The sequence below is a fragment of the Trachinotus anak genome, unplaced genomic scaffold (genome assembly GCF_046630095.1).
Source record: "Trachinotus anak isolate AG129_WGS33_773 ecotype Australia unplaced genomic scaffold, CSIRO_AGI_Tana_v1 ptg000009l, whole genome shotgun sequence".
NCBI lineage: Eukaryota > Metazoa > Chordata > Actinopteri > Carangiformes > Carangidae > Trachinotus > Trachinotus anak.
In genome coordinates this window covers 21,948,011-22,236,368 of record NW_027273860.1, presented here as the reverse complement: position 1 = coordinate 22,236,368, position 288,358 = coordinate 21,948,011, and the positions used below count along the sequence as shown (strand labels likewise).

The window sequence follows — 288,358 nt, the reverse complement described above, 5'->3', positions numbered from 1 at the left end:
CTTTTTTGGTCTTAGGTCTAGGGGTTTTGGGAGATGACTGTCTCTCTGAAAACGAGGCCTTTTATGGTATGGATCATATACGTTGTCTCAGGTTCATAAAGACAACCAACCTATATAGACGGGGAGTTAGAGCAGTTATTCAGAGGAGAATCGTATTGGCTTCGACTCCTCTCTCAGCCAATCCATGGTGCTTGGTTTGATGCTGGACTTCTTTGTAATAAACCTCTTTATATACAAGCAAGATGGTGTCAGCTGAGTTTTCTTCATCATCATCACATCATCGCTGTTTAATAAACAACACTTTCCTTCATGTACAGTCATCAAATACATCAATATAGAAACTGCCCAGCAATTGTATGGTTAATACTGAAACTTTACAGAGATAAGAAGTGTGCTATTTGATAGCTCCCCTGATCCAGTGGGGGAAACCTGTGTCATCTGGCATTGCTATCCCTGCACACAAGACAATCGCAGTCAGACTGTTCTCCTCTGTTGTTCCTTGATGGTGGCTGGTGGCTTAAGTGAACCTAACACTGGCCTTCCTGGATAACCTGTACTACGAAGCTGGCTATCAACTGGCTTAGTTAACCCTGGGTTTTCCTTTCCTGTAAAAGAGGCAGTGTTTTTAATTAAAAGCAACATTGTCAGAACCACTAATAAAGTATTTAATATAATATGAGAAGAAACGCTGACACCTCCAGCTAAGTTTGATTATAGGGGCATCCAAAAGTGATATTCAACAAGGTGAAATGTAAACATGTCTCACATGTCTAGAAGAAAGAAGGAGTACAAATAATTCAAACTATTAAAGTCAGACTAAGGAAATACTGTAAGTAATTGCATGAATTATCATAAAGTTTCTGAGTAAGATTGTTCTCTCTTTTGTCTACGAACTATAATGAACCTGTCTGTAATGCAGAAAAAAAAGAAATAATTTCAGACTGTTTCTGCTGCCCAAGCAGAGAGAAGTAGTTAATGTCTGATGCGATCAATCTGAATGAAAATGTTCACGTTAGGAATTAATCATAAAAAAACTACAGTTATTTATTAAACTACAGGTAAGCAGTTAACCACTGACATAGGACTGAAAACCCAGAGTTAAACCTGAAGTTACCTCGCTAACCTCAAACACTGGAAACACTGATTCTAAACAAAACTTGACCTCGTCAGTCTAGTCAAGAGCTTTTTGTCTTCTTCCCTAATGTCTACCTCTTGTCAGGGCCCTTCACTTTCTCCCCTCCTGTGCTTCCTTCCTGTGTAATTACCTGACTCTGCCCTAATGTGTTGCAAATGTGTCTCCTTGTCTCCCCTGCCCCAGAGTATTTAGTCTCAGTGTTCCCTTCCCTCTGTGCCATTTCATCTTGTTCTCCTTGTGACAGCGTTCCAGCCTTTGGTTCCTGCATGGAAGTTTCTCTTGTTTCTGCCTTGACCTTAACTTTAGCCAGCAAATTTTGTACTTTTGCCCTGTTGGACTGATTTACTGATTTACTGAATGTCTCTGAGAGACCTGCATTTTAGTCCTTTCCCCGTGATCAGTCATTGAAGTATGAACTGGTACCAATATGGACTCGGCAGACTCGGACCCTGTGCACTCAGCACTTCAGGCGCAGCTGCATAAGATACACAAACAAGATGAGCAAATCAGCCTGCTCTGACATGAAATCTAGGAACTCACTTTTATTTTGATTGATGCGCTTACACAGTGGCAGCAAGTTCTCGTAGCTTGTAGTTTTTTTGCAGTGTATTAGTGTGTTTTTGTCTTTGTCTTTATTCTGTGTTGTTGTTTTGCCTGATGATGGAGAAAATGGTGTGCGCGAGGGAGGACCTCCGTGCTTTACAGCATACCAGACATGGAGTTAAACATCCCATACTGGCTGAGCAGAAGGTGCAGTACTGAGGATGTAGAGCTGGGGCTAAACTAAAGGCTAGGAGATGGCGATATAAGCCATATCTACCATCGATTGTAATGGGCAATGTCAAATCCCTGGCTAACAAGTGTGATGAACTGGAGGCACTTGTGTAGTCTTTAGTTTTACAGAGACCTGGATAAACATTACTCCTGACTGTTGTGTGGATGTACCCGGCTTCACTGCAGTAATACCACAGTGAAGGAGAGCTGCTGTTGGGATATTGAACTGTTGGCAGTTGGTCTCAGATCCTACTATATACCAAGGAAGTTCTCTCACATTGTGGCCATTGGTGTTTACATTCAACCACAGGTGGAGCCTGCAGTCATGTGTGATGTCATTCATGAGACTGTTGCAAGAGTAAAGACTCAGCACCCTGCTGTATTCATTGCAATATCGGGTGATGTTAATCATCTCACTCTACCCCTTACCTGTCTAGCTTTGTTTAGTATGTAGACTTTCCCACCAGGGAAAACAAGACTTGATCTGTTGTATGCAAAGGTCAACAAGGCTTACACTGCTTTACCACCACTTGGCAGATCAGATCATAATCTGGTTTTGCTTCAGCCTTCCAACAAACCCTGTGTACTGAGGCAGGCTGTAACCACCCGTTCATTCAGGAACTGGACCCCAGAGGCTAGCAAGTCTCTAAGGGGCTGTTTTGAGTGCACAGATTGGAATGTACTGTAAAGTCACAGGAAAACAATAAGGAAACTGATGTTGATAGAATGGTTGGCTGCACCATGGACTACATTAACTTATGCATGGACATTGTAATATCAGCAAGGACTATACACTGCTTTCTAAACAACAAACCCTGGATCACCAGTAACATCAAGACACTGCTCAACCAGAAAAAGGAGGCCTTCAGGGTTGGAGACAGGGAGAAGCATAGGTGTGTGCAACATGGACTGATGAGTTCAACTGGTTCTACATAGGTTTGACACAGCCTCACCTGTTCTCTCTCCCACCGCTTCAGCTGCAGCTACTCCTACAGCATCACCTTCACACTGCTGCAACCCTGACACCATGACTACAACTTGCGCCTCTGGGATCAAGTCTCCTGTCCTTTAAAGTGGATGAGGTGAGGTTGGAGGCAAAAAGCTTCAACTTAAGTCTGTGAAAGAGGTAGGGTCCCGGTCTGGTGGAAAACATCTTGTTCTGATACCTAAAGTAGGGCGCCCGGCTGAGATAAATGACTATAGACTGAAGACTATAGTGAATAGAAGACCCTGGAGCAGCTGCTTCTCACCTTCTGAGGCCACAGGTTGAACATGCACTAGACCCCCTACAGTTTGCTTCCAGGGATCAAATTGGAGTGGATAGTGCCATCCTTTGCAGGCTCCACCAGGCCCATTCTTACTTGGATGAGCTAGGTTCTTTGATTTTTCAAGTGCATTTAACACCATCCAACCCCCTATTGTCAAAGACAAGCCACAAAGGATGCAGTGGATCCCCCCTTCATGTCCTGGATTATGGATTACCTCACAACCACAGTACATCAGGCTGGGTAACTATGTCTTGGGGACAGTGGTGAGCAGCACTGGGGTTCCACAGGGGACTGTTCTGGCTCCATTCCTGTTCACCCTCATACAGCAGACTTTAAATGTAACTCTGAGTCTTGCCACATCCAGAAATACTCGGATGACACAGCTATTGTGGTGTGTATCAGGAATGGGCAGGACGGGGAGTACAGGGATCTGATGATGGCCTTCAGTGAATTGAGCGACAAGCACTGGAACAAGGAGATGGTCAGTGACCTTCGCAAGTCTAGGCCCACCCTTCAACCAGTAAACGTTCAAGGGAATGACATTGAGGTGGTGCACAATTATAAATACCTAGGTGTGCACCTGGACAGTAAACTGGACTGGTCCCTGAACATGGATGCCATCTACTGGAAGGGGCAGAACCATCTTTTTTTTTACTCAGGAAGCTCAGGTCCTTTGATGTCTTCAGTGAAATGCTGCACGTTTTATCAGTGAGTGGTAGCAAGTGTCCTTTTTTTGCTGTGGTCTGCTGGGGCATGTCAGACAAGAACACAAGGAGACTGAACAAGCTGGTTAAAAAGTCTAGGTCTGTGCTTTGCAGTAGTCAGGACTGTCCAGAGCCATTGCAGCTCTGCCACTTTGGCTCCACTTCTAGGTTCCAGCCCCGAGATGCCTTCTCCAGCCCCTGTTTCTCCTGCCCAGCCTCTCTGACTCTTCAGACAGGCTTAGACATTCACATTTAGAGCTTTAGGCTGCTACCTTTGCAGACTTTCATCCAGATCTTGCAACGCAACACAGTTGGGAGGTGGCCCGTGCTCTGGTGACGCTGCGTCTGTTAGGTTCCCTATAAGGTTAGGACCCCGGAGCAGAGACGTACAGAGACAGGAGAACGGGAACTGAAGACTTCTTTAATAATACGAGCAAAAACAGTCCAAAACAAAGCAGGCAAAAGGAGGCAGGAGGCTGGCTGGCAGGAGAAACAGAGCGACGGAGAACCTGGAGACTGGGTAGCCGGGGAACAGCATGCAGGGAGAGAGCATGGAATAATCTGGCACAGAGTGGGTGATGAACCGGGTGTTTTAAACTGGCTTAATGACTAATGGGCTGCAGGTGGGTCAGGCTGCCAGTGCTGCACCACGCCCCTGCCACACACAAGCTCTGCAGGGAAAAACAGAAAAAAGGGAGGGGGAAACAGAAAGAGAACAAAAAGTGCAACAAACAAAACATACAATTCAAAACCATAACAGTACCCCCCCCTCAAGGGACGCCACCTGGCGGCCTACCAGGCTTGTCCGGGTACCTAGCGTAAAAGTCATTAAAGAGTGCAGGGTCCAAAATAAGGGAGCGAGAAACCCAAGAGCGCTCCTCAGGTCCATACCCCTCCCAATCCACCAAGAACTGGAAACCCCGGCCTCGCTTCCGTACATCCAACAGCTGCCGGACAGAAAATGCAGGGTGATCGTCAATGATCAGGGGGGCCGGAGGGGCTTCGGCCGGAGGGCAGAGAGGGCTAGTGGAGACAGGCTTGAGGAGTGACACATGAAATGCTGGGTGGATATTGAGGGACGGCGGCAGCCTTAGCCGCACCACACTGGGGTTAATGACACGGTCAATGACGTAAGGACCAATGTACCTGGGAGTAAGTTTCCGGGACTCAGTATGGAGAGGAAGATCACGGGAAGATAGCCAGACCTGCTGACCGGGCTGATACTGGGGGGCTGGAGAGCGGTGAAAATCCGCCAGTCTCTGGTTACGGGCCGCCGTTCGGGTGAGAGCTGCCCGGGCTTCACGCCAGACTTGACGGGCCCGCCGGAGGTGCGCCTGCACCGAGGGAACGGCCACCTCAACCTCCTGTGCAGGGAAGAGCGGAGGCTGGAAGCCATTAGCAGCCATAAAAGGAGACATACCTGTGGCCGAGCAGATCAGGGAGTTGTGGGCATACTCAACCCAGGGAAGGTAGGCAGACCAGGAGGCTGGGTGATGAGAGGCCACACAACGAAGCGCTGCCCCCAGATCCTGATTCGCCCGCTCAGTCTGGCCATTAGTTTGTGGATGGTATCCAGACGAGAGGCTTGCCGATGCCCCCAGACTCCGGCAAAAAGCCCGCCACACTCTGGAGGAGAACTGCGGGCCTCTGTCAGACACCACATCCTGGGGAATGCCATGCAGTCTGAAAACATGCTGAATGAGCAAGGCAGAAGTCTCGAGGGCAGAGGGGAGTTTAGGTAGAGGGATGAAGTGGACCGATTTGGAAAAACGGTCAACCACAGTTAAAACGGTATTGTTACCTTCTGAAGGAGGGAGGCCAGTGACAAAGTCCACAGCAATGTGAGACCAGGGCCGGTGGGGGATAGGAAGTGGGCGAAGAAGCCCAGCAGGAGCGCGATGCGAAGCCTTACTGCGGGCACAGACTGAGCAGGCAGAGACGAACTCCTTGGTGTCAGCAGACATGGAGGGCCACCAGAAACGTTGACGAAGCAGAGCCAGGGTCCGATGAAAACCAGGGTGGCATGCCACCTTGGAGGAGTGGCCCCACTGGAGCACCGGGGACCGAACAGGTGGAGGCACGAACAGTCGGTTGGGCGGGGCACCCTCGGGGGCTGGATGGTCCGTAAGAGCCTCCTGGACCAGCTGCTCCACCTCCCAACTGGCTGCTCCCACCACACAGGAGGTCGGCAGGATAGTGTCCTCAGCCGGATCCTCCACAGGGGAACAGAATAATCTGGCCAAGTATGGACCCCGCAGAGATGGAGAGGGTAAGACAAGCCCTCACTGCGCAAGGAGTTTGTGTTGGGCAACATGAGAGTGCCCTCAGCGAAATTATGGACAGACTACTCCATTTGACCGCAAGTATTACTCGGCTGGACAACCGTTTGAACCAGGTCTCCGCTCAGCTTTCCACACTGCCACCTCCAGCTCCTACCCAGGATCCTCCTGTTGTTTCTCCTGCTCCAGCTGTTTCATCTACCCTGCCCAGTCATCCCCGTGAGCCCTTTATCCCCACTCCAGACAGGTACTCAGGTGGTTTAGGGTCATGTAGTCAGTTTCTCCACCAGTGTTCTCTAGTATTTGACCAGCAGCCGTTAACCTATTCCTCGGAAAAGTCGAAGATAGCCTTTGTTTGTAGCTTACTTTCTGGGAAGGCATCTGCATGGGCTGTGGCCATGGCTAAAGCTGGCTCACCATCCTGGCAGTCTTTCCAGTTGTTCAGTGACGAATTTCGTCGAGTTTTTGACCATCCTCTTCAGGGTAGGGAAGCCGGTAATAGACTTCTCTCCTTGCGCCAGGGATCTCTCTCAGTCGCAGATTACTCTGTAGACTTCCGCATTCTCGCGGCTGAAAGTGGGTGGGATGAGAGGGCCTTACAGGGGGTTTTTCGACGTGGGTTAAGTGAAGAACTTAAGGATGAGCTAGCTGCTCGGGATGAGACCTCCTCTTTAGAGGAACTTATTTCCTTAGCCATCCGTCTTGATAACCGTCTCAGAGAAAGATGCAGGGACAGGGTCGTTAGCCAGAAGGTCCCTTCCCTTCTGTTCAAGTCTCCCCCCACCCCAGTTCCCATGGATTCCTGTCCGCCTCTGGTGCCACCCTCTCACCCAGCTGCCTCATCCTCCTCCAGTGATGGGGAGCCCATGCAGTTGGGGAGGATGAGGCTCTCCCCAGCGGAGCGTCAGCGGCGCTTCCTGAACAAGCTCTGCATTTACTGTGGACAAACGGGTCATGTCCTCACCAGCTGTCCCGTTCGGCCAAAAGACCTGGCTCATCAGTCGTAAGGGGGATGCTGGTGAGCCTTTCTGCAGTTTCTCCATCCCCCTCTCGACGCGTTAAGCTTAAGGGTACTGTTGCATGGGCACAGAGTAGCATACCTCTCCAGGTGCTGGTAGACTCAGGCGCTGATGATAATTTCATTGACTCTGGCATAGCTACCCAGTTTGGCCTTCCCACCAAGTCATTGCCGGAGCCCAAAGTCGTCCTAGCCCTGGACGGTCGACTTTTGGCCCGTGTCACTAGACGCACTGCCCCAGTGTCCCTGTTACTTTCTGGTAATCACCAGGAGACTATTTCCCTCTACCTTATTTCCTCTCCGGCTTCACCTATAGTTTTAGGTCTTCCCTGGCTCGAGCTCCACAACCCACATATTGACTGGTCTACGTTGTCCATCTCCAACTGGAGTTTGTTTTGTCACTCCCACTGTTTGCACTCAGCCATCCCCAACACTATTTCCAGTCCTCTGGTTCCCCCCAAACCTGTGGATCTCGCTTCAGTCCCTTGTGAATATCATGACCTCCAGGAGGTTTTTGACAAGGACCGTGCCTTGTCCCTGCCGCCTCACAGACCCTATGACTGTTGTATTGACCTGCTCCCTGGTGCCCCCTATCCCACCCGCAAGCTCTATAACCTCTCCAGGCCAGATTATTCTGTTAGGTTCCCTATAAGGTTAGGACCCCGGAGCAGAGACGTACAGAGACAGGAGAACGGGAACTGAAGACTTCTTTAATAATACGAGCAAAAACAGTCCAAAACAAAGCAGGCAAAAGGAGGCAGGAGGCTGGCTGGCAGGAGAAACAGAGCGACGGAGAACCTGGAGACTGGGTAGCCGGGGAACAGCATGCAGGGAGAGAGCATGGAATAATCTGGCACAGAGTGGGTGATGAACCGGGTGTTTTAAACTGGCTTAATGACTAATGGGCTGCAGGTGGGTCAGGCTGCCAGTGCTGCACCACGCCCCTGCCACACACAAGCTCTGCAGGGAAAAACAGAAAAAAGGGAGGGGGAAACAGAAAGAGAACAAAAAGTGCAACAAACAAAACATACAATTCAAAACCATAACAGCGTCAGGGAAAGTATCGGACTATGCTATTGAGCTCCGTATGCTGGCAGCAAAGAGTGAACAACCAGCCCACCATATTTTATGCCTTTCTGGAGGGTGTCTCAGAGCCCCTCAAGGACCAGCTTGCTCCCCTTGACCTGCCCTCACAGAAGGGCCATCTCATCGCTTCCTGTCTAGTCCAAAGATCTGGCTCTCCAGTCAAGGTGAGAACACTCATAAACCTCTCAGTGACTGTTTTTAATCCCTCCCACTTGCAACCCTCTGGAACTCTCACCTCTCCTATGTGTTCTCTGAGTCATTCAGTGTTGGTGGATTTGGGGTTTGATGCTAACCTTATGGACTGTGCAGAAAACCTGAGATTTTTTGCCTCCCACAGCCACAAGAAGCCATCACTCTGGACAGCAAACATGTCTGTAAAGTTACTCATCACGCTCAATCACTGCTCATGTCATTGCCAGATATGTCCACACAGAAAAAAATAGTTTTCATGATTTTTACATCCTACGACATCTTCTCATATTAGGGATACCCTGGTTCACACAGCATAACCCACACATTGACACAAACACATATCAAGTTATTTCATGGGGGAAAGACTGTGCTAGAGACTGATTTACCTTCTCACCCTCGCCTAAGTCAGTCCCTGAAAATCATGTGAAACCATCTAGCTCTGCTCCAGTTTAGAGTTTCATAGCCTCTCGAAGGTCCCGACCTGTTACCATGATCTTCCCTGTCAGCTCCTGAAACCAAGGCTATGAGAAAATATGTGGAGAAGTCTTTGGTTCTGGTATGAGCCGTCCTTCCTTTTCTCCTGCCAGTAATGACTTCTTCATGGAGAGGAAAGACCCTGCCTTGCATCAACTACCGTGGACTCAGCAAGGTCACCATTCGCAATAAATACTCCCTCCCTTTAATTTCTTCTGCTTTTGAACGATTACGGGATTATAATTACAATTACAGCTTATACTTAACTTGACTTAAGAAACGCCTGCCATTTGGTTAGAATAAGTGAGGGGGATGAGTAAAAACAGCCTTCAACACACCTAGTGGCCACTACAAGCCACTACTCTGGGATATGTTAAATGAGTTCATCTTTGCGTATCTGGACGACATCCTCATCTTCTCCTAGAATGAACAGGCTCATGTCCAACATATCAGATGCGGCTATCACACACATGTATACCAAGAACAATTTGAATAATTAATTCAAACTGAAAACACCAAGTAAAATATCAGATGAAACATGCAAAAGGATTTAAGATCCAATCAAAAGCTGTGTTAGTGATCGTTATAGTCCAATACTTCTAGGGGGCAGTAAGTTAGTTCAGAGAGGGGGCAACTGAAGTTTCAGAGGGCTGGGGGGCTCCTGTGGTGGCTCCTCTGCTGCAGCCCCGCTGCTCCGTAGTGAGGCCTACTCTTCCATGGCCGCTACAGGAAGAAACAAAGAAAGTACCATCAATGGTAGATACACACCAGTAGCAGCTCCCAAACACACACAACCGTTTGCTTGGTTCTCTTTCCTTCACTTATCATATAGTGAGTGTTGAACCAAGCCTCATCGAGGCCTCTCTCTCTCACTTTGTCAGCCCGTCACCTGTGTTCCTCCAGCAAATTTCTCCGGTGGAGCTGCCTCTGTGCTCCGCCACAGTCATATGTGTGGAATCGTCCCAGACTCATGCTGTACTGCCTCTCCGACAACTTCTGTTCTTTTTTCTTCTGAACCCCTGCTCACCTGTCCATAACCAACTTAACAAGTACTTAGATCTGTCCACCAGTTGCGAGCTGTGCGGGTGTGGTGCAATTAATCCTAGTCTCATCATTACATCAACTTGATCCACAGTACCAAAACAAAAAACAAGATAAAACCAATCTAAAATGCCACACTGCAGTAATGTAACTATACATACATGCAGAAATGATAAAGCCACGGCGAGCAAAAACATGCAATCCAAGTGAACAAGGGATCAAGTGAATAAACTTAAAATTTAACTTAAAAGATCTCTTACTCTAACAATTCCTCGGTAACACTAAATTAATTTTACACTTTTTCCAAAAATAACTTGGCTGATAGGAAATTACATTCAAGCAGAACTGCAGCCCAACAAAAAAGGCATGGCCAGTCATTAGCATCAACATAATCAGACCATGAATGTTAAGGGAAAAGGCTCCTACTCAGCAGTAAGTTACAATGGCTGACATAAAAAGAGAAGGAGAATGGCTCTCCCCATCATATTACACGGGCTGTTCCAATGCTGTTTTACCTTCATGGTCCTCCTGGATGATTACAACAGCAGCACAGTGGGAGATGAAATAAAGCTGTACGGCTGGCTCTATAGCTAGCATCAGATGACTTAATCAGGCCATAAAGAAGGCCTCACTTACAGATGCTGTGTTGCCCCTGTGCTCTGCATTTCATCAGCCCCAGGGAAGGGTGAAATATGCTTCCTCTGAAGGTAATGTGCCCTATCTCTGTCCAAGCAGTGACAAATTTATCGCCCTCTTGACTATTTACAATCCATCCGAGCCGTGATCATCTGGCTTGTGTTATTTAAGCTGCAGAGGTACAGCCATGTTGATAATGCTGTTGTTGTGAGATGCCAACCAAAGGGCACCAGCAAAAAAGATAGGAAAGGTAAAAATATATTTGTTTCATCGTGAGGTTTTGTCATATAAGCCACCTTTGCTGGTTACCATGACATGATTAAAGTAAACCACAAATGGCATGCATTAACCAGGTGAATTCAAAGAGGTATTGCAGCTTGAATCATAAAAGCACATGCACTTCAGTCTGTCTACATTACATATCAAAGCAGTAAAGGTGGGATAATCTCATGTTTCGGCCATATTGCCATGGTGTTCTAGAGCCAAATTCTGCTGTGGTGACACTGCAGAGATGTTACAGAGCTCTACAGGTGGGCACACAAATCATGCAAACGTTCTTCTTATTCAGCAACGCACAGAATGAATTGAAAGTTGTTTTTCTTTGAAAACTGTAGCTTTCCTTCAGTATTAATCCTTTTGCATCGATGTATCTTGTATCCACAACTAAATGATTAAGTACTAGATAAAAATGACAATATTTAATGTGCTAACTTCATGAGTACCACAGTTAAAGACACCAAGTTCCCACAAAGCAATGTAAACTAAACCAGGCAGGTGATATTTCTCTCAGACACAACAAGAATTTCTCTCAGAAAGCTAATTAGCTACTTACATTTAATGAACCTAATTAGGCACACTCCAAACCATTAATCACAACAGTATTAAAATATTGATTTACTAATGCATCCAAGATGTATACAACCATAATCAATGAAAGCTAATTTGCATTTGTTAAATTATGAACGATCTATGCCACAATGAATAGCCAACAATATTCTCATAATTATACACATCTCATAAGATTAAACTCCACAAGGCACTTTAAATTTAAGTGGTGAAGCCGCTTCATTTTGAATGTGTCCAAAACATTGCAGAAAAGCTCAAATTTTGTCTTATTGACTTATTAATACATTAGAAGATTTTACATAATATTGACATAGAATCAGCTGTGTGTGTCCATGGTCCTAATAACAAGAAGAACCTAAAGTGACTTAGCAGTATCATTCAACACAAACACACAGTACTGCACACCGGTACACACACAACATTCTGTGTGAACCATCAAACAAATGATCCACCTCAGCTCGCATGCAGAGTCATCACTAAATGTTCTCTGTTATGCTGAACAGCTCCAGTTGTGCATGTTAACATGGGCAAACCTGCTGGACAGGCCATAGAGAGCAGCTCCAGGTCATGTTTGAGCAATTCTACTGTACATTGAACATAAACACAGAGCAGTGAGACAGCATAATATGTGCTAATAATATGGTATTTCCTTGTTTTTTTCAGTTTGTCTCCAGTAACCTTTGTTTTTTTATGTACTGGAGTTCAAAGAGTTCACATGTAATAAGACATACAGCTGTATATAGTATATGAAATAAACAGAGTTTATTTGTACTTAGTTTATACAAATTTCAGGAGTCTACAACCACACCAGTGGCTAGACTTGGGGCCTACAAGTTACAGGAAAACATGACTTGTTATTGACAGCTCAGGTCTTTGTTATGACTCTGCTCTGAAGCTGGTAACTAGATACTAACCATTATGAAGTTTAGCAGATGATGATGATGGAGCAACTGATGGTTAGCACTTTTGTCATTACAGCACCACAGTAAAAGCTTACGGGTCCCTAAATATCTTTCTGACATCTTTTTGATGCCTGGTTGCCTCCAAATACCACCTCTGTCTGTGAGCACCAGTTTTTACTTTCCTTTGAGGGACTCCTTACAGCCTTGAATAAAATGTTTTTATTCTGTTTCCTCTGACATCAATGCATCAACTAATTCAGAGATGAGATTTTGTATTACTCATTGCTCCACAGAATTATTGTCCCTTTTATTATTAGTACTTATCAGGCCACCCTATGAATAAGTTAGAATTAGCTTTCCATTCAAATTCTTTACTCCAGCTAATGGCAGCAGTGAAGCCATGTAGCTGCTGTGTTCAGGTCCAAAAAGAGCTTAAATAGTGCTGTAACTAATAAGTGTTAGGTAGCTAAACTAAAAATAAGTATGGATGTCATTCAACAACATTTTGCATTGAATATTGAGTCTGAATCCGTTCCCTGAATCTACAGTCAGGTCCATAAATATTGGGACATTGACACAGTTCTCATCTTTTTGGCTCTAAACACCACCACAATGGACTTGAAATGAAACGAACAAGATGAGCTTTAACTGCAGACTTTCAGCTTTAATTTGAAGGTATTTACATCCAAATCAGGTGAACGGTGTAGGAATTACAGTTTGTATATGTGCCTCCCACTTTTTAAGGGACCAAAAGTAATGGGACAAATTAACAATAATAAATCAAACTTTCACTTTTTAATACTTGGTTGCAAATCCTTTGCAGTCAATTACAGCCTGAAGTCTGAAACGCATAGACATCACCAGACGCTGGGTTTCATCCCTGGTGATGCTCTGCCAGGCCTCTACTGAAACTGTCTTCAGTTCCTGCTTGTTCTTGGGGCATTTTCCCTTCAGTTTTGTCTTCAGCAAGTGAAATGCATGCTCAATCAGATTCAGGTCAGGTGATTGACTTGGCCATTGCATAACATTCCACTTCTTTGCCTTAAAAAACTCTTTGGTTGCTTTCGCAGTATGCTTCGGGTCATTGTCCATCTGCACTGTGAAGCGCCGTCCAATGAGTTCTGGAGCATTTGGCTGAATATGAGCAGATAATATTGCCCGAAACACTTTGGAATTCATCCTGCTGCTTTTGTCAGCAGTCACATCATCAATAAATACAGGGGAACCAGTTCCATTGGCCGCCATACATGCCCATGCTATGACACTACCACCACCATGCTTCACTGATGAATGTTTTGGATCATGAGCAGTTCCTTTCCTTCTCCATACTCTTCTCTTCCCATCACTCTGGTACGAGTTGATCTTTGTCTCATCTGTCCATAGGATGTTGTTCCAGAACTGTAAAGGCTTTTTTAGATGTTGTTTGGCAAACTCTAATCTGGCCTTCCTGTTTTTGAGGCTCACCAGTGGTTTACATCTTGTGGTGAACCCTCTGTATTCACTCTGGTGAAGTCTTCTCTTGATTGTTGACTTTGACGCACATACACCTACCCCCTGGAGAGTGTTCTTGATCTGGCCAACTGTTGTGAAGGGGTTTCTCTTCACCAGGGAAAGAATTCTTCAGTCATCCACCACAGTTGTTTTCCGTGGCCTTCCTGGTCTTTTGGTGTTGCTGAGCTCACCAGTGCATTCTTTCTTTTTAAGAATGTTCCAAACAGTTGATTTGGCCACACCTAATGTTTTTGCTATCTCTCTGATGGGTTTGTTTTGATCTTTCAGCCTAATGATGGCTTGCTTCACTGATAGTGACAGCTCTTTGGATCTCATATTGAGAGTTGACAGCAACAGATTCCACATGCAAATAGCACACTTGAAATAAAAACTCTAGATCTTTTATCTGCTCCTTGTAAATGGGATAATGAGAGAATAACACACACCTGGCCATGGAACAGCTGAGCAGCCAATTGTCCCATTACTTTTGGTCCCTTAAAAAGTGGGAGGCACATATACAAACTGTTGTAATTCCTACACCGTTCACCTGATTTGGATGTAAATGCCTTAAATTAAAGCTGAAAGTCTGCAGTTAAAGCACGTCTTGTTCGTTTCATTTCAAATCCATTGTGGTGGTGTTTAGAGCCAAAAAGATGAGAACTGTGTCGACATATTTATGGACCTGACTGTATTAGAGTAGTTTGTCTGGTGAAATTAAGGCACCTGTCCATTTAAAAAAAGTCCTGTTTTTATTTCACTCAAAGCAGTAACGAAACACATTTCAACCAGAATGTGTTTTCAATCAAATGTAGCTTCTTCTTTTCATGTCAGTAATAGTTAAACCTAAACCATGGCGATCTGCTGAGCTGATGGGCTGTAGGACTTTCTATATTTTATCTTAACCTTCATTTACCCTGTCCTCACTCAGTTTGCTCCTCACTGGGGGGCTGTGCTGCAGCTGCTATCAGAAATAATAACACAATAAACTTAAACATGCTGCTAAATATTTAAACAAAAGACTTGCCATTCCCCCTTCACCATGACTGCCCTCCAGCAAATACTTCCCAATTTGTTTCATTAACTTTGGAACATTTCATCTGGTCTGCCATGTTTGTTGTTTACAACAGTATGCCATAGTTATCGTGTTTTTATACCTCATCCAGTTTCTTTTTTTTTCTAGGTCTGTAGTGTCAGATAGAGAGGCAGAAGAGACTAAATACAGAAGGTGAATAACTGATTTGGTAAGAGATTTGCTGGACACATAACTTAACAAATTAGGTTCCTGTACCAGCTTGGAAGTGGATCCAAAGTTGAACTTGCTATTGGGACGCATTAGAAAGGTTGTGTATGGTTGGGTTAGAGGTTTAGGATCTCTGCAAGGGTATTGATTTTACGTAGTGATCTCCTGCATTTCTCACACTGCCTTTTGATGCCCCGTGGAGAACAGACCATAAGCTTGTTGCATCACTTTTGGGTTATAAGTACAATGTAAGTGGGAAGAGCAGCAACAGTAACAGCACTCATGGTGGAGCTGAGGTTGAGGGAATGAGCACCTTTTCATAAGAAGTATCGAACATTTCTTCTCCACACATTGTGCACGTAATGTGGACAAACAAGGGGCTGCCATACATGAAACAGAATCACCCAAAAAAATAGAGGACAGATGACACAAACAAGCACACAACACTGCATAAATAATTCCAGTGAACAGGCGCACACACACACACACAAACGCAATACGATGCCAGTCAGAAACCTACTTGTTCTCTAAAGCATTGTAGGGTAACTTTGGTGGCACTGATGCAACTGATATCTGAGTTTCATAATGAAAAGTCAACTTTTTGTGGTTGGATTTAACGTGTCAGAGGCATGTGGAGATGTCTCTCAATACTGTCCACGGTCATTTAATAATTCATGTCCATGTCCCTGACGACATCGTATTAGGCCTCAGAGTAAAGTTTTTTATAGTATAAGGCAAACCAGGTAGATTTAAATGAGTACAAAATGACCACAGTAAAGTCTGATAATGTAGCCACTGTCACACTGAATTGTGGTGTCACAAATTTAGCAATATTAGCGTTGTAGAGTGAGACATTTACTAAGGCTGTGCCAAGGAGAGGGACAATAACAGACTGCAGCGTATCATCCACTCTGCTGAGAAGGTGATTGGCTGCAATCTTCCATCCCTCCAGGACCTGTACACCTCAATGACTCTGAGGCGTGCAGGGAAGATTGTAGCTGACTCCTCCCACCCTGGACACAAACTCTTTGTGACACTCCCCTCTGGCAGGAGGCTGCGGTCCTTCAGAACCAAAACCTCTCGCCACAAAAATAGCTTCTTCCCATCTGCTATTAGCCTCATCAACAAGGCTAGAGAGCCCCACTGTTGCTGATCCCCCTGATCCTCAATTGCACCAATCACCAGAAAAAATTCCTTGTATGTGAAAACATACTTGGCAATAAAACTGATTCTGATTCTGATTCTGATATGGAGTGCATGAATGGCACTTGAGGGAGGCCAGTGAGAGACTGTGCCTTCACAGTGGGGTTAGAACTGGGGGGTGCACCACTCATGTGTCACATGACAGTCTTCACTGGCAGGTGAAAAGGAGCAGCTCTCAACACCTGGTGTGGTGGGGGTAGCACATTGCTGTCTACACCCTCCTGATGCCAGAAGTTAAGTTAGGAGTGACACAGACTTTGCAGTGCAAAGTGAATTGTGCCCTCTAAACTGGTAAAAAAAGACACTGACATCATTCCCACCACTGGGCTGACTGCCAATCACATTTCCCCTCCTCTACAAACCAGGCCCAGCATGATAGGCAAAGGAGAGCTAACATGCTCCACACGTCAGCCAAACTGCCATAAAAATAAAATGAATAAATTAAAAAATCAATGACTGGACATCGGTAGAACCAGTGTTTTAACATCCTCTGTTGGTTTCTCAGCCTTTCTCAACACGTGGGTCCCCAACATCCTTTGCCTCATCCCTGTGTCAATACGATTTCCTTCCACTTGTCCTGCTCGCCAACTTCTCTCAATAGTGGCTTAGAAATTATGATTGCTTGTTGTCCTGTGACTTTCCCTTGCCTCCCTCACTCTCTCCATCTACAACCCCCCTCAATTCTCTGCTTCCTCTTGCTCGTCATCTCCATCCTACACTCACTTCAGTGCCTTTGTGATTGGAGTGACAGGCTTTACAATATGTCGCTGCAGATCTACCTCACCTTTAATATTTCAATAAAATGCCAATGTGAGGTGATGGAGGACCCTGGGGAGTGACTGGCGTAAGCCTGTTCCCTCTTTCTCTCCCTGTCTGGGTTTCATTCTCTCTCATCTACCCTTTCCAGTCAAGACAAAAGGCTAAACAAACAGCCACAACCGGTAATTATCGTAGACAATACGGTGGAGAGATGGAGCCATGTTCAGTCATAGCTGAGGACTAAAAGGCATCAAGCCAGCTGTTGTGGAAGCTAATAAAGAGAGGTAGAAAAAATAAAAATATACAATATTTATTTAAAAATTAAACAGCTGCAAGGACCTTTGAGAACCTTTTTATAGTTGAGTCTCAAGTGTTGCCACAATTATTACAAATATTAGGAAGCACCAATCTGCAAAGTAACTTGTACAGGATTGTCTTGAAAATTTGTACAGACAATCATGTCTCAAAAGAATGAATGCGACTTCTCTTGTTGCGCGGAGTTGTATGGATTGTCCTGACACTTGGTTCAGATAATCATGTTCCCCACAGGATGAAACTCTGATGATCCTCTGACTTTTCAACCAGTAGCCTATCATCATCAGGCCAAAGTTTCACTTTTCCTCTGCTTTGGTTTTGTGGCCATATAACCATTACCCTCAGCTATACTTTGTGTTTCCTGCTAGTTAGCAAATGTTAGCTTTCTAACATGCTACACTAAGACAGTAAACATTACACCTGCTAAACCTGCTAGCATGCGGACATAGCCTCACAGAGCCACTAGCATGACTGTTAGTCTTATTTGAGTTAGTCTCTTTGAGATTGACCAAGAAAGCAGCATTACTGTATTACATCATGAAAAACTGTAGTACTGCAGCACAGTCAAAAGGCAGCAGCTCAATAGCACAGCCACCTGTTAGCCCTGTTTTCACTTCTGCTGCCAACAAATAAAACCAAACCACCGGCACACTTTACATATCCCTGAATTAATGCCAATTATACAGCAAAATGAATATTTATCAGGGTCTTATCTGAGGCATCTTAGAGCTAAATGTGGTTAAATCCCTTTGAGTAAACTCCTGATAACAGATTATATCTGCAATAGATGGCTGAACACCATGACTGAAGAGCGTATTTACTCCATCATTATCTTCAATTAGTGTGTCTTATTATTGGGTTACTGTAAAAATCTATTTTTATTTGCCTGACACATGATCTTATTTTTTTAAATCAATGATTGAAATTTTAATTATTTGTTCTAGGGAATTCGCTGCACTACAGAGGGATGATACCTGACACGTCCCTGGACTGGAAGATTTGTCTCGAGCATATTCACCAGTGAGAGAGGTGTCCTGTACAAGGACTCAGGATCAGTCCACAGACATCATTCAGACACAATATCCTAACAGAAATGTTGAAAATGTGTGCGTGTGTGTGTGCATGACAAGGGAGACAGGGGGGTGGAGCAGAGAGGCAGGATGTGTGAGTGAGACAATGTTCCAATTTCCAATATTAGAACATGGCCTGGGGATAATGGCTAACACTGGGGCCTCTGATTCTTAATCCAGAAGACGAGGCGTAGATTAATCATGGAGGAAATCTATTTTAGTGACAGGTCAAGTATCTTTGATAGGCATTAGCAGGGGGCAGAATGTTAATACTGATCTGATCACTTTAGCAGATGATGACACATTTTTGATACGCATCCAGTGAGCTTTCATGTTTGTGGAGTTAACAGAAATATTTTAATGTGTTGACTGGATATTTGTCATTTGAATGAATCAGGAAAGAGATGAAGGTGCAGAAAAACCTCAGAACAAATGTTAGCCCAATAAAAATGTATAATAATTACAGTTACTATTTTAGTCCTGTTGCAGTTTCCAATCATGACATACACAGTAATGATCATGTATATGTAATACTAGATATACATATACTGATGTCAGTTAAACATATCTTGTTTTAAAGGTAACCCTTGTTACTTCACATTTTTAGTGGGCTATAGGCACCCTGTGTGTTCAAGCTGTACAAAGTATCTGAAGCAACTCAATGAGCCTCAGTTCAAGTGTATAGGGAGACAATGACATGTCCTTAGGCTTCGCTGTCATGTCTCCTTACATGCTGGTCAAGGACACTTGAGGGACTTTTGGTACTGTCAAGTTGTCCTACTGTCTTGAAACTAGTGGTTTTACTACAACAAGTATTGGTTTAACTACATTTACAACATGTAGTGGTCTAACTAGAACAGATTTTCATGAAACAAACTGTTTTTGATTCTGTGTGTCAATACGTTTTCAGATAACCATTTACAAGGGATTCACAGGAAGTGGCATGTAAACCAGCGTTACTGTGATTTCATACAAACCCAACATTTGTATTGTAGTTCATTTTGAAAGCATAAAACCAACTGGCAAAATGCCAGGGTGGCTTCACAGCAGTCACAGGAAATGTGATATATTTGTCACTGACATTAGCACTGACCATGATCAGTCATTAACAGTGATCCACAAAACAAAACAAAAGACTGTTCAATGTTTCACAGCATATAATTTTTAAATATTACATGAAGCAATGGAACAAGGAGCAGCCACGACCTGCTGTCATTTGCAAAACCGGTTGTGCTGTGTGCAGCATTAAATCAGATGGTGGTTTCTCATGGCACAATGGAACAAGGCCAATAGACTAACTTCTTTAATAAAACAAGCTGAGTGTTTGTCTGTGCTGTAAACAGATACACCTCCTGTTGTATTTCTGGCAAAGTAGCTGCAGAATTGAAAGAAAAGACCAATAGTACTAAATTTGCTGTCACCATGGGTGTTCTCCAATTTTTTTCCCCAAAATTCCACCACTCACCCTTCCCAAACACACCTGCTGTTGCAGCTGATGAACTCACAATACAACATTTCAAAAATGCAAGTACACATTTTTACAGCCATGTTTTCCAGGACATATAAACATAACTATAACATGTTAGATGGTTTGGAATACTCATTTACAATGTTTACCCATCCTGTGTGTGTAATCAATAATGATACTATGAATAATTAAATGAATAATTAAATAGCTTCATGCCCTAAGATTTTCAAAGTAAAACTTCTACACAGATCCCCTCAGTGTAAATTTAATCCTCTCTAGTTTTTTTGCACGAGTGGTAGAACAAAATTCTCCTGGAGGCCAAAAGTGTGTAAATGCAATGGTGTCAGATTGGTTTGCATTTGGACCCTGAGTTTACAGCAATAAGCAAACAAGGTCTTTATACCATCCCAACAATATCACGTGTAAAAACCACTGCCAAGTAGTTGTCTAGCTGAGGGCAGAACCAAAATGCATGCATCTAGTTCGCCAGGACAGAGGGCGCATCTGTCACAACCAGCGTCTGCCCCTGGATATATGTCTGCAAGCCTGGCTTTACCTAAATGAGCCACATGCAAAATTTGGAATTGTATGAGCCTCAGTGTAGCACATGATGATGAGGGAGGGACCCTCCTCAGGGCAAGTATCAAAACTGTCAAATATTTTATCGGTGTATAAATCCTTAAAGTTCATCAGACTGAAGGCTATCTCAAGCAGACAGCTTGAGAATTGTAACTTTTATGTACTATTTGATCTTTTTATTGTGAAGTTTGTCCAGTACAATGCAGCTATTGTAATAATCCTGAGACCTCTCTGCTGCAGACATGCAGTGGGTCCAGAGTCTGTGGATAACTGTGGAGGAGAAAGGTGATACCCCTGTCGCCTTCCCTCCAGTTCATTCAGAAGTGAGCTTGATCAATGCTTTGGCTCTGTGTGGACTGGGACTGGTGTTCCAAGGCGTCACTGTGCTCGTTTGTGTAGACGACTTTCCAATCCCCCTTCTCCCACCAGTGCAATCACACTTCTGAGACCTTTCAAAGAGTTACCCAAGTTAAAATACTTGCTGATTCCTGATAATGATATGCTACCACTTTTTAGTTAGTTGTTCTTTTTAGCTGTTTGTTGTATCTTTTGTCCTGTTTTAATCCAATCACTCCCAGCAATACTGTACTTTGTGCTCCTCTGTGTGTGACCTCAGGGACAAGATATGCAGCAGCTAGATCACCAGCCACAGTCAGTCAATTGTTCAGTGATCAGGCATCGGGATGACATCATTATGCACTGAAATATTAGCCCAGCCTGGCTCTATCTGCCCAGTCCCTCATTCCTGTCACTTCTCCCTGGCCCGTTTTTGCATATTCACTGATGGTGCAATCTCCTTGACGTGTACCCAAGGGAATCAGGGGGATAACCTGAAGAGTTCATCTGTGCCCGTGTTTATCTGGGCCGTGGCATGGGGGTGGGTGTTAGGGTGCAGAGTGGGTGAGCCAGGGCTCAACTGGGTGTGTGCATACATGATTTATGTGGCTTATACAGTGAAGGGGGAGATAGACGACCTTCCTGGGAGTCTGAGCTGAAGCGCTCTCCCTACCTGTTAGAATGCACTCAACTGCTGCAGGCGTGATCATACTAAGCAAGAAATGTCACATTACAACATATAAGCTAGGAGACACATCACTTCGAAGACAGTGGTTCTGCCTTAAGAAAAAGTCTGCAATTATTTTTTTATGTGCAAAGATGTCCATTTTGCTGCTCTGTATTGCTGATTGACACAACGATGATTCAACCCACAGCCACTTTATGAAAGCTTGTACTGCAAAATATGTGAGACATTCTGCGTGTAGAGAAGCATCATCATCAATTCAGAGTGAATATTAAAACTAGGAGAAAGTCTTTTCATGATTACAGTGTAATGGGCCAGTGCTGAAGCATCACAGCACTGAATATTGACAACTTAGTTTTCAAAAATTAGAAAAGAGGAACTGAATACCGTATTTTCCGGACTATAAGGCGCACTTAAAAGCCTTTAATTTTCTCAAAAACCGACAGTGCGCCTTATAATCTGGAGCGCCTTATATATGGATTCATTCTGGTTGTGCTGACTGACCTCGAAGCGATTTTGTGTGGTACACGGTGCTCACGGTGCTCTGTCAAAATGTTTTAGTACGACTTTGGTAAACTACAAAGCCACACCTCTTGCAGCATTACGGCTACCGTAGTCAGGAGCGTCGCGGAGTAATACATGCTGTGCTTCACCATAATATTACAGTGTGTGTGTATAAGGACCTATAAGGAGTTATTGTGAATACGCTAACGTTTGATTTAGCGGTATCAGACTGTGTTTTTTTACGTGTTACAACTGAACAAGGTTGGGAGTTATTGTGAATACGCTCATTAACGTTTGAACAATGTTGAGAGTTATTGTGAACGCGTTTAATAAAGTTTGACTGACTTATCTGACTGTCTTGTTTCGCTTAACGTGCCTTATAGTCCGGTGCGCTTTATATATGAAAAAAGTTCGAAAATAGACCATTCATTGACAGTGCGCCTTATAATCCAGTGCGCCCTATAGTGCGGAAAATACGGTAGATGGATCACATAGTTCAAATGTCACTCATAATACACAAAGTGTTGTATGAAGTTTGATGGAGGATAGCTGAAAGGACAGAACAGTAATGAAATTTCTCCAATAGTTGCATGAAAACACCCTCTAACCACACCTATTAGACTACATGTGAGCCTGTAATGGGGCCACTAATGCCTGCAGCAGTCACATGTGGTTTCACAAAAAGAAGATGTTACCAGTTGCTCCCTTCGCCCTTCACTTCACAATTCAATACAAAATCAAGTGTGTGTGTGTGTGTGTGTGTGTGTGTGTGTGTGTGTGTGTGTGTGTGTGTGTGTGTGTGTGTGTGTACTTGTACTTGCTACATAGTAAGGACCAAAAAAAGTATTTTACTAACAGAGTGAGGACATTTTGGGAAAGTGAGGACATTTTGGCCGGTCCTCACTTTTTGAGACACCTTCAAATCACATTTGTGTGTGTGTGTCAGAAAAAAACATATCCACTGTTAATTCACTTTGCACTTAAAATCTAATCTTCCTTTACCTATAGTTGCATTTAACTGAACATTTGCTTGAGTCTAACTGAACACATTAAACCACAAGATGAAGCAACATGAATGTGAATGACAGGGCTTTAGTGCAGATTAAAGCCCTCCCTCTTGTTGACTGTACATGTTAGGAGAAATGTGTGGAGAAAAAGAAACAATTGACATGTTTTTATTAAGACTGAAGAAATCACCCATCACTTATGAAACACATTGGATATGCTGTATTATATGCAGTTGTTTATGTGACAGCTCCTTCACAGCTGTCGAATATAGGCCATGTAAAACCCAGACAAAATGAAAACGCAGGCAACATGTTTCTTCAGAGAAGATTGCTGTGTGGAGGTGGTAGGTGACATGTTTATCCCCAATTTATGCCTGAAGTGTGTGTCTGTGTGTGCTCCCTGTTTACTTATCCCACTGAGAAAGTGTGGGTGTAAATAGTGCAGTGTAGCACATGGACAGTGTGTGACCTTAGTTCAGGTGGAGGACTTGCATCAAGCAGGACCACTTAGACCAAACATCCTCTTTTCATTCTGTCATTTCCAAATGATTTCCCTGTCAGAAAGAACGCATAGACGGCCAGTGAGTATGTTTACAATTCTGTCCAATTTTTTAAAACCATTTTAGCATTGACATGTTATCACAAGAGAAAGTGGAGGCTACGTGTGTATTATACATTCGTAGCAGATGTAGGCTATAATTATATTGTGTCAATAAGTTAATAAAACATTATGTGAAGGGCAGTAGTGCGTTCTCTCTCTCTCTCTCTCTCTGCTTTCTGAACTCTTCACTTTTCAGTCCGCTCATCAACACTGGATGATTATTGTTATCCACAACCATCATTAAAGACAGACTCAGTGTAGAGAGACTGGGCAGCAGGTGTGGACACACACCAGCCACAGCAGACCAGGTGCCTCATACACAGGTGAGGGGATGGAAGAGGTCCATCAACTCATTCCTGCTTGGTGAATTATGGCTGGTGAAGTTGACTGTTGACAGCACAGGCCAAGAGGCACTCCTGATGGGCTGTCCTCCACTGTGCACCAGACCTTTCTCTGATGATTTTCTACAGTATTTTGTATAATATCTACAGAGGCTGTGGAATCTGTTGTGGCAGGAAAGTCTGGATAAGATTTAGTGTACTCGACATTAACACTGAAGTTGTAAACCACCAGGAGCTCTGAAGAGGTTTGGCTCACCTGCAGATGTGACTGAAATAGAGACAAAGCGAGTGGTGCTCTTATTGCACACTCGCAGTATGTTGTCATTTCATTCATATAAACTGGTGGTCATTCCTGGAGGAAACATCTGGCTTTAGAGCCAATACGAAGGCTGTATTTATCACTGGAGTGGCCCTAATCCTTATTTTACACTCAACTGATCAGTTACTACATGAGTGGCACCTGCACATGTATGTGTATGATATTCTTGTTATTGTTCTTGTTCAGATTTTGATCATATTCAGTGTTTGGAACATAGGGAGTGTAATCTAGTTATTCACGTCACTGATTCTGTGAGCATTAAACTGTCTGGATCACAAAATGAGTAACAGCCAGCAGTTTTTAATAATAGTGAGTAACTCCTCTAAAATTATATTGCAGTGTGAGCATTGGGTTTATTTAATAATGTAATGTAAAGCACAGATATGAGTGGGACAGACTGTGTGTCTGAAATATTGACAAATGACAAAATATGATGTCAGGGATTCAGTTAGAATTGAGGTGTTAAGGAACGAAAATATCCTTACAGTGGTAAATAAACTAACTGGCACATGTGTCTGTGCTACACGGTTCTACTGCTGTGTGAATCCCTATGTGTTTGCATGCCTCTGCTTCACATCCCCTCCTGCTGCTGCCTTTCATAAGACTGAGATTCCTAACAGGAGAGTTTAATGTGATGCCAAGTCATGTCCCTGACACCTTTTTGCCATTCTAAATGGCTTCTCATTCTTATTTATATACCGCTGTCCCCCTGGCAGCACCTGCCCATGTCCACACACCACGTCAATCTAATAAGGCTTGCATAAACAGCCTGCTATTATTCGGCAGCATGAGACTGACTAGATGTAAGCATTTTCATGATTTATATTCACAGTCACACTCAGGCCCACAGGCTCCTCTATGATTTCAGTCACATGAATTGGCGGTAAGGACCTGTGGTTAGGGAGCCCACCCTGTAGCCAAGAGGTCGCAGCTTTAATCTCTGCAACAGTGAATGTTTCTGCCTGTCGACTATTTGACATAAGTCCCTCAGTTTTGAAGTGTCATCTAAATATTAGAATGCGTTCAGTAGAATTTTGCTCCTTAAAAATAAATGTAAAAATAAAAATTTTCCTTTTAGATGCTGAGGGAAATTCAACCATTTTGGATTTTTTTAAACTGCTGTTCATTTAAAAGTATCTTTTTGGGCAGAAGCTGTTGATATATCTTGTTTCATTCAAATTTCAAGTGAAAAAAACCTGCCACATAATTTCAAGGATTCTGTCTGCTCGACATCTTGTTCTTCTATTCTTGTCATTGAGGAAAAGCCTATGAGACAGCATGTAGACCAAGATGTGACAGTCAAATCCTCCACTGAAACTAATTAAGTTCTACTTTGGATGCTCCTTAAGGGACAACTCTGCTCATTTTCACTAATAAAATCTTTCTTCTGCTGCCCCTTCAGGGAGAACTGTGATCACAGGCTGGGAGTTTGACTCTCAAAGCCACAATTGTCGACCCAGCAGGACCACAGCAGCTGTAGGTGCCTCGGACACTAATTTGACATGTTCCCTATTGGAGGCCGTTGGCCCCTAAGATTTAAGCCTGGCAGTTTTAAAGCAAAATTAATACTTTTTTCTGATGTCCCTAAACGAAATCTGAAGTGAAAACATATCTGAACTCTTTGCAGTTCTGCTGTGCAGGTGGAGGTGTATGTCTAGCAGAGGGAGTTCAGGGTGCTAGTGTCACATTAAATGAAAAAAGAAAATCTTGTTGAGTGTGAGAGGGACATGCACTCAACTTTCTGCACACAGCATGACATTGAAATATTTGCTAAATAGAGAATAATTATAGTCTTCTTGAGGCATAAGTGCTTTTGATGATGAAATAATGGCACATTTATTCAGCTCATGAGGATGGATACACTCAGGTCAGCTCTTAGTCTGCTCTCTCATCACAAGTTTCATATTTTAGATCCTGACTTCTTTAAACTGTAAATTTGTGCATCAGAGGAGCGTCTCCTTGTGACCTGACCCAGCTGGATGCCATAGCTCCTGCTGTGACTCTGACTTTTTTGCCTGTGATCACTGCGCTCCCTAAGGGTTCAGACTAGGACATGTTTACTATTGACAACCCTGGAGCTATTAAGCAAAATCTGAATCTCAGCCCATTGTATTGGCTGATCGTTGACTGATATCCAGTTTTTATGTAAAGGTCAACATCAGCAAACAATTTCTCTCTGGTTGTTGCAACACTAAACCATCACACACACCATTATACTTCTGTTTGAAGGGTATGGCATGTATTTATTCCTCAAGTACCACTGATGGAATTAATATATCTGCTCCAATACCACATCATTAATAGAGAAATATTCCAACTAAATCTACTTTTTCAGTAACCACTGGACCACTGATTCCAACACAAGTCCATTCTCCTATCGGCTGAGTGCATAGGGAACAGGAGCAGAAAGAAAACTGAAAGGCCGTGGATGTATGTTGGCGAGGGGGGATTATCCATATGGACCCACTTTCTTCAGGCCATATTAAATTACCTGGTGTGCTGTAGCCAGTGGTTGAAGCCACAGAGCCACGGGCAACTCATAATGGTGTGAGCTCTCTGGCTGAAAGCTCCAGTCTGGTGGTGCTTTAATAAGCTGCAGGCTGACACTTAAAGTGAGGCAGAGGAACTCCAGCGCTCTCTTTGGAGGAAGACACCTCGCTCTCACTGACGAGTGAGTGTGCAGCTTAGTTATGAAAAGAGCTGCAGAAACATCCCAGACGTTGAAATCATAAGATTTTAAATGAGATGTCAAGATCTATACCGGTGACAGCTGAGTTTTGGGATGGAGCCAGAGTTCTGTGGTGTGTAATATGTAGTAGAGTAATTACACACAATAATTGTAGGATTTGGAATAACAACTGTATTATATATTAAATGGTCATTCTGTGTGATAAATCTAGTTTATTTGAGTGAGGTTGTGCTTCCTCGTTTTACACTGGTGTTCATACACAGTGATCATAGCCTCAAAACCAATCTCATGATGGAGAGATAAATAAAATAGTAAATCTACATTTGTCACCTGTAAGTATCAGAAAGCCCTTTACTACTCGAGTCAGGGCAGGAGGACTATTAAAGGTCATGCAACTAACATTAAGAGATATGGAACAAATCAAAAGTCTTCACTTAATTGCATGCAGAGATAGGCTGTCTGTCTGTCCAGGAGCAAGGACTGCAAATCCTGCAAGGAAATTTCCTGTCTGTATGCATCTCCTGAGCAGGACATATTTAATATCCTCTCCTTAAGAAAGCAGTGAAATGATGTGAGGTTTACCAACAACTGCTTCTATTCATCAGACTTTTACAGCCTATTTGCATTCAGGATCGTGAAAGAACCTATTACTGAGGCTCTTACTAAAGGCCATCCTTCAGAGCGCTAGAGTGAATATACTGTACTTCAATGAAAAATGCAAGTGCTGCTGCATCAGATTTTAAATATGCTGGTAAGCAGTCTGATATGCTGGGTCTCCAGCAAGAGACTTCATGTCCTGCCATGCACAGTGACCTAATGGTCTGCAGAGCTGTATCTGGAGCACAGATATTGTTTCTAGTTTGCCTTTCCTCACTTCTGTGTCTGTAAAAAGTTGCCTCTACATGACCCTCTTAAATTGATTCATTTTCACTGTGTGCTGCCTCTTTATCCGCATCCAGATGAACAAATGTTGCAGCTGTGGCTAGTGGAGCTCAGAAATACATGTGCCCCCTTATTTAAAGATTATTTCTATCAGCTGTCTGTGCATTGACTGAGCACCTCGCTGTGTAAAAGAATGCCACTGCCTGTCCCCGATTACAGCCCTATCACGCCACACTACCATTGCAGGGCAATAAAATGTAATATACCTAGCTGTCACCCACAGGTTATATCCTGCTAAGAGAATATGGAACTGCAGTTTAAATGCAGAAAGATAAGCAAGTTGTAATATTGCAGGTGTGGCCCCTTCAGTGGCAGGTGCTGAAAACGGTGTGGTCAGCCTGTCCTTTGTAAAGAAGTCATGTTTCCATTGTTGGACATGGTCTAAGCAGACTGCGTGCTTAAAACTACAGATTAAGTAAAACCCATCAAGTCTTTAAACATTGAGGAATGATAGAAGAACGACACATCACAGTCACACATGTTGACAGTGAACCGTGTTGCACAGTCTTTCTTCTCTAAAGCCCTGCACACTGGAACAGGTTCTTCATTTACTCTGGCTAATTACAACTCCAGTCAAATTGAGATCTGCTGGAGCTATGCTGGGAAGTATGTTCTGTCAGAAAACAGTCTTTCTCCAGTCATCTTATTTCTTAAACATCATGTAAACAAAAACTCTGTTTTCTGTGGTCAGGGTAGGGAATTAGAGAAACCTGATTTCCACAGCTGGATTTCTCCTGCCGGTTTGTTCGTCATGTAAACAGCTGGCTGGGTTTCTTATCAGGACAGTGACTTAAGAAAGCAGAGCGAATGTATGAAAGGGGAGATAGTTACATGTAACAATGCATTCTCGTATTTAATATGATTTAATCCAAGGTTCGGTTACCACTGAAACTAACAGGAAGCAGCACTTTCACCCGGCTGAACCTCTGGCTATCTGTTAAATACAGAAATTCCACACACAGTGTTTCTTCTCACTGTCAAGGTTAGAAGAGAAATCTACTGCATGTATACAATGGTAAGTAGGTCACAGCGAATGTAAATGTGTTCTGTGTTCAAATACCTTTTACATTACATTACAGTACATTTTCTCATTTGGCAGATGCGTTTATCCAAAGCAACTTTATGAAGTTGCAGGAGGAGACCTGGGTGTAAGTATTAATACTACATCTACTCAATAAGTGCAGGGAGATCTAGTAAAGAAGTGAACTGAAAGTGCATAGTAATTGCTAGTTTGGCATGCCTCTTACTTATCCTTATTGTTCACAGGCCAGATAGCATTCTCATTCAGGCAGAACAAATGAATCCTCTGCTAACAGTGCAAGAAAACTGATCAGGAATTGGAACATCGTCTCTCAGAGGTGAAAGTACTACACCATCAGATACTCACCCCTGAGGGCTTAAAAGGTGGCTGTAAAAAAGGTTGGCAGTTTCATTCTTCATAGAGAACAGCAGCTGTGGTCAGCTTGAATTCATGTCAGCTGGATCCCTTTCACTGCTACATTTAAAGCCCACGGGGGGTGGGGAGGGGTCAGCATTTGATACCAAAAAAAGAACAAGCCCGAAAAAGTGAGGCGGCGAAAGAGATGGATTAGTGCTGTGAAATCCATGAACCTACAGGAAACACATGACTGCATATTACAATAATGAAGACTGCAAATGTTTTAACTAAGACATAACAGAGTCTTCCAGCTTGGTTTGAGTTCATGTTCGACTCTTCGCTAATAAACAGTGGCTTTCACCCAATTGCACAGCTTGCCAACTCAGCCAGGCTGGTTAAGGATAACTATAATTAGTTACATTTGGCCAATAAAGTAATTGACAATTTTAACACCCTCCTGGAGCATCTAATACAATACACATACAACTACACAATACAAATAATTATCCAAATAGGCTATATACTGTCAAAACAAACAGCCAATTAACTATGATACACCACGACTCCCAAAATATGATTTTAGGTTTTGACATGAAGCTAAGAATCATTCCTTGTAGAGGATTTGGCAACTGTGAGAGTAAAATTAAACAAATAATAAATTGCAGGAGTAATGCCCTCTTACTGTGTCTATGACTATAACATAGGTAACAAGCGGCAGCCTATAGCTTATTGGTTCAGCAGAAAGGCATTTCTGTACATTATGATCCATCAGTCTTAACTCCCGTAGAAATGTTAACTGCAGTGCGAACGTATGACTGATGGTGAATGCATTACACAGCATGAACAGAGGAAGGGGAGCACTACAGCATACAACTTCTAACATTCATTTGATGTCAGAAAGAACCTGTTTTTGTTCTGGGTTCATATCAGTGAAACAGATGCATTAAATACATTTGGATGTGGTTCAGCATTTAGAGTGAAAGACATGAAACTCCCAGTGGTTTGCACATACAAAGATAGAAAAGAATGTTTGCTTGCCATGCAGGTCATTGCCACAGATAGCCCCTTTGTTAAAGACACTCCTCCCATGAGAAGAGCATCACAGGAATCTGCCTGAACACAGAGGAACAGAGAACCATGAGATGGATGTTTTGGGGAGACAGCAACAAAAAACATATCATTTATATCTTAGACTTCTTAACAAATGAAATCAGTGCACAACTTCAAGTTTCACCATCTTTAACTGCGCTTAGTGTGTATGATCACATACAAGCTTGGCTGTTCTCATGAGTGGGCTGATTGTGTATGAGTCACATCTTGCCATTATGCTGCATGGCTGCTTGAATTGAAAATAATCAGGGATTATTATTTGCACGTCAGATTTTATGTAAGTTAATACCTACTGTTTAAGTCTCTAACGGGGCTGCAACAGAGAGGAGCATCTCTACTTCATGTCACGATCTGGCCCTCTTGGACCTTTTGTAATGCTTCATGTTTTATTTTGAAGTATCTTACCTGTTATGTTTATGGTTGTTTTGCATTCTGCCCTTGTGTTTTTTCCCGCCTTTATGATTGTCTGCCCTGCCCTAATAAGTTTCCCCTGTGTCTTGCTGCCCCCCACTCACTAGAATATTTAGTTTCTTGCTGTGTCTCATTTCACGTGCCTCCACACTCACGCTTGCTGTTTTGAATGCATACCATAAAGCTTTCATTTGCTTCAGTCACTGAATGAATGGTAAAAAAAAAAACTGAGCATGGAACAATGGACATTTCTCACCCTCAGCAGTCGCCATCTTGGCTTTGTAGCAGAAGGGGAGGGAACGGCAGTGTATTTTCAAACTTGTGAAAACAGTGACAGAGAAAGGAGAACACTTCTGTGTCACATGACACAGGGGGACACACACAGGAAAGTAAAACATTCATTTTGAAGTCAAGTGAGCAAAGCAGCCAGCAGGGAGGCAAGAATCGCAGTCACGTCAACGGCAGTGTTTGTTTTGGAACAACACTACCCTGTTGAACTTCATGCACTATGACAGTGAGTATACTGTGGACACAGTGTATGATGAAATTTTACAGACTGACGCAGTCTCTGTGTTCATCTGTTGAGTGTCTGTATGTGGGTCTCCTTTCCTGTGCTGCCGTTCAGCAATCTTGACACTTCAGTTGTAAAGACACTTGACTCCATGGAAAGAAAGAGACAAGTTGAAGAAGTGAACTACAAACTGTCTCCTGATATATATATATCAATAACATCAATAACAGCCCTACTGTGGGCACAGTTGTGCAGCACATGCAGTACATTAGTGTTACATTTTAATTTACACATGTAATTCCTTGAGTTCTGATTTTATGGACACATTTGGACTCTCAAATCCATCAGGTCTTTCAGTATGTCAGGTATTTCAGTATACTGTATGGTCTCAAAACCTATTTGGCTTCACCCGTTCCCACATAGTGACCCTCAGTGACACACAGATCTCTTTACAGCTCACTTCACATTTCATCTGAGGTCCAGGAACATAAACCAGACTACACTTGCTCTGTTTGCTGCCACTGCTGAGGCGAAGGGACAGGAAATCATTGCCATCAAAACAACTCTGGCAAAGGTCAGTCAAATCAGGGAAATGAAATTAGTCACCTTGAAGAGAAGCAGAGACCTTGTCACAGACGTGGGGGGTGGGACAGTAGGAGGAGACACTCAGTAAACTCCATGTGAAGGAATGGATTTGTTTGTGGTTGAGTGTGTGTATGTGTGTGTTGAGGTGTGTAAATGGGCCATTCCCATTTCCTAATTAACATGACAATAAAAAAGAATTAAAATGATTAAATGCAGCTGTTCGCTTACATTTGGCAGGAGATAAAAAGAAAATTCAAGCCATGAGCTCTTTCGTTACATTACACTCATCACCAATGAGCACTGCAGGAATTTCTACAGCCGCTTTATTAGAGTTAAATGCTTTGATCTAGCCATTCCTGCAGAGCTTTATACCATTTCTCCACTGGCCCCAAAGAAAGAAAGATTATTTATACAGAACCACTCAGACACATGTCAATTCAAAGTGCTTTACAGAGGCATGGAAATGCATTTAAAATAAAACATTAAGATTGCATTTGAAAACAATAAAGATAAAAATAAAATCATTGAAATTGAATGAAAATCATGAAATAAAATATATTAAGATTGAATCAGGTCAGAAACTTTTTTGCCCTAGTCTGCATTTCTTCAGTGCATTTTCCTCAGCTCTGAGGCAAACAGCTCCACAAACCTCTTTTCTCAACGAACGCAAATGTACCACACATTTTGATTACACTGGGGTCACCTCCTTCAGCCGCCCTGCAACATTTTCCCTGCAGATGCAATCTCACAAGTTGCCCCAGAAATAACAACCTTCTTTGGTAATGCTGTTGGTGGTAACAGACACACACCACAGTCTTTTCTTCAAAAATAACATTAATACTTATAACAGCATAGGGTGATGCAGTGATACAAGTCAAGAAAACAAGATGATCAGTACTCAAGGATTAATTAAAAAAAAGGTGAGGTAGTTGTGAGTCTCTGCGGACACGAAACAAGAATAAAAAAAGATGTGACTTAATCATTGGTGAGCTGCAGCAAACTAATGATTTAAGCCCTGATTCAGACATCAGGTGTTCAGGATGCTTGTTCCACCTGGGAAGAAAAGAAACTAAAACTGGTCACCAGTTTTCCAGGACTCGTCATTGTTAACATATGGAAAAAGTCAAATGTCCTGGAAATGATTGTGAAATTATTTTACCAGTACTATTTTCGGGCAAAGTTATGTTCAGGATCATGTTGACCTTCAAATGATAGGCTAGTTTATGGACGACAGCATTTTGAATAGTCTGTTATGGGTTTTGTTTGGCAATGCTGTGAACATACCCCGAAGTCACATCACGAGCTGCAGGTTGGATGATTTACAACTTAGGTGGCCGGAACTCTGAAGAATGTAACTTACATTATCCTTTAAATGTACGGAAGTCACTGTTGGCTGTGAACTGTGTTAGTTTTTAGGGTAATAGATTAACGTATTCTTCCCAACTTGTTTTAAACTTTCAAATAATGAGTTAGCATGTTTGGTTCAGTTGCTGGAGTTCATGCGCTTGCTAGCTTGTTTAGATGCGTGTGGCCCAATATAGACCACAGTCCCACAGATTTGAACATATATGGTGTGATTCCTGTCTTGTCATATGAGCTAGATAATCACTGAAATGTTCTGAAAAAGTCCTGGGAAATGATCTATAGAAAAGAGTGGGAATATCTCAGACTCCATTTGTGTCATTTTGAGAACCTTGGAGGAAAAATGTTAATTATGTTTTAATTGATCTTTAAAACAGTGATACAATTGCGGAGCTCAACAAAGAATAAAAAGGAGTCAAAATAAAAATCTTCTATAGAATGTCAAACAGTCGATCACTGACATGAGTGCCACACTCTCAGACTTCAAAATATCACATCACAGGTATGGCAGCAAACTCTGACTTCCTTTGCCCTGTTTACCACCTAGAGCTGCAGTATTTTTGAAAAGGAAAATGCCAGCATGATTTCACATTGATTTATCACAAAAACTAAGGGTCACTGAGAGTGTGCTCAAGTCCCGTTGTCTGAAATTTACTTCCATGTTATGCCACAGTAATGCTGCAAAAGAAGGGCTGCTCCCGGAGGGACACATTCCCCATGTAGTTGAAAAAGAGCTTGATCCAACCGAGTGTTTTCTTTTTATGCTGGAAAGAACAGAAAAAAGAGATGGGTGTAGCTTGGCCGATTATTTACAGCTTATTAGCCAGATGCAGTGGGGCATTACTTAGCTCCATGCTGTGTGGCCTGCCATTTTGGCTGCATCCAGGGACCCCACAGCAGAATCCTGTCATCTACAGCACATTATACGTCTTTGCACTTTCTTCCAGGCAATGTGGCAAACTCTTTACCAGGTCTCCAGGGACAGAGAATGACCAACTTTAACTAAATGTCCTGTGCAGTGGCCCAGTGTAGCCATTTAGGAATGCAGTGTAATGTTCCCTCTGGCACATACTGCCTCACCAATTAGAGGTCAGAACTGAGGTATTTCTGCAGAGCACTGCCTTAGATAGATGATGTCATTGTTTGGGGTGAACACAAAGCAAAATGAAGAGTCATGGCTCACTGCAGAGTGACTTTAAGAGGGCTCAAAGTAAAGGCACAGGCTTTTTTTAACAGTTCACTTTTATTAAGAAGCAGCTGCTACACACCCAAAGTGTCGGTGTCAGGCAGGTAGAGAAGAACTCTGAGTGAGGAGGTCAGGCTGTTCCCCCTGCTGGACCCTTGATGTTCACATGCCACAAAAATAAGACACATTACATTCAATATGTGCAGTAACTTTAAACCAGATGGACGACTGCTGTGAGGTTTCTTTACATGTGAAAACAAGTGCGTTTTGGGCTGGACAGTAGCACTTTGTTTACTCTGCCTGAGGACACTGGCTATATTTGCCTGGGGCCCACATAGTCATCATGACCGCTTCAAATAAAGACATCATATCCACCTGAGGCAAGACTGTGCATTTCACTTTGGGTCAGCTTTGTGTAACACTGAGCTCACAAAATTTTAATATTTCATAAGGAAATGTTTCTATGTCATGAAAGCAATCATAAAATCATTGTTGTCTCTCAAAATCTCAAAATCATTGCTGAACTCTGAGTATGATGAGTCTTTGATGGGAATGTTTGGGTTGTGTCTGCCGTCACTGACAGGTCTCTTATACAGGTGTAAGGGATGTCATGGATGATGTCATAGATAAGACGTTGCAAACAATTTCAGACAAGAACAAGCAGCTCAGACTTAATCATGTCAAAGAGAAAACATCTCAGAGGTGGATGCACTGATTGAAAGATGATCTCTGCATGAAGCACCAAACTGATCGTAGTACTGTTGACAGCACTGTAGTAGAAAAGCTATGGACCCTATGTTCCAATCCCTTTGTGCTGAATCTGCAAATAAAAAAAAACAAGAACAGAGAGGTTGGATTAATAAAATAGTTCCAGAGGCAGAATATTTAAAATAAAACATGCGGAGTGCAGGAGTGATGTGTGCATTGGGCACATTCACGTCCGTAGACTTATTCATTCAGAATTTAAACAGCATGTGTCACTTTACGCTGAAGAGCCCCAATGAACAAAATCCACCTGAGCTCTGTACATTTAGCTCTGTAGCATCCACCACAATTCAGCATATCTGAGTCATGTGGCACAAAATCCTTTATCTGTCCACTTTAGGGCTTTAATTTCACAATGCCATTTCAACTGGAGGAGCTTGTGGACAGATCAATGTGTGCAATTAGACACACACAGCCTAGCAATTAGCAGTTCTGCTAATGTGCTTGCATGGATTTTCTGATCTGGTTGGGGGAAAGCAATACTGTACAACTAAATCTCCCACCACCTGTCAGTATCTCCCTGACAGAAGTCTAAGCACCTCTGCTTCACCCACACACAGAGGTATAGTACTTTTTTTTTTTTTTTCAATGGAACAATGATTGTGACATATGAATCCTCCAGAGGATTCAGGTGAGGCCTGTTATGTATTGTTGATTAATCTTTTTCTAACTTTAAAAAGGGAATTTTCAGTTGCACTGTTGTTAGTGACTCTATGAAAATTGTTGAAAGCCAGCTGTTGATGTGGCCATGGCTCACTCCTTCCTGCCCCAAAAGTCACACAGACTCCCAGCTTAAAAGGACAGTAATCAGGGGACGAATGGACACAAAGAACTAAGGATTAAAAGAAGGATGTTTATGAATTTTGTCTGAGACTCTACTCTCACCATTGCAGCTTGTACCTGGTCCAGGGAGCTCATGGTTGACGATGGATGATATTGTCTCTCATGTCTGAGAATGAATTGTGGTTGAATGTACATTGAACAGCCTACATGCCTGATGATGCACTGACAATTGAACATGAGCATTGCATAGAAATGTGTCACAGAGGTGTATTATTGTATGGTTTGGTGTGATTTAAACTCTAAGGTGATTTCAGGTGCTTTGAGTTATAGATCTGTGTTGTTTGATTCGCTTTGGTTTGGTTTTAACTGAGGCAACTATATTTTGGTTTGATTTGAGGTTAACATGCATGTGCTGCTTTAACAAAATCAAATAAGATTGTGTAATTTGTTTCAGTGGGGATAACTATGAGTTGCTAGTACTGACTAAGTCCTTAATGAGCATTAATTGGCCTGATTAGAATTAGTTTGACAAAAGCTAATTTTACAGATTGAGATATTCGGCTCGATTAAGAGCATTAATTGAATTGCTTTGCTGTGATTTAATGTGAGCTAATGTTAAGATGAATAAACAGCTTTAACGGACTGAAGTAAAGTTAATTAAATTGCTTTGATTCGGTTTGAGTTAAGATATTTTAATTTGATTTTGTTGTAGGTCCAATTTATAGTAGGCCTACATTTAATTCAAGCTACTTTGGATCTGGCTTGGTTGATGTTGCTTTAAAGTGCTTGTGCTTTTTGAGCCAATTTGAAAGTGTTTAGTGCTGTTGAACTCATTGTAGTGCATAAATTAAACTACTTAGATTCTGTTTGAAGTGTGCTGTTCATGAAGTTGCCTGCTCTGAGCTGCTGGGTTTCAGTTTGAATTTTAAGCTGTTTTAAAGTGTTTCATTTTCCTTTTGAGTTTAATTGTTTTTTTGATTTTTTTTTTTTTTTTTTGGAAATTGATGTTTAGAATTAATAGATGCTGGGCGCTGCCTCTCTAAACCTCTTTTAACACACACTCAGTCCTCCCTCAGATATTTCTGAGGTACCACCAGTTGTCCCTAAACTGTAGAAAATGGAAATGTGTCTAATACCAAGGTCATAGGGAACCACACAGGAACCAGCTGATTGAGGTATTGTAAAAATGTCAAATGCTATTCACTGTAATAAAGAATAATATAATGAGAAAATAATGTGAGATGACTTAGTTCATCGCCCTTTCTCTGCCTGCAAAAGTACAACACTGACATATTATCAACTCATAAAGTTCATATGGTGAATTTGTTAACAAACTGTTATGTATTTACACCTGCAGTAAATACAGAGCAGACATCATGTGTTTGAAGTCATGTTAAGATGGAATTAAACTCACCTAAACATACTATGTATTTAAGAAACAAACAGGCAAGCCCAAAGAAGCAGAACTCCAGCTTCAGTATCTACCTGACGAATTGAGGTCCAGTACACACTTTCCTTTGAGCTCTGTGCAGTCTACACCAACTCTAGGGAGATCAGTCTGGCTCGTTAGCTGCTAGCTAGTCTAACCATGTCTGTCTGCTGCTCTGTGCTGGGCAGGTCGTGGACAGTGGGTTCCTTTGAGCTGCCTGCTGCGTGTAGACATGACACTGATGGAAGCAGTTGGAGGGAGCCAAAACTGTAAAGTTTCTGACTACAAAACCAAAACAATGAGCTGAAAGACCCTGCAAAGCTCCATAGAACTGACGGTGATAATTATTTAGGGGTTCATCACTACAAGTGATTTTTACATTTTTACACACAGTCGATTTATCCATTCTTAATATGAGAAGTTATTGATTACAGACATTTTAAGCTGCTGTTGAAGTTTGGTTTGTGTGTGTTAGCAGCTGCTGAAGGCAGAGTGAGGCAGGTTTGATTTGAGATAAATGAGGTTGACCGTCTAATACCTGAGTGCCAGTATCAGTGCACTATACTCTAACCCTGTCCTTCAATATCTATACCAGGGTCTGTGTGTGTCTGTGTCTGTTCCTATCTGTTCAGATAAACCCTGCACTGATGTGCACTGACTAACACCAGAGGTTTTCTCTTCCCCTTTTTTGCCCTCTGTGGAAGATGCACAGTACCTTAACAGAAAGTGAATACAGCCTTCTGTCCCTCTGAAAGAGCATTGATTTTTACTTTGCAGCACCCAAGGTCAGTGCGAAGAACAAGCCGGGAGGATCTTATCACCTCAGAAGTACAGGCCTTTCTCTCAGTCTATTTATTGAGGAGAAAATAAACACAAATGAAGTTGAGAACACAGCTGTCTGACTTATCGTGACTTTGCATAATAGCAGAGCAACAAATAACTAAATGTTTAAACTGTGAAGTGTTTAGAATTTAAAAGAAAACTAAACAATTTGTTAAAAGGCCACATATCTCTTCCTTTTACGGATTTCTGCTGTTTTCAGATTGCTCCATGCCTGTTTATCTTCTCACAACCTCAGACTTAACATTCCCTTGGCTGTTTATGATACTATGTACTCATACAGAGGGCAACACACACACACTCACTCACTCACTCACTCACTCACTCACTCACTCACTCACAGGCAGTAAACAAGTAATGGGCGTAATCACAGCTAGTCACAGCACTTCCAAATGAATTCTTTCCCAATGACTGAAACTTGGCTCAGAGTGCATGAGCAGAATTCCGACTGACAGCAGAACACAGGAGGTAATGCTGCATCAATGGAGGAATGAAGAGGATGCAAATTGACCAAACACAGACATTACTCATTACATGGTTGTGTTGTTGTTGTTATTATGGAGCCTCCCCTGACACATATGTGGTATGAATCACACCAGTTGCTTTCCTTTATGTCTTTTGTCATAAAATTAGCCCATGAATAAAATGCTCAAGATGGATTTCACATATTGTTACAGTCAAGTTTTGCTTTGCTTCTATATTTATGACAAATGAACACATAACATGCTTTATTCAGTCGTTTTCATAGATCTATGATCACATTCTATCCAAACATGTCATGGAGCTACATGAGTTAGCAGGACTACCTGTCCTGCTAAAAACAAACCTGAAATCCAGAAGTAACAGGCATCGTTTCTGTGACAGGCGGGTGAGTAACCGACCAGAGACTGATTGCTGAGACACAGCACAGGTGATTTCACCATAGAAAACTGATTGTTAACAGGCTTGTCAACTCATGTTGGGAAGAAAGAGTGAATCAACCATCAATTAACTATCAATCATTTAACTTTCAAAGGAATAGCTCTAATTTGCTTATTTGTGTTCTTGCTGAGATGCTGTTGTCAGATGAGACATGACAGAAGGGCACTTGCAGCTCTGCTGTCCTCATCAGGAGAAAGTATGTTAAAGCTGCTCAAAGCGTTGCACAAAATGTTGTCCTCACATGGCAAACACTGTGCATTTACATGTGCAGTTACAATTTTCACTCTTCTTCTGCTCTTTCCCTCATGTCGTGTGCTTCCTTGCACCACAAGTGAATTACCTGCTTCTCATAGAAAGAGAATGGAAGCAGAAGTGATTTCTCAGTGGTCTACAGTTGGTGTGGATCACTGATGAGCTGTTGTCAGACTCTCCACTACAAACCTGTGTTTGCATATGCTAATCCCCCCAGAGCCTCACTGATCTATTATTAGGAAGTTACAGTTATGATACAAAATAATTTTTCTTCAGCAAAATTATTTTACTTTTACTTTAAGATACATTAACCAATAGAAACCACTGGGCTGCAGGCATTGATAGGTGGAGCAGCTCTTGGGACGCTGTGAAAGAATTGTGTGGCTGTTTTGTTGTGTACTTAATTCAAAGAGTCCAGTGGATTACTGTCTATTGAGGTGGAGGTTTAGGCCTTTGGACTGTAGCCATGTTAGTGGCTCAGCTCCAGGGATGATAGCGTCGGTCAGACTGACATATCTCAACAACTGCTGATGGACTGCTGGGAAATTCTGTACAGACGTTGATGGCACCAGAGGAAGATGCCCAGAGACTTTGCTAATCCTCTAAGTTTCATGTAGCACAATCATCAAGTCAAAATAACCAATAGTTTGATTGTTTAAGTTTAATTTATTCATGTCCATCTACAGTATGTAAAGTCTGTTTTTCTTTACATTAAGATTATATTATCACAGCATGTTAGTGTTCCAATGTTACGTTGTTTAATCTATAAACAAAAGTTTTGGGGATGCTCATTGGACGTTAAGTCCTGTTAAGTTAAGACATGGTAAGTCGATGCTGTCAGAGTTACTTGGGTCAACAATACTGCCTAATTCCTGGCTTTGTCTGTTCACTGAGGACTGGTCTCTCTCTCTCAGTTTAAACCAGTGTAGGCTGTTGCTGGCAGGCCTTGCAGCAGCCAGCAAAACCACACTGTCACCATGGTGTCATCCTGATCTGCCTTTGACTAAATGCTGGATGGTATTCTACCAGAGTATAGCTTTTCTGGAGTGTACAACAGCACAGTTCAATGGAGCCAAACCTGCTTATGTCACTATGCAGGCATGGCTAGACATTGCTGTATCCGTGAGGGACTACTAAAAAATGTATATATGTTGTGTCCTGTATTTTCAAAATTAAAAAATTGCTGATGACAAAAAAATCTGTGAACAAACAAATGTGTATAACAAGAGAGACAAATACTTTCTTTTTTTGTTTGTTTTGGATGGAGCCAGGCTAGCTGTTCCCCACTGTTTCAAGTATTTAAGCTAAGCTAACCAGCTGCTGATTCTAGCTTCATATTTAGCCTATAGACAGTGCTATTGATTGTCTCATCTAACTGCTGACAAGAAAGCAAATATGTGTATTTCCCTAAATGTCAAACTATTCCTCTGCAGACAGAATGTGTCTTACAGACCTCTTACAACAGCTTGATCAATAAATGAACTTATATTTTATTAGTTGGTCATTATAGCCTGTATTCTGTGCCTGTAGAATATGGAAAATATTATTTTCAAGCAGCATAACTACCTCAGATTTTTATTTGTGGAATCTTAATGGGACTAATACAGTATCTCCTCATTTACATACTTATCAAATAACCTCCATTAACAAAAAGACAATATTTCCATTTTACAAATTGCGCAGTGGGTTTGTCATAGAATCAGCATCATACCCCCCTGACGCCGCCATAACAGCTGTCTTATGCAGGTTGTACTTTGTAATTTAATCTAATTGCAGTGTAATGTAACTGATACTGGGGAAGAGAGTCTGCAGGGAAAGGGATGTAATAAATGAATTGATTACCAGGGCTGTGGATTGACAGGCAAAGATACTGTGAAGTGACTGGCTGGGGTGCTGAGGAGGTGAGTTTGGGAGAGGTGGGTGTATGTGTGGTGATTTGTGGACTGTGCAAAAAAGAGGAATGAAAACGCTTCAGGCAAGAAATTTTGCTCTGACCATTGTTATAACTTTTCCACTGATAAGTACTGGCACACACTGTGTCCATATAGGGAGATGTCAAAGCATGACACTAGATAACACACACTCGGAAAAGGCATCCAGATGGAGCCATGCGTGAAACTGTCTTTTGGGTGAGAGCAATTATGTTTGCCGTAAGAAACAGATGAATAATGAGGTGAATAAGAGGTGGAAAGTGTGTTATGGCAAACACCACTCACAGATGTGGGTTCTTTCTCTGGGAGTGAGATATCAAAGTAGGCTGGTATTGATCCCCAGGAACAATCAATATGAAGCCATTGCACCTTAATATTTGTTGCTCAGCATTCTTCCTACCTCTGAAATGGATGATCATGACACCAATACCTGAAGGCAGTGTGTGCACATGCTCATGCATGTATATATTCTGTTCAGATATGTGCATGTGTATCAGGCCACTGTGGTCTGAAGTGTCTTGATGGCCACCACATGCAGGTTGTTATGACTGCGTGTATGCATATTTAAGTATGCAGGTGCGTGTGTGTGTGTGTGTGTGTGTGTGTGTGTGTGTGTGTGTGTTGCAGCAGCTGACAGGTCCAGTAACACTGACAGGACGCAGGCAGTTCCCATGAGAGCGTGCATGCTGACAGCAGCTGGCCAAGAAGAACAGCTGGACTTCCTCCTTCATCTCTCCCTCCCTCTTCACTTATTGTTTATTTCAGTTTCTGTGTTTTATGACAGATATAACCCCTCACTCTCTCTCTCTCTCTTCACAATATTGAAACAATCCTTCTCAAGACACTCACACACCATGAATTCTATGATTCAGTCTCCACACACAACTTGTGGATGTTGAGGGAGTGGAGGAGGAGGAAAAAGGAAGGTGGTCATCGATTTATTTACACAAAACCCCTCATTGTCCAAAGTGTTTGAGTGTTTGGCTTCCATTCATTCTGCCCTGCCTGATCAACCCTCACCTCCGTTGCTTTCTCTACCATCCGGCCTTCAGCTTTTTCTCTGGATTGACTCAACATGTTCCAGGCACAAAAAGTGCACTGGCACACATATACGCTCAGGCACTTCTCTGCCCTTCCTGAGACCTGATCATAATCCCGATCAGTTGTATGTGCAACAATGATTTAAACGTGCAAACAGGAATTGGCCAAGTTTAATTAAAGAGGATGAGCTGTGTATATCTGTGCAAATATGTGGCTTTTTTTCAAATCCTGCACTCATCTGAGAGTGAGGAGGTATGCTTCAAGCAATGAATTTAGAGGCAGTGTTTGGGACTGGATGGCAGTATACATGTGTGAATGTACAGTAGGTGTATCTATCCTCCTGTCTGTTCATTTTCAGACAACAGTGGTGTGTAAGCAGAAAGGACAGTGCAGGATCCCAGTAAAATTGTCCATATTGACATACCTACCAACACTCCCGTTTTTGAAGGACATCTCCTGGCGTCCCCCCGTTTTGTTAATTTGCATGGCCCTCAAGCTTTTTAATAAATAATCTTCATACACGCATTACTACGTTTTATGTTTGTTTGACGTCTTCCAAGTTCCCAGATTGTGTATGACACACAATCCACACACATACATAAACTTTCGACCCATCTGTTACCGCATCCTGGCAACCCACAACCTGATTCAAGTGGTGTGCGCAGCTGCAGTCTGCGCAAGCAGGACATTTGACTGAATTAACTGTCCTTAAATTAAAAAGTTTAACTAACCTCATTAGTTTTACATCCATTTAATGTTTTTCTCCAGACTTTTATGCAGGACTTCTTGTCCTGTCATAGACCTGAAATAAACATTTGCCTTTTTATTACCTGTGATCATGATGTTTACCGAACTCTGATTTAAGTTTCAAATCCCACATAAGTAAAATAACCAAGACAGCTTTCTTCCACCTCAGAAATATTGAAGAGAATGCACCTGTTTTTAACTCAAAAAGATGCTGAGAAGCTCATTCATGCTTTTATTTTAAGCAGATTGGACTACTGTAATGCTCTTCTCACTGGTCTCCCAAGAAAGTCAATTGAGAAACTACAGCTAATTCAGAACTCTGCTACTAGACTTTTAAGAAAAACAAGGAGGAGAGAGCACATTACTCCTGTACTTGGTACACTACATTGGTTCCCTGTGTCTTTTAGAATTACTTTTAAAGTATTTTTACTAATGGTTTGCACCCTCTTACATCACTGATTGTCTCCCGTTTTATGCCCCTCCATGAGCCCTCAGATCCTCTACAGCAGGGCTTCTAAATATTTCAAATGTCCTCCAAAGTAAAGCTGGGGAAGGGGCCTTCAACCATTATGAACCTAAACTGTGAAACACCCTACCAAGAAATATTAAAAGGGCAGCCTGAAAACATACCTGTTCAATTTAGCTTTTAATTAGCTCCTAGAGTTATTTATTATGTTATTATTATTATTATTTTTTTTTTTTAAATGTATTTTTATTTTTAATAAATTCCCTGTTTTGACTCCCTGACTATTTTAAATTTGTCAAAGCACTTTGAGCTGTATTCTGTGTATGAAAAGTGCTATGGATAATAAATAAATATTCACCTGTCCATAGCTATAGTTTATTTACCATAATACTCATACCATATTTGGGCAGCAAGAAGGTTCTTGGTTTGAACCCCAGGCCTGGGGCCTTTCTGTGTGGAGTTTTCATGTTCTCCGTGTGTCAGTGTGGGTTCTCTACAGGTTCTCCGGCTTCCTCCCACAGTCCAAAGACATGCACAGTTAATTGGTGACTCTAAATTGCCTGTAGGTGTGAATGTGCTTGTGAATGGTTGTTTGTCTGTATATGTCAGCTCTGTGATAGACTGGAGACCTGTGCAGGGTATACCCTGCCCTCGCCCAATGTCAGCTGAGATTGGCTCCAGCTAAACTTTTACTTTATAACATAAATGAATGAAATCTACTATTTACCTTGCAGATGTCACAAGCATTTGACAAACCTTGAAACTAATAGATATACTACTCAAACTGGCCTTCCCGGATTGTATTTTATCATCTCACTGGTACCTGAAACAATGAAGCACCCCCAACGAGACAGCCCCTTGCTTTTTTTTAGAATAGGGATTTTCAATATGAAAGCCTGGTCAGAATCAAATCTTGACACTTGAGGATTATGATTTGCATGTAGAAAACATTTAGATTAGAATTAGGTTTGAATTAAGGTGAGTATGCAGGTAAAGCTGCCAGCATACGTCATCAGAACTGCTTGAATGGATGGCCGACAGCTTTGGACGTCTCCTATCCCCCAATACCTTTCCACTGTTGGATTCAGGGACTGTGGTCTGAAACCAACTATCTGATTTTCACATATATTTCACATCACATTGCGTGGGAGAAAGTCAACTGTACTGCATGTCCATGCACCTCCTCCAGGGCTTGGGCCTCTTTCTAGAACATTGGAGTTCAGGTCCAGACATTGTCCAAACCTGATGGCCATTGACCGGAGACTGACAGAACTGACAGAATATGTGCCTTTCTTCTTTAACTGCACATAAAGTGGTGTGTCTAATAGTAAAGAAAGTAATAATCCTGTCAGTAATCTTTGGAAACCACGCATTGGTCTAAACCATCAGTATTTACCAATATTGACCAATATTAATGTGAAAGTAGAACTTTGGGCTGTTACCATTTGCAGCATGGAAAAGACGTCTTAATCTGGTTTCCTATAACCAGTGTATGATCAGACCAGTTTTTCTTACCCAGTTATGACTTTTGCATGTTATGACACAAACCTGAGACACCTTATTGGAAAGCAGATTTATGTGCAAGTGAATACACACACACACTGCCATATACTCCTTTCAAGGATAAAGGTACATGGTGCCAAAAATCTCAGTGGGAGCTTGGTTCGGCTGTGTCTGGCCCTGGCATCAGTTCTACCCAAAGCTTGAGAGGTGAAGAGGACGCCCTGTCTGACGGCTACTTGTCTGTCTGTTGTGTCTGCAGCCTGCAGACCCTCCTACCAAGTGCATAGAATCACAATTTTAATTCCACTGTCTGTATTTCACAGTCCAGTAATCTATCCTATTGTATATTTCTATTCCTCCTTTGCACAGTTCCATTTAGCTTTTGACCGAATGCTTGTGGGTGGGTAGCTTTGATATTTGGCTCACTTTAGGATACACTGCATCTTGACATAATGTTAGCTCTTATTGTGTTTCTGGTTTAACATAAAAATATATCCAAAAGGGAAAACTGCAGCAACAAATACAAAGTCAATGTTTACTACAAAGCTATGGCTCATTTTCCCTTGATGGTTGCTGTTTCCATTACTCAAGCTGAAAACAGTCAGTTCATGTAGAATTATTTCCCTGCTTTATTCTCTGTATAGACTGAATTATTAGATGCACACATTCTCCCAGGAGTATCAGTGCTTTAAAGGCAGCATTAGATACAGATTTAGAAGAAGAATATAAATGTGCATGCACACTCATATACCCACCTATCCACCCACCCACACACACACACACACACACACAAATTCCCCAGTAATATTTTCTCCTTATTTTGCAGTTCTATTAAATCACATTTCCTAATCCACATTTCCTTCTTGTTCTAAAAGGCAGTGTCGAAAACTACAAACTACATAACATCTTGCAGTATTTGTCTTCTCAAACCAATGCTTCTTCTATCTTTTTTTTTCTCTCTTTATAAATGGGATACAGCTCCTGCTCATTTGTCCAGCATCTTTTGCCAAAGATCTCTGAAAGAGAGGGTCCCACAGGACTGTCTACAAGAGAGGGGAGCTCAGCCTCAAGCAGCTGTGTTCTGCCTGCCATAACTTTGGGAAAGCTCAGAACTGGTAATGGCCATGTTGTGTTGGTATAAGATGGACACTGTAGCGCTATAGATGATTGGATCCTGTATTAATTATAGATTGAAATGCTGCAGATAATATATTGCTGTGGTTTGATTTCTCACAGATGTATTTGTAAAACCCCTGCAGAGGCCGTATGATGAGAAAATACCACACAAAGAATCTGATGATGCTGCTTTCTCTAGGCTGCACAATACAAAAATCATGAAATGATTCTGCATATTTGGCAGTGACAGGTTACAACTAAAATATGCTCTCTTTAGCATATTGTGTGAGGTTGTGACTTCTGAATATTGCATCAATGTCTCAAAAAAAATATATAAATAAAAATGTAAATAAGTGGAGTTAGTTTTTCAATGTCCAAAAGGTTTCAGGGAATTTCAGTGTAGGCCTATTGTTCTGAAAGAAAAAGGAACACTTTTTGTAATTGTGCTTTAAATGCTCAATTATAAGGACATTACATGTGGCTTCACTTGCCCCCAGAAAAGCCTAATTAAAGTGCTCCATCTTAAACTGGTAAGCCAGTGTAAGAGGAGAGGGGTACCAATGCATATAAATATTAATATGGTCACCCATAACACCCTCCTCTTTCCAGGTCTTTAAATGACAAGTTTTTACACCTAATTTTAAAATTGTGATTGATTCCAAGGATCTGTCATCTCAGCTGCTCCTTCCCTCTCAGTTTTAGATCCAACAGCAACACATCTTTGAATTTTGCTGAATTTTGACTGTCTCTTTCTAAATATTGCACCTCTGTTGGTCTCTAGTATGCTCACCAACACAAACCAACACCTGTAGTCTGGGTTAGGGTTAGGGTTAGATCTTTATACGCACGACTTGCACTGTAAAGAACTGCTGTGAATTTACGGTGGATTTACAACAGTATAATACTGTATTTCATAATAATTGCAAAATACTGTTAAATATTCATCCCTCACATGTAAATTTACAGTTATTGCAGTTGGTTAACCAATAACAATACATAACTGCAATTTAACAGCATAAAAAAACTATATTTCAAACTTCAGAAATACAGGCTTTAATCCTTTTGTAACAGTCACCACTCCGGTCACTCCATCATCGTTGTACTGATTATTTGAGACTAACGTTTCTGTCTCAAGGATAACAGTTTTTATATTAATCCAACTTCCCTACAACTCATTTTGACAAGATGTGTCTGGCACTTTCTAAGATTGACTTGAGAGCACAGCTTTGGTGGAGAAAGCCCACACCCGCTTATTGTGTGAAATTGGCATGTCCAGCATTGTTTTGTCTGCATTTTTGATTATTGAACTGTAGACATGTCAGATAATGTTCCATTAGCTCTGTTTCATTAGGTAAGGTTGCTAAAATTGGCAAACAAAGCTCTGTAGTTCGAGTAACGTTAGCTATCGAACAGCAAACAGGGTGTTGTTTTCAGCCGTTTCATTAAACAGCTCTGGAAATAAGGTGCAGTCTCCTTAGATACTCAACTGAAACCAGCCAACAGCCAGTAAAGTTAACGTTATTAAAGTTACTCGTCCACTGCAGGGTGAAGAAGTAACTAACCTGTGTTTACTTGTGCTACTATAGAACTGACTGTACAACCGCAAAGTGAGAGAGGAACAGGGAAATTTTCAAAAGCAAGTGGGGGCCTGGACTTACTGAAGTGTCTCTGTAAGCTGATGGAGGAGGGGAGTCAGTGTGATATTCCCAGGAGCAATATTAAAACCAGATCAATCACATTTTATTGTGTCTGTTCATTGAAACTGAATATTGTCATATTAGCCTAGCATTGTCGTGTTTGGCTAACATACGGTGCTTTGTTGTTCCTTTACCATGTATCATCCTAGACATCTTTGTTGTCAAAGACAGAGATTTAACTGGAGTATGATTTCTCCTCTAAATGATATTTTGTGATGTGTGCTGACACTTGCACTCGTATGTTAACATAATCAGGCACATGTGGACCCAGAGTTGTACACCAAGTTCTTCTGTCCAATGTCTTTATCCTGCACGTCATAGAGCTTTCCAACAGTTCAGAAGTTTATTCTGTATCAGTCAGTGCTCTTTTTTTTTTATTGTTTGATTGTTTTACAGGCACTCGTCATAGGTGATTGAAGATACCAGCCAAACTCTGCAGTCCTCCTCTCTCACCAGTCCATCATTTTCCTCTCTTTCTCCCTGTCACATTTGCTGTTATATACCCTTTTTCCACTAAAATTAGCAGGTATAAGTGTTTTTTTTAAACCTGAGTAAACCCGCTAATAATAGCCGATTGACCCCTTTTCCACTGCCAGTCAAGTTTGCCTCTCTGTTTGGACTGAGGACACACAACTGCATGGGGCAATCACATGCACTTAGAGCATAGGCAGTGGAGGAAGGGTGAGCTGCTAGCTGTCCTGCAAACTGGTAAAAGCCTGTTAAAGTGTGGAAAGCCTCCATATGAGATGTTTCGATCTGTGTTTTTAAAACTGTATACTAACATATAAAACTGTTTATGTATAAGTAAAATTTTAATGACATTCTCTTGAACATGAACATATTTTATGCTTCATTTTTCTTCAGAAATGAATTAGACTCTGTTTGGATGCTGAGCTCGTTATGATTTATTATTCATTTGGGCAGCAGCCAAACATTATTATGAGCTTTTAAATGGTTTGTGTTTGTGAAGTAGCAGTAATTTCAGAAATGTAGTTTGAATGGATTAAAAATGTCAGCCTGTGTTCAGGCTGTTGTTGAAACACATGCTGCCATTTTCATTTCACCAAAAAATAAGTTTTACTTTTAAGAAATGTTTGTTGAAAACCCATCTTCTGCAGTGTAATATGTTAACATATCATCATGTGTAATATCCCACTGAGAAATAATGAGTGATCAAATTCATTCAGGTGGGTGTATGATTTATGCATACGTGCAAATTGGGATGACATCAGAGCTGATCCATGCAGCACTAGTACGCAGGCCTGGTGTGGTATAAAAAGACCACAGTAATTGCATGCATAGTCCATTCTTGGTTGTATCACAGTCATACATAACATTTTCTTGAAACTGACATTTTCATGGTGTTATTGATAACACCATTACCTATACAGCTGTTCCTGGTATCTCTCTCTCTCTTCTCTCCTCTCTCCTCCCCCCACCCCCTCTTTCTCCTCCTAAACCCAACCGGTCGAGGCAGGTGGCCGCCCACCCTGAGCCCGGTTCTGTTGGAGGTTTCTTCCTGTTAAAAGGGAGTTTTTCCTCCCCCCTGTCGCCAAGCGCTTGCTCTTTGTGGGAGCTGTTGGGTTTTTCTCTATAACAAAGTAAGGTCTCGACCTGACCCTGTAAAGTGCCCTGAGATAATGTATATTATTATGATTTGGCGCTATACAAATAAAATTTAATTAAATTGAATTGAAAAAACTTTTTTTCTATTTACATTTTAGACAGAGATTAGATTTTTGTACAGTTTTTGGACCACAGAGTTACCAGGTAAATGTTGATGAACTAGATCTGGCTTTCTATTGTAACTACATTACAGGAAACATTTTAAAATTTGTTTTGAGTGAATAATATTTGAGACAAATAACATGGATTTAGTTTAACCAGATGTATTGAGAATCTATTGTCCACTAACCCTGGATGTATTTTTCACATTTCTTGTCTAAGCCTGTTTTCTATATCAGAGACACAGTTTGAACAAAGCCAAATCATGCAAATAAAGCTCAGTCAAGTGCCAATAACATATTACTTACATTTATCAGATGTAGTGAGGTCCTTAGATAGATCCCTGAGGAACGCCACATGTAACCACTCCTGGATCTCACAGGTTATCACACCCAATAGCTTCCAGTGTATTAGATAAAACTGAATGATTTACCATGTTAAAGACCTTCTGAAGGTCAGTTAAAATCATGCTTCTGTATAAACCCTTGTGTATATTAATCCTAATTCTATCAGTGAAGTCAGCTGACTGTGGAGTCTGAACCAAGCTGGTTCTTGTAAAGAATATTGTACTTACATAAAGAGGCACCAAGGTACCTCAGCCTGCCAGCCTGTGAGTCAGACAATATAATATATTATTAATATAACCGATATAAACCAATCAGCTCTTAGATCAGGTGAGAAACAGGTGTTTCCAATCATGCCCTGAGGTCTCACAGTTCGGTGGAGAGTAACTGTATAGCCCGGCTCAGAAACCTGCAGCGGCCCTGTAGTGTGGGGTCACCATTGCTTACGGACAGTGGAATGAGTTTCTGCACCGCTGTCACGGTCAAGCCTCTGACAGCACCTATCCACACTAGATATGTTCTGCAGCTTGTTTCAGCTGAAACCTGCTCGAACAAAGTCCCACACTGTCTTATCCTTCAGACTGCTCACACACTTTTGAATACGACGCTCACTGATTACTAGAAGCTCATATTTACCATTTTCCCCCTTACATTGAACGCAGCAACCCGAACGCTGCGTTGCCGTCCTTATGTTGTGGGAATTGTAGTCTTTTCAAACGTGGACCATGACATTATTTACCACGGAAAACTACAAGTTCCAGATTTATCAGTGCGGAAGTAGCTCAACAAAACACTGCGAGGTTGCTGCAGCACCGCGAAGATGTCTCATGTTGTGAAGAAGAGAAAATTAGATAAAACCCGCCAGGACAGACTTTACTTCGACAGCTACTCCGATGTGACCATCCACGAGGAAATGATTGCGGACCACGTGCGCACCAACACGTACCGTACCGCGATTCTGAGGAACAGTGAGTCCATTCGGGGGAAGGTCGTACTGGACGTTGGTGCAGGAACCGGCGTTTTGAGCGTCTTCTGCGCACAGGCCGGAGCCAAGAAGGTGTACGCTGTGGAGGCCTGCTCTATAGCCGAGCAGGCGGTGAGGATAGTCCGACACAACAACCTCCAAGATCGAATAGAAGTGATTCGGGGCACGGTGGAGACCGTGGACCTCCCGGAGCCGGTGGAGGTGATCGTGAGCGAGTGGATGGGCTACGCCCTCCTGCACGAGTCCATGCTCAACTCCGTCCTGTACGCGCGCGACAGGTGGCTGGCCCCGGGCGGCCTCCTCCTCCCGAGCAGAGCCGAGCTCTACATCGCGCCTGTCAGCGACCCGCTGGTGGAGGACCGCCTGCACTTCTGGTACACCGTCAAAGACCAGTACGGCGTCGACATGTCCTGCATGTCCGACTTCGCCCGCAGGTGTATCATGAACTCCGACATCACCGTGAACTCGGTGTCGGTCGAGGACGTGCTCTCGCACCCGGTCCGCTTCGCTGAGCTCGACCTGCGCTCGGTGAGCACGGAGGAGCTGCGCTCGGTGAAGGGCCAGTTCAGGTGCGAGTCGTTCGGCTCGGCGGCGGTGAACGCGTTCTGTGTTTACTTCACGGTCACTTTCCCCTGCCCGGACAAGCCGCAGGGGCTCGTGCTGTCTACGTCCCCGTTCAAACCGGAGACGCACTGGAAGCAGGCGGTGCTGTACCTGGACGCTCCGGTGGATGTGGTGCAGGACACCTTGGTTACCGGAGAGGTCAGCATGTATCCCTCGGAGGAAAGCGCAAGACATATATGTATCCATGTGGACTACACCATAGGAGAGCAGAAAAGACAGGCCAAGACTTTCACCATTCCCGACTGGAGCTGTGAGGCTCAGCAGTGATGTGTCACTTCAGCAGACTCCACTCTCTGCTGTGTTACCTGTCTTTAGTGTTCAAACCGCCTCACTGTGGGTTCACAGGGACATGAAGCAGTGACCCTGGGGACAGCAGCCATCACTCTACATACACACATGAAAGGTTCCTCTCTCCAGAGTCTGACAACATTTAATGCGTTGTCTTTACCCACACAAACACACATCTGCTGCTACAATCGAACATGTGAACTGCAATGTTGTGTTCTGGTTGTTTTCACACCTAATAAATCATTTGACTAAGAGATGTGCCGAAACCATTTTTCCCCCCATACCTGGACTTGTGTACCGGCAGATAGATACCATTGCTTCAAAAACAGCTGTAGTCTGTTAAGCCTGTATGGTTGTGATGTGATTGCTGTCATTATTGTATGACATGGTTCAGGTTTGTAAAACATATGAACAGATACATGACTGCCATACAGTCTTTCTTTTAAGATCTAATTTGACTGTCAGTCCTAAAAGTAAATAAATGTAGGAATAAATAGCATTACCCACTCTAGTTGTCCTGGCACTAGTGCCACCCTCCATATTAAAGCCTTGCATACTGAGCATGTTGCTTTTTACTGGTGGGACTTTCCAGTTTTACCAAATTGTCTGTTTTGCTTACAGCCAATGTTACACTATTTACCAGAAATTAGTTATTCTCTGCAGCTCTAAAACAGCAGCTCCACTGGCTGCACAGCTCAACTTCCTGTGTAGGCTACTGTTTTTAAAAAGGTGAAGAAGAACTGATTTCTGGGAAAGCTGCTGTTTTATCCAGGTGTGAAACTGTAAAATTTATTCCCAAATTAGGTGGTATTGGATCAGTGCATCGACCTGCGTACTTGCCAGTACTTGATCCAGTATTTTAGGTAGTATCAGAGGCATTTCTGAACAACTCCAACGAGACCATAGCTGAGAAAACATGTATATCCTTAACACCTTTTCTATTCATTTTTATGAACCTCACTAATCCAGATGAAAATGTGTTTTGAAAGCAAGCAGTGATGTGTTTGCAGTGCTTACACAACCATTTTCACATGAGAACACTGCAGTCATGTTGAGACGGAATCATTTTGTATTCCTGTCGGTAGTGGAAACAGCATTGAAACAGTATTTAAACTGAGACCAAAAGTTTCCTGGAAGTCGGATGAGTGGAATAGTTTTAGGTGGGCGTGAAGCTCCTTAAAGCAGAGTGAGGCAGGTTTTACAAAGTTGTTGAATAAATTCAGTGCCACGCCGCAGACATCTGATATTTTAATAAATTCAATCATGCATATTGTGTGAAATCTGATCAAAATGCTGCATTCAGATGAGGATTAGACCAATATATTGACTTGGACTAGCTGTAGTGAGGCAGGAGGCTGCATCATACAGGAGGTGCTTGACTTTGGCTGCTGTTCAGTTTCTTTTTAATGAAGGACCAAATTAGCTCAGTGTTTTGGTTTAAAACTAGCACGCACTGTCATCTGTTGACAGAAACCACTGACTTAATTAAAATGTACATTTGCTCCTCAGCATTCTGTGAGATAACAGAGGTTATGTTGTGTGTACAGCAGTTTTTCTGTGGGCACTGCCACACTGTCTCCATGGGGAATGAAATGTCATCCTGTAGTTTTTATCACTGACAGGCAGCAACAAAAAAAAGGATAAAGCCTTTTTTAAAAATATTTGTATAGTTTGATGGCCACACTCAATAATTTATCACTGATCATTTATTGGCCAAAATGTTATCTGGCCCCTGATCAGTCACAGTAAGTGGGTTTGGATGTTACAGAGACAGAGTTTAGTGGAGTGGCTCCTCTGTGTGCCAGCTGTGTTCAGTACTGAACAGACGGGAACTGGACTGCAATAAATAGTTTGAATGTTTCTTGTGTCCTAAGTCTTGACTGGTAAAAACTGAATAGCAACCAAAATGCACTGGAAGAATCCAATGCGTCTCAACAATCATGCCGTAATTCTTCAACATCCATCCATAACCTGCAACAGGAATTTGCAGGTTTAAATATTTACCTAAAAAAACGAGTAGACAGTACAGACAATCAGCCTCCCTTTAAATGTGGCTCTTGGTCCTTGTCAGATGAGCTGTGTTCCTTTTTATCAGGTAAATGACTTTAAAACTTTTTTTTCTTTATTTTTGACTATTTATACCTGAGGGATGGGCAGAGGTGCAGCTTGTGAACAGGCAAGGCAGGCAACTTCTTCCAGGCTGTTCAGGGGGCCCCCAAGGGCTGACAAACTTAACTACACACCAATGTCCCAAAATGCAGCTCCCTCCCCCTTGAACAACCAATGGTTGATTTGCAATAATAAAACAGAAGCAGTTACCAGCTATTTTCAGTAAAGCCTGCACATACAATCACTAAGTTAAACACGGCTCAGTAGGAAACCTCCCTGAAGAGGCTTTATGTGTTGATGAGCACTGGCCTTATAGTGTGGGTTATTTACAATGTGTCAACATTGAAGTTTAGTTACAGTATTAGAGGTTTTCTTTGTTCTGTATAATCTATATTTTGAAACTGATGAGGTTTTCTACATTCTTTATAATTCGAAAATCCCATTAACTTGAATAAAAAAAATTTTTTTTCTTGGTGTTGGATTATTTATTACATAATGGTGATGAACTGTGATTGGAGAGGCTGGCTAGCAATATTTTGCCTAGGGCCCAAAGAATTGCCACTGGGGATGGGTGATAAAACTTCAGTAATGCTGATGCTGATGCAAAACCTGTGAATGTTGCCATAACAACTTAATTGCAAAATAAACCTAAATAAAATACCAAATAAAATTTCATAAACTTTAAAAAAGATTTCTTATTATGACTTTTAGTAATTAAAAGTGATAATTATAATTATAATGTTAGACTTATAATGACTGCAGCACTGACTTCAGGCCGTGAGCTGTGGGTCAGTATTATAGCATTAAACACTGTTATTATACAGCAGTGAATAAATACTCATAGATGGTTGAAAGTGTCAGCTGATAGCTCGCAACCATCATCACTTGAAACATGGTCTTTGTTTCAGTGTCATCAGTACAGATGTGAACCCACTCTCTAATAAACACATTTGAAATGAGTCAGAAGTTATAAATCTGAGGCTCTGTCAGTCAGCTTTGTGAAGAGTGAATAGTGGCGTAGTCAGATCTGCAGATTAAAATCAACAACAGAAGCCGTATTTAAACTTTTACAGCCTGTTTGTATGACTGGCTGCCTGCTCCTTCTCCTCACGTTACTTAGTAGAGTTTAAGATCATATGAGGTGTTAAAGCTTAGTGGATGAGATATCATCACAGAATTTGTTCTTTCATAACTTCATAACTTTAAACTGATTTATTCATCCTTATGTATTTTGAGAACGCATGTAAATTCACCTGTAAAGGAAATCCTTCAGAGACAAATGTGGCCAACTTGACATTGAACTAAAGGAGCATTCTGAGCCTCCAAACAGTAGAAAAACAAGTACACACATCCATAGACTGTGTGTGAACTATCAGAAAGCTTATAGAATGCACACACTGCTTGCTGCTTTTTCACAAAGCGATGACCTTTATGGTCATGATAAATGGAGAAAAGGCACCTGGAGTTGTTCGAACCTTAAATCAAAACCCCTGAGAACAATCAGAAGAGTAAATCTGGCTTTAATGAGGGTTTTTAAATGGTTGTCTTCAATGGTTTTCTCGACCCTACATTTTCTATTAATGTTGACTTGGCACTTAAACTGCATTCAGCAGGTAGAAAGAGTATGGTGGTGGGTTTAGGTGAGATTGCAGCCCTGCACTGAAGCATGAGTCAACCAAAGACTTGACTCTAAAACCTGGGACATGCTGAAGAAGTGTTGGAGAGAAGTTAGTAGCCTCATCACTGTCTCACCACTGATGATGATGATGAAAAACTTTCCACAGAAGATTGAGTTACCTGATATCCTTTCATTGATACAGTTAGGTTAACCCCACAGTGTAGCAGAATATCCTGTAGCACAGTATTCAGTGCAGCAATCAAAGTGTTGGTGGTGCATGTGATCAGAGTACACATTTAGTTTAGTAGTAAACCTAAACCCCCCCACTCCATTAATGACTTCCGTCTGGCCAACGATCTGAATGAGTTCTACTGCCGCTTTGAAAGACAGTGGGACAAGCCTGACACTAACCTCCACATCAGAGCCACATCAGAACCCCCCTCCTCCACTACCAAAGGAACGTCTCTCTCTATCCTGGAGAGAGATGTCAACAGGCTTTTTAAGAAGCAGAACCCCCGCAAAGCAGCCGGTCCTGACTCTGTCTCTCCATCATCCCTGAAGCACTGTGCTGATCAGCTGTCTCCAGTGTTCACGGACATCTTCAACTCCTCACTGGAGACCTGCCACGTGCCAGCCTGCTTCAAATCCTCCACCATCATCCCTGTCCCCAAAAAACCAAGGCCCACAGGACTAAATGACTACAGACCCATTGCCCTGACCTCTGTGGTCATGAAATCATTTGAGCGCCTTATCCTGTCCCATCTCAAATCCATCACTGACCCACTCCTGGACCCCCTGCAGTTCGCCTACAGAGCCAACAGGTCTGTAGATGACGCCGTCAACATGGCTCTCCACTTCATCCTCCAGCACCTGGACTCCTCAGGGACCTATGCCAGGATCCTGTTTGTGGACTTCAGCTCTGCCTTCAACACCATCATCCCGGCTCTGCTGCAGGACAAGCTCTCCCAGCTGAGCGTGCCTGACTCCACCTGCAGGTGGATCACCGACTTCCTGTCTGACAGGAGGCAGCACGTGAAGCTAGGAAAGCACGTGTCTGACTCCCAGACCATCAGCACTGGATCCCCGCAAGGCTGCGTTCTTTCTCCTCTGCTCTTCTCCCTGTACACCAACACCTGCACCTCCACCCTTCAGTCTGTCAAGCTCCTGAAGTTTGCAGACGACACCACTCTCATTGGACTCATCTCTGATGGCGATGAGTCTGCCTACAGGTGGGAGACTGAGCGTCTGGTGACCTGGTGCAGGCAGAACAACCTAGAGCTAAACGCTCTGAAGACAGTGGAAATGATAGTGGACTTCAGGAAGAGCCCAGCCCCACCCACCCCCATCTCCCTGTGTGACTCCCCCGTGGCTACCGTGGAGCATTTTCGCTTCTTGGGAACCACCATCACACAGGATCTCAAATGGGAGCTAAACATCAGCTCCCTCATCAAAAAAGCTCAGCAGAGGATGTATTTCCTGAGGCAATTGAAGAAGTTCAACCTGCCAAGGACTATGATGGTGAACTTCTACACCTCCATCATTGAGTCCATCCTCACCTCCTCCATCACCATCTGGTACGCTGCTGCCACGGAGAGGGACAATCACAGACTGCAGCGTATCATCCACTCTGCTGAGAAGGTGATTGGCTGCAATCTTCCGTCCCTCCAGGACCTGTACACCTCAAGGACCCTGAGGCGTGCAGGGAAGATTGTAGCTGACTCCTCCCACCCTGGACACAAACTCTTTGAGACACTCCCCTCTGGCAGGAGGCTGCGGTCCTTCAGGACCAAAACCTCTCGCCACAAAAATAGCTTCTTCCCATCTGCTATTAGCCTCATCAACAAGGCTAGAGAGCCCCACTGTTGCTGATCAATTGCACCAATCACCAGAAAAAATTCCTTGTATGTGAAAACTTACTTGGCAATAAAACTGATTCTGATTCTGATTCTGATTCTGATTCTGAGTAGGAGCACATACACAGTAAGGACTTCTCTTCTATCAGGGCATGCTTTGACTGGGAGGCAGCATCTACCTGAATCAGCACTTATATCTCCTGGCCATTTATGTCATTGTTGTTTCACGCGTGTCCTTGCTAAACATGGCTTTTAACATCATAGTGGTCAATTAAATTCAACAGCCTGTCTGTACAAGGCAATAAAGGATATTAATGCCATAGATATTAATGGTCGTCTAATCAGAAACAACCATGCTTACTCTGTATGTGAGCTGTACTTCTTATCATAACAATTAATTCCCATATAATTACCAACCAACCATCTTTATTCTGCCTCAATTTTATTCTGTATTTATTTAGTAATTATACTACGACAAATTGTCATTAGACTGACTTTACTGATTTTACTTGACTGTTATTTCTTGGCAATTTCTTCACATTACTACATAATTACTACATAATTAACGGCCTGTAAATGAAAGGGTTACCATTGGCTGCAGTCACAGGTGTTATCAACAGTATGTGAACCATGTTTTTAGTCTATTTTAAAAGTCTTCCTGTGTTAGGCTGATTTGAAAATCCCTGGTTATGACCACATCTGACCCAGATCAGATCATTGTTGTCAAACAACAAATCCTTATTGTGAAAGGGATATATGAGGTGGTACCTTCCAGTGCCAGAGGAAAACTGAAGTAACACTTTTCACACAAATTAAATTCTGCTCTTACAGCTGCCTTAAAGTGGCACAGTGGCTGAATCTCCTCTCAGCTTCTTCAGGTGGCTGAAAGAAAAGTCCTGCAGGCAGACCAAAGTGTCCAGAGAATGGAAATGTCAAATGCAGCGCAGGCAGCCACTGTTAAGCCCAGAATCACACTCATGCATGCACAGCCACACTTGGCTGCTAAATGCTAAACTAATTGTGATCCATTTCTGCCTGAAATGATTTGGAAACCATTAGAAACAAGTGTTGAAACTTGAAATGGGATTATTTGTCTTGTATCTCACAGCAATTTAGGAGCCAATCAATAGACAATGTGCTTAATCTAACTGATTTCAAGACTCATTGTTCAGAGGAGGACGGCTGATCGAGACGGAGAGACAGCGCAGTCCAGGACCTGGTGAACTGGAACTTTGTCTTCAGAGCTTTTTACGATGAAAGTGACAGTGAGCTGAATAAAATTATGTGATCAAATATAGAAAAGATGTTTTGTTGATATGAAAATGTTTCCAATTCAGCACCTCTAAGAATTCTGGGTAACAGACAGTCTGGTTTCCTCCACTCTGTACCATCTGAAGGACTAAAGTACAGTGTGCACAATGGAAATAATTAAAGAACTAAACTCCTTTCAGTTGTTCTGCATATTTTGGAGTCACAGCCTTAAATCAAAATAGATTAAATTGTGATTCGCTGCTACTTCACACAAACATCCAATTACACAAAATTTCTCATAAAGTTTTACAAATTAATTGAAAATATAACAATATAGTTTAATCAATCAGATGTCTTCATCACAACTTTGTAGAATCTTACTTTACTGTTACTAAAGCTTCTTGTACTCCTGAATAGTAGGAGTGTCACTCTACATGAAGTATCAGCCCAGCTCCACATTTTCCTTTGGCTCAAGTCTGTTGAAGTTGAAGGGAACACATCCATTTCATGGAAACAGGTTTTATTAACTGTTTTGTCTGAGGAGAAGCAGTCCTCTGTCACAATCTGGTTTCTCAAACCACAACATCAGTTAGCATGGTCTTTTCTTACATATTTAGCATATGACTGTTTCCGTTGTGTCAAAATGTACCCAAGTATAACCAAGAAACTCTGGCGTACACACACACACACAGAGTGCTCTGTTTGCATTTGTTTGCATGCTTTTGTGCATTTTAACAATAAAATGTCAGTAAATGAGCACTGTAGTAAATCTCATCTCATCACTTTGAACTCAACACAAACTGCAGTGAAACCGTTCTGATAGCATCATATAACTATAACTATAAATTTAAAAGCAAGTGTAAAGAAAGTAACTTGAAATCACCAACAGTAAACAACTAAATTTGAAGTCTTTCTGCACATCCAAGTTACAAGTCAAAGAAACACAGGACCTACAGTTACGTGGTTTTTACATGACAATGATAGTGATATGGGTTTCTCCTTTAGTTGTCAGCTTCTAAAAGAAGGAGCGTCCAGCTCCTCATCTCTGTTTTGACCACAGTCTGTGGCATTCAGCTTGTTTTACAAGGCTCCTATCGCTCCAACATTAGGACAGTATCAGCAGCACTGATGTGACTAAAACATAATAATAATAATAATAATATATGTGTGTGTGTGTGTAAATATTATTGGTTATTTTCCTATATCAAAAGTGGAAATATGTACAGTAGCTCACACATTCATTGATTCACTGTATAAAACATTCAACACTTCACTGTCACCTGAGTCACCTTTGTGACGAAAATCATGAATTACGAATTTTAAGTAAAACAAGAAAAGTGTGAATCTCCATAATGTCATTAATTAGATTGGAGATAATTGTCAACAGTGATGGAAACCCATTCAAATTCCTGCAGTTTGTTCCTGTTGGTGTTTTGGTCTCTCGGTGTCAGACAGTGTGAATGCTAAACTTCCGTCATCACATAAAAACTGGAGGATCTTTGAATGTGTTTCTGCAGAGCTCATTTTTCGATCGCTGCTGAAACCTGACTGGACCCACTCTCTGGTGGCACACAGTCTCATCATGGCTGCTTATTCATCCCTGTATGCTAATGACATCATGAACAAGCCAATAGGATTCATTCCAACAGTTGGTTACAGTAACCAATATTTCTGTCAGCATTTCCTGTGAGGACAAATAAGGAACTTGGTATTGACAAAAGCTAATTTGTGGACCAACCCCCAGAGACTTGGACTTCATTTCTCTGGAGCCCAGCAGGCCGGACCATTTGTCATCATTATCATTAGCAACAGGACCTGACCCATGTGCCTACTGCTAAAGCCCAAAATAACCCTGTCCAACTATATGTGCCTGTGTTTTTCTCAGCAGTAATAAAACACTATACTTATTTAAATGAGAAACAGTATTTATTCTAGCCCTGTGCTGCAAATCTCAGCTGGGAAAGCCACTGCCCATCACAAATGCATCCAGCTGAAAGCACTGAGGTGTGACTTCATGGACAGACACACACTGAACGACAAGGACAGATCTGGATGGTGCCTGTTAAGAAAGTAAATCCCAAATCACTCGCAGGACCACGTAAATCTGACCGGGATGGCCCCGATTCACAATCAGCCCGAGGCAGACAGCTCTCAGCTTGTGACCAAAGAATAAATCCACCAAACTGTGTGGCCACAACCCCCCCTCCTCCTCTGCCTCCTCCCCACTAATCCTTTTTCAATCATGCACTTTTTGGATTATGCGTCTATGTAATTCTTCTCAGGTATTGTTTTATAACTTAATATGATATTTCAATTTGGGCGAGTTGGGTTATGGGTTTAGGACACTGTGCAGGATTGGATAAGCAGCGGAGGTCTGCAGGCAGCAGATTGGAGCAGAGTTTAGTGCCAGGCTGAAAGAAGCGTGATAAACCTTTGACACAAAGTCCAAATGGAGCAGATGCATAAAGGTGGTGAGACTGACCTGATTCAGTCGTTCTGAGGCATCACACTGCAGTTTGAACCCTCTATTTGTCCTGACTCTTTCTCAGTGTCTCGCCTCCCTGCTGAAGTTCAGGTGCTTTGTGTGGTCAGACACTTTATGAAAGAAGTAAAGATAGCAACTCTGAAGCGGCCATCTTGATTCACCTTGTCCGTGTCATGCGAGCAGGAGATCAAAAGCCCACAAAGTCAAAGCTGCATAGAAGTGAGTGCAAAGAAAAAGATATCCCTTTCATTTTTCTCTTAGCAGCTTTCACCTTGTCCAAACATGTGAGCTCACTAAATAAAAAATCTCAGAAATGTGGAGATTTATAATGTTTAATGCAATGTAATATTTTTGTGACTTAAATATTAGTTGTTTTGCCGTTTCAGTTTTACCCATCACCATTATTGTCTATAGAAGCTTGTAAGAAGATGTTTATGCTCAAGTCTGTTCCTGTCACCAAGAACAGAAACAACAACAGAAGCATCAGTGAGCAGCAGCAGCTCTGTGTTGATGAGAGAGGTCAGAGGTCAGGGGAGAACAGACAGACTGGTGCAGTGGACACAGACTCACCAACACTGGACAGGTGAAGACCTGGTCTGATTGATCTGGACTTCTGCTAAGGCAGCAGATGGTAGGGTCAGAGTCTGGATCCATGGACCCAACCTGTCCAGGCTGTTGGTGGTGTGATGGTGTTGGGATGTTCACAGTTGCTACAGTTCACCATCGTCTAACGGCTACTTCCAGCAGGATAATGCTCCATGTCACAAAGCTAAAGTCATCTCAAACTGGTTTCGTCAACATGACAGTGAGTTCAGTGAGTTCAGCGAACTTTAGTGAACTTCAGTGGCCTCCCCAGTCTTCAGACCTGGATCCAGTAGAACCCCTTTGGGATGTGGTAGATCAGGAGATTGGCAGAATGAATGAGCAGCTGACACATCTTGATGCAGTCACGTCGACACGGAACAGAATCTCAAAGACCACCTTGTGGAATCCATGACACAAAGAACCGGAGCTGTTTGAGAGAAAAGGAGGAACGACCCAGTGTTAGTGTGGTGCTCCTAATAAAGTGCTCACTGAGTGTACATTAGTTTTTTATATATAGCCTGACACCCCCTCTTCCTCCATCCCCTCCCTCGACTAACAAACACACTCTGCCAGATGAACGCAACATTACCCTCCATTGAACAGGCGTAAAAATCCAATACCTGTGTGCCTGGCGTCGCCAGACAAGGAAGTGCAAAAAGAGCTTGACACATCAATTTTCTAATATCCATCCTGAGATGTGACATCAAGGAAAAAAGGAAACTGAACAGCACACAAGGGTGGAGGTGAGATATCGGAACATGGGGCCACGTGATTATTGGTCTCTTAAGGATAGAGCCATGTATCGAATCCACTAATGGATTTGAAAGCACATGGACTTGTTGTGTGCATGTGTGTTTTTGACTCTGTGTGTGTTTCATCCAAACACATCCTCCTTTCATTCTCCTTGCTAAAATCCTGTTTCACATAGTCTTACCTCAACATGTTAATATACACAAGCCATCCATTGGTGTTGAAGTACTTAAGCCTTTTTTGGTGCCAAACCCAGTCTGCCTGAGCTCAGTGGTTTTAGGCCTTGAACAAAAGACACAAAAGAGCTTAGCAGTGTGCAGATGAGTTTCAGAAATGTATTGTCAGTGAATATATTGTATGGTGTCATTGTAGTGAGTCAATAAGTGGGAATTAAATGTGCTCTTTGTAGCTTTCCTCTGTGCACTCCTCTTCCTTGTTGCTGAGTGAATTAGAAGAAGTTCATGTCAAGCAAGTTGCCCTTGGCCTCACAGTGGAGGGAGAGAGAGAGAGCTGTGTGAAGGGCTGTCTTCACAGCTGAGATACTTAACCTCCTTACTGTGTCACAAATAAACTTAAAGATAACTTAACTGAAACATCTCATAAAGCAAAACGACCATGCTACTGTGCTTTACATCTGCAGGGCTCGAAAGATTTCAGATACCAATGACTCATCTGGACTTGGCTGGTTTTTGAGATTTCCGGCTTTGAAAAGTCACTGAGTGGCTCATATGCTCTGGGTGCCCATCCTCTCAGACTGACTCCTCAGAAATAGCAAGTGACTAGCAACCCATTTTTAATTTTTACGAAGCCAATCGCTTGCAATATTAGCCATGCAGCCTCTTCACTTCATGTTTCTGTTTGCTTGCTTGACCTTCTATTGCACTGATATACACTGTGCCAGAGAGCTGAGCCTGTTCCAATTCAAATAGATATGAATGAAGATCATAAATAGCTTGATGTAACTTTGAAAGTGCTGTGTGTAGCAGTCCTGAATAATGACACCACATTTACCATCATCTCCACTGCTCCTGCTTTGAAATGATTTTACACTATTTTGTGCTATAAATCAATCTGTCTTGATGCCATAAAGCAGCATCACAGCTTTCATACAAATCCTTGCTACAATGATGCTGCTGTTGATCAGATGTTGTACATGTGATCTGGGTGATATTTACATAATTAAATGTGTGAACTGTGATTATAAATGAACTGTGTGCTCATGCCTGCACTGGGCTGATGCTCACAGGCTTCAGCTAAGAAATAAACTTCAGGTGAAAGTCAGTTGCCAGAGCCTCGCCGCCTCAGTGTGTCTGAGAGCAGCGAGTCTGGTCACCCTGCTTCTCTGAGGCTCTTCTTCAGGAGCCACCTGGACTCTTATTTTATCATGTCATCGCTTCATTGTGGCCTGGTGTTTTAAAAACGTTATATTTGGTTTAGACGGATTTTCTCCAGTCGCCTCCACTTGTGTGTCCGGCTCTGAGGCTGTGTGGCTACCGGGAGCTCTCCTCCATTCCCCGGGAGCGGCTGAGACAAACGGGTCGCTTCTACGGCGAGTCTCCGTTCCTGCGCCGTGCTAAGATGTCCCGTTTCAAAGCGGATTTATTTGGCTGCAACAGGCTACATGACTGGCTGCCCTCGACAGCATGAAGCACTGAGGACCAAGGTGAGAGGCTCACACAGCCGATTTCTTTTGATTTCATCAGTCTTCAAGTGGATGGGGGGCGCGTAAACTTTTGAAGCTTTTCTGCGAAGCGCGCCGAGTGGGTGATCAAATTGTGCGTCGTGATTAGAGAAAGTAAGGCGACTATTCAGAGAGCAGATAGGACACCCTGCTGTTGTCTTTTCTGCTCTCTCTCGGTGCCCTGCCTTAGCTTATCCATGCCTGGAAACTGACTAATGAACACAAGCGATAAGCAGAAAGAAATCAGGTGCAGCCCTCACCCTGTTGTCTCTACACACTGTAGGAGCAAGAAGGAGCTGGTTTACACTTTGAACAAACTGCCTTTGTTCAGTTTTGTAATAACTCACCTGTATACAGGGGAAATAAAGGACACATGGACGCGCTCTGGGCGCACAGATCCAAGCTGCTCTGTGCTCTGCATTTTTACATCCAGTAAGTCTGTTGAAATGAATCAGTCATACTATGTGCAGATAATAACACGCACGATTCCTTGTCATTTGTAAATAACACGGAGCACTGCGCTCTTGTCATCCAATTGGATTTTCTCTCACGCTGGATAAACATTCATCCTTTATCCTTATCTCATCTTTTAAAAACCAATCTCTCTCGCCTTTCTTCCTTGCTGACAATATCCTTGAAGGTTAGAAGCATCAGCACAGGTCAGGGTGATGTGTGCGGGGGTGATTAGGGCCTCTCTGGGCCTATAGATCCTGCGTACAGACTGTATACAACCACACATTCAGCTGTGGACAGGCTTGTCAACCTGCTGCGAGGTTAACCTGTGCGCCAAGTGCCTCGACCTGACTCCTTCACACCCTCATCTCTCCCCCTCTCGCTGTTTGTGGGAATCAATTAAGGTGTGAGAGTGTGCTGCACTCTCCAAGCCTGACAAAACATCCTCTCTTCTTTTATTAGAAATCTTATTGTCTGGTGCAGATGAAGAACAGAATAAGATGGGATTGTTTGAAGCCACGTCGCCTTTCGTTGATCCAATTTTATTATGAGAAAATACGTGAGTTTGCAACTGTGGATGTGAGAGTTTGGATGTGAAATTATAGACATTTATTTATTGGTCAGTTAACCACGGTCAGTTGAGGAGACGCACTGAGGAGACGCCTTCCTCCTCCTCCTCTTATTATTATTATTATTATTTAGACAATTAAAAGATGTTCACCCTCCCCTCATGCACTTATTTGGAGTTCAAACACCATACTGGGTGAGGCTAAACTAAATCCTCAGTATCCCCCTTCATGTATTAATATAAGAGGGACTTTGGATTAATTACGCATCTTTCTGAATCGTTACAAATAATTCAAATATTGGATTTGTTTTATTAGGTAAGATACATGTAACGATTTGCAAGTTATAATTTAAGAATTAAGAATTAACCAGTAAGATGTAGCAATTCGGCCCGTGCACAACGGGCTGGGGAGACAGAAACACGAAACACAACACTTTAGATTTTTGTTCCGTTGCCAGTAATAATAATAATAATAGGTTTACTACTACTACTACTACTACTACTACTACTACTAATAATAATAATAATAATAATAATAGTATCATGATCATAAGGCTTCTGTTTTATTTCCCTGAGGCTTTTAACATCTGTGTTTGTTGGATCCTGTCCCGCGGTCAAGCGCCTCGGCTGAACTCCAACAAACGAGGTTCCAGTGGAGGCGATTCGTCCCCCTCTGAGTTTGTCGGGTCCCAAAGGAGGATGGTGCTTGTCGATGTGAATGTGCGTGGTGGGTGGAGGTTGGATACGGGCTAGAGGGGTGGGGAGAGAAACCATAGGTGTGTGGTGGTGTTGGGGGGGTGGGGGGGCAAGCTGAGTGTGCGTCTCATCTAATAGAGCCTCGGAGCGCATTTTCTTCCCCGTCATCTCCGTCTGGGCGGTCGGTTCTGCGCCGTGCCGGGGAGACGTCCCGGAGAAGATGCGTTGATGCGAGCGGATATTCTCAGCGGCCGAGTTTAATTGGTGCGATTCATGTCCCTGTTGAGTGACTGAAACCAATTCATAGCCAGGCAGGAGCGAAAGAAGAGGGTGAGGACGAGATTCGCGCAGAGCCACACGCCGGAGTCTTTGGGAATGAAGGAATTTTAAACAGGGCGAAAAGAGGAGGGAAGCACGCCAGCAGGTCAAAGTTTGTTTTGCAGTAGTGGGGGTTTTGTTTTCTGCGGACATCACTGTGCCTCAGATTGACGCCGTGATGGAATGACACTTGGAGAGAGGATGATGGACACTTTGGCACCGGAGCTTCTGCTCAGAAATCCCCCCGTTTCCACCAGGCGCGGTGCTGACCGAGCCCTCAGGACGGTGATCAGTCATTTGTTTTGAAGTGGCAGGAATATCCTCCGCTTGATCGTTTTCTCCCCCCTCGGTCGCCAAACAAGTGTGAGAGATGGTGCGCACAGCGATTCCTCAGAGACTAACGTGCGTACTCATCACATTCCCGTTAAGGAGCGCGTCTTAAAGAGCTTCTTTCTTCATCAGTGTTCATTCTGCTGCTCTGAACTTGTTGAACAGCGTTAAAGAGCAGAGGGACACGGAGAACCCGGTCCAAGAGGCGCATTCAGGAGATGTAAGTTTGACCTTTTCACTTTTAAACTTTACTTTTTGCGTTACAGTAGATGGTGGTCGTTGTTGGGAGTTACTTGGCTTTGGCCTGGATGCATTTTTCTCACACAATGGTCAGATACGGAGTGCGCAGAGAGTTGTGGTTCTTTAACCCCTAAAAAGCATGAACAACTTTCCAGACTTGCTGAACCACAGAGAAGGACTTATTAAACTGTAGAAATGAAGCGACCATGACTTAACACCATTTCCTCAGGTCATTTTTATAAGCGCCCCCTTGTGGAACTCGTTATTTAGTCGTTGCCAATCTGTTACGCGTAATTACATTTGTGTCATGGCCCACCTTTAATACGTCATTATATGATCAGCCTGTTATCCTACACATAGAGCGGTTTTGGAACATGGTCTCAGTCGTGGTTTACTACACTGAATCAAGACCTGCTTGATTTCAATTACAGCCCAGTGAGTAAGACTTCAGGCAGATATTTTACACAGTCGTCTGAGGATATGCATGCTCTTTAGCTATGATATTATTTATAACAGTTATAAGACCCACATGACTTTATCTTGGCCTTATATTAGACAATAAACAATTCTTCCTTTAAGGTGCTCATAACCATCACCATTAAAGATGATTGCCCCTGAGTTCAGAACAGAGGCAGTTACTGGATGGATGAACAGTAGATTGTTCCTTTAACAGCACCTGCAGATGAGTTACTCATCTGTTTGACTGAACATTGCAACTTACAGTCACAATCAATAGTCACTTTAGGTGCTTTCTAACTGTGATCGTAGTCTGTTTTTATTATTTGATTTAGTATTTTACTTTTCACATAATAACATGGCAGGTAGGCCTATAACAAGTCATTGAATGAGGGCTTAAAGTAGCTGTCGCTGTTTCAGCCTTTTTACAACATTTCCATCTGGAGAGAGCTACCTGGGTGAGCACATTCTTCAGAGCTAAAGTGGACATTTTGAGTCTCCAGACATGTCACTGTGGTTGCAGAATAATGTGCTGGCAGCCTTTTAGGAAAAGTGTCTTTAATAATGCATAAGATGTTCCTGTGTCGCGAAGAGAAGCATACTTGGTGGCGAGGAGAGGCAGAGGCAGGGGATGGATGGAGGGAGGGTGGTGTAGGCGTGATCTTGTCTCACTGTCTCATTGGAGTAACTGATGCCCGAGGGTGTTCAGCTCGACTTGAGATAGCATTGCCACAGTCACCCTGTCAAAAGTGCTGCTCTTGCACGCTAAGTGTGCACGTGGCAGCTTTGGCCGCTCAGGGGAGGGGGTGGGGTGGATGGAGTCAGGAAGAGGGAGTGATAGAGGATTGTGGCAGATGCAGCTGGTGGAGGCAAGTGAAGCACGTCTCAAGCAGTCAGGGACTTGCTCGTCTTCAGAGGCCTGACCTGTCTGGCTCCCGTAGACTGGATTTGAGGAGAGGCAGCAGGCACGTCCTGTTACCGGAGTCATTAGGCTAGCTCAGTGGGGTTCAAACGCGGCTTCTTGATAGACCCCACCAAATGCTTCCAATGACATGTCTGAATTCTTCGTTTGTGTTTTTCAGTTTATCTTTTAGGTAGAAAAGAGTCTCAAACATGAGGAACAAAAACTCCAAATGAATGAAATTCTTTCAGGCTTTATGAAAGAAACACATTCATGGATTTTCATTGCATGCGGGTTTCACAGACCAGTGTGAATTTATCACATCACAGGCAGAAAACAAACCTCAGTAAAAGCCCAGTTTTGGATAAATGAAACAGGCAGACTATTTGTCTAACCCTGGAGCAGAGCCTCAGCTTTGATTCCTTCTGAATCTGGCCACCCATCTCCAACACAGTCAGTGAACCAGCTGTCAGCACCCCATCCATTCCCTACCTGTCATCATTTTTAAAAGATCATAAGCCTGCTGATTGAAGGCGGCGACATTTTAAGAAGTGGGAAAGAGCTCTAAGTGATGGGCCGACTCGGGGCAAGCCGCAGGGATGCATTACAGACATGCTCACTGTTCTCGGGGAACGCTGACTGTCATGTTTGCCGGACCATGCTCCACTCTCCTTATGTTTATTCATGAGGACAGCGGCCCTATTGGCAGATTGTTAACAGGCAAGATTAGGGATTCTGGAAAGGCAGGCAGAGAAATCTGGTGAGTGGAGCACAGAGAGCAGGCAGGAGGCTTTCTTTTTGTGAAGCCGGGCCAGCTTCTATCTTCATCTGTCTTTCATCTGTTTCTGACTGTCTGCCCTCCTGTCTTTCTGCCCTTCTCTCTCTTGCACTCTTGTTTCTCTTTTAGTAAGGCACTGGTGAGGAATATGAAACAGGTAGAGTCAGAAAAGATGAAAGTAGGTAGAGACAGGATAGAGGCAGGGTCACAAACTGCCCTTGAAAGTGCATAAAATGCGTGAAATTAAAAATGAAAGGGGGAAAATAGCCCAGATATCAGCAGTACCCTTGTAATTATGCCACCTTACTCTGGGCACATCGTTTAGATATGAAAGCGACATTTTTTTTTTCAATTTTAGGACATTTTAATTTGTTGAATTGCTAAAGAATCAGGCAGGTAGGTGTGAAGGTACTGCCCCCTGTGGGTCATCACAGAAGATTCCTGAGAGATTATGACCAGACATTTCTCACCAGTGTAAGGAAGGCTGAGAAAAATGGGGGCATTTGGTCTGAGAACAACTAAGAATGCAGTCTGGAGCAGTTGATAATGTTGACGCCACGCAGCCAGCAGCAGGGGAAAGGCTGAACCCACACAAACCACTGGTCAACAAAAATAAGAAAGTCAATATGGGCAAAAATTGAAAAGTAAAAAGATGGGAGATGAAGTGGTTGGGGACAGATAAAGGGAAACATGTTGGGTCAAAGGAACAAACTGTTTGTTTGGTAATTTGAAATATACAGATAAAGGCAGACATGCACTCCTGCAGAGGTTTTACTGCTAAAGTAAGAAAGGAGCTGTAAAATGAAGGGCATTGTCTTTTATTTGTTCATTTGATGATGTGCACGATTTACAAGTGACTCCCCCCAGTAGTAAGGAGCAGCTCTGGGGACATGCGTGTAACATTTCCCCCATGATTTGGAGAAACACTCAGTCATGCTCGAGTGGCCCAGAGGATGAAATGGAAGTGGACACCCGGGGCTGTTTCTCAGGCCCACAGACAGGTGAGGGGTCGGGTGTAATGGGTGGCTGTTTGGGTGGCTGTTTGAGTGGGTGGGGTGACCTTGCCAGGCAAACAAACCCTCACAGGCCTTGTGAAAGATTCATGTGGTTGCAGCACTGACGGGTTGGTACAGTCCGCTGTTATTTCAGGGGCAGGCTGTGAGCGTGCACCTCACAAGCTGGTGTCCTGTATGTGCTTTACTAGAATTGTATGAAGGTCTGTATAAATATATTTGCCCCGAAGCTGCCAATAGCAAAGTTTTCATTTTGTTTCATTTTGTCTGTGTTTGGGCTTAATATCTTTATTTTCAAAGACACCTTCAACTCCAAAATGTGTTTTGCTTGTTGTTAGTTCACATGGATGTTTGAGAACAATGCTGTGCTCACCTAAGATTAGGATTTTGTGACAATATAGCTAGTTTGGAAACCTGTCATGGTGTTAATGTGAAAACTTGATACCTTCAGTGCATGTTAAGTGAAGCAGGAGACATCTTGTGTCCAGAAGTTAGACTTCTGAAATGAAAAATATTTGCAGATTTTGGGTGTTTCACTGAGGAGATGTAATTTAATAAAAACAAAATGTAACTACATAATTGATCTTTCCTGCAAAATCACACCAGACACAAATGATCATTCAAAGCAGAATGTTTTTTATATTTCTTAAAGTATTTCTGGTGGGGATTTTTAAGGCGATTTACTTGGTTTTACACACACAGGAGAATAACAATTAGCCTGTTGTTAAATCTTGAAATTTCTGTTTTAATGTTTCACACTTTATCTTCATTTCTAATAAAAAGCCTTTTTTTAAAGTGTAACACAAAAATAGTTTCTCTGGCCGTCATCCTCCCTCACACCAGCCACCTCCCATTGTTACTGTAAGTGTTTATCGCTCCGTGCCTGTATATTCCTGTACATGGCAGAATTTCAGACTTCCTGTGAGCACTCCTCCTCTGATGTCCTCAAACCTTGATCGATGGTTGGAGGAAGCGACCTGCCCTAAAATAAACCTTTTTCTCACTTAAAATGCACATCCTCACTTCTTCCATCTGCTCTCCCTTTCTCTCCTCACCTTGTCTCGTCGGGGCGACGGGTTATAAGCAGGGAGTAATGAGAGGAAGGGGCCACTGTGTCCAGGACGGTGCAGTGATAATGACCCTGCTTTTGTGATCTCTATTGCTTGTTATCGAAGCTTCGCTAGTGCTTGTTGTCTCATTACCCATGACTTGAACCTCTCTTTATCCAGAGGTTGAATGTGAAGCACACACACACATACACACACGCAGACTCTTACATGCAGACACTTTCTGGCCATCTCTTTAGTCTCCTCCTTAACATGGTAATATTATGTCTCTTAATGGGAACAGGGAGCTCAGTGCCAAGAGTTCCTCTGGATAATTGGCTGCTTCCTCACCTGCTGACATCTCCCCCATTGACGTTCTTACATTTTACATTTAAGGTGCTTCATTTCTTTCCCCCTTAACCTCATCCTCCTTCCTCCGTCCTCTGACTTGCGATACTTGCTTCTTTTTTTTAAAACTGATTTTACATTCTCTTCCTCGATCAGCTTCTTCTTATTCCCAGAATTTAACCATGTCCGAGGATAATGCTCATTGTGATTGATGTGATGGATTTTTCTTTTGCATTAGAATGAATGGTATTTAATACGCCATTGTGTATGCCATAATATTTCAGTTTGGATCCAGTTGAAGAGAATATTTTTTGAGAATCTCACTTTCACTGCATTCTTCTGTGATATATTTTTCCAGTAGTATTAAAACATGTTTCTTTTCTTTCATCTGCCTGCTGCTTTGTATAGGATGTGGCGTATTTGTATGCTACTGAGCCTTTGCCCCTGACCTTGGCTGCTCCATAAAATGATGATTTACATTATATTAGACTGACATGACTCTGAATGGCACAGGTTGAAAATATCTGACACAGATGAAGTTCCAGATCTATTCTACCTTGTTTACATTGTGTCAAATTTACACTTTGAAGAGGAATATGAAAATATCACTATTATCACATCTGTGCAGTTTATCATTGTCTCTCCACAATGAAGTGAATCCTCAGGAAGGTGTGTGTCCTAATGTGTCTCTAGGCTTAAGATAGACTGTTCAATGTAAATACAAGTTCAATAAACACTATTATTTTTCACACATTGTGTTCCTCACTCTCACATTACACACGTCACCTTGTCAGTTTGTCACAACATGTGCTCAGCAGCTTTTTTGCATCCTGTTAATGCTGATATTTGTATACATCTCTATAACAGTAATGTGTACAGTGTTGGGGAGCAGTGAGTGACATGTAATTAAACTAGTAGTTCAACTACATTTTGCAGGAGCTGCTGGTAGTTCAGTTACATCCATATGAGCATAGCGATTCAAGTAGTTAAATTACTTTTTTGCCATATTTGTGTTGTAAACGACTGAAACTACAAACATTGTTGGGTCATCAATGAAGAGGAAAGTTTTTTTAATTATTTTTATTTTACCATGCTTTGTTTACTGTAACTGAACCCACTTTGAGCAGCCCTGGCCACTGTGAAGGCAGCCCAATGTATTTGTCAGGCAGTCACCACCACACACTTGTTCTTAGTGTAGTGCATGTGCAAGAGCCCAGGGTGGGTGTTGCTCAGTGACAACTCAGTGACAACATCATCATGAATAAACCTCCTGAATCTCAGACTGAGGAAGAGTCACCACACTAAAGCTTCCCCAACACTGAATATGTATGTTGCACACACAGGATATAGTCAAATTTAAGACTTTTTAAGATCATTCAAAAGGACTTTGGAGGAATAAATACCTGTAAAAAGCAGACAGTTTGTGATTACATTTCAGATTGATGCCAATGACATGAGGTGTAGGAGAGTGAGGGGTTAAATATTTTCATGCCTGATGCTCAGCTGTGTTTAAATAGGTTTTTCAATTCAAAAGATTTAGACAAAAGGAAAAGTGAGGCCACGGCCCAAAATATTATAAATGCAGTTATAAATGGAAGCGTTGTACCCTGGAAAGTAAATCACTGTCTGTATGTGATATAGCGCAGTGGCTCCTGTCATGAAACAGTCACATCATATTATTAACATAGGACTGTTTTACCTGAAGTTGCAAAGTGGGACAGTATAGAGTCAGGGAAACATTGGTGTTGGTGAAATTAAATCAGCTGTAATCAATATTTTTATATTAACTGTGTGTCAGATTACTGTGTGTGATGTGAAGGGTGTTGCTTGTATAGATGAACCTCACTGTTCCCCTTAGGTCCTCGAAGCTTCTCAGTGTCTTTCAGCTCGTTGTTTTGATTTTATGTCTAATAGGAGAGAAATATTGGATTTTCATTCATTAGGTGGTTTATATCTGCACTATCAACTTCATGAGGGAACATCATGTTGGTCTAGTGTTTACTGTGGTGCTGCCTCCAAGTGCCCAAAAAATCAATTAATGCACAAGCTTAATTTGTTGATACCATTAATCTGTTATCTTCACTGTTGGACACTTTTCTTTCATGACAATCAAATGAAAACACTAATTACTCCACAGTAACAGGTTGTTATTAAACTAGAGAGAGACATATATTATTAAAGACAGCACAGACACTAAAAGTCACCCCAGAGATTAGATATCAGAATTCAATACAGCTGGTGTTGCCAGCTTTTCTTTTTGAACTGCTTCCGGTACAGCTGTACAGGATGTGTAGTGGTTGCAACTATACAGTTCACACATACACCTTTCACCCACACCATGGCACAAGCTAATGTTTTCTTACTGTCAGGTTCTGTCTCTATAAGGGAGGTGTCCTCACCCCCACCTTCCTCTGTGTCTCTTTTCTCCGCAGCACCAGATCGCCACGCAGGACGAGGACCATGAGTGACAGCCAGGCGAGCTGAGGAGACCTGTCACTCATCTTCCTGTCAGCGTGTCAGGGGGCTATCTCCTTCTCACCTCCCCCCTCTTCCTCCACCTTCTCCTCCACCATCCTCCTCCCTCCCTCAGTCCTCTCCTCTTATCTTCTTAATAGACTGGTAACCTCAGCATCATCATAGTTATCCACCACTCCAGAAACCTGAGAGAAAAAAAAAAACCAAGACACTTGTGAGCTGACCCTCGCTCCAGCTGAAGGGAGTTTGGAATGCCTCCTCACTCCAGCTAAGTGTGTTGAGGGAAGTAGAAGAGCGATTCCTTGTTCATACACGTTCAGAAGGACATACAGGTCTTGAGAAGGAGCTGAGAGAGGAGCAGTCATGCGTTTCCATTTTGCGTTGACACTGCAGGCGCTGTGGACCGCTCTCTGCCAGGCGGCCATGCAGCACTACCCTGCAGCCTGGGGCCACTACGATGTATGTAAGTCCCAGGTTTACTCAGATGAAGGCCTAACCTGGGACTACATGGCCTGCCAGCCAGAGGCAGCAGACATGACCCAGTACCTGAAGGTTACTCTGGATCCCCCCAACATCACCTGTGGAGACCCTCCAGAGACTTACTGCGCCCTGGTGAGTACATGCAAAAGTGAAGAAAGCCCAAAGTCTCCCCCTTAAAAACTGTACACTTAATTAAAAAATACCAAGGCAGCTTTCTTATCTGGGTCTGTGTATTGTGTATCTACTCAGCTTGTTCTGACCCCAGAGCTGTAACAGACAATTTCAAAGCCAGTGTGACTCAGATGTGCAGCTGCAGCTGAAGAAATACAGGTTTGTGCCCACTGATGTCATGTTCTGCTGTTGCAAGAGCTGCTTCTTGGCGTGCACTGCAAACACTGTCTGATGCACTGTTCATGCTGCTTACTTGCAGAAAACACTGTATAATGTGACTTTGCCAATGAAAACACACATCTCGCTCCCCACGCACATCAGAATCACCCAAAACACAGTTACCTCAGTCACTGTGATTTCAAAGTGAGAATGTGTGCCTTTTACCAGAGTTGGAAGAGTGAGTGGCCTTAAAATTCAAACAATCTCTGGATGAAATGGTGCACAGGTGGACTAAAAATACAACAGTATGTATGAGAATCTAAGTGGAGCACTATTTCAAGTGCAAATAGATGAGGTTAGCCTGGCAACAATTTTCTTTAATGATGCAGTACTGTTTGTTTTTTTAACTCAAACACAATAACGCAACAAAATAATATACAGTATATATGAAAATTCAGTGTCAGCAGTCATCATTGATTATTTTTCACTCTTAAAATGGGATCCAGGACCACTGTTTACCTCTCATTTAAGCATATTTGGATGTATGTGTCCCTTCAGCCACAGTGGTTCTCAGTGCTCCTACAGTCCACTGCTTTGGTCCAGACTGAAATATCTCAAAAACTATCTGACAGATTGCCATGAAATCTTTTTCATGGTAAACATTATAGCTGCTAAACACCACTATGTTGGCATTGTCAATGTGAGCATGTTAGCACACTCACATTAGCATTTAGCTCAAAGCAGCACTGTACTCTTGTTACTGGCTGTGTTCCCCGTTATTAAACAAAGCAGAAATTTAAAGATGCAACACTTCCTGCGTAAAGGAGATTTTTTTCATGAACTGACAACAGGTCACATCATTAGTGTACTGTTTGGATCACAGAGAGAGGGAATCTTAATTTCCATTTTTGCGAGACAAAATTGGACCAGTTAGCTTTTTTGTCATAAATTGTATTTTGCTTAAAGTTGTTTTATAATTAAAACCACTTGACTTCAAAAGAGGCTTTTAAAATAATGATCTAATTAGCTCTTTTTCTGTTTAATAAAAAAAACTGAATGCAAATTTGCCATGATTGACTGGCTGATAAAGGCTCCACACTGGTAAAATCCTGATGACTTCAAAGTGATGTTTTGTAGAAAGAGAGGGATTTTATATTTAAATGGTGAAATAAAAAGTTGTGATTGGTTGATTGGTTTACCCTTTGATGCTGTTGATTCTGCAAATTTTATCGCAATCATAAAAATAACAAATTCCTGGTGGAGCTGAAAATAAAATGAGCAAAAGATGCATATTGGGTCAAGTATTTAATTAGCAAATCGCCCTCCTCCTTATTCTGGGTCCTTCCCACTTTGAAACGCACAGCTGGTTGCCTCAGATTCACGCTAAATGATGAGTCCATCTTGGGCCGTCGTTTATTACCAAGTCATCAAAGATTCTTTCAGAACAAACACACTCCTCAACAGCTTCAAGAACTCTTTTGATAAATAGTGAGATGTTCCAGGAAAAGTCGTAACTTTAGGAGTATAAATAGACAGTGGCCATCAGCAGAAAGTCAGCTGAGAGGAGAGACAGAGGAACACAGAGGGATTAACAAAATACAGATAACAAAGAGTGAGTGAATGATCAAGAGAGAAGTGAGAAGGAGCGATCATGGGGGGAGATAGAGACTCAGAGGACTCTGTGCAAAGCACACTGTGACTGAAGAACTAATATCTCCTGTGTGGGGCGGGATGGCGGCTCCGAAATGTGAATAATTCAACATGTTTTGTAGCTAATGTGTTTTATTCATAGGACACATTATTCAGCCCGACATCTCTCAGGCACTTTTGAAAAATGCTGACTCCCATGATCGTCCAAGGTTGGTTGAAGGCACACTGAGTTTAGGGGGGCATTTCTAGGAGGTCATGTTCAAAACGGGGTCACACTCCCCTCTCCCTCTGAGCAGCCCTGTGACCTCTGATTGATCCACATTTGAACCTGAAGTGTGCCCGGTGGAGCTGTGCAGTGGCAGCGCTGTGGAGAAATTGCTGAATTCTGGGTGAACAGCAGTCAGCTGTGTCTGATTCTTCACTAGAGCCATTCTATTTCTAGACACACAGTTGGAAATGGGTTTATTATTATTATTATTATTATTATTGCCAGCCTTTTAACAGTCTGATGATCGCTTATTGAATTAGTGGGACTATGCCCTGCGCTGCCGCCCTCATGTCTCCGGCAATCAATGTGATAGGAGTGCTTCAATTAAACAGGCAGTGGTTAGCCCCCACAAAACCATTTCCTTTCTCTACTGTACACTACTCATCACAAATCACACAAACATCAGTGAAATATGACCCTTGCTGCTTATCATCCAGTACAATTCTCTGCAATTGGTTTATATGTACCCCAGGCAGTAACGTGGCTCCAAATCAACAATGGAATAATTATCATTGATATTCCAGCTACTCTGCCTGCCAGTAGGCTGCTGCAGTGCCGATAGTGCTTTGTATCGTAAGTCAAATCATTGCAAATTCAAGGCAATTATCATTAGGCTGTGTTATCGGAGAATTTCATCTCTCTAGTAATTGATTTTGCGCTCACTGAGGCGGGGGTATCTTAAAGCCTAGTGTCTGCTTCCTGGAGTGCTGAAGGTAACAGACACCAGAGCCGGGTGAGAGGAGAGAGACAGAGGGAGATGCAGCAGCTCGAGGGTGTGGTGCTTATATGAGCATGGTTATCTCAGGTTGCGGCCTTCATCCCAGGGTCACAGATAAAGGAGGACAGCATCACACGCACATGCACATGCACACGCACACACACACAAACACACACACACACACACACACACACACACACACACACACACTCTTACACACATACACACAGCACTGTCCCAAGTAAAGACTTTTCATTCTGCTTCTAGCCCAATGACCTTTTCGATAGCAATAAGCTGGCATTCACTGAACTCTGGCACACGAATCTGCCATCATATGAGATTTCACTGTCCCCTCCAGTTAGACTCAGACTGGCCTTTAAAAACCTCGACAGGTCACACACACACAACTGCTGATGATTGAGTTTGTGCAGGGTTCAGGAGAGCAGCTGTGACTTAACAAAAAAATGACTGTGGAAGAAGTTGATTCTTGTTAACCAACTTTTCCCAAAGTGACTAACTGATGGTCTGATTGTGGACCTTCAAAACACAAAAGGCTGCTCCGAATAATGGCATTAGACAATTATGAGTTAGATGAGTCTGTGCCGGCCAGTGCAGGTAGATCAAACTGAGCAGCAGTGGTGCGTCCTCTATGTCTCTCTCCTCATGCATGCAGCATATAGAAAGACTCTCAACACAACATAACATCCATCCAACACTCCACCACGCCAGTACATAACTTTCATTTATTGGTTCTTCTTGAATGTCAGTGACATTAAACATAAAAGAACCACCTTCCAAGGCATAACTCCATAATTTATACTAGATTAAAAAAACATACTTTTATATATATATATATATGTGTGTGTGCGTGTGTGTGTGTGTGTGTGTGTTAGGATGTCCTTATGCATTCCCGTGCAAGTGCTGAAATGTCTCTATGTGTGCCATCAATTTACAACCAGGAAATGCTGATTAATGCTGAAACCTGAGTCCCAGCAGGTCGGTGCATTTCATAGCCAATCAAATCTAAATGAGGATACAAGGAAGATTATTAAAAAGGCCGTGCAGCATGCAGCTTCTTCCTATTTTAGCACACCAGGTCATTAAAGTTATGCTATGATAGGAGAAGGTAGATCACCAATACTGTCTTAATTCCTCTGCTTAGCTAATGAGACAAGTGATGTGATTTACAGACTGAAGCTTTGAAAAATGGACCCTGACTCTTTTCTAACTGCTAGCAAAGCTGGATAAGCCAGTAAAGGAAGCCTCAGCGGAACATGTGTATTTATTTGTTCCACTAAAGCTGCTTTGTGGAACATGTTTTCATTTTCCCACAAAGTTATACTGTGGCTCTGCTGTACATTTTAAATCTCTGTCATATAATGATGTTGGGAGTGTTTGAGTCACACTGTGTACTGTTTACTCATACAGAAAATACTACTGTATGTTGATGGATTGTGCAGAATGCTCTGCAGCAAGACACTGCAAAGCGATACAAAGACAGAAAACAGCCATTTCCTTCTCCCAGCATTATCAGGTTTTGTTAAGTGTTAGGGCTCTTGTCAGTTAAACATTTAATTTATCAGTCAGCATTAATGAGCTGAGCACTAGCGTCTTTACACTAAGTAGTGGATAATTTATTTGGATTATTTTGACTATGAACTGTTCAGAATACTGTGAGGTGGTTTTTCATTTAGTGATTGTGAAAACATTATTATATCTTAGCAGTCACAGGATACAGACAGGGTAAAACTGCTCTAGATAGTAGATGGCACTATAAAACTTGCAAGTTTCATTATATACATTATATAGACACATGTATATATGTATAGTGTACAAATTGTTTTTAGTTTAAAATTGGCACAGTTGACCTATTTTTTTGCTTAGGATGAACAGAACAAGCAAATATATCATTAGACCATGAGAGGCAAATGATTAACAAAAAAATAATTCCCAGAATAACTTATATCTTAAAATTAGCAATTATTATTACATCTGTTGTGTTATGGGTTAAATTTGACCATGTATACTATCCTATGAAAAATATATTGTCTAAATGGACAGTGACCTCTGACCTCTGGACCAACTGCTCATCCACTGTGACCTCAGGTCCTGGATTGTGGACTAGTGGCAAGGGTTACACCCATTTGTCCTAAACATTTCTTATGGGTCCAAGTTTGTCCTCTTGATTATATTTTGTGATTGTTCTGGATCCTGCCTTTCATAGGGGATTGAAGATCATGTTACTTTGTTCATCTTTCTTTGAGTTTCTGAATCATTAGGGTCTTATTCCTCCTCAGAGCTGGATCATATTCAACATTGTCCTTTATTTCACATTTGTCCTGCACTCCCTCCTCCTCATGATCAAACATATAATCAAGAGCTTTTTGAGTCGTGAATCTTTCGTTCATGTACACCAGGGGTTGACAAGTAAGTTTGCGCTTTTATTTTGTAGACAAAATTGCTAAAGAGGAAGTGATTCTGTGGGTAACTGTGACTGCTATGACGGAGATCTATTGTAAAACCAGTAGCTGTGCGCTGCTCCTGATGTCACATGGTTGTGTCTCTCATTCACTCTCAACATGGATAAGGTATAATACGCATCTTCAGGTGGGAGGAGATTCTCTATTTCGACATTAGCTAGAGCTTAATGTGAGACTGTCAGGTCGATATTGTAAGATAAAAAAAAATCATATTATCAAAATAACCTCACAGGACAGATATTATGCTGGCAGGCCAGTTTGGGCACGCAGGCCGCCAGTTGCCGACCACTGATGTAGACAACTGCACATGCTGCTTCAGAATGTAAGGCCTTACAGGTTCTGTGAGAAAAAACTGCTTCCTGTAATAATAACGATATAAAAGTTTACAATGTTACAGGTCAGGTAGTGTCTTGTGTGTGTGTGTGTGTGTGTGTGCGCGCCACTCATTCAAGTCAGTATTCTTTCTTGGCCATAATTTTTATTTTATTAAACAATGTTTTTATACTATACTAGAGTACACTATAATTATAGGATTGTATTACTATTATTTGATGGTTTGGTAACATCTACCGGTACTGTGTATTTCTCTGTATAAGCAACCCATAAGTATGACTGAGAGAAATTTGACCCATAATAACACAGTGCATTTAAAAAAAGAGGCATGATCAAAATGTGTCTTATTATATTAAGTAGGTCATTGAGGATGTAATGAAGTCTTGTTTTGATCAGGAAAAATTAAAGGTATTTTTCACACAGCTAAACTTGAAAATGGGTCAAAAATAAACATAATAAGAGGCTCAATTATTGTCACTAAAACTCCCCCTTTCATATAAAGTCCTGTCATTAGATGGTGCATTGCTCATCACAGCAGACAAACAAGATTCCTGATGGTAATTTAGATCCACAATAGGTTCAATAGGTGTTTGCTGTCTCCACGAGCAGTCTAATATCTGAGAACCTGTTCTGGCACCAACAAGAGGTTTTCTAGGTGTGTAGGACAATAAATGCAAGTGAGGGTGCCGTGAGCTGTGTCTTACATTGTGATATACAAATCTGACCTTTTCCTAAGCTGATCCTGATTAGAGGTTTCAGACAGACAAAGCATTTTAACTCCCCTGTACCCCACCCACCCCACACTCACACACTGTGCTGCCTCTCAACAGGCTCCACGCTGACATTTCCTTGAGAAATGAGTGCGCTGTCAGCAGCAATATGTCTCATCTCTTATGGTAACACTCAGTCAATGCGAGGGTTAGAGGAGATGAGAGGGAGAGAAAAGAGACGGGGCTTTTTTCTCAGGGCCACACTGTTGTCTGTGACATTCGCTCTCATGAACTTGTTTATTCTGGCTTTTCTGTGAAGGGGTGGGATTTAAAAAAAAAAGCAGAAAGGTGGCTTCTCCAACCTGCAGATTGACTTTAAAAAGGTCAGTTTTCAAGAATGTAGTAGCAATTAAGCAGCATCGAAAAACGTATTATTCATTCAATAAAACTGTTTAACATCAGAAGATTAAGCCAAACCAAATCAAAGGTTTATTGAAATTCATGACACAGGCAATTCACAAATTCTTGCAGAATAAGTCATTGTTTTTTATTGGACTGGTGATAGCTATCTAGTGTTTTTATTTCTGCATAAATCACAGACAGGCAGCGTTTGAGACTTGACTGATTTTTTCACACATGGTCTTAATCTGTGCTCAAGAGAATTCTGGTTCTTTTATTTGATTTAATTAGCCTAATCAACCATTATTCAGTGCATTCAGTTTGCAAAAAAAACAACAAGACTCTCTGGTCTGATAATCCAAGACTGAAACTGTTTGGCCTCAGGTCTAAGCTTCATGTCTGGAAGAAAACAGGCACCCAACACCATCCCAGCAGTGAAGCATGGTGGTGGCAGGATCTCAGACTGGGCTGAAGGTTCACCTTCCAACAGGACAATGACCCTCAGAAAACACAGGAGTAGATAAGGGACAACTGTGAATGTCCTTGAGAAGCCCACCCAGAGCCATGACCTGAATCCAGTCTGACAACTGATGGTGCCCATCCAAGCTGACAGAGCCTGAGAGGATCTGTAGAGAAGAGCAGAAAATCCCAAAATCCAGTTGTGCAAAATTTGTGACATCAGACCTGAGTAGACTGGAGGCTGTGATTGTTGCCAAAGTTGTTTCAGCTTAGTACTGAGTAAAGTGTCCGAATACTTTGTCAGTATTTCCTTTTGATAAAATGTCTAAAATTAAGTTTTCATTGTTTTTATGGGTGCTGAGTGTAGACTGATGAGGGAAGAAATTAAGGTAAAGGATTTTAGCACTGTACTTAAGACACATGCATGTGCTTCACTGTGATACCCCATAAGAATTTAAAAGCACTGTGCTGCTCCTCAACCTGAGAAACCAACAAAATGAAAACAAGTCATGGCCCACTAGAAAAGCTCAAAAATGTTGGCAGATCTCATCAGACCCCCTGACAATACAGAGGCCAAATCATACATTCTCAGAGCACTTTTTATTTTAATGATAATGACAGATCATTCAGGACTGAACTGAAAGCAGGGGAAGTTCAGTTGTTCTTTTTTGTTTAATGGGGGACAGATCACTGGTCAATTCACTATCTGTCTCTTGACTCTCTTTCCTTTTAATTCCTCCTGTTGCTAACTGTTGCTATCCTTTCTGATTGCTCCAGTTTCTGTCATTAATGTGATCTTTTGTGCACAATCAGACTGGAATAGAAAACAAGTATACAAAGGTCCAGCCAGTGGAAAGATAAAAGCTTATTACAGTGATAGGCATGAGGAAAAAAAACAATGACAATTACTTTTTAAGCATTTTGAATGTTTTTAAAGATCATTTTGTTTTAGAATTTAAAACTTAAACATTATTTATTCTTTCATATAATTACATTTTTTCACCAAAACCTTTTGCAAATGATTTGTTGGCCAACCTCCAATGACTTCATGGCCCACCAGTGGGCCCCGGGCTACAGGTTGGGAAACTCTGAACTAAATATTTTGTTGTCCACTGTTAAATGTGGTTAAATCCAAGCAGAGATATTAAAGAAGGCCATGGTGCTAAATAGCCCAGCATGCATCGAATAAAACATGACTGTGTAGTTATAGGACACTAATCTGAATCTGGCTCATTGAAACATGCAGCCCGCTCAGCTTTTTCCCATGTTCCCCCAATCTGAACCCAGCAACTTAACAAGCCTTCATTTTGTAGCTTGATACATTCAGCTGAAACTCTACCAGCACACAGAGAATAGGTGGAATATTGCCTACGACTGTATCTATCTGGGCAGTGTGAAGGTTATACACACTGCGGTCACAGGAGGATCTCATCATATTCTCTCTCACCCATCCTGTGCCATAAAGTTTGCATGAGCATCGGGCACTGTCTGAATTTTTATCATTTTCGTATTTCCTCCAACGACTCGTTCTTCCAGGCCTTCATGCGCCAACATGAACAGACCTGTCAGCCAGCCCAGACCGGGCTCAAGAGAAGTCCATTAAACAGGTGCTGGCCGAAAATCCCATAGTTCCTGTTACAGGCATGTTGTGGCTCAGCATAGACCAGAGTCTGCATCAGACTGAGTGGGGAAACATCCAGCCTCACATGTTCTACTGTGTGTGTGTGTGTGTGTGTGTGTGTGTGTGTGTGTTCGACATTTACTCAGTTAAAAATATTATATATTTACCAGAGAACAGAACCTCCTGAAAATTGTATTATTAATGTGATAGTTGTTGATTTATGAAACTTATAGATAATCAGATAAAAAGCGACTTCAGTAACAAACTTTGGTTTTCTCCTTGTTTCAGTGATGTGCAAGATGGAGGTCTTCACAAAACAGACACATGGAACACGTATCTGAACCCAATGTGCATAAATTAATCTAAAAAGGTACAGCACCTAACCTGAGTCAGGCCAGGTTATGTTAAAAGCCCTGTTAATGACTGGCATATTAGCAGCTCTGGATATGTTGTCTGAGACAGGGCTATGTTGGTTAGTCCTCATCTTAAAAGCCTTCTCTCAGAATGTTAAAGGGTAATCACCATGTTTCTGAAAGTCCAACACTAAAACAAAACTCTCTCGAACTGTACGATCACACTCTTGTCATACTTGGCAATGGTTATTCAGGAGGTGTTGAAACATTATTCCAGCTGGTTGATTAGCCCTGGTGCTAACCTTGAAGACACGGCAGAATAAATGAGCTTCTTTTGTTGTCGCGGTTTGTTACCAAATGAAACGAGATCCAAACAAACAGCTGCTGCTGCATGAGCTGAACTATTAGTGTGTAGTGTGGTGTGTAGTGTATTAGTGTGTTGGATTGTATTTTGGTGGTACATTAGCAGCCGTTCTGCCAACAGTCTGTCTCTGGTTCTTTTTACCAAGTAAGGTATATCGCTGCCGTCTGAAATTCACAATGTCCAACTGTGAATTACAAGTTCTTCCCTCCTCAGCAGCTTATAATTACAGTTTAAAGGATATGTAGTGAAAGTGGCATATGACAGGGTTGACTAGTTCTACAGTGCAATACAAGAGCAATGCCCTCCCCTGTCTCCACATCATTATTATGAGATTTTGTTTTCCTATTTTCCAGTATGAATGGAAATGAGGTTTCTTTTAAAAAGCAAACAAGAGGACGTGTTTACTTCCTGGGAGAAAAGTTTGTAAAAGTGAAGTTTGTGAAAAGTTGGTATGCAGGCAACATCAGGTGTGGCTCTTTGATGTTGTGCTGTGTGAGTGTGTGACTCGTCTATCTGGGCTCCATCAAGGCATTGAGTGTTGCCTCACCGTTTACACTGCCATAACAAGATAACAGGGGGCCTCCTTGACTCCAGCCTCCCACAGGGTTTTCTGTCGACTGCTTCTGCAAAGTTTGGAGCAAAACATTTTCTCCTTTGCCATAAAGTATGGAGCGGAAAGCTTGGAGAGGCTGAAGAATGGAAAATCTCAGTATCTTTTTTTGTACATGTTTACATATGAAACTATAAGTTTAGACTGTGAAAGAGCTGCAGTACTCTCCTGCACATATGAGAATGAAGTCAATAGGACGAGGGCTAAAGTTTCATTTTGGGAAACAAAAACATTGTGTTGCACTCCCGTCCAGCTTTGGTTCCAGATACTGAAATTATGAATTCCCAGAAAATTAGTATTGAATATAAGTCAAGAAAGGGATGATCGCTCATAGCTCAGATTTAGCCTCTAAATATGTTAAAGGCTCTCACTGTTGCCTACAAGTCAGCCAGAAATATCACATTGTCTCATTGTTAAATACTCACTGCATGCACACACTGGATTTGAGGACCTGTGGATAATATGAACCAACCATATGGGCCTTCACAGTCTGATTTCTATGACACACATTTTTTTCCCTCTCCCACATATAAGCGATTATTTCACAAAGGCATTTTTACTCCTTTTTCTCTTTTATTGCTCTTTGGGCTCTAAATCCCTCGTGTGGCAATGGGGGCTTTTGTTACATTTCACAGTTCATCACTCATGAAAAATTATGGTCTGAAAGCCCCCCCACCCACCACCCCCGTGTACTCCTTCCACCTCCCTGCATGAAGCTCAGGGAATAGATGGAGATAAAGTAGTGGGCTGCTGGAGAAATCTGTTGACTTTTAATTGCTCTTCGAACCTCTGGGGCAGATTTCCCACAGTTCGCTTGCTTGAACTGATCCTCACAATATTCCCCTCCCTCTTTGGGACATGGCTAACAAATGACAAGCACACCACTCACATAGGCCAATACAGACAAGCTTACAAAGCCCAAAGCATGGCATCTGGTGGCATTCATATTTAGAGGATCTCATGATTTCATTTATTTGTGTTGGGGGCTTTTAATGTTAATTGCAGCAGATAAGTGGGGGTGTTCTGAATGGAGCAATGCCAGTAATCCCATCCCTCATTTTTATCCATGGTGGGGGGTCAGATGCTCCCACAGCCGTGGCAGACGCTCTCCCTCCTCTACTCAGCATTTCAAAGCTGCAGGTTCTCCCGCCCCTTATCAGCACAATAAATACCATTTTTTGGACTGACTAGTGTATGTGGTGTGTGTGTATGTGGCGTGTGTGTGTGTGTGTGAGTGTGTGTGTGTGTGTGTGTGTGTGTGTGTGAGCCTCTTTGTCTGTTTCTGTGGTGTGTATCTACATCCACACCACAGGCTTTCATGAATTCTGAACTGCAGCTCACATCTTACTGTTTCAGTAACTGTTCACATCTATTTTAGGATGTGAGCTGCTTTATATTCCAGACTAATGTGAACTGCTATGTTGGTGTAAAAAACAAGGAGTGCAAAATAAGTTTTTTTAACATCACTGGGTCTCTGAGCCAAACTACAATTACACCAGTGCTATGATAGTTGTCTCGGGTGAGAAACATTTACTCTCTGTCATGGCAACGCTGACAAATCCAGACTGCAGCGTTCAAATACGAGTTACATGTAGGCCATGTACCTTGGGATCAGTTTTGTATAACGTATTCATGTCACCCTGACTGGAAGTGAAAAATGCAACTGCAGCTTTTTGCCATTTCAGATGTAGAAACAAATCAGAAAGGAGGAATAAAAGCAGAGAAACGTGGCACCTTCAGCTGTAGCCTTTGAAAATGCAGAGTAAGAGATTTAATGTGTGTGTAATTTCTTAATGTCAAAACAAGACCATTTACAAACAGAAAACCTGCTGAGGACACATCAAATAATTATAAGATGGTTTAAAGGCATAATGGGGTATGACCTGATGCCAAACACTTGTTGACTCTAAGCGTTAATGAGGCCTGATTTAACCCAGAGGAATAAGTTTCAAGTGAAAGCCACTTTCACAGTTTGTCTTGCTTGTTTGGTCTTGTCGACTTTCCTCCGTGGAGCATCCCTCTCCTCTCAGACAGCTTTTAGGCCCGTTCAGTCCTCCTCCTTGTCTGAGGGAAATGTGAGGCCATCACTCTGACAGGCTTCGAAAAAGATTCCTGGATTACGTTGACTGACGGCTCCCAAACCCTAAGATCTGTTGTGTCTGGCTCGCACTGAGCATAGGGCAAACTCTGAATCAATAGCAATGCTATCAGTGATGGAAATTGAATGCTAAATCTGAACACTTAGTACCCCCTCATGAACTGCATAAGAGCATTTTTCCACTGCAATCATCTCAGGTATTTTTCTCCTCGGCAGATATGAGTACAGATGCAGCTAAGAGAGTGTAAGTTTGTTGGGACGTGCACCTTTCTGGAGCATCAAAAATAGAACTCAGGGAGATGAGAGGCCACAGATGGAATTGTCTCTAAAGTACAGAGTCAGCAGTCTTTTAAAGCGATATTATATTTTCCTGTGCACTCAGCTTAATCCTCACACTGAGAAGTAATTTGACATTTGCTGCCATGTATCACTGCAGATGACTACTCTCTGATAGAGGTAAACAGGCTGGATTACAAGTTCAAAAAGAGAGCAGACAACAAAACAAGTCAAATGAAGTGACATTTCTGCCAGAAACATTATCAAACCCATGCCCAACAATTACTCAACTATAAGAGCTGTCACTGAGATTCAACTTTTGGGAGAATTTTAAAATGGCTCCTCTGTGTACGGTCCTACACATGACGGAGTTGCTTTGTAAGCTAGCATCTGCCCCGCAGAGGAAACTAGAGTGGTCAGCGTGCACGACAGAGGCCTGGAAAATGTGCTTGCTTAATTAAAGAAGGGGAACAACCAGTGCAGCTATTTACACCTAATTCTGACATAAATCTGCAGTTATCGCACTGGCGAGACTGTCCTCTCCCCAATTTAGGAAGGACCCAGGAGCTTTTCCTTAATAAGCAATCCTCCTGATTAAGCGGAGGCAAGACTTACAGACTCTTTCTCTGGGAGAGAAAAAGGACAAGAGAAGCTGAATTTAACTAGAGGGAAGGTGGTTAGCAAAGTGCTGTCATGGATATTGAGATGGTTAGCATTTTATTAACCCGAGTCAGGACAGAAAGAGAGCAATTGGTAAATTGGATGTAGACTTGCAGTGTCTGCAGGACTCTGGCCTAAGGCTGGTGGAATATAGACATTTGGCATTTCAACCTCTCCATCTCCTAAGCCATCCACTCAGGCAATACTGTCTGCCTCAGTTCATTGCTCCACTAATTAGCAAGTTGTTTTATTTCCTGTGGCTGCTAAACTAGTTTCAATCATTTTGTTCAGGCTTTACGGTCTGGAATGAGCGCACAGGGGCTGAAAACATCTCCCACAAGGTGCCAGGCACTTGTCAGCAAAGCATAATGTGACAAGGGTGCAAACGGTAATCTGTTCATTATGTTCGCAAGGACAGCGAGCGATTGAGAGGCTTGGCGTGGCAATGCATTTCACATCCCCTCTGTCTGCGCATCAGAGGCTCTAAATGAAATGATTTAGTTAGAGGTGCCAGGCATTAGCTGTTACTCTGGGACACACATTGTTGTCACGTTGAAGGCTCTCTTTCAACGACATTCAGCATGGCTTCAGACTATTCCCCCACCATAAACACGGGGGCGATATGCCAAGCTGCAGTCTCTGTGGCAGAGAGCGTTGGCGTTTGATATGAGTCTGCTACCCCCTCCTTGCCTGAATTCCCTTGGATCTCATCAAGAGCTTTCTTCTACTCGTATTATTAGCTGGCTTGCTGTCTTGCCATCACCCTTACTGCTTTAGAGAATACCAGAGAAACACTGGGAAGCAGACAATTACAGATCAGTTGTCAATTACATGAATACTAGATTTTTATATGGTGATACATTTCTCTCTGGCCTGCCTTGTGCAGTGGGGTGTTTTCATGTGATACTGAAATGGTGGGTTGTTGCCTGCATGTGTGCCAACACTATGGTGCGTGAGGCAACAAAAACTATTGTGATCAGATGCAAAGCCAAAAAAACTACACAAGTTTACGATTTAACACAGTGTGCTATATCACATTTTTCTACACGGTGTAATCCAGGTGATAATGTGACTGAGCACATACCTATCCTTTGTCAGTTTGGTAGCTGTGTTTGTGTAGAAACTCCTACTGCCTTCATGTTTGGTGATCCTCTCCGATAGTAGTAGGTCGATATGGTTTCGTATAGTGTATATGCCTTAGTATTAGTAATTAGTATTTAGTAATTTAGTATGTAAATACTACCTTTTTTATATTTATATATTATTCATTTAGGCTGTTGAGGCTACCAGATGTAGTGCACTCAGTGCACTGTGGCCGTTTTAGTTGATCTAGAGATTATGTATAGATTTTTTTTCCCGCAATCAAAATTGGGAGGATTTCAGTTGACAAAGATTTTCTTTGGTTGAAGAATGAATTAATGATTTTCTTTGTCTCTTTTCTTTAAAAGAAATACTAATTTCTGACAACTTCTTCCAATCAAATAGCAGCATGACAACAGTTAGCCTCACCTGGTCACCAGATTTGTTCCATCTGCTTTTGTTAGCAACGACTTTGGACATGTGTATTTTTGTTTTCACACTGGGGCCACTTTTGAGTCAAGGACGTTGTGATTCTTTGATTACAGTTCAACATTTAGAGAAACGTGCTTATTCACTCTCATGCTGAGAAAATCGATACCACTCTCACATCTGTCTGATGAAGCTACAGCCAGCAGTTGTTAGCTTAGCTCAGCACAAGGACTGGACTTGGTTTGTTTATGCTAAGATAAGCTAGCATTATATTAACCAGCAGATGAGAGTGATATGGATCTTCTCGTCTATCTCTCAGAAAGAATACGTCAATACATGTATTTCCTAAAATATCAAACTAAAATGTCTCATATCTTGACATATGAGACACAAATATGAAAGAATTTGAACAAAGTTCTCGCAGGCTGCCGCCTTTCTGGCCGTCCTTTCTGTCTCTGTGACAGAGACAGAAAGGACAGACCGTATTATATATCGTATTTCATTGTATTTGGTGTTTGAATTGCTGACTACACTTAGCAACACAGTCACTTTGAATCACATGTGACATCACTGGCCTACAAAACACTGCAAGTGCACTTTGGCTGTCAGTAATTCTGACACTCATTTTCAATTTTGCTCTGCCGACTGAGCAATTTGTTTTAGTCCCAGCTGAATAAAATACGTCCTGCTAATAATCCTAATTAGTTCCCCTAATGTACTTGCCCCTCCTCCTCTAAATTCTCCCTCTGGTGTGCAATTGAGGTTGGAGCTCATTCAGGCCTGCCACCTCTCAGCTGCCTGTCTGACTGATGGTGAGACTTTTAGCCACTATGTGAGTAGTTAAGTAAAGCTTTATTTATATAGCACTTTTTTAAAACATACAGTTACAAAGTGCTTCACACCCAGACATGAATAAACAAATAAAGTTTGCAATATAAAATACAGCACATTGAGAAACAGAGCAAATGAAAAAACATAAAACAGGGATGGAGGTCTATAAAAAGGCTTGCTGTAAAGCTGGGTCTTTAGAATCTGCTTCAAACAGTCCAAAGATTCAGCAAACCTGATAGGTTGGGGAAGATAATTCCAGAGGCTGGAGCTGAAACAGCAGAGGCATGGTTACCTTTTTTTATTCAGTTGGAGCGGGGGATGGATAGATAGGGCTGGGGATGGATTTGAGGATTGGAGTGGTCCACAAGTGGAGAAACGAAGAGACCAGAAGTGTAACTTGGGACAAGGTCATGCGGTGCCTTCTATATAATCAGTACGATCAATAGGGGGATGCAAGAACAGGGGTAATGTGGGACTGTTAAACTGTAAATGATTTAGAGCATCTGGACACATGATGCACACATTTAAATATCTGCTAGTCAAATAAGAATGAAACCATTGCTGTTACTATTGGAGGCTTTAGCTAATATGTTAACCACATGTTTTAACGTTCATGGAGGTCAACAGAGTGTCCCACTAAACAATAGACAAAATTTTATCACCATGTCTCACTGCTTTAGCTTTTGTACCTGGGATTATTTTTAACTACCAGCAATAGGACCAAACGACTGATGTGTTATTGCCTTTTTTACGTAAAAGCAGCTGTGAATATTACAGAGACTAAACATTTCAGTTTTAAATCATGTCTGCTGATTTGTTGAACAATATATAATATCTTTACTTTCAGCCATGCTAGCAGTGTGGCTGTAGGAATGGTGGTCTTAGCTGTGTCACTCACTATACTAGTATATAGGGAATTATTATACCCTATATAGTGGACTCGTAGGAAAATCGCGTACAACCGATGGTCACTAACCAAGCAATATATGACATGATGCATTGTGCTTGGGCTGAAAGAAAACAAAATGGTGCAGAGAAAATGGCCTGAGTAGTGTCTGAAAATATTTGTCTTCATTTTATCGATGAGCTCTGTATGTGGTCGTCGACATAGGTCTCACTGGATAGAGAGTATGGAGCACTGAATGATGATTTTGGGTCAGACTTTAAATATCTCCACTGTTTTGATTGTCATGAGATTTTGTACACACATTCATGGTTTCCAGAAGATGAATCCTGCACAAAACACAATACAGTTGTTGAGCAGGGGCAGAGTTTTACCCATTCACTTTATTTTGCCAGCAGTTCTTAGAATTTAAACTCGTCTTAAGCCTGTTTCTCTTCCCTCTAGGCAGCAACCATCAATACAGTTTAAGTGATTTAAAAAAATATCTTTGTGCACTGTAATGCAGTTTGTAGATGAGTTTACAAAGAGGGAACACAAATATTTAGATCAGATGACAGAGAGAGGAAGCTAGCATATTTCCAGCTTTCACCCTGTAGTTGATGATATAACGGAGAAAACCTGGCTCCAGCTCCTGATTCATTGCTGCCGACTCTTTTGAACCTGTGGAAGTGCTTTTTGGGGAACAGATCATAAAAGCCAATGTGTGTCTATATGTGTGTTTGTGTGTGTGACTGTGTCTCACTGTGTATCCGGGTGCCATGCGGCACTGAGCAACTCAGCTTTGCGCTGCCAAGAGATAAGAACACAGGGTAAACCACTCGCTGCGCCAGCCTACTGGATTTCACCTCTGAATTGTCTTTGTTGGAAGTATTAGGGCTGCTCTATTTCTAATGTGACAGTTCTTGAGTGCCATGTTGACTTTATATGCTGCACACGCTCAGTGTGAGAACCTCTGAAATAGATTGACAAAGCACTTAAGAGACAAAGAAAGCAGTTAAATCCTGCAAGGGCTGCAGAATGTGAGGTTGTTATAGTATAGTTCATGGAGCCCAGTTTCACATGGTGATTAGGAATATTAGCATGTAATAGGCTGATCTAATTGTTTTAATTATGTAAATACTTTAATCTTATGCACTTGATGTTATTATAACACCACACAGATTATGTGAGAGATGCTATTTAATCTAATGTTATTTCAGATCAGTTCACAGTGGAATAAAGGGCCACTGGCTCCTGAAGTAAAGGTGTTAGACTGTTGTGCGGACTGGATGCATGCCTTGCACAAGATTTCTGCCAGTGAAATGTTGGCAGCAGTGAGCAAACAGGTCTGCAACAAGAGGGCAGTGCCTGCTGGGAAGTGTAGGCGGAGGCTGGCATATGGCTGACGGTGCTCACAGGCTTTTGTGCTTTCCCCTGTTAGGCTGCCTTTTTAGCTTGTTTCACGTGTGCAGGACTGAGATACAGTCATTCAGTCCTGCAGTGGTAATTTAGAGTCTTGTATTGTAGAAGCTGTGTGGTCGCTGACCTATTTGTCCAACAATAGGTGTCATGCCGGTGGTTTCTCCGGCAGTGAAAGCACAGATTTATGCAAACTGAGCTTTGACGTGATCAGTGACTGTGGTGTTTGAAATGAGGTGGTTCTTCCTTCTGAAAGGTCAGCAGAAACAAAAAAGAATGCATCTTTCAAATAGCTGAAGAAAAGCAGTAGAGTAATTGCAGAGAAAGGCTGGTTGATAAAAAAAAATTATTATTTATGCGAGTTGTTAGTGACTTTTGTGTCAGTAATGGATTTGACTGTTTCCTTATGGCCCTTACATCCTCCTGTGTATTAAAGGCCATATTTTCTACTGGGGACTCCTAATCTTATCCCCCTCACTTTTAATGTTTTTGGACATTGTCCTTTTACTGTCCTGCCACCACTGTCCCAATGATAGAAGATCTGAAGTGACTCTGAGTCGCCTGCAGTTATCACTGTCTGCTCAGAGCAATGAGCGGCAGTGACAGCTTTTGCAGACCTCTTCTGAGGGCTGGACAGGCTGAACTACGGTGTTGGTCAAGGTTGTTGGGGCTGTATTAATACCTGCACACATTATTTACAGTTGATAGTCACTAGAAAAGACACTAGAAATGAACATCAGTCAAAGACAAGTATCTTTTTTGGTCCATATTTGCTGTTGTCCTGGTAACATGTATATTCAGGGGCAGAGCCTGTGGTTCTTTCACATACATCTGCTGTCTGACCTCTGTGGCTCAGTGTCTGTGGTCCAAGAAGCACATTGTGAGACCACCAGCAAATCTGATGTTCACACTTTGGTTCATTGGTGCAGCTCATGATTTGATTGCTTTAACTCCTTCACCCCAGGCCTGTGTTTAGTTGTGGTATGTTTTTGGGAAGCTCAGGCATCTGACAGATGAGAGTAGGCTGTGATACTGCAACTTCCTGTTGGAAGCATGAAGGACTTTTTAGATTCACACAACTATAATGTGATGTTCATGTTAGCTCATGTTCTGTGTTTGTTTTATTGACAACAGGGCTGATGACTGGTAGACAGATGACCCATATAATAGAACCTCAGTACAAGAATGTAACACATTGCATTGAGTTTTCCTTTTTATTAATTAATTTATTTATTTCACTGACTCCACTTTTCCAAAGCTGTTTTAAAGAATTTCTAATCCCCTATAAAAATCATGTTCAAATTATTAGTAGAGGCTGTGACCTATTCAGTAATTTTTGGATTAATTGTAGGACAACAGATTGCCGTCCATCCATCCATCCATCCATCCATCCATCCATCCATCCATCCATCCATCCATCCATCAATTCATCCATCCATTTTCTTCTGTTTAACTCTGTGAAATTCTGAGGACCCCAAACTGGACATTATTCTCCTGCACCTGCCCATGAAAACCACAAACAGAATCGGTGATGAGGGAAACCTGCTACAACAGATGATGTGTTCTTTCCTGTTAACTGATTAACTAAAACCAGCCAGATGCCAGCTAGCTGAAGATAATTTTGCTTCAGGTGGAGGGTTCCCATTGTTACTTTTATAATTTAATGTGTCAAGCTTAAAGCATATATTTAATAATAACAAACATAGTTGTTTATCTAACCACCATGGCTGCTCCCTGAAGCAAATACAGTGGATATGAAAATGAAAACTTGCTGTGTTTTCAGTAAGTGCACACTGAACCAGTGTTTACCTTTGTTATATAATCGCTTGTGGCATAGTTCTTGTTTTTGCCTTTTTTCGGGGCAGTTATAAGTTACCTTATGAATATTCAGCAAAGAAACTTCTACATAAAGGCTTGGTAGAAATACAATATATGTTTGAGTGACAGCCACTAAACACCCCCTCTCCTCCCAAACCTTGTCTTTTCAAATCCCTTCTGGACACCGCCTGGCTGCCTCCAGCATAACAATTTAAATCCCACCTGATAATACCTCTTGTCACACTGACAGCTGTCATCAAGTCAGCCGTGTTCACTGTTTAGTTTGCTTTTCAAATTAGCAAGTGGATGTTCTCACATTGGTCTTTGTTTTTCCTCCTCTGAAAAAGGAAAAATACACCCTCAGGGAATGCAACCAGGCATGCAGCGAGTTTTGTTCATGTTGCTGGGAATTGACAGGCAGTTTGATTTGACATTTTCTGTGGCTTGCTGCTGCAATTATTGAAGTTGTGAGTGTTTCAGTTTAGATTTGTCTTTTAGATGCTCATGGTACTTAATCACATTTGTTGTACACAGTACACGGCACAAACTGTCTGCTGCCATATATGAATTTATCTGGTTCATTATAGACACTATAAAGCTTTCAATCTCTGAAACACAACCCTGTGAGGTGCAGTTCTCACAGACAAAGTGTTATTTCTGGGAAGCTGCTTTGGAGACAATTTCATGCGTTGTCCACATCTGAAGGTGGAATCCCATTTGAGGGAATGTTTTAGGCTATTTGAAGCCAAGCTTTGATAAAGGCCATTAAGAGAGGGGATTTTCTGCATTCAAGTGTTTGAACTAACTTCAAATGTCAGCACAGGTACAGGTTGTCATATTAATGTCTGTTCAACATAAAAATACTTTCAGGATATATTATCATATCTCAGCTGCATGTAAAAGAGCAAAATAATCATTACATCAAATTACACCAGCATTATGGCAATGATTTAAACTTATTGTGGGCCATAAAGCACAGCGTAAGCGGAGCCTGTGGGGTAATCAGCAAATGTTCTGAAAGCAACAAACAATAATATTTAATCGGTTGACAGAGCTGGAGGGCTTAGGTGTGCCAGCCTGTAATCACTCACCTCTGCGATTACCCCCAACTACGTCTGCGCTATTTGTTGTTACAGCTGCTGTGACCTCTGACTTTGCTTGTTGAGGTATACAGAGGGTGCAAGTAAAGGCCAAATGGATGCCCAGTATGTCACTTTGTGTGGTGATTTTAAAGCATTTAGAAGTGAGCTGGCCGTGGTGAGGAGCAGACCAGCCTGAATTATTGAGACCTATCATGGCTGCTGATCACACCCTCCCTCTGCCCTGGTAAAGATATCCTGCTGTGATGAGATTCAGGTTGAGGATTTCTCCGTAACACTCCTGCCTATCCCTCTTTCTATGCATCTTTTTTTTTTTTTTTTTTTTGTCATTCAGAGTTTAATAAATAGCTTGAAACTCTTGCAAATGTACAATTTTTACTTTTTTCAAATGTGGGCTTTACACAGGCGGTTTAACTTTATTTTAGCAGAATTTTAGCAAAGTGGCAATGCTTGTGCTGCACTTGTATATCCAGGTTCACACCAACTGGCAACCCAATGTGACGTCACCCACTGGTTTCTGAACTGCCATTTTGAAGCCATGAGTGTTCAGTTTGGCTGACGCCATCTTGTTTGTTTGTTTTTTAAACCAGAAGAAACCACATTGGCTTCACTTTTCAGACCCAGAGTCGATGTATATTTTTATTTAAAGTCTAAGGTTCACACATGCAAAAGCTGCCATGTATACACCACGCACAGCCACACACCTACAGTACAGTATGCAGAAAATCACACACTCTGAAGCTCCCCTGTCTCCTTTCCTGCCTTTTATCTGTATTCTTTCCTACATATCTGAATTGGTCATGAGGTCAACACACAACCTTTTGTTAGCCAACAGAACAGCACCCTTACCTTGCTGGAGAGCTAAGCCTTCAGAATCACATCAGGTCACCTCTCTGACCTCTTTCAACATTAAGAGCCAAACGCAAGGGAAAAAAAGTGAGCAAATAACTAATTGAAAATACAGTAATGATCTTTTGTAATTTGGAGGAACTGCCATAGTACCGTGTGTGTGTTTGTGGTGATTTCTTTGCAAACTGTAGAAATGTAAACCACTCAGAGTTCATGAGGCTGCATATATTTTTGGAAAAAGACTACAAAGGCCATTGCAAAAAGAAGCAAGATTTGTGATCCTGGTTCATCCCCTGGGTCAGCTCAGAAAATGTGACTGGATGCAGATGAACAACTCTTCTCTACAAGTACTAACTCTCTAACAGTTACCACTGTGTTCTGATCGCATTTGTTCCAGTGCAGCTACAAACATAGGATAAAGCTTTATGCTGACGATGTAACACTCTACAAATGCTCAAGGTTGACTTTTCTCATCCTGTCATAATAGACTTATTGTGCTTGAGGTTCATGTGTCACATACAAAGTGCAGAGCATAGCTTTTTACAAAGAACTTCAAGGCCTTGATGCTAAACTGAAGATGGGCAATACACCATCTGTACACAGCAGCCTTTATTCCTCCCACACGGAAATGCACTTTGTTACATGTCTGCTTTTATGTTCTTGTCCAGAGATCAGATCCAAGTTCAGTGGGCAACAAACAACTCAAAGATTGCCATATGAAGTTAAGTCAAGAATGCTTTGGGAGAAACTCCACTGGAGGACATCAAATATCTAAACCTCAGGAGAGTGACTCTTACAACAGAAACTTTACTATGATAGCTATAATACCTACAGTGCATCCGGAAAATATTCACAGCGCTTCACTTTTTCCACATTTTGTCATGTTACAGCCTTATTCCAAAATGGATTTAATTCATTTTTTACCTCAAAATTCTACTCACAATACCCCATAATGACAAAGTGAAAAAAGTTTGCTTGAAACTTGCAAATATATAAAAAATAAAAAACAAAAAATAATCACATGTACTTAAGTATTCACAGCCTTTGCCATGACACTCAAAATTGAGCTCAGGTGCATCCTGTTTCCACTGACCATCCTTCAGATGTTTCTACAACTTGATTGGAGTCCACCTGTGGTAAATTCAGTTGATTGGCTTCCGGCTCTCAACGAAGGCGGGCGCATCTTCCCCCTCTCTCCTCTCCCTTTTTTTCCCTGCCTTGCATCTCACGTCTCGTCCTGTCTTGTCTAAACCTTGGAAGCCTCTCTCCGCACTGCTCTCTAAATCTAAAATCATGGAATTGGTCAACTGGTCTCTCAACGCAATTGACAGGATCTTCTCGACGAGAAGCCCGGGTTCAGGGGAACCTGTCTGCCCTGGCGGAACGTATGCCGCTGGCTACATGAGGGACTCCTGGGAGCAGTGGAGGGTCATGTGCCTGGCGATTCTTTCCGTTGAGGACATCGAAGATCTCTATATATTCGGAACTGTGATATCAGGCTTTCTGCTGATTGGATTAGGCATTGCCCTGGTGTATCGGAAAATTCGGAAGACGGTGACAGCAGGCCAAATCCCCACGCTGCCCGACATAATTGATGGAGTGAGTAAAGCTGTAAGCACTCAGACTGTGATTGTGAACCGCAACTTGGGAACCACCTTGGAAGGAGCTGTCAACACCCTGTCTGTGGTAATAGACAGAGCTGTTAATGCTCAGACTGTGGTCATAAATCGCAATATGGGTCACATCTTGGAGAAGCTTTCAGCTTTGAAAAGGAGAATGGATGGAGATGACCAGAATGGACAAACAGAGTAAGCCGTGTCTATTGAAATACGACTGCTCGTCCTAACCCAAACAACCATAATCTAATCTGCGTTCCGGCCCCCGCAGCACCGGCCTTGGCCAAGGCCGGTGCTGAAACAACTCCCCCACGAGATCGCTGCAGTGAGACGCTTCTACTCCTACCCCTCCCTCCTTTCCTCCACGGACACCTGTTGATTGTTGACTCCGTCCAGGACCCGATCAAGGATGTCTCCATGGCAACTTGCTGTGTTATCGCGATGACACCCTGCGAACTGAGGCACTGATTGTGAACTAGACGAAGCGACTCTCCAGGCCTATGCACACACACACATCCACGGCACTCCTCACATGTACATATGCAACACACACCCCAACCCCCAACCCCATCCCACGCCTTCGCCGCTTCCTCCCAACCAGTGCGGCGGGCGGGGTCCGATGGCGGCGCCTCAATGGCAGCGGCTAAGGCTGGCTGCCTGTCTGTACTGGAACCACCTCCTCCCCCCCTCCCCCCTCCCCTGGAGAAAGTTGTTTGCGTCGATATGTTGTAAAATGTGCTTATATATGCTTATGTTGCCGAGGTTTTTTTATCAAATCCACACTGTACCCCCCCCGGAGTATAGTTTGGGTTTATTTCTTTTTTTTTTCTCCTCTCCTCTCCACATGTTCCCCCCCCACCCCCCCACCCCCACCCCTTTTTTTTGCTACAGTCATCCTGTTATGTTATGTGTTGACGGGGTGATTGTTGTAATTTCGCTGCAATTGTACTTGTACTGTTACAGTGACAATAAAGCCAATCCAATCCAATCCAATCCAATTTGGAAAGGCACACACCTGTCTATATAAGATCCCATAGTTGACAGTGCATGTCAGAGCACAAACCAAGCCATGAAGTCCAAGGAATTGTCTGCAGACCTCTGAGACAGGATTGTATGGAGGCACAGATCTGAGGAAGGGTACAGAAACATTTCTGCAGGATTGAAGGTCCCAATGAGCACAGTGGCCTCCATCATCCAGAGATGGAAGAAGTTTGGAACCACCAGGACTCTTCCTAGAGCTGGCGGCCCGGCCAATCTGAGCGATTGGGGCAGAAGGGCCTTAGTCAAGGAGGTGACTAAGAACCCGATGGTCAATCTGACAGTGCTCCAGTGTTGCTCTGTGGAGAGAGGAGAACCTTCCAGAAGGACAACCATTTCTGCAGCACTCCACCAATCAGGCGTGTATGGTAGAGTGGCCAGACAGAAGCCACTCCTCAGTAAAAGGCACATGACAGCCCGTCTGGAGTTTGCCAAAAGGCACCTGAAGGACTCTCAGACCACAAGAAACAAAATTCTCTGGTCTGATGAAACAAAGATTGAACTCTTTGGCCTGAATGCCAAGCGTCATGTCTGGAGGAAACCAGGCACCGCTCACCACCTGGCCAATACCATCCCTACAGTGAAGCATGGTGGTGGCAGCATCATGCTGTGGGGATGTTTTTCAGTAGCAGGGACTGGGAGACTAGTCAGGGTCGAGGGAAAGATGAATGCAGCAATGTACAGAGACATCCTTGATGATAACCTGCTCCAGAGCGCTCTGGACCTCAGACTGGGGCGAAGATTCATCTTCCAACAGGACAACGACCCTGAGCACACAGCCAAGATAACAAAGGAGTGGCTTCGGGACAACTCTGTGAATGTCCTTGAGTGGCCCAGCCAGAGCCCAGACTTGAACCCGATTGAACACCTCTGGAGAGATCTGAAAATGGCTGTGCACCGACGCTCTCCATCCAACCTGACGGAGCTTGAAAGGTTCTGCAAAGAAGAATGGGAGAAACTGCCCAAAAATGGGTGTGACAAGCTTGTAGCATCACACTAAAAAAACTTGAGCCTGTAACTGCTGCCTAAGGTTCTTCAACAAAGTATTGAGCAAAGACTGTGAATTTTTTATTTTTAATATATTTGCAGAAACTTCAAGCACACTTTTTTCACTTTGTCATTATGGGATATTGTGTGTAGAATTTTGAGGTAAAAAAATAATTTAATCCATTTTGGAATATGGCTTTAACATAAAAAAATGTGGAAAAAGTGAAGTGCTGTGAATACTTTCCGGATGCACTGTATATCTATGATAGAAACCTTCTTGGTGAAAGTGCACAGTGAAAAAATCAGCTCAACAATAGTTAAGCTTGAAAAGCTTCAGCCTCCATAATGGTTTGTTTGTGTGCTCACTAATGATTTCATTGTTAGAGAAAATAATGGATAAATAAGATACCATGGCTAACTAGGAAATCTTGGATGCATTTGAACACACCATAATAATTTCAAATTCAAAACAACTGGTCAGACTGAGAGTTGGGTATTAACATTGACACCAATGTCAACACCCACTGTCTGCAAGTTAAATTGACACTTACACGTTCCAATTATGTTAAATTTTGACACAGCACCACAGTTTGCTTTCTGGGGTTTATTGATATTTAGAATATTTATTAATTCAGGTGGACTTGGTGCCATATTCCCATTAAGAAGTTAAAACTGAAGGGGGTTTTGGCAAGGCTGTTCTGTCTCGCTGCCAACAGACTCTTTCCAAGGGTTTCAGTCTGGAACTGCAGGCAGACACACTCACCGTGTAGAGCCAGTGAAGAGAGGCTGCTTCACTGCGTGTGTCTGTGCAGATAGACTCATGTGCACAGGCAGAATTTTGTGGATTAAAGTAAAATTATAACCCAAATTTTCTAGTGAACTGTCAATTGTCCGTTTATCTATTTTGTCTCACTAATTGCTAAAAGACAAGAATGATTCCATTAACCACATTTTCTGGAGACAGAAAAAGAGAAAAAAAAACTAATGTTGGTAAATGAAATGCTCTGTTGACATACCTCATTGTTGACATTGTTTCCAAAATGCCAATCTGCACTCCATAGCCAAAACTATGTGGACACCAAAACTTTACAGCAATATTTGATTGTCCCTGTATGGTGCTGTACAAACCTCCATTCTCCTGGAAAGGCTTTTCACCGGATTTTAGAACCTGGCTGCAAGCACTTTCTCCTATTCTGCCACAAGAGCTTTTAACTTGCCTGAGGTTGGGCATGGATTCTTACCAATGAGACCTGCAGACCAGTTAAATTCTCCCAAAACCAAACCAGAAACAGCAAGTCATTTCTTTAGGGACCTGGTTTTGTGCACAGGGGAACTGTCATGCTGAAATAGGAAAGGCACAAACAGATACCTTTAACACTGGGTATCTGCTGATGCCGAGTCCAGTGTGGAGGTTCTGATTTAAAACTGTAGTTTATAAACATGAATTACTGACTGATATGGATGAAAGTTTAACTGGGAGGATGCGACTCCTAAAAATTGGCATGAAACAATCCACTAGAGAGAAGATGTGTCACTGCTCGGACACTGACAGCAGAGAGCACTCAAACCAGATAACACAAAGTTTTGATGTGCTGTTCTCTTGCTCACGGGCGTAGCGTTAATTAGCCACAGCTGATATGACCTGTCATTGGGGATGTTGTTGTGTCATTTTCACCTAGAAAATGACAATGCGAGAGTTTCTGTACAGCCACTCCCCACACAAGACCCCCTCCCTATGCCAAAATTTGAATTACAAGTCATCAGCATTCACAAACCAGACTTGAGCAGATCTACACACACACACACACACACAGACACACACGCACACAGATATTTTTCACATCCAGGCAGTGGGCTGATAATGCCACAGAGATTAGATCTATGAGGATGGCTGAATTACAGCCAGCCCTCAGCCCCCCGATACTGTTGAGTCAGAGGAAAGGTGGAAGTTTGACGCTCCGTAGTCATATGCATTATCTTTATTTTTTCCACTACCTCTTCAGTGACACCTTATTTACTCTGAAATGAAACGCCTATGTGAGTGGTATTGACATTGTTGATCCCTGTTGCATCATAAAAAGCTGCTGTTATTTGCTTTGTGCTGCACAGTGCTTTTGATATTGTGTCATGTTTGTAGATGGTGTTTTAGTGTTTAACTGAAACATACAGTCTCTGTTTAACCAAATAGTCAACAGTTTTACTTTCTAGGCATCATTTGAACCATAAATCTTTCCCTTCAGCCCCTAACGTTCGCCTTTCCTCTGCCTTTTCCCTGCCACCGCCTCCCCATCAGCACATTCTCCCTCGCCAGAATCAAAACTAGGCCAGCTGAACAGGGTAGGCACTGAGCAGTTTGCCGGTGTAGTTGAAATGAAGGATAAAGGCTGAAGTCAAACAGGCGGTGGTGAGGCAGAGCATCAACACCAATTTCCCAAGCTGCATCTGAGAGCTGTCGAGGCGTTCGCTTTCTGCCATGTTTAGCGTGGTGACAAAGCATTTGTAACACCTCCGCCCATGGCTTCCACAACTCTGTCATGTCAGATGAAATCAACTTTTTGGAGAGAAGAAATAAAAGAGGAGGTGGTAGAGGTGGAATAGACAGGGAGAGGCACAGAAGTAAGAGAGAGATGTTTTTCTGCTCGGCAGGTAGGGGTGTGAGACACAGGTGCTGCACCCTAGTTTCAATATGCATTGTTGTCAGTCACAGGCAAAAAGTCCAGTCTTGGCTTGGGGAGACTGACTGTGTGGGTGGTACAGTACAATTAAACAGGGAACCAAGGGTGAAAATAAATGGAAACAGCACCTTCAGTGGAGAAACAGTGGATCCTGGATGGACTGCCTGAATTCAAATACTTCAGTGTCTATACATAATGATGAAACCAGCTGATGAGCATCCTTAATGGTACATGGTTGAAAACGACTTGAAAAAGATCAGGTATCTCCTTTATCAAAGCATGATGTGTGCTATGGCTGAGAACCCCAGATCACCAGAATGATAAATACAATTCTGCAGAACCAAACCATTTTTATGTTGTTTTTTTTTTTTACTTTTCTTTTCTTGATTGTTTTATTTTTGTTTTGACAGTTTGAGTCCTCCACATGTGGCTTGTCCAAAATAAATGAATAAAGAATCTGATCATGAATTGTAGAACACAGAACAGACACTGAGCACAAAAATGTATTACAAATTACAAATTTACTTTGCTGCACCTTTTTAACCAATATCATCAGAATGAAATATGCATGTCTTTAAAAATTAAATCAAGAAAAAATTAATTAAGGCAGATTACTTACAGTTGAATGTCATTAACAGAGCCTCTGAATCTCTTATATGGAGCTATGGCTGCACAGTGATGCGTTACTAGAAAAATAATAGACAAAAGAAATACGGTTACAGTATAAGTTCACTTAGAGAAATGATTATATTGTTTTCCAAATAAAAACCAAAATACAATTTATTCTAGTTGACAATTTATTTTTCACATTTTCATGGTTGGAGTAGTTCTATGGGTTGTGTGGCTGTAATTTAGGTGAGGGTCTGTTGGCATGCATCATCTCAAGCACAAGAGGACATTGATAAATCAGATTCTCTGTACAGAAATAATTGCACACATAAAAGATAAAAGAGACTTCGGGTGCCTCAGCCTTCAACAAACTCTGTCTTTCATTCAATAGCATGTGATTAAACTATAAAGCAGGTCTAGGTTCTATATTAATACTGTGAAAGTATCAAAGCCTCAGTCCACAGAGAAATGCACACAGCCTGTATTCAGACACTGAGCCTTAAAACCAGCCGTCAGGACTTCTGGAACTTTGTGATGTCACAACAAAGCAGTCAATGCCAAGTCCCACCCACCTGGACCCACCATCCAATCTTGCAGGATTTGGTTTCTCTGAGTGTTTACGTGAAATCTGTTATATTTTATTGGATCACTCAGAAGACAGTCAGCCAATCAAAAAGCTTCTCCTCTGATTGGCTGACTGACCTGTTGTTACTAGAGCTCCAGAGAGAAGCCTGAGAGAGGAGATGTAAAACTACACTGAGATGGTTTTTGGTTCTTAAAACGACAAAATATCTTCTGATGGAGATCAACACTTCAGACAAAACACAGGAGAAGAGTAACGTGGGACCTTTAATGAACAAACCTTCCTTAGAATTTGAAATGTCAGGTGGAATCTCAGTGTGATTGCACAAATTCAGATTCAATTGCACACTTCTCTGTAGGAGTTCATAAATAGTCAAGCACTAAAATAGGACATGGGAACCTGTAGTCAGCACTATTTTCTCTTTCATTTTACAAAAACTTACTTCTAACACATCTACCAACAGGGAAAGGTATGTGCACAGGATATCGCTTAATTATGTGTCCCACATCATAATGAACACTGTAAGAGAACAATAGCAGTTCCTGTATTTAGTTGGAGAAAAGGCCTAAGTGTTGGTGATGACAGCAGATTCCCAGGAAAGCTCATTTAGAAAAGAGGATCCCCTTCCTAATGTTCCTGTTGATTAGTCCTCTGAGCTCTGAAAGGATGTTTGTCACAATGTTTCCCCAAAGTCACTGAATATAAAAGGGAAACTTGAATAAATCACTCTGGTTTTGTCCTAGTGTCTCTCAGTACAGTAGATCTAAGTCATCTGAAATCTACCAATCAGCTTTAACCTAGCTTGACTTCTTGTCTGTATGTTGGCCAATCAGAGCAGTGGCTAATTGGCAGAGAAGCTCCTTATATGAAGAATTGTAGATGAAAAAGCTCCAGGAAAAAAAATCTAAATTATATAGTATATCAGAGTTAGAGTAGAGTTTTTACTAAAACAAAACCTTTCAACATTAGCTTTGTCTTTTTTCTTCTTTTTCATAGAATCTGTAAATCAACAGCCTAAATGGAGTGCACTTATAGTACTTATAGTATAGTACATATAGTACTTTTCTAGTCTTAGAGACTCCTCAAAGTGCTTTACAATACATTCCACATTCACCCATTCACCCGGACATTCATACACCACACCCACACACTGATGGCACAACCATCAGAGGCTCTGTCTTGCCCAAGGACACTTCAACACATGGACTGGAGAAACTGTGGATTGAATCGCCAACCTTCTGATTAGTTGACAACCAGCTCAGCCTCCCGGGCCACAGCCAAACCTCAAGGTTTTTTCTTAATTACAATGACATACTATGGTCTGTCACTGGTTTTCTCATTTTCCATCACTTCAGACCAACCTGTGCAATTCTCACCTGAATTTTCCCACAGTTGTAGACATGCTATTAGGTGGTGGGGTTCAAATACAAATCCTCCCACATTATTTAATCAATTGACGTGGATGGCTTAAATATTATGTATACTTAATGACATAGAAAAGTGTGTAATCTTTGCACTTCTGGTATTGACCTGAAGGCAGATTGTAGCACTGTGTGAAATGAACAGAAATCCTTGTACATGATATTATATTAAATACAGCACACCTACTGCAGATGTAACTTCCCGAGTGAGCCTTTGGCTCCTTTAAACAGGTATATGTATAAATATGAATATTGACATTTATGTAGTGGTTTTACTTTTTATTGTTTTCAGTGTGTAAAAACCTTTCACCTTTCTCAAGTCCAAGACCATTTGCAGGTATATTATTTCAGCTATTTTCAGTCTGTTATTTTAAATCCACTGGCTACTTAATGAGCACAGCCTGTGTACAGAGATCACAAGATCAACCACTGCAGCTAATCCTGCTTTAAAGTGGGTTGCAGCCTGAAACTGGTGTGTTTCTGCAGTGTTTGGTACCAGAAATGTACACAACAAATTTTACACACACATGCACACACACTGCTCTGTGTGGTCTCATTAGTTTGGATCTCTTGGTTTAATTAATCACTAACAGAGTGCTTAATTCATCTATAATTTCAGCAGAGTGGAGTTGATTATTGTAGCATTTCCCTCTGGCCCTGTTAAAGTTTTTTGATTTCCCTTTTTTTCTTTACCCTCCACCTCCCCACCCCTCACTTCTCTCTCATTTTGTATAATGGCAGTTCATCAGGAGCTCTGAGACAATCAGCTGGTGGAGCACCCTTGACTCCCTTCTGAGGGTTGTGATTACGATGGCGGCGGATGCTTGAAGTTATTGTTGTGGAATCAAGTGGATCCACTTGTGTTCCTTTGTTGCTGGCTGCAGACTTCCTGTAGTTTTTATTGTAAGGGCCGATGCCTTTTTATAGCCTGACAGGTTATGAAGAGGAGGAGTGTGACGTGTTTTCAGAGAATCGGTGTATCAAGTGTATCCTCTTGCATTGTTGCTGGTTGTACTGAAGAGTTCCTCGAACTCATTTTAATGATGTATGATGTTGGAGAATTACATATTTCAGTATTTGATTTTTTATTGATTGGATTGTTCATGGCTCCCTCAGACTTTTCTTTAGCTTTCAACTAAAGAAAGAGTTAGTCACGTCACACTGATGACACTTAAGAAATTCCTCAGCAAAAGTTTGAAGTGGTGACTGCAAAGGGACAAAACTATAGTCTATGGTTACCACTGGTTACAACTGCTGATAATACTGTTTATTAAGCTTTTTTTAGAGAGAAGTCAGATCCTGGCCAGGTTTAGGAGTTTCATTCATTTTTGTAAATATACTAAGCTGTCAAGGATCATAGGAATAGTGCCAAGTCAATTCCTGTGTGTGCCTCTGTGTGTGTGTTTGTCCTTATTTATATTCAGTCTTCTGTGTGACTTGCCTTTAAGATGAATGTGTGTGTGTGTGTGTGTGTGTGTGTGTGTCTGTCAGTGTGTTTGAGTGTCGTGATCCTGTGAGCTCTGTGAGAGGAAAAGGCCTGCGCTTTTTCCCAGGAGTCGTCTGCCAATCATTTCTCAGATTCAGTGGTAAGAAAAAAATGTTGGGGAGGGGAAGGAGACAGAGGAAGAAGAATAAAGGGAAAAAGAAAAAGAAGAGAGTCTCCCTGTTGAATGACTAAATAGACCTTCAGTGATCTGACAGAGAGGCCTGGAGCTGAATCCCAACTATGCTCTGCACAGTTAAATATCCACAGTGGGAAAGCTGAGCTTTACCACTCTATTGATTTTAATCATCTCTTTAAAGCTCAGACTTTTAAAAAAATAAATAAAATAGGACACCCTAAAGACTGGAGAGAAGAAAATAGAAATCTTGAGAATCCAGAAGATGACAACTGGTTGGATATTTTTTTTAACATCTCCACCACCCTCAGCTCCCCCACCTCATCCTGCAGACCCCTAGAGATAATTAAAGGGTGCTAAATTTACCCCCTGCTCTGGCCACTGCTGACCAAGTCACAGAAGCATTCATTAAGGGAAATAGATTCTCCATGTACTCACGGCAGTCACGAGAGCCACTAATGAGGGGTGAAGCTTGATGACAGGAGCTTGATTGAAAAGGCTTCACTCGCAGTGAAATGTGATGACACTCAAACGAGTGTAATAGCTTTCAGAGCAAAAAGCGTGTGACGGACACTGTGCTGCTTTGCTTATTCTTCAGTGGCAACAGACCAGCTGAGAAGTGATTTCTCCTGATAGCATTATGTAGCATCACTCTTAATTTTCCAGGGTTTATGAGTAACAAGTCTGTCTGTTCCTCAACACTTCCAGTCAGACCTGAAACACTGGCCTCAATCCAAAAGCCCACAGCTCTCTATTGGCCCGAGTGTCAGGGCAGCCATTTAAAGTAAAACAGTCAAAAGGCCTGAATTTTCTTAGTCAGCAAACCTCAGTGTGTAATGTCCTCTTTCAAATATGCACAAATGTGTGAATGTGTGTAACTGTGAGTGAGGCTGTATATGCACACAGTGACAATCCTAACATGTTTAATTACATTTTTCGTTTAATGATTAGAATTCACTCTCTGGGTACTGTGCATGTCTGTGCAAAATTTCATGGCACATTCAGTAGTTGTGTAGATATGTTTTAGTCAGGACCAGCTGGCAACACTGCCACCTATAGGGCCATAGATAAAGTTAAATAAAAGTACAGGCATAGCAGTGACTGAGTGATTGACTCCTCAAACAGGCGGCTGTGGCTCAGGATGTAGAGCAGGTTGTCCACTAATCAGAAGTGGTTCGATCCCCGGCTCCTGCGGTCCACCTGTCGAAGTGTCCTTGGGCAAGAGACTGAATCCCAAATTGCCTCTGATGTGTTGTTCATGTGAGTGTGATAGAAAAGTGCTGCATGCATGTGTGAGTGAATAGGTGAATGTGGCTTGTAGTGTCGTGGTCAACCACACTAGAAAAGCTGTATATGAGTACACTCCATTAAACATTTTACTCAGTGCGCTCAAACAGTTGGGGAAGTAACTGCACCATTGTTGATGCTCAGCTAAAGCTAGAACTATTGCAGTCTGATGTCCTGCAATCGTTTCATTCAGTTCTGTTCAGTTTTAACTATAGTATGTTACACTGAAAGGTGTCACTAATATTTAGTTTACCCTTACTGCTGTGCTTAGGTGGAGTGCAGAAGAAATTCAGTATAATACAGGACAAACCACTTCTTCCAGAAACGGATCATTATAATCTTCATGAAGAATAGGTTTCTGTGTCAGCCTGCATTAGTTTTAGATAGGAGCAGTAAATAAACTGGCAGCTGAAATGAATTTAAACATCAGAGTGTTCTGTGTTTTAATCACACCATGCTGCCATTTCCAATGTCTTTCTGTAGCAGCTGAGTTTGACTCTTCCAAAAATGAGCCTTTCTAAAGGGTGAGGAATGTTTGCTCCCATGCTTTGTTCTGCCATACCAACGATAATTGACATCCTTGCCTTTTGCTGTAGCTCTGATATTCCTTCGTGTTTTAGAGGTTTTCCCCACTGGCAGCAGATGTAGACGCAACAAATGATCTTGCACTAATTTGTAAGGTAGCGTTTTTGTTGCAGGAGGTTGAGGTTTGTATCCATGGGGAAGAAGCTGGGGCAGGTCCCTGCACTGGGGTTAGCCTCTTAGCTTGGTCAGGGTGACACTGATCCATGTCTCTCTGGAGGGCTTCGAAACAGGATATGTAGCATTATTATACCATTAAAAATACCAGTGGAAGGAGAGATGGTGACAGGGAGAGGAGTATCGATGGGGGATGGAGCGGCAAAGAGAGTGTGATGTGGCTCTGCCTCAGCTCCTGAGGGATTTCTCAGCCAAGATAAGGAGTGATCATGGCTACAGGCTAGTCTTGGTTTCAAGTCTTAATGTACAGTGTCTTCATGTTATCTGACAGGCCGGTTTGATTGAGAGATGTAGCACTGCAGCAGCCAGCAGATCGATTATGCCCGGGTGTATTGGCTCGCTGTAGAGATGACATCTTAGTAAAAGATAGATGACACTTGTCAGTAATCATATAGCCATATGAAAATAGCTTTTATTCAAAACAACAAAGTACCAAATAGATGTAACCCTGGAAGAGGAGCAGTTAAGTTTTCATTGTATGAGTTGCTGTTTTATTTAGAAAGCATAACAAATAATCCAGATGTCTGTGACCAGTCCCAACCAAAAATTATTTTTTAACTTTTCTGTTTAAGTTCCTCATAAATTAAAAATCCTTCATGTCTCTTTTCTGGACTTGAGTAATGGATTAGGCTTTTATTTGCATAGCACAAGCCTTTTCTCCTCTCAGATAATTTATTATTGTTATTATAGATCTTCTACATGAGGACAGCATCATCTAAATCAGTGGTTCCCAACTAGGAGCTGCCCCAAAGGGTTCCTCCATAGATGCAGTGTGTGCAAAATAATATTCAGTTCAGTCCAATCAGTTCAAACGTACACATTATGACACATGGTGTCAATGAAGGGGCGGTTCTCTAGTTTATCTGACCATCTATGGCTTTTTTGTTTTGGCCTATTTAAGTTCACATTATCTTAACTGATGACATAATAATACACAATAATACTTAATACTTAAAAACCTTATCTTCCCCCAAACAAGTTCTTTAAATTTGAATAGATATTTGAAATTCACACTGTGCTTTCTAGAAAAAGAAGCAGTGACTTGTAGATTTTTTCCTGCGTGAATAATGAGTTCCAAAGTACTGTAGTGCACATTAACCAGTCTGTGTTTAAGGTAAACTTACAACCATCATAAATCTTTGGCTGTAGCCCTTATTGTGTGCCCTTGTCATCTTGCTCTCACAAATATACCATCTCTTAAGCAGGGGATTTTGTCCTGTGTCCTGTCCTCCAAACCTCACAGTGGCACACCAGTGGGGCTTGCATTGCCACATAAAAGATAATGGATTATAAAATAGTTTTTATATCCTCTGAATGAGCAGAGGCTGGGTGCTGGAGGCCTTCCCTGCTATTGTTTTAGAGCCCATGAATCTTCTAAATCGTCACCACTGATTGCGATGAACGCAACACGAGGACATTTACACATCGTCTCGTCTCAGCGCGGGCTGTTCAGTCGACTGAACCGCGCTGTGGTGCTTAAGGTGGTTGAACGGTGCCGCTCACTGCCTCAGATCACTATTGGATTTCCCCCCGTGGTGCCACAAAACAGCATATTTCATGTGTTGGACTCTGAGCTGTGAGCCCACGTTCCACTTTAAGCTGATGAGGGCTGGTGGAACACCAATACTTTTTCTTTAACTGTGTGTGTGTGTGTGTCTGTGTGTGTGTGTGTGCCAATTTTTAAATCTATGAAAATATATGATGAACCATACCTGATCCCAGACACAATTGGCAAGAAAACCTGGTGTGTGTAAAGGTGTGTGTGTGATTTCGAGGCCTCTGTTGCCTTGTTGACCATGGTAACGGTCAGTCGACCTCCGGCTGACCCTGAGCCATTTGAAAATGTGATTGTAATCCTTGTGAGGATTTGGCCTGGGTGTCTATTACCACTGTAATCTGTCTCACTGGCATCCAATATTCATCCCACGTCCAGGTTAAGCCCTTCTCTCTGTCTGCTCCACCATGGGAGAGAGAGGGAGAGGGGAATCCTGTGAAGGTATGACTTGGGGGGGAGGGGGGTTTGAAATTGAGAGAGCACTGCTTCAATCAAGCTGCTGGGTCGGGGTGAAGAAATCTATCGTGGAACACAAGGTCTCATTAATGCAGCAGGGATAGCTTTAACCCCCACCTCTATCTTACTCACACACACACACACACACACACTTGCACACACACCTTACTGAATAAAGAGAGGTGAAAACATGGAAGAGAAATGGATAGATGTAAGAAAAGAGATGATGCCTTTCTGGGGAGAAGCTGGGAGACATTCCGCTGTGTTGATCCAGTGAAATGTTCATACAGATTTCTAACAGGAGCTTTCTTTGGAAGAGTGAGAACCAAAAATGCATATTTCCACCTTTTTACTGGAAGGAATCTGTTTTATTCTAGGGTTTAAACGCCCCCTTCCTATTACTGCAAACATTAGTCACATGCCAGTATTGACAAATTATGCAAATCAATTTTATCTCAAGAAATGTCTTCAATCAGAGGCTGCATAGAGGTGGCAGAGAAGCCATAGAAGGTGTCTGCTGAAAAGATCCTCATGATGACAACACAAAGTCAATGCTTGAAGCTGAAATGACTGACTACTGACTTTATGTAGCCAGAGACAATGTCAATGCTAGCCTCATAAATTCTGTGCAGTATGTGATTGGGCTCTACAAAGCAGGAAACATCACATCTTTTTTCAAATAACTTTTTTGTAAAATATCCACAGACACTTTATTATTGACTGTTGTTGACGTTCTGCTGGACTTCACTTTCAAACTTTAAGTAAATTTTACTTATAACACTTGACTGGATGATTTTTACATCCAGTTAATCCATAAAGTAAAAGAGCTGAGTATTTAGTAGTAGGAGTCGGCGCTTTTCTGTTTTTCTGTAAGGAGGTCTGTTGAGTGATAAATGGCTTGTTCATGCAGAAGCAATAAAATAACTAAAACCTGCTATTTACACACATATTTGGACCTCACAGCATCAGTCCTTCAAGTTTTCAAGTCAAAAACATGATCAAATCACATGTAGATTTATTTCTTTTCATTCTGCTCCAATCACTTTTGAAATGAAACCTGTTTCTATGATAAGAAATAAAGAGCAGGGAGGGAAAGGGAAGAGGGAAGGGTAGAAAAGGGGATAGATGGAGGGTGGACTCACTTCTATCTGGGTTACAAGTCCAAGACATCTGTCACACAAACGGATCGGTTTGATAGGTGGGAACTCATCTATCTAGATGGCTTGTCCACAGTTAGTAAATTTATATTCCCCCAAGTCCCATCCTCCATCAGCGTTCATGGTGTGGCTGGGCCAAGGCTGTCAGCTGCCACGGTCATATCTTATTTTAACACTAGACACAGTCATAACATCAGTAACTCACCTGCTCTACACTTCTTTTGTATATGTACAGTATCCCCATATCTGTGTCTGCATCAAGAGGAAGAGGGTTTTTTGTGAGGGTGAAGGTTGAAACACCTCCATAAGAAAACACATCTAACCAAGTGAAAAGAGAACTGATGCAGCATGGTGTGTTTGTTCAGCTGTTATTCACACATTTAAGTCAAGTAATAAAGAATAAATGTGAGAATTTGTATAAATGTAAGAATAATTTCTTAGTGAATGATGTTCAGCTGCTTCACTCTCATGGATAACTGTAGAAGGTACAGCAGAGGAGCAGAGCTCTGGTTGATCATTGCTCTACAAATCTCACCTCACCTCCCCTCTCCTACCCTTCCCTCCCATCCCCTCATCTCATCTCATCTCATCTCATCTCATCTCATCTCATCTCATCTCATCTCATCTCATCTCATCTCATCTCATCTCATCTCACCTCACCTCACCTCACCTCATCTCATCTCTGGTCTGAATTCAAAATCTTTAATTTCTCTTGCTCACAAATGCCATGTGTGTGAGAACTGGCTAAAATGCATACAAAAACTTCTAAATGTGCTGCATATGCAAAAGGAATTAATCAACTGAATAACTGAGTCTTTTCAGAGGTATTTTTGCAGAGTGAGCTTACTAGGTCTTCAAATGTCTGTAAATATCTGGGGTCACTCCTGTTTGTCTTTTTTTACCACCTTGATTCAGTAGAGTACATTCACTCTATCAAGCAGGTTGTGCACCTGACTTCACCTAAATCTTTTGCACCATGTTTATGTCCATCATAACTTCATTCATAAAGGACTAATAGATCTGTGCATTTTTCTCCCTCATGTCTAAATGTGACTTGTGGTTTTTATCATCTCCTTGCTTGAAAGAGGTCTTTCCAAAAACATTTGTCCGTTTTACCACAAATCATTACCAGGCGACGTTCTCTCCCTGCTCCCTGTGGGCTCGATCTAGCTGTCAGGGGGAGGAGGCACTCTTCCAAAAGGACCTTTCAAGTGCTACAAGCTCCAATTTATCAGGACAAGATAATCCACTACTTGATTAGGTGGGAGATGTCACACTGTGTGTGTGCAAATGTGTGTGTGTGTGTGTGTGTGTGTGTGTGTGTGTGTGTGTGTGTGTGTGTGTGTGTGTTTCTGATGTAAGACAGTCTAATGAAGCGGTGAGGCAGAGATTGAGTAAGTTAGAGGGAGAAACAGCTCCATTCGGCTAATAAGCATTGCAAGTTTTTCCTCGTCCTCCAAGGCAAGGTGACAATGAAGCAGGGCTCTGCCAGGCCTTCTGACTGTTGGAGGGCCCCATTAATATCCTGTCTGGACCATCCCCTACAGGCTTCTCCCAGCACTGGACAGCAGTGGCTGGGAGGAGACGGAGGAGGAAGAAGGCAGTGGAAAATTCCACTTGGGTTTTAGTACACCATCTCATGGTGGGAGGTTAGGTGTGCCATTAACTGCAGCATCTGGCGCACCGTGCATCCACAGACAGATGTGTAATAACTCATATGCGACAGTTATGCCTGCTGATGGGGTGTGGACAGCCTCTAAAAACCCACTTGGCATGCAGGATGGCTGACTTTGTTACCGTGGCTTCTTGGTAATGTGCATTCATTGAGGGAGACCTAAAACTGTTATTCAGTGACAGCAGAGGGCTGAGCTTGCAGCTTTTTGTTTCTGTTAATTATTATTAATTATACCATATTTCATTGTGTCATACTAACTGAATAAAAGTAGAAAAACTAATGCTCTTGTCATTAGTGTTTACCCTTTTAAATGGTGCCCTTATATGCTTTTAAATTTATATTTTATTTAAAACTCACATTATTCTTTTTTTTTTACATTGAGCAATCATCTCCTCATTCTCATACACACATGTATTTTGGCTAGTAAAAGTAGGAGTACCTGGATGGAAAAGTCATCCAGCCACATGTTATAAGCAAAATTTACTTAAAGTATCAAAACTTAAGTGCGTAAAATCCAACAGAATGAGGCCTGTTAGTGTTGTATCATATTGGATAATTACTGATGTGTAAATATGTAAGCAGCGACTGCCCAGTCAAGGCAGAGCTCATTTTAACTACTTTTTACAGTGTTGGGCAGGTTAATCTTTATTAACAATGTATTATATTTTATAACATGTTCAAAAGTCTTGTATGTAAAATATTATTCTACAAAGTATGTATTAACTACAGCGCTCAGGCAAACAGTAGAGCTGAAGAATGAAGTACCAGAACATGAAAATACTCAAGTTAAATACAAGTACCTCAGACTTTGGTACAGTAAACGCAGTGAGTTAATGTAGTTATGTTCCAGCACAGTTTATAAATAGCAGATGCCACCATCAGTCCACAGTAAACCTCTGTGAGTTTGAAACAAACATCAGGCTTTAAACAATATGTCTGCTTCATCTTTTAATGAGAACTTGTATCATGTCTGAGGTTTTTGTAACTTTTTTGTATCTCTTCATCTAATCAGCCAGATCCAGCCATCAGCTATTACTGTAACACACACACTCACACAAAGGCTGCTGTCTTCAGCAGCACATCTCTGTAATCAGACAAAGATGTATCCTTATTGATCCCTGTTGCTGAACTCCTGAAAATCTGATGTATGCAGCACCTTGCAGCCTTGGCCAGTTGTCCAGCGCTCCCCCGAATACACAGGTTAAAAACCTTTCATTACTGTCTCATCTGCTTCTCGCCTAATGACAAAATACTGGCTCTATGAAGATCAATAACCTGGCTGGTCAGCCCAGAGAAGACAGAAACTTCATGAGGCTGTACACTCAGCATTTCATCTGTGTTTTACTGTATGCCACTGCCGAGGGCTGATGGGTTGGCACACATTAAAATAACTGTCAGCACCCGGCACGGCAACATTACAGAAGGTGTCTCTGGTAATCCCAGTGTGATGATAAGTGGTGAGGATGGGGAACAGCCATCACAGATTACAAAGCCATCTGAGGTGCTGTAGTGGATAGGTCATGCTAAATTGGCACTAATAGAGATGCTGACGACCCCCCCAAACACACCAGCTTAATCTGATTATTAGCATTGTGATGCAGTGAGATAGAATGACACTGCATATGTGAGGGCAAGTGGGTGTTTGTGTACTAGTATGCATGTGTTTGTGGGTGGATTTCACAAATCAACAGGAAGGTGCTCTAAATTCCTTTGCTGTTGTTCCATTATTGTCAAACTGTTGAGGCTAATTTTACCAACCGGCTAGAGGAAAGAAAATCAACCATACAGCAACACAGACGATAATGAATTTGACTAATTCCATTCAGCTGCGCTCCACAGTATGTGGAGTGTTTAGGTCATGGAAAAGTCTGACAAAAGTCGGGACATGTTACAGATAGAATAATGACACAGAACTTCATATCACGTGTCTGAGGCAAATAAACTCTCAGGCATGTGTACATCAAGGCATTATTTTGGCTGCATTTTTCAGCTTTGAGATATTTAATTGTGACTCTGTAACTGCTACATTTTAGTGTCACAGTGTAACAGTCCATCCACATATGGATCCAGACTACACACACGTGTCTTGCACACTGAGGTTCAGCTCTTTCTTCAGTCAAAGTTTAGGGCTCCACAAATCCCTGAATGTCTCTCCTAATGACAGGTAGAATATGAAAAATATGGCGCCATGCTTACACTGAGTTCTTTTAATAATGTACTTTATCATTGATTTGATCTTACTGCTCGCCACAACTAACAACTCTTCTTTACTCTCTCCTCCTCTTTCTGTTTTCCTTCTTTGCTCTGTCTCTCTCTGTTGTAGGAGAACCCTTACATGTGTAATAATGAATGCGATGCCAGCACCGAGGAGCTTGCCCACCCTCCAGAGCTCATGTTTGACATTGAGGGCCGTAACCCCACGACCTTCTGGCAGTCCACCTCCTGGAAGAAATACCCAAAGGCCCTCCTGGTCAACATCACACTGTCTTGGAACAAGACCATCGAGCTGACCGACGACATCGTCCTCACCTTCGAGTCAGGCCGGCCGGAGCAGATGGTCCTGGAGAAGTCGCTGGACTATGGACGAACATGGCAGCCCTACCAGTTCTATGCCACTGACTGCCTGGATGCCTTCACTATGGAGCCCAAGACGGTGCAGGACCTGACTCAGCATACCCTGCTGGACATCATCTGCACTGAGGACTACTCACGAGGTTATGTGTGGAAGTATGATAAAACTGTACGCTTTGAGATCAAGGACCGCTTTGCGTTGTTTGCTGGGCCACGGCTCCACAACATGGCCTCGCTTTATGGCCAACTGGACACGACCAAGAACCTGAGGGACTTCTTTACCATCACAGACCTGAGAATCCGCCTGCTCCGGCCCGCCACAGGAGCCACGATGGTGGACGAGAACAACCTGTCTAGATACTTCTATGCCATTTCTGACATTAAAGTGCAGGGCAGGTAAGATCTGAATTCATCTGTACACACCGAACCCAGAATTCTCAGTAGTGCATGTCAACTGGTTCTGGTACTGTAATTCGATTAATGGAAAATTTGTAATTGAATTTGTGCTAATCAATTAAAGTAGGGTCATCAGGGGCCCGACAAGAGATTTTTGGCCCTTGGATGCCCCAAGAGGTTAATCCAGCCATGGAGGTACTACTACTCTGACGGATTTAGGATTGATAATGTAATGATGATTGTAGAGGCTGATACCTCAGTGGTTTTTCTGTGGTTTCACTGCAGCGACAGTGCCGCTACCCAGTGGTGAAGAAAAATGCCTTTACCGTTACCATTCTTTCCAATTAGGCAGCGGATCCATAGTGATGTGCAGAGTTCACCAGTTGTCAGCATGTCTTAATTAACCAAGCTCCTTACAGCTTGGAGAAGTACTATGCTTCTGCAATGTTACATTCACTCAGCTGTCTATTAGCCTGTGGAAGACATTAGAGGTAGCATTTCAGCCGTCAGGTCACTGCACGTTGTAATTAGTGTTTGATTTGCAGAATCCACACAGGGTCATATAACATGAAAACAAGACGCCATTATACTGTTAGAGGAAATGCAGGCAAAACCTTCCCCCACTTCTTAACGCTACTACAAGAGTCACTGGGGCATACACTTAAGTGGATCTGTTTTACACTGTGTGGTTTTTCAATTTAACAGATGTGAATGTGGTTGTAAGGGGTGAAGGAATGAAGATTTAATTACTCTTGTTGTGCTCTTCACACATGAGAGGGTTGCAGTGCAGAAGTGCAGAGTGGCGGAACGTCACAACAATTCGAGGATATGGGAAGAAGAGTTGAAGTTGGGCTGCCAGGCTGTGGCTCTGGCACAGATAGACTTGGGAAGACGACCACAAATGGAAACATCGACAGTGTCCCGCTCATCCACAGCAAACATCAATTACTACAGTATGACCATGTGGTTGTGTGGGAAAATAAATCTGAGCTTTCACAGCTGACTAAGAAGGTTAGATTCAGGTAGTCATTAAAAGAAAAAGGACTTCAACTGTATAATAGAAAACACTGTAATAACAGGTTTGCTGCTGTGACATTATTTACATGAATATTGTCAAAGGCCTTCAACCTATTTAATGAATCTCTAATTTGTTGATTTCTGTAATATGCCATTAAAAGTGTAGTCATTCTGCTCATTGCTGAATGCAGTGTAAATGGGCAGGTACCCATGAGCACAGAGGGCTATGATAATAAATGCCTCGCTCAGAAATTTAATTTTTGACTTTTCTCATGATTGAGAAGGTCATTCAGCAAAAATAACTGGAGGGAATTTACTAACACAAAAGAGTTGGACGGGACATCCATTCAACACCCGCTGAAATGAAGGGGGCTGTCATAAGCACAGATTATTTATTCTATCTGACTAATCATGACCGAACTCATACATCCCTCTGGGGCTGTAGATCTGAGCAATGGCTGTGCGCCACCATCGGGCCGCTGTCGTTTACCAACCCCTGCTTTTAGAGTAACGCTCGCCTGAGAAATGTTCCCTACTGTTTACCAAAGGTAACACACAGTTCAGCCATAATGAGATACACTCTACACAGAGAGGCTTCACTCTCCTTTTCCCCCTCCCATGGCAAATCACTGCTCAGCCCCTTTCTCCATGCGTGGTATACTAGGCATAAGCTCCTTAACCCTGAGAATACAGTTCTGTGAGACTCGGTGGGAGCGATTTTGCAGGAGCAGTGAGGTTGAATCTGGTATATTGGTGTGTGCTGGACTTGGCTGCCATTGGCCTGGATCAGGAGTGAGGGGGGGTGTGGAGGGAAGTAGGAGAGCTCACAGATTTTCTGTCCTTGCCACAACAGTGTGAGAAACAAAGAAAGGAACGTAAGCTCTTTGCCAAAGTAGGTCAACCTAGAAAAGATAGAGAGGGAGGAGAAGAGACACAACTTTGCAGAAGTAGTCATCTTTGCATCTGTTACATGTAGCTAAAGTTGTTACAGGGAAGCCAGAATGTCATGCATGATCATTCAAGTGTGGTTGATTACAAGGAAGGTCTGGAGTAAAGGCACATGGGGGAAAAATCAATGCAAAGAATTTCAAATCAATCCAAGCATGGAGCTGTGAGATGGATGTGAACAATGCATCCTGCCCGGTGACTTTAATGAATTTGACACCCTCACTGTTCCACTGTATCAGTAGAGCTAAATAGATGTGTGGAGAGAGAAAGTGTGGAGAGTTGGGAGGATTTTCTAATTATCAACCGTATGACTTTGCCATAATGGCTCTGCCTCTCTTTTTTACATGCTTTACAGTAACTACGGTATGCAATTTCACCAAACGTCTCTCCCCTCTTTGCTCGACCCCCCCTTTCTCCCTTCTGCCTGTGATCAATACAGTGTAATTAAAGCTGGAGAAGATTCAGGCTGCTAAAGGATCTCTTTCTGGCTCCTGGTTTTCTGTGTTCAGGCTCTGTCCCTGCTCCCTGTTTTGCTCTTTTTCTTCTGGGCAGAGTAGGTCCTCTGGGTCCTTGTCTTGAATTATATAGGAGCCACCCCGTTCCACTCCTGTACCATGATTCAAGGGGTAAACACCATCAACTTAGCTGCAAAAAAACAGGACCCACCATAAAACAAGCAATACGCGTAAACAGCATGAATTGTAGGTGGGACTTTACTTTCTGTAATTGCCGAAATTTACCAGAACAAACCTTTTGTAGGCTAAAGTTTTGTAACCTCCCAGTCTTGGCAACAGGTTTTGACTCTTGCTGTTATTTCTGAACCTGTTTCCTTCCGTCAGTGCGTCAATAATAATGAAACTCCCAAATTGTCAGCTAAATTTTCATCTTGTTTCTACCCTGTTTGGGCACAGCAAACAGAAGATAGGGAAAGGAAAGTTTGTTTCCCCAATTTGCACTTGCAGCAGTGGGAGGTTGTGATTCAATTTCCAAAGCATATATGTGCCGCAGGACATTATCAGGCAAGGTCAGAAACAACCTCAAGGGTTCACAGTCACTTTGACTGCAGGGTAGACAGGTAATTCACTTGAAGGGTGAATTGGTTATTAGATGCACCAACCTTTTTTCTAGTCCAGATTTCCCTCAGCCTCATGGAAAGAAAGCCCAGCTCAGTGACTGTGAATCCCCACATTGATGCTGAAGCTCAGCCTCTCAGGATATTTCTGTGGATGACGCACAGTCTGGTTTTAAATGTCCCAGCCACTGCTACTGTATGCTCAAGCTCACATCAAGTATAACTTAATCTTTTCAAAACTTTATCCATCCGCTTATCTGAATCTGGTCACAGGGGGGCTGGGGTCAATCCCAGGTGACACTGGGCGAGGGTGGGGTACACTCCAGACGGGTCACCAGTCTATCACAGGGCTGTGCAATTTATTGATGCCTGGATGACAGGACTGATGCCCCACTATGTTCTTATTTCTCCATAATTATTTTCAGTCTAGCACTGGGTATACACACCAGAGTCACTGAACAATTCACCTCTGCCAACAAAGCTTTCAGAGACATTTATCAACAGCAGCATGTCGTTCATTTTACACATGACAAGCTGTTTGGAGAGTCCTAGGGGGTCCTGCACATGTGAAAACACTTGGATTAAGCCTTCTGTGACTGAAGCTGTGCAAAGTCTGATAAACAGTGTCAGTTGGACCTACAAGAACAGTTTGGATTTAATCAATTCTCCAAAATGTCTTAAATCGAATAAGAAAACTGGTATGAAATCCGTAGTGTCATATGTTTATTTATTTATTTGGGACATTGCTTAACTACATGTTTTATAGTAAGAGCAATGCATATTTGCATTTGTGTGCCAAGTGTAATACAGCATGTTACACTGGGGATGAATTATCATTAGTCTAGCACTGCTTGTACTCAATAATATTCAAAGTGTGATAAAGGGAAGTTCTTGTCTGAGGCAAACAAAATATACCATCTGTAAGAGATTAGACACTTGATCTGTCCCACAGGGTCATGCTGTTGGTGCATTCTTATTGCCGTGTAGTTCAGTGCATGTGTGCTCTGGATACAGCTGTTTCAACTACAGATCAGCAATTTGGTGAGTGATGGCTCTATCAGTTCTGCCCTAAGGGAGGAACAAACAAGAAGTCGATCTGCTTTTTTCCCCATCCCCCTCTCCCCCCACAGTGCTTGGCTTGCTCTTAGGCCTGCCTGTAGTCGACAGATAATCTATTTGTGCTAATTTCATGTTTCTTGCTGCCCACTACCCCTGTGAATAAGTCATTCCACTTGTCTACCCTCCTTAGTCTCTCTCTGTCTCTCTCTGTCTCTCTCTCCTTCACTCTCTCTCTCTTTCTCCCTCACTCTCTCTCTCCCTCTCCCTCTATCTTTCTCTCTCTCTCTTTCTCCCTCCCTCTCTCTCTCTCTGTCTCTCTCTCTGTGCCACCATAAGCATCTCTTTACCTTGCACTGTGCTCTGCACTTCAGTCTTTTTTTGAATCAGCAATCTGCATTAGTCACTGTGTGGGAGAATGCCATGTTTGTGGGACAGGCCAAGTGATTGGTCCAGATAAGTTGGACCATCTGTCAACATCCATGCCACATGTTAGTTTAATGGCTGTAATCAAATGACCTACAGCCTTTTGTTAGCTTAGCAAAAATGAGTTAAGTGAGGTATTTCAAAAATCAATGAGGCTATAAGTCAAAGTGCCTAATGTACATCTCTGTCATATTTACTGTGGAAGGAGGGAATGACGGCAGAGGGTCCTGGGGTGACTCATCAAAGAAGAAACACAGCCACTCAAAGACCAGAGCTGTAAAGTGGTGGTAATCATAGACCTAATTCATTCTGCAACCCAATCTATTATTCTGTCACTCTGCTGTCCACGCTGCCTCTGTGTCCATATCGTGGCATCATCAGACCATCATCACCCACTCCACTGTACCTACAGTCTTTTGTTGTAAGGTAATTTCACAGCAACCTGTTATCAGTGGTGGAAGAAGAATTCAGATACTTTTCTTAATTATCAGCAGTAATAGTAGATCATTGGTTCTCAAAGGATCACATCAAGGATCCTAAACTGAGACTAATTAGATCACTGACCCCCATCTGATAAGATTTCTGCTTTTATTACAGAAAGTGTTTGAAACCCACGACCAAGATAGTGAAACATTCTGTCATTGTGTTGACAGATGAATGGGGTAGAAAAGAAGAAAAACAAAGCTGTACACCACAAATTTGACTTCTCTCCAGTCTTTACCTTTGGAAAATATCGAGTAACCTCTTTGGTGCAATTGCTAATAACTCATAGGCACCTGTGATCTGTGAAGCAGCTTACTCATGACCACAGCCGTCAGATAATGTCAGGTAATGAAGTAAAAAGCTTCTCTCTGAAATGTGGAGCACTCAAGTAAATTACAGTTACCTCATAATTGTTCTCAGTACTTAGTAACTTTCCACCACTGCACATGAATAGTAACATAAACTGTTTTTCATCATGTTTATGTCGACGATTGTTTTACTTTGTATTGCAGTGATCCTCATTCTCTGTGTGATGTTGGCCTTTTGGGAGTGATCAGATAAAAAAAAAAAAAAAAAAAAATACAAGCACATTTTAAAATTCTGTTGTTCTTTGGCCTGCGTCTGCCCTTCCCTCTCCCTGCTAATCTGACTTCAAATTGTGCAGGGAAATGTTTCTTTTATTTATTTCCGCCACGTTTGAGTCAGCCCAGCCTGAAGCTCTGAGCTGCCCTCCTACACTTGTTTGTCCAGTGGGAGAGGAAGTGTAGGATGGTTTATCAACTGGTCCATGAACCTTCCAATTGAACTCTTCTCATTTAAGGTTCATAGTTACTTGCTAAGATTTAGTATCTTTGTTACGAGATATCAGCTTTGACTACCTTCAGATGAGTTTACCGTAAGATAAGTGGGATAAGCGAGTGGGTTTAACTCTGATATGAGGATTGAGGCCCATCAGTACCCCATCTGGCAGCTAGAGGATCTGAGCAAACATCTGATCTGATCTTGGTTGGTTATCAATGAGAGGGTGTTCTGCTTTTGACCAGTTATGAACCTTTATTTATCTCAGTATGACACATTACCTCAGCACATCTGTATCTCCTTGCATCTGTGTTACTTGGCACTGACAGAACTCAGTCAGACTCAGACACTACCCAACAGCCCCGGCTGCCTGCCTATTCCCTTTGTCTCTTTCTTTCTCCTTCCATCAACATCTACAACCTCTGCCACTCCAGACTTCGGTCCAGGCCAAATCTCCACCTCTCTGCCTTTGATCCACCTCTCTGGGTTTGTCTCTAGCTGACGTCTTTCAGGTTGAAAATAAATTTTTATGTGTTGGGGCAGGAACTTTTTGCCCAACCTGTGCCTATGCTGAGGAAGTGCCGGCTTGAGGAGGCTATCAGGTCTTTGAGAAGTATGCATAAGCGTGGACAACAGTATTGCAAAGTTTTTGGGATCAACCTACAGCTACAGAGAAGCAGGGACAAGCTGGCAAACTGAGAAAAATGCCTGCATGAAATAAATCCTAATATGATGTATTAGTTCCAGTTTTAAGCAGTCTCAACACAAAGCCACCTGCGGTCCCCTTCTTGTCCTCATGCAGCTCCTGCTTTGACTTCTCACTTTAGAAAATGGGAACTGTAATGTGGGATTTGTTGCCAGTACTTTACTTGCACTGAGCATTTACTCATTTAACCATTTACTCAAACATATTCCCATCTAGAGCCAGCTGTGGTGGGTGTGTTTCTGCATGAGGCACTATTAATATAGAAACTGACCCCTTCTATCCAATTAATTGGATATTCCCAGCAGCAAAAGCCTCCTCAGGCAATACACATGTGAACCATGAAGGTAAAAACAAACCAACAAAATTAGAAGGGCATCACAGTGGCAGTAACAGTGCACTCTATCTAGGGGCCACAGCTGCCTGTGCAGAGTCATCTGTGTTTGGCTGCTGGCAACATCGGACCATCGTCACATCATCTGTGTCCTGTATGGCAATGGACAAAAATGGAGCACACTCCTTGATGGTGGGACAAAAATATTCTGTGTGGTGATGTTTTTCCTGTCAATCAAGCTGTGGTTCAGATGTTTAATTAGCTTTTATTAAGGAGAGTGGCTACATTTGAAACCATGCTAGTGGTGTGGCTCTGTGTGTGGCAATGTCTGTTAGTCTGTCCAGAAATAGCTCAACAACTACTGGATGGATTTCCATGAAATTTGGTATAGATATCTGTCGTGTCCAGAGAATGAATTGACTGATTGATAAATGACAACTTTTTATTTAGCATCATCAGCGGGCCATATATCAGGTTGGATTATGACCAAGCAAAACTAGCAAAACTGACAAAATGACAGCTTCAGCTGTACTTTGTGGCAGTTACCAAATGTTTGCATGCTTTTGAAGAGCCTTTCTGAAGGTTTCTGAAGAGCCGTTTTGAAGCTCAGTGTTAGCTACCTTGGCAGTGCCCGACTCCACCCCTAACTCCCAGCTAATCCAAAAATGGTCAAAGAGGTGAGTCATGTGTGGAGCTGAGACTTCAGTGCCTGCAGGTTTGATAACTGTGGCAAGCAAGCATACACGCTCATTAGCATTGTTAGCACAGCTAGGCAGCTGGGTATCTTGCTTGAAGGCTAACCCAATGCTAATTCATTTGCTGGCTAATGAGCGATTTAACAAGCTTGGTACAATGAGCGCAGACATTGATACCTGCTAATTAGTGCTAATATATAAATAAAATAATACTAGAATTTCACTCACCTCATAAAACAGGAGCACAGACTTCCTCATGCTCTGTTAGTCAATTAACCAACAGCAAGTCAAATTTTCTGCCTGATATTTGAATGAAAAATCCTCCAAAAGGCTCCAACACCACAAACACGGTTGAGCGGTCACTTTCACTGCCCAGTTAAGCCTAAATAAAATGTAAACAGGTGAGTTATATTAAAACTCACCCCTTTACAGTTGTCATGAAGGAGGAAACTGGCTATAAAGACCAAAACTGTTTTTTATACCAGGCTGTAAAATGTTTATTTTTGCTCAGAATTTGAACATGGGAGTCTATGGGGACTGACTCACTGCTGGAGCCAGACTCTAGTGGTCATTAGAGGAACTGCAGCTTCATGTTTCAGACCTGGAGTTTGCTGCTTGGTTAAATGACCTGGTGCACCTGGTGTTGTAAGATACACAGTAAAAATGGAGCTTCAGAGGGGAATCTTACCTAACCCAAGGCATGAACAACACAGTGACTGAGAGAAAATGGGCATTTTATTATCTTGACTGGGAAAGCAGCATGCCTCATAGACATGTGTATATATAAATATCTCAGTGGAAAACTATTATATCAGTGTCATTCAGCTCATTCAGACTCAGTACAATGTGGATGGAAAAGTGAGAAAAAGAAAAATACATCTAAGCTTTGAAAAATGAAAGGTTCTTTATGAAGAAAAACAAGTTGTTTGGTGTTCTGAGTGTTGCTGTAGTTATGAGAAAAAGGGTATTTTGAATGTGTTTTGTTACAACTCAGAGAAACTTTATTCTCAGTGTTCAAGGGCAGCACATTTTATCCATTCTGTGCGTCTTTTAGGTGAATGTGAGTGTGAGAGCTAAGGTGGACTTTCAAGTCCCAGACTGTTTACAACTACCCTTTTTCCAAGCACATGCTCTTGTCTTTAAAAACCTCCTGTCCTTCTCCACACTGCCGACCACTCTCACATACAAATGGCAGGATGGATTTTCACTGCTTAGTCTCTGTTTGCTGATTTTCCCCTTTCCACAGACAATCCAGCTTAAACCTATTGTACTGTACTTTCACGAGGCCCCTGACATTTCATTTTTTTTAATATTCATAACACAAACAGCAGAGTGTTTCCTTTTAGTTGTTTCTTGCCTGAATGTAGTCCCTGCAGCTGACGCAGTATTTCTAAAGAGGGCAGCATGTAGAAACCTCTGTAGGTGTAGTTTGTGTGAGGAAAGCCAGTGATGTGACAGAGGCAATTTCTGCTCCTCACACAGACAGAACTCTAAAATTACTAGTGATTTTAGAAGCAGATTACTGAGGTGAAAATGGCTGTTTCTCCCCTGTAGAGTTAGTTTTAAGATACACTGCATTTCAAAACATATATAAAGAAAAGAGGTTTTTTGTTAAATAATTTTCTTTTATGACATATCAGCAGTAAATACTTCACAAAACAAAAATTAGTACCAGTGTTTATTCAGTGTTTTTATCAATGTCCACGCTTATGCTGCTAATAAAACATCTACAAAGCTGATTTTAGTTTTATTATTTTAAATCTTTATTTAGATTACATCCATGTTTACTGGTGTGTTGTGGCGCAGTGTGACACTTCTTTGCACATTATCGCTGCACCCACTGCTGTTCAGCAGAATAGCCTGAAACCAGCAGCAGGAATATTTATCATATCAAACTGAATGGGGACAAATTGTAAAAACATTACAGCGAAATGCTACTGGTGGTCAAAAATTCAACAGGGTACCTTTGATTATGGTAATAACAAAAACAATAATACAGTTTTTTTTATATAATTCACGTCACTAGTGCAACAAGCCACCAGTGTCTCCGAGTGATGATGAACATGAAAATCTAATCCTGGGAACAGTGTCAAGGATACAGAGCAGCTCAGATGTAAGATAAAATCAGGTCACTGAAAGCTTCATGTACAAATAAAATCAAGCGATACGCTGCCATGTCACTGACATTAAATCCACAGAAGGTGTACCAGCCAATCCATAACTATTTATCACAGGCCAGAGGAATCGACAGGGTCCAGAGATATGAGGAGCAAAGCCACAAGTGACATGAAGATTTTATCAGCAGAGGACAGGAGGCGTCGCTTCAACAAATCCCTTCCCTTTCTCAGGGATGAGGCAACATTCATTTTTCCCTTCAGAAGCTGAAGCTTACACTTCAACTTGATTCAACATTGTAGTAATTTTCTATTAATTGCTGCATTGCTGCATAATGCAAATCTTATATTTTGAGCATTGATCTCTCTCCCAATGGCTTTGCCATTATTAGCAGCCAGCTCAGACAACAAATTGGATTTATGTCTTGGACTGGAAGAGTGCACTGGTGATGCACCCTGCATCACCAGACAAGTCACGCTTCACAGGTTTGTATTGTATGGGATGTGGTGGCACCATATGCAGTATTTCTGCAGCGAAGGCTGGGTGTATGCGTGATCTTGCATGTGTGCGTGCACTTCTGAAATGCCTCCACCCCCCATCACACACAGGCAGGCAGCATCTTTGATTCTCTTCATGATCCATACATTAATACCACACGACAAGCCGAATGATCACACACTAACTGTTTACTATAGATTTACATTAAAATCACGACAATCTCACTCTAATGAGTCATTTTCCCATCTGATTTCTCATAAAGCCTTTTAATCTTTCAGTTAAGATAGCAACATCTCTCTCTATTGTGTAGAAAAGGGGTTGTGGGCCCAGAAACCGACCATATCGGAGGCATTTTCTCTTCCTCACAGAGCACATTCAACATTCATGCGGTGACCCATTTCATTAATGGAGAGGCCTTTTTCAGCGTGTCTTCCCCCATCTTCATCGGTTGCAGTCGCCTGCATAATGGGCCCTCCTGTCAGGGTTTCATGACTAATCCCCTCATTGACCTCCCCTTCACTTGCAGCCTCCACCACCTCACTGAAGATTTGGCAACTATTACAGGGCGGGGGAGACGTTGGCAACATGTGCATAGTCAATGACATCTGGAAAAACCTAACACACTCTTCTAAGACTGTTTAAACCGTGTTCATATCCAACTGCAGTTCATCAGGTACTGTTAGCAGACTGGTCTTATCAGTGTAGTTATTTTATTTCAAAGGCAGTCAGCTCACAGTAGAGATACCTTCCCCTGTCATTTGCCAGATTGTCATGTCAGTCATGTTCTGAATGCTGTTGGGGTCTTACCTTCCTGTCTTTGTTCCAGTTATCTGTTCCTGTGTCTGTCTGCCTGTAAGTCTACTATCACCATCTCCTCCATTAAAATCACTAAACTATTCCTGCATGCCTGCTCTGTCTCTGCATGTGGAAGCTCCTTCCTGTGCTCCATACACCAACCGTGACAATCTGCAAAAAACAAAAATCAGTTATTCAAACTTTAACCAAGTGTTTAGTTTCCAGACTCTAATCATACCTGATAATGTCATAGTATATTTGCCCCAACACAGTCATTCCCTAAATCTAACTATATGTGTTTATAAGTTACAAGTCAGATATTTTAGAAAAAGAATTCAAAAAGAATCAGCAGTGGACGTGGAAAAAAAAAACAACCTTTTTTTTTTGCAGTTTGAAGGTTTAGCAGAATTGTTCAATATTGACGTTAATGTACGGTGATGGGGCCGGTTTTTGTTGTAAAGCAATCTCCTTGTCTACTATAAAGCAATGAAGTTTGTAGAGGCCAATGACAGATGATATAATCTCATAATAGCTTAATACTTGTGTCTCAAAATTAATGTGATAGTGACTTGTTGATGTGTTGTGGGTCCTGAAACTAATGAACTTAATACTTGAAGCATAACCTTAGGGCTCAGGTTGAAAGGTGAAAGAAAGCAGTGTTGAACCTTATCAGAAATACCAAAAAAATGTTGGCCATCTTTCATCAGTCAGACGTCCCACTGAGACGGCCATATCGGCATGGGTGACATGAGAAGAGAGCCTCGTCAGTGAAGAAAACACCATATGGCAGTATTTCCCTCTCACAAGCTGAAGCAGATACAGCATTTTTAACAGTAGGACAAGTGTTGACACCGTCATACGGTTTCTGTTTGTCTAAATCAGCACACACACACACGCACACACACACACACACACACACACTGACAGTACTAACATGGTAAGATCCTAAACCTCCCCAAGCAGGATATTTGATTCTGATCTTAAGACGACAGGGGGGAGGGGTGAATAAAAACTGCTTGATAATGGGATCATTGAGTCATGAAAATCAATTCTGAGTGTGTTTTCTTTTGCGCAGGCCAATGAATGCAGGCGCTCATTATGCACGACCATCAGACGGTGCTATAGCCTTCGAGCAGAACAGGAGCGTACAATGGACCTGCATCTGACAATAGAGAAAAAGAATCACAGTCACACAAAGAAAAAGTGCTGTATTGAATTTTCCAGACCTTTGCTCCTTTAGCAAGGTAATGTAACCTACTGGAGCATGATGACTCAGTGGTGATGTGGTGTGATGACTGAGATGATGGTGATTATGATGTTAGGTGATGGTGATTAGTGTGTCTGGGCAGAATTCAATAAGGTTTGACTTACTGACCTGACCACAAATCACCTGCAGGGCCGTGTAAATTTGTGTCACTCCTGGTTTTTTAGCAGGTATGTACTGACACTGGTGCTGCAGCTGAGTCCATCTGAATAAACTGACAATATTTAAGACCTCCTCCTGAGCTGCTGAAAGTTAGAATCCTCGAGAGTTCTGATGTGGTCCATTCGCCACCTGACACCAGCAGTTTCTTGTGTTAACTGTAACATTCGAAATTGTGAAATGTGCCTTTAAGACATGTTGTGTTACCTAGAGAGGCGGCGTCATCAGCCCGGGCTTGTGTTCCCTGTTTGTTGAGCCACGAACTTTGCTGGAAATGGACGTCTGCTATTGAGTTCCTTTTATTTTCGCTCCTCAACTCCAGAGTAATGTTTTGGGAATGTGTGACCACTATTTTGTTCAAGTATGATAAGATAGAGCCGTCCAACCAGGCATGGTAAGATTGAAGAGTAGTAAGTTAATAAACAACGAGTTTTGTGGACGTCCCAGAGTTCGTTTGAACATGTGTTTTTGCCTTCCTCTCTTCTTCTCCGCATTCTCCAAACTGCTTCAACCCGAACACACAGACCCAAACGGTTATATAACACAGAAAATGTCTTAATGAAAGAGTTCCATTCAAAATGACACATTTATCAATCCTTCCTTTTCAGAAGGACCGGGACTGGCTCTTCCACTTTGTGTCATTATGTGAGAAATTACGCACAGGCTGTTGTCCTCTGACTTTCGTCCAGTTGTGTCAGTTCCTGTGAATCACTTGTGCATGTGTACACCATTTGGATACAGCATAGAAATGGCAGACTAACCACTGATAATGCAAACCACTATAAAGAGAGGTAATTTGTAACTAATTTGTGTAACTAGATTTAATGGTCACAGCAGAATCAATGGCAGTCATAAATAGTACAAAACATGGGCTTGATATGATGAAAATATTAAGGATTGTAATATTGAGATGGGTACTGTGCATATTTGAAGAGTTCTCTGCTGCTGAAACAGAAATACCAGTTTAAAAACATATGCTGGAATCAACTCATACATCTTAGTGTGAGAGGGACAGCTGTAGGGAGGACATTTTATTAAGCCCTTTCTTTGTTCTTTATAAGTGCAATCAGCAAAAAGGTCAGTGATTTAATTAAGAGGGCTTCCTGGAATTAAAAAAACCTTAATATGATTTTTTTGTGATTCTTAAACGTTCTTAAAATGGATAGACAACATGTTCATGTCCCTGTGTTGTGGTTCTCTGGTGCTGAATGAACAGCTCCCTTACAGTTCATTTTACACATACCTTTTACTTCACTGCACTTGTCTTTGTTTCTGACAATAACACAGTTTTCATTGTAATACAGTGTGTGTGTGTGTGGGTGTGTGTGTAACATAATGTCTCTGTCTGCCCAGTAAAACAACTACATGCTCCAACTTTTACACCTGTTTTTGCAGATGTTAAATAGCCTAAATTTCCTTGCTGCAATGTTCTGCAATGATAAATCAGTTTCTGTGAACATTCGCATACATTTTCATTACATCCTTCTACATTCCCAAAATTAAATACAGACAAATGCTGCCTCACTCACCAGAGTCTAGAAAACTGCTGCATTGACACTGTGTTGTGATTTTGTGGTGCTGAACAGACATCTCCCTTAAACTGCATACTATACTCTCACTGTAGAAAAACACACACACACACATATACACACACACACACAGAATTGCAATATATAAATTTGCAGCTGCTTTGCTGCTTCCCACACACATTACCCTACCCCTGTCTGACTCATTAGAGCCTAAAACTGCTGCAAATCCTAAGTAATTCAGGTCCATAAATACTGACCTGAAATGCACTTATAAGCAGCACAATTACAAAACCTACAAAATTTAACACACACACAAACCCAGTTCTTCCTTATAAGTGTCTCCTCATCTGTCTCTCACACACACTCACACACACACACATACCTGCACACCTTCCTTCAAGCGATTCTTTACATCTCATGCTGTTCTCATTAGTTACTGCGAGGCCGTGTAGCCTCTCATTTCATTTAGTTGAAATGTTGCCCCCTCTGGTCTGTCTGTTTTCAACACAGCAGCGAACACCGTAACCATGCTAATGAACCTCGTCCGAGTTTTAGAGGGAAAGGAGATCACTAAGAGTTAAACCCTCTTCTAGCTGGGAAGCTGCCAGCATTTCCTGTAATTACACCTGCTCTTTGGGTCCTACCCTGGTTTCAGATTCTGGCCCCTGGTGGGCGTAGCCATGGGAAATGTCTGCTCCAGACATCAGGATTAAGTAATAAGGGACAGTGTTATTGCTTGTGGTATTAGCAAGAAGCAACAACATAACAGAAGACAATTAAGGCTTTTATTATTTCCTATACCTGCTGCTTAGAGTTCATTGAGTTGAAGCAAATAGTGACACCAGTGTGAATCTATTCCTTTTTTTCTGTATAAATTTGAAACATGACACACACTCTTCATTTTGCTGCACTAGTTACATAAACTGGTGATGCTGAGTAGAAAATAGATGCCTCTTTGCACAGAAACAGCTTAGAAACAGGTTATGAATGAGAGAGAGGTCTGAGGTCTGCAGCAGTACACATGCGCTCTCTTTCTCTCTCTCATACACACAGAGGTCAAACACAGTCTAACCTCTGGCAGTCTCCGAACAAGCTTCTGACCCAAACTTATCAATGCTGCCTCATCTTTGGGGAGTTACTTCCTTAAATGGCTCCAGTCTGTGATGTCGCTTATGAAATGGCAAGATCAGTCATGGTCACTTCTCCACCTGGCCTCGCCTTGAATCTGTATCACACCATCCTCCCAGTGGTGGAGCTCTGTCACTCCTCTGCAGTGCATTTTCTGTCGCCAATAGTCTTTAGCTGAGAGCAGTATCAGTGAGGCCCCGCATGTCGATTCTATTGAACTGGCTTGGCATGTCAGAGGCAGTAAAGACCTCTTGATTGACTTCTGCTTGGATAGTATGTCCAACTCCATACATTAGTAATGCTTTTTTTTTACCTCAATGCAAGGAACCGGAGATGACCTGAACTAAAATGCTATCTTGGTAGTGTGTTAAAGAGAACTATTCATTGTTATCTTATTACATTTGCAGTTTATAATAAATTATTTTCAATGGAACAACAGAAACAAGAACCATTCATCAGCTCACCAAAACAATCATTAAAAAAACTTGAAGTGCTGCACTTTTGCTGCATCTGGGTCACTGTGTGTGCTTCTCTGAGACCTAATTGGCTACTTAAGCAGATCACTTTTCCATTATGTACCAATATAGCTTGGCTGCACAGCCAGACTGCAGCTAAGCAGTTATGACTGCAGCTCCTGTAGACACGTAACGCTCCTACATGTATTTTTGCATCTTTACAAACTGTGATGAAATCTGTCATTTGCCGTCTCTGGCCTTGACTCATTTCCTGGACTGACAGTGCACCTGTTATAAAATATAAACAAAAGAACACATGCACAACATCTGCACACACAGCATATGCACACAGCATGGCTGTTATCAGTGATTGTCTTGTGTTTTCTTTAAGTTTCCTGTCATCAGTTCAGGCTCAGAAGGAGCCCTGCACATTGATGGAGCTGTTTCTAATGTGACTGCTAAATACTCAAGAGGGCCGCGTGTGTAAACGTTGTGTATCATGTACTGAGGACTTTTAAATCGAACTGAACATGTTGAAGATATTTCATGTTTTCAAGTTTTGCACTGATATCCTACTTCTTACATGGTTAACCTGTATGTACCCACATATACCCCACTGCACTATATATACTGAACCAGTGTGTAATGTCTCTCCATCCACTGTCTCTGTAAATGTATTCTCTCAGACCAACTAACTGAGCCAAAAACCGACATTTAAGAGGAGGAATACAGACGATCTGCCTCCACTTTTTTCTCACTGCCTACTTTCCAGTGAGAGGAGAAGGAGAGATGGAGAAGAAGGATATAATTGGGGGGGGGGGTCCATCCCAAGAGAGCTAGTGCTGAGATCTCACTCACTTTCACTTCCCACAATGCATTGCAGACTGGGAGGAAAGAGGTAGACGAGGCAATTAGCAGTCAACATGTTAGCAGGCAGGCTGATTTACTTTAAACCAACAATGGCAGCAGCTGCAAGCAAGTCAGTGGGGAAGAGCCCAGTAGGGTATAACGTTATAGAAATGCGCGCGTGTGTGTGTGTGTGTGTGTGTGTCTGGGTGTGTTTGTGTGACAAAAATATTGCACTTTAAATTTCATTGTGTGTGTGCGTGTTGAGCTATTATCCATTTCACAGAGAACAAATCATCTGTGCATACATACACACACCATGCACACGCACACGCACACACACACACACACACACACACACCTTAAGGCCTTTTCCATGCCACTCCTGTGTTTCTATTTCATTTTCATCACGCATAATTAATCCAGTGTTCTCTGAACCACCCTCTGACCGCCCCGTACAACCCCTGGTGTGTTTTTGTTCATTTACAGCAGACACTGAATGCAGACATTGTGTAATGTTTATTAACCAAGTGTTTGATCCAATTGGCTTGCATATGAAAACACCTGGGTGTTAGATTGAAATTTAATTGCTGCTTCACTTAGTTAACCCACTTAAGGACCATGTTGAGTTCAGTCTGCTCAATTTGTTGCGATCAGCAGCTTTGTGTGTTGCGGATGTTGTGGGCTTGGATTGCAGATAATTACTATTAATTAGTGGCTGTTACATTTTGGCTTTGAAGCCACAACGAGCAGAATGGAGCGATACCGGGGAATGAACTTGGCTGAATGGAAGTTTGTCGATAATGGTTGAAGCAATATAAAAGAAAAAGGCATTTTCATGAAAACCAAGGCTTTATGTTGCCTTGTTTTTGTTTGTTGCTGGCATCATCAGTGGGAAGGCACAATATGTCGTCTGCACCCACAGTGTCAATCAGAATCCCATTACTGCAGAGGTCATAGCTTACCCGGAGCACTGTGTCTAAGTCTCAACAGGCTGCTCTGCTTGCATTTCCACCAGGATAAAGAAAAATAATAAATTTGCACCGAACAATATCGTCTGCCTCCCACATTTCAAGGAGAACTTTAAACCTTTGTTAGATATAAAACATGTTTGCTACTTTCAGAAAAAATAGAATCAAAACTTCAGTTTTTTTCCTCCTTTTTTTGTCAGTCAAGCAATTTAGGCTCATAGCCTCATGGGTAATTTTCTGAATACATATCAGGACCTTTAGCTCACAGGCAGTGGCTGGCACACTAAATCATACCTTGAGCAATATCACTCTGAGAGCACCACACAAAAATAAAGATGCCACAGCCCCATGAATATTTATGAATAGGAGATACTGGAGCAGAGTTAAAATGACAGACTAATAGGTGGATGCAGAAGAAAGATATGAAGAGAATGATACAAAGACGGATGGAAAGCCATGAGAAGACAACCCACTGAGCAGGCCCAACAGGAAATGAAGACAAAATATACTACACATGCGGAACCCTGGAGGAAATTTGCTATTAAAATGCGGTTAAATACACGTTTACTTGGCTCCTTCTGTGAAGCTGTTGTTGCTGGTGCAGCAGTGAGGGAGCTTCCCCTGGTCCCTACATTCAGGAGCCACTGCTGATTAGCAGCACAACAGTGCTGGTGGGCATGAGCCCCTGCAGGCCCCGCGTCTCCATCATTATGCCAACAGCACTATCATTTCTGGACAGTGATTAAAATGTTGGCAATGTTAAAAGAAGCTGAAGGTTAAACCACTAAGGGCTCCATGTGAAGTCATTCACACCATATCCCCAACCCACTTCTCTTACACACAAACATACACACACTAACAAGCCAGACCTTATAACAGAGAAGGTAAGAAAGGACCAGGCCTGTGTGGGACTTGATTCTAATGTCTTCTTGATTTTAGCTCCTCATGGACGTTCACTCAACTGGAACCAATTTTCCTCAATCAATCCCACGATGGCTCAGTGTCGACTGGATATTACTATGATAGCTGAAGCTGAAGATTTAATCCAGTGTTTCTAAAGAATGTCACAGTCAAGCTCAAAGTGCACTGTACGAGAGGCTCCAAAGGTGTGGTTGTGAAATGGAAAAAGAGTTTCTGCTTTTATTTATTAAAAAAAAAAAAACACTCAGCCAGCACTTTATTAGCAACACCACACTAATGCTGGGTAGAGCCTCCCTTTGCTCTAAAAACAGGCTCAGTTCTTTGTGGCATGGAGCGAGTGTACAGGTGTATTTTTTTAACATGGGAGCCTCATTATCTAAATTAGGCAATGGAAAACTGTTCAAGATAAATATTATGAGACATGTCACATGTTTGGATATGACCAGACAAACATCACTAAATACAGTCTCACCAGACACACATGGAGACTGTCTGCATCCTTTTTCTTTCCCTTCACTAAAAGTAACATTATTATCATTTTTATTATTAGAGGTTTTAATCTTTGCCTGAGGACACTGGCAGTAATATTAACAGTGTCATGTAGTTGAAAACCCTATTGTTAATCACGAGGGTCTCACCAGGATGTCTAATCTAAATCTTTTTATATCAGCCTTCAACATTTGTAACTAACTGCTTCACTGAAACAAAAAGAGTTGGTTGAGTCTCTGTTGGCTCAGAAGGCAGCGACACTACAGTTTGAGTGTTGGTCTAACTTGTTGCTAACTTGTAAATCTACCTGACGTCTGTTGCACAGACCAAGCATCAACCTCCAGGTCTCCAGTGAATAGCTAAAAGCTGCAGTTCCTCTAATGACCACTAGAGTCTGGCTCCAACAGTGAGTCTGTCCCCGTAGACTCCCATGTTCAAATGTCCAACTTTACAGCAGAAATAAACATGTTTACAGCCTGGTACAAAAACTGTTCTGGTCTCTAGATCTAATTTCCTCCTTCATGACAACTGTACTGCTCAATTTTATAGAACTCATCTTTAGTTACAGTCTAAGGTGCAGACTGTGGAACTGAAGTGTCACAGGGATCCAGACCCTGGACTTGTTGAATTGTTGAATCCGTCAGAACAAAAGCAAAGAATCTCGAAGGAGTTTTAAATCGAAAGCAACTGGACTTGGTTATTTGTCTAGGAAGACGTTTCACCTGTCATCCAAGAGGCTTCATCAGTTCTTTCTCACACCTGACCAGCCTGGTCATAACCAAGTCCAGTTGCTTTTGATTTAAAACTCCTTTGAGATACTATGACCTGGACAAATGAGAATATTCACAGGCCTAAAAGCAAAGAAGAGTTCCCCAGACAAACAATGGGAATCAGTGATTGGTCATTAGATACACACATTCAAAGCCATTCACACATCTGGCTGCTGATTGGTCAACTGATAAATAGTGACTCTTAAGAGAAACAGACTTAAGGTCCCATGTAGTCCCTGGATTTGTCACTAGGTGGATTTTTGAAAAACAGAAGGAGTCATAAAAGAAATATAACTGTTGTGTTGACAACACTGTAACTGCCTCCTCACACCGTCATCCCCTGCACCAAGCTAAGACACTCACACTGATATCAACCATCCATCAAGCTGCTGCTACAGCAGCGAACAAACGGACCCTCAACCTGTCAGAGTAATGGAGTGTTACCTTTTACACTACTTGGTACTGAAACAAGTCATCACACAGCTGTAAAGCATTACTGAGTGAAATCTATGATCATTGCTAAATAGAAATAAGGAGCCTAAGAAGCCTAAATGTTCTGTACATTCATTGCAGAACAAAGTCTGACGAAAGATTTCACAGCCTCTGAACTCTTTGAAACCAGGTGTTTTATCAACCTGGAGCTGGATCTAAAGTAAAACCAGCTATCGGACTCTAACCCAGTCACAGCACGCAGCTTTTGAATTTGGGGCAAACAGCAGTTTGAGTATCAAGGTCAAGAAGCAGTGAGTGGTTTAAGATTGTGCTTTTCCTCTAAATAATCATATTAATTCAAGGATCAAGCTAAGCTGTGGAGAAGCAGAATGGACAGGGTGATGGAGGCCAGCTGTCACTGGACTTTCTCACTGAGACGTTAGCAAACACAACTGTGGGTCTATCTGTGTCATCTCCCTCCTCAGCTCCTTCCCTGTGTCGTCCTCCCTCTGCTGTGAGAACCAGTGCAGAGCTGCCTTTCACCTGGCTCCCAGTCTCCAAAAGACAGAACAGCTGAATGGAAGGGCGCTCTCAGACAGGCTTGAATAGTTTTGTCTGCCTCTCTGCATTTTTCCTAAAATAAACAAACACATCCACGGCACCATTAATCTATGATGAGTCATGTCTGTTGGAAGTCAGATTTCCCGTCTTTATTTGAAGTTGCAGCCAGTGCTGGCATTGGCGCTGCATCATGACTCATGGTACGCTTTGATAACAGTAAGGTTATCTTATAGAATCATGTTTTAGTGTATGTCATTTCAAGCTCCAGCTCAGTTATTGTGTTAACGCTTGAAGTCAGTAGGTAATGGACAAAATAATTGAATACTGTGTGAAAAGGAGCGTTCTGTTCACAAGCCTACCGGTACATCTAATATTAACTAACCATTTAAATCCCACTGGACTGTCTTGAAATGAATTGTCCAAAGCTTTATCACAACCTTTTTCTGCACTCAGTCATGCTGTTGTAAAGTTCTTAAAAAGAGGTCTAGCAATTCAAACTTCTCTGTATTCCTCAGAGTACATTATGCTGCATGAGGATCATAAATTAATTTAACAGATAGCTATCCCCTCAGTACTCATCGAGCCACAGCAGAAAATGAACTTGCTGAGTTTATTGTTAAATGAAGGTTCTGGTGAGGAGGATGTGAATGAGGATTTAGTGCACCTTAAGGGAGTCCCTCCTTCCAGACTGAAAATATGCTTCTGAGTTCTCCTCTCATATTAATTTGTCTTGGAGACTGGAGCCTGTGCTCCATGCCGCCCTCTGGCTAACTCTGAGCTATTCGCTGAGAACGAAGCCTTCATTCTCCTTTGTCTTGTTCCACAGTTTAACTGGGCTTGTTTTCATCAGCCCTCTTTGTTTTGCTCTCTTCCCTCGTCCATCAACTGTGGCTGTACTACAATTATGCATCTTCCAGTGGGACAGTTAAAACTGAGCTGCTGTCCTGAGTGGGGAGGGCAGAAAAAGAGGCAAGGAAATACTGATGTCAGATTTGTTCTTGCAGTGGCTGCCTCCTTTTGAACTGGCTCCTCTTGAAGCTCGAAGATGAAGAAGCATCGAGCCGGTCTGACTGGTCCAGTGCCACCACCAGTCAAGGACATGCTGCCCTTCAGCAGGATTGTCCAACAAAATAAAAGCTGTCAGTTTTTCATTCAGTTCCATAAAATTCACTCATGTTGACATGGTTGTCCTTTTTCCTTCCCCTCCCCCTCCTGAATGCCCCCCCCCCCCCTTGACAGGTGCAAGTGCAACCTTCATGCCAACAGCTGTGTATATGACAAAGAGAAGTTGAGCTGTGAGTGTGAACACAACACCACTGGGCCTGACTGCGGCCGCTGTAAGAGGGATTACCATGGGCGAGCGTGGAGTGCGGGCTCCTACCTGCCCATCCCCAAGGGCACGGCTAATATCTGTGAGTACACACACACACACACACACACACACACACACACATACATACACAAAGACTAGTTAAAATGATTGGTCACATGGGAGAGCAAGAATTAGTATAGGTCTTAAAAATACAAGGTCTTGACATAATAATGAAGATTTCCTGTGAAATTTTGACTTTGAATAACAAAGGCATCTGCACAGACAAGTGATAACAGTTGAATCCCAATTAGCCGTGTCCTGTGTGTCATCTCTGAGAGTTCTGACGATCACCATGTTAACTGTGAGATATTGAGTTGTGAGGTTTGAAAGCATCATGAAGTAATTAACAATGTTTCAAAGAGATAAAAGACGGTAGTCTACTTTTGTAGTTTTGATATGTAATCTCTCCCATGGAAACAAATGTGTCCAAATTCAAGACCACAGTGTGATTTAGCTAAAGTGTTGTGACTTAGCCTATTCTTAAGTGCTAGAGTTGAAGACAACTAGACTGTCATCACCCGGATGACTGAGAATCTACACAGATGACTTAGCCTAATAAAACAGGGTTATTCTGACATAATGAATCTTCTTCAGAGTTGCTGGCACTGGAGAAACGTTTCCTAAATCATGTTAAGTTTTGCTAAATATGGGACAGTGCTGACTTATGGTGAAACCACACAGTGCAGCCAGTCACTAAACAAACTGGGCACACAAAGATCATAGTGCAAGTATTAAAAGAAAAGTCCATTACATTTTTGTGCTACTTGATACACAAAAAGTGTTAGTATCCAGCAGGTACAGCAGCTTATCGTACCTGAGTCCTATACCTGACCCCAGTGTCAACACAAGTTTAAGCAAAGACTGCTCAGTAGCATCTGCAGCAGCAGCAGGAGCCTTCCCATCTTCTCATCCTACAAAACACCTGTGACATCAAGTCAGTGCTTTGACTGACAAGACCTTGCACGCTCTCTCATCTGTGTGTGTGTGCAGTGTCGAGGTTTTATTTTACGTTACCTTTCAATTTCAAGTTTTTGTAACTTAGATTCAACAGGGGATGTGACTTGTAGACCTCATGAAACAGCTACATGAAACAGCAGTAACTGTCAACAGCAGTAACTGAGCACAATATTCTAGGGATGATTATTTATGACTGCATGATTTTAGGTGTTTTTTTTAAATAATTTTTTTAGTATTTTTTTAGTATTTTTTTATAATCTTATGACTCTGTCAAATTCAGAGTGTAAAAACCTGTGTTAAACAACTAGAATGGACAGTGTGTAGCAGATGTTTTGCTCTTCCAGCTGCAGGAGGAGGGGCACTGAAGTCCAAGATTTTCCACTGAAGCCTTTTTTTTAATTTACAAGAATTATTTTTGAAACCCCAGAATTTTGGGCACTGTTGATGTAAATCAACACAAATCAAAGCTGAAACTTGGTACTATAATGTAGAATCTCTTATTTTATTTCAAATTGAAAGTGCTGAAGCTCAGAGCCTGAAGAACAAAAAATGTGTAGCTGTCCAAATACTTATGTCCTGCTTTCCTGTTCGTGGTTGTAAACAGTGATGAGAGACAGCACCAGTGACTCCATCATGCAGTTCTTTCACTCCAGGAAGAAACAAGATAGAACATAGGTACCACCCCAACAAGCATGTATGGTTCCCAGTCATCATCACTGAGAACACCCCTGGTCTATAATAATAAACCTACTCCATTACATCCATGTGCAGTGGTCATAGTTCCATATATGATCCATCCATTTGAACTAGCAGCAGACTGCTAGTACTTTGCACTTACATACTAAATGTGTTAGAGCTGAAGAATAAGGTTCTCCAGCTGCAGCTGCTCTGTTAATGTAGGATAGAATTATAATTTGCTCCCACTTTAGCTGAAGAAAGTGTTCCAAGTCCTTTTGTCTTATGTCTTGTTGGTGATGTCACATTGTGTGACGTCATCCTGGGCTCTGGCGTGCCTCTCTTCATGTGGGCCTATATTTGACATATTAACAGATTTGTTCTTTGGAAGCAAAAGCAAATGATTCATCTTCATGTTCACATTTTCTAATTGTTTTGGCTCCACTAATTCAACTACCTCCACTGCTAAATATGTTCTGTCTGCTGGGTGCGACAGTGGGATTTGAAGCTCTGCAGTGTAACCTTCTTAATTGTATTCTTGCATGACATTGTTTTCATGAATGAAAAAAACAGAGCAGAACTGGGATCTTGTGTGGCGATGTAGGGGTTTTGTTCATGTTAATGATCACGTCTCATGAACACACAACTCCTCACAAACAGGAGTCTCCTGAATCTGACTCATCAGCAAATCTAGGAGAGATTTAGGATAAGAATATGAATGAGACCCAGTGTTTGTGATGTTGGGTTATAGATCAACTTACCTTGACTAGAAGGAAGACAGCTTTTCACAAGCCAAGCAAATTTATAATATAGAACTATATTATAATCTCCATTTCCTGGTTTTCTTTAGAACACTCGTTGTTTATTTCGATCCCTAACAGAAAAAGCAACAGCTGCTCCTCCATAGTGTCACACAGTCCTCTCTGCATGTGATCCAGGTGTAATGCTTCACATGTAGACTTTGCAATATTTGTTAATGGCAACTAGGGGTCAGTGAATGAGTGGATGAATGGGTGGATGGGAATTTATAGCTTTCTCATTTAACATAAAAACAGTTAACATCATCCAGGTCTTGTTCTCCTCTCCGGTGAGACCACATGAAGACAGGGTCCACCGTAGTGTTCCTTCCATATATCAGCTGAATCAGCAGCGTGATGAGTGGCAGGGCAGTAAGTCTGAGTGTGCAGGCATTAATTTAAAAGCCCCAGTTTCATCCCCCTTGTCTCCTTATTGCTTCCACTGTGATTTCTGCTTTTCTCAATGGTGCTCGAGGACTCTCAGCCACCGGCTGACGACTTATTCTCCCTCCCAGAGGATCAGCGTTATGAGAGTTAGGCAGGGTTAGTGAAATGGCCGTCCCCAGAGCCCAGATTGACAGCACATTATTAAAAAAGGTGACACACACACACACACACACACACACACACACGCACACACACACACATACACATACACATGCACAGGTGCCCATCCTTACCTGCACACACACACACACAGTATTCACACATTGACACAAGGACACAGACACATGCACACACACCCCCTGCAAGTGATGAAAAACAGTCTTAGTATAAAGTGCATTATTATACTTTGTCTTGGAGGTGAAAAAATCCATAACGTAATAACACTGTGAAAAATCTATAGGAATTCAAGGCGATCCCCCCTGAATAGAAAAAAAACACACAAGGCCGACAGAAAAAAATGCACCTTTGTGCTGTTTTGTAATTTTCAAGCTTATTCAACACCAATTCTAAAAGTCTCCTTCCCTCTCAGTGTTTTCTCCGAACCCAGTGAGCATATGGCAGCTCCACAGACACAAATTTGTCAAAGATGAAAATTTAATTAAGATTTAATTTCTTTTTACTATGCCCATCAAGTCGTCTGATGAGATAAGGAGATCGATGAATCATCATCAGGAGGGGGTGTGGAGTTGGGCGGGATGATATGTCGTATTACAGTGGCACTGTGTTGGGAGCAGAGAAGAAGAACAGAATTTAAAAAGCGATAAAGAAAGAAAAGGATGGCAGAGATAGAAGAAGGGGAAGTGGGCATCACTCTCTGCCACAGCTAACTCAGCCTTCTGTGGTGGCTCTGTCTCTCTCATTTTTCCTCTCTAGCCCCCCCTCCACCGCCAACCCCCACACTCTTGCAGCCTCACTCATTCTCGCTTCCTCCCTGTGTGGAGACAGAAGGAGAGGGATCAGTTTGAGAATTAACCATGGCAGTTCATTTCACTGTAGGTCTGAGGGATACTGAGGGAGATACAGGGCAGGGGGGGTGGGCAGAGTTGGATGGCCTCTGAAAAGTTCATTTCAAATAGTGAAAATGTATCCTGAATGTTATATTGAAGGCAAAATCCTTAAATATACTGGATTACTGGAATATTGTAATTGAAAATAGAACAAAGACAACATATCAAATGTTAAAATGCTGAAAATATCTGCTCAATTTGAATTTGATGCCAGCAAGACATTTCAAAAAAGTAGGGAAAGCAGCAACAAAAGACTGGAAATATCTCACAACTAATGAGGTTCATTGGCAACAGCTCAGTAGATGATTGGGTATAAAAAGAGGCTCCAGAGAGGCAGAGTCTCTGTGCAGTGAAGATGGGGAGAGGTTCACCACTCTGTGAAAGACTGTGTGGGCAAAGAGTGCAACAGCTTAAGAATAATGTTCCTCAACGTAAAACTGCAAAGAATTTGTGAATTTCAGCCTCTACAGTTCATAATATCATTAAAAGATTCAGAGAATCCAGAGAAATCTCTGTGAGCAAGGGACAAGGCTGAAAACCAGTATTGGATGGTCGTGATCTTCAGGTCCTCAGGCAGACATTTGATATGTTGACTTTGTTCTATTTCCAGTTAAATATTGGTTTACATGATTTACACACACAGTGTCACAACTTTTTTGGAAACAGGTTTGTAAATGTTTTTGGATAAAATCACACTGACATGAAAAACTATGACAGAATAATAATTTGAATAAGACAAAAAATGTTCAGCCTAGTTCTAAAAACTGAAATGATATTTGGTCAGTGCATGTGGAACCTAGTCGATACAACTGTCCTGTCCATCTCAGTCCAAATAGGACAGAGGAGGGGCTGATTCTCTGAAATGTCACCTGACTTGATCACAAAGTAGCCCAAATGATCAAAACCTGTTTATCCAACAAATGAAATAAAACATAATAAAACCAATCTGTGAACATTGTTTAAGACATTACTGACTCACTGAGCCATGACACACCCCACATTGTTGGGTTTGTGTTTTTTTAATAGAATTTGTTGTCAGGGAGATAACTTGAATAATGCAGCTGTGGTACATCTGGCTCCATCAGCAGACTAATCCAGAAACAAGGAGCTTTATAATTTGAAGCTGCTTGACAACATTTTCATTTATTACAAGTTTTAGTATAATGTGATGTTAATATTGTTTATGTCTAATTGTTCAGCAGACTAATGAATCAGCCACATGCAACTTCACAGTTAAATCTCCAACTGAAACTGCACACTGACTGACATCCAGGACAAAGGTTTTTTTAATGTGCAAATGACAAAAATTCACCAGTGAACAACCTGGGATTGTACAAGAGGAAAAAGAAAAAGAAATCATAGTTCATGCTGCTGTGGGCGGGGCCACCCGCTAAAACATGTTTTAACCACTTTTTAAAAATACCCACTGGAAAAAAAAACAAGATTAGTTGAAGTGTTTTATTTCAATATGTTCAGCCCTTTATCTTGCCATTCTACAGCGCTTTAGTTTGGAACTACATTTTTTCAGCCGTTGAACTTCTGTTTCGTACACACAAAAATAAATAAAAACTTTATTGATCCATTTATCTGAGTTTGTCTCTGTTTGACAGCAAGATAAACAGGTGAAAATATTCTAAATAAAGTGAACACTTTAACTGAAACTGTGTTTTTGCGGAAGGCCCCGCCCACAGCAGTGCATCACTCAGCTCCTGCTGCTTCTCTTAACTGGAAACATGCTGATCTGAATCTTCTGCAGGTAACACACTGACGATAGATAAATACTCCACAAACCCTCACCTTTGATAACCACAACTACCCTTACTATGATGTAGGAGTGAAACAGTTTCCTTCTTCTTTTCCATGTAACTGTCTCCAGGAAAAAGTCCTCATTTGTTCCGTTTGTATCCTGATAAGAAGAATAGATTTCCTTGTCAGGCCAGGATTAGGAAACACTTGTTCAGATTTAGCTGGAGCCAGCCTCAGAGTTTATGGATCTCCTTTGATCAAAGCAGTAAAAGACATGGACATGCAGTGGATTTCACTGGAATGATTCATCCTCTGCCTGGAAAGAAGATCCACATCAGTCCTCCTCCATCCCACTGAAAAATCCTGCATCTCCTGCATCCCACATGAAAAGAAGCAGGGGGTGGCAGTCACAATAACAACAAATATAATTTTATATGACTTACAAATTGCATTTTTCAGCTGTTCTCTAATTACTGAACGTTAATGCAGAGCTCACAGATGCTTCAGCCTGATTATCAGTCCTCCATTCCAACTGCGAGCTGCTGATGATACACACACTCTCACACATAGTGCCTCACACTCATTTGCACAGACGCACACGCACACATTTAGATTTTTCTGATTAATCTTCCCTCTTGCAGAGGAAGTATATACATATTTCAATGGTAAGACCAAATCCCAAAGGAACTGGTAATACCACTGTGTAATAAATCTCATTCCTTTGTGAGTGAACACAAACAACATTACTATATTACTATATAATGGTAATGGTTGGTGTATATGGTTGCTGTATATATATATATATATATATATATATATATATATATATATATATATATATATATATATATATACCCGGAATTTTGCTCCTGAGGAATTCAATCAGGTTGCATGCCGTGTGCTTGGTTTTATATATATATATATATATATATATATATATATATATATATATATATATATATATATATAAGATATGTTGCTATGATGTTATGCCAGTGACAGATTCAGAATTGACTGGAATTTAAATGGTTTTCACAAACATAAAACAATCTGCCTTCAAAAATCTTTTTTTTTAAATGTATTATAGCCATTAAATAGTTAAATGAGGCCTGTGTAGCACATTACTAACTAATGCATCAGTGTAATCACATTACTCTACTCACAGTTTTACTAATGAAGTGCTAGTGCAACACTAATGGAATCACATTACTGTTATTAAATTGTTGAAAATATCAATACATACAGCATGTCCCATTTATTTAAAGGTGCTTAATGTGAGTGTCTTTAAATCTAAATTCAGCTTATGACTTTTTCACAGCTCCTCTGTTTATTCACTTAGTGCCATGTGTTTATGGGTGTACATACATAAACATGCTTGCTGTGCACACATAGCTTCACTTCCACCCTCACCCACTCATTTCTGCTTTTACTCCTTTTTCCACAGCTATTTGAATTTCCATTTTATCCCCATTCTCTTTCTTTTTTCCTCTTTAAAACTCATCGCCTGTTGTTTTGCATCCTCTCATTCTGATGCTCCTTCTGCCCTCCTTCCACACCACCTTTTTGTCTTTCTCTTCTTCTTCTTCTTCTTCTTCTTCTCTGCCTCCGCCTGTTTTTGCTCCATCTCTTGATTTATTTCATGCTCGTGTTCTCTCTCTCCCCCACAACACCCCCAACCACCCCAGAGACCAAGCTTGTTTACTCTGTCTTTTCCACATCTCGGCTCTGTGTGGCTGTGACGGTAATCTTTCTTTCAAATATTTGTTTCTTCCATCTCCAGATTTTTTTTTCCTGCTTCCCCCGTTGCTGCCACCACCGATGTACACCTCATTCCATCCCTGAAACCTTAAACTGTGCTACTTCCAACTTGCTCCTGGGCACTTTAAGACTTGCCACCTTCAATACAGATCTACACATTAAGAGCAAGCGAGCGAGTGAGCCGGCCACTCTGGCAAGGCAAGCCGTAATTTTGCTCCTGAGGAATTCAATCAGGTTGCATGCCGTGTGCTTGGTTTTGGCAGCCTTTCTGCTGCTAACCAGTTAGCAATGCCTGTCACCATCACTGGGCTCTACATAGCCAAACAGCTCCAGATGATGATGGATTGCTATAAAATGATGGCAGCCAGGGAAAGTAATTACCAACTTTGCTTGCTGTGGAAATTCAGCAGATAAGCTCCTTTCCAGAGGAGTCCAGGTAACGCCAAGTCAAACAGGTGAGACACATCGAAGGTGAACACAGAATGCATTCACTGACAAAAACAATGTAATGACACCCACAGTCACACACACACACACACACACCATGGAGGAAATGGGATGTATGCCAAACAGTTAAAGCCCATAGATCCATGGTAGAAGATTTCATCATGGGTTTCTAATAATCTATTAGAGTGATGGTCCTGGATGGCTGACAACTGGAACTGAACCACTGAACTATGAACATCAAGCGGTGGGACTAACCGTGCTGCTCTGTGAAGTGACATTTATTGTAAAACAGCTGACGCCCCTCATGACTCTCTACTGGATTTTTATGCCCATATTTGTGTGTATGTGTCGCATGTGTCCCCACGTGTGCACAGATCATGTTCAGTGAATCACACACGCCTTCTGAGATCATGTTCACCACACTGCAGCTCACAACCATGATCCCTGCACAACTCATAGAAATCAATGGAGCACACTGTCAACATAATGCTCTTCCTGTGTGATAGGACGAAATTAGATTGCAGCCGTGCCTCGTAATGGCAGGGCCAGGCAGGTGAAGGGGATGGGAAATGATGGTGATTGAAAATTAATCGAATGACCCGACATGGGATCCTGGACATCTGCTCGAACCCCACAGGTTGTTCATAAAGCGGCAAATAATAATCCTGACACGCCATCGGTGTTCCAGATCATGACCTAGAAGATGAGGTTATTTGGCTCCAAACTCAACAGAGTGACAAAGTGTAATTTGTCAAATAAGCAGTCACTTTGACTAACACTTGTGTGTATCATGTTAGCATGATTAAATATTACAGGTGCATCATATTTACCTCAGGACAGGTAGGGACAACATACTGCAGTACAGAATGAATGAAAGTGCAGCAGCTATTTTGCAATGTGTAATTAAAAAGAGTATATTCTTCATAAGGTGTGAAGGGTTCAGCTCACCCCTCCAGTACATCAGTGTACTGATGTGTCTGACACACAGCATCATCAGTGTGAACATTTTTCAGCACGTTATGAAGAATTTTCTCTCTGCTCAAACTGTGAATTTACAGTTCACAGTACAGATGTCTGCATAATAACAGGAGCAAGTCACCTCTCGCGCTCTGGTTTTATATTTATATCCCTCTCCAGTTAATGTAGTGGGTCCCTTGCTAATCTCCCAGAATGGATGTAGATAGTGCCTGTGTATTATTGCTCTGTCAGCTACTTAACTGGGCCCTTTTTAGCACGACTTTGCTTTTTTTTTCTTTCTTCAGTTACAGAGCTGAAACAGTTTGTGAATAACTGGAGGACTGTTTTAAATGTATGTTTGGCTCAGCAGTGTATGCATAAATAAAATCCATGTCTGCTATGATAATGCAGATTGACTCATTGTAATGTAACTATGGTAATAATGAGGGGAAATTTGGTTAGTCCTGGTATTATACAGGTATGATAAGGAAATATTAAGATAACATAACCCTGTTTAACTCAGTATGTTTTAACTTTTTAACATTACTGGAGAAATAACATTTAAGATAAGGACTAACTAACCTATCATCACCTCAGGTCATGTTACTGCTGTTGCTGTACTATCAGGACAAAGCCGCTAACTTGACCCTGAACTCTGATACCATTTTAGTTGTGAAAAGACTTTTTTTAATGTCTCTCCACAATGAGCCCCCCTCCCCATGGAGGTAACATTACCACTCAGTTACTGCTGTGAGCAGTAAGCTAGTTAGCTCTGCATGTTAATGATTACATTTGAGCAAACACACGTTGAATTCAGTCATTACACTTTTGCTCTTGTGTGTTTTTTGTTTTAGAAAGGTTAAAAAAAGATGCCCCCCGCCCCCAAACGCTCACTATGGCCATGCACAGTACCTGGGGTTATTACAGCTGCTAAGCTATGATTAGACAAATCATGATTGGGGGAGGCCAATTATATATCACATACATACATTTTCCTGTAGTGATCTCCTTACCTAAATTGATTACACATTTAATCACACATGATTAGTGATATTGGTTTATGCAGTATATTAATATCCATATATTCTTGGTTTTTAGTAAGAATTTTCAGCTCTACAAAGTTGTTTCAAGTGAGATTCTGTTGTTATTCAGATCTGCTAGTTTCTTTAGCAGTTAGCAATGATTGCTCTCTCTCTCTCTCTCCGCTCAGTGTGTTTTATGTTTAGTTCTTCCTCTGCCTCCTCAAGTAATAATGTTACATGTAATGAAAGTAGTTTATTTGCTGTAATGGAAGCTGGGGCTCAGTGTAGTGAAGCTCCTCCTCTTCAGTTCCAGAGTGGCTCAGTGGACTGTCTGTAACAAGAGGTGTAGTCAGCATCCATACACAGTCCAGACCTGGACCAGGTTCATACCCAGTCTGTTTGAAAAAATGTTTCTAAATCTAGCAACTATGCGCTATGTTAGCAACACTGCAGCTGTAAACACACTCTAACAGAACCTAATAGAATCCTACTCAGTAATATGGCATTTGGCTGACCAATGGTGGAAAGATGTTCACTCAGGGATATTCCAGATTGTAGGACTGGCCCTGCTGTTGTGGTCCAACTAAAAATATCCAAGTTTCAGCTACAGGTAACTGCATTCCAACAGATACTGGTGTTATTCAAAAACACATAACAGTCAAACTCTAACTGAGCATTTAGTTTCCACAGTGTGGTTTTCACTGTGCTTTTGTGTCAGTGTTGTGACACCAGCGCTGCCAAATCAAATGTACTTGGTGATTAAGGAGACTGTGATTCAGATTGTCCTTGTCCTTGTCCTTCCTGTCTCCTGGTTAGCATCTGCTCAGCCCCTTGAGGTTTGACATCCATTACACTCTGCCTCCGTGTGTCAGCACAGCCTCCTGTACTTCACAGCTCTCAGACAGGTCACAGATTTGGCTCCTAAACACGACTGGCAGGCAGAGATCAGAGGAAGAGTGATTGAATGACAGGAGTTTGATCAAAGTCCACGTACACAAACACACACACACCACACACACACACACACAAAATCCTCATGTTTCCCCTGAGTACTTGGAGATATTTCATGACGGCTCCATTAGATGAAAGGGCCCCACCAAAAATCCTGCACAGATGCCTGCTTGCCTCCTCAGCTTCCTCCGCTGTAGGTTGGTGGTGAGCGGCTGACGAGAGAGATGTGAGCGAGAGAGGAAAAGAAAGCTCCCTTTTTTTATTTCTTGTCCAGTTTATGTGGGTGCATTTCTCCTGTTGCCCAGCATGCTTCTCCTCCCATGGTGACGGGGTTGTTTGTTTTTGTGGGCAGACTGCCTTATTGACGGCGGGGGTAGAGTGAATGGGCGGGAGGGCCTCTTTTCAAACACATGATTAGAAATAGTGGAACTGGTGTCGATGTCCTGGAAACAAATTCCTCTGAAAACAAAGGCTGACCAAAAATACACCACTGGTGTGTTCACGTGCCTCTGAAGAAGAAAGGTTCAAACCGAGAATGATGTCTGTGCTTGATAGTGACTGAAGTCACCACAGATGTGAATGACTGTGTTTTTTCATATTTACTCAACTAATTAATATCCAAACCAAGATGTTGGTGGTTGGATCAGATGGCAAAGTGATTGGTGCAAGATGCCTGTGAATGTCTCAGTCTTGTCAAACAGCCAGCCAGCGTCCTGGTGTGGGAGAGATCTGGTCACCATGGGGATGAGACAGACTGTATTATCTGCTCAGTGGCTGTCTGGCATGAGGGATTGCTTGGTGGAGGGACAGACAGGGAGGCAGCAGGATAAAACATGTCCTCCTTTGGCGTCAGAGGCAGAGTTCGCCATCTATGATGCTATTTGATATGTTGTGTGTGTGTATGTGTGTGCATGAGAATTCTGCCTTATGTGTCTTTGGTAACACATATTTTAAAGGCTGGTGTGCCGAGAAGCATCTTAAAGCACTATGCAACTTTTAAACTTTGAAATAACTAAAATATCATAGTCTCTGACTGTGGTGAGCCCAGAATTAGTTTTTCAGTGACATTAGGACATTTGCACCTCTTGCTGTGGGAGAGGGCAGCAGTGACCTTCTAACAGCAGGGACATCAAAGCAGAAATGATGGAGGAAACCAAAAGAAACCAAACAAGTGTGAATCAAACATGCAGTCGACAGCACTTTCTAACCACGGTGAACACCAGCACTCAGACTAAATGTCACTCCAAGTGTAGACAGCTCATCACAATGAATCGGGACTGACAGGAAACTGGTAGAAATGATGCAGCTATTGCCTTAAACTCAGTCATTTGCCTTAATCTAAGTTGTTCTTTCTCTTCCTCTCTTGCAGGTGTTCCTAATAACATTGGTCCAGTTAGTAAGTAAACTGTTATCAAGAACTATCTGAATGTTTGATGCTTTGCTCTGCCCCTTGTGCCATTGCTCACCATACATCCCCTGAACTTGGTGCCAAGTGTTCATTTCTGATTTCAATCTTCATGCAAAGGATCGCTCAACAACCTTTTTGGGGGAGGGGTATGCAGTAGCTGGGGGGTTATATTGTATTAATTTACTTTACCCAGATTCAACTCAACCAGATAGCACTTGCCTGGCTCTGCATGTCATTTGTTTTTTTTCTCTCCTATGCATTATAAATAAATGGCATCTAGACTTTATTAAACTGCCAAGACCTCTCTGCCAGTATAATGTCACAGGAGGTCATTTTAATATAAGCTGCAAGCGCCTTGGCTGGTATTATCTTCGTCAACCAGTTGCCCCTCAGGAGGAGGAGGAAGAAGAGAGGTGCCTTGACTCAAGTTACTGCTGCCTGGAAGGCTGTGTGATGCAGGAACCATAGGGCTGTATTGAACAAGTCAAAGTGCATTCACAGCCTGGCTCAATTCTCCTTAATAATTTCTCTCATTGCCCAACTCATACTGAGTCTCCTCTGTTCTCGGGCATCACATTGATCAGCAAAGTGCCCCCTCCCTGACCCAATCCTGGACCCACATAGACCGGCTGATTAAAGAGACATGCATGTGTCAGATAAACCGGTTAAATGATGATGAACACCATGTGTGGTTGCAGTTGTTCTCTCTGGGGTTCCATGCTAACACTTCAGTCCACCAGCCAGTGGTTAGTAGTAACCTGTTGTTTTCAACTTTTATGAAATACTCTGTAGATTTAGACATAACATCATGAAATCGGTCCCTTTGTGTCATCGCCAGTGTAAGATCCACCGAACACTTCCAAACCCATAGCATTTCAAGTTAGCTTAAATACATAATTAGGTATTTTTAGAAATACATTTGCTGAGTTCAGTGAGAGGACTGATGCCATCCTCATATCGCAAAGATGATACCAGGAGAATTTTAGCTTAGCATAAAGACTTGAAGCAACAGAAAACTGGTCCTGAGGACTGAACAATAAAAATACCTGCCACTTTGTGTAAAGTGTAAAAAGAGAGAAATCCGTTTTCCTCTGTTTTCAGTGCTTGTCTCCTGGTGTCAGCTTCATATTTAACAGATATGAGAATGGTATCAATCCTCTCAGGTCACTCACAAGCATATTTCCCAAAATGTCAAACTATTTTTTAAGATAAGCTTTAAGCTTTAAGTTATGTGTGCTGATTTTCACATTTTAAAAATAAAGCTAGTGGCTTTCTTTCACTCAGCATCCAGTTTATGCTCAGGTGTTGCCCATGTCAACTTCTACCAAGGGACACATGCAAATCACCTGCACATTTGTCTTGTTGTCATCATATAAAGGCTAAGATGACTGCTGGGCAGGTCTCCCACAACGTGCTGTGACGTAGAGTGGAAACGGATTCCCAGGTGGTTTTTAATCAGTGTTTAGAGTGGTGGCTTACACAGGAAGTGAACACTGGTTGTAAAGTCTGATGCTATGTCATGAATCAGAAATGGATATGTGGCCAAGAAGACAAAACCACCCTCACCCCGCACACCCACTAATCTCCCAACACTTCCCCCCTCCACCACCTCCTCACACCATACAAATTATGCCTCCACCCCATGCATGGCCTGCCCAGAGCTTAGTGTGTGTGTGCGTACTCTTCATACGTGCTGTATACACATGCATACATATTCACATCAGCCCTCTTCGTCCCATCCAAATGCCAGGCCACACCAGGTCCAACGGCTGTCCTCAAATCCTTTGCGGGGAGAGTGTGCATGCTGATAAGTGTGTGGTTGTGTGTGTGAGTGAGTATGTGTTGGGTGGGGGGGTGGTTAGTGTGGGCAATGGTGAAAGGACACTCTGACAAACCAAAGTCTTCACTTCTCATCCAGATTGGCCCACAGGGATTTAGAGTTCTCACGAATGGCTGTCTTGTCACAGCAGCATCTCACACTAAAAACTAAACACTGTCTGTTTTTAAGACTCATCAGTTGAGGACGAGGCTGTTTGCAGTGCACACACAAACCAAGTCTATGTCTGCGTTATTAAAAAAGCAAGAAAAAGGTGGATTAAAAAGAAGGCTAGGATGTCCTTGACGTTGTTAAACGGAGAAGAAGCAAAGCTATTGTGAGCACAAAAGAAAGCACTGCACTTTTCATGTTGTTGTTTGAAGGTAATTGAATTCCTTATTGACTTTTCTCAATTCTATTTCAAGTTTATTAAGCCAGGCAGAATTGCCTAATGCGGACCATTAAAGTGAAATTAATATTTAAAAAAAACAATTCTGGCTCTGCAAGATTGCATTTCATTATGCGTATGCCATTGATTAAAATCCGTCACCACTCATTTAGCTCGCCTTACCTGAATATTCCCCATAACAAAATAATTAATGGAACCCAGATGTGTATTACATCCAATCTATTGCTAACACAGAAGAATTAGAAAATGAACTTACTTTACCAATTAGACTTTATAGATCTAGACAGTGCAGTTTGCTCATGTGTGTTTATTTTTTTATCAGATCACACATATGTTGTGTTGGTGCCACAGCTTGTACATGTCCTCGCAACTCAGCTTTGTTTTTGAGCAAACTAGTTGCTCAACAGAGAAACTAAAGATTCACACAGATATATAAAAAAAAAAAAGACACTTTGAGACACAATTTTGAAGCTGTAAGCCTGAGTGTGAGCAGTGACGTGGGGTGCTCTTTATTTGTTCATGTTCATTTTCAAAGAGCCTCTCATCAAGTGACTCTGGTGACTTTAACCCACTGCAGACGTCACAGTCATCACCGACACCAAAATCCCCAAGCAGGACCGAGTGTGGCACATTTATTGGGGAGCTAAAAAAATGAAAGAAAAGGATGAGACAGGAGACACTGCATGACAGCCTTGTGATAGTCACAGTCTGTAGACATGCTAAGAAAAAAGCTAATATATTATTAAATTCCAATGCAATAAAAAAAAAGGTTTGAAACAATTCTTCTGTGTAAAAGGCCTTTCTATAGTGGTCCAGCCGTTGTGAACAGCAGTCATGCACAGGGTAATAGGCTTCTCGCCAAGACACCACTGGATGCTAATTACCCAAGATTGCATGATTCATGGAGTCAGCAAAAGGACAGAAAGATCAAGTGAAGAGATGAAGGGGCATGATGAGGAAACTTATCCGTTTCCCTCCCTTTGCTTGAGTCCTCTCCATTTCCAACCGCAAAGTATTTCCCTGACACGGAAATACCGACTTGTATGTAATTATGAGGTTATGCTTCCCACAGCAGTCCGTCATTCCAAGTTCCAACACCTGCCATTATTTATTCATTGTTATTCCTCCACCAGAAATACACTGTAATTAGATATTGATCACATAGTCGATGTGATGAATTAAACAAAATGCCCCCTAACGTCTTAATTTGCTATACATAGTTCAGACTCGCTTGCACAAGTCATGACTTAAATACTAAGTTAAGGAGGGGTTATCTTTTTTTTTACTCAGTTCTTCACTCATCGTCATTGTCATAAACACACAGAAAGATCATGGAAGTGACACAAATTATACGCAAATTACATACAACGTCTCTCCAATGTCCTTTTAATGGGTCTTTGGATGCATTCTCTCTGCTCGTCCATGTCAGCCCTGCCACATTGTATTTGCTGTTTCCTGATTTACTGATTTGAGTCATGCTGGACATGTCTGTGTCTCCAGTTGTGTGTGTCCACCACCACCACCACCACCACCACGTAGTCCCCCCTCAAGACTATCTGCAAAGTGCATCACACTAGTCCACATGAATAACTCCTGGTTTCTCTCAATTGCACGCAGTTCGGCCGAATGTTTCTTCCCTAGGTGTCGCTAACCGAAAAGAAGGTAGGCATCTAAGATCATGCAACAACTGTTTTTTCACAGATTGAAGAGTATTTGTGGGTAGCATCTTCCCCCTTCCCAATCTTGGTTATTTTCCTGACAAACCTGCTTGTCTTACTCCTTACAAAGAGCTCTGGCTCCTTCAGTGTATTCATGTGGCACCTATGTTGCCACATGCTGCAGTGCCGCACATTATCTTCTTGAACATTCAATGTGCACTGTACATTTATGCATACACACTTGATTTTAATTAAGAGATTCTCAGAGCCAAAAGGAAGAAAAGTAGAAGATTTTCACAATGGTTTTAAACAGATTGATGTTAGGTTAGCTTAATCTATCTCACAGATGTGATGTGCAGCCACCTCACAAACAACTAGCACACAACCACTCGGCTCTGTGTTTCCATGACTGCAGCCAAGCGCACACAGTGTATGTGTCAGGGGCTTATGTCACCCAGTGCTATGGCAGAGACTGAGCCTATTATTTCTTTTTCCCACTGTTTGTTTTATGACCGGAAAGGAATCAAGGGATTGATGTGTTCACCATGAGCCAGTTTCCTTATCCACGCTCCTGTGCACAAATTTATAGGGTGAAAATTCTCAGCTGGCCTCCACTGTGGTGGAGTAGTTTGTCAGGGGACAGTTTCTGTCTGGGGAAACACGCAGTGGCTTTTGAATTATATAAAGCACTTGTTAATGAAATGAAGCATAAAAGAGGAACCATAATATTTGAATTGTTCAGGATCTAAGGCATTTGTAACAGATGCTGCTTCTTGCAGCCAACTTCACTTGGCAATGTCACTCCTTATTTCCCACTGCCATCATTCATCATTACTGCATATGTTTTTTTCTTTTTTTCCTTTTTTCAGTTTCATTTATTAAACATGTTGCTCAGTATTCTTAATTCTCTGACATTACACGTTTTGCGTTTAATTGCAATATCTTTTTTTTTTTTTGTTTGTTTGTTTCTTCTTTTAATTTGTCTAGTAGCTCCTCAAGTTGCATTGTCCACTGCCCCTTCCGTCCACGTTGCAAACAGCAAGCGAGGTAGGAGTTCTGGAATTCACTGAATACATTACCCCCCAGATGACCCCCAAGACTTCTCACTGTATCAACTGATATGTCTATTTAACTGTAAGCCCCACAACCCTGCAGCACTAACACAATGCAAGAGCACTCTGTATCCATATCTGCAGTCAGTGCTGGACTGACAGGTCTCACTGTAGAGGGCACGCTGAGGATCCATTTGTCTATGGAATCGTTTCTAAATGCTATTAATGTCCTTTGGAATCGTATCATTTTCAGTGCAAATAAAGCGGGCGTTTGAGGCTCAACTATTTTTGGGGAATGTGTTTGCGAGACTCAAGACTTTTTATTCCCCATGTGTGCATGATTTATGACCTTAGCCTATTTCTGGAAAGGAGAGATTATTTGTCTTGTGAGAGTATATCTGTGAGAGTGAGATATCTAATGCAGATAGCTTATACAAGACTTTCTTCTTTAGGTGAAAGGTAGAGTGGACTAGACTTGCTGCTCCTTCATTTCCAAACCTTGTCGGGCTGTTAGTGGCCAGACAGAGAGACCTGACCTCAATACAGATCCTTAATAACCACAATCCCTTGGACGAAAGCCCCATCTGCCAAACCTTCTATTCTGGATACGTGAGTGGGCTTTCTGTCCAAGCGGCTGCCAGTGAGGCTTAAGGGTCACATCTGTCTGCACTGTGACACATCGTGTCAGTGGTCACTCAGCATGGCAGACTGATCCTCACTCAGAGAGAGCTGAGCTGGGTCTGCCCCCTCACATCCTGCACCCTTTAGAGCAGGGCTGCCAGTGACTATCATCGACTGCAGCATGAGGTTTTGCAGTCCAGCTACACCGCCATAATTCTAATTTAGCATGACATAACACTGCATAACAGGTAATGACACACTCTCCCAACTGCTACTCCCCATATCCTCACTTGAGTTCCTGACTGCTGTCCGAAGAAGCTCGGTTCCAACAAGCCTTTAAAAACAGCCCCATAGCTGCTTTATATGTATTAGTTTGATGAGTTAAGTGTTTGGACTTGAAATTTATCAGGCATTTCATTACAGGGGTTTGTGACATGAAGCAGCATTAAAAGTTTCATCTCACTCTCGTCACTTCAAACCAGATAAACCATGACACTCATGAGAATTCCCCCACACCATTCCCTAGATTGAGAACTCCATTTCATTGATGGTTTGACCTGTCTCACGTTGTGTGGTGTTTCCGATGTGACCGTGTCTTTGTGCCATCATTTCGGAGCCTTTCTCGCCTCATGTTGTGGTGTGCTTGAAGTGATGTGACCTCTCCGAGTTCTACTAACGCTGTGCTTTCTTATGTGATGTCTTTTGCTAACTCTGGCTGCTGCCGTGCCAGACTGATCATGAACTTACACTCCCTGTCATCCCTTCCCCAACATCCTCCCTTACATGCAGGCTCCATTTTTAACCTCGCATGCCATGGCACCTCGCTCAAGTTCTTGCCAACCCCACCGCCGTAGCACTCGCAGCAGCAGCAACAGTTTCTATGCTCCTAGCGCGTCTCTCTCTTTCTTTTTCTCTCTATCTCTGTTCTCTTCCCTTTACACTTCCTCTCTATTTGCAAGACTGTGAATGCTTTGGCCACTCCAACCGATGCAGCTACATCGAGCTGCTAAACACCGTCATTTGCGTGAGCTGTAAGCACAACACTAGGGGCCAGCACTGCAACCTATGCAAGCTGGGCTACTACCGCAATGCCTCGGCAGAACTGGATGATGAAAATGTGTGCATAGGTTAGTCCCCCACTCGGCCCTGTTTCACTGCCACGCAGCTTTCACACAAACACTTTACCCACCTCACCTCCTGTCTTTGATCTGCCACCAGAGAAACTGTCACATTTCATTCCTCACAGCTTCATCATGTGTGCATCCTCCTGCCTCCATGTCTTTTAGTCCACATCTTCCTCTTTGGTGTCTTCTGCTTTTCACAATAGTGTCACTGATTGACCTCCATGTCAGAACCAGTGTTTTCTGGAGGACACTACTGACTCAGCTTTAGTGAGATACACAGCAATTAGAAACTCAGTTATTTGTAGTCTTTATCTCAGGTATGGTATTAATATCTGCAGACTGATTTTGGGTTGATGCTGAATATCATAATTAGCTTAATTTACTGATGCGGGCGTTATGGCTTCTAGCTGCTAGTTTGTATTTAAGAGCATGAAATGAAAGTGTTGATTTAAAGCTGGAACGATCTGAAATGCAGATTGATATAGAATAATATGCAGCACGTACACAAACTAATGGAAACACCTCAAATATGAAACAGGAATATGTTTGTCCCAGTAAATGTAGAAATGTGTTAATGCTTCTTTGTCAGAGCAGCTAATTTTGAAGTGTTTCTTTGTCCAAGTGTGGGTAAGCTCCACGTTTAGGTAAATTGCTGATTGTTAGATGAGAAGATTGATACCACTCTTGTGACTGTCCAATCAATATGAACCAGCAGTTGTTAGCTTAGCTTAGCTTAGCATAAAGACTGGGAACAAGAGGAAAAAACTATCCTGGCTCTGCCCAAAGGAAACAAAATCTGCCAACTAGAACCTCCAACAGTCAGTATGAACATGGTACATCTCCTGTGTTTAATCAGGAGTGAAGCTGAGGAGACAGGCTAGCTGTTTCCTTCTGGTTCTCATCTTTATTCTCATATTTACCAAATGTTTCCCTTCAACTAACTGTCTGTAACTTTGCTCTTTAGCTTGTGACCTTATGATTTTCTAAAGACTGACACATAAAATTACAGACTGATATTTGCTGTTCAGTGCAACTAGTTCAATGACTGTAATCATAGTTGTGATGTGGGTTCAAAGTTAAGGCCATTTTCATCTAGTGTTTCTGTTACTTTGTCCGTGACCTTTGTCCAGGCGTTCATACTCTGCATCGTCTCTTTTTCCTGTGTGTAAAAATGTGAGAAAATTGCATTTCACATAGTTCCTAAGGCAATAGTTAGGTTCCCTGTTGGATTCTCTAGCTGGCATGTGGAGTGTGAGATCACAGCGCTCAGTGCCAGGTGCATTTGTGGTGGTGGTGGAGGCGGGGGTGTGTATCTGACAGGCAACAAGAGTTCTGAGAGAAATGTCACAGGGAAGTCACACCGCCAGTCAGAGGTGCCACGAAGTGCATATGTCATATACATGAAATGGCCTCAGGAGGAGCAGCTGAAACCCTTCACAAGGCGTTAAGAGTCACCGAGGCGTTACCTCATGCCAAACTCGCCCTCACCCTCCTCACCCTGCTCACAAAACCCCCCCACCCCAACCAGTTTGTCACTTGCCGTCTCCTCCTGCCTGACCCCCAGATGTCACTCGGGTGCAGCCACGTGCAGCCAGCACTGCCACAGAAGGTGCAATGTGATGGTCAGGGCCTGTCAAAATAGGTGTCACTTAGACTGCAGAGTGCTCCAGTCGCTGTAGAAAGCTGGAAGGTCGGTTGAGTGTAGGACACTAGGGACTTGACGGGTTGTTTTTTTTAGAGTAGTTTTTTTAAAGGATATTCTAACTAATCACAGATAACGACCATTCTCGTCTTTTAATTGTAAAGATCCATATGAGGGTTATATCAAATTTGTAGACAAGAATTTAACTAGGAGGGATAACAGGAAGTTTGTACATATATTTGAAATTTAAAGAGAATTAAAGAACATATTACAACAATGCCCATTTCAATGTACTACACTCTCATTCCTAAAAAAAACCTTCACACTCACTCTTTGTCTTTGTTTCATTTGCCATTAACCATCCAATACCTGCTCCTCACATTTCCTGTCTCTCCATCTTTCTCTCTCTCTCTCTGAATGAATGAATCAGATTTTAGAAGAGCATGTGCAGATTAGCCCATTATGTCCATTGTAAATTAAAGCTAATGATACTGCTTTGCATATTTTCTCATTGCACGTTGTATACCTATGTAACAGTAAAATACATTTATTATTATTACAAATATGCTTTAATTATAACAATATGATCATGCATCTAGAATCAATTTCATTCTTTTCTCATTCTGTCTCCATCACATTTGAAATGGTAGCATTTTTTCTGTATGAGTCTTTAAATCTAGTCACATCTTTTACCAGTTGAAAATAATAAAGCCCCTTGTTGAGCTTCTAGTCGAGCTCAAGGACTGTGGTTCACGCTGTGAAAATATATGGCAGGAAGTCAAAGCACCACCCTGTTTCCAGCCTGTGTGTGTGTGTGTGTGTTTTGTTTTTCCAGAGTGTAATTGTAATCCCTTTGGCTCAGTCAGTGATCGCTGTAATGGCACAGGATTTTGTATATGTAAGGAGGGCACTACTGGGCCCAAGTGTCAGGAGTGTCTACCCGGCTATTTGTGGGACGATGGCTGCAAATGTAAGTAGAACCACGACCCTCCCCATGCAGCTCCTGACTGTCCTCCCCCTCAGCTCTGTCTCTCTCTGCTCTCTCTTTCATTTCTTTTCTCTGTGTGTGATTCATGAGCTTTGGCTGGAAGTGCTGCACATGCACATGTGCTGCACGTGCGCAGGGCTGCCTATTACATGAGCTGACCCAGCGTACTAAGTCATTTAATTCACAAACTGACCCTGCATTTCACACTTGCTGCGGCTGCGTTCACAATGTAAAATCAGCAGATTCCCGATGTGGCTCCACCAGAAAAAAAGCAATGGCATGGCCGGACACATGCTGCTCAGTAACTCAGTTATCCAGCCATGTCGCACATCAACAACACAACAGCTGAATCAATATTGACCAGTGGACAGGCTGCCTGAGATCTGTTTGACTAGCCCTCACCCCCTTGCTAGTCCACAACAGGACAATGTCATCCAACAGCAACATTTTTAAAGGGGAATGCAGGTCATTTTGAGTTCCAGCCCATTTATTACTGTCTACCTTTTATATTTCCCCCGGTCATTTTCCAGTGCATGCTCAGTGTAGTCCTTTATTTATTCTTATTTTTCAAATGTCACCAATTTTTCATTATTTCCTTCAAGTCCGACATCAGTGACAAACCTACAGGAGGTAGACAAAATAAAGTGCACACCTCATGATGAGGTGTTTACTTCTCTTTGACAATAAAGAACTCCTTGAACTCTGAAGATATAAAACCACCAATGCAAACACTGGTTGCACTGTATATTTTCTGACTAATGCACAAGTAGTTAAGGTGCAAATTACTAAGCTTCTTTGGAGCTCTCTAACTTGCTTTGTGCTGGATCAAAAGACTCAGATAAATTATTGTCAGACCAGCTGATAATTGCTGCTAATTGGCATTTAAACAACCGTGACCTACCTCTGCACCAGTGTTGGTGGCTGTGATTAGGATACTTCAGATTAATAGACCTTTTCCACAAGGTGGTGATATATATTTGCCTGTCTCCTGTAGCTCAACATTAATCTTTGACCTGGCTAATAAACACATCCTAAATAAAGCACCTCAACACTGTGAAGTGGCACCGTGTTGAGGGATTCATCTCTAATGGAGGTCTCTGTCCCCTCCTGTGGATGTGAGGTGATAACCAGTGCAAAGTCATCATGAAGAATGTCAGCAAATGTCAGCAGAAGTATTCATCCTATCATTTAATCTCACATCTTTTCAATCAGAAGTCTTTGAATGAAAACACTCAGCTCAGGCACAGTAGAATAACTGCACAACATAAACCTTGAGAAAGATAAGTCATGGCTTCTTTTTCTGTGATGAATTATTCAAAATAACAAGAGAAAGCTTTTATTGAAGAAGAATTAGCCCTTTTATTTCTAAGTTTAGCAGGAAGACAGTAATGAAGAAGAATCACTTCAGAATGGGCACAATGGACGGTAGCAGCAGTTTTTTGTATGATTAGTGAAAAAAGGAAGAACTATAGCCAACTAGAGGATTTCATCAAGTTAAGAATTCACACTAAAATGGAACTAAACTTAAATAAATTAGGCAGCCCTTTGTGAGCCAGTTTTGTTGTTTGGTGCATATTTCCTAAGACAACTGACAACAATATTCACCATAACACCAGTTCAAAATAAATCAATTAAGTGCGAAGCCACTTTAATGTGAAAGTTGTTCAGATTGTGCACATGCCTCAGACAGGGCCCTACATGCTGTCTTCATGGGAGAACATTCCAAAGCTCCACATGATAGATACACCACATCATACCACATTATGGTAGGTTTGGGGGGGTAGGTTTTGATGTCAGCCAGCAGAAGCTGCTGACTGTCTGTGTACTCTATTCAACCATACACAGAGAAATCCATCACTTAAAAGACAAAGAGACCAGAGTTGTCGCCTCTGACAGCAGACTCAACAGACCACAATGCACTGCAGTCACACAGCTTCCCAGCTTCCTGTGTTTGGTCAATGGGGCTGTTGTAGAAGAAAGAATGGCTTCATCAAAGAGTCAAGTACACATTAGTGTGATCATCTAGATGAAATACAACATCATCAGCCATCAAGATCTACTGTTAATGTTTTTAAGCATGTGACAGCTGCTGAATAAACACCTGCACTAACCTGAACATGGAATACAGTATCTGTTTTCAGCAGCTTGAGCCTCAGCATTAATACCAGTGCTTATGTAAGTGTTTGGCCTTTGCTAATGTGTACATAAAAAGTGTTATAAAGTCAGGTGCATTATGATTGAAATTCAGTGTAAAATGAATAATCAGTTTATTTTCATCGTTCCTGACACGCATGGATGATCATTAAAATGCACTGTTTTTGACAAATATATTCAGTGTGTGTTGTGTGAGTACACACTGTCAACATGCACATCTGTTTCTACACAAAAGATCTGTGTAAAGGCACAGCTCGGCACAGCTCACATCCCATGTCACCTCCTCGTGTGTGTATATACAAACCCTGAGGCTACTGTGAAAAAGAAAGTCACATACAGTCAGAGACAGAACATCCTGGAGTAGAACTTTTTATATGTCCGATTAGCATTCATTTATTATCCATACCGCTTATCCTTCTGACATAGGTGAGGATGGGGCATACCCTGTACCAGTTACCAGTCTATCACAGACCTGACAAACAACCATTCACACTCACATTCACACCTGCAGACAATTCAGAGTCACCTAAACCTGCATGTCTTTGGACTGTGGGAGGAAACCTACACAGGCACGAGGAGGACACACAAACCCCACACAGAACCCCAGAACCTTCTCGCTGTGCGCCTCCATGTCGCCTCACAGATTAACAGTGATTAAAAAAGTCAAGCAAACTGGCTGCACAAGATGTTTTCCACGACGAGTTTAAAATCTGAAACTTTCCAGGAAGTTTGCACTGCTGAGTTATTCCACATCTGAAATAGTTTGAAAACTTTGTAGCCTTGACCTTCCCTTGCTTCCCCGCTACTGCAGTATTTATGTTCATGGACAAGACTCTATCTGCATGCAGACTGAAGAATGCAATTAAAACTCAGATCTCTCATCAAACACATCACAGCCCCCAGACAGGCACACCTAGTTCACCGCTCCCCTCTCTAAATATTATCACTCATATCAAAAGTAAACGCAACAAATCTTGTCATTTCCTGCCTGCGGTGGCTCTGTTTGCATGCAGAGAAATGGTTAATGTGAAGGACTGAGGGGAGATAAAGGTGCAGAGCTCAGAATAATTCTTCTAACTCCAACTGACTTTTCAGGCTTTCAACACAATTCTTCATTCATATTGAGTATCAAAAACAGAGTAGCACTATTACACTTGTTTTCAGTCCCAACTCTTCCTTGGAACAAGGACCAAACAAATAGAAGGTCCAGATCACCCATACCTATAATGCTCTCTGCTATTGATTTACATGGCCTCAGATTTTGCTCATCCGTTCATTGTGTCACAGAATCTTTACTCTTACTGATCCAACATCTTTGACATAACATGTTATTGATGTTTCTTTTTTTTAAAAAATCAATATGTGTGTTCCAGCAGAGGCGCGCTACCCTGCAGGCCTCGGACATCACCTGAACTTTCCTTTGAAGTCAGTTCACCTTGTTATGCATCAATTCTACTTAGTGATGTAGAATTCAGTTTTAAAGGCCTGGTTCACCTTAAAAGAAAAAGTCCCTTTCATTATCTGTATGTAAACATAACACACATCAAGTTAACTGTGATCCCCCTTATTGGAAACCGAAGAGAGTCAGAAGAAAATGCCAATATCTCTGTTGCCTGCATTTGAAAATATCTCTGTCTTTCCATTCCTAGAGGAAGTAAGACATTCAGATGTTACTGTATTTGGGCTTAGTGTACTTTTTGGAAAAGAGAGAACAAGTTGAGGCTAAATGCAACCTCCAAAGAACATCCATACACTGTTTTCTTCTGAGGAAATGCCAACCTGAGTATGGTGGAAATCAAATGTGTTGAGTCTTTCTTTTGAGGCTGCACAGGTAAAGCTGCCATCATTCTCAAACGCTCAGAGCTGGAGCATAGCCTCCATGTCCCTGCTGTGGCCTGTTGCACACGGGTGACCTTGTGCATCATTTCAAGTATTTTTATGACAGATTTCTTGCACAGAAGAAATGCAAACCACTTAGATTATCCTTAGGAATGCACGGCATGTTAGCATTTTATCATAAAGGGGAGGAGGGTTAAGACAGACAAGATAAAAGGTCTGACTAATTAAAGAAGTCTATGATCATATAAAGGCGTCTTGGGGAAGAACATGATTCTTTCATTAATACACTTGATTGTTCTTCTTGTCATCTTGGAGTAGACATTTTTATTAGCAAGTTTAGCTGTTGCCTCATCAGGTTTTCGAAACAAAGAAGCTTCTTTTTACTTAGTTTATTATTACTGTCATCTCTGCTGAGTGTTTGACCTGGTCAAGAAATTGATATGTCAGCAAAAAGACAAAGATTGAGTTCAGACATTTTTTTTTGGGTTTGTTTTGGATCTAGTTGTGCATAGTAATTGGTGAGCGGTGGCAAACTTACTGAGCCAAACAGTAGCTCCCTTTTCTCCATCGACACAGACGTGGCACAAATGGGATTCACGGAGTCAATGTTTCTTAACAAGCCTCCCATCAGAGCCTTATTTGGCAATTCCTGGGAGACAGCATGCATCCTATTCTGAGTATTAGGAAAGAGGCCTGATATTTGTTATTGTGATATTTATGTCCCATAGAGTTCATGGATTGCTCACCACATTGTTTTCCACTCCCATAAAGGACTGAAATGGGTAGAAGTGGCCCCTGTGTTTATCACTGTTTATTTGTCTCTGTTGGTTTATTAGTTTGTGCGCGCTGCTTTGTTTGCCTCCAGCTTGCTTGACAGCTTGCCTCCACTGGGAATAGAGTGGCCTCGGTGTCCCAGCTCTAAATATACACCAATTTTCACCTGACGTTCAGTTTGTCTAGAGTCAGTGCTGTGTGGGGGAAAGCCTCTCAGGCTTTGAGGAAACTGTAGATTTCCATCAAGTAAATAACTGGTGCTCGGTCTTTAATATGATATTTTATTAGAGAAATGGAAATTATTGTTGCAAATTACCCACACTACAAACAGAATGGTGACTGTGGTTTTAGGCAATTATGTTATAACTGCAGACTATCAAAGCTTTAATGTTTAATGTTTATTTTTAGTCTCTCTTGAAAAAAAAAAAACATCACATTTGTCATTTTTAATGTCAGGTGTCATAAAGTTCAATTGCATGCCAGAGGAGGATGTGAAATTTTAGAGGTTACATTAAAAAAAAGAACAAGGAAAAATCTGCACACTGAAAATGTGAAAAGGTGGTATTAAATTGTTATGGGATGTTTAAAATATAGAGGGCTTGTCACCATCTTAAACTAGAATACTAGGTGTGACAGCAAAGCTCTTTGAAGCCACTGTGTGTGAAATTTTCATTTTATTATGTCATCTTTATTCTGATGCAATAAGTTTTTGTAGAGAGATGAGAGACAATCCCTGGGAAAAGAAAATGCTTTAAGTACAAACTCACACCAACATAACTAACCTGATTTCCTCCAATTTTACCAGGTGTAATTATGATGCATGCACTGCAGATCAATATATATTTCATACATCTTTCTACTATATCTATCAGGAACCTTTTATAAATGCAGTATACAGCATGATAAACTGTTGAAACAAACTCATTTGAATTATTGCAGAGTTTGATGAGAAGATTGATACCACTCCTGCACTGTACAGTAAATCTGCAACTAAAAGCAGCAGACAGTTAACTTAGCTTAGCAGACTGGAAAGACTGGAAACAGTAGGAAACAGCTAGCCCTGCTCTGTTTAACGGTCAAAAAGCAGCAGGTCTAAACCTCACTGACTAACACATCATCTCTTGGGGCACAAATGGATTAAACAAATGTAATATACTGTGTCAGTCAGTGAACTTTGAGGAGGTGGTACAGTAGGTGGATTTTGTCTCCTCTAGACAGAGCCAGTGTAGCTGTTCCTCCTGTTTCCAGTCTTTATGCTACACTAAACTAACGTGCTGCTGGCTCCAGCTTCATATTTACTGTACTGGTGTATGAGTTGCATCCATCAGAACATATGACTCTCAGAAATAACATCCAATATGTCGAACTATTCCTTTAATAAATCTGGTAACACTTTACTTGAAGAAAAGCTGTGAGTTTGAACTATTGGATCAGTTTCCTTCCAGTGTTGGTTTGAGTTTCATGACAGAGGAGATTGTTATGATGAAATGATTTTTTCTGGTGTTTGATGATAAATTATTATAATATCCACAATACACTTCAAGTAAAGTGTCACCCAAAACTCTCCTGCATTTTGATGCTCACCCCTCTCTCCTGTCTTTACATTGCTCCCACCACAGCTCGGGTCTGTGACAACGAACTCCTGCGCTGCCAAAATGGCGGAGTGTGTGTCAACAACGTCCGCTGCAACTGTCCCTCAGCCTACACAGGCCTGCTGTGTGAGAAGCCCCGCTGCGAGTCGGAGCTTGGAGGCTGCGGGGGCCCCGATTCAGGCCAGCCCCCCCTGATGCCCCTGTCCTCCCTCAGGCTGCTGCTGCTGCTGTTGCTGGGCTCAGCACTGCTGAGAGAGGCTTCCTGCTGGCCCGCTGCGCTCTAAAGAGACCCATGACCTAGTGGGAGTGATACACCCCCGACCCCTCCACCTTAACCCGCCCATCCCCCCTTTCAAATAATCGACAACCATTAAACAAGAACAACCATGAGCTTTCTGGACTGTACTGTACTGAGCTTCTTCGCCGCCAGACTCAATGGATACTCATGCTGACGAAAAAGGGAATGTGCCAGACGATGAGTGCAAAAACTTTTCATTTAATTTCGAAGAATATATAAAAATGAACAAACATATACTTCTAAAAATGCCAGATATTATAAAGAAAAAGAGAAACTGAACGTTTGCCTAATGAGAGTAACAGTAAGGCTCCCTCCCCCCTCTAAGCCATACAGGTACCTGAGCTCCTTCCAGTTTGAGGAGGGATAACTGAAGACGACAGACTCGTTCAGTTCCTCTCTTATTGCCACGGCAACAACAGCTGCGACCAATCAGCTCTCGCACGAGCCGACAGTGGCCACCGATCCCCCCAGGATGCTTCTGCAAGTTAATGTTGGCTGGACTGATGCCGAAGAGATCTCAGAGAAAGTGTCTGTGCTGAACAGCGAACACTGGGCTGTGAAACACGGCGTCAGACAACAAGACGCGTTCTTTGCTGTCAGTGCATTGTGGATAGAAGGAAATCTGTCCGGACTGCCTCTCTGTGACACACAAACCCTGCCCATGTCGACCCCTCTCTAGCTTTCTGTCTCTCCTTAGAGCTCTAACTCATCCTACCTCCTGCCCCCCCACCCACCCCCCCACCTCGCCATCCTGCCACTGACCTGTGCTTTCGTGAACGTTACTCTGTAAACCCTTGTTGGTTGAAAGATTCTTTTGTCTGATGTTAGTGATGCACATGTGTACGAAGCCCCCTCCCCTTGCCTCCTCTCCCCTCCTCCCCTCCAGAAAGATACTCCAATAAAGCTGTCTGATTCTTTTCTATCTTAGAGCCACCATGCTCCCTGCGACCATGGTCAGAGGATAGTTTTCACCTGAGCAGACAAGACGTGCATAGAAAACCATCAGTGTATTTGCAAGTTCTTTTCTCGACAGAGAAAACAAAAAAGAGTCATGTAGTCCTTTTGTATCTTTGCCGAACTGTGATTGAAAAAAGGCAACCTTTAATGTATCTATTGAAGACATCCAAATGCAGAAGCAATTGTTTATGGTTTTGTTTTCTTTCACTCTCTGTTTCTTTCATTCACGTATTTGATTTGTTATTCTTTTAGTTGTGCAGTTGATTTTCCTTTGTATTGGCAATGTGCTGGCATCAAAGAATATCAGTTTACATATACAGTATTAATAAAGTGTAATAAAATCCCACCAAAGGACATTATAAATGTTTTGTTCTTGCTTTAACACTTGAGAATTTAAGTGAATAAAAGTATAAAAATTAAACCATGTGGATCATTTGTTTATCACAGGTTGCTGCTGTACACAGATAACATGTTTAAAGGATGATAGTGATATTTAGTATGTGCTAACCACACTTGTCTTTGGTAACACTTTAACTTGTGGATCCCATCATTTCTTTCTCCATTTACTCAAAAGAACTTTGAGGTATCAGTCACAGTGACACTAGTACTCAGTTAAACTTATAAGGAATGAGATCTACTAATATCTACTATAATAATATCTACTTAAATGCAGCTTTTTTATTGTAGTTTGTACCAAGTAACATTTACACTTTGAGGAAAATTCTTGAATATATGTTTCATTTATCTGAAGTAAATTCAGCTTATGATGATTTGAAGTTTAGATTTTAATTAATTGACTTCCCTCAACTAATTGCTTGTGCTTCTTTAGGAGCTTAATTTAGATTTCAACCAATCTGTCTGTGTCTGTTTCTGTTTACTGGCACAATAACATTAGATAAGTAAAGTAAATTAAAAAGAATTTCATTACAGTGAATCCTGCTCTGGCTTCTACAAAGTGTTAAATAATAAAGTAACATATGATGAATAAAGTTATCTGCAGGACTATTAATGATTTTAAACCAAATGATCTTCCTATGTATCATACATGGCTTTCTAAAATGGGAGATAAAGTCAACTAAGTACATGTTTTATTGCTGCTGAAATGCTGACACTCTGGAAAAACTAATACATGACCCCAACAAGGCCACACTGACAAAATGATGGCATTAAAATCTGTGTATCAGCGGTGGTGATATTTCCGTGCTATTTATCTTGAATTCAATCTGGTGAAGATTTGTTTCAGTGGCGTGCATTGTCGGAGGCACGGAATTAAATATTTACAACTATCGATGTCTCCCGGAGAGACTGTGTTCAAAGTTTATATAGAGGGTCTTGTCAGACACTCGACAGTTCATCTATAACCTGAAATATTCAAGCCAAACTGCGGTGGAACACTTTCCATCCCTGTGTTGTTTTACAAGTTTGACTCAAATCAAGGAAAATAACTTTTTGGCCCAATAAGCATTAATTAGTTTTTTCCTCCTCAGTACGAAAATATTAAGCAACTGAGAGATGGCAAATGGACTTCTTAGATCTTTTTTTCAAACTTACTTAGTTGGTTACAAGTTTTGTGTCTGTTTAGGTTTTTTGTTTTGTTTTTGTAATTTCTGGAGGGAACAAATCAAGAATGAATGACAAACTTTTGTGTCCTTGCACATTGTCTCTTATATGCCAAAACAATAGATTCAGATATTCATATTCTTGTTTGTGTCTGATCCCAAGCCACCAGATCACATCCAAATCCCAACAACAAATTTAATTCTGAACTTCATATTTTCAGAGATCTTCAGGTGCAGCACCTTTATTAAAAGAAAATAAAAGAATCTCTTTTTTGTACTGGCTTTAGATTTTAGCTTTAAGTGCTTTGGTGAATAAAAGAAATTATAGAGAAATTATATATATATACATATATATATATATAAATATATATATAAATCATATTTCATTTCTTTTATATTTTATTAATTATAAAGTTGATCATCTGTAAGTTTTCTGCTTCTGTAATTGTGAGAAATTAAAAAAACAAACTTAAATAGTTTTTCTATTATCTGATACTTGTTTGTTATGGATCATAGAGAATACAACATTATCATTTGACTAACATACATTTCTCTAAAACAAAAACTAAATTTTTTTTAGATAGTTCTGATTCGCACATACCATACATTCTATATATAGTGAAAAAATATAACCAGATGTCCAAGTTAACACAAAATGTAAATGTGCAACAATGATTGTGCCAAGTGTGGTTTAAAGGTGGAACACAAACTAAAACAAGACTCCTCTGCTGTGTGTGAGAAGTGTCTGCCTCTGGGGGGCGCCCTGATGAATTCACTCAAAGTCACTTGTTTGTCAAGGTCCCCTACAGTGGCCCTAATTTTAACCATGTGTTCAGCCCAGGTGTCAATGCCCCATGCTGCGTGGAGAATTAAAATAGAGTTGACGTCATTTGGGGAAAGGACTTCATCCTAGATATCTCACCTCCAGCAGCTGTTGGCTGACCCAACCATGAAGCATCGCCCAAATACCTTGGAGCAAACCATCCACTGCCACTGGATTATCTCCTCACTGTATGTGTTTTGTGGAAATGGCTGGTGAAAAGTGTTTTAAGGGGCAACATGTGTGTTATATTTTTTTCTTATTTCTGCCCTGTAGCAAAAACAATGCAATTTATCTGTGGGGATGCAATGACTCATCAAAGGCATTTCAGTGATGAAGGCAATGAATGTGTCTTTGGATCTCTGCTGTAATTAGCTAGAATTCTCAAGTCTCTTGTCATTCACAGGCCACCGTAGCCAGAAGGGACAGGTGTCTTTGTCCGACTGGTGCAGATAAAAGGTGAGTGTCAAAACTAGCAATCAAGTCAGAGCTGGTGAAGAAACCAGCAGCTTCACACAGCGAGGTGCACCATGTGTTAACTGTTGTCATTTACATTCAGTGACGGTACAACCCTGCAGATCCTCTCTGTTCTGTACTGTAAACCCAGTGCATCACTCCTGCAGTGGATTTTCCTATTTGCTGTGGAGCCAAGTTGCCATCTGGTTCCAAAGTAAATTTTAGGGATGTTTGTCCATCCGCCAGCCTTTCTCTCTTTTGTTTTGGAGTCATACTAGATATTATTTGATATTCAGAGTCGCTCTCACAATGAACCTCCAGGCTTCTTATGTGTTTATGTCAGCCAAGTCACCATATGTTTCCTTGTTCTGCAGAAAAAAAGTGCTGGATCTGTACCTGTTTTCTATCCCTGACATTCTCTACAGACATCCTAAAGAGGGAATTAAGAGAGTTTTCTTAATTAAGAATTTTCATTAAGAGTAAAACCAGCATGGGACAAGACAGCTCTGCCTCCAAGGGAACTGTGTATTGTGCATATAAAGAGTCATATCCTCTACAGTGTCTATCTGTCTTAGCATGTATGAGGAGATAAAAAATTAATTCATTAACAAGTCATTTGTAATGTTATTGACTTTTCATGTGAAGTGTCAGGAGTTGGCATCAGAGGGTAGATATCAATTCATTAATGCTTTTTAAAAATGTTCTCAAGATAGATTATCCTTGGTTGCTTAAAGTATTTCACTCTGCAATTTTTGACACTTAATTTGCCACAATCAGAAGATAATCAGAATCATTTTTCGAAGTGAAACTGTGGTGAACATTAAATTCAGGTGTATATTCTTCTTTGCTGCGGATGTTTGCTGATCCTGTGTGAGAGGACAAGAGGAAACAAGCCTAAGCAGACTTACATTGGGTCGGGTTGAGAGGTATTGACTTTGCCCCAGCACTCTTATTCCCGCTATGGTTGCGATGTGTTTGTTTGTGTGATGATCAATGCACTTATTGAACCACACACAGCACTTATTGATCAGTGTTTCTTTTTCCTGCAGTGGGGGCTGAGTGGTCGGGGCTGTTTTTCTGTCACCCAGCTCTCTCAGCACTGAAACCAGACATAGGCTGAGAATATGCTTTATTAACAGATACTAAAGCTGCTACTCAGGTAGAGGCCTTCTCAGAGTCTGACTGAAACCATTCGACTTCCACACTATTTTTTCCTTTACAAATGTTTCTTTTGAAAAGGTCAAAAAGCTTTTTTTTTCCTCTGGCCCACATCTTTCCTTTTAAGTCACACAGCTTTGGCAGGGTAATCTCAATGCTGGGCTAACCAATGAATAAATTCAAGGCTCCATTTTCAAAGGTACAGATTCAAGGGCCTGAAAGAGACGTACGCCGCTTCCCACGTTCCCAGTTAGGATCTATAAAAACAACCTGGGCAACATGCACCTGTACAGAAACTCTGACCCACGGATGAACATTTTAGAGACGCATAGGGTGAGGCTGTGGACTGAAGCCAGACTGTATCATTAATTTATAGTGATTTAATTTCACACGTGACATATAAAGATCCACAGTATCATAAACGTTCAAGTAAGCAGTGTTATTTGTGCTTGTGCTGGCGAGCCAGAGCTATTCCATAAACACTGCCTCCACTCTCCACAGGAACAATATGTATATCAATATTCATGAGGGCAGGGGGGGACTGACACAATAATTCAGACCTTGAATTTGACTCCATCCCAGGCCACCCTCACAATCCATCAGACGGCTAGCCCTGTTTGTTGATTTAACACTGGCCACTATGTTCATCTGGGAGGAAACTTATCAACATTACAAAATACAAACATTTGTGACTGACCAACAAATATGAAAACATTTTCTTATGTTCATCACCATTATGATCATGATGATAATTATTGTTGTTGTTAATAATAATAATAATCACAATAATAATAATTTATTTTTAATGTAATACATTTGCATGTTATTACAGGAGAAAGTAATGTCTATGTAGACTCTCTACATAGCCATATTATATTATAAATATTTTAATATATAATATATATTTTATAATTATGACAATAACTTAACAGAACATTAGGTGAAGGGCAGTAGTGCATTCTCTCTCTCTCTCTCTCTCTCTCTCTCTCTCTCTCTGCTTTCTGAACTCTTCACTTTTCAGTCCGCTCATCAACACTGGATGATTATTGTTATCCACAACCATCATTAAAGACAGACTCAGTGTAGAGAGACTGGGCAGCAGGTGTGGACACACACCAGCCACAGCAGACCAGGTGCCTCATACACAGGTGAGGGGATGGAAGAGGTCCATCAACTCATTCCTGCTTGGTGAATTATGGCTGGTGAAGTTGACTGTTGACAGCACAGGCCACAAGGACCCTCAGGCCACCAGGACACAGTGCTCCCAGTGGGCTGTTCACCACAGCATGAGGGATTTACATTGTCCATTTCTGGTTAACGGTGGGAGTGGCTTGGGCAGAGCATGAGTCTTGTCAACATTTTGAAATGGATTGTGATTTGTAAAGGGAATCTGTGTAGAGGTGTGCGTGCACACTTTTTAGGTCCTACACACTGGTTTATGAGTGAGTCCCCAGGACACCTGAGAGTTTCCACAGTGATGTTACCAGGGCAATATCCCTTCTGCTGTTCAAGTGTTACACATCCAGGAGGTTTACACAGCTGGAACACATTGATGTTGGGTCATTTTTCTGCAGAGTTTGGGATTACAGGTTATTCTTTAGCCTTTTATTGCCATGGTTACAGAAGAAATCTTCAGATTATTGATGTAAGTAAGTTTGAAATGTTTTTAAAAGGCATGATGACAAAACTCTTTATTCAATTTACAGTATGAACCAATCCAGTGTTAGTGTGCTGTGATATATTGAGTCTCTTACTAGAAAAAAGTTTTCTGTTTGCAGGACCAGAACTGTGTAAACTTAAAGTGAAAGACTTCTTCATTATCTTACAGTTCACATTATGTTACTACAGTTGGTGTATTCAGTGCTGGCCCCATCATATCAGCAGATTGAGACAGCACATGTGAGACAATGTGAAGGAGAAGTGAGACTTGACATCTGTGCAGTGCTACAGAGAGCTGGGGAAAAGTATGATGGGTAACATCACACTTTTCCCCAGTACTTACACTTGTGATGATTTTCCAGCTGTGTGCAGGGAAACATTTGTCATGCAGACTATGCCTCTGATGGCAGGCAGTCAGGGGCAAAGGGGAAGCATCACCAGTCACCATAACATGAGCAGAGCAGGTTGATGCTGCAGCAACACTGATATATGCACCTGTAACAGGAAACCACAGCCACAAGTATCTGGTAATTCTGTGAATAGAATTACTAAAGGACTGAGGTATAATCACATTTATGAGGGGAAGAAATGCCTCAGTACCGTTATGTTGCATATAAAGGAACAAACCATGACTTGGGTTCAGTCAAATAAAGCTTAATGATGACTGAAGCCTTTCATTTTATGGTAAATACTTCCAGACCTATATCTAGAGGCATGGTAAATGAAAATAGGCTGTTTGCATCAAGTGTTGTTGATATGAGTCAATCAATCTTGTCTGTGGACTTTGCTATACAATAACAGACTCACAATATGCCTTTATTTTCCCTTTTCCTGCACAGTTGTTTTAATTGATAATCCATAATTGAATTCATTTGAACCACAGTCAAATTCCACAAATGTGTCATATCAGTACACCAACAGAGGCAACACTACACACTATTCTCATACGGTCTATACAGTGAAGAGAGGTTCAGCCTCACAGGTGTGTGAGTTAGATCCCTGCTCACTGCTGGGATTATCAATTATCAAAGGAGCAGTAAGAATGATCGTGGTGCACATGGTCCCACCTTCACGTGCAACAGGAGAGTGAGGAGGCAAAAAGAGGTCTAATCAGGCAGAAGTGGAAACACCTGTGTGGGTGGAGCCCAGGTAAGCAGTGCCTTTAAAAAACCCACAAGTCATTTATTCAGACTTTTCACGTATCACAGGAAGATGCAGAAGTCTGGAGTGTGTTGTTGTCACTTGGTATGTTAACAAAAACTGACTGATCCATGATTCTTGAAAACACCTGTTGATGTCATTCTGACATCATAACAGCAATATTACACAAAACTGACACCTTCCTTCTTTATTATATGTTTTATATGAGATAAAAATAGAAATGCATTTTTTTTTAAAAACTATTTTAGTAGCTGCATGTGGAGACAGTGGTGTTTTATAGGCATTTGTCAAAAATAAATCAGAAATAAATTAAAAGTGCAGAGAAATCCAACATTTAAGTATCCTGCAAACTCTATGTAGACAGACAGAGCTGCAGAAGCAGCTATGGAGCAGACACACAGCCAGTGTGAACATATGCGTGTTTTTCCACAGCAGATCAGCAACAGCAGACGCAACACACACGTCAGGTATCCAGTGTGTTTCCAGCGTTATTCACTGAGGAGTGCACATGATTAGAATTTCTGCTTTTAGGAACAGAATGACTCCCTGTAAAGAGTTACACTGTGAAGCTGTGAGAATAGATGAAGCAAATCAGTCTCACATCACACTTCACTCAGTGTCAAAGTCAGATATGAAGCAAATGACTGACTATAGAAGTGCTGGGATTTTTGTTTTCTGTGCCATGCTCTTCCGTGTGTGCATACGTGTGTGCATAAGTGCATGTGCACAGTATCAACACACTGGCTGTTTTCCACAGATGTGTGTGCTGTGGACAAACAGCATGTGTAACCAAAGCATCATCCGTCTGACATACTGATAGCCTCAACAAACACAGCATCAAATATAAAGTCACAAAGCTCATAATACTGGAAAAAGGTCCTGTGGAACTGGATTGTTTTCTCTCGTTGGTCTCAACAGAGTCCTCTTCTTCTGCCTTTATTACTACTTAGATCGCATTAAGCACCTCGTAAGCACCCAGTAAGTAAAACTCTCATTGCCAGAATCATTGCTGTCTACAGTAACCAGCTCATTAAATGTCATCTTTCATATTACTGTCTCTGTTTTGACAGAACTACGTTGGTGCAACAGGCATTTACTCACATTGAGGAAATCATATGAATGTTCATGGTCTGTGTTGCAGTGGTCAGACCAGAGTCGGTCTCAACAGAAATAGAACCAATCCAATGCCATGCCTAGGGGAAAACACCTGATGTGCAGAGACCATCTCAGACATTGTGAGACTAGGATGAGGTAGACGATTTAGCTTTTGTGAACCACACTGAGGACAGAAAACTGTGTGCTGTTTAAGAACAAATAGATTTTTCAGTTATAGAAATTTTTAAATGTTGGGCCGTGTAAACCAAATAATTCCCCATTTTAATGTTTTACATTACATTCTACTGATTCTGACATTCTCATTTAAAGTTTATTTTACTTTTAAGAGCAAGAGATGGAGGTTAGAGAATTAGCATCACTGCAGTATTGTTCACTTTCAAAGAGGCGGGCTAATTCTTGCTACCTTTGATGTGTCTGCAGGTACACCATGTAGTGGGAGATGGGAGTTAAAGGATGACGGCTGAGGGGGAGAATGACGCTTCATTCAGTCTGCTAACTACAAATGAGGGCTAGGATGGTCATCTGTGCCATCATTAGCCAACATTCCTGCACCATCCCTTTATTTGGAGAACAAAGGAGCATCTCTGCTGCTGTAAATACATTTTTTGCTCCACTGCTGGCTTCTCTGCTGCTTTAATAAGGATGGGATAATCAGCCGAATCGTGGTCTAGCCCTACTAATGGCAATATCTCTGCAAAGGGCCTGACATCAAATCAAATGAAAGCTGTTTATTGGATGGTAAAGAGACAAACCACTGGGTAACCTCCAGGGTTTGGATAGCACAGTGTAGGTTGGCAGCTCAGCACCTACAACAAGGAAGAGTTAATGAAAACCTCAATTTTTGCTTCTTATCTACAGGAATTAAGTGTCCCCATTAGATCTGCAGCCATAACAACACTGTGGTGAAGACCAACAGAGCTGTCAACTGATGACCTCCTGGTGGTGCAGGTTGTGAGTGTGGAGTTGCATCAGATGGCAGGGGAGGCTGTCTGAGAGACCTGGTTAACCCAAAGATGCAGCGAGGTCATCAACTCCCACCTCCAGAAGAACTGGATCCGGGGGGTGGTTGGGCTCATGGAATCCAAGTTGACCATGTTCAGAGCCTCCACTATTCAGGAACTCCTGAACCCATCCAACATGTCCATGAGGAGGAGGCAGGGTTTGAAGATTTGAGTGGAGCCTCACTCATATCAGAGGTCAGTGAGGTAGTTGCAGCTCCTCAGTGGCACATAGTGAGCTTGGCCCTGAGATTCTAAAGACTCTGGCTATTGTTGGGCTGTCTTGGTTGACACACCTCTTCACTCTTGTATGGAGGTCAAGGATTGGGGTGGTGGATCCCATTATTAAAAAGAGGGGTCAGAAGGTGTGCTCCACTTGTCAGGGAATCACACTACTCAGCCTCCCCTGGAAAGCTTATTCCAGGCCAGTCCATCCATGTGCTTAAGCACAGGGCCAAGGGGAAGGAGCTCGGACATCTGGAGGGACCTGCTTCTTTGTGTCAAAAGGAGCCAAATGAGGTGGTTTGGGCATCTGATCAGGAATCTTCCTGAATGCCTTCCACCGGATCTGATAGGAGGCCCCTGGGAAGACCACTGGCCTGAGAAGGCCTTTGAGTCCCACAGGAGGAACTGGAAAACGTTGCTAGGCAGACTACCTTGCTTAATGTGTTACCATCACGACTCAATCCCACATAAGCAGTAGAGGATGGATGGGTGGGTGGATGGATGGATGGGTGTGTGGAAGGAAAATGTGGTAGTATTGACACCAGAGTGACATTATCTTTGAATTTTTGAAACTCATAGTAAAGGATAAAGAGAGACTTTTTCCTTTCTTTTTTGTGTCCTAATTCTCGTGTCCCACCAGCTGAGAATCTCTCCTTCATCTGGTTTCCACTGATGAGCGAATGCAGTTGGTAACCTAGATTGTTGCCTAGGAAGAGCTTCATTAAGGAGCAGTAGAAAATACCTTTCTTGCTTTCACATATCCCCAAGGACACAAACAGGTGTGAGTGGAATAATTATGCGTGGCATGTTTGCACTGAAACCTTCTGCACAGCTTTGTGCAGACAACTTCAGTGATGAACTCTTCAGTGATGAAGATATAAATATATCTGAGCCTATACTGTGACGGTTATTGTTTCCTGTGTTTAAAGCAGTGTCAAAATGAAATCAAGTATAAAACCAGAATGTAAACTTGTGTGTTGGAAAAAATATAAATTCAGTTCAGTTGTTTGTATGAAACATCAGCTGCATACCCTCATTAGCAACTCAAGATAGTCCCTTACATTATGACAAACCCTAAATTTTCATCGACCAGGCCATGATTCAAAAAGCCCCATTTTAAGTTCGCCACAGGCATCTTGACCATGAGGTTCAAGCAGCTGTAAGATAACATTAACTCCTGTAGCCTTCCACAGTGTTTGTGCTTGTGGGCAAAAACACAGTTATGTGTCTTAATAATGAGTCAAAGCAACAGTTTCCTTTTCATCTGGCATCACCATCACCAAAACTTGAATTTCTTCAGTGCTTTGGTTTAGTGCTGAAACGATTCCTTGAGAAACTCGATTAGTAAAAGTCATCAAGGCAAATTCTTTGCATCAACGCTTCTTTTAATCCATATGATGGCTCAGTAGTCACTGCTAGAGATTAAACACTCTGCAGTTTCACAATTTCACACTTCACAGTAAAACTGTCAAACAGTTAATATTACTGTTTAAATTTTAATTATCACTATAACCATTTATTACCTTGGTTAATAAGTGTGGTTAATTTGACTCACGTTAGGTTCTGTAGCATCAACCAACAAGCAACGTGTGTTTATTTTGTGTCAGTCAAAACATGGAGGAAGGCAGTGAGATTTTATGTATTTTTTATATATTCTATTGCTTTCCCATCATCAGCTGGACTTTTGTGGTTTCTCAACCTGCGTTCTTGTCTGTACTGGTGTTTTCGTGAAACATAATTTGAGCTGAAGTACTGTTCCAATTCAAAGTCATTTAACCAAGTACAGATCCCCATGCCCGTTTTATCAAGGATGCTTCAGGATGTGACCTGTGTTGACATGGTACAGCGAAGTACCTCAAAAAGCATTTTGCACCAAACAGCAGCAATGGAGGAGATTCTGAGTCAGGCTAGGGCTGTTATGATATCACTTCATTAAGTTTTAATATTTTTTCAAATCTGTGGTCAGTTTATCCAAATAATACCTGTTTGAAAATTTACAGTCAGTAAAATTTACAGTCAGTAAAATTACAGTACAGTCAGGCACAGGTTTGCATAATCACCTGTGCCAAGCTGAGCTGCTGTTCCAGTTGCAAATAGTCTCCCCATCCTTAGGGGTCTAGACTTCAATTCAATTCAATTCCATTTTATTTGTATAGCGCCAAATCATAATATACATTATCTCAAGGCTCTTTACAGGGTAAGGTCAAGACCTTACTTTGTTACAGAGAAAAACCCAACAGATCCCACAACGAGCAAGCGCTTGGCGACAGGGGGGAGGAAAAACTCCCTTTTAACAGGAAGAAACCTCCAACAGAACCGGGCTCAGGGTGGGGGGGTCTGCCTCGACCGGTTGGGTTTAGGAGGATATAAAAAAGGGGGGGAGGGGGGGGAGACCTGCAGAATGAGGACAGAAAGAGGGAGAGAGAGGAGAAGCACAAACTACGGGAGAGAAAAAAGAGCCCAGTGAATCATGGGAATCCCCCAGCAGTCTAGCTGTATAGCAGCATAACTAAGGGATGGGTCAGGACATACCCGAGCCAGCCCTAACTATAAGCTTTACTAAACAGGACAGTTTTAAGCCTGATCTTAAAGGTAGAGAGGGGGTCTGCCTCCTGAACTTCTGACTTGAGGTTGTAAAGTCTAAACTCTGAAGAATGGGAGTCTGAACTTAGTGTGCTCTGTATTGAGAAACAGCTTAAATTTAGTGCTAATTAGCACATACTAGCATGCCAACATGTTAAACTCAGATAGTGATCATGGTAAACATACAAGCTAAACATCACCACGTTCGCATTCTCTTTGAGCATGTGACCCATATCTGACCCACAGGATTTTGCATTTTCAACTGATGTTAATGTGTTATCGTTGTCAGTTTCTTCTTGTGAGGGCACACTACTAGCAAGACTGTAAGCTACTTTTACCAGATATCTTAAGCTAGCAGGAAGAGCTGAAGACAGGTGACCTTTCAACCTGCTGTACAGACTACATTTACACCTGCTGAGATCTGATCACACTGAGCCTGGCAACTATCAGATGTTATCTGGCTGATCCCATCACACATTTATACCTTGCATCAATGTGTGGATTCAGATGTTTGTGAATGAGGGTTTTAGTCCTGTTTCTTCACCATTAACATATTTAAAAAGGTTCAAGGTTTCAAGGACCTAAGAGCAGCCAGGGACAGTCTTGACCTGTGAGAGAATATGATGATGTTAGAAGACAGTTTGAAGAGACTGTGTGCATGAGGAAGAAAAAGTTTAAAGATGTGCAACATTTCATTTCTGTAAGGCTCCCATGTGCACTAATGATGTATAACTGTCATACTCCAAAAACTAAACCGCACCAAAAATGGTTCCATAAATTTACAACAACCTTGAGCACAGATAGTAATGGATGTTTGAAATAAAAACACATTTATCCCTTTCCTGCTGGGAACTGCAGAGCAAAAACATTACAACAATAACTGCTTAGCATTAAGCATAAAAAAAATTACAGATCACTCACATTACCACTTGAAAGAAATTAAGATGGAGAGGAATAATAGGAGCATTTGCATATGACCTTGTGGAGTGTTGTGGCATGAGACAGAAAGGTGCTTCTCTGTGCACGCATCTAATCAGACAGCTTGATTAAACTCGTGCAGACCCCCTGTTGCATGAGGGCTTTTCAGCTCACATGTGAGCGTGCACTCATTCACGAATCACTTATCATGGTAAATGATGTCAGTCAAGGTCTGAGATGCACTATATACTGATATATATATATATCTGTCAGTATCTGTTTTTAGTGAGGTGTCAAAGTAGATGCTGTTATTTCCAGCACTACCTTTTCTAGAGTTGTTCACAGGTCCACTCAGTTCTGAGGAACTGAGACCCATCCAGTACTTGAGAGTCCAAATTCTACTTAGTCCAAAACCAGTACGGTCTGGATTCCCTGCTGCAGGTCTCTGGTCTGTGTCAGTGTGTCCAGAACCCAAGTGGATCTGAGTGGACCCGAGTGTACATGGTGTCAATTCTGATCACACTCATCACAGTCACCGCAGGGACGAGAGGGAGAATGAGGACTGAAGCTCACTGAGCTTTGTCCCGATGAAGGAACTGAAGCAGAGCTGGTTTTAGGAGAATCAGTCACCTCCAAGGTTTCTGCTGTTAATGACAGTATTGGGTCGGGTCCTATTTGGGTCGGGTGTGGTGGGTCTCGCAGTGCTCGGTTCTCCTGAGATCAGGTGCCTTTAAAAAAAAAATAATCATGAATGTCAGTTCCTTATGTTTATGACAACCTTTTAGTACATTTCACTGTTTTCTTTCTTTGCATAGGAAAAATAAGAATTGTTAAATGTTGGCCCTCATTGTTTAACAACTGTGTATGATGACATGAAAAATCAGCTAATTGGGTGAAAGTCTTTTTCCATTTCAGCGTGTCACTGATGCTTTGGATCAGCCCACAGTACACACAGTATCAGCTAATTAACTTCTCTCTCTGGCCTGACCCATGTTCTTGCTCCCTGTCAGGCTCTCGCTCTCTCTCTTCTCTCAGCTGCATCCCCATCACTCGTCCTCCTCACATCCCACCTCTCTCTCTGCTCTCACACTCACTCTTCTTGTTTCACTCACATTTTCCATTTTTGATAATTTGGCCCAAGTTCGTCTTGTCACCTGACAGATTCCTCTGCAAAGTGAAAAATGACATTTTTGGTCGGGGACTTCAAGGATGGTCAAGTTAATGAATGGCCACCAGATGGCCCTTATTAGGCTAATGTGTTCCCCCTCTCTGCAGCCCCAGCTCTCGCCTAGGGACTTAACTCGCTGGCAGCCTGTGTGTGTGTGTGTAGGTGTGGGTGTGGGTGTGTGTGGGTGGATGTGTCTCTGTTGTTGAGTTAAATCAGGTTAACTTGAGAGGATGGAAGGACGCAGCATCTCCACTTTAACTCAGGCGCTCTGTGTTTTTGATGGGGTCAACTGTCCACTGTGGGAGACACTACTGTCCCGGTCACTCCGGCACCCAGCTGACCCTCGGCCCTCCCCATCTGACAGCCTGACACCACCCGCCACCACTGCACAGAAGTCTGAAGTTTACATGCAAAAAATAGGATTCCGAGAGTGAGCAGCCAGGCTCTTTCCCCTCCAATCTGACAGCATGTTAATTGCCTCATTTATAATCCCTGCTCATCAAAATGAATAATTGTTGTAATGCATACATCTACCACAAAGACCTTTGTTAAACTCCAGAATTATGCTAAACATGGTAATTAATTGAGTTTAATTTATTAGATCATCGTCAGTGTATGCTGCCGCTGGGCCTTTGTGTTTCCGTCGGGTTGTGTTGTAGCTACAAGAGAAGAGAGCAGAGCTGTCAACTCTGTTTCAAATGAGGGTTGTTAGCTGCTCAACAAGTTACTGGAGGCCTCATCATCCTCTCACCAGCTGCTGTGATTCTTCATTATGTAATAATCCTTTCATACAAATCACAGCTCTTGCTTTGAGAGCAGAATCTAATCCGTTAAACAAAGAAAGCAATGTTTTTACTGGTGAAATTTTTAAATTGACATGTTTTGTAATTTATTCAGTTTTTGTCGCATGTTTTTTTCCATCAGAAAATGGTTTTGTTAAACTGTTCAGTTTGTGTATCTGCAAGTGAAGATGAAGAACACAAGGGTAGGCACTGTCATCTGGGATTATGAGGGATCCAATCGCAACCACAATCTTACAGAATATGTGTCCTTTCACATAATCCCTCACATTCTTGCTGACATATGATGTTAGTACAGGGGTTTTTTTTCTAACCAAAAAGAGAGAAAACTAAAAAGCAAAAGCAGATTTTATGTATTTATTTGTACTGAAAGTTGAAAGTTCAGTTCAGCCTAATGGCTCCTCCCTAACCATGATGAGATAAGCAAGACTCCGAGGTCTGTTTGTAGCCACCCTTTAAACTTCTGTACTTGGCAGTAAAAAAATCATAAAATGTACAAACTGACTCTTCATATTCTTTAATCTGGTTTTATGTTTATTATTGTGAGGTTCCAGTGTTATTTTACTTCAGTTCATACAGATCTGGACCTCTACATGCATTCAGTGTTTTACATGTTTGAGTGTTGGTTGTGCGCCTTTCAAACCGCAGAGTGCAGGTCACTGACATGATATGTCGGTGCTAAGTGGAAGTGAGCTCACTGTGGTATTTGAGTTAGTTCACTACATGTGTATTGTTACAGTAAGTAAAAAAAACTCTACCAACTCCTATGAATTATGTGTGTATTAGCTGGAGAAAATATGTAAAACTCAACACTAACAGGCACTAAGGGTTGTGTTAACTAAAGTAAACACTGCAGCAGCAATTCTAACAGGCTAACATGCTAACGGGCTTCCAAGCACTGAGTCTGCTGTGTGACTCTGGTACCTGGACAAATCTGTGGAGCCCTGAAGCTCCCAGTAGGGCTCTGCAGAGTAGGGCAGCGAGTTTGTGTGGGAGCTGGTATGAAGAAATCCATCAGTTAATGTTAAAAAGCTTTGTGCTGCAACAGGCTGTAACAACAGGAACAACATACCTGTCTTTTCTGTCCTAAAGGATGCAGACAGGTCAGTCTGGATAAGGTCAGATATCAATATTAGCTCCTGTCAAATTTCATACCAGTTTCATAGGCCTCAATGAGCTAGCTCAAGTTGTTTTGCAACGGGATGAAAGAGTGAGCACAGCCCTGAAGTTTCAAAAACACACAATCACTGATCGAAGTGTCTCACACAGAGGCTCTAATGCTGACAGGAGCAACAACCCAGCGATGTGACAAATCCATTTTACCAGTCTGTACACCAGCTGTATCCTTATGTGTGTGCTCTGTGTACATGTGATGACATTGCTCCCTGCAGTTGTGTCTTCTCTCCAAACAGAAAGGCAAACTTTGGCTGGTAATGTGAAAAGAGTTGATCTCGTTCGGTGACATAAAAGCTAAGTAGTCTGGAGCCAATCCCAGCTGACGCTGGGCGAGGGCAGGGTAGCCGCTGGACAAGTTGCCAGTCTATCACAGGGCTAAAATATACAGACAAACAACCATTCACGCTCACATCCACATCTACAGGCAATTTAGAGTCACCAGTTAACCTAACATAGATGTCTTTGGACTGTGGGAGGAAGCTGGAGTACCCGAAGGGAACCTGCAAAGAGAACATGCAAACTCCACATAGAAAGGCCCCCCAGGGTTTGAACCCAGAACGTTCTTGCTGTGAGGAGACAGTGCTAACCACAGCACCACCGTGCTGCCCGCAGCAGAACACATCGGTGTAAAATTGATTTGTATTAAACTACCTCTAAAGCTAGTTTATGTCTGGACCACTATGGTCAAATCACAAAACACATAAATTATAGAAAAAGACTGAGCTGTTTATTTATTTGTAATTTCCTCTCTTTGATATGTAGTCACTGGTCATAGAGGTATTTCAGTATGGCTCATTTTCAGTCCCTCCCACCTGTCATGTCAGTATCACTGTATTACATATTAATACAAACTCAGCACTTCCTGTAAGCATTTCAAATTAAAAGCCCTCTAGCGTTTCATTTGACAGTGATTCTGGCTGAACAATGGTGGAAATATAATCAGTCAGTCAGTTGGGGGCATTCCAGATTATAAAGCCAGCTAAAAAAAAATGGTCGTTCATTTCTGGCCAGCACTATTTTACTGTATGTTACACAAGTTTGGGAATGTGGGGGCTGAATTAGACGTGGCATTGTGTCTGAAGCCTCAGTGTCATGATTTACTGGGACACTTGAATGGAACCATCATTAGTAAAAATTTGTGTCACCTCTGCTTTTTAAGATAAGATAAGATAAGATCACCTTTATTAGTCCCACAGTGGGGAAATTCACAGTGTTACGGCAGCAAAGTGGCAGTGCAGAGAACAGGAAAGCTGCAAGAAACTGCAATAACAAATATTTAGGAAAGATAAATAATAACAATATAATAATATACAAAAGATATAGATACAAAGTTTCAAATTTTCCTTTTTTTTTTTTTTTATTATGACAAATCAAACTGCCTATTGAATTTACCTGTCTCTTTCAGTCAGTCTGTACTTGACCCTTACTCTGTTATGTCTGCATGCACCAGTCACTAACAACCAGAAAACAGGTTGTTAATTTAAAATGGAAACTCTGTTCAGTGAATTCAGGTCTGGCATTAAATGCACCAGTGTAGATAACAGATCTATAAAAACCAGCCAGCACATAAATAAAATGCAACTGAATGAGCAATTGATGCGCAGGCATGGTTGCCACAGCAAACTAAATAGGGCAACAACATTATCATTATCCATCATGTCAAAGATACAAAACTGTAATAAGGGAATAGGGTGACCTCAGGCGGGGCTGAAACTCCTTGTAGTGGTGGTGTGGTGCCATCAGTGGAGGTTGAGACATAACTGCTGATGGCACCACATTCCCAGGAATGACAAATGAAAGCTGGAGGTGCTTCAGGGGACACTGGGGAATGGGCACATTGCAAATGGCACGATTTCCAGTTGAGGTGAGGAAGGAAAGAGAGAGGCAAAGCAAAGACTGAGCTTGACTCAAAGACCCAAAATAGAAGCTCTGCCTCCCACATCTCCATCATCCCCCTGCCACACAGGAGGACGTAGGGGTCTGCATACCTAATACAGACTATATACAGGGTATATACTCTCAACTCTCAACTAGACTGTCTGTAGCCACACTGTTTTCACTTCAGACATCAAGAAAAATCTAACTTGCCCAGCAGTGGCCAATCAACTGTATGCACACAAAGATACTGTAAACTGCCATTTCTCTGCATTGCAAAAGCAATCCAGATAAATAATTAATGTGATGCTTCCCAGCAGCACCTAAAATAAAAATATCCAGCATTTAAATAAGATTCACTGGGGAATGTGTTGAACAGACAAACAGTTCGTTCCCACATCAAAACAGTTCCCCTGTACAGGAGCAAACCAAATATTACAGCAGGGCAAATACAAGAGCAGACACTGGGGTAGTTAACATGCCAAACAGGAAATGTGATAGTCATGTAGATAATTGATATGTTCAGGCCTATGGTTGCTTCGGCAGTGAGGATCCTATAACACAAGGTTTTTGCAGCCAGAAAATCCCTCCAGTCCCACTTCAATAATACAAGGTGTGTTGGGCTAATGCAGTTGGAAGAGAGGGCCAAATGAAATGTAACCGAGACAGTTGCTTATCATAGACTCTGATAGCTTCCCTCGTCTCCTCTGCCAAATTGAAGTGGATCAGTGTGAGCTCCAGTCTCCTGTGCAAACCACAGGGGAGGGAAGAATTCCAGCATCTCCTGGACATGTAGAAGAACCTCCGCTGTGTTGAAATTTCACTTGAGCACAAGTCAGAATGCTGCTTTCAAACTCTACTGGGGTAAAAATGAAAGGGCAGTTGAAGTTCATTTACCAAATTTAAACCAAATGTTCCCAATATTTCTCTTAAATCTGCCCTAAGGTTGCTTTAAAGTTAGGTAACACATTTTCCACACTGTTAACTAACATCACATATACTGTATATTCTGTTGCTGTGTCCCACCAGTGCCCCAAAGCAATATCATATTCATATTAAGGAAAATATTCCAGTCTAGCGCACTATGTTTTTAAAGCTGCACTATTACATGGAATGGAAAATTCTGTCTTTTATGTGCATTTCTCTAATAACTCTTCATGACAAATTTGGTGTTGGAAACTCTGGGGTACTGACTACACATTTTAACTTCTCAGGGTTTGAAGTCATCAGCGTAACATGAGTTTGTGTGAGCTTAAATTATACAGTAAAAGCTACAAAGGTCAAATCGAAACCTTACAGTGAAAAACCTGTGAACAAAATAAAACACAAATCAATACAATTAATCTATAACAGTCAAAAATGTAATTGCATTTTAAGTAAAGGTACACAACTAGTACTACTCACCTAAATATAGTATTACTACCTCTATTTCAAGATTGATTTCTACATAAATATAATACTTGACTTTTTTTTCCTTACCCTCATTGGTGGGCCACAAAAGAAACATTTGTGTCTTTAAAAAATAGCTGCAGATGTTCCCCCTTCAAAATGCCTGGGAACAGCTGTTCCACTTTTCTGGACTGCATCATTACATGAAGTATACACATGTACACAAATTATGTCCAGTGTGCACATATGCTGGCTCCAGTAAACACGGGCATTGTTGCCTGTGAATCCCTTGTGCATGTGCACATCATTTTCATTTCAGTGAACCAATGACTCTCAAAAAAAGGATTCAGACAGTCAGGCTTTTATGCACCACATACCTAAGGAACCAATCCCATTTTTTGGTGTGGGGTGTCCATTTTGTTTTGCCATTATATACCCCTTGTTTTGCTGTATTATTAGGGGTATCGGAGGAGGAGAAGCTAATTATACAGTGCATTCAGAAAGTCTTCAGTTTCCTTCATTTTCTCACATTTTTGTTGCAGCCTCATGCTAAAATTTAAAAAAATATTCCCATATCAATCTGCTCTCAATCCCCCATAATGACAGAATTTTAGAAATTCTTGCAAATTTATTAAGACGTAAAAACTGAAATATCACATTGACATAAGTATTCAGACACTTTACTATGACCCTGGAAGTTTAGCTCAGGTTCCTCCATTTCTCTGGATCATCTCTGAGAAGTCTCTAAACCTGCACTGGAGTGCACCTGTAGTGAACTCAGCTGAATGGACACACACCTGTCTATAGGTGTCACAGCTGACCAGGAGCTGCTGCAGAGCTCAGAGACAGGACTGTGTGGAGGCTCAGTGAAGGTTCAAGAGCTCAGTGGTCTCCATCATTCTGACCCCAATAATCTGGAACAATCAGGACTCTTCTAGACCAGGACCTGGACTAACTGAGACATCAGGGAGAAGGGTCTGGGTGAGAGAGGAGACCAGGAACCTGATGCACCAGAGATCCTGTGTGAAGATGAGAGAAACATTCAGAAGGACAAGGCTGCAACATGTGGAAAATAGGTATTTGTACGTATTTTGCAAACTAAGTTTGAAAAGGTAGCTGAGTGAGAGCAGGAGATCATGACCAAGGTATAGCTAACATAGCGACACAATATTAGCTGTTTGAGTCAAGCTGAAGGGTCATGTTATCTGTTACCATTTCGTCTCTAGCAGTGTAGAGAGTAATACATAAATACACTGTACTGTAGGCAACCCAAGTGACAAGCACCTGGGTTGCCTAATTAACTGGGCTTTAGTTTGAAATTTGTCCTCAAAGGTAGCCTATGACAGTCGCACACACTTTTATTAAAGGCAATGTTTATGCCTCCATCTGTTACCATTGTGTGTGCATGCATACGACGTGTGGGGCACACAATCTCTACAGCTTGTGTGTGTTTGTGCTCATATGTGTGAATAAAAAGAGGGAGACACCAGAGAGGTGCAGCTCTGAAAAGTGTACTAGAGTATGCCTTCTTATCATGCAGTTGCTAGCTACAATATAATAAATGCAACCACCATGCACACACTTCGCTTCTGAACCAAGCCATGTCAACATGCACACAGGGCTGTAGAGGACACACGTTCCCTTCAATCAAAGCAAGCTGCAAATGGTAGAGAGAGATGCCTGTAACGACCAAAACATATGTGTGTGTGTGTGTGTGTGTGTGTGTGTGTTATGGTGATGAGCTGTCAGAATGTGTTCTGTAGACAGCACCTCAGTGTTTATGCAGTGCTGATAGTCTCCAGGAAAACATGGGGGAAAGAGTGCTGCTTGATATTTACACACAGCAGCCATACCGTCTGGCAATGATGATGGCTCCCTCATGGCCTGAAAAGACAGCAATAAACCCAGAGAAAGCAGTAGCAAGACAGAGTGAGAAATAGACTGGGATATGGAGTGCAGGCGAAGGAGTCAAAACATGGCAGATTTGATGAGATACAGGGATTTGCAAAGGAAGATGGAGGGAAAAGAAGACAAATGACTGCAGTGCTAAACTGAAACGACAGTCCCATCAGCTGAGCAGGTGTTTTTGTTTCAGTGGTCCTCACTGGTGGTTTTGCATGCTTTTAGATATTAAACGACAAACCACATATTTATACATTCGTGCTGAACATTTTCTGTAGCATACTATGAGACATAGATGGATTTTCTACTTGATATCCTATGTTGTAATGTTGTTGATGTGCTGCCATTTTTTTCTGGATAGGATCAGAATAAATAAATATAACACACTGGGGCAAATCTCTCAAGAACTGGCCAATGATAAAACAAAGAAATGACTAAATATGACCCTTGTTAGAAGGAGTTGTGAACAGTGGCTTTTACAGATGAGAGGCTAGCAGAGCCAAACATGACAGTAGCTGCAGCAGATCCAGGTTTCAAGGAGTTGTTATTTACTGATAAACAGCCTTAAGTGCACATATATTGCACTGCTATGTTCTATGGCTTTACTGCTAACTTCAAACTCTCTACTCTAGTCACCAGCTTCACCTCTCTCTCTCTCTCTCTCTCTCTCTCTACTCCTGTAGCAATATTCTGTCTCGAACTTCTCAAACTTAATGCAGATCTTGCACCGAGATAATAAATCACTGTGCAATTTGTTCATTTACTTGCTACTGCTGCCTCTTAATGCTTAGAAAGAAATTAATTTTCTAATGATGTTTAGCTTCCACCACGTCTGGACATGCGCATGATGCTGGAACATCATAACTTATGTCAGAGCAGCTTGAAAAGCACACTGTAGCTAGTCATCTCTCAGAGATCCCAGGATTATCCTTAATGTGCAAATGTCCAAAATTGCTGACAAACACTTGACAAACTCCAGCCTTGGTCAATAGGACGGGCTCACACCCACAAAAATGACACAAACTATAGACACAAACTGGTGCTGGTTGGAAGTCAGGCTAACTTTCAGAGACAATAGCCTGCTGCTGCCTCGAGTGAGCATTAAATTTGCATGATGGATGCAAACAGGCATCAGATCCTATAAGTGACAGAGATCAGATGGAAGGAGAGATATCACTTTCTCCTCAGTATTGTTCTATTTTAGCTTTAACTGGCCAAGCACTGTTTTCCTAGCTTGCCCTGCTGGCACGCCACTGCTTGTCCGTCATATGCTTGGCTGGTTAGAGGTGGCTCAGACTCACCACACTATAAAAGACAAAGCTTTTAGCACAACAGCCAGCTAGCTTGTTTGCTGAGTGCAGTGTTCCAGGTTATATGAGCAGTTCAGTAGTGTATACTGCAGTCCATCTACTTGTTTCACTTCTTAATGGCATCACTAAGAGGTGCTGAGCTAAACAACCTACCTTGTGCACTTCTCTCAATACGGGCAATGTTTCACAGAGACCAGCACTAAACCCACACTGCTGGATTTATAATGTAGAGAATCTGTTGTTAAAGCTAATGCTTTGACACATGGGGCCTCACTGAATACAGGGGCCCTCTGCTTTGGGCACAACTTCAATGTAACTGTTAAACCTACCTGCCACCCCTGCTCTTAGTGACGGTCCTGGTTTCATCAGTCTCAACAACACAGAGCTCAGTAGAAATGTTTTCTTCAGAAGTCATCTCACATCAGACAGGACAGCAGCAGTCCAGAGAGTTGGGCCTGATAATCTCTCAGTGCTGTGAAGAAGGCTGATGTCCCCCTCTCACAAGCCATCTGTCACACTGGTGGTCCAGCCTCATCTGGGAACAGACCAGTGTGATCCAGACTGGCCTGGCTGAGGCAAAGAACGCCTGGTGGGTATTTAGTCCAGCATCTCTCTCCACCCCTGCAGTGCCAGCCCAGCACCACTGATCCTTTTTCTGTCTCAGTCTCAGTCTGGATTCTGCAACGCCAGGTAACTGGGCACCAGATGGCCGAGGAGACCACCACCCACAGAAGACCTGTACATGCATGCATCATTTCTACAGAGAAGCTACGGTAAGCATCACCATATGGTCTGCATCTTTTACACAGTTGTACAACTATTCACTGCATGTTTTCACACACCCACAGTACTGTTAGCATTCACCTTTTAATGCATTCATTTTAACTGGCTATATTTAGAAATGTAGTTAACTTGGTTCATTATTATCAGCATGATAACAGCAACAAGACTAACAGTTTATCCCCATGTTCATTCACACCTATTAGCCAATAAGCTAGCGAGAAACAGCACCCCACTGGCTGCAGGTTATTTAAGTCCTGTGGAGGGAACAGCCACAAAACACGGCAGTAACACCATGACAGCCACTTAATGAGCACTACTATACTTTAAGGACCAGGTCCTAATTTTAGCCAGAAAGCCACTTCTGTGCCAGCTGAGCTGACACAGATGAGACTGACTACAATGAAGCCCAGTGCCTGTTTCTTTTTCATTTATCAACATTAAAGAGTCCAGCTCACAAGTGGGTCACAAAAGAATTGTTCAATTGTTTAAATGCTTGTCAAGTTACATTAGAGCACAAATTTAATTTGATGAATATGACATTTGAAGGTTAAAATAGTCAAGTGCAACACATCAGTTTCCCATACTGGAACTATGTTAAATTGCATCATCCCTATTGAATAAATAAATACACTAAAAAAAGAAAGAACTGGAGAACTTGAGATCCTCAACATACTTAATCCTTAAGTAAATACAGTCTAGTTTAGTGTAATCCCATAAATTGAACAGACAAATCACAGATTCAACTCAAGTGCTTTAGTTTCGAGTTCAGATTTTATTTGTTTTAGGTTTAGGATTAGGAGGACCATGTTTTAATGTGCTATGGAGGAATGTGTATTTTCTTTTTAACTGCTAGCTTAAAAGTGAAAATCTAAAGAAAAAAACAGTCAGAGAAACATTGTGGCTGATAAAGACTCAGCTCTGTAGAGTTTGAGATGTGTGATTTCGTGCTGTGAATTTGGCTTCAGAAACCACTGTGTTGTGAAAGTATGTTCTTGTCATAGCCATGTTCTGTTTTGTGAACATTTGAGGGAGCGATATGCTGATACAAGGTTAGAAGATAAGCATAAGAGACTGGTATTCATCTGCAGACTATAAAAATAATTTGACATTAGCTGAAGTTAAAATGTTTGGCAGGCAGGTTGTTTTTTTATGGTTGATTTCTGAAGGAGGACTGCAGGAGTTTCAGCAGCGGGAGGTCACCTTACCACCACTGTAGCCACACAGTGCGGCCACTTCATGGATTTGAACCCACCAGCTTCTCCTCTCAGATGAAACATGGCTAACTGAACTAAAAAGAAATAAAGACTCTCAACCTTTTAATTGACTGAACTCAAATTTCCCTCAAGGAAGGATACAACTATATACCTGAAGAGGACATAAGGAAGAAAAAAAAGATAAACATTGAAATAATAACCTAATAAACTAATTTTGTTTTTTATGTTTTATTTAATGTGTGCACCACACAGATGAACAAAGGGACATTGTTCATCTAGGGACATTTTAACTTGCTAACCCCTTGCTTTGGGGGCACTGGTTAGCGCTGTCGCCTCACAGCAAGAAGGTTCTGGGGTCAAACCCTGGGCGTGGGGCCTTTCTGTGTGGAGTTTGCATGTTCTCCCCTTGTCTGCGTGGGTTCCCTCCAGGTTCTCCCGCTTCCTCCCATTGACATACACATTAGGTTTAATTGGAGATTCTAAATTGCCCGTAGGTGTGAATTGTTGTCTGTCTCTATATGTCAGCACTGTGGACTGGAGTCCTGTCCAGGTATCCCGTGTACCCCGCCCTTGCCTAGTGATTGGCTCCAGCCCCCCCCCCCATGACCCAGTTTGCATAAGTGGTACAGATAATGGATGGAAGGCCTTGCTTTGTTATTAGGCCTCTACTCACATGAGTGAGTGTTGTCTGTTATTGCACAGAGCAGTGGTTGAGTTTTACTATCATTCTCCTCACAGAGCGCAGAGTTTAGATATTTGTGTATTACTATTTTATTGGCATCTAACCCATCTCCTCATAACTATTGGTTATAGTTGTATAGAACAGTATACTACAGTATAGTAATGTTTTTCAGATTGTTACTTCCCCTGCATGTTTGACCTTCACTGTGACCTTTGTCCAGTTTGTTTTCACATTGATCTGCTGACGTTTCTCTGTGACCTGAACATGAGCTAACAAGCAGGATTTTCTGACATCACAGAGTTTACAAACCAATCATGGTCCAAGATGCAACTTACATAAGTGTCATGTAGGAACCTGAAACAGTAAAACTTTTGAAATGAAAAATGACACACTCATAGATTTGGACTGGAAGGAGTAGAGGTAAGTTTGGGAAGTTGTAACAAAATAGTTAAATAATTTGAACTATTTGTGGAAAAATACAAATTATTCAAAGTAATTAACGTCTTTAATCTGTAAATTAACTACTAACTTTTGCTGTTACTTAAATGTAGTGGAGTATCTACTTTTGAATTGTCATGAAATAAGCAGAAAGTGGAAAAACTTGAGTAACTGTAGTTAGACATATTACTATAAATGTTTATTTTTTGAAAAGTGAAACACTAAAACTAAAGTACCTGCCCGAAGACCTCTGGACACTGCCTCATGTCACATTCTTTCCTACAACGGTTCCTCTCCAGCTGTTTCTACATTTTTTCTCTTTGATACTTAAAGATTTCATCTGAAGAACAGATTTGTTGAAAATGCACAGGAATGCAAGACATGAAACAAAAATACATTAAAAGAAGCAATATGTATCTTTATTATGTGCTATGTACATATTTTACAGTATGATACAGCAACAACACACGGTAATGCTACACAGTCAGGATTGCACAGTTTTAGAGTTAGGCCACAGCGGTTGGTACCGTGGTTATGAGACAGTACAGCAAACTTCTTTGGCTTCAGTGGGATAACACATCACGGTCAATGAGCATGTAAACAAGAAGGGGGCACTGACAGCAAAGTGAATGACAGGAGGGTGGATGATTGAGGCTCTAATGCATTTTCAGCCCAGACAGAAAGAAAGTGTTATATGAAATTATTGATTCATGTATTGGTAACTGGGATGTTTCTGTTCAGGTTCGTACACAACTGTCCTCACGTGCCAGTTGAGGAGACTGTATCCTAAACCCCTGCTGGGTTCAGACTTGCCCAGCCCTGAATCCCATCAAAACACTTTTTTCCACTTACACGGTGTGTTCCTATGCTGTGCACACACTGTGTATGAGGAGATAACAGTGGTGTGAGTTATCTAATTGGCATCCTTTCTCTCAGTCTATTAATTTGTGGTAAAATTAAACCAGTACTCATTTTGCTGTGGTTGTTTATAGAGTCAGACGCCTCTCTCCTTCCTCTCCTGATTCTATTCTCCTCCCGCCAACATATGGCAGCGCCTGTTTCAGCCTGCAGAGCATCGGCATGAGGGACAGAATACAGAGAGAAACGGAGAAGACAGAGATTGGATGAAAGATAGATGGGGAAAGAGAGCAGTGTAGAGAGGGAGAGAAGTGACACGGTGAGATAGAGCGAGAGAGAAGGGAGCTGACAGAGAGATGGATGCAGCCGGGTCGTCGAGGTGAGGAGATGGTGTAATGATTAGATCACAGATACCCTTGAGCCTTCCTCCCATCCCTCCTGCACACAAAAATCTGGAAGCTCAGTTGGAGGGGAGGAAGGCCTGCAGTTGTAAATGGCCCCGCTGTCAGAGTTCATCTGGGCGGAGGAGGGAGTGCGGGAGTGGATTACCAGAGTCTGCGATTAGAGAAGCCTACTCTGCCTCCCCAGTTCTCCCAGGACTCGCGCTGGATTGCATTTGTGCCACTGCCTCACCGCAGCTCGCTCTGAGATCCTAAAGATGTTATAGATTTAATGTGTAACTGCTCAGAGACTGCAGACATTTCAGGAAGCAGGGAAGGGCAAATATCAGCATCATAATCATCATCATCATCAGGGCTCCTACTGGACATGACGTTTCTGGAATATGAGTTCATTTTTAAGGAAAGTCAGGATAGACACTGTGACCATTAACTATTTTACAAATAATTTTCCATCTCCCTGCAGTTTAAACCTGACTTTTGTACACTGTGATACTTTGGACTTATCTTTAAGTCGTCTTCTTACCCTCACAGCAACAAGTCTGAGTCTGATGCTACACACACTGTTCACCTCCTAATCAGATGATGTAATCTCCAAACTTTAGCAGGTTGAAGGTGACTGCTTGGAGACGAAGATGTGTTTGGGATGCTTCCATCTAGTGGTCACTTAATGACACTGTTGATGGAACAAAAAAAGAAAAGGGAGACGTCATGATGCAAAACACTAAATATAAAAATATGACACTTTCCTTCGGTCCAGTAGTTAGATTCACATATACTTCTGGCACAATACCCATTGAAGACATGATTGGGGGGTGGGGTGAGGGGTGGGGTGGGGGGAGGTTGTTTCTTGGACGGAAACAATGTGCTGTGAGCTGTTTCCAGAGGCAGGGTCCCCTAGTTAGACACATGAAGGCTTGAATAGTATTTAAAGTTCAACTGAAAATCTCACAAAAACATTACTACGCCACATTTTCACTCAAGCGCTAAACTAGAGGATGGTTCCTCATGGTAAACTCTGACAGATATCATTGTATTTTATGTACATACCCCCAATGTATTTTATGTACATTGCATGTTTAATCATCCCAAGTTTCCCATAAAAAGGTAAGAGATGGATGATTTTCAGAGTGTTATGTTCAAGTATCTGAGGAGGAGCAGAACAACAAAGGAGTGTATGTGACATTTAGACCTGTGGGAGCCCTGTGCCTGCAGCCGTCTGACCACTGCATGAACAGAAATCACCAACCGTGAGTTCAATAAAAAATTCAATATGTACATATTTTAAAAAGGGAGTGTGGCGTGCAGTTTGTTTTATAGCAAAGAAACTCTCTGTGGCTGAGATTAAAATGTCGCTGCACAAAGCCAACTGCTGGGCAAGCCTTCACTCTCACCTCCAGACATGGTTTGATCTTTGCGTGTACTCTGCTGTCTTACTCTGTCTGACTATAAATCAGTGTGTGTTGTGTGTGTTTTCCTGTAAAGATATTTATTCCCTCAAATGTGGGAAAATCCTCTTTCACTGTGGATTAAAGAGACAGTGTGCATAATGTACACGGGGTGGGCAGGAGGGGGGGGGTGATTGTGAGCTGGAAGATGTAAGAAGTTTATGAAAATTGATCAGTTCTTCTGGATTGACATGTTGAACACTTAAATACCTTTTCAATGTTTCATGTTTTTCCTGCCAAAAAAAATCTTTAAAATTGCAAATGTTCAGTGTTTCTGCCAAAATTATATTCTTGAAAGGAAAAATGACTGAAATAACAGTTAAAGCAGGAGACACTAAGTCCCCACTAACACCCAGGAAGATGATGTTAAAACATTTTGATGCATAATCTGGTGAAAATGTTGCTCAAGTACAAATCTGGGTGTATGTCCTCACACAGACAGATGGTGCATCATATCTGCAGGTAATGAAACTGAAAAAAAAAAATCAGCTTATGCTGAAAAAGCAAAGAAAGCAAGATGGACAATGGAGGAAAAAGAGACAAGAATAAGAATGTTTGGCTCTTTGTGTTTCATCTGCTTTTCTTTTATGTTACTGGGGCAGGTGGCTTGTACCCCGACACTAATGCCTCCACTAAGATAAACCCTCAGCGAATGGGCTCCTGTTGACAGAGCTGCCACGGATAAGAGCAGAGGATCGCTAACAGCCAAGACAACTAAAGACGAGAGGCTGGGCTGCAGATAAAGAATGTAGGAGGTGGGAGGAAAATAGGAACAACAGCGATCAATTGCTGGCACTGTGCAGCGATGCTATCTGACGCCATCCCTCTCTTACGTCTCCTGTGTGAGTAGGTCTATGGTGATCATAATCTGAAGGGGCGGAGAGGTGGGTGGTGTGGATGTGTGAATCTGGGTCATCAAGTCATCAATAACTACCTGCATTAGTGGAACAAACACATGGGCAAGGTCAAAACTGACTGAGATCCTTTCAGAGGGAGGAGGGGAGGAAAGGGAAAGAAAGCTTCTTAGTGTGGGTCTCTTCCAGCTCAGATGACACTACTTCCACAGGGGAGGGGTGGGTGGATGGATGGATGGATGGATGGATGGATGGATGGATGGACGGATGGATGGATGGATGGAAGAGTGGCATTTGGGTATCAACTTTTGACAGACTGGCGAATGGCGACTTGGCAAGCAGAAACAGGTGGGAGTTTGGGGCTGGCTGGGGCAGAGAGAGGAAGAGAGCGCAGGGTGAATTATGGATGGACGGATGAAGTTGCAGAGGGAGGAAGGGGGTGTCTGGCGAGGGCTTGTGTCCCGCTGACAGGCAAGCTGCTAGTTGGTGGAGTCACTTAGCCTCACAGAGTCGACCTGAAATGATCGGCCATGTTTGCCTCTGCAGCGTACTGCACCCTTCTCTCCCAAAGGCCTCTGGGACGGTTGTAGGCAACCGTGGAGGAGAGTGAAGCCGAAACACTAGAGCAAGCAGCAGTGCAGACGCTCGCTCACTCTGTCACTGTTATGAGCTCAGTCTGCGTACCCCACTGCTGCCAGTCTTTTCTTATCTTACTCCAATTCCCACGGTGGACCTTCACTCCTCACCCTCCTCTACGTATGTGGATGGAAACCAGCCCACCTGAGGGGGAGGATGGGAATAAGTAATCAGACAGAGGTTGACGGAGCATCAGCTGTAATTTATTCTGTAGCCACTACATGTAGCAGAATGCCTCTCAGCAGCTGTTTAATAAAAAATGCATATTTCACATGTTACCGTGATAACATTGGGAGATGACAATTAGAGTGGCAAGTCTAGAATAAAATGAAGCCACTTATTGCTGAGGTGTTAATTTGCTAAAAAGAGGAAATGGCTCTAGAAATGTAATGATCTTCTCCAATAGCAACTTTTTTTTAAAACAAATAAAGCTGCGACTAAATATCTTCAACTTCAGTTTAACACTAACAGCACATTTATTTTAAAGGCTTCAGTTTTTGTCAGGATCTTTATGCTAAGCTAAGCTAACCAGCTGCTGGCAGCAGTTTGATGTGAGAGTGGTGATGATCTTTTCATGAAAGTGAAAATGTTTTTAACTTGGAAAATGTCATTTCAACAAAAAACCAACATCTAAGAAATGATCACAGCACATTAGAGAGGAGAACTGTAAAACATGTTATAAAAACATGTAGAATATGGCTGCATGGCTCTTATTGTTATTAGTGTCAATATCAATATTTTCTGATAAGAGCTGATCAGATGGTGGTATAAAGACGACCAAGCCAGCTTTTTGTCCAGCCAGATGTGCCAGTTGTTTTTCCTGGCTGAAGGAAAAACAGATACACAAACAGCACTCCACAGATTTTAGTTTTCTACAGCACAACACCAACATGCACACACACACACACACACACACAAACACACACTAACACAGGCTGAGTTTGTCGCTCAGTGTCTGCCAAGCTGAAATGCAGTGGGCGTCAGTACATACGTATATTTCCCTGCATTTCTGGTGCTGCATGGCTGATTACAGAACGCTCTCGGTATTGGATGGAAACATTTCTGCATTTGAGAGCAGCAAATAACTCTCACTCTTCCAAGTGAGGATATGGAAACAGAGATTTTGGAAAGGTGCACATGACGAGTCTAAAGAAAAAACTGACTAAATCTGAAATTGTCCCTTCCAGGTACCTGAAGACAAAAATATCTGCCAAATCATTCATCCTCAGAAAGCCTGTTTTTAGTGCTGCGTAAAACTGGATTTATGAGAGAGAACAGTCAGAATGAGAACAACTAAAGTTCTGAAACTTCTCTGCATGTAAACATATATGTTTTACATATTATAATTATAGGCTTTTTATTGTAGGTGGATAATCTGGAAGCCAGTGTCAGCCCTCAGAGGAGGCTTTTCCTTCTCCAATATGATTTGGTGATTGGAGGCTGTGTGGTCACTCACCCTGCCGTTGACCTCACCCCTCCACCAGCCGTTGGCTCCTGACTTTGTGTAGATCTTGACCACGTCGCCCTCCTGCAGCGAGAGCTCCCGGGTGTCACGCGAGCTGAAGTCATACCGTGCTATCGCCACACCAATCACTTTTGGAGTAAACACTGGAGAAGGAGAAAGTGACCAAAGAGATGAGATTTAGATAATCCAAGTTTTATGAGTTTAAAAAAAACACATGAAACACTATCAGTTTGAGCATCAGCACTTTCTCACATACGTACACACACACAGATACAGATATGGCGAGTAGCCTTGCTGATGTCATTCTCGGCCTGTTTAGGTCAGCTCTGTCTGCACAACACTCTGCAAGACATCTACAAAGCCCTTCTGGACAGAAGGAGAAACACATGTATCCTTAAACATGTGGAAACTTATCAAAAGGTTGTAGCTGACCTATTAATAGACTAAATCAGCGTCTGCGCGGCTGCACGTTATATATACTGGAAGATTCATTCTCACTAGCCACATTAAGAGCTTTGTAGGACTATTGTCTTTTTGGAATAAGGGCAAAAAAGGAATATTTTGTGTATGTAAAGATTGTTTCACTTGCAAAATGGCCTGTTGTCATTCCCACACTGCAACTTCTGAGATAAAGATTTTAGCCAGTTCCATATAAGTCTTCACTCAGTGGAGACGTCTGCATCACTAAATTAAACTGGTTGCTTTTGTGGAGATATTTACACCCAGTAGTTGCCACGGTTACATAGCTAACATCACTGAATTAACTGACCAAACTATCATGTTTAATAATGGTGTAAACTGGGAACAGATTTTATATATTACATTTTACAAAAATAACACAGTAACTAAGATCAGCAGGAGGATGCATGAACACCACGGTCATTTCTCCATGTATGCACATCAGACTAAAAGAAAGCCACACCTACATTCACAAAGGATCTGCAATTGTTGTTCGACAATTAAATTGTATTAGGAATACTGTAGCTCGTTCAGCCCAGTTTATACATACACAAGAATGATCTGTCTTTTCTGCTACAGGGACTTGTGGTTGTGTAGTCTATAGCTTTAGTTGAGATAGTGCAGCTAGAGTGTTCTGACAGCTGTGAGTGTGTGAGCAGACGTCCTGTCGAGGAGACAGCAGACAGATGTGCAGCAGGTAAGCTAGTTACCACTGCTCCATCCCACCCTGTCGGCTTCCTCCACCTGCACACACCGACTGGTAAGTCGGTCTGGGCTGAGCTGACAGGTGGAAATGGAATGTCAGACCTATAACCTGGCCGCGGGGATAGAATATCTAGTATAGGACTTTGGACTTTGGACACGTCCACCTTTACTTTGACAGACAGGCACACACAAACACACACACCAAACTCTGCCATAAATGTCTGTGAAAACATCGCAAACACCACTCTTTTCTAAGCAGGGCACCTCACACACTGGCACTTAAATGCAAAAATGTACGCACACAAACACAAACACACATACAGTACATACATGCATTACTGAAATAAACAGCCCCTATTCTCCACACAGGACATGACATGTATGTGCACACGACTATGCAGGAGGTGAGATGGTGCGATGGGAAGCAAGATGACAGATGTAAAGGCAGAGATTCAGGCGATGATGAGAATGTACTGAGCTACAGCCAGCATGCTGAGCACCTTCAACATGAAAGGAAAGAGAAAGAAATACAGAGAACAGGCAGAGAGAGAAGCGATACCTGTACCTGACCAGAAGGGAGCAGAGGAGGGAGGAACAAAGCTGTAGCCGGCAGGAGTTACAAAAGAGAGGCCGCAGAGCAATGGGGCTATGGCAGGGCAGGCCAGGCAGGGAGCAGAGATGTGAGAGGGGAGAGGCCAGGGATGGGGGGATGGTAGGAAGAGAGAGAAGCAAAGGAGAAAAAATAAAACAGGTTTTTAAAAATACTAATTCTGAGCTTTTTTCAGAGGTAGAAAAGATCACAGTCGCAGTTTGATAAAGAATGAATGAGGACAGGCACAGGAGGAGCTTGAGTAGCAGCTCTCCCACTGATGTTCAGTGGCTGATTCATCTGTACCCCACAAACTCTTTATACTGATCAGCCTAATGTGGAAATCAATTTTTCTAAACATGAGGGATCAGACACAGTAGCTTTAAATCATATTTCAACGCTTGTGTTTCACAAAAACTACAGGAATCACTCGATGTCTAAAGGTCAGAATTTCCAGGATTGAAAGACAATCAATCAGCTGGTATGAAACTTTAAAAGCTTGGAGACTAAACTGAAAGACTGACACACCAGTTGAAACATGAAGTGATGACAAAAGGATGTCAGCATCAGTAATGGAGGGCGACATCTTCACTTGTGCATTTAATAGGCAGACACATGCAGTTACGGCATAAGGAATAGATGTCCACTTTCATATTCATAAAGACAATCATCCAGCTGTGATACAGCCACAACTGCAGCTCCACATCTCCTTCACTCTTCCTGACAGACCAGCTGATCAGTGACGCTGCCTTACTTCATATTCTTTCATCACAGTACTTTCCTATGGCAGCCTTGTTGCTATTATATGTAGTTTTGTCTCAAGCTCACGATGTCACCATTGCAGATTTCTCTGCTTTAGAAAGCGTAACTGTGCCTTCACCCTGCAAACAGCCTGAGAAATAACCCACCTCAGGCCCACTGCATTTGTATTTCCCTCTGTCTTCCAGTATTTCTACTGGCAGAGACAGAAAGAAGCGACAGGCATTGATCCCGCTCCAGCACCATCTACCGCTGCCAGAGATAGTGCCTCGATCTCAGAAACAGAACTTTCAACCCTGACAGTATTTGTACCTCGGTCTTTATGGAGTCCACTGTTATTTTTATAGGTCGACACAGCAAATGAGAAAATGCTGATGCTACACTCAGTAGTGTTACTTCATAGTATAGACTGAAGGATGGCCTAAAGGGTGCCAGTGAGTCTATCCATAAAAGTTGAACTGGGGTGAAGGAAACTGATGGAAACCTGACGTGGGGACGAATGTGCTCTGCTCTCCATCACACAGAACACAGTATAGAGGCAGGTGTCAGAAATCAGAGAGGTTACCTCTGGCTTCTGTATGAAGTGACTGTTGACATTTCCTGTTGGCAAGTCAAACAACTACAAACACCCCATTGAAAAGTTCCTCACCCCGCCCCTGCACAGAGGACTACACTTCAGCCACTGGGAATAGAAAATCTAATCCCCACAGAAACAGATAAATGCCCAAACTTTTTGAAAAATGTGCCGCTCCCAACAATACTGCCGGCTAGTCAACAGGCCTGGGTTATTGATATTCTGTAAGAAGAGCAGAGCTCCAGTGGTTTTTAAAATGAATACTAATCAGCGCACTGAGAGACAGCTCAGCAACCCCTAATGGTGTCTAGGTATGAGCAATATGAAGAGCGATTGCCTTCCACTTCAAACAGCCACCAAAACACCAGCTGCATTTTACATGCTTCATTTTTGCAAAATCTGATTTGTGGACTGCAGCAGAATACACAATGTGAGGGCTGACTAAGGCCAAGTGAACACATACAGTCAGCTCAGACTGCTCCACAAACATGTATCAGTTCTGTTTGTAGCTATCGTAGTTAATGTACTGGTTGAAAATGATCAATTAAACACTTCTGCTTTCTGCAAAACTGTCCACAAGACATCAAACAAAGCCTACATGTTAATTAGCAGTCGTCCAGCAGAGCTCGAGCAGGATGGAAATCAAAACAAAAGTTCAAAAGAGTCATTTAAAAGTGAAACAGAGAAAGTGTGCACACCAGGAGGAGGCTGCCTGCAAGACAGAGGAGCACAAACCAGAACTAAACAGATCTGGACTGGAGCTGTCTCCACTTGTGTTGTGACGCAGAGTTTGAACAACAAGCCTCCTCTACAACAACCAAGCAGCTCTGCACAATCTGTTCACTTTCCTCCTGCTTGGCACCTGCTCGTCAGCAGGCCGGGACTTTTTTCCAGCAGCAGCAGACAAGGTTCAAATGAAACCTCATTTTGCCACAGATTGTGAGAAGTCATACATCTTCCATTAGCCAACTGATGGGCAGTGCTGCGGCAGTGCTGCGTGGCCTGGCTCACACACTGGCTTTAATACCTTCCTCTTCTGGCACTGCTTGAATCATTCAGCCTGTGGATGTTTTACAGGCCAAACAGCACTTTCTCTTTGGAGGTGGCAGACAATCAAATGTGAGTCTTTAAAGCTCTCGGCAGTTTTTCAAACTTGTTCTCATGAGACATGATCAGCCAAGCCAATAAACAAAGGTTATTATTACTGAATATCTTTTCCCAAAAATAAACTTTGGTACATAAAAACACATTTTCATCACTATATTACACTATAAAACTAGAGTGTTGTCTATATTCACTCCTGACAAGGAGGCAATTTCACAGTACAGTTTCATCTGTTGCTTCACTTTAAACCCATTAAAATCTCTGCTCAACGTTACACATCCCACACCTGTCCACTCCAGGTGAGACAGGAAGAAGATCTCACTGGACCTGGTGTTCTCTCTCATCCAGCCCTGATAAATAACATCTCTAACACCTGAATACTGAGAGGAGCCAGGTTAGAGGGTAATGACTGACAGAATGGCAGAGTTTAGAGGGAGCAGCATCTGCATGCATAAATAATGATCAGCTGCTGCTCAAAGTGTTGGTGACAAAAGCTGCTTTGTTTTGAGGTGTCGTCAGATTTCTTCAAACCTGAACAAACAGCTCGTTTTTACACAGGTAAAAAATCACATTCACCTCGAGAACACAGCACAACATCCACGCCAACAGAGTCTCCCACAACTTCTGCTACTGCTCAAATATTTTGAGCTTTTCAAAGTGTAAAATGATGTTTGAGGCAAGATGAGCTGGAAACTGGAATATGACAATATTCTGCTGCTGAGCTTCTGTTTCCAGTGACTGGACTGATGGTTCAGTAATACTGCAGTTTTTAATCTGACCTGCTCTGTGCTCTATCCTGATTGTCATGGACAATCATGTTGTATTGAAGAAGACTTGAAACTAGAGACTAAGGCCATAAACTTATCAGGAAAATGTTTACTGAGGCAATAAATCAAGTGAGAAGTAGAGACATTTTCCCATAGACTTCAATACAATCAGACTTCTTTTTACAACCAGTGGCGTTGCCCCCGATGGTCATTAGATAGAATGCAGGTTTAAGGCTCTTCAGCATTGGCTTCACTTTTCAAGCCTGGAGTGTACGTCCATTTTTATACACAGTCTATGACATACACATGTAATAATGAGCAGTTCATTTATAAAACATCTAATCTAAAGTTACAATCAAAAAAAAAAAAAAAAAAAAATCAGTTGCAAACTTGTCCATGTGTCAATTCTCCAGTAAAAGTCGCCTCATATCAGGTGCTTCTTTAGTGAAAATGAAACTTTAAATTTAAATGTTAATCAAATGTTTTTGATTTGCTGTGCAGTAGATTAGCCTGTGAGTCAGATTATAAATGGTCCTGACTGTAACTAACCCACTGAGGTTCAGATTATCTCACCCCCCTTAAACTCAAATGAATTTGATCTTCAGTAAACGTCCAGAGAGCATTTATCAAATCTAATAAGGTGCTGAGTGGATTCTCCACCCTCCGTCTGACAGCTGAGTCAAAAACAATTGACATCAGAGCAGAATGAACCGTATTTAACAACAAATAGCTGCACAGCTCTTTAAAGGCTGTGGAGATGATCCCCAGTGAATTAAAGCAGAGTGAGAGTTGTGAGTTGTGAGAATCAGCAGAGCCAGTAACAGCACACATTACAGGTTAAACAAGACCTGAGCTGATCAGCAGAGGATGTGTCAGCCCACACAAGCTGCTGCACTGTCATGAACAGAAGAGTCTGCTGAGGTATGGATAGGGCTGAGACCATTCATCAAGTCATCGATTAGTTGATCAACCGAAATATAACTGGGAAATGTTTTGATAATAGATGAATCATTGAAATCAGTTTTCAAGCAGAAATGATGAAAATTTGTTGTTTTCAACTCCTCCAATGTTCTCTGTTTCTCTGTTTCTCTGTTTCTGGGAATATTCTGACATTTTAAACAAAACAATTATCACTCGATCAATAAAGCAAATAAGAGATAATTTGATAATGAAAATAACCATTAGTTGGAGAACCATGTCGTGGCCCAATGATAATAATGGGAATTTAAAGACACCCTCTAAAATTTCATTTATTCTGAGGAACTCTTCAGATCTACTCACTGTTGCCACCCGACCGGTGGAGGCGGTGCACAGCGGCGTTCTCCGGTTCCCGGTAAGGAAACTGCAGCGTGGTGTCCAGACTCCTGAAACCTTCTCTCAGGGAGTGGTGCTTGTAGTATTCGATCAGCTCCTACACACACACACACACACAAACATAGGTACAAATAAGTCAACAGAGATGTGCAGTTCAATAAAACAGTGTTCACTGCATGTCACAGTTGTCACATTTGTAAATGGACACATTGCTCTTTCAGCTCTTGTGTTTCATGAATAAACTGTAAAATCCTGAAGAGTCTGAATCTTATTATTACCACAGTATCTGCTGCTTTTAACCTGCTGGAGATTAAACATATTCTGAATGCAAAAGGAAAAAAAAAGTCATGTGCTGAAATGTTACTATAGATTTGAGTTAATATACTTCCACATTCCACACAGATTTAGATCGGACTCTGTAAAATGCATTTAAAACTAAATGTTTTAAAAAGTGTTTTGACACACATTGATATTCAAATATTACACTCAAAAACATGTTTTTAGCAAATCTGAGATAGAGAAAATCCAGTCCTGGCATAAATAAAACTGGTGAACCTTTCCAATACGCACTGGACTCATCTATAATGCTGAGGCCCTCAGGCCAGTATAAACACATCTCTAATCATGGCTATTTTTGTGCACACAGCTAAAATAAAATTCAGGTTTTGACACTTCATTAAGCGAACACGATGATTTATTTATGAGTTGCAGTGGTGGAATTTGAAAAGTAAAACAGACTCACTAATATGCTCCTGAACTTCTTGTTCTCTGCGATGTAGAAGCAGCCCTCCTTGGTCAGGATCTTTATGTGCTTCACGTCGTTGTTGTACCTGTGAGCCATTGAATAAGTTATGAGTGTAATTTCCCTCTCTGATCACCGCCATCGATCGGTGGCTGGCCCCTGGCCCCCGTGGAGAGCATGGCAGTCGGTGTAATGCAAAGGTGTCCCAAAGGTGTGCGACATGTGAATGATGGGTGGTCAGGAGAAAATGTGCAAATGTGCCCCCTAACGCCCCCACCCTATCGCAGGCCCCATACTTGTGTTGCTGATGGAGGTGTGGGGCTGAGGAGCTGTGGCCAGAGTGAACAGAAATCTCCCACGTCATTCACAGAGTGTGATTATCCAACAGTGAGCCGACTATAGTCGTCAGCTTCTTCCTGTTCCTGTGTTCTTTATACAATTATCAAATTATTCTGATTCACTTTCAAATCCTTCACATCATGTGGCTTCAATGTATCAACACTGCTCTCTCTCTGCAGGCTTTACCTGACCCAGTTACAGTGAATCCAGTCTGGACTCCCAGCCTGACTCTGGTCCTGGGTTGGGTCTTGGTTATTAGAAGCAGAGCTGGACTTGTGAAGCTACCATGTCTGCTACAGGTCACGTTTATATCCAGCTCATTTACAACAGCAAATACATTTTGCAGACTGAATCATGATCAGGAGCGAATGTTGTTAAAATGTAGTGGCCTAATAAAACAGCTGATGCTGCAGAAAAGTCTCCACCTGTAGCTTTATTCAGCTGTTTTCTGCCTCTGTTCAGACTCTCACAACACGGGGTTAAGATTCAGGAGAGATCCTGGTTTAATACAGAAAAAGTTCAGTGGTGGTTTAACCAAAACCACCGTCTTTCCTGACCCTGCACCACCACATACAGGACTCTGGATGTGAACCCTGTTTGCACAGTCACCATCCAGCCCAATCAATGTTAGAGGAGCAGTTTTTGGAAATATCCTTTTCATTCAACTTCTTGCTGAGTGTTAGATGAGAGGATTGACACCACTCTCACTTCTGTCCAGAGAGTATGAAGCTACAGCCAGCAGCTGGTTAGCTTAGCTTAGCATAAACACTGGGGGAAGCTAGTGCAGCTCAGTCTGAAGCCTAGCAGCACTTCTGAAACTCAGGAGTTCAAAAACTAGAGTACAGTAATGACAGCTGGTCACCAGATCAGCCACGTCCATAAACCTCTAATCAAACAAATGAGCTATAATGTGTTAACTAGTGAGCTGAGAGCTGCTAGCAGTAGCTGTTTCCTCCTGTTTTCAGCCATGACAGTGGTGTTCACACACTCATCTCACTCTTGGCAAGACAACAAAGAACTTTTCTCTTTCCTGACAAAATGCAACAGTTTGACATGGAGGAGACACTACAGCGTCTGAAAGTTCTCCATCTGAAAACTGAGAACCTGATGTGAAAATCCTGAGACCTCAACAAACTTATTTCAAGATTTTAAACAGTGTTAGGTTGAAGGATTTCAGAGTCAGATGTACTCTCTGCTGTGTGGCTAGAGCTACACAGGAAGATGCCTCCAGTTTGAGTAACACACGAAGTTCAAAGGCTGAGCTTTATTTGTACAGATCTGTGGCTGTTTGGACACAATCATCAAACGTCTGCCTGTACTGCTGAGGGAAACATTTCCATTTGTGAGCAATAATTTTTATATGTTGATCCCACAGTTCCGAAGGCCTCTCTTTCTACTTAGTGTCTCTCTTTCATGGGCAGGTTTTAACAACCCTGAACAGTCATGCTCTGCTCTGTTCACAGCTCACGTCTGTGTGATGCCAGCAATTAAGACTTCAGCACAGGGGGAACTCGAAGGCACTGAAACAGTCCCGTCTGTGAGGGAGGGGGATGCTGAAAAATGAGTTAAATTAAGTTTCAAGGAGTGTTTCCACTGCCTCCTCCTCATGAAGGGAAAGTGTTCCAGCTCAGAGATGGGACTGGGTTATTTTTTCACTGCCTGTGTTTACACTGACGCCATTTATCTTGAGCACAGAGATAAGTCTCAAACACTGGGGGGCTGAAATCGTTTTTTGTTTATGCCTCATTACCAAGATCAAAATACCTGCATGTATCTAATGATGAACTGCTAAGAGAGTTGCTGTGGGTCTGAGGTCAGGTCACAATGAATGAATGTGTCTGAGCATGACTCCCATCTGGTTTGGTCAGTTTCACACACATCACTGTGGTTAACCACAGGCTCAGCCTCACAGGGGGAGCACGTCATCCTGCAGAGGAACTATGACCGGGTCAGGCCAACAGTGCCGTATGTGTGGGAGTCACATCTGCTCAATACTGTGGTTTGGCTGAAGGCACCTGATGAATGTAGCAGAGAAACTGTCCTGTAAACAGTAAACTCTGATGAAAGCTGAAGACAGACACACAACCTCTCACTCAATAAACATCTACTCTGACTCTGTTTTCTTGTCTTGAAATTAAAACATTTTTCACCAGATGAATTTTGTTTCTGGTTCATCTAAAGTCAACTTATTTCTTCTTTAGGGAAATTCATTATTTAAAGTATATGCTCTAAAGGTCGCACTCGCACTGTGTATGAACACACAGCACAAAGGCCTGTGGCGTGGTATAAAGAGGTGACTCACTTTATGCTGATGGCGTACTCTGTGTACTCTCTGCTGCGATGGCGGACCAGGTAGGTGCTGTTAACCCTGTTGATGAGCTCTGCCTCTGCCTGGAGCCTCTCCATGGGCCCCGCAAACCTGCAACCCAGCACACACAAGGAGCCTGAGCACCTGAAATCTCTGATCTTGACTCAATCTGTCACCTTTGTGTTGAAGACACTCTGTTTGGTGAACATACCAAGGTTGAGAGGAGTAATCGACGGGCTTCGGGACCTGCAGCACAGAGAAGTGGACATGTGATATTGTTTTTGTTGTTTGTTATTTAATGTGATTTTCAGCCCTGCAGTAAAGTCTCATGCTCAGCTCCAGCTCCCTGGCTCCAGAACAGCTGCTTTTACACAGTACAACCTCAATAAAGCAGCTAAATGCTCCTCTTATCTTTACAACACTGTAGACATGGTGATTACAGTCATGCATCATAATCGAAAAGCAGCCGGACAGAGTCTGAATTTCATTTTATCAAACAGAACAGTGGTGAGGACAGGATATATATAAAAGCACACAAGCACTTGATACAAGTGCTTGTGTGCTTTTATATTTCACTCAGTAAAGGAGAGACACACCATCTCTCCCCTAAGCTCTCCTCTTCAGGTGCTTGCTCCTCATAAGATTTGCTTTTGTTCTTGGCTTCTTATTGAACCATTAGCTTCTCATAAGACCAGCCAAGCTCTTGCTGCTCACAACATAACACTGTTTTTCCTCTCATCCCTCCTCAGAAATCCACCATGTCACTGAGCTGCTGGGAACTGCATGAGGCCCACTACTAGCTGCTCCTCCAGGGCCTAATGCAGCAGAGAACTAGGAGGAAATGCTGCTTACACATGGGCACGGCTTCACAGCATCGCTTGGAAAGAAGCCAACCTCTTTCTTCGACAGGATTTTGCCCTGAAACCACAGAGAGATAATTGTGTTATGTACATCTGGCTGACTCCGTCTCCATAATTCAGGAACAATTAGCTTGCAACACAGAGCAGAGCAAATTTACAGCCCTAGTTAAATATTGTTGAAATAATGGCTGGCAGGAAGAGAGAAAGAGGAGGACTTCCTTATTCCTCCCATGGTGACGACTCTTTAAGCTCAGCGTCTTGATTTATCAACACTGGGGAGGCTCGGTCCATATAAACAGGGGTTGTCTGGAGGCCGTAGTGTAGTTATCTCTTTCTGACTGGGGCTCAGCCATTGTGGGTTGATGATGCTGTTTTAGTCTGTCTTTATATGGAGCAATAATTCAGTCATGTATTCCATGGCTGGGAAGAAACCATGGTTTTGTGCAGATGTATCATTACAGTTCCTCCTCAGAGGTGACCGGTTTTTGTGTTTTCTCCAGAGGAAATGAAAAAATAACAGTCTCTTAAATAAACACAGTCCTACATTGTATTGAAATTTAATTTCAAACTGTTTGCTTCACTCTTCCAGGTCCTGAGTATATTTGCTCAGTGTGTATTGAAGGTGTCCTGTGTGAGTTTTCAGTACTGTAAATGTAAAATGCACATATGTCACACTCCAGTTTTCTACATGCCTGAGTGCAACTGTGCAGCGTTTGTCTTTGAGCTCACACAAAGACAAACTGTTGCTGTTTCACCACAAACACTGAGCCTGTAATCCTCACTGTACCTGCTTTCTGTCTAAACATTTCCCTGCACACAGTTTCTGCCTCTTTATGTGTCCTGGTCCGAATGAAATGCAGTGGTCTGAGTGAATGAACATTATGTAACAACCCATGTATCATACATACATACATACTGAAAGATTTTTTTTTCTTTTCTATAAAGAATCTTGCAACAAAGCTCAGCTCTGTAAATTACCTGTAACCTTAATACAGGACTCATGACCTGAGGCTAATCTCGTAGCCCCATGTGAGACCAGCACAGCCTAAGGAAACATGAAATAATGAAAGAAACAAATTCACATGAATAAAAATGCACTGATTTGTGCCAATTATGAGGCCAGAGAGCACGGTGCATGCTTTCAGAGCAGCTCGTGGGCAGAGGATCACACTGAGTGTGTGTGTGTGTGTGTGTGTGTGTGTGTGTGTGTGTCTTCACGCAGCATGGATACCGCCACTGACTATTTAAACATTGTAACAGTAACTGGCCTTGTGTTTGTTTTTCTCTCAGCCTGTAGATTGATTCTGTGATAGCACAACAGTGGTCAGCTAGCAAACACTATCAGTGTTTGGGATTGAAGGATTTTTTCTGTTAGAAAAATAAGGGCTGGTATTTTGGACATGGACTTCACGTGTAGCCTATTTGACTTAAAAACCATAAATGCTTTTTAAAATGTAAAATGTGGATGATCTGGGGGGTGGGGGTGGGGGGGTGTCTCATACTGTGTTAGATTACAGGAAATAGTAAATGAGGGATTGAGCCACGATGTCAGAGCCACGAGTCGCACACCACTCGCCCATTTTAAGCCCATTTTGTTGGTTTGGTGGTGCTCACCCGTTGCACCCCAGCTACCTCAGGACATGTTATCAGCGCTCTCTGTTGCCCCCTTGCTAAGAGTGTGATGATCATTATAGCTGGTAACATTGACAGAGTGAACAGATGGCTACTGCTGAATGAAATGAAATTATGGCAATCGATTCTATTTGTCACGCACCCCAGAACAGAAATGATTCTGGTCTGCTGGCTACAAAGGAGATGGATATTGAATGTTTGCTGAGTGTAGGGCTATCGCTGCCTCCGGTTCAGCTTCTACACAGGGATCATTGAATTTTTTATCTGTTTTGTATAAAATATTGTGAGATTTGTTGGTTTCCTTGTTACATATCTGTTTACAACACAACAGGAGTTCACATCAATGCAGTTGTATAATCTTAATACAATTATTATGATGACTTTCATTCTCTCACGCACACAGTGTGTGGCGGCTAGAACCACTCATCATATTTCCAGAGAACAGCTCATCTGTGAGGATTAAATCATGTCTCTGTCACATCACAACAACTGCACAATCCAAACAAACATTTCCCGTTTGCAGGAGCTTGACTTCCTCATAAGAAGTGCTGTGCTTTGTGAAATCATCTGTGGGTGTAGACAGGTTACTAAGAATTCCACTGTTACATGCAGCTTGTTAATGAGAAATGTTTACATCAGACTCACACTTACAGTATGACTTCAGCTGATGAGGAAGTTGACACCATTTCATCAAATAAAAACTACACTGACTGTGTCTGATGTGACTTATGAAGCAACAGCAACACATCATAGTGAGTCTGTGATAGAAGAGCAGGTCAGGATGAGGGTCAGACCGACGGACAGTGGAGGAGGTGGGAGCTTTAGACTCAGCCTCTCCATTTGTTAGTGTTGTAAAAGATGTGATGAAGACATAGCGTGACCTCTGACCTGCCACCAGGGGCTGTGAAGGTCGGCGCAGATTAATTCAATGATGTCACCCGTCTGGATGCTGAGTGCTGGACCAGAAGTGGGGCTCGGCACACCAAAGTAGTTCCTGATCACCAGCATCTTGGGCAGACCTGTGAGAGGGACAGGGTTAGTGTCTGCTAACAGTGAGAGCCACAGTCTGAGCACATGTTTCTGCTCTGGTCAGTCTGCAGCATTTACCATAAACATCATTTCACAGACCTGATCCTTGTCTTAGTTCATATGCAGCATAGTGTCATTATTATAAGGTGTCATCATTATAATATACAGCCTATTAGACAGCTGCGTGAAGCGATTAGGGCCAATATTCTTGGATATTAATTTGTGCGTGTTATGGATGATTGTTCTGTTTTCTTTGTAAATATCTACTCACTTTATATTTCAGGTTTGATATGAAGTGAATTTATTTGAACTGAAAGCCTGATTTAGCTCAGCATGTGTCTTTGCTCTACTAAACATTACAGGCAGTAATGGGAGGGAGTACACCTGTGTGCACACACACAGACACACCCCCTGTCACCTGTGTGCTGCCCTTCAATCATTTGGATCCATTATTCATTATCATACCACAGATAACAAGCCTTTATCTGTTAACCAGAGTCAGGCTGGAGAGACCATCAGCTGCTGCTTGTGTTCAGGCCTCTTCAGGGAACTGATAAGGAAAACCAATCTGTTGAGATTTAATGAAAACTAATCACAGTCACAATAAAGAACTAAGCCTCTGTTGTTTTTCAGTCTACTATGTTTGGTCATTGTATTTTCTTTGATGCAGAGCAATACATCATCATCCTCCCTTTTCTTCTTTACACTCAGGCTCACAGTATTAATATAAGGTCAGATGGAAAGCTCCTGCTCCACAGGTAGTACATCACATCACAGTAAGAGTTTGCACTGACACTAAAGGAAGTGCATTTTAATCAAGCTGAACTTGTTTGCAGGAATGACCTCGATCTGATTTTCAACATCCCATTATTCACCAAGAAATCACTGAAATGAAATCATAATACATCTGTTATGAAGCACCAACCCATGCCAAACAAATACTGGCTTCATATCTCATATGCACAACTCAATCAAATGAATTGTGCATAGATTTCTCTGTAGTGTGTGGTGATAGTGCTGTGCAGGAAAACAATGAGAGAAAAGGAAATTTAAGTGAGGGCTTGAAGAGAAAGGTGAAGTTAAAGGCAAATAATGGAGAAGTCAACAGCACTGTAGTGAAGCTAATACATCTATATCTGCCTTGCTTCTCTGTCAGGGTCTGTTCCAGCACTGTAGCACTGAGGCAGCCTGACATGTGCTGGCCTGCCTGAATAGGACTTCTAAAGACACGGGGCCATGGAGAATTGAGTCTTGGGAGCATAAATTCCTATCCACTCAAGGACAAGCCATGTGTTAGCGCACCTTTGAAAACAGACAAAGAGAGCAGTGCTGAAACATTATGAAACGCCAAGAGCTGGGGCAATCAAATACCTATTGATTTTAATGCATCTTCAGTCAGAAATGATTTTCTGCAGCATAATGGATGGAGGGGTGGAGAAATGAGTGGTGAAGCCAGGTTTATGAGAGATTAAAGGCCTTTGGTGTACTGTAGCCACACACACACACATATACACACACACACACACACACACACACACACACAGCCATGCTGTATGTTTGTCATATTCTCTTGGAGAAAGACTGAGAGACAGAAAGCAAAGGAGGAGAACTACATTTACTACACCCTCACAGTAACCTAGCTACTGTATGCACTCTGCTTTATTCATCTTAAATTGTTTACAGGAGCCTTTCATAGTCACAGATTGAGTCTCAGCTGCAATGATAAAACCAGTTAATCGCTACCAGGTAAGCCGTCCCCTCTCAGTCAGAGGTTACCTCTGATACCAGGAAAAGAAAATACGACTCCATCACAGCTGCAGCTCATGTAAACCTGCTGCAGATCCTGACAGATGACCTGATGCAGGAAAATTTAACACTGTTCCTGTTTGATCTGCTCACATCAGGGCATGTGTGGAGGGTTAAAACAGGGAATGTACACAATCAGACAAAATGTCACTGTTTCATAGAAAAACACAGTCAAACAAGGCGGGAGATGTGAAGACGTAAGCGTCACCTTCAGCTCTGTGAAGGTGTTAGTTAAAGCCCCAAGCAGGTGTCATAGTTGAAGTATTTCTTAAGATCATCATAATTATAATATTTAGCTAATTAGACAGTTGTGTTAAGTGACAGAAGAAGTGTAAAAGTGTCAGAAAAAATACCAATTCCACAACTGGTCACATTTTTTCCCTTTTCTCAGGGGAAATTAGTGTTTTTTTAAGCTGACACAGGATGCCATGTGACATGAGTGTGGTAGCTTGTGTTAGGAGCAGCAGTCGCTTGGCGCATGAACAGTGACAGTGAGAGAAAAGAGACAACAGAGGAGACGAAGTGTGCAGGGTGGGAGGAGGTCTGATGTGGTGTTGTGTTGTGAATCTCTCACCTGGATCTCGAGCTTTGCCCTGAAAAAATACACAGAGAAAGTGACACTCAGACACAGGCGTGGGCATGCACACACAAACACACGTGCACATACAGTTGCACATAAAAGAAAATCACTGCCATAGAGAAAGTGCATGGTTTTAAACATACAAATTTAATCAATTCTATTGTTTCTGTTCTGTTGCCGTGATGTGAATATTTTCAAATGCACAACCTTATGCTGTGGACAGACACCCCATCCCCATTCCCAAAATGCAGAAAGTCTGGCATGGAGGACAGTACAGACCATGAAACCCACTGACACTGGCACTGACTGAACGTCCGAACTATGTTTGTGGAGACTGCACAGAAACTAATGTTTTGTTTTTTTTAATTTGCAAACACAGATATTTTTGCAGATAATTTTTTGTTCTTTAATGATGTAAAAATACTCCCAGTAAATGAGAGGATTTAGTGCTTCCTATTGCATGCCTCCACAAATAATAGCACCACTGCTTCTTCCAGTAATAACAATGGTACAACACAATGTATTCATTCACACTTTTCATGAGAGTGGCATCGGAGCAGATCAAGTTTCTGCTGTTTTAAGAAAAGTTTGGACTTTTCATTTTGACTTTCTGTTTAACACATTTTGTGCAAATAAACCCTTTTGATTGGTTACAATACAGCACCTGACACCAGAAATAAACTTAGGGCAATAGCACTTCTACCTTTTACCCCAGCTTTGTGTTTTTGCTGATGAGATGGGCTCTTTGCATAAATCACTTGTTGACATACAACTTTGGTAAATTGTTGTAAGCTCAGTCTAATTTCCAGTTTGGGGATGCAGCAGCTGTGAAGCACACAGCAGTTTCAGAAACAGCAGAGACAACTACAAAAACAGCCTCATTTCTGGCATCAGGTGGCTGCAGCCAGGAGTCAACCGGAGCCTCCTCAGCAAACAGCTGCAGGAGAGAGCAGTTTTCAAAGTGCAGCAAAGCTTTGGAGAAGAGGCAAACTGAAGACACAGACAGACAGTATACACATCACCGCACACACACACACACACACACACACACACACACACACACACACACACACACACACACACAGCAGCTCACCTGAGTTCTGACGGAGCCAGGATCTGAAAGAAGTTTGAGAACAGGCATAGTGAATGATGGGTTAGCGGGTGCACGCAAACACAAACTCGTTGGTACAAAGCAACACTCCCTCATTAGTGGAGAAGGCGGACGCTCGTGTCTGACCGTGGTTCGCTTTGTTTTGCTGCGCTGCCAACACCTGACAGCAGGGATAGAGGAGGTAACGAGGCGGGGGGGGGAGAGGGAGGGGGGCAGACCTGAGGTTTTTGCTCCACCAGTTTCTTTCATTGGCTCCCTGAGGGATGGGTTACACCCCCTAGACACACACAAACACACACCTAGCCACACACACACACACATATGCCTGTACCTGTACAAACAGAGCAATTACAAAGCCACACGCATACCTGCATACTCACACACACACACACACACACACACACACACACACACACGAGCTGGTAGAAAGCCACAAATATATGCACCATCCATACAGTACCTGTACAAACACACACACACACCTCTCAGCAGTGAACTTTGACCTGTTACACAAGCGCACAGAGAGGGAGCTGATAACAGAGACAAATGCAGGTAAACAACAGCTTATCTCTGACACACACACATACACACACACACATAAACCTGCACTGTGATGCTGTGATAGTGCAGCCCAACTGGTGCACTGTGGTGCCAGCTTTCTCAGCTTTAAATCAGTACAAAGTTGTGCAACCATGGAGGAAGTAACAAATAAAAATGTCACCTATTAAAATAAGTGAGTAGCTTTTATTCAGGCTAAGTCTCAGATTTGAGACTTCTTAAAATAACATATAATAAAATAACACATCTTCCTGTTTCGGCAGAGGATGGATACTGTGTGGAGTAACGGGGGGGGTAAAACCGACATCCTGCTCTTCACAACTCTGTGCTCTCCTGCTGCCGGTGTCGCCCAAATCTACTCAGGTACACGCTGTGCCCAGGTGGGCCTGGCAGTGGCGTTATTGCCTCTGCGACCTGATAGCACCACGACAGATGCCAGGTCCAACAGGAGCTGGCAGCTTGCCATGGGGAATACAAACACACACGCAGCTGTGACACGCAGTGTTATGGGTACAGTGTGTCCAGGCTGTGACAGTAAAACCTGCTCAGTTTAACATCATTATGCAGAGGTTTAGTGCTATATGTCACATCACTTGCACTTGTAAGACCTAAGAGAACTTTCACAAACAAAAAGTATGACTTTAGTTTTCTCACCTCTTCATTCTCTCTCTGTCACTCACACACACACACACACACAGGAGGACATGCAGAGCTGGTTTCTGAAGCCCCCCTTTTCATTCTACATGTCTGAAGTTTTCCCTCCATTTCTTCCAGAGCTGTCAGTGCTCCTGCACAGGGAGCTGAGTGACAGACACACAACAGGGGCATAATAAAAAAGTCAGTAGTTTCTTAGAACTCCTCAGTAAAACTGCTATTAAGCTTTGGGGATCGGTGCAACGGTGCAGAGTGACATTGCCTTTAAGGTGTTCTGAATTGTCAAAACCACCCAGGGAGGTGTGGGAGCTTCTGAATAAATATCTGCAATTCTGATCGAATACATGGGTGACCTTGGTCTGCAGAAATAAGAGCACGTATCCAGTTCTTATCTATTTAGAGCAAACCTCCTGATTCCCACAGTTCATTTCTTTTTTCCCCCCTTCCTTTTCAGAATGTCTCTGTGCAGTTTTTCTAAATCATGGTGCCACAGTTCCCCCTCATACCCATAATAACTCATACGAGACACTCATACATCAGGTTTTATGCACCATTATGTTCACACTGCTATAAAAGTGCAGTTGTGTTTATACGATTAGATTTCATGTCTCTGTGATGAAGGGAAGTGCAGGTTTGTTGCAGAATGGATGTGACTGATATGAGGCTGTGTCACAGCTCTGAAGACTAAACTAGGTTATATTTCTGTGTATAGCAGTGGTGTGTTACCTGTTTTTCCACAGCAGCCAAAGCGGCCCAGGCATTCTTTATGGGCACCGAGACCACACTTGGAGCACAGGTAGCCCTGGTAAAAGGTTCCCCTGCAGACAGAACAACAGGGAAAGACGTCACATGAACAGTGGCAGCAACACGTCAATGCAGAGACCTTCCACAATTGGAAAGCTGCATGTTGAGGGGCAGTGTAACAGTAAACCTGGATGAACCTCTGAATGAACTCTAATCACTTGGGTGATCCTTTGACATTTCATCTGTGGTTGTGGACTTGGTTCTGTTCACTATAGATAAATCCTTCCAGGTCCTGGACTGAATTCAAATCCAGTGCTAATTGTCTGTTTAACCTCTCTGAGATAATGTGCAGGTATAATGTCGGCTTTTTGCCCAGTTCAGAACTACAGTGTGTGTGTTGGAGGACAGAGTCAGAAACAGTGCATCTCACTCTTTTCAGCCAACCAGGACACCACCTTTATTACAGTCACATGAAAGGAAATACTGCAATTCATACATTTTCCTTAGATGAAAGCCTGATAACAGACAGAGTGGACGATTAAAACACTTTTCTTCCAAGTGATTGTTAAACTTAACTTAACGTGTGTGAAACACATCTGACAATCACAGTGTGCCTGTTAGATAAGAGGTTGAATTTCAGCTTCATTGTCGTCTTTAATCACATGTCCTCTACAAGTGCTGCAAACAAAGAGCTGTGGGAGAGTAGCCACAATGAAAAAGTCCAAATGAACAATGGCTGCTTACAGTAAAACCTGAGAAATAATCAAGAAAATAGAAGCAAGTTGAAGAGGATCATAGAAAGTTGCACAGCTTTATTCTCAGAAAATGCTGGTGGACTCAGTGCCTGGCTCTGTATATTCACAGTGCAATAAGCCTGTCCCCCTTCCCCATCCTTCGCCTTGAAGAAGTGCTGAAGTGTGACACACATTTTTCTTCACCGTCCTCGTAGGTGAAACCACTCAGTCGTTCCCACTTTGAGAAAGACCGTGAGGCACGGTCCTCTGGGTGTTGATACCATTCAGAAAATTCAAAAGAAACTTTGTGTAACTAAGGCACATGTGCAGAGGAAGAGAGGAGCACAGGGAAAGTGACGCATAGATTGTCAGGGTACACTGGAGAGGAACAGGAGGAGTGGAAGGCTTTCAAAGGAAGGGGAGACAGTCCACATCTTGTCCTCAGTCTTTATGTCTAACGACAGCCTTGAAGAGATTTTGGGCTTCTTCTAGTGTGTGTATGTGCGTGTGTGCGTGTGTGTGTGTGTGTGAATGATAACTGGTGTCTTACCTCAGGAGCATGTGGCAGGAGTTACAGGAGGGGATGCCCTCAAAGGTGTGCATACGAAACTCATGGAAGTTGTTAGTGGCATTCTCAGGACGAATGTTGGATCTAAACAAGAGAAGTTCTGGTCACTGAAAAATCTCAATTCATAAAACAAACACTGATCATTTCAGCCACTGAAGTAAAGTGACTAATCTTCCTGAAGTGTTGCACAGCTGTAACACCAGAGAACCAAACTGCTGGTACTGGTGGAGTACTTCAGTACACTAAGAACAAATTGTTCATGCATCTTTGCAGCATTACTCCTGAACATTTTCCAAGCTGCCAAAACGTTTAGAATTCAGGAACTGTGATGTTTGAAACCAAACCTCTCAGAAGAACAATGCAGATCTATCTGTTTCTTGTATTAAAATGCTCTGTCAGCTAAACTCAAGTGTTGGAGTGTCCTTGAACACACCACAGAGTTTTCAGTTTAGGCCCAATTCCAAGTGCACCCCTACACCCTCTGTGAAGGTCTCTTCCTTAAGGAGGGTATGAACACCTTTCACCTTTCTAGCCAAACTATATCAGAAAGGAGACCGTAATAAAATCAATATTTATCTAAAATATATTTTTATACAGAGCACTGACGAAGATGTAGGTTTAGGTGCAGTGCCATGGCTTTCAATACAGTCTTAACATACTGAGCTTGTGAAAAAAAAATGAAATGAAATAAATAAAAATGAACTCCCATGCTTCTATTTTGTTGAACATTTTTGTTTCGTTTGACATCTTAATCAGATTTTAATCTTAATCCTAATCTGATTAGATCCTTGTTTTCCCCGTAGTTCTTGAAACTATTGAGTTAAATAAAAAGGACATGTACTGTTTTCTAAGGTACACAGCGACATGTTTGTTCTAAAACACAATGTAACCTAATTTAGTCACGTGTGCATGAAACAGTCAAATGTGGCAGACCCTCCACACGAACACACAAACAGAGTGAGAGTGGGTAGGGGGAGGGTGAAGGGATTAGCCCACAGCCTCTCCTCATACCATGTGACAGTGATGAGCAGTGGCTTTTGGAAGGAATGAAAGATCATCACCTGATGGTTCAGGTCAGACGTGTCCATGCTATTACATGTGGTGTAATATGTCTATATGCAAATGAACATGTCAAAGTTATAACGAGCAGAATTCATTAACAGTTTGGGTTTACATCATCAGTTGGACCAAACTAACAAACACTGGATGTACAAATTAAGGAATGAAAAAGAATTAAGCTGTTCAACTCATTTGTTTTTTGCTGAAAACATTCATTTCAAAGCAAAACGAAAAATGAATGTCAACTCATAATTGAAGCCAACAAACTTTTTCACGGCTACAGAAACAATTCACTGATACTGCTCTTTGAAGTGGGAGGGAGGGAATTAGAAGAGAGGAGCAGACAGGCAAGGTCTGCTTGAAGTGAACACAAGAGGTGTTCATGGCCCCTTGGGACATGGACGCATATATGTGTGTGTCTCTCTATGTGTGTGTGTGTAAAAGAAAGAAAAGTAAGGATTTGCCCAAGTTAGCCTGCAGCACCACAGCCTGTTTATTTGAAACTGAAGAGGTCTTCCTTTGTGTTCAGTGCTGCAGCAAAGACACACAATGACACTGTTACATAAGCTTTTGGTCAATATGGGCAGGTGCTACTTCTGAGAACAAGAAATAATTAGTCAAACTGAAAGCCCACGACATGTTCTCTTGAAATAGGACAAACAAGATAGAAGAGGAAAGGGTGGTCTCCTTTGCACTGGGGTCAATCAATATGTCTGCCTTTAAGAAGACAGGGGGTCCACTTCCCCGATGATAAATAATAAAATAATCACAATGAAAGATGCTGGATATGTTAAATACAAAAACATCCCTAAGCTTCCTTTTTCTCTCTGACGTAGACCGACCTCTTTCAGGTCCAGCTTGTCCACTGAGCCCTGGTGGCTGCTGGGTCATAGTCAAGCAGAGGTTGGTACGTGAGAAAACAACTGCTCCCTGATCAGCTACTGGGAAGCACTGAGTGATTATCTGGCAACGCCTCTCTGGTCTCGTGGGTTTTTAATTCAGCCCCAAACTCTAATCAGCCACAGCCCCTCTTTTCTCAGTCTCACATCACTCCGAGCTTCATCTCTCTGATCCTCTTCTTCACTTCCTGTTAAAGCCTGCTGCTTTGAAAACGTTTCACAGGTCTCATTTCATTTCTCTTTTCTCTTTTTTATTTCTGTGTTTTCATTGTTATTGCACCTGCTTGAGAGCCACACTGCTCTTAACTAATTGTTGCTGCTGTGGCTGTCAGTCAGGTGACCAACAACACACTGATCTAATAACAATCTGAATGGTGACTCTGGAGGATGTTGGTTTCTGTCTGTGGTGTTGCAGGAGGTGTGTGGGTGTATGTGGTGAGGGTTTAGTGACTGAATCACCATGACCCTCAGAGGCCTGTGAATGGATGGTAGCACAGCTGTACAACTGAATAATAATGTACAACTGAAATTTCAATGTCAAATAAATGTCTGTTTTTAATCTCATGTTCTTGTGCACAGATTAGAATATATAAAAGTTATTGACTCTGGCTTTTCATTAATAATAACTGTCCACTTATTATCATCAATGGAGATGATGTGGTTTTTCTAATCACATGTTTACTGATTAATTGGTCAGTTCTTCATTAGCTGAAGATTAATGTAGTCTGAAATCACTAACCTGCCACATCTTCAGCATTTCAATCATAATAACAGTGGAGTTCAGCTTTACACTCAAAATATTTGTGGCCATGGAAAATGTAAAATTTTTTATTGTCAAGGTTGTAGCACAGAAATCCGTCCCCCTCACGCTTTGAATACATCCATTGCCATATCTGTACAAATAATCGATAAGTAAATGTGCACATTATCATATATGATAATCAGAACTAACATGTTTTAAATGACTCAACATCTTTCAGTCTCTTTCTCAACAAACTGACTGTGTGAAGCTTCACTGTGAGATTTTACAACATTATTTCTCTGAGAGTTTTTTTTTTAGGCCTTTAGGTCATGAAACTCTGAGTGTAAGACAACAGTATCAACCATCTAAATGTATTTCATAATAAAAGACTTCACAGGAATCATTTGCAGAAATAGTTTCCAACATGTACAGCTCATACTGCTGCAACAGAAGTAGCTGAATAAAAGTGTAAAACCCTAAAGGTCAATCAACGGATATACAAAGCAGACGGAGCTATCACTCTGACTGACTGGTCCTAATACAGGGGTCGCGTTCAAATAATGACTCTGAAGGTTTAGTTCCATCACTATAGTAATCACCTGTGTATCAGAAGCATCTTAACAGTGCATGAGCTTAGCACAATAAAACACACTACGTGTTTTTATTGTTGTAAATGTGCAGAAAATGACTTTTATTGTTGTAAATGTGCAGAAAATGACTCGTACTAAAACCTCTGTGAGCTCCCTGCGCCTGAGTCACATGAGTCACTTGGTTTGCCTCAGTCCTGGTCCCTCTGTTATTGTTCTACTGCCTTTACCATCAAGTTAGTGAAGTAAAGGACTTCCTGTCAGCAGAGGCAGGGAGGTCCACCTCGCCATCTGCAGCTTCTCCCAAGTGAGTTGTCCATGTGCTGCACACAAACTCATGAACCTATCCCTGCTGGATGGTGACGTCCCACAGTGTGCATGTGTTTGTGAGTGGGTGAGTGAAAGGGTCACTCGATACCAGTCCCAGTCAGCTGCACACAGTATAGAAAGTACACTTCATCGTGAATATCAATGAGCCACGTTAAATTTCATTAGTGATGCTTGGTGCATGTAGTGAAACCACTGACGTCACTGTCCACCCCCCCCTTACAGTATCTTATATCCATCCATTCATATTTTATACACTTTTCTCTAATTGAAATTGTGTTTCTTCAATAGCTACAGTAAGTCTGCTACTACAGTCGACCTCCGTCAGACTCTGCGATGTGCTCTGCTGTGAGAAGCAGTACAGTCTGTGGAGATTCTGAGGGACCAGCTCTCAGTTATTCTTGTCTCTACAAGCAGAATACGATAGTTTCTTCTGTCACCAGTTTGTCACCTGAGGTGAATTTGGACCCCGTTCAGGATGAGGACTGGTTGATTCAGTTTAACTACACCCACCTGATGCTTAGACTAAATTTACCTGTTGTGTTCTCTGGGTATAAAATACTGGATTCAGTAGATTCCTCATGCATGAGTTCAGTATTTTTTATGTGGCCATGTGCATTTCTCTGTTTTAGAGAATCTTTTTATCTGCTCATCTTTGTGTCACTGAGTCGTGTGTCATAAATCATCATGTGGCCCGACCTGAAGAACAGGACAGACTACATGCTGCGTTTTGATGCTGTGACAAAATACTGCTGAGACAGACACACACTCTTATCACACTGTCACGCAAGAGCAGACACACACAGACACAGAAAACACACACTCACATGGCCATGCCGAACTGCTCCAGCCACTTCTTTTTCAACTCTTTGGTCTTGAAGAAAAATTCAAAGCCACTCTGTCCCTGGTTGTGAGTGAGGTAGAATCCGTAGGACCACTGCAACAGGAAAGAAAAACACACACATTTGAAACAGAAAGTACAACAACAGTGAATAAACAAAGTGAGTGGAAGACAAACGGAGCAGAAGGTGGAAGGAGCTGAGTGAGACAGGATGCAGAGAGACAGATGGAGACAAAGAGATGCAAAATGGAAGAGGGACGCCTCAGGGAGAGCAAACACAAAGGCTGAAGGGTTGGAGGGCGGCAAACTGACACACAGAGACACAACAGAGAGGAAGAGCATGAGGGGGAAGACGAGACAAGTGTTAGGTGGCTGTGCCATATAACAGCTGGGCATCAGACTGCATGCACAGACCCATGGAGTAATAGGGCCTGTAAACGCCCACCATCACCCACCTCACAGGCTGAATCTTAGTCTATTAGCCTGTGTCAACACATGCCTCTGTTTTTTCAATAGCATCACTAAACAGACACTTGTGAGCTCCAAGTTGTGGTTTGAAACTTCTGGCGCTCAGCTCTGAAGCTCACGGTGCTGTCAGGGAGGCACAGCGGCTCATCTTTTCTTCTTCTGAGAGAGGAGAGGAAAGCAGCGCTCCACAGAGGCAGTCCCAGTGGACACCGAGGCTTACCCTCAGCAAAGACATCGTCTAGCTCCCAATTTGTACAGAAGGAGGAGATGTTTGTCTGTGTTTCTGTCAGTTCAGCTCTTTTTAGCCAGATCACACATTAGGCCGAGAATGTAACGAATTTCTCTCCGAAAAAACTGTTTATCAGACGCCTGTCACCATGCGGGTATTTCAGAAACAGAATCAACATTAAAACAAAGTCAAATCCATCTGTGAACACAGTACTGACATAGTTAATGATGGTGAGCCTGTTAGCATATAGCTACCTACACACTGAGCAACACTGAGCCATAAATGCTCTACTGCAGGAGTCAAGGTTCAAAGAATACAGTCTGTACAAACCATGGATGCATAGTACAAACTTTCAGCAACACATCTTCAACTACAAGTCATTATCTGTCAGTTGTCAGTCAGATGAATGAATGATGAATCAGATATGTTGTCGGCAACATTTGAGTGATAACAACTCTTCAGGATAACACAACAGACATAAACTAAACTTTTACAACAAACAGGAAATATGTCAATATGCCATAGATACAGTGAGGTCAGCTGTGGCTTCAACTTGAGCCCTATTTTTTTTTAAATTTTTTATCCCATGTTTTTTTACACTTTGTAAAATGAAGTTTACTGAATGAGCTGTTTTAACTTCCTGTTTGTTCTGAACCACTGGATGAACTGACAACGATCACTGATCACCGACGAGGAGCTTCTTCTTCTTTTGTTGTTTCTGGCTAAGGAGCTTCTTCTTCTCTGGTTTCTGAGCAGATGTTTATTTGCAGTGGTGTTACTATGTCTGTGTGTTCAGGTTTGGCTGAATCATGACTCAGATTTTTGACTCTGATGTGAGTTTCAGATGTTTTTGGTAAAATGTGAGTTTCGGATATTAATATTTGATGACTTTGTAAATTATTTGATTCATCTGGTTTGGTTTGAGATCAGTTTGAGTGTTTTGACACAATATGTGAATAACTGTAACCAGTATTATGAGACATGAGGAGCTTCCAGCTCCTTTTATTCTGTGAAAGTAGCTCTCAGAATAATGCTCTATATGTTCACTTGGTAGCTGCTAACTGTGGGGCTGTGCAGATCCTGTAGAGCCAATGTTTAATTCTTTTTTGCTGGAAACAGCTGCTGTTTAAAACTGTGCTATGAGAGCAGTGAGAGTGAAGCTGAAGACAGGAAAACCAAATCAAAGAGCTGAAGACTGAGGGGAGCTGCAGGGTCATGTGATGAATCTCAGTGGGTTTGTTACTACGAGTGACTCTTTGCACACAGTAATTTGATCTTTTGTTATTATACGAATCTAGACTGTAGCAGCTTTAGACTGACATGTGAAGCAGCAGCCTGACGACGTCTCCTCCTGCTCTGTCCATCACTTTGGAATCGTTTGGTTTTACCTGCAGGTGACTTGCATGTAAATGTGATCACTTGACTTCTTTGTATCACTGCTGCCTTCAGACAGACATTTTCATCTTTGGCATTTCCATAATAAACATGTCGTCAAACAAACTGCATCATATCCATCACGTCAGAGGAGAGTGGTGCTGAGGTTGTTAAAAAACATCTCTATAGGCCCATATGGGTGTAAGCTTACTAATGTCTGCTATTTACAACATCATTATTACCCAGATCATTGTTTCCTGGCATGCCTTAGGTATCATTCCTCATTATGATTGGCAATATTTTTCACCACTTGGCACTTAGTATTCACTGCGTGTGTGTTTGTGTGTGTGTAGACAGGCCCAACACAAGGTTTAATGATGACACCATCTGGGAGGAGGCAGACTGTTCTACTCTGCCACTGTTTCAGTACGATGCTGGTAAATGAACAAGACAACTTAAAACATGTGCTGCAACAAGCATCCACCAAATTATTTAAGACTCTTTTGTGTTCATGACTTTGTTGTTTTTGCTGTGAGACGGAAAGATTTTTGCACATAGTTGATTTTAGCAGCACATGAGAGGATGCAGAGCACAGAAGGCAGCAGTGGGATGCAGAGGTTGGTGCAGATGTTTATAAAATAAAGGTAACTCCATTTTGACTCTTTCATCATGAACCTGCAGTTACGATCCACTGTTATGGCTGCTCATTATGCTGTTAATTGGTTTGTCAGAGGTCCAGCACGGTTTCTGAGCTTTGCTGACTCAGTCATAAAGAGGCAATAATGAACGCAACAGTGCGAGACTTCACACCATTACAGCTGATTAGATGATATAGGAGATGCTTATTTTGTTGTTTTTATTTTGTAGCACTTTTATAAGTCATCAATTGATCATGTATATTATTTATTGTATTATTTCCTCACTTTTACATGCTGTATGTGGAAAAGCAGAATAAGCTCACTACATCATTCTCATTCAAAGCTGTTACAGAGAGACTGAAAATCACAGCCTAAAGTGGGTTATTGCTTTTTGACAAGGATGTTAACTCACCATAAAATTAAAAGCTAAAGACATATTTTCTTTCTCAGTGAGTGAAGTGAATCAGTGTTGATTCAAAGAGACTCCACCCAAGGAATCAAAGCATCCGTGTTGTAGGTAAAAAATATCAAACTAGAGAGTGAATCACAGCTTCCTCTCAGCTCTGACGTATCTGCACTGATACCTGTACAAATGAACCTTTCGGCTGTCAGAACTGCTCTATGTGCCTTTTAAATTGCACCCTGGGGACAAATAAAGTTTCTTGACTTGAATTGAAAATTAATAAATTTTTTTCAGTGGATTAAAATTCAAAGCCCATGTTTTCATCAATGAAAGCTTTTGTTTTGGTGGGCAGCTAAAACTGAAAAATGTGTTTCAATACTTTGTGAAATCTGAGTGTGTGTCAGCGTCAGCGTCAGCGTCAGCGTCAGCTCCAGCGTCTGGGGCTGGGTCTGGGTCTGCGTCTGCGTCTGCGTCTGCGTCTGCGTCTGTGTCAGTGTCAGTGTCAGGGTCTAGCAGAAAAAACCTAGCAGCAGCTTGGTCTCTTTTTGACTTGAGCTTGGTTTAATTGAAGCTAATGTTTCTGCCTGTCTGAGGTGAAACATTGTCACTGAATCGAGTTACTCTGTTGGAATCGAAAGGGAAATGTTCACAAAGAGATGTGCTGCTGCCAAAAAACTCAGGAGACTGTGGCATTACCTTCTCCACGGTGACGGCCACATGAAACCTGTAAAACATGTATGGTAGGGGAGGAACTCACATGGGAGGCCTCCTCACTTACAGCCTGGAGGATTCACAGTTCAAGGTTCTACTATCGTGATGGACACCTCCATTACTACTGTTGTTTTTCTGAACTGTAATTTGATCTATTTCTGCAATGTGACACATCTTTAATATACTTCTTCATCTTCTACAATACTTTAAAAACAGCATGAGAATATAGGACTGTGTGTGCATGAAAGGCTGCTAACAGTCATGTAAACAGTGGGCTGTTCTTACAGTGATCACTCTGACCTGTAAAAACCAGGTAACTGAAAATGGCTGCAGAGCTGCATGCTCCAGCACTGATGTAGCTAAATATAACAGACAGAGCCATGTCTGTGAAGCTCCTGTGTTACCCAGGAAACAGCCATCATGAATGTTGGTAGTTACACCTGTGCTTTAAAGTCTGCAGGGAAAAAAGCTAAAAGCTAGAATTATAGTTAATTAATTAACAGAAAATTAATTGGCAGCTATTTTGATAATAATTAATTGTCCTTTTTAAGCCAAAAATAGAAGACTTTACTGGTTCAAGTGGTTTTTCTTTGTCATTTCTGACATTAAACACAATGTCTTTGGACAAAACAGGCCATTTTCATTCTTTTGGGAAATTGTAATGTACATTTTTTCAACAATTTTCAGACCAAACAATAATTCAATGTTAAATATATGATTGTAAACTGAATGTCTTTGCATTTTTGTGCTATAGGAAATTATAACAGGCATTTTCCTAATTTTATATTATCTTATAGACAAAATAACTAATAAACTGATCAAGTAAATAATCAACAGAATAATCGATAATGACTATAGTTTTTAGTTGCATCACTGAGGCAACCAACCATCAGGTTAAACCTGGCCTAAAGAAATTCTCAAAGGCCTGAGGATGAGCCAGACCTCTTCTTTCAGACAGAGAGTCAGCAGACACACACTCCTGAAAGACGTCCCAGTCAAACACTAACAGTTGCACAGAAACCATGTCTGTCTGTGCGTGTGTGTGTGTATGTGTGTGTGCGCAGACCTTTCGGTTCTCCTTGTCTGATGTGGGGTTGTTGGTGACCTTGAAGAGGTGCAGGTCGATCACTTCTTTCATTTCGTAGTTGTCTCCCCGCCGCTTACAAACGATCACTGCAGCATCGAACAGGAAGATGTGCCTGTGGTTCACACCACATAATGTCAAAGTCATTGAAAGCAAACGTTACTCGTTAAATTACTGTGTCCTGCATTTTATCTGACACACTAATGGCTATAACACTGATGATTGTATCATTACACATTATGAGCCAGAGTCTGTCTGGAACTCTGTGTGGTCATAACTAAAAATCATTGTTACCTGAAACTTTTAACAAGGTTTTATTTTTCTAAATATTTTTTATTATTACTCTTAGGTCTTCTCTTGTGTGTCAGAAAATGCTGCCTCTCCAGTTCCTGAGCTGCTTCACAGATATTTGCCTCCAGCTGAAGGCAGCTGTTGTTTTAAGATGCAGTCGACAGCTAATCAAGGCGGGTGACAGGTGTTGGGCCGACCTAATCCTGGAGAAGGGCAGGACTAACAATGTTCTTTTTGGCTGATGAAAAAGTTGCAGTGCAGCTTCAAGAAGATCGACTTGTACCTGTCACACAACAACGTTTGTAGTTGAATGTAGTTGAATCTGATGGTGAGTTAACAAAAATATCTACAACTGGTGATTTGTTATTCTGGACCTCCTTCATGACATCGGCTGAAACATGTGACAGGCGCCGTGTGCTGACTGATTGTTGTGTAATTCACAGCACACTGTGGCCTAAAGTAACAGTAGTTTTTCCAACCACAGCACCTGATTCTAGTGAAACTGCCGTCAGTCATTCAGTCGAGCGGCGTGGCAGCCTGACAACTCACCTGTCCTGTTTAGCTCGTTTGTCCACCGAGGCCACCCGTACCTCCCCGTCACCTTTGGGTCTCCCATAGTTACTCAGAGACTGATTCTACACAAAAAGACAAAGAGGGTGATGTGACAGCAGTAAAAGACTCGTTATCTGGAGGAGTCACATGACTTACCAGGTTTTCAATGGATTTCTGATACTGATCGATTTCTCTTAACGTCTCATTGTCTCGCTTCACTTCGTTAACGTACTGAGCCAAGTCCTGGAAAGACATCACATCAGATTAGATAAACACATAGTGAACTGCTATATATTAATTTGTTTTGTATATATCATTATACTTTAAAGTGCAGCAGCAAGTATGAGATTAAAGTGCTTTTCCTTCATTTTGTCCCGGGTGCACTGCGACTCCCTCAGCTCTCCACACAGAGGAGTCCCTGTGTTACTTTTTATTAATTTCTCTCATTTGTTCTTCCTTCGTGTGAAAAAGGTTTTCATTTGTTTTGTGCAGTTCTTACTTTCTTTAGTAGTAACCACTGCTGATATGAACTTGCAAACTCACGAGGCAGTAGAAATGAATCCGACTTGTCTGAAAACAATATTCTCAGCTTTCAACTGAACACTCTTTCTCAGTTCCTTATAAATGCTGCACTCAGATTCCTTTATTCAGAGTTGTGGGCATGCAGCCACTTATGACCATGATAAAGTTCGGCTGAGAGGTCCCACAGGCTTCATAGCAGGCTGAGAGTATCTCATTAAATAGAGTGACAATAACAGCAAAGTTCATGATTCTGGTCCTTATGGTTTGGTATTAACTTAATGACAAAACATAAATGGAACGATTTCTTCAGTGAAGGACCTTCAGCTGCTGGGACAGACTCCAGCTCTCAGTGATGCTGAACAGGGTGTGTAAAGTAAGTCAAGTAAAAATGAACTGGATGAGGTCCTGATGAAAGTACTTGGCTGAAAATTATATTTGGCAATAAAACCTTTTTTTTTTCATAAGGTGATAAGTGCTAATTTTTTTATCAGTCTACCTTTGAACCAACATGATCGTCTCTACACCTACTGTGTGTGGATCTTAGTCAGCATTACAAGATGCTGATTTCACATTTCAAACTCACTCCACCTTGACCAGCTACAACAGTGAGATGCTGCTGATCCAGTGACTGATCAGTAAGAATCTAATAATGAAAGACTGGTGGTGTTAAGTTATAGCTATAGCAGGTTTTCACTTGAACTCCCTGTGTCTGCCGGCTGGTTACTTTACTGTCTATCACTGGTGGAGAAAACGCTCCGTGATGTCTCTTTGTTGGTGATGTGATATCTACAAAGTACAAAACGTGTTTACAGCCTTCAGTTATGTGAGCTGCAGTTCAGACAACGGAGGACAGGAAGTCATCTGAAACACTACATTTCCTCCCATGCTTCAGGTCTGGGCAGACACTGATAACTGACCTCTGTCAGCACACTGATCTGCTCTTGCCTCCTGTGTTTGACTGCAGGTGCCATATCTGTGCATGAGGCAAGTCTCCAGATAGTCCCGACCTTTCAGCCAATCAAATTCTAGCATGCCTAAATCGGTCGTTGTGGAGACGTAGCCTCTGGTAGGACACATTGGGATTGGCTAATGACTTCACTCCAAACAGTACAAATGAGTTCACTCAGATATGGGTAGGGACACGTCCCGACAGTCCATATGCAAACCTACGCCAAACGTTTTCATCAAGACATGAGAACACCTCCCACCTGACCCCACTGGCCCAATCCTACTGGAAATATTTGCGGGGATGAAGTTAATGTATTTCTGGTTAATATAAAGTGTACCTTCATGGCGTCCAGTGCCGTCCGCAGGTTGGCTTTGTCTGTGGCATCATGAGTGTGTTTCACCAGCTCCTATTGGACAGAAACAAACCACACACAAAATATAAGCTGGAGACACCTCTCTCACTCTGTGGAGTAAAACTGAGCTGCTCTGTTACTCACTGAGCTGGAATTATATTCTCTAAAGGTAGACCTATCACTGTCCTTTGAAAACTGTCCAAAACATGAGCTTTCCCTGAGCTAAGAAATGTCTCCATGTTTTCTGCAGTGTGGTGATGCTTTTTAATCCAAAGAGTATTATTTAGTTTGAGAAGTCCTGTATTAAACCAGACCAGGATCGTCCCCTGACCTTAACCAGGAGTCTAAACTAGAACTGAACAATTAATTTAAATATTTGGAAATATTTGGCCAAGTGCAATTTCCAAATCGCAGGATCTGCAATTTTGTGTCACAACAACAGATCATAAATGAATCATCGTGGTGCTACAGAGACACGACCTGCACATCATCTTCTCCAGACATAAAGGAACATGTTTGTTCATCTTTTATATCTTTTCCGGGGAACATGACCATTCCAACTGAAATCATGACTCATATAATAATGTCTGTCAAAATCATCACAGAATCATTTTTGCTTTTGTTCAGTCCAACACTAAACAGAAGCATGAGACAGTTGAGTCACTCACTGGATGTTGTTGCTGCAAGATCAGATATTTCCCGGAAAATTTCTGATCTCATCAACATATTTGTGACCTAACAAATATGTAAATGAACCTTTGCTCATGATGTTATTAGGAAACACATCGCATGACAATAATGCTCCTTCAAAACGTACTTGCTGTTCCCAATGAGTCGTAGTCAAACATTATTTCTGGGAGCCAGTGACAGTATGTGTAGATGAACAGGAGGCTATCTGTCAATCACAACCCAACAACACCTGAACATTAATGAGCACTGCACACACACTACACCCACATCCCACACACACATCCCACACACACACACACACACACACACACACACACACACACACACAACAGAGAGCTGCAGCGCCAGATATGAAATGAAAGAAGGTGAATCAGATAGTATGTGTGTGTGTGTGTGTGTGTGTGTGTGTGCGTGTGTGTGTGTGCACTCATCCATTGCAGGTGTGTGTGTGCGAGTGTGTATCTGAAATTGCTTGCCAATATCTGGCTGCAGCGTAAACAAGACATCTAGACCTCAGCAGCGGAGGATAAGGAAGGATGCCATGCATGTCCTTCATACAGGTCTATACAAACAACCTCCACACACACACACACACACACACACACACACACACACACACACACACACAGACACACACACATACACAGTGAGCCGCTAAGGGAGATATATATGTCTGCCTGGCACTGCTCAAATCCCTGGTGTCAGTCAAGCTCAACTTGGGCATTATTATCACTAGCAAGACGACAGAGTCCCATTTTCCCATGCTCGCTCCTTCCTCCACACATCCACAGAGATACAGAGGAGGGAGTGGTCACACTGATAGCCAGGACCACACATGATGGACTCATCGAGGGAAACAATTTACTGTGGGTTTGGTGGGAGGGGGGGGGGGGGGGGGGGGGGGGGGGGGGGGGGGGGGTGATGAGCAGCAGTGAGGAAGAAAGAGCGAGAGAGATTGATGACAAAAAAAGACAGAAAGAAAGAAACAGCAAGAGAGAGGAACTTGGGGAGTGAGAGGAAGTGACAAGACATGAGCGGTACAGATTCAGGCTGTCACCATGTGTGACACTAACCCAGTGGATGCTTTATTCGGTGCAGCTATCTATTACCCGGCTGTTCCACAGGGATCTCAGCCCATGTTGACGCAACAAAACCTCTTTGTTCCTACAGTTTTTTTGTGGGACATTTGTGTTGCATGCAAACATGAGGGGGTGGGATCAGAGGGCTTCAGAGCCTCAGTTTAGACTTTTTATGGAAAACCCTGTTGAAATCAGCTCATTTCTGCCTGAACAAAACAAGTACAGGCTGTGAAACTGCAAATGAAAGAGGACAACACGCGTGGCTTCTGCTTTAAGGCGTATTGTTGTATTCCACCTGCTGTGGACATGCAGACCCTTCACTCATTAGTGACGTTAATAACACACACAGCACACGCTCTGCTGCAAACAAAGCTGTGCCTCACACTGTGGAAGTCTGTATTTTTCATCTTAGGCTTTTAGACACTGATATGACCCATCTGAATGTCAGCAACTGAACATGGAGGCGTTTTTTTCCTGCCTGTGAAAAACTGAAGAACTTTAGGTGCTTTTTTTGTTGTTGTTTTTTGCAAGAAACGACAGTTTGAATTTTTAAGGAGGGAAAAGGTTTTTTTTGTTTGTTTTTTTTTGCTGATTTTGCTTTAATATATTATGTTTCCTCCTGAATCAGACCATCCTGCACACGATGGCTCATCATCACACACACAACTAATATATAAAATAAAATATTAGTAATATTACTAGTCAGATTAAAAACACTGAGACTGGAAACTCCAGTAGTGCTCCTGTCACCTCCACACACACACACACACACATAGAACATACACACAACACCTTCAACCAGTGTGATGAGTGCATAGTTTGTGTGTGTGTGTTAGACCACTGAGGAGACATAGCTGTAGTCATATTGACTTATTTATTTAAAATTTAAAGTAAATTGATGAAAAAACTACAAATATAAACTCGCAGAATTATAAAAATGTAGTTGATAGAGAATGTGTGGAACAGGGAATGTTTCCACTGTCAGAGCCACATGAGAAACTTCTCCCTGACTTTGTCTGGGGGCTCCAGGGCCTCGGTGCAGCTCCGCACTACTTCACCTCTACGTCTGTCTCTCTCTAAAGCTGTTTGTCTTCTCCTGTCTGCTGCTCCCTCTCTCAGTCCTCACTTGACTTTATCTATTTTCTCTCTCCTCCTCCCTTATTGTCTCGATCAGATGACAATTATGTGCGGGTCATTTCAGACTGACGATCATAAAGAAGAGACAGAAATAGACGAGAGGAGTCTCAGAGCCTGAAGGACAAAGGCAGAGGGAGGGATGAAACATGGACAACAGCGCCCCCCTGGTGCAGGTCTGGGGCAGTGACAGGAAGCCCTCTCACTCATACAGTCTGATTGGCAGTGTTAATGAACCAAATGCTCCCTGATGGAGCTCAGCTCTGTCACTGACTGACAGTCATCTACAAAGACAGGGAGGACTTTGAAGTTGAAGTTTCTGTCCAGCATTCAGCATTTCCTACAACAGATAGTGACATCACAGCTGAGTTATGGTGGAAATATATGTTGCTAGATGAGCAGAGACAGGTTAGTACACAGCTGCTTCTGCATAGTGGAGGAGGAAGTACTGAGATCCTTCCACAGTGTGAAAATACTGTGTACTAATTGTACTGACTCAGCCCTTTCAAAGTTTACATTTTTATGTACATAATGGAATATTTGATTACTTTTATTTAAACATTAACACGTAAGAGACTTTTCAATGTTGGAGCCGATGGATGTGAAGCTGACTTTACATCTTGGTGGGCAGATTAACCCACAACATGCATCATATTTTATTTATTGATTTAATGTTTGATGTGTAAAGCCGGAACCAGTGACCACAGCTGTCAGATAAAATATTCTGTCTCACTAAACGTAGGATAAAGTATCATGAAATGGGAAATCTCAAAACAAGTACAACTACCTTGTGTTTTGTAGCTGCAGCTGGAGATGATCACATGATCTCCACATCTGCAGTGTGAATTAACCAGGACTCTGACTCGCTATGATCCAGACGTGTCTTTGTTAAACTGTCCTTACCAACAGGGATGTGTCCTCAAGTGTGACTTCTCATTTGTCAATTTAACAAAGTCTTAAGTTCTGAACCCAAAAACTGCTCTTTACTGACACAACTACAACAGAGAGAAATAAAAAATAAACCTATGACATGTGAAATGTATCACAACTCAGTTTTGTGTTGTTTGTGTTTTCACTGTGAGTGTGTGCATGAAAACACCAGAGCGCTGTACCTGCAGGAGAAGGTGGTACTTCAAGACTCGCTGCATAGGAACCACCAGCAGATCCCTTAGTGTGAACTTGCCATAGTTGGCTCTCTTTGAACATTCCTGCACAGACACAGCAAAAGAAACTGATCAGTAGATGATCTTCTGAATGACATGACATGTGTAAATAGACTCTGTGAAGACAACCAGCAGTGAGAGTGTCGGTCTACTTCCTCCTGAGAGGCTCAGAGCTTCAGTGAAACGTCTGAAGGAGCAAACAACTGAAGCTTCACAGACACAAACATCAGCTGCAGTGGCTCAGGTCACCACCTGAGGGCGTCCTCTGTCCACGCAGACAGGAGCTCCTGCCACTGTGGCTGTGACTTCTAGATCACTGATCATTCATGACACAGAGAGTTGAAACTTGTACCTCGAGCTTCATGCGTACGTCCTCCCTGTCTTTGCTGACGTTGTCCAGCTTGGCGATGGCTGTCTCCACACGGCTGCAGTATATCCCATAGATCAACAACCTGAAGCCAACAAACATCATCACCACACTGAACACCGCAAAAAGCTCATTCTGAACTCGAGTTCGCACAACACTGTGTTATATTGTATACTCCAAACCTTTGACTGGTCTCCAGTTAAAGTGTGTTCCATCAGACCTGCCTGATCTCTGAGCTCTGTCCCCTTTCATTTTCTGCTGGGTCTCTGGACCAGAAAGAAGACCTCTGTCTGAGGATCTGAGACTATGCACTGGCTCATGTGGCACTAAGAGGTATTTAATGGAACTGGGAGAAAGGCTGTGAGGAGGCTTAACAGTGATCCCTTCTAAAACGTCCTGGGAGACAGTGTGAAGAAGCTGAACAGGAGCGAAGCGGTCATGTCTCTTGGTCCTGGTTCAAAGCCTGGCACCTGAGATCTACTTCTTTCAACTAATACAAGTGATTGATTGTAGCTGAGTGTCAGGGTTTTCGTGAGTGTAGTGGAAGAGATTAATGATGAAGACAATACTGCACCTCTCTTTGAAAGTGATGAAGATCTGGTGGAGGTTCTGGGCACTTCTGTGGTGGACTGAGTCCTGGATTTCCAGCAGTAAACATTTGTGAACTTTAACCAGGTCCTGAAACACAACACAACACATTACCTTCAGCTTCAGTTCAGAATTTACTGTAATTTTACTCATAAAGAGGAAGTGAGGAGATATTTTTTGCTTTTATTAGACAGGACAGTGGAGAGTGACAGGAAAGGGGCAGCAAGAGGTGGAATGACACGCAGGAAAGAGTTGGGCTGGTCGGGAACCGAACCGACAACTCACCTGCATCTGTACGCATGTGGTACACGTCCTAACCACTCGGCTGTCCAGCATGAACAGGACGGATGATCAAGATAAACTTGTTTCAGTGTTCATGCGGACGCCTGACTGTGGTTTCAGACGGACGTGAGAGAACCTGTCCTTTAATCCAATTATTGTTTGGTCTATAAAATAATGAATGTCTTGTTTTGAGTGAACAGCTGTTATCAGGGAGCTGGAATCAGGAAGTGATCCACAGTTATTTTTCTAGACATACTGATTAATCACTTCATAAGAAACGATACAGTATCTAAATGATTAGCCTTGGACCAGGACTAACATCAGAGAAATGACTGAATATTTACACATGTATGAAGACTGCGTTTCAGTATGTGTGTTAAAAACAACATTCGGTAAAGGTCAGTCGAGCAGCCAGTGGGATTATTAGACTGTACGTGACTCACCGGGATGTTCACAAACACCTCCTCCATCTCCGACATGGATAAAAATGTGGTGAGGGGCATCATGAAGTGCTGCAGAGGAAAGAGAGAGAGAATGCAAAAGAATGAGGCTCGTCCCTCTGGAGTGAGAGTGGGAAAGTCATTTTGTGAGAGGCTGTTATATTATAGGGGCCTAGCTGCAAAGACCTGCAGTCAGCAAAAACAAGCATGACTGTCTGGGTCACGACAATAATCTAATTTTCAGAGTTTGCAATTTAATGATTTCCTCTCAGAAACCTGCTGCCGCACAGTCACCTCTGCATCTCAGAGGAGTGGCGAGCCCAAACTAAATTCCACCATCCACTTCATATCGAAAGTCATCTACTGAGACACTCCACTGGGAAATCAGGCGAGGCCTTTTTCCAGACGTGAGCGTACACAAGAGGGCGAAGACAAGTAGCTGTGACTCGGGGGGCAAGAGACGGCGGGCCTCCCATAGTCCTGTAAAAGTGCAGCGTAAGGTGGAAAACGTGCAGGACAAAGGAGCTTTCCTCTGAGTTCTGGTCTTTTGGTGCAGAGATTCACCATCACTACACACTCATTTCTAAAATAACATGTCCTTTCCCTGGTTTCTGTGAGGGCACAGGCCACTGACTCCTGATGCTCTTGTCATCGTTCAACTGTATGAAATCAAACTGTAGTTGAATTAAGGGGTTTCTGGGGGGGTAGCACCATGGTTAGCACTGTCGCCTCACAGCAAGAAGTCGGTTCTGGGTTTGAACCTGCCGACTGTGTGGAGTTCACATGTGAAAGACTGCCGACCTGTCCAGGTGTGCCCCGCCCTTGCCCAGTATCAGCTGGGATTGGCTCCAGCCCCCCTCACAACCCTAAAAGCATAAGTGGAATGGCTAATGAATGAATGAATGAATTAATTAATTAGTCTCAAAATAACATTTTGACTAAGTCATTTATATTTTTCCTGACACTGAAATGAGCTGCGTAGTTAATATGCAATTAAAATAAATAATGAATTATTAGAGTCGAAAAACACATTGTGTTCCTGACTTCATTCAGAGTAGTTAAAATTCAATTCAATTCAATTTTATTTGTATAGCACCAAATCATAGTATACATTATCTCAAGGCACCTTACAGGGTAAGGTCAAGACCTTACTTTGTTACAGAGAAAAACCCAACAGATCCCACAAAGAGCAAGCACTTGGCGACAGGGGGGAGGAAAAACTCCCTTTTAACAGGAAGAAACCTCCAACAGAACCGGGCTCAGGGTGGGGAGGTCAGCCTCGAGCAGTTCTGTTCATTTCTGCGTCTAAACCAATCACACTGCAGAAATCCCTTCACTGCAGGGTGACATGTGCAGGGCTCCTAAACCAAATAACGTTTTGTTTTTCTGACTTAGCTCATTGATCTGAGATCTAAGGAGAAAATCACCTTTTAGTTCAACTGCTCACAGCTCACAGACATGATAATAACCACAGACCTGTGATAGGGGGTCACTGGCCAAAAAAACACTAATCTTAGTAACATCACTTTAATTTAACAGGATTATACAACTCTACCCACAATCCTTCACTTTTACTCACAAATTGAAACATTAAAACTATATATTCGGTGTCTGGTCACAGAAACAGCCAGCCACACCCATAATAATAATAATAATAATAATAATAATAATAATAATAATACATTCGCTTGAAAAATTTTACCAACAGTAGGACTTAGTTTCCATTTCAGACAATTTCCTTTGTTTCATCCCTGTTTCTATATTTATACATAATAGATATAAAAAAATATTAAAATATCATATAAACTGTTCAAACACAAATTTCACACCAATTAAATGAGCTTTGATATTCTTGTATATGTTCTTCCCTCTCCCCCTTCTTCCCCATCTCCGTGTCTTACAGGTCAGTCTATACCTTCTCTATAGACTCCAGGGTCTCAGTGTATTTCTCCTCTGTCTGCTTGATCTCTGTTAAACAGCAACTCCTGATGTCGATCTCCGCCTGCTTGTGAAACGCCTACACACACACACACACATACACACACACACACACACACACACACACATTACTATGTGTCAGTGCTGTGGGCTGACAAACTGTTGAGTCTTCAACCAGATGTCATCAGTACAACCCACTGAACTAAGTCAGATTCACACACTCTGCAGCTGTGTCTCAGCGAACGAGGGACAGTCATTTCTTTTTATATAATATTTGTAATGTGAGTAAAAATATAATTAACTTCCTACATTTCTAAGATACAAAATTCAGAGCATCTGCAGGTTGAATATTAGCAAGAGAATATGTTCTTGTGAACTGTATTTATATATCAGGGCTGATTTTTTTCTGATCTGTACAAAAACATTTGTAGTTTAGAAAGTTTTTTTTTTTATTTTTTCTTTCTTGCCAGAGAGAAAAAAAAAAAACTTTTTATGCAGAAGATAAAAGAAAAAAACTTGGCCACAAAACATTTCATTTGTCTTTCAGGGCCTCTGTACAAAGCTTATTTTACCAGCAACCAAAAAAAGGCAAGAAGAAAACTTTCTGGACTTTGATGTCCAGACTCACTGTAAAATAAATGTGTCAAATCTTCATTTAATTCAATTCACTGCAGTCATGCTCACATCAAAATGTTTGTTTGACATTTTTTAAAAAACAAACTCGATATTGAGTTTCTCATCAACCTCTCTTCCCAAAATGTGGAAGTCAAACTGCAGACAGTGTCACTGAGGTGAGAGGAGGACTGACCGGAGGAGGGATGGCTTCCGTCTTCATCAGGTCCTCATAGATCTCTCCACCATCTTCATCGTCATACACGCAGTCGTACAGATCCTCCTCATCCTCCACCTCGTTCTCGCTGCAGCACACGGCAGAACACGTTAGTGACGTGACGTCACAACGTCACGCTGCTGTTTGAGTCTGAGTTTTACAGTGAGTCTCTTCAGCTGGTTTAACTGACGTGGATTTTAATACTTAACACTAATCTTGTTAGTCAGGGACAACATTTAATCCATGGCTGTGAAAGTGGCTCAGGAACACACACAAGCAAAGACACCACAGGCCTGTTCTGACTGCTCACATCTCAGCCAGTTACTATACCCCAGCAACTGGGCTAACATGACACGTCAGTGTGTGTGTGTGTGTGTGTGTGTGTGTGTGTGTGTGTGTGTGTGTGTGTGTGGAGCACAGAGCATGTAAAGGAGCAAGGCTGAGTGAAGTGTAGGTGTGTCAGTGTGAGGAATGGGGGGTGAGGTGAGGGGTGAGGGTTAAGAATTGACTGTCCAGGCTGAGAGAAAACACAGGGCACCTCTGAACCATGTCCTGGATAAATAAGACACTGAAGGATGTGAGGGAACACTGCTGACTGTAGGAGGAGCCACAGGTTCATAAGGAGATTCCAGCTCATTGGTTAGGATCTTTAAATCATGGACTAGCTGAGAATGAGAATGAACTTCTTTACCAAGGTTTAATACGTATTCATTTCTCCAGTCACACATGATTCCAGACGACTTGCTAACCCCAGCCTTCATGTATGTTGCAGTAGCATTGTCACAGCAGGAGGTTTGTGTGGTTGTCTAGTTTATTCTTTTCTTGCTCGTCTTCCTGATTCGACAACACAGGTTCTAATCCTGTTTTCTCTGTTAATACTGGGATCATTAGAAATGTATGTATGTGCCTTTAAGCTTCACTCAGCTGCGCCTGTTAGAAACTGATTCACTTAAGTTCTGTGAATAAAACATGATACCTGTGAGGTTTTATTTGACTGATCGATCATTTGATTTGATTGTTTTCTATAATGAAGAACAGAGACGCAGTGATTCCTCCTCAGTGTCGGGGCCAAAGTTAGATGACTTTCCACCTTTCTCTTGTAATCAGGGTCTGATAAAGCTGCGACCCCTGACAGATAATCCCTGAAAATGTTTTCTCAACTCAATTTATTTAGTCATTAATACCTAATTTTAAAGAGAGATACTTTCTAACAAAATTTCTGGAGCTTGAACAGCCTTTTGTGAAGCATCAAGTCGCTTCAATGCATCTACTCATGATTTGATTTTCTCAGGGCATCGAGAAGCAGAAAGAGTGGAGCTGCTGTTCATGACTGAGGAGAGGCGTGTCAGTTCATCTGAAGAAGTGACTCTTCATTTGAACTTTGCTCTGTTATTTTGTTGGTGTTAGAGTGAAGAGTTCAGACAGTCGGCTCTAAACATGGATGAATTAAACTGAAAAGTGGGAGGAAGCTGCTCTGCTGGTGGATCAGTGTGTTTCTGTTCATGTTCTGTCCATTTAGCAGCTGCTGAGCACTGAGCAGACAGGAGCTGAGAGCTGAAGACGGCTCTGTTCAGTGTGATCCATCGGCAGCTGGCTGCTGCTGTCAGGCTGGTTTCCTCTGTCACTGCTGACGGCTGAGCTGCTTTCTACTTATGAGCTGTCAGCACTAAACAGAGCACCGTGTCAAAGCAAGGCCTCCAAAACATTTTTCAAGTGGAAGATTAACTCTCTGCTGGCTTACATGACAACACAGCCTACAGTGGCACTGCCACTTATTTGTTAATGGTTTGTGCTTCAATCCAAGAAGTGACTTTTGACTCAGTGCAGGCTGCGCTTTACAAATATAAGCTTAATTAAACACTGGCTCTCATCATATATTAAGTGCAAGACAAAGACGGGTTACTAAAGTTCAAACACATTTTAAATCAGCAACACTTTCATCAATGTGATTGGGGGGGGACGACGACGACGACGACACATACTCTATGAGATCCTCCAGGTGGTTGTAGATATCATCATCTTCAACTCTCTCCTCTGTTGGAAAAGGCCTTTAAAGGGAAAACAGACACACTCAAACTATTCAGTTATAGTCTACAGTGAATCAATGACATTGAATCAACACAATCAAACATGATGACATTGTTTAATATGGTACAAGAACACACTGTATTTTGTCATTTCATGAGACACACCTGATTCCAGTTTGTTGTGCTATCACTGTGTGGGACAGTTTAGACAGTGCATCCATCACCTGCAACAGTAAGAAGGATATTTGTTACTTCTCAGTTCCACTGACATTACAACAACAAGCACAGAGGTGTGAGCGACATCAGTGTGTAGGTGGAGTCTGCTGCATTTCCAACAGGAGACACATGAGGGCAGCATTCTCAAACACTACAACACTTACTGTAACTGTGCTGCTCGGCATCACAGACACACAACGTTACAGTGCCTGGTAAAAAGAAATGATCAGATATCATAACATCAGTATTCATCTGTGTTTGAACATCAGACAGATTCATTACTGAGCTGCTGGGACTCATGACTCACTCAGCTGGACCTGAGGAACTAGGAACAATGGGAGAGGAACAGTGTTACATGAAAACTCACAGTTAGCAGTACGGTAACAGCAGGCCAGAGTCACATGACCTGATCCGTCATTGATCGTGCTGTGAAGTTAACCGTTAGCCCTCGTGGGCTGACATGATTGCTATTAGTATGACAAGTAATTTCACGCTGCTGTGCTCAGTCCTGCCGGTGCCCTTGACTCTGCAGGAGCACGTGTGACCTGCTCGACTAATCACAGCTGAACTCACCTGCTGAACATGGCTTTATTACCTGAGTCAACTCTCACAGGTGGCTCTGATCATTCACGTTTTGAAACCTAGCAAACAGCCCTTGAACCTCTTTGTGGGTCACCTACTGTCATCACACGCCTGCACGCACACATCACTGACTCAACATAGAGAACGTCTGCCCCGCACCGTGAGCTCTCACAGATCAATACTGATCGCACAACTGGCCTCTCCCCTCCCCCACCACTAAAGACCATAAACAGCAGCACACACAACCCAGAAACATGTTTCTGCTGACATCCTCCCATCTCTCAACTCTACCACAGCTGGGTCTCATGATGTGACGCTCCCTGTGCCACTGATGTGGAGCTCATGTATGTGATGCCGAGGATGAATGGACTTTAGCTGTTTTTAGTATCAGTGCATTTAAGCAGAAGGGCCTCTACTGACAAACAGATATGTATTGATTAATTGCAAGATATTTAATCAATCAACCTGAATTAATCACATCCGTCCAACAGGAGGTGGTGAAACTCTAAATCTGATGAGGCCTTTTATCATCACACACCTCAGACTGATAACAGGCAGCAGAAACACAAACTAAACCATCTAAAGGAGATGGTAGTGGGAGCGGCTGAACAGTGGGGTGGGGGTGAGGGGTGAAGGTGAGGGTGGGGGTGAGGGAAGTGTGTTTGTAACAGTGGAAATACAGTGGATGATACGGTGGCCCTGAGAGCTCAATGCAAATTAAAACACAGCCAATGCAAACAGACACAACACAAACAAATTCAGTGTGACAACAGATGAGCTGCAGGTACTCACAACACAACAGTAACAGACATGTGATGTCAAATTGATGAAGATGTTTTCAGAATTTGTTTGTGTTTTGCTTTTTTAAGATGTGCTGCATTGAGCCCTAAGGGCCACCGTAGGATGCTTACACATCATGAGGAGGTAGTAGAGGTGCGCTGGAGCTGCACACCTGCATGCTGACATGTTGACATCAGTCCAGGAAATAAAAAGTAGAGATAACATTTGTTATTGTGCTTCCCTTTACAGCACAACAACCTCACTACAGGTCACTTTACTGGATCCTCATTCTGATACTATGTTAGAAATAAATGATCACCAGTTTATATTAATAACCAGTTTAGCTTCATTATTGACTGTGAATAAAACACACACTGAATGTTGGTTTGTTTTTTTGTTTCCTTTTTTTTGGCCCTAAAAACAGACAATCCCTCATCTCCAGTGAGCATAAGGTCCACATACATTCAATTTTCCACTGATTACATCTGCAAAGTGTTGTTATAAAACAAACCAGATCATCAGTGACTGTCAGTTCTTTAGACTGAATTCTACACTAATACAGTATAATAACTATCATCTTTTCATTCTCGCACTAAACCAACAGCTTATTCAGAACCAGCCACGTGTTGCTGCTCAGTATGGAAACTTTTTTTCCATGTTACATGAGAAACAAGAAGTAAAACTAGCACTCAAAGAGCTTCTTTAGAGCTGACAATCCATCAGCCAAGCACAAGCTCAGGTCCTGAAGCAGGCGCCTGGAGGTTCAACCATTTCTGCTGCAGAGAGGAGGAGGACAAACAGATTCAGTCTTCAAGCAGTTCTCAGCGTGACTGTGGGGACTAGCTGTGATTTGTTCTCTATGCATCACATTAGTTCAGTGATTAGACATCTCAAAACTTTTACAACATGTCAACCTTCCATTAACCATCAGCTCAACATGTAGAATAGGTGCTGTTCAGAGCCAGTCACTGTGAGGGCTGCAGACACACAACAGTGCACTGACAATGACACAGCTTGTTTCGGAGTCAATCCTCAGATATTCCCTGCAGTTATTCATCCTGACACAGTTGTTAGACAGAGTTGATGGCGCACTCTCTCCACTAATGAATGAAGGGCACGACATCCGGAGGCCAGCTGGCAGGTACAGCGTGCCCAAAAGCTGAGGATCCGCTGCGTGCTGAACAGAGCTTTGGAGCTTTTCCAGTTGTAGCTGGCAGGAGTTTTGGGGACGAGTTGTGTTGGGCTTTTTGGCTTCAGTGAACACATGAGTCACACACATTTGCAACAAAACTGACCATCTGCACACAGCCAAGAAGACTCACATGCATTACATCCATCAGTGGTCGCACCGCTAATAATAGAAATGTCAAGAAAATGTGCACAAAGGAAATGAGAGGTTGAAATTCCAAGAGGCCGTATACTTCATTTCAGCTGGAAAACCAGTCAGCAAAGCAAAAATATCGATGATTACTACTGTTCTCAGAGTCGCGTTATGCAAGACTTTAAAAATAAATAAATAAAAATACATCATGATTCAGCTGTCACAAGGAATCCAGATCAGGACTGGTACAGTATCTGTTCTCTAAAGCTGCTCTGAGCAACGGTGTCATCAGCCAGAATCCCAGAGTGAGGCTGAAACAGAGACAGCAGCCCAGGACTGTCAGACCACATCTGAGGGTCCGAGGATCTGAGGCCAGAGGCTCAGCAGAGGTGTGGACAGTAAGTGGTGCTGCTGGAGAACTGAACCTGGTCTGTGATGGGGCTAATGAAGCTGCCCTGTCTGACCGCGGCTGCAGCACTGGATCTAACAATTCACACCCCCGCAATCAATCAGGATGATGGGAGATGGAGGCAGGTTAATGTGTAAAAATTTTCAGTTTTTCATCTTGATAATTTTATCCCTGACTAGTGGAAACAACCACAACACAGTGACCACGTTACAGGAGGCTGCAGCCCTTCACTGATAATTCACATTAAATCAGGTGCTCAACATTATGAGAGCATGACCACCAGGTAGAGACACAGACTAAATGTTTGTGCTGTCAACATGCAAACCCACTGATCACCTCCTCTGAATTCATCCTCCACTGTTTCCCATGGCAGAGGCCAGAAAATGGCTGGTGCATGTTAGATGTGTAACGTGCCAAAGCTTTCACTGGTTTCACACACAACCCAGCGTGCTGTCCCAGTTTCTGCACTCTGCTTTTACTCCTCCTTACTGTGGCTCCTTTTCTTTTCTCTCTTTTTTCTCCAAATCACTGCTTACTGAGTATCAGCTAAAAATAGAGATCTGGTAGGTACTCCTGCGGAACACAGACATTTTTTGTTGAAAGATTCAACCCTGACTGTAACTGAGATCATCTACATTCTGAAATCAGAGCTCACCTGCAGCGTTTCACTGAAGCCCAGTGTCAAAATGACTTTATAACCTAGTTTGGGGGGGGGGGTTAAATGAAATGCATTAAATGCTGTCATTTACAGCTACAACGCTGCTCATTTGCTTTTTTCTATAAAAAGTAAAGAGATGCAGAAGGATTATTTTGCTGCAAAAAACAGGTCCCCCCACCCCCTGACATATCTGATCACTGCATCCCTCCCCAGACCACATAAGACTGACCAGGGATCAGTTGGTTGTCAAACGCTGCCTTCAGGGTTTTCTCACCTTGTGTGAGAAGAACCAGGAGGGAAACACTTGGGGCCTGATCCAACCACAGCAAACACACAGGTGTGACATCAGCTTCAGACAGCGTCACCATCATCTGCGGCCTTCACTGTTACTTCAGAGGACTCTGCTCGACTGCAGACGACCTCAGACTGTCTCTGATGAGTTTGAGGCTGTAAAATACAAACTGTTCCTTTTTCTTTAACTTTGCTGTAAAGAGAAACTAGAATTGGCTTCTGCTGTGGTTCTACTGAGGCTTGAAAACTAAAAAGCTTTGTTAGCGATGATGTGAATGTGCATCAATCAACAAGTTGATTTCCAATAACCTTTTAATACCACTGCTGCTCATGTTTACAGGCCACACCTGATAAAACCTCCATGAAGCAGGAAGCACGTCAGTGAAAACCTGTTTGGCTTTCTGAACGACTCTTCTTCACACACTTTTAAACTGTTTGGAAATAAAGGATGTGAATATTTAACAACCTCCTCTGCTGAAAAACAAACATTACATGAAGTACACAATGGACACAGTGGATACAAAGTGTGTGAGTGTGTGTCAGTGTGTGTGAACTGATTTTAGCTGGCTTCCTGTGTTTCCCGCGTGCCTGTTGTTGCACGTGAGATTGATTATTGTAACTTCTTGTGTTTGCTTGTGTGTGAGTGACAGATGGACCCAGTGTGTTAAATTCAAGAGGAGCCAGTAAAAGCCTGATTGGCTCGGAGAGAGAGACTAGCTAATGTTTGGCAATCAGTGTCATGGCTCATTAACGCCCATAATACATAATTAGAGTGTTTGGATATAGAGGCGCACAGCTGATTTGAATGCAGCACACGTTTTCTATTTCTCCTCAGTCTTCATCGCCTGCATCATTTAGTCCACCTCTCCTGCTCAGACACGGCTGTACATGCATTATTCCTACACTCATGCATATGATGAAAACAAAACACACAACTTCCCACAACACACTGTTACTCTGACAACATGTCCACACTCAGACAGCTAAACGTGACACACTCATCTGAGTGGGGACAGGAAAAACTGAATCTGTCGCCTCCGTGTTTATGTTTCTTTTGTCCAACAACTTCATGATCATAAAGGAGTGAGAGACGTCTCAGTGCAGTGATAACTGCTGCTCATCAGGAGTTTTTCTGTCCTGCCATCAAATGATTATGTTTGTTCAGTTGTCAGACAACAGAAACACAACAGAAAATAGCACAATAGCACAAAGCGATCACGTCTGGAGGTGGTCTGTCTCACCAGGTTAAATACCAGGTACAGATCACATGGTGACACCAGATGTGAATGCATCTGTACTGTGAGTGCAGCTGGTTGAAACACATCATAGATCTGATCTCAGATCATCTTCACCAATGTTGTTAGATCCAAAATAACAAGATGTGTAGTAAAGCGAAAGTCCTTCCTCTCTGTGTCTGTAGCTGGATACATCACCTGGAATATATTAATGCTGATCTCTGATCCACAGACACACAATGGCTGATCAATGCTGCTATTAATGTGGTATCTTTCTGATCGCTTCTATCTGAGGAACCATTTGTATTTGAAGTCCTGATCACAAACATCATGACTGAGGCAGCTGTGGGATTTTTTTGTTCAGGCATGAAACTGTATATTAATAAGACTCAAATGTTTGGATGGATGCTCCCAGTCCTCCTCTAACCATGTCACACCCTCACTCCATCTCCTGGACTCAAGTTTGTCTCAGTTCAGCTCTCGTGCCGCACTGAGGGAAGTTCACCACAGTGAACTGGGAGTCTGTGCACGATCCGCTCTCCCTTCAAAGAACTCGCTCTCAACAATGTAAGGTCAAAAGCAAGGTCATCCTGGCTGTCCAGGTAAATCACATCAACCTGCACACACTACAGCCCCTCAGGACACACACTAACACACACACACACACACACACACACACACACACACACACTTTAACACCCTCCCCAGAAATCAAAGCAGATCTTCAAAATCCTGCATCATATTCACATTAATAGCAAGCAGATCACCCAAGTGATCACACATTTGCACGGATTTCACACACTGACACACACACACACACACACACACACACACACACACACACACACACACACACAAACACTTAACAAGCATGCTGATGTTCCCACGCTCGAGGCCTTGATGCACAAACACATCTGATCTGCCAAATCCTCAGTCTGCTGACAGGTGAGGTAACTGCAGCTGAATTTCACACTGTGTGAATCAGCAGGCTACTCACAACTGACCAGCAGTCACAACAACACACACACATACACACATCTCTGCTGTACACACACGAGAGGCCTCACAAATGGAGGTGACACATCCACAGTAAAGTAAGAGTTATTTCTATGAGAAATGCAATCATTAATACAAACACTGACTGTGCATGCATATTAAGTCAAGCTATAACAATAAGTTGATTAATCTGTCAGTAGATCGATTTTGATCTGTGATTGATGGTCTGTCCCCCGACCACCTACATTTAAATATAATAAATCGAAAGTGAACAGAGGAGGAGTTAGACATGAAAACCTAATAAAAATTAACACAACTGTTAGTCCAGAACCAAATAACAGAAAAATTAAATGTGGCTTATTGAATATCAGATCACTCTCATCTAAATCTCTACTAGTCAATGATCTGATAACTGATCATCACATTGATCTGCTCTGTCTGACTGAAACCTGGCTGCAGCAGGATGAATATGTTAGTTTAAATGAATCAACACCCCCCACTCATGTTAACGTTCATATCCCTCAAAGCACAGGCCGAGGGGTGGCAGCCATCTATCACTCCAATTTATTAATGAATCCTAAACCTAAGGTTAATCATAATTCATTTGAAAGCCTTATTCTTAGTCTGTCACACCCAAACCGGAAGACACAAAAACCAGTCCTACTAGTTACTGTATATCGTCCACCTGCTCCTGACTCTGAGTTCTTATCTGAGTTCTCAGACTTTTTATCTGAGCTAGTTCTCAGCACAGATAAAGTTATCATGGTGGGTGATTTTAACATTCATGTAGATGTTGAAAGTGACTGCCTGAGTATTGCATTTAATTCATTATTAGACTCAATTGGCTTCTCTCAGCATGTTAATGAACCCACTCACTCTATTAACCACACCCTTGATCTGGTTCTGACTTATGGGATTGACATCGAATATCTAACAGTTTCTCCCAGAAACCCTCTTTTATCTGACCATTCTCTGTTAACATTTGAGTTTTCAGTCATGGACTACACAGCATCTGGGGAAAAAATCCATTACAGCAGGCGTCTGTCTGACAATACCGTTAGCAAATTTAAAGAAAGAATCCCATCAGTACTTAGCCCACTGCCATGTATCAATGCAATAGGAAACAGCTCTCTTAACTTCACATCCACACAGGTTGGTGATCTTGTTGACAGTACTGTAGCCTCACTGCGTGCAACTCTAGATACTGTGGCCCCTCTGAGGAAGAAGGTGGTGAGTCAGAGAAGACTAGCTCCATGGTACAACTCAGAAACACGAGCTTTAAAGCAAAATTCAAGGAAACTAGAAAGGAAGTGGCGTTCTACTAACCTGGAAGAATCTCTAAAGGCTTGGAAAGACAGCCTATTGGCGTATAAAAAAAGTCTCCGTAAAGCCAGAACATCCTATTGTTCATCATTGATAGAAGAAAACAAGAACAATCCCAGGTTTCTGTTCAGTACTGTAGCCAGGCTGACAGACAGCTACAGCTCTGTTGATCCATCTATACCTTTAGCCCTCAGTTGGAATGACTTTATGAGCTTCTTTACAAATAAAATTGTCTCTGTTCACCATCTCCCCAGCTGGCTCAGATGTACTGTCCAGTTCAGCAGCCTCAGAGTCCACTGTAACTGGTTTATATTTTGACTGTTTCTCTCCTGTAGATCTCTCTGAGCTCGTTTCAACAGGTTCGTCATCTAAACCATCGACTTGTCTTCTTGACCCCGTTCCAACAAGGTTGTTCAAAGAAGTTTTTCCTTTAATCGACACCTCTATATTAAGTCTGATTAACTTATCTTTATCAACTGGTTATGTACCGCAGGCTTTTAAAGTTGCAGTAATTAAACCTCTACTTAAAAAGCCTACTCTTGATCCAGATGTTTTAGCCAATTATAGACCTATATCCAACCTCCCCTTTATCTCCAAAATCCTTGAGAAGGTTGTTGCAAACCAGTTATGTGATTATCTGCACAGGAATGGTTTGTTTGAGACTAGAACATATGGTCGGCATCAAAGGAACCACACTAAGCTGGTTTAAATCATATCTGTCAGATAGACTCCAGTTTGTTCATGTTAATAATGACTCTTCTATCAACACTAAAGTCAGTCATGGAGTTCCACAAGGTTCGGTGTTAGGACCAATGCTCTTCAGTCTATATATGCTCCCTCTGGGAAACATTATTAGGAGGCACCAGATGAATTTCCATTGTTATGCAGATGACACCCAGCTGTACTTATCCATGAAGCCAGGTGAGACTAACCAGGTAGCCAAGCTTCAGGTCTGTCTTAAGGACATAAAAATCTGGATGACCAGTAATTTCTTACTCTTAAATTCAGGCAAAACTCAAGTTATTGTAATTGGCCCAAAACACCTCAGAGATACACTATGTGATAATATACTGACTTTGGATGACATCACCTTGGCCTCCAGTGCTACAGTCAGAAACCTTGGTGTCATTTTTGACCAGGACTTGTCCTTTACTTCACATATAAAGCAAGTCTCTAGGACAGCCTTCTTCCACCTGCGCAATATTGCTAAAATCAGACCCATTCTGTGTCTAAAGGATGCTGAAGAACTAGTTCATGCATTTGTTACCTCAAGACTGGACTACTGTAACTCTTTATTGTCAGGATGTCCCAAAAATTCAGTAAAAAGCCTCCAATTGATCCAGAATGCGGCAGCACGAGTACTGACAGGAACTAGGAAACGAGATCACGTCTCTCCTGTGTTAGCCTCTCTGCATTGGCTCCCTGTAAAATCCAGGATAGAATTTAAAATCCTCCTCCTCACCTACAAAGCCATTAATGGTCAGGCACCATCGTACCTTGGAGAGCTTATAGTTCCCTATTTTCCCAATAGGACACTTCGCTCTCTAAATGCAGGTCAACTTGTGGTTCCCAGAGTTTGTAAGAGTAGAATGGGGGGCAGAGCCTTCAGCTATCAGGCTCCTCTCCTGTGGAACCAGCTCCCAGTGTGGGTTCGGGAGGCAGACCCCCTCTCTACCTTTAAGACCAGGCTTAAAACTGTCTTGTTTAGTAAAGCTTATAGTTAGGGCTGGCTCGGGTATGTCCTGACCCATCCCTTAGCTATGCTGCTATAGAGCTAGACTGCTGGGGGATTCCCATGATGCACTGGGCGCTCTCTCTCTATTTCTGTCTCTCTCCCTCTCTCTCTCTCGATGACTTCATGCCATTAACTTTGTATTTTTTCTCTCCCGTAGTTTGTGCTTCTCCTCTCTCTCCCTCTCTCTGTCCTCATTCTGCAGGTCTCTCTGCCTCGGGAGCAGCAGGATCCAGATCCACCACTACTCATCTTTACTATTAACCACTGTTACCTGTCATCATTATTATTGATAACACCATTACCTGCACAGCTGTTCCTGGTCTCTCTCTCTCTCTCTCTTCTCTCCCCTCTCCTCCCCCTCCCCCTCTTTCTATCTTCTCCTAAACCCAACCGGTCGAGGCAGACCCCCCCACCCTGAGCCCGGTTCTGTTGGAGGTTTCTTCCTGTTAAAAGGGAGTTTTTCCTCCCCCCTGTCGCCAAGTGCTTGCTCTTTGTGGGAACTGTTGGGTTTTTTTCTGTAACAAAGTAAGGTCTCGACCTGACCCTGTAAAGTGCCTTGAGATAATGTATATATTGAATTGAATTGAATAACTAATTAATTGTTCAAGTAATTTTCAAGCAACAAAGAAAAATACTGACTGACAGTTTCTTTGAGTGATTTGATGATCACATGGGTCTAAGGGAATTCTGACTGACATTATTTACACTTTCATGACATTTTAGAGACCAAACAGGGAATCAGCTGATGGAGAAAATGATCAGTAGATGAAACAATAATGAAAACAAATGTTAGAAAAAACTGAAAGAAGACATCATGTAACTCCTTTCACAGGCTGAAGAGCAGCTGTTCTCTGTGATATATAATCTGATCCTAATAACAGATTCATTTCTACTTTTTCCCTGGTTTCAGTGGATGGGTCCTCATGCTGCAGGGACACACTTTCCAAAATGTTTTCAGGACAAAGACACTGAGGAGAAGAACTGGAAGATAATGAGCTGCTGATTATGATGCAGATCGGTCTTTGTGCCAAACCACAGTTCGGATGGTGACATGGTGATTGTTCTGTAGATGGCACTTGTTTACCCAGATCTTTGTATTACTGGCTGTTTCCATCACATTCCATCACATTCATATTCAGACTGTAGTGAACAATGTTGCTCACATACAGAAAAGCAGCTGTTTGCAGCTTTAAACAGATGTGGCATGTAAGAGCCTCAGTGCGTTATCATGGTCACAGACTGATGTGGAGGACGGCTGGTGTTTGTGAGGGAGGAGCGTCCTCACACTGAGTTGCTGATCACTGAGGAGAATCCTGCACACACTGATAGCATGAAGCATCTCAGAGCTATTGTGTTCACTGCTGGTATTATCATTGAATCCACTGTGGCAGCCATGCTAAAGACATAACCTCCTCTCTCCACCCACTCCTCAACCAATCTACAATACAATCTCCATTGTTTCATTGTGTTGACATGACGATCTCATTCCCGCTCCGTGGAAACACTATCCTGCAGTTAACTGAGGATGAAATGAAGCAAATGGGGAGGACCAGCCTCCCCAGGGGGTCTTTCAGTACAAAATATAAACTCTGCTTTTAAGAGTCAACCCGCTGCAGTGAAGTTACCAGGATACTGAGATTTCAGCTCCTCGTAGACTCATGAGGGGATCCAAGACTTGAAAGACTCGCCAAAACCATAACCAAGTGTAAGAGTGGGCTGTGTGCGTTGTAAACGATGTCCTGAGGCGGTCAGTGAAAATCCATATGGACATTCCTCAGGATTTTTTTTCTCCTGAGCCTTTGATGCTGCTGTGTCAGTCACAGACCCCTACGCTTCAGTTTTAGTCAACCCCATCTCAACCTGTGGGCCCCTCGTGTTGAAACTGTGAACTGGTGAAGTTCTTCACTGACACCTGTCAATCCGCAGCCTTGACATGAAACTCTCCATCATTTATATTAAAATTTCAAAGGATGAATAATCAGACAGTGGAGGAGTTTGAGTCGTGCTGGTTCTTACTGCAGTCATCTAATCAGGATCTGATTTACACCTGGGACACCAGGTGAATGTAATTTACTCGTTGGAAGGACGGAACAGCCTGCAGGCCTGTAGGATGACTGTTGCCCTGGTTTTCCCATAAAGAATATGTGAAACAGAGAGGTAGCAAAGCGCCTCATCATTTATGAGAACCAGCAGCTCCAATGTACTTTTCAGGCCAACGGAAGACACACCGAGCATCTCAGGCTCCGCTCTGCTTGATTTACAACCACACAGACTGTAGGTAAACAAAGGCTGAGGCAGGGTTATCCATCTCTTTGCACCTCGCACCACGATTCATCATGGTCGTTTACATGTCAGCCATTTTATCACCTTCTGGATTATAGTGTTGACCAGAGCCACAACAGGCAAACACTCACAGAGACAGTGCCATAAATCCAGATGTCCATGGAAAAAGGTAAACATAAAGACATCTGTATTACTGGCTCCAGACATTAAAAGTCTGGAAAGTTAATGAAGAATTCTCATATCCCAGTCCTTTAAGTCCTGGCTGTCAGTCTGGTCTGTGGCTTTAAATTTGAGGTTATCTTTATTGGCTTTTATTGGTCTGTTTTTATGATCTGGTTTAGTGTATTACAGATGCTGTAGGCAGAATTCAGGGCAGGGTCCTCTCGCTGATGTTCATCATCATGTTGGTCTGAGTTAAATTCTGATGGAAGTTATGGAAAGTGTGGGGAATGAGGTTGATGTCCAGGGCATGACACATCAAAACCAAGTGATGAAATCCACAACTGGCTCTGAATCAGCAAACGAGCTCTCTACTCACACACAGCCAGTCTGACCACTGTCCTGCCACAAATGTTTTTTCCCGCTTCTGGATCTGCAGCTCCCGCCACAAATCGCCTGCTTGTCATATCTATATGGCATAAGTGGGTTAGCTTCATCTAGCATACCCTTAGGAGTTGCCATTATAATCATGAACAATTAAATATGCACTGTTTCAGGCTCACTGTGCAGATCCTGCACATTAATCACGCAGCTGTATGTAATCTCGTTATGGTAAAACACGGCACTTCAGAAGCATTAGGTTTCCATTCCAGCAGCTCAGAAGAACATCAGATAAAAGCCTGTATTTATAGAACTTATAGCTGCTGGTTTTGTGGCAGTAAAGGGGAACACAAATATTCTGAGCCTTTTTAACTAGAAGGTGATGGTTTGGACTCCACAGGTTTTCAACCTGATACAATCTGACTGTCTGAGGGAGCAGCAGTAAAAAGCTCCTCTCTATATTCCTTCATCTAATCCTGCAGCCCAGTATAGGAATTACTGCCATACATCTGACAATTTTATTTAATCTTGTGCCCATGTAGAAAGCAGAGCCCTCGATGTGAAGTGGGACAACAAATGAAAGTGCAAACACATTATGTTTCTGCCCAACAACTGTGTATGAGAATGATGTTACAGTTTGTAGGTAGAATCAATTCTCTGATTCAAATCCATCTTCATCTGAATAATCTGATATTGATTCTTAAAATCCCCACATCCATCTCATATGTCTTTTACAGTCTCCTGTGGATGTGTTAGTCTCCCGTTACCCTTCTCACACAACGTGACCAGAGATAAAAACACACAGCAGACGCAGCTCCAGTGAACACACAGAGAAGAGCTGGACAAAAGCAGAGCTGCATGCAAGACGTGCAAGAAGAAGCAACACACAATACTCACATGCATATTATTTCTTGAGATGTGTGTCTGAGTTGTTGGTTATGCTAAACAGAAAGTGCATTAATGTCACTGCTCTCCATTTGTAGTGTCAACACTAATATTTATTAAAGGTTAAAGGAGCAGTTGACAGCCTTAGTTCTCTGAGAATCTCACTCATGTCCAAGAAAAACTGAAATATCTGAGACTGAAAAATATCCAAATGAATCAGGAGCTTGTGAATTGTAATTGAATTGATTCAGGAAATCAGTGGCAGGACCCTGCTCTATCTGTAGGCTGGTAATATTAATATTAACACAGTGCAGCAGTGTTTCTATTGGCCAACAGAAGACAAAGCTGACACTCACCCCGTGACTCACACTGACACAGGAAGCCAGCAGGATTGTAGGATTGTCCACTTGAAGGCTACCTTTAGGTTTCCACTAGGGCTGCCGCCCCTGTGATACAGGATCATCCTGTTTAAAGTTAAAATGCTGCGTCCTGTACTGAATCAATATGGGAGACAATTTGTCCTGTATCCCTCCTGTGAATAATGTAATATTCAATTTTATTTGTATAGCGCCAAATCATAATATACATTATCTCAAGGCTCTTTACAGGGTCAGGTCGAGACCTTACTTTGTTACAGAAAAAAACCCAACAGTTCCCACAAAGAGCAAGCACTTGGCGTCAGGGGGGAGGAAAAACTCCCTTTAACAGGAAGAAACCTCCAACAGAACCGGGCTCAGGGTGGGGGGGTCTGCCTCGACCGGTTGGGTTTAGGAGGATATAAAAAAGGGGGGGTGGGGGGGGTGGGGGAGAGAGAGAGAGAGACCAGGAACAGCTGTGCAGGTAATGGTGTTATCAATAATAATGACAGATAACAGTGGTTAATAGTAAAGATGAGTAGTGGTGGATCTGGATCCTGCTGCTCCAGAGGCAGAGAGACCTGCAGAATGAGGACAGAGGAGAAGCACAAACTCATATAATATCAAGTTAAACCAAACCAGTTACAGTCCAAGCAGTGCTGTGCACTGATGGCTCAGGTAGAATGCAGGTTTTAAAGGCTTATATTTAACTGCAGCGGTCGAGCTCCGTGGCCCTTTGCTGCATGTCATCTGCTTCCCTCTCTGATACTTGTGAATTGTGAAACTGTAGTACACTGCGCTTTTGTTACACTCGATATTTTTGGCTCATAAGCACATGATGCAGTGTGTATGTATCTGCATTTTAAAATCTCCAAAAATGTTTGAAGAAGTCGTCATTAAGCAGCAACTGATTCTCTCATTTAGCTCAATAAACAAACACGATGTAGGCTCAGGATTACAGCTGCTAGCGCCACTGACACAGGACACACGTGAAGTGTAAGATGACCATGCAGGTTGGGTGAGTGCTGACTTTCCTGACTTTCTCAAACTCATGATTAACGTTCATATTTAGCCACAACAACGATCTCCATGAGTTCAAGTGAAGACATTCATGGTCCCAGAGGACGAAGCCTGATGAGTGAGTCCATGAGTGCAGACTCAGAGCCACTGGTGCGGCTCTAGACTCTGGTCTTGTATTAACCATAACCACTAAATGTGTTTCTTTGCTGAACCTTCACTAGACTAATCATCACAAGGTGTTTTCTAGTTACCTATAACCAAACCTTAACTGCAGTTTAGTCGCCGTGGGCAGAAAGTGAGAGTCAGCACTGAATGTAGAGAAACATCCAACATCAGTGTCAGTGCCCTCCAGAGGCAGTGGTGATGGAGGTGACAGCAGCACATACACTGGACCAGCTTCCATTGGGATTAGGAGAAAAGACCCTCAGACATCCCATAATTTTACACATGAAAATGATATCTGACAGAAGATGATTCTCTGCCTCTGCCCTCTCATTAACACTCGTGTTAGAGGAACATGAACTCACCACAGAACAGCGACTACTTTACAAGGTTCAACATCACACATCAGACTAGATGACAAGATCAGTATTGATTCACACTTGTGAGAGGAGACGAGCTGAACTGGAGAACACACAGTATCTTCCATTAGAGATCGTGTCTTTAGAATGAGCCTCGTTCCATCCTGAGTCCGTCCATGAAACTAATTACACACGGTTCACTCTGCTTTACCACTGAGGATGTTCATAATTCTCTAGCACAGACGTGGAGGTATTCATCTTGACTCGTCTTGTCAACTTGTTGTACCTCAGTGTGTTTACAACATTTATGGTGCTGACCAAAGCTTTTCAGACAAATCCACATCCAGTGGTTGAAGTGTGGGATTTAGATTTCTGATGTAGCTGTACTGGAGACCACCTCCACTGTCTGCTTTAATGTTGAAATGAAGATGAAATCATAATTTCTCACACTTCCATGACGCCTCCATTTCCATGACAACACTCCAGTAAAACACACAGTGACCATTTGTTGGTAATTTGTAATTAACCAGAGCAGACAATGATGAACCTGTAATCTCCATCTGAGTAAAACTCCCAGCCAAACCACAGCTCTGTGTGTGAGATGAATCTCGCAGCTTCCTCCTTCATTAATTCAAACCTGCTCCCTGACTGTCCATGAGATTTCTGGATGTTATATAACAAACAGCAGTCGCTATATTGTGAGGTGGGATCAGATTTTCTGAGCACTGTGGAGGATGGAGATTAGCTTTAAGAATAGCCCCCACTTTGAATGATGGCGCATCCACCCACACCACCTCCACCTCTGGGAAGCAACACAGAGAAAAGACCCCAACCCCCTCTGACAGTTGGAGCCTTGAGCATCTGGAAAAAGCATCATTGACACACAGTCGTCTGCGTGGCTTCTGCAGGATCTTTATGTTGCAGAAAAACATCTAAGCAAGATCAGAGGAACATAAATGTCCCTGTTAAATCCCATTCATTGCTGTTAGCTCAGATATGCCGGTGAGATGACAGATGCTGCCTCCAGCAGCTCATGAAAGGTTTAGTGGAAAGTTTTTAAAGATGTGTCAGACACAGGGAGTGCACTCGTTGAAAATAAAATCTCCCTCTCTCCTCTACCTTCAGATGAAGCCAGCAGGAGGTGCCCCAAGGAAACTGGCCTCGAGCAGGGACACGTGGACTGAGGACAGGGAAACAAACATGCAGAATCTGAGCATTACTTCATCTCCCTGCAAGGCTGCCCATCTGGAAGAGAACACTGACTGTGGGCAGTTCACATCCTGAGTCCTGAGCAGCTCGCTGAGTTTGAACAGCAGAGCGAGGTTCCACTGGTGTGCTTCTGCAGTCCAGCAGTGTGGAGGACTTCTCTGACATCTGACACTTTTGAACTGAAGTGAAGAGAACACAACATTTTCATCCCTGCTAGTGACACGGCCCTATCATGTCTGTCAGTCGATGCACAAATATCTCAAAATCCATTGGTTTAATTGGGCATGAAATTCTGTCCAGACATTTGTGTTCCCCAGAGGATGAATCCCACTGACTTTAATCACCCAACTAGCTCCACTCTGAGGGGATGCATTTGACGGATTACTGTGAAATTTGCTGCAGATATTGAAAGTCCCTACAGAATACACTTTAAGAACTGTAGTTAAGCCTCTGGCTTCTCAGGTATCACCAGGATAAACTGGTGAGCACAGTAAACGTTATGGTTAATCCAAATGTCGCAGAGTGAAAGGGTGAATTCTCAGGATGACCGTCAGTCCAAATCCACAATTCATCAAGTCCACGAGGGGCCTCAGGTGGATTTTCTGCAGACCTGCAGAGTCCAGAGGTTGCAGGCCATAGTGATATTACAATAAAGATGTTAAATAAATAATGCAGCAAATTTTATATTTGAACAGGCTGAATAATCTGAATTTGTTCATTTCAGTTTATCTCCATGGAAACACACAAGGTCTTTAAATCCTGGCTCTTCATCTGAGCTCTGAGTCTGTTCGCATGTCTGAGTTCAGTTTTCTTTAAGTTGGCTTTTTTTTTGCCTTTATTAGAGTGAGACAGTGACAGGAACGTTGGGGAGAGAGAGGGAGGGGATAACATGCAGCAAAGAGCCACAAGCTGGACCCGAACCCGGGCCGCCGCTGTAAGGACTAAGCCTAAATGGAATGTGCTCTACCAGGTGAGCCACCACCCGCCCCCACAGAGCTCAGTTTAAGGGCATCTTATAGACAAATACTTTGGTCGTTATAAATGTGACAGTGGTTTGATACTGAATAAAATGATAGATTTGCTTTTATATCAAAGTGTTTCCTCACTGATTACATTTCTCACAACATTCTCGTATCAGTCCAACCCTGCTCTGGTTCCCACAGTCACAGTGAGTGTGCGTCTCTCCTGTAGTTCAGTGGTGCGGCTGTCAGAAAGTAGGACAGCGAGGGGAGGAGGGCCAGTTTGTAGACCTGCACTTCTGTCTTGGTCGTCTTTGATTCTGACCACAGTGGCTTAGCTTCACATGCTCTCCTGCCTGGCCCAGACTCAGCAGTGGCCTATAAATACCTGGCATGTTTTCATGGCCAGGTAACCTCAATACGCTGCAACAGCCTGAGATATGCAGCTTCACGCTGAGGTCTCTGTAACAGAGTCACTGTCAGCCTCACACTGTTTACTGAGCACCACCAATCAGCTGCAGGGTGAGGTGTTTGCAGAGCAGCTCAAAGACAGTTACACAGATCTACAATAAAAAAAAACATGCTCTGTGAAGAACTACAGACAGAAGACATGAAGACACATCCGACATCTGTGATGTCATCTTGTTTATGATTTATCTTCTGTTCACTGCCGATGAAGAGATCTTTAAACTGAGGTGACCTGCTATGGTTATGTGCTACACACTCAATGGGAGGCTCCCTTTGAACTGGTATGGGGCAACAATGTACAACACTCTATCTCTCTCTGTCTCTCTCTCTCTCTCTCTCACACACACACACACACACACACACACACACACACACACACACACACACACACTCATACTTGTACTTCTATCTTTGTGAGGACTCTCACTGACATAATGCATTCCCTAGCCCCTTACCCTAATCTTAACCATCACAACTGAGTGCCTAACCCTAAGCCTGACCCTAACCTTAACCTAAACCTAATTCTAACCATAACTCTAAAACCAAGTCTTAACCCTCAAAATGTGATTTGAAGGTGTCTCAAAAAGTGAGGACCGGCCAAAATGTCCTCACTTTCCCAAAATGTCCTCACTCTGTTAGTAAAATACTTTTTTTGGTCCTTACTATGTAGCAAGTACAAGTACACACACACACACATATTCTTCCTTCATTCACATTTAAAGGTCTGTGTGGCATCTTAAATGTCAGAGAAGTGATGTCAGAGTATCCACACACTCACACACAGAAGCTGCTCCAGAGCGGCTCTGCCATGACCATTCCCTCTTCCTGTTTCCTGCTGCTTACTGAGACTTGAGATGTGTCAATCCTCAGGGGAGTCACTGCTAACACACACACACACATATTCTTCCTTCATTCACATTTAAAGGTCTGTGTGGCATCTTAAATGTCAGAGAAGTGATGTCAGAGGAGCTGCTCCACCTTTTCTGAGACGACTGTTACCACAGGGTGGAGGTGAGTGGAGCCATGACAGTAAACTCTGTCAGAGGAGGTCTCGTCATGAGGAGCTTCTTCAGTCCAGGTACTCTGACACTGAGGCTTCAGTCTGAATCTGGTGCCAGTATCAGACTAAATGTTTGATATTTTTCAAACCTGCATGTGACAGAGGAAACATCCAGGTGGTCTGAAATCAGCCTGTGGCCAGCGTGAACAGATGAGCTGAAAGGCCTCACTGATGTGTGAGCGTATGTGGTGTTTTTATCTTTATGAGTGAACACGTCACTCACCCTGTTGCTGTGTCCACATCATGGGAGGGAAGGTGATGACTGGACAGATTCCCGTGTTTACGACTCACGAGCGTTCACGTCATCTCTCAAGATGGCAGCTGTGAGTCTTACTGTGCTCCTCCCCTCCCCTGTTACTGCAGATTCCAGCTCAGATGTGTCAGAATATTCGACTTTCACCGTGGTTATTACAATCTGATCGTTGATGTGAACATTATTGATAAGTGTAACACTGGTAATTACAGTTAGTTACACAGCTAGTTACACAGCTTTACACTGCTCTCACTTTCACCTGCATATGTTCAAACCAGGGATCAATGAGTTATTTCAAAATCAGTTTGAAAAAGCTGAAGTAAATGTTTATGTCAGCAATTTCACCTTCCAATGAATATTAATTCTGCAAGCTGGAACAAAAAAGAAACTCTGGGCTGTTTGTGCAGGAACTTTGATGCTGGCTAGAAATGAAGCTCGTACCGTAGCTGTGGAGTGTAAATGACAAACAGCTGGTGAACCTTTATCAAAACCTCAATGTTAAACTCTTAATCATCACCTCTGAAGCTCTGAGAGGATTCAGCCCATGCTGCCTGTGTGTTGAGCCAAAATTAGCTGTCAGTTAACAGCAGTCAACAAACATAGCAGTGAGGTGAAAGGGTGGAGATGAAATACCCCCATAGAACCCCCTCCTCACCTGACAGTTCTGTGGACATGGACGTGCTCACACAGGGATCAAACAGATGTCTGCAGTCATCAAAGATGTTTCTCCCCAGCACCATGAAACAATCAGAGACCATCCATGTCTGCAGCAGAGGCAGGGAGCCAGTGTCTGTGACCCGGGTATGGCTTTGGGTTTGTGTGTTTTTACGTGTGTGTGTCCGTGTGTGTGTGTGTGTGTGTATGTGCGCGCACATTTACGCTCGAAGAAAGCCAGTACACATGAGAAGTGTGATTCCAGTGGAAGCAGCTATCATGCAGTCAGTCACTGGGAGTCCATGAATTATCTACAGAGCTTTCAACACTGCAGCTTCCATCAAATCATTTTGGAGACAATTCAAACTCCATGAATTGTAAGAGACAGGAAGTGAAGCATGGAAGCGTTTTCAGACACGGCGTGAACACTGGAACTTAAGATAAGTGACCATCACTGCACATTTCTACAGTAACTAGACACTTGGCGCTGTCCAAAATTAAGAAGAAACTCCCAAACATCATGATATACAATATTATCGCGGGGGGAGAGAAGGGCGGTGGTGGTGGTTGGTGATGGGCTACTTTTTTTAAAATGGAATTTTAATAATATATTTAATATTTTATACAATATAAGATAAGTAAGATCACCTTTATTAGTCCCACAGTGGGAGAACAGTGTTACAGCTGCAAAGTAGCAGTGCAGAGAACAGGAAAGCTGCAGAAACTGCAATAACAAATATTTAGAACGATAAATAATAACAATATAATAATGTACTAAATATAGAGATACAAAAAATTACATATTTTCAACAACAGTAGCAGCGTTTGTGGGATATTGCACAGATGTGTGAGGAGAGGTGTGAGTTGTCCATTCCTGGTGTGTGTGGTGTTACTGAGCAGTGTTTGTTGTAAAGTCTGACAGCAGCTGGAAGGAAACATTTGCGGTATCTCTCCTTCACACACCGTGGGTGCAGCAGCCTGTCACTGAAGGAGCTGCTCAGTGCTGTCAGAGTGTCCTGCATGGGCTGGGAGGTGTTCTCCAACAGGGATGATAGCTTCGCCGCCATTCTCCCGTCGCCCACTACCTCCACTGAGTCCAAGGGGCATCCCAGGACAGAGCCGGCCTTCCTGATCAGCCTGTTCAGTCTCCTCCTGTCAGCAGTGGAGATGCTGCTTCCCCAGCAGACCACACCGTAAAAGATGGCTGATGCCACCACAGAGTCGTAAAAGGTCTTCAGGAGTGCCCCCTGCACCCCAAAAGACCTCAGGCTCCGTAGCAGACTAGCCGTTGCTAGAGCCGTTGCAGCTGTTGCAGATTAGCCGCCGTTAGCTCGTCCATCTTATTGGGGAGAGATCTTACGTTCCCCAGGATGATGGAGGGGAGAACTGGTTTGTACCATCTCCTCCTGGCACGTCGCTCCCTCCCGGCACGACTTCCCCGTCTCTTCCTCCTCCTCAGTTCGCGGGGAATGTCGGGTCTCTCCTCGGGTAACACCGCTGTGTTACGGAGTGCCATCAGCTGTTCCCTGGTGTGAACTATGGAGCCATGGCTGCCCGCCGGGTCCCCGGACACGGACGTAAACAGAAAGAAAAAGAAAACAGTAGAGCGGCCAGTACGAACACCGCAAGATTATGCGTGTCCATAGTGCGCGAATAAGAGCAGCTGACCGTAACAGGCTGCCACTCATGCGGCGCCATGGAAACAGAATCAATTATATCAATTATAACATAATAAATTATAATTAATGTATCAATGTTATTTTATCTTCAATATATTATTATTATTATTATTATTATTATTATTATTATTATTATTATAACATATATAATTATATTGATTCTATTCATGCATTTTATGTTTCAAGTGTTTTTTTTATCATATGTGGTATTTTATGTTTCAGGTATATGGGATGCTGCCACTAAACAACAGTTAACAATATTATGAAAAATATTGCATATGGTGGGAATATCATATTTGACATTTCCGAATATCAGCCCAGGCCTGTTCTCTACAGCACCGACTGAAGTCAGGTGATAAAATAACTCATGTTGCATTACAGTATTACAACAGGGTTGTCACGATACCAGAATTTCAGTAGTTGATACCAATACCTGTGATTTTCCACGATTTTCGATACTAATTCGATACCACAATTTAAAAAAAAAAAAAATAGGGCGGCCCGATGGCGGAGTGGTTAGGGCGCGTACCACATGAGCGGATGCTCTTAGCAGGCGAGTGCCGGTTCGACTCTCTCTCTGCCCCTGTCCTGTCACTCTCTGCTGTCCTGTCAATAAAGGCAAAAAATGCCCAAAAAAATATCTTTAAAAAAAACAAACCAGAACCCATGTACTTTTAAATTCACTAATTTATTGAAAAGTGCTTTAAACTGTCAGGTATTCAATACCACTATAAAAACAAGCAATACTGTGCTTTATGGTAATAAATAACAACAATATTCAACTATTTACATTCAAAAAAGAACAGCAGTGGCATGGAGCCTTCAAGTATATAAAACAAACAATATTCTTCTTCTTATAAATATGCAGATAAATAACTAAACAACAGTGGTGTGGAGCCTGATCTCACATCACTAAAACCTCTAACACCAGCCACTGTTTGCATGTCGGCCTGTTTGTGTCTAGAATTGCTCCGTATTCATCCGCCTCCAATGCAAAATATTTCCACTCGCGACTCTTCGTACCTGTTTCGTCACGGAGCCGACGTGTTGTGCTTCCACTCCCACCTGCTGTCGCCAAGAATCGATACGGCTCGCCGCGGGAAAAGTTGAATATTCGGTTCTGACGGTTCCAGAAAAAAGCAGGTATCGATGTATTTTTTGCGTGTTGGTATCGAATTGGTACCGGAAGTATCGGTTCTTGTGACAACCCTACATTACAGCGAGATTCATCCAGATGCTTTGACTCCCTTCAGTTTCTGCCCACACACAGCACATCAGGGTGGACTGCAGACCCAGACACAGTAAGGGGTATGAATGTGTGAGTCTGTTGACCCTGAAACATCTGAGCTGTCCATACTCATACTGTGACTTGCATCTGACTACACATGCTTGCAGATGACACTGTAATACTGACATGTTGGCTCTAGATACCAGAGGTAATCCTGACTGTGTACCAGATAACATTACAGCTGTTAATTTGTTAATCCAGTGTTCATTTGTTGTGAGTTGTTAAAGCTTGCACCTGTATTTTACAGGTCTAAATGTTCTACAGTTGTCTTCCAATAAACTCTAACCAGCTGTTTTTGTATCTGTTCTGCAGAGCAAATAAACCTGCTTTTGTTTTGACTCTGTCAGTCACATTATCTGCACAAAACACCACCAACACAATGACGTCATCTCAGGCTGTCCTGTATATGTGCATTGTTTTGTGTTGTGTATCATGATTGTCTTGCATTCTGAAAGTGAGACCTTGAAAAAGCGGACACATTCATCTGTTGTCGTGCTGGTGAGTGCACAGCTTCTGAAGGTAAAACCTCCCACACCTCAGTGGACAGGTTCTGGGAGGAACCTCTATCATATTGAGAGGTGGGGTCACTGATGGGCCAATATGTGATTTTTAATGAAAGGCCAACATCAGCCCAATGTACTGACAACCCAGCACACTTTAAAACCACTGTTACTGCAGCTTAGCCATGCAGTGCAGAGATACACCCCAAGTGTCTATTAGCACCCAGCAGACATTTGATATCTGACCACACTGATCTGCAGGAGAGAGCACGGCTGAAGGACAAAGGAGGAGGAGGGGGGGCATCAGCCTTTAGTGGGTTTCCACAGTTAAATTTATCACAGTTAACTGAGGAGGAAGACACCAATCAATAAACCCTCTCTGTCTGTCTCCTTCCTTTGACTTCCCCTCCCCCAGTCTGTCGTCCTCCACCCCCCACGATAAAGAAAAAACATAATCAGCATCTTCATCCACAGGAGAACCAGTGTTAGAAGATGGTGATAGAGTAGAGCCCAATGGTGGTGAGGTGACACTGTCTTCGTGTGCAGACGTCCACTTTAACCTGCTCAAAGGTTTTCACACCCCGACCTGGTGCAGAGGTCAACCACTTCAAAACCAGTGAGAAACCAGACGCCATCATACTGTCACACAGTATCTGCAGGAAACGTGTGCACATGGATGAACAGAATAGGATGCAGCTGCAAAAACAAGAGGCTGCTGCATCAATCTCCTATTGGCAGATGATTTACATATCATGCAGGTGTGGCGTTTTCTGGCTCATTTAAAGAAAGCTAAATTTGCATCATCTACAGAGCAAATGATCTGAGGTCACTTCACCGTGAAGGACTCAGCCCACATGGAGCCCAGACTGTTCATCACTCACAACCTCAGATGTGAGGTTTTCACATTCAATTCATTGTTTAATACATTTCAAGCTGAAACATGAAAAAAACAATTATGTAATGTCACAAAATAATAGGACAATCTTTTAATCAGTAGTTTGACAAGAAAAAAATGTCTCTGTAACTTCACTGATGTGATCATTTGTTCTTCATCATGAAATGATTATGTTTGGGTGCTACAGTGCTGATGCACTTTCATGGCATCGATCTTCTCTTCTAACACCGGGCACAAAAATAAGCATATTTCATAAAATTTCAAAATATTCTGTTAATAAAATGTAATTACCATAATAATATATAATAATTATTGCATATAGTCATCATTTGATGTCCATATTAATAATTAGGAATTAGAAATTTGTGTCAATAAATACCAGAAGGTGAAATGAACAAACATGATGCTGTCATAACAAAGGCCTCATTGCTTTTCTGCTTAACTAATAAAAATGCATTCTGACTGCTTCATTGTTTTAGCTTCATGCTGCATTCTTCAAGTGACTGACTGTTTCACACTGAGTGAGATAAGACTGACACTAACAGGCAGATCTGTGGTCAGTGAGGATTACTACAAACAGCTGACTGCTGTGGCTGAATTATCTAATAGGTCAGTCTGTGACGTTTTTCCCGAGAATTAAGCAACTGTCCCTCATGTGACTGAGAGGAACGCTCCTGTCAGCATCTGACTCCATTTTGAAACCAGCTGATAGGACATGACTAGAAATAGCAATAAAGTAGAAGTGAGACAATTAGTCACTGCCTCTCAGGGATGATGGCGGCAGCTTGTATTTTCAATCATGTCACAACCACAGATACATCAGAGAACCTGTAGAACATGTAGAACTCATTCCACTTCCAGACTGAACCCTTTCAAATTAAACTGACGTGTTTTGATTTGTTCTGCTCGGGAAACACTAGTCTGTTCATCACTGATTAAACTTTAGTTTTCTGTAGGTCTACCGACACTACTGTCTTGGTTCAGCTGATACAATTGAAGAAATGCCTACATATAGAAGCCATATTTGTAGTTCTAAAACAGTTTACTAAAATACTACTTGATATCTTTGTGTTTGAGGAAAAGTGAAGCCTCATGGTGCCACTTTTGTTTACATGCAGGTTTTCCACCACACTGCTGCAGTGTGTATCACTGTTCATGACAACAGATACACAATAACATGACTTTACTGCTCAGGATTTCTCTCCTGCATTGAATGGCTGAGAAATTCTTAAAAACATACACTTGAGTCAAAGAGAGGATGTTGTGGCTTTCAGCATCTTCTCTCGACACAGCTGATGTTCACACAGTTAACTCTGGTGCTCTCTCAACCTTCCCCTCTCTCTGCCAGGTGTGTGTTTCTCTTCTTCCTACAGAGCCCACAGCCCTCCATGTGTCTACAAGACAGATGTGTTAACCAGATGTTGGTGCACTGAGGGGAAAGGGCTCCACACAGTCCTGCTGTATTTGTTAGTGTTGCTGTGCAGCCATATTTTAAATCCAAGAACATCACCAGGCTAAAGTCTGTTTGTCAGCTTTCACATCTCCTTTGACTCTAGTTGTGTATTCGAAGGACTCTTCCTTCTCCCCAGCTTTAGGGTTGAAGTCAGTGTGAGTTCAGCTGAAAGCAGCAGCAGGCAGGAAAATACCTTCAGATGACACAACACAACTGTTGCAGCCCAGGGCCAGACATCCAGCCTGTGTGCTCACACAGACTCTGAGAAGACCACCACACAAACCCTAACACAAACAGGCACGTCTGTCTGATGTTTTATTCAGCAGTAGTCCAGCAGCTATTTTTAAAACAACTGCAGGTGAGTGGCAGCTTCGCCCGTTCCCTCCTCTGCTCACTTCATTAGCCTCTGCAGAGCCAGCAAAGCGAGGATTAACGGAGATGGCTTGCTGTCTCATTGCAGAGATGTTAAATTCACTCTGGGCAATGGGATTCACTCAGGAGAGTCATCAAAGTGTTCAGCCCGAGCGAGCCAAAGTCACAGGGGAAAGTAGGATGAAATTGGACATCAGAAAAACTGAAAACGAGTCTGTGCTTCAAGGTTGAAATCAAAGTTTATCGTCTCATGTGAAAGTGTTGGGAGGAAACTGAGAATCCAGCTGGGCAGAAAAATTCGACCTCACCACCTTATCAAGTACTGACACTGAGTCATTTAGTGACCTGCTCCGAGCTGGGGGAGGTTACTGAGTGTCATATTCTGAAAGCAGTTTTGTTAAGAGGAAATGATCTGCTGAAACACCTGAGATATGCTTATTCTCTTTCTGACTGTTAGATGAGAAGATATAATACCCCTGATATCTGTCTGCTGAATGTGAAGCTACAACCAGCAGTCGTTAGCTTAGCTTAGCATATAGCCTGGCTCTAATGAGTGATTGGGAAATCCATCAGGCTTTGTGACTGAGTGCTGTGTGTTTGTCCAGTGGCAGCTTCAGTCATAGACAGCCCTGCTCTATAAGATGCATGTGGGGATTCAAATCTGAAGCACTGGAAAACAAAATCCTTACAATGAGCAAATCTGACGGAAACATTTTTGGTTTTTCAAACAGTAAGGACAAAGATTTGTAATTCATCAAGCCTCTGTTGGTTCCTCTGTAGCTTTTCTGTGAAAATATTTCCCTACAAAGGCAAAGAAAGAAACATGCCGGCACTCCAAGTGTTTTAATTATAGATGACTTAATGAGGAGATGACTTAATTCTCTCCGCTTCTTAATTCAGCTCAGTACGCCAGAGAAAATGAACATTCAAGTGGGGATAAAAATGAGCTGCTGACCATATCTAAAACCCTTTTCATTTGCCATCTCTATTCTACAGATCTTTATCTACAGTCCACAGTAAGTGGCTTTTTTCTTGTATATTGCATCATGATGTTCATCTGAGAGAAAGTATTAACACATCTTTAGTAAGTCAAAGCCTTCATTAGGAGAATATATATAAACCAGTCAGTCAACTTCCATCTTCAGTGATTAGAAAATGAACATCAGGTGGTTCTGATTTTGATCTGGTTTTGATCATAAAAGGCCCAGGAGTGGATCTGCTTCAAGTGGTGGTTGGTTCATTTCTTCCTGTGAAGTGATTTTGGTTCTCTAATAACAGCCACACAAACTGCTGATAGTTAAACACCAAACCGAAGTAGCTGCGATGTTCCTTTTTACTGGAAAACATACACCGCAGGGTTTCACTTCTGATATCATGAATGTGATATGACTGATGTGCTTCCTGTAGGCCTGATTAACACCACACTGTGTATAGATGGTCTTTGTTCTAATCTGATTATAATCTACTGATATGTAGATACCATAACTACAGCTGTGGGTACTGTTCATGATGCTCTAAATTCCTTTTCAGTGGATGACAACGAATCAATCATTATGACTCTCAGTCTTCCTGTGTTTCTCCCTCTGACACACATCACACATGTAAAGCTGAAGAGCACGACCCTGTCGTCTCATGCACGCCTCACATAAGCCACGGGCCCAGCAGCACCCTCTCAGCTTGAGGCTGCGGTTTCTAATTAAACCTCCTGGGGACCCAAGGAGAGCAGCAGCAGGGCTGTCAAAGAGCCACAGACACTTTCACAGCACTACAAGCAAAGAATGAGAGTCCTATCAAAGTAATGAACCTGAGGCCAGACTTTTAACCCCTCGTAAAGTCTGCTTGCTGAGACGTTTTCACTCTAATGAGAGGAAGCGGTTAAACTGGTGGGTCACGATGCTGACTTCAGCTTTAGCTGAGAGTTTAGGAGGCTGAGGAAAGCTGCTATGTGGCCTCAGACTGTGTTTATTAGCACCTGTAATGTCAGGAAGAACCTCTACTAATGGTGCTCTAGACATGACCCAGAGGCCATAGAAACTGCTGCAATGACAGGAGGAGCAAAGATGGTCTGAAATGAGGCTGTGATATCAAAGACCAGGCTTGTATCAATCTTTGCAAAAAAGGGCATAGACACTGGATTTCATGCACCGAGACTTTCATTACAATTTAAAATCCAAGTCGGAGAAAAAGGAGCTTGCTCACTTATAAATAATTTTGACTAAGTTCCATAACTGAGACAAGAGTGGGCTGAAAGCACACTCCACTAATTCAGTTCAGTCTGGAGGGACAGCTGGCACACAGTGAGGGGAGATCCAAGCCTCCATCTCTTTGCGTGTGACTGAGTGTGACTGCCTTACCTTTCCAAAGTCTCTGACGTCAAAAAGGTCAAAGGCCTCAAACAGCTCGCTCTTCTTCATGCCGAAAATCTCGCTGCACGCTGCCAGGAAAGTCCTGATATTCTTCAGGCACAGGAACTGTGTGAAGGAGACAGAGAGGGTTCATCTGTGAGTGACTCACATGGAAATGTACAGACAGTACCACAAGCATGAATGATATGATGCATTATCGTGTGTTTCATTTTCACTTCCAAGGAGCAAAAAATGAGTGAGTGGGTTCGACTGTGCTGCTGCTGCTGTTCTGCCTGCTGGCTTCCTCTCTGGCTGTCTAATCAGGCCGCACGGCTGAGGACACTGGAGGACCACGGCTCTGAAAGATGGATGAATATGTGTTTATAGGCTCCATGAGAGCATCTTGGTTCGTTAAAATGATGTATTTCCTGTAGAAATAGGCCAATGGAGTGGTGGCTAATTAGAGAAAAAAGGGGAGAAATGCAGAGATCTTATCTAGTCCCACTGATACAGTGTGATGTCACCGCTACAGTCATGTCATTAAAACACAGATCTATGACTGCAGCTCGTACTGGACATTAAAGATTGCTCTTCATCCACAGTCCTCGCTCTGTGCATGTATTCAGGTGTGTATCTGGAGCCAATAGGAGGCATTAGCTGTGTAGTTGAGTTTTTACTACAACATTCTCACTTTGTGTTTGTGTTTAGCTGGAGGAACAGTTCAGCTTTTAAAGGACTGGAACTTGATTTGTTTAATTCAATAACTCAAACCACTGAAGCCTGATATTCACTTTCAAAACCTTTGAATAACTAAAATTTTATTACAATAACAATATAATACCACTATCACTCAAAAGGCTTTACCAGAACACCTAACTGAGATGGCACTGAACAAACTGGGCACATCTCACACATGAAACACAGTTTAACCCACTTTACAGGAGCCGCAAGAAGAAGGGCTGAGGGATTCAAACCTGTGACTCACTCCCACTGTGTTCTCTCACGGTTTCTCGCCTCCCTGTTAGTCAGGCTGAGACACAGGTGTCCTGGTGACACTGAATTTAGGAGCATGCAACATCAACATTGACTACACTGTCTGGTGCCAAGAGCTCACTGCTCCTTCGCTGCACAGCCAGAGTGACGATAATGACAGCATATGGAGAAAAACATACAGAACTTCACTGCAGGAAAGAGAACGCCTCAGCTGCAGCATGAACTTTAAGCTAATGATCTTAATGAGGATTCATCCAGAAACTCTTCATGCTTTGAACACTGCCCAGGAACACCCACAGACTGAGAATGAGAGATGAAGCCACTGCATTGGGTAAGGTTTTCTGAGGTGGTTAACTGTCTGTATGAAGAGTGCAGGGCAGCAGGCGGGAGGGAAGAGGAAGGTGTCAACATACTGCAGTTAGCCAAGATGCAGTATCTGTAACTCACGCCCATTAGCCTTCCTGTAGCTAATACAGGATGGAACAAAAGAGGATGCTGATGAAAGAGATGTTTCAGGAAGTGATGTTTTTTTTCACTGTGCACCACAGAGCTGGGAATGACTTAACCAGATGACCTCATCTGTAAATGTGTATTTGGGTTGATTATTAGACTGAAGCAGCATATCCTGTCACTTCAACATGCAAATGTCTGCAGTAGTTAACATTCACCTGTCACAAGCAGATTATTGTAATCATGAGTAACGTGGTTTCATGCAGTGAGACGCTGGTGCGAGGTCACATCACCACCAATATTGACATGCAGAGTATGGAGACAACAAAATGAGACACACAACACAAAGGCAAGGACTGGCTGTGTGGTTGTGGTCTGTGTGTTTGAGCAGTGACACATTGTGGCTGCATCAGGACGAGGAACAGGCGTTTAACAAGTGAAACTGTGACACAGAGGAGCACTCAAACTCAAACAGGACAAGAAACAGGAGTTGAAGAGGGTCTGCTGTTAAAATGGCAGCTAAACAGGCAACATGCACTAATGAGATGTCTGGAAAGTCACAGCGGTATTTGAACCATTAAAATCATCACAGGAAGAATCCAGCTGTTCTACAGTTGTGCTATGAAACCTTCATTTTCTCTCTTCTCTCCCACTCAACATGGCATTTAGTTCAGTTCCTGCATCTGCAGCACTTCTTATCTGACTTTCTCCAGAGATAAATGTTCATTTAGCAATGCTTCATCATCACCGTCTCCTTCTTCTTCTTCTTCTTTTTCTCATTGTGTAACTGGCTTACAGGAAGTTGATTTCATTGGTTGTTTCCTGTTCCTTAAAAAGAGCAGCGTTCTGCCATGCTGGTAACATGGAGTCTGGACTCAGAGGCCCGACTGTAATCATCTTAGACAACCTGTGAGCATCACCTTGAAAAACAAAGAGCTGAGGAGAAAAAGCTCAGCAGCCAAACTTCTTCTGTTATTCACAACACACCTTCACCTTCTTGGTGATCAGATTTGTCTGCACAGCACATGTCCATGCATCAAATATGAAATGCTTCACCATTCTAATTGAATTAGGCTTTACAGATGGCTTCACAAGAGAAAAGCCCCCGGCCAGGGAGCTCCAGATAAGAGGCAGTGTAAAGCAGCGAGCGAGCAGCGAGTGAATAATATTGAATGTTTACACTTGTACACATCACTTTCTTTTATCACACAAGCACATCTTGTCTGCCTGGAGTCCCACAGAACCTCAGTATATTATCTGAGGGAAGCAGCTTCACACAGCACATATGAAAGACAGTGTCTCTGCTGCGCTGAGCCGAAGACAGCAGAGGGGGGATTGCATTAACCAGAGTGAAGCAGCACTAACTGCTCCACTGTCAGCCTCTCTCCTGCACCGATGACTCTCTGAGGCTCAGGAAGTCAATGGTCTAATGAGTGTGAGTTTGTGTGTGTTCACTGTCGTTGTATATGCACAAGCTGAGTTAATTACAGTCCACTACAATTAAAAGTAAGATGTATGTCAAACTATTTTTTTTAATGTACATGTGTTAGGTAATAAAAAATGTTTACTGCTGACTAGAGCTGCAATGATTAGCCAATAAAATCAACAACGTTTATTATGAAAATTTGTCAACGCTGAATCGTACTGTCGACGCATCGTATTATAAGCAACCTCAGAGGACTTAAATGATATTGTCTTATTGTCTTTGGCTATGCCAAACATTGTTTAAAACACTGTCTCTGTCTACTCCACACAAATGTTCAATAACTGCAGTGCACTACAGGAAGTGCTGGGGGCAGTCGGCTCAACTGTCTACACCGGCTGCTTCCTGAATCTGAAGCAATGAAGAAGAATGAATGAAAGCTGGCGCAACCAATTGCGAAGTGTGAAGTGAAGGTGAGGCCCAAACTTTCAGAAGTGTGGGAACATTTTAGTGAAAGTGCAGCAACAAAACAGGTCGAATGCAGAGCTGGCGTATCATGGCAGCACGATGGTGATGCATGAGCACCTCAAATGCGAGCACCCTGGAGCTGTGACGCCTAACGTTACTGTGGATGGTTACGTTTTACCAAGGAGCTATTTATAGTTTTTGTTTACCTTTCAGAAAAGAAGGTCTCAAGGATGACATTAACTACTTGAATGATATGTCATGTCAGCTAATGTGTTAGGATGTGTTCACACTTCCGAGAGCATCTTTTATTGCATGAGCTTGAACATGAGCTAATTTTGAGGAAATGTAGGCTAGCACGCTAGCTTAGTTAGTAAGAGTTGCCATGCACTGGAGCCCATGATAGGAGCCGCGCCCACAGGAAGCACAGATGGTGGGCGTGACTGAAATAATCCTTGATAATAATCGAAAAATAATCGACAGAAAAATAATCGACAGATTAGTCGACTACCAAAATAATCGTTAGTTGCAGCCCTACTGCTGACTGCTTCTACAGAGAGCACCTTTAGAGTTATAGTCGGAAACTTCTCCTCATTAAATGTCTAAAAACAACCAGACCTCTGTTCTACATGTTGAGTTGTGTTCTTACATCATCACAAATGTTTCCATCAATTCTCAAACAGAGAAATCTGTGATTTTAATCATGCTAACACTTCCATTTCATTGGTCGCCTGTCAGTGACATCATATCCTCCATGTGCTCATCTGTCAGTGTTGTGTTTGTCTGACAGATGCACAAATTGACTTTTATCCAGTTTGAAGTCACATTTTTAAGATTCACTTAGAGATTTAGTAAAGATTTTAGTCATCGCACGTCTGGATCTGAAGTTATCAGAAAAAAAACAGCCAGGCTAATGGCAGCTCAGGTCCATGCCCAGAGTTGCCATGTGTCCAAGGAAGAGCATCAGCGAAACATCCTAAACGTCTGGTTCATAAATTATCAAAGAAACAATGGTAAGGAGTCTCTGTTTCTAGCCATTCAAAGACATTGTGTCCACTGAGAAGAGTCAATGAATCACAGATTTTTAAAGTGACATTGCTTTATTCGGGGCAATTGGTGCAATGGTTAGCGCTGCAAGAAGGTTCTAGGTTCAAGCCTGGGGCCTTTCTGTGTGGAGTTTGCATGTTCTCCCCATGTCTGCATGAGTTTCCTTCAGGTACTCCGGCTTCCTCCCACAGTCCAAAGACATGTACGTTAGGGTAACTGGTGACTCTAAATTGCCCATAGCTGTGAATGTGAGTGTGAGTGGTTGTTTGTCTCTATATGTCAGCCCTGTGATAGACTGGTGTCCTGTCCAGGGTGTACCCCGCCCTCACCCAATGTCAGCTGGGATTGGCTCCAGCCCCTACACGATCCTGTATAGATATGTGGTATAGATAATGGATGGATGGATGGATGATTCAGCTGCTGGTAGAAACTTCCTGAACTTCTGCTTCATCAATTAGCACGTAGTTAGGTAGATTAGCAGTCTGACCTCCCAACCCTTCCCTAGTGTCCTGTGTCCACTGTACAGCATCCATGAAAAGTGTACCTTAAATGTGAAACTGCTTTCAGGGCTTTTAAAGGTTATAATCAGTGGGTCTGTTTGTTGTGGAGAGGAGGAGACCTCAGTGGATAATTCAGCTCCAGGTAAAAACCTCCTGAACCACTAACACAGAACAAATCCAAACCGGGAGAAGTTTACGACAATGGTGGTGAAGACAGCAACTCCCATGATCCCACGCTATTTCATAATGTCACCCAATGTTATCTTTTGTTAATATTTTGGTTGAGAGACCCCTAGCAGCAGAAGTTACATACGTTTAAAGTTTACTCACTAACTCATCATGTTTTTTCTTTGTTTAATCTGAAACTTAAGACTGAAGTGTAAAACTGAGATTGTGGTTTTAAAAGCACTTTTTTTACCTTACTTTATACGGTGAAGCTTGCTGTGTGTCAGACAGATTAAACAACAAAGACACAAGTGTTAATTAGTTTTATTTCATCTGTAGAGCTTCAGAGGTGCTGTTGGATGGATTTTGTTACCTGTGGAGAGAGCCAGAGCCAGCCCAGCCACTTTATCCCATCTGTATGCTAAGCTAAGTTTGGCTAAACTAACCGGCAACTAGCTTCATGTTAGTATGTAGACAGCAACCTGACCAATCTTATAAAGCTGAAGTGTTGCATGTTGACAAAAAGAAAACAGTTTCATCCACAGAGAAAGACCATCAGATGTGGTTGGAAGCTCTGGGAAAAGCAGGTAGTAGAACATTAACTTCAGATTTTTTTTGTAAAAAAAGCCTAAACTATGCTGAACTTAAACCTAGTTATTTTCTTTTCATAGATGCAAGAAGGAGAGAGCGAATATGTCATCTGGTAATTAACAAGCTGAAGATATGTCTGAGGTAATTAATGTCACCATTACATAGTCTGTTCACTGGCATCGACAAGTGTAAAATATCCCACTCAGTACATATCCTGTTCACAATCCTTATCACAAATGTAGATTTAAGTTATGTGTGTATGAAAAAATGAATATTGGCTAATTATACCGTAAATGTGAGCTGCAGGAAATTTGTCAATCAATGGATCAATTAATCAGCAAGTATCTGATTAATCAAATAATCATCACATGTGGTTGTAAACTGAATATCTGTGAGTTTTATACTGTTGGTTTGACTGTTGGTTGGAAATTATAACAGGCATTTCCCTATTTTATGATGTTTTATAGATAAAACTAATAATCTATTAATTGAGAAATAATCAACCCATAATTCAATAATGAAAATGATCATCAGCTGCAGCTCTACAGTAAATGTACAAAGTGAAACTCAATCAAATCCACAGCAAATATAACCAGTAACGTCAGTGTTCCTATTTCTGCATTTGAGTGAAACCTGCAAATAACTTCATTGTGTAGAATAAGGAATTAAGGAGAGTGTATGCTGCACCATCCCAGCAGGAAGCTCCAAACACACACAGACTCAGTTTAGATAAAACTTCATATTTTATACAAGGACACTGCGTGCAAGATTTAAACTCCCACCACTTCATCTCTAAGACCAACCATCTGGAATGTATGGCAAAAAAAATACTCCCTTAAGACAGGCACTGCTGTGCCTTTTGATATGAGCCAGGTCGTGCTCTGTATCCACAATAAGTATCAAGTATCCTAGTCAAAGCTCCATAGCAACAAGCTGGAGCCTTTTATGACCCCCTTGCGTACTGTGGAGCTTAATGAAATCCTATTCTTGTTCTCTTGTAGATCTACGCAGTGAAACACAGCCCGAGCTTGGCTGTGTCAAGGCGTAAACCTTCTGAGCACCAATTAATGGCAATCAAATGGATGAGTCTCTCACAGAGGGTCTGTCTGTCTGTCTGAGGTGCTTACTCAGAGCAGTGTGGGAGAGCATGCAGAAACAATGTAAAGGCGAAAACGCTAATATATGTCTGTCAGTTTTAACCCCTGCTGGTTTACACCACTGAGATATTTTGTCTGGTGTAAATGACATCATGTGCACAGACCAAGTCATAACCAGTGGGTGACATATTGCATCCAAGAGATCAGGTCACATCTATGTCATGTTGGAGCCTTTGTCAGCTGTGGAACCAGGAAACGGGAGGTGGAACGTAGGCGAAGGTCTGCTGACGCTGACAAAACCGATACTCTCTGTCAGTCAGTGGTTGGGGTCATCACAGCGGAAGCCGGGCCAGACAGTGTACTTGTATCAATGACAAACTGTCAACACAACACAGTGGTCAGCAGCTTTACATACTGTAGTAACCAGTCACTTTTTCCAGTCACATACATGACTCTGACTAGCCCCTGCTAGTAAGTGACAACCTCTTTACCACCTCTTATCCTGACACATTTCCTGTTTTTTGGCTCATTGGATCACAGGGATTTGGATCACTGTGCTCCACACTAATCAACATTTTTATATTAACAAGGGAAATAAAACCAAATGTGATGTGAAAGAACCCACAGAATATTATCACCAGTCCTTTCAGCTCACCGCGCATCCTTGCCTCTTTTAGCCTCTTGTCATTGTTTTGGATTTTGGGACAGTAACTTCCGCTCTCAACCTTAGTGGTTTAGTCCCAGGGTCCACTCAGTACACTGCTCAGCAGCAAACAATGGACGGACAAAGTCAGAGAGCACCAGACATTTCCCTCAGAAGCTGGTGGAGCCCAAACACAGAGCTAAGAGAGAAAGAACACTGGACTACCAGCTGACTAAAAACACAGCACCTTGTGAATGTTAATGTTGCTCCATGTCTGCTGCACGCATGACAACATGTCAGTATTGTGTTTGCTGCTTTTTGCCCTGCCCCTCAGTGCCCAGTAAAATCTATTAAAGCAGGATCAAAAGGCAAATTCTCTGTCTTCCTGCAGGACTACAAGCACAACCTGATGTGTCTCAGTGCATGAAGATGACACAGGAGTTTTACATTTCCAGGAAAAAGAAAGAAAGAAAACAACAATACAGTGGTTCCAGATGACAAACGGTTCTCTTGTGCTAACTTGTATAATTCTAGTTTCAAATGAGATGTGTCGTGTCACTGAGCCAAAATCCCAAATAAAACTGTCAAACCAGTTCCCAGCACATGATAAAACAGTCAGTCGTTATTTTTGCACTTTGGATTTTGTACAAATTAAACAAAAAAAATATAATGTGGACAGAGCCGGGTTAGCTCAGCTACGCTAACCAGCTGCTGGGTGTAGCCTCCTATTTAGGAGACAGATATCACAGCCGTATTGTTCTCATCGACCTCGCCACCAAACAGTGTGTGACTATTCCCTCAAATGTTATACAACAAACAGGGCCACGTCCACAACAGTTATGTGTTAGACCTGTATCGTCTCATGAAGGTAAAGTACCATCAAAAACTTCAAGACAGTCTTCCCTGTTGCTGGTTCTGTTGTGACAATAACAATCAGACGACCGCTGAATCTCTTCCTCTTCCTCATCTCTGCATTGGCAAACAACAAAAGTGTATCACAGGCACCTGGTAAGAAAACAGACACAGCCTGCTTCTCTCAGTCCGACATGAATGAAGGGAAAAAAAACAAACTGAGCAGCTCTGCTAACATTTCAAATGAAAACTCCCGACAACTGACCACATCTGCGCAGCCACACTGCTCACTTTCTCTCATGTAATGACAATAAGGCCATAAGGGAAGACTCTGCTCCCTCCACCCCCACCCGTCCACCTCTGTACCTCCCCCACAACACCAATAAGTGTCTCTACAACCATTTTCCATTAAATCCTGGTTTTAACCCCAGTGACCCCCAGATATACACAAAGCTTACTCCACCCCCCACTAGACAAAGGAATTGAATTAGTGTTACTGTGTGAGATATGAATCCTCCTGGAACAGCAACACAGATGATGTGGTTTCCACTCAGAAGAAGCTTTATTAGAGGTGTAGGAGGTGAGGGGGGTGTAGAGTCCTAGTGACTGGAGGGGTGAACATCACATAAACTGAGTGATAAACTAAATGCAGATGCATGAGTGAATACAAAAACACTGAAGCATGAGTGTGAGCAGCATCCTCCCCTTCCTCCTCCTCTTCCTCCTCCTGAAAGATTGTGTTTAAAACCGTATGAATAATGCTCTGCTGTGCTGCTTATCTGACTTGTGTGTGTGTGTGTCTGTCTGTGTGTGTGTCTGTCTGTGTGTGTGTGTGTGTGTGTGTGTGTCTGTGTGTGTGTGCCCATTCAGATGTCAGCTTTATATAATGTGGGGTTTTCAAGGCTGTGCTTCGATATTTGAGCTGATAAACTGTAAGTTTTTCCATTTTCTTGCTATAAAGAATTCGCAGATCTTTATGCCAGGCAAGTAGAGCCTCCCGGTGCGCTGTCAATCTGTATATAATAATGCCAACTGTATGAGCCTATACATGCTCCTATCCCAACACTCTTTGTAGGGTTTCTTACTCTTTCATTCTCTGTCTCCATTACACAAATAAGAACATCTAGTCATTTATCACTTCCACCTTGAGTCGCTCAGAACAGAACACCTTATACATAACTGTCCCTGCTGGATAATAAGTTGCAGCAGGCATTTTTTATACACACAATCTGGGTCCTCACACATGCACAAAAATACATATCTCCAATGCACACACAGGTCCATCAGTGTTTACCTGGGCAGTATGGAGAGGTCTTAGGAAGTCTTACATTCAGTTTTCTGCAGAGTCTGAAACAGTGAACCAGACAGTAAAAGGTTGCACACACACTGCTACTGGCTAGGACCACGGCCGCAGGTTGGTATCGTGGACACATGTAAAGCTCTTGACTGCTGACTGTCTTCCACAAAGCATGGTGACTTTTCCAACAAGCTAATAAAAAGGGCAAGACTGCAGTTATCATTTGTTCATGTTATAGTTTTTATAATTACACTGTATGCTAAGGCCTTCTCTGATAAAATGCTACTCATGATGACAATGATAATTTTCCAGTGAACATTATTGACTGTCTCAGAGCTTTCAGAGCACTCAGTGGTGATTAACTGAACCCTCCACGCCAGAGCTGAGTAACGTAATAAACATCGACTGCAGGGCATTCTCCACCACTGAATATCACCTAATAAAATCAGCATATACATTATCTTTACTCTAATGTGCACTGGAGCAGGGCCTTTACTGGTTGGCTGTGGCTCAGGCATGTTTCCTTGGTGACAGAATGAAAGGTCAATGCTCTCTGTGCACGTGTACATGCACGAGCAAGGTGCAACACAATCTTGTCTGTAGAAATATCTGCGTCCATGTCAGCGTACATGAAGCAGCACATGAATATGCATGTCATCATGATGACACGGCGGAACTGGCCAGTGCGGGAGGCTGCGGTGCTCACGCCAACGTGTCATGCATGCCTGCAATAACGTGGTGTTTGCACACTGACAGGTTCAGTTCTCTCTGCAAAACCAATCAGCGAGGGCAGCCACGCCACAGCAGCACAGGGGTAGTCATCAGGGGACTCACAGGCTGTGTCCGAACACTCACACACTGCAGAGTGTGTTTGTTATGTGCAATTTTAGTGAGCAAATTTGAAGTGAAGGTATGAAGTATGGTAACTGCTCAGATCTGGCCCATAATTTCTGTGCCTTATTGTTGCCATAGAAACAACCCAGGAGGGAACATTTTCTACATGAGACAATAAACAACAAAAACAAAATCCTGCTGCAATGTAAATGTTTTATTTTGATGTAATAAATGATTCCTTATCAAGGTCACATCCACTTTCATTATGAACATTTTACAGAGAAGTGCTACAGACTGCTTTCTGCTACACGGTAGTCAGCTCCACAAAAAGTCGTACTTCAGATATTGATTAGTTTCACTGTGTTATAAAACAAAGCACAGACTACAGTGTAGTCTTTTAAAACCCTGATAAAATAGCCTGAAAATGTCAAATAAAAAGTGTTGAATCAGTGTTTGGTTCTGTGCTGATTCTGGACTTCATTTCTTTCACTGTTCCACTAATACAGTGTGCAGACTGTTACACTTCTAACACCTAGCCTGATTCACACCTGGAAGGACAGCTCTGTAGTTAACTACAAGATGAAGGAAGATCTGATAATAAGAAAATAAGACTCAAGAGGCCAAAAAGTAAGTTTAGGAGGAAAACATCAGTGTTTCCATATCCAGTGTGAATATGGACGAAGGAATGAAAAAATGAGTGTGCACGCAAACACTCAACACACACACACACAGACACACACACACACACACACACACACACACACACACACACACACACACATACACACACACACACACACTTTATGCGATTACATGTCACTTGTCTTTGACCTTATTCTGGTTTATTATCAAATACTTTAAATTTCAGTGACTTCATTTTTTTTTACACTTTAACACTGATCTGAAACCAAACTCTGCCCATTAAATTTGCCCTGAAATATGATAATAACGTGAGATTTCTTACTTTTTTTACACTGAATCAGAATCTGTTATAGTTGCTGGTTTAAAGTCCTGCTGCCTGAGTCCACAGGACTTAGAGAGGGAACGTCTTGATTTACTAGTGGCTTGTGCAGAATCAGTTCTCTCAGTCTTTCTTATTCTCCCACGCTCGCTCTTTCTAACTTTTGTCTTTGTGAGTGAAGAGCGGAGCCTTTGAAGCCTGCTGCATGGAGAGTTCACTGTGTGAAACCAGCTTTTCTCTTCACTGTCTCACATCACACAACTTTGGTCTCTGCTTGATAAAATATACATAAATACCATGTATAATGTATAATAGTAATCTCTACGTGTACTGTATGTACAAGTGTAATACACTCACAGAGGTCTCATTCAGGTCAAATGTCACCTGCTGCAAACCTGAGAAACCACATCATTAAAAATCATCCTCTCTCCATCACTTTCTCTATTGTTCAGAATCTAAATAACAAACAGTAGTGAAGGTTGTGTAACATCTTCACTGTGATGTTTCCGGCGTCTTGACAAGTTTTCCATCATGTGGCTTCAAATAGGTATAATAAATCAATCACATCATGTGGTTCTCTTTACATTACCGTATCACATTAAAACAAACACATAATTCACTGATCACTGTGTTAATGGCATCTTCATGAATTTCTCTGTATTGACATACTCTGTTGCTGTGCCTGACACTTAACCCTCCTTAAAATTAGACCAGACTCATGCTCTGTCTCTCCCTCACTTTCACTTTCAAAAATGAAGAAGGGACATTTAAGTCTCTGAAGGCGGCTCTATGAAGAGCAAAGTGGGTTTTTTACTGCGTGAAGAGAGAGCGGCTTTTCTCTTCATTGTGTGTAACATCTCAGTGCTTTGGTCTGAGCTTGATCAAGCGCGTGTTTAGTTTCACTTCCTTCCTCTATTCCATTTCCTGATTTCCTGTGCATGTCGAGGCTCACAGCCGGTCTGTGAGAGAAGTTTCATTCTCATTCTGAATCTGCAGCTTGTAGTCCTGAGCGATGGAAAACAAGGCCACCGAAGCCTGAGCAAGTGTTTAAGTTATCAAGATTTCCTTCAATTCATAATAAAACTGAGCCCAACACAAGCTCCCTTTTACATGTTTGAGCAGCTGTATTTTGTATTTTTTTAAACTGTAGTTTTTAATGAGAGCATCAGTGGCTGCACATTGCTTCATTCTTCCACACTCTGCTCGCTTGCTAGCTAGTTTGTAGTTAGCACACCCCTTTGCTAGCAGCATCAGAGAGAAAAAACACCCATTCAAGGAAGTAAATGTTCCCACGAGCAGAGTTTCAAAGACATGTGCAGTCAAGTGTTTGAAGGAACAGAAGGATGGAAGCGGTTCATGCTTGATGTTGGACGAGCGGTTCATAGTTCCTCCTCATGTTAAACCCAAAGACAAACTCTGATTTTGTGCTGTTTTCTCTGATAGAAAAGCAAAATGCAGCAGCTGTTGTGGTCGAGCTGCGTCTAGACTAAGTAAGTGTTCATTACAGGCCTGTAAAACACCGAGGGTCACATGTTTTAACTGGAACTTTTAGCTCTTCATCTTAAACCTTGTAAACCTCACAATTTCATGCATGAAATGCATTCAAACATGGGCTGTCCAATCTTCTAATAATGGCTCATTGTACTTCATTGCATCATTCTTCATCTTTCACCAGAGGGATGGCTGCAGCGCAGATCAATTCATTTCATCAGTAAATAGACTAATCCCAGCGACCTCATCTTATCATTTTACTGCTTTTTCTTCCTGCATACAAATGGGAGTCCATTCCGAAACAGAAGAGTCCAACTCCACATACAAATCACCAGCACATTTATTGTTGCAGACTGAGAAACAGCCAACCTCACACATGAAGCCTCCAGAGCTTCTGATGCATTGTGCTTTAATTACGCAGCTAACCGCCGCACGGCAGGCTAACCCTCCAGGGCCCTTCATGTCCTCAGAGACTGGAGACAGGCTCTTTGTAGCCCTGTCCCTGCACTGCCTTTGTCTCTCCACCTCACAGTCCCGTGGGTGAGGCCACAGTGGCGTCCCATGTGTTAACACTGGCCAATGATAAAGTAGCTGCCACAGCCCTCATGAATTATGCAGGGGAGGGATGCAACTCCACCCTCAGTTATGTAAATTTAACTTTGGGGGAGACAGAGGGAGGAAAATTGCTGGTGGGGGGGGGGATCTGACATCCAGCAGTAATGGGAGGTGGTATCCAGCGTCACGTGGTGTGAATGTGTGTGAGGGGGGAAGTCAAGTGGTAAATATTCAAAGTAATCTCCACAAATTAATACATCTGCATTTAGAAATGATTTATCACACCAGTAACTGAACTGAGACACAGGTCTTGAGTGTGCATAACTGCTGTTATAAACAGAGTCTAGTATTTTCCCCAGTAAAATCCTCTGGTGAAGAGGAAGTGATGCACTTTACATCTCAATTGAAAAAGATCAAGTACAGAACCTGGTTTTCATGAATCAGTGAACAATCTCAAAATTTCCCCAGATAAATACTATTTAATAGTCAGATGACTCAATGGAAATGCAGTTCAAAAAAATTCCATTTTAAAAGCCAATAGCACTAGAAGTAGTGCTTGTGTACAGCATATGCTCACATGCGCTTTGTATGATGTTGCGCCTGATTCAACTGATGCCTGTGAATATGGTTTCATCACTGGCTCAGTGTGAGTACATCTTCCATCCAAGCATAACACTAACTCTGCCTATAAATAACCCGGTCTGGGCCAGGCCAGGCTCTGAGCATATGTAAGGTTCACCAGCCTTCTACACACGGGAGCTCCGCTTTATGTCCTTATGTCATGGCTGACAGTAAACACTGAACTATTGATGTCTCTCTATCAGTAATTGTATTGGTTCTAGCATAACCTCTAACAGTAAATGGACTGATCAGCTCCTCTTACAGCCCCAATCTAGTTTTCTCTGAAGTCTCCGAGTAAACAGATCCTCAGACAGTTGATTTCCACATTAGAATCCTCCATGCTTTCTCGAAATTGTCCACTTGACCTGCGTGCTCAAGTCGAACAGTGGATACCCAGTTGGACTGTGAAAGAGCAGTAACAGCATATCATATTGACCGTGCCACTGTGACAGTGAGTTTGGAGTGTTTTTCCAGGAAAGCAGCCTCACCCCCCTCTCCATCAGTGGTACTGTACAACACAGGACTGATGTTCAAGGCTTAATCACCCATTACAGAGTAATATACTGTAGTCTGTTTGTGTGTGTGTGTGTCACTGATACAGTCTAATTACTCTAAAGCAGGTCTGAAGGCTCAGGAGGTGAGTGTTTACCTCACTGTGTGTTGTCACAGAGCCAGACACCAGATTCACTGTTATGAAGGCGAATATTAATCTGCGTCTGACTCCGTCTGTCCTGTTATTGAAGCAGATGGCATCCGTCAAACAGGAGCCACGTGGCCACTGCTGTCTATCCCTGTCTATCTATCTATCTATCTATCTATCTATCTATCTATCCAAGTAAAACAAATATATTATTTGCTTGGCTCCTCAATGAGAATAGATTATAATAAAATACCTGAATATACATGCATGTTGTTAATCCCGTGAGTCAGATCCAGCCCATAATGAACCTTTGTCACATCACCTTCTCCACTGTATGTCTGCATCACCTATAGAGGGCAGATTCAGGAGCCCTGAGGAGGCCACAGGCCAACGGTTCAGCGTTGACCAACATTGTCTATGAATAACAGTTTCTACAAGTAACTAATACAACAAAGTGAATAATCAGAGGAAGTCAGATTTCTGTCATTTTTACTCACAATGGAACTTTTACACAACACTACGTTGGTCCAGTTCTGTTGCTACCAAACTCCCTCCAATTCCTGCAGTTTAATATTTCCCTGCTCACTGTCAAAAATACTTAAGTCAGAAAGCAATTATAAAGAGCTCAGCACAGTGGCAAGGAGCATCTTTATCCTTCGGCATATATGACATACAAAAACATGGACTTGAATGAATAAAATGTCCACTATTGTCGTTTGTTGACTTCTTATTTCCACAGTTATCCGCCAACAGAGCGGTGTAACCGAGATTTTAAAAAGTCGAAATTTTCCTGGAACCAAGTGCTAATTTGTTGATTATATCATACCGAATTTGATAAATGACTGTTCTCACTCGCGTTAAGATTCAGACATTTTTCTAGCATCTATGAACCTTTTATGCGAGAAGCATAAAAACTTAAAACTGGTATAATTCTAACGAGGTCTGGTTTTGCGTTCTCTCCATCGGGGCTAAGTTGTAGTTTGGCGACGAAGCGAGAAACATACGTTGTGGATGTGTACATCTGTGTCTTACCTGGGACATTTGCGGTCTGAGGTTGATTTCCTTTAGGTTGATGGACTGAGGTCTCAGGTTGTTGAGCAGATGGCACAGGAGGACTCCGTCCCGCAGGGTCTGGGCCAAGTCAAATACCTGTGCGGACTCCCATGTAACCCGGTGATTAGCTGGAAGCACCTTGCAGTTAATTAACCACAGCGCGCATTGCCTCCAGTACTCCATCATTATTGTGACTTCAGCCGGACGAGCTCTGACAGAATCTGTGTAGTTTTGTTTAGCGAGAGAAACAGCTGACGGCTCCAAAGTGCGTCTCACACTGTGTCCATGCTACATCCGCTGACGGCGAAACCCGATGAAAAGGAACAGAGAGCTGGTGGAGACACAGCGGCCGCTCCAAGGATGACAGTCCGGTGTACTGAGGCTGTGGATGGAGCGCACAATGCACTCTTCCCCTCTCTCTCTCTCTCTCTCTCTCTCTCTCTCTCTCTCACACACACACACACACTCACACACGCTCCCTCACTCCCCATCTCTCTCTCTTCCCTCCCCCTCGCCCCGCTCTTCACCTCCTCTGCTTGCCACCCATAGGCTGGCTGTTACCGTAAAAGAAACACCAAGATAAAGATGCAACCTCACTGACTGAATACTTATCAACTGCAGAACACAGCAGAGACTGTAGTTTAAAAAACATCAGATTGTATCAAGTGACTGTAATAAATGATCATTTTGTCTCTGGCTGCAGAGAGTTCAGTGATAAAGCTCGTCAATTAATGATTAAACAGCTTAAATAAGTGCATCTTTCTATACAGACCCACTTTCCCTCACACTCACTGTGCTCTCATCTGTAAGGAGTCATAATGAGGCTGGTTGGAATTTGTCCATAAAGCAGAGCTGACATACACTGTAGTATTTACTGCATTAAAGTAACTGGCTATGTCCTGTACCATTTTACACAAATCTTCTGGGATATCTAAAGTATGATCTATACCTCTCCAGAAATATATGATCAACAGCATAAAGGCCTTAGACAGGTGAACTGACACCTTTAACATTCACATGCTATAGGATTGCTTATATGTATTCATGAATGTTTAGTGATGCAGCTCAGCTGTTTGCACGAGTGAATCATTAGTTTGGGCAGGAAACAGAGTGGCTCCTCTACAAGCAGATGTGTGTCATCTGCTTATGTTGAATATGCTGAAGACACTCAGTTTGGTACAGCAGGGTTTAATGGTGCTGGTTTCAAAACAAAGTATAACTCTGTTCAGTCAAACTACACAATGGTATACAGAGGCCATTAAGTCCTTTATGATTTAGTTTGCCTACTTTAACACTGTTATATTCATTCAGTATGTAAGACCACATTGTCAGTCCCCTTTGGCTGCTTCCTCTTCCTCCTCCTCTGCATCAGCCCAGCAGTGGTCTCACTAATTGTCTCCTCCAAAGTAACATTTTCACCTCAAACACTCATCAGGCCTCTTTGCTGTCTAATAAAACCATCTCTAGTTTGAACCAGCTGTTATCTCTGTTTGGAGAATGAACTTCTGTTTTTACAACTTCCTCACTCACAGCACCTGATTCTTGTCCAACACAATGGTCTAATGAAGAAGCGACACACATGATTGTTACTGTAAATGAATTAATAACACAGACTGGTCTGCTTTTATGGTTTGAGACCAAAGTTTTTATGTTCATGACAGTATTTTACATCACAGTATTAAGGTAGAAAGAAATGTATTCAAATATATTTTTTTCTAAAAAGAGCAAAACATTTCCATTTCTAAAATGTTCATCTTGTAAATGCATGAACCTGCTTCTCAGTTCACTGAGAGCACATCAGACCAAAATATGGTCTAACTGGCACTGGGTTTATCTTTTATTGCTTCTGTGTGGGTGAAATGAGGAAACTGTCCTGTCCTGTACACTGACTTCTCTGGTTGGACTTATAAGGCATTGAATTAAATGTTTCAAACAGCTCAGTAATGGGAAAGGAAAGAATGTGGGGTGTTACAGTTTAGTTTGTGCCCAAACACACAGACTGACTGCGACAACCCAACAATGACTATGAAATAGTAGAACAATTTCTTCTGTCACCGTCAAGTTGCTCTTGAGCAAGACAGTTAAGCTCCAGCTGATCCAGTGGAGCTGCAAAGAGAGAAGAAGACTCTTCAGACATGAATGAGGAGCTGTAGAGTCCACCTGCAGTACAAGGTAGACTGATATAAGTTTTATTGAATCCTGTTGAGCTTTTAGCACAACACAAGGCAACAGGCCACATAGAGACTGTGGAGCAGTGAGTTAAGAAAAGAAAAGCAGAACGCCAAAGACAGAAATAATAAAAGTGGAGCATTCTGAATGCATTGTAAAATGAATGCATAATGAAGACACGTGTACATGTATGTATGAGGAATCCAATATGTGAAAATGAATACAACTACAGAGAGTCCAGGCCGTGCAGAGATGTGCTGGTAATCACATTAACGATGCTGTATGAAGCTGTATTAATGTGCAGAGAAGAAGCACACACCTTCATGACCAGTTTCACTGTGTAGATGGAAATAAGATCCACAGATGTAAGATTTGCAGAGAAGGAACCTCACAGAAAGAAAGTCTCTATACAAAGAATGTAGGTGGAAGCATTTACATACAGTGACTGAACACACAGACCAGTGCAAGCAGCACTGTGATGGTTAGTGTCTGTGACTCACTCTCTTTTCATCTCACTTCTTCATCTCTGAGTCTTCTCTTCATATTTGTGCAGAAGATTTGGATGGATGTCAGAGGAGTAGTGATGGCAACATTCCTACTCTTTTGTTATCCCCTAGTTATGCTGCTGTAGGCTTAGACTGCAGGTGGACTTCCCATGATGCACTGAGCTCCTCTCTCCTCCTCTCCTTCTCCATCTGTACACATTCACATCCCATTAATGCACATTACTAACTTAGCTTCCTCTCTCTGTCCTGCAGTTCTCTGCCTCCTTGTCTCTCCTGTCTCTTCCTGTCGCTCTCTGCAGGTACCACCTCCACCCCTCCCCCCTGATAAAGAATGGAGGGAGTTTATATGGTTGATTGAGGTCATCCAGCTTTGTCCTCCACTGGCTGCACACTGGATGCCATTGCTGCCATAGCACAGATGACAGGAGGGGTGGCTAGTGGCTGGATGCTGGTGTACCTCTTAGCACCCTTCTCCTGTGTCAGCCTCCTCCCCAGGCTGGAGGGACAGCCATGCAGCCAGGCAATTATCAGCCTTTCTCTGATTAAAACTGGGAGCTGAGGAGAAACACACACAAACACACACACACATGCACCCACACACACACGCTCTGAAGTACTGAGGAGGCTGTATCATAGCTTTTCAGCGTTGGAGCCATTACCACACAAAATACACATGAACGGCTCAGTTGTTGATAGCAGTCACACACCAAAAATTGCCACGAGGTAGATCATCTGAAGGGACTATTGCATCAAAAG

The 288,358-nt window shown here is 42.2% G+C and overlaps 4 protein-coding genes and 2 long non-coding RNA genes across 19 annotated transcripts; 4 read left to right on the top strand and 2 right to left on the bottom strand.

Moving 5' to 3' along the window:
* Positions 1-4,226: 4,226 nt before the first annotated feature.
* On the bottom strand, positions 4,227-6,195 carry LOC139625748 (uncharacterized). Its single transcript, XM_071485924.1, has 2 exons — positions 5,683-6,195; positions 4,227-5,545 (listed from the first exon to the last, which is right to left on the bottom strand). Exons 1-2 carry the CDS (start codon positions 6,193-6,195, stop codon positions 4,652-4,654), a joined length of 1,407 nt encoding a protein of 468 aa, XP_071342025.1. The 3' UTR covers positions 4,227-4,651.
* A 44,578-nt stretch (positions 6,196-50,773) lies between these two features.
* Positions 50,774-52,158, top strand: prmt6 (protein arginine methyltransferase 6). Its single transcript, XM_071485855.1, has one exon. It carries the CDS (start codon positions 50,828-50,830, stop codon positions 51,881-51,883), a length of 1,056 nt encoding a protein of 351 aa, XP_071341956.1. The 5' UTR covers positions 50,774-50,827; the 3' UTR covers positions 51,884-52,158.
* Positions 52,159-63,858: 11,700 nt separating this feature from the next.
* On the top strand, positions 63,859-167,834 carry ntng1a (netrin g1a). Of its 13 annotated transcripts, none has more exons than XM_071485843.1 (9): positions 63,873-64,218; positions 73,816-74,470; positions 115,837-116,480; positions 138,185-138,357; positions 150,451-150,477; positions 154,332-154,376; positions 155,360-155,419; positions 159,647-159,781; positions 166,186-167,834. In XM_071485843.1, the coding sequence occupies exons 2-9, from the start codon at positions 74,222-74,224 to the stop codon at positions 166,440-166,442; spliced, it is 1,590 nt and encodes a 529-aa protein (XP_071341944.1). In that variant the 5' UTR covers positions 63,873-64,218; positions 73,816-74,221; the 3' UTR covers positions 166,443-167,834. The 13 variants fall into 13 exon arrangements, with proteins under 13 accessions (XP_071341953.1, XP_071341944.1, XP_071341945.1 ...); XM_071485844.1 differs by lacking the exon at positions 63,873-64,218 and adding an exon at positions 66,079-66,821 and having other exon boundaries at positions 155,363-155,419; XM_071485842.1 differs by lacking the exon at positions 63,873-64,218 and adding an exon at positions 66,079-66,821.
* Positions 167,835-174,272: 6,438 nt separating this feature from the next.
* Positions 174,273-177,362, top strand: LOC139625727 (uncharacterized). 2 transcript variants are annotated; one of them, XR_011691997.1, is made up of 4 exons: positions 174,273-174,310; positions 175,368-175,477; positions 175,763-175,934; positions 176,201-177,362. It is a non-coding gene; the product is annotated as an uncharacterized lncRNA (long non-coding RNA). The 2 variants fall into 2 exon arrangements; XR_011691996.1 differs by having other exon boundaries at positions 174,277-175,477.
* Positions 177,363-193,196: 15,834 nt separating this feature from the next.
* LOC139625669 (guanine nucleotide exchange factor VAV3) lies at positions 193,197-285,385 on the bottom strand. The gene is made up of 27 exons (XM_071485841.1): positions 284,907-285,385; positions 269,259-269,375; positions 241,129-241,187; positions 240,919-240,984; positions 238,916-239,024; positions 238,085-238,186; positions 236,173-236,241; positions 235,434-235,537; positions 234,845-234,944; positions 234,442-234,537; positions 230,412-230,480; positions 228,760-228,846; positions 228,601-228,686; positions 227,743-227,875; positions 222,840-222,949; positions 218,381-218,482; positions 217,079-217,170; positions 215,123-215,145; positions 214,024-214,042; positions 211,503-211,633; positions 208,975-209,040; positions 208,334-208,368; positions 208,117-208,233; positions 205,476-205,563; positions 204,701-204,830; positions 198,454-198,605; positions 193,197-197,141 (listed from the first exon to the last, which is right to left on the bottom strand). The coding sequence occupies exons 1-27, from the start codon at positions 285,111-285,113 to the stop codon at positions 197,097-197,099; spliced, it is 2,514 nt and encodes an 837-aa protein (XP_071341942.1). The 5' UTR covers positions 285,114-285,385; the 3' UTR covers positions 193,197-197,096.
* LOC139625671 (uncharacterized) lies at positions 274,039-279,470 on the top strand. Its single transcript, XR_011691959.1, has 3 exons — positions 274,039-274,879; positions 274,964-275,024; positions 275,885-279,470. It is a non-coding gene; the product is annotated as an uncharacterized lncRNA (long non-coding RNA).
* Positions 285,386-288,358: the final 2,973 nt, after the last annotated feature.

What these genes read in the sequence shown, in the direction of transcription:
- prmt6 (XM_071485855.1), top strand. Translation starts at nt 50,828, where the DNA reads ATGTCTCATGTTGTGAAGAAGAGAAAATTAGATAAAACCCGCCAGGAC.
- LOC139625748 (XM_071485924.1), bottom strand. Translation starts at nt 6,195, where the DNA reads ATGTTGCCCAACACAAACTCCTTGCGCAGTGAGGGCTTGTCTTACCCT. An exon ending in TGGCCTCCCTCCTTCAGAAG is followed by an intron (nt 5,546 to 5,682) that starts GTAACAATACCG and finishes GGCATTCCCCAG; the next exon opens with GATGTGGTGTCTGACAGAGG.
- ntng1a (XM_071485854.1), top strand. Translation starts at nt 74,222, where the DNA reads ATGCGTTTCCATTTTGCGTTGACACTGCAGGCGCTGTGGACCGCTCTC. An exon ending in TAATAACATTGGTCCAGTTA is followed by an intron (nt 150,478 to 157,004) that starts GTAAGTAAACTG and finishes TCTATTTGCAAG; the next exon opens with ACTGTGAATGCTTTGGCCAC. An exon ending in TGATGAAAATGTGTGCATAG is followed by an intron (nt 157,173 to 159,646) that starts GTTAGTCCCCCA and finishes TTGTTTTTCCAG; the next exon opens with AGTGTAATTGTAATCCCTTT.
- LOC139625669 (XM_071485841.1), bottom strand. Translation starts at nt 285,113, where the DNA reads ATGATGGAGTACTGGAGGCAATGCGCGCTGTGGTTAATTAACTGCAAG. An exon ending in TCAGACCGCAAATGTCCCAG is followed by an intron (nt 269,376 to 284,906) that starts GTAAGACACAGA and finishes TCCTTCACACAG; the next exon opens with TTCCTGTGCCTGAAGAATAT. An exon ending in CGGCACTGGACGCCATGAAG is followed by an intron (nt 228,847 to 230,411) that starts GTACACTTTATA and finishes ATGTCTTTCCAG; the next exon opens with GACTTGGCTCAGTACGTTAA.